At 40.2% G+C, this 288358-nt stretch overlaps 13 protein-coding genes across 14 annotated transcripts; 5 read left to right on the plus strand and 8 right to left on the minus strand.

The window, feature by feature from the left end:
* Positions 1 to 1335: 1335 nt before the first annotated feature.
* Positions 1336 to 10836, minus strand: dcxr (dicarbonyl/L-xylulose reductase). Its single transcript, XM_069664963.1, has 9 exons — positions 10756 to 10836; positions 10470 to 10543; positions 7571 to 7668; positions 5293 to 5447; positions 5130 to 5172; positions 4695 to 4794; positions 4211 to 4275; positions 3395 to 3512; positions 1336 to 1673 (listed from the first exon to the last, which is right to left on the minus strand). Exons 2-9 carry the CDS (start codon positions 10519 to 10521, stop codon positions 1570 to 1572), a joined length of 735 nt encoding a protein of 244 aa, XP_069521064.1. The 5' UTR covers positions 10522 to 10543; positions 10756 to 10836; the 3' UTR covers positions 1336 to 1569.
* A 1437-nt stretch (positions 10837 to 12273) lies between these two features.
* rfng (RFNG O-fucosylpeptide 3-beta-N-acetylglucosaminyltransferase) lies at positions 12274 to 29664 on the minus strand. Its single transcript, XM_069665072.1, has 9 exons — positions 29543 to 29664; positions 27129 to 27701; positions 20821 to 20869; positions 19026 to 19128; positions 18784 to 18937; positions 18589 to 18674; positions 16670 to 16835; positions 16470 to 16555; positions 12274 to 15527 (listed from the first exon to the last, which is right to left on the minus strand). The coding sequence occupies exons 2-9, from the start codon at positions 27633 to 27635 to the stop codon at positions 15452 to 15454; spliced, it is 1227 nt and encodes a 408-aa protein (XP_069521173.1). The 5' UTR covers positions 27636 to 27701; positions 29543 to 29664; the 3' UTR covers positions 12274 to 15451.
* Positions 29665 to 30384: 720 nt separating this feature from the next.
* Positions 30385 to 60234, minus strand: LOC138593115 (V-type proton ATPase 116 kDa subunit a 1-like). 2 transcript variants are annotated; one of them, XM_069663973.1, is made up of 22 exons: positions 60166 to 60234; positions 58380 to 58542; positions 58107 to 58185; positions 57804 to 57901; positions 57462 to 57590; positions 57280 to 57362; positions 55798 to 55924; positions 55598 to 55680; positions 55361 to 55454; positions 54041 to 54253; positions 53432 to 53582; positions 53088 to 53227; positions 52825 to 52988; positions 52279 to 52369; positions 51623 to 51741; positions 50810 to 51026; positions 49549 to 49656; positions 48401 to 48508; positions 46645 to 46662; positions 40885 to 41002; positions 40549 to 40720; positions 30385 to 32400 (listed from the first exon to the last, which is right to left on the minus strand). In XM_069663973.1, the coding sequence occupies exons 2-22, from the start codon at positions 58494 to 58496 to the stop codon at positions 32307 to 32309; spliced, it is 2523 nt and encodes an 840-aa protein (XP_069520074.1). In that variant the 5' UTR covers positions 58497 to 58542; positions 60166 to 60234; the 3' UTR covers positions 30385 to 32306. The 2 variants fall into 2 exon arrangements, with proteins under 2 accessions (XP_069520074.1, XP_069520073.1); XM_069663972.1 differs by having other exon boundaries at positions 48401 to 48601.
* Positions 60235 to 63285: 3051 nt separating this feature from the next.
* Positions 63286 to 93249, plus strand: LOC138593536 (caveolae-associated protein 1-like). The gene is made up of 2 exons (XM_069664593.1): positions 63286 to 64109; positions 89459 to 93249. The coding sequence occupies exons 1-2, from the start codon at positions 63579 to 63581 to the stop codon at positions 90332 to 90334; spliced, it is 1407 nt and encodes a 468-aa protein (XP_069520694.1). The 5' UTR covers positions 63286 to 63578; the 3' UTR covers positions 90335 to 93249.
* A 943-nt stretch (positions 93250 to 94192) lies between these two features.
* On the plus strand, positions 94193 to 115266 carry LOC138593272 (signal transducer and activator of transcription 5B-like). The gene is made up of 19 exons (XM_069664206.1): positions 94193 to 94313; positions 95895 to 96029; positions 96914 to 97070; positions 97685 to 97774; positions 99479 to 99656; positions 100635 to 100765; positions 101602 to 101753; positions 102055 to 102210; positions 103097 to 103276; positions 103534 to 103621; positions 107206 to 107328; positions 107499 to 107591; positions 108683 to 108889; positions 108981 to 109075; positions 110793 to 110935; positions 112615 to 112770; positions 112963 to 113014; positions 113289 to 113396; positions 114153 to 115266. Exons 2-19 carry the CDS (start codon positions 95902 to 95904, stop codon positions 114274 to 114276), a joined length of 2361 nt encoding a protein of 786 aa, XP_069520307.1. The 5' UTR covers positions 94193 to 94313; positions 95895 to 95901; the 3' UTR covers positions 114277 to 115266.
* A 9183-nt stretch (positions 115267 to 124449) lies between these two features.
* Positions 124450 to 126206, minus strand: LOC138594005 (serum amyloid P-component-like). Its single transcript, XM_069665096.1, has 2 exons — positions 126149 to 126206; positions 124450 to 125078 (listed from the first exon to the last, which is right to left on the minus strand). Exons 1-2 carry the CDS (start codon positions 126204 to 126206, stop codon positions 124450 to 124452), a joined length of 687 nt encoding a protein of 228 aa, XP_069521197.1.
* A 1665-nt stretch (positions 126207 to 127871) lies between these two features.
* naglu (N-acetylglucosaminidase, alpha) lies at positions 127872 to 135813 on the plus strand. Its single transcript, XM_069665109.1, has 6 exons — positions 127872 to 128284; positions 131173 to 131320; positions 132240 to 132386; positions 132506 to 132591; positions 134125 to 134381; positions 134601 to 135813. Exons 1-6 carry the CDS (start codon positions 127872 to 127874, stop codon positions 135803 to 135805), a joined length of 2256 nt encoding a protein of 751 aa, XP_069521210.1. The 3' UTR covers positions 135806 to 135813.
* A 5897-nt stretch (positions 135814 to 141710) lies between these two features.
* ipmkb (inositol polyphosphate multikinase b) lies at positions 141711 to 171388 on the minus strand. The gene is made up of 6 exons (XM_069664309.1): positions 171072 to 171388; positions 160065 to 160150; positions 158048 to 158144; positions 157714 to 157886; positions 151664 to 151745; positions 141711 to 150115 (listed from the first exon to the last, which is right to left on the minus strand). Exons 1-6 carry the CDS (start codon positions 171307 to 171309, stop codon positions 149301 to 149303), a joined length of 1491 nt encoding a protein of 496 aa, XP_069520410.1. The 5' UTR covers positions 171310 to 171388; the 3' UTR covers positions 141711 to 149300.
* Positions 171389 to 176425: 5037 nt separating this feature from the next.
* On the plus strand, positions 176426 to 182182 carry LOC138593158 (ubiquitin-conjugating enzyme E2 D4-like). The gene is made up of 7 exons (XM_069664039.1): positions 176426 to 176610; positions 177780 to 177843; positions 178663 to 178694; positions 179023 to 179100; positions 179469 to 179574; positions 180788 to 180881; positions 181097 to 182182. The coding sequence occupies exons 1-7, from the start codon at positions 176587 to 176589 to the stop codon at positions 181140 to 181142; spliced, it is 444 nt and encodes a 147-aa protein (XP_069520140.1). The 5' UTR covers positions 176426 to 176586; the 3' UTR covers positions 181143 to 182182.
* A 1250-nt stretch (positions 182183 to 183432) lies between these two features.
* Positions 183433 to 191080, plus strand: tfam (transcription factor A, mitochondrial). The gene is made up of 7 exons (XM_069664507.1): positions 183433 to 183654; positions 184714 to 184856; positions 185314 to 185384; positions 185492 to 185641; positions 185973 to 186068; positions 189368 to 189424; positions 189512 to 191080. The coding sequence occupies exons 1-7, from the start codon at positions 183569 to 183571 to the stop codon at positions 189797 to 189799; spliced, it is 891 nt and encodes a 296-aa protein (XP_069520608.1). The 5' UTR covers positions 183433 to 183568; the 3' UTR covers positions 189800 to 191080.
* Positions 191081 to 192801: 1721 nt separating this feature from the next.
* Positions 192802 to 200466, minus strand: LOC138593449 (DNA-directed RNA polymerase III subunit RPC4). The gene is made up of 8 exons (XM_069664461.1): positions 199633 to 200466; positions 198708 to 198754; positions 198451 to 198605; positions 198245 to 198369; positions 197440 to 197527; positions 197036 to 197322; positions 195966 to 196118; positions 192802 to 194574 (listed from the first exon to the last, which is right to left on the minus strand). Exons 1-8 carry the CDS (start codon positions 199822 to 199824, stop codon positions 194434 to 194436), a joined length of 1188 nt encoding a protein of 395 aa, XP_069520562.1. The 5' UTR covers positions 199825 to 200466; the 3' UTR covers positions 192802 to 194433.
* Positions 200467 to 206699: 6233 nt separating this feature from the next.
* Positions 206700 to 213004, minus strand: LOC138593620 (ectonucleotide pyrophosphatase/phosphodiesterase family member 7-like). Its single transcript, XM_069664692.1, has 5 exons — positions 212746 to 213004; positions 210830 to 210975; positions 210069 to 210701; positions 208861 to 209107; positions 206700 to 206845 (listed from the first exon to the last, which is right to left on the minus strand). Exons 1-5 carry the CDS (start codon positions 213002 to 213004, stop codon positions 206700 to 206702), a joined length of 1431 nt encoding a protein of 476 aa, XP_069520793.1.
* Positions 213005 to 216436: 3432 nt separating this feature from the next.
* Positions 216437 to 221964, minus strand: LOC138593621 (ectonucleotide pyrophosphatase/phosphodiesterase family member 7-like). Its single transcript, XM_069664693.1, has 6 exons — positions 221706 to 221964; positions 219526 to 219671; positions 218496 to 219128; positions 217991 to 218237; positions 216605 to 216722; positions 216437 to 216497 (listed from the first exon to the last, which is right to left on the minus strand). Exons 1-6 carry the CDS (start codon positions 221962 to 221964, stop codon positions 216437 to 216439), a joined length of 1464 nt encoding a protein of 487 aa, XP_069520794.1.
* Positions 221965 to 288358: the final 66394 nt, after the last annotated feature.

Here is a 288358-nt window from a genome sequence, read left to right on the forward strand (position 1 = left end):
CCTATCCCAGCTGTCATTGGGCGAGAGGCGGGGTTATATCTGGACAGGTCACCAGTCAATCACAGGGCTGACACATAGAGAGTTGCTGTGTTTGAAATGCCGTACTATATAGCAGTACGTACTGATCTGGCCAAAGTGTAGTCTGCAGTATGCAAACAAAAGCAAAATGTGCAGTATGCGAAATATTACCGGATGTCATACTGATTTGGAAAAAATCTCCAGTATGCATCGGACCAATCTACCTTGCTTACTGTATCCCAGAATGCACAGCGCTGGAACGTCACAGCGGCAGTTGAAATAACGGACAGCAGCATTCCAGAAGAAGGGGGCACTGTAGCTAAAGAAGCAGCGATTATTGTTTACTTCCGCCTGGCGAAGCAAGCAAAATGAATTTGAAAAGCTCCTCCATACTACCGCCGAACGCAGTATGGAGTATATAGTTCAGAGTATGTAGTATGCAGTATGCAGTACGGCATTTTGAACACAGCCACAGACAAACTTCCACACTCACATTCACACCTACGGGCAATTTTAGAGTCACCCTGCAGCCCTATGAGATCATTGTCACAGATATTAATTGAAAAAGTAAAAGCCCATAAAATTTCTGTAACAAAAATATTTTATCTTCATCAGGTGAATGTTTGAAAACCAATAGCTTGTCGATAGCAGGTATCTAAATTGTTCATCCCGACACAATTTATAATTAAATTGGAATTCTTACAAGAGGAAACAAACAGTGTTGCAAGAGCTTCAAACTTCAAACTATCAATTGACATCATTTAGAAATCTTTACATCCCCTATGGAGAGAAAATAAACAAAGTAAAAGGACAAAAAAAGAATTCATTAATTTGTGTTCACAGATCTGGTTGTGAAGAAGAGTTTTTTTTTGTTGTTGTTTTTTTACATCTTTAGAGGTCTGAAGTAAGAGTACAAGATCAAACATTCTCTCTAAAATGAATACAAAGTGGTGGAAGTTTCTTCCCAAATATGTACATATATTCTTTAACAACCTGCACATACATCTGTAGACACATAGGTTATACTTTTGTTTTTTAAAAATGCAACAGATTTGATTTCCTGTCAGTTTTTATCCACTTAATTTGTTCACATTGATGGATGTAGATTTCTATATCAAAACGTATCCAAACATTGTGATTTTGATATTTTTGGGGCATTAACTAATTATATTAAGCTTTTTGTCAGTCATGCTTATATTGCCTTGCCCCTGCCTGATGTGCTGTAACTAACATCATTCAAAATCAATATTCTAATATCAATACATTTCATTGCCTGATCCATAAATAACAGCAGCAACAACAGCTGTTTCTTTAAAAGAAGACACCAAACATTATTGAGCCCTCTGTGATCCCCAATAATACTTATAGCAAAGAAACATCCTCCAATATTTCACATTAATAAGCACAAATAACAAACACAAGTGAGAGTAAAGTCAGGTTTAATGACTGTATAAAATTGTCCTCTGTTTGTACATTGCTGTGATGTGATAAAACAGGAAGTACTTGTTGTTTTTCCCGCAGCAGCAGGTTGATGTGCTGAGACGAGGCTGGTCAGCAGGCCAGGAAGCCTCCATCCACGGGCAGAGTGACTCCATTAGTCATGCTGCTCTTATCACTCAGCAGGAATAAAATACTGTTCACCACGTCCTCCACCTCTGCACACGCACACACACACACACATAGAAACAGACACAGGAGGCTCGGTCATTTTGAGATTAACAAACAGATGATGTGAAAGTGTGTGCATGCACTGCAGCACTGGAGACATTTAGTTTATTCTCAGGCTGACAATATGATCAGATTTAAATTTGATTGACTGCAGCTTTCTCTGGCTTTCAATCAAAACCATGAACAACACTGTTGACTAAGCACTATTTGTCTTATTTGAGTCCAATGCCGAGCGGCAGCACAGCTCTCGCTCCAGTTATAAGAGGACATAATAATCGCTTCACAAAACACAAGCGTGGGGGAAGAGTTGCTCCATTGTTTCACAACCAGGATGGAATCAACATTCCTGAATCTCAATAAACCATCCGTCTCCTTGTCAGCAGCCTGGTATGAACTCTCTGAGGAGGGCTGGCAGTGGGAACACAATCTCCATTTGTCTTGTATAGAGGAGGAAAACCTTCATTTTAAAGCGTGGTTCATTGTGAATGTGCAACATGTCAACACTCAACTCATCAAATATGGCAGCTTTGTCAGTGGCCCTGTGCTTTAAAATATGCTGCTCGAGGTACCGCTCTAGTGACAGTTTTGTACATGTAGGATTTTGCTGCCAAGTTGGCAATAATACATTTGCAACACCTGGTTATACTTTCTATTTAAGCTTTTTAAGAAACACTGCACATTACAGGAGTTTTGGATGTCAGCCAACAGTAATAAGCAGGTGGTTAATGTTACAAAATTGTAGCAGCTTGGTTAGGTTAATGGTCTAACTCCAAGATCTCAGTTTCGTTCTCTTTGGCGGCACCTTTGGCGATAAACAGTAATTGCAGGTGGACACTTCCCAATTTAACCAGACGTCCAGTTGTAACTCTTGATTTTCCACCCCGACGGTCGCTTTCCTTTTTAGACTGTTTGCCTTCATCTGAGCGTCGAATTTCTTTTTCTTTGGATTTTCACTTATTGTTGAAGTTGTATCTGTAGTCATCCATCTTTTCTTTGTTTGTTCAGCCATAGTAGATTACGGTTTACTCGCAACACTCACAGAGACCGGAAAAGCAGCCGCTTAGCTGCGCCTACCCTCTCTGGCAGACCAACCACTGCTGGCTGATGGAAAACGCGTCACTAACTGGGCGCCGCTTCTGATTTTTTCCGCGAATGTCACACCAGACACCCAGTCCATAATACGGCAAATGCAAAGGCTTTCATCAGTGGGCCATAGGCTCAATCACCATTGTGTTACCTCATTCGGCAATAGATAGTGACTTAACAGATATTCTTTATATGAAAATCTTCAAGATAATTATTTAAAGGCAAAAAAATGACTTGGATGTGATTAATAAAATTGTCAAGGTTTAGGTTTCGAAGCATGCAAGTTATTGAAATAACCAACATATGACATAATTTACTTGCGTAAGTAAGAGTTGATTTAAAAGAAGTCAATTCTTTATTAAACTAGTCAACACTTACTGTTTGCTTTATACAGGAACTGTTTCACATATTAAAAATAAGGAATTTATAAGATTATGCTGGCAGAAACTTTTTCCCACCTGTTTTTAGGTCATAAATATAAAAACAATTTAGGTTAGACTTCTTCTCTGCATTACAGGATAATCAAAAGAGAATGTGTGCATTTGCTCCAGATGACCTGCACATGAAGATGAGGTCAGTCATACAACAGTATGTACACTTTAAAAAGCCTTCATTGTCTGACCTGCGAATCGGCCCAGCGGGATTCGGGACATCATGGTCTTGGCTTTTTCGGGGTGACCCCAGCTGATGCGACCCATGTCCGTCATCACCACTGTGGGGTTCACAGAGTTCACGCGGATCTGTTCAGAACACAACACATGCACCATTAATACATGCTTGTGCTCAAACAGCTCATTTATCAAAGTTGTTTAATGTTATTGAACAAAGATAACATGCTACGCAAATGATCAGAAATGGTATTCACTTCCTGTCTCCTAAGTGGGTGTGGTCTGTTGTTCCCCTCTATAAACAGTTAAATAATACTAGTATTAGCATTTGTAAGCAATGAAATACAAGTTTTCCTTTAGTTTGAATCCATAAAACTACCATTCATGGTTTAAAATCTAAGACGTTTTAAATTCAGTTTATGTGGTTGGAAAAAGATGTCAGATATTGGTTGTGAGAGTGTGTTGCTGAAACAGAGACAGGTCTTGAACAAAGTTAATTTTCTCCTGATTAGTCCGTCTGTAAAATGCCAATTCAGTGTAAGAATGTTCAAAAGAAAGGAGGATTTTGAGAAATGTTTACATTTACTTCAGTGAAGGAATCAGTCATAATCTGTGCTCAGGTCCACCTCTCCTATTTGAGTGTTTAGACTTGGGATCTGCAGCTAGTCTCCTAAAGGGGCGTGGCACTGTTGAAACCCACGTGACACAGATACAGGAAACAGCTCACAGCAAGCCATCTCCTCTCGGAACCTTCTCTGGCTAAACTACCATTTCTACTACTGTCCCAGATCAGGACCATAACTGTCCTTGCTGTGTAAGTGTGAAGATACCTGGTAGGGTCCCAGCTCCAGAGCCATCACTTTAGTCAACATGTCCAGGGCTCCTTTAGTGGCACCTGAAAAATGACAGCAACACATAGAGTGAAGAACAGAAACTCTCACCAGGGATTCAGCATGAAAACATCTGGAGTCTTATTGCTAACCTCTCCCCTGAAACAGCCGATAAATCATTAGACTGTATATAAGGAAGCCGTTTGTTTGTGGACTGCCTTTCCATCCTTGTTTTTCTGGAGCCAGAAGTGCCCATATTTGGACAAGAGGGTGGAGCTGGAGTGGAGTGAGGGGTTAGCAAAGACTATCAGCTAATGCTAACGATAGCTTGGTTAGCAAGATGCATCTGTCATTCACCGTAACTCTGACATTATTTGGATGCTTATTTCATCTGTCTCAGTCACGGTTTAAATGTTTCCATGGTAAAGTGGATTTTTATCTTTACTGATGAACGTTTGCACATAGTTGTTTCGGTGTTACTCACAGTAGACAGAGTGGTCTCTGAGCGCACACTGTGACGCCTGGCTGGACATGTTTACGATGGAGCCTCCGGATCCTCTGGCCTTCATACCACGAGCTACTATCTGTTTGTTCAACACAAAATTTACCATCAATGTTTCGCCTATATATATATCAATATTATCAGGCCAAAATGGGGCAATTGCAGTTCTTTATGTATCGGTGCATATGTGTCCTTATAAGCTATGTGAAAACATATAAGATTATATACATATAACAATGCTTGGGGTGATGTAGAAATGGTGTCACTGTGCATTTTGTCCAGCAGAGCTCAGACAACAACAAGTTTACAACCCTCTCAGCACTGCCTAAAGCCAACTTACAACAAACAGAAAACATCAAAGAACAAAATGGAGCCAAGAGTGTGGAACATTAAAGTACAATGACGTGGAGCTGTTACCTGCGAGACCTGCAGCACAGCTTTCACATTCACATTAAATGCCCTGGAGGAGAACATAACGAACAGAACAGGTTACCACAGGTAAACTGTGAGGTTTGACTCACACAATATGTTATATATTGTAAACATGGACTCATGAAAGAATCCTGTTATTTTGTCTTACTGGTCAAACCGATCCGGTGTGACCTCCAGAAATGACTGCATTGGGGCTAAAGCAGCGTTATTCACCAGCAGATCAATGGGGCCAACGTCCTGCAGGGCCGCCTCCGTGGCCCCCCAGTCTCCCAGGTCCACACACACCGGGGTGATGGACGCACACTGTGAGAGGAAGACCAGAAGACATGTTGCTGCAGATAACGCAGAAAAGAAGAGGTTAAAAGAAGAAGAGGGATTTCTTAATTTACTTAATTATATTTTTAAAGTAAGAATCTCAAAGATTTTCATTTAAATAAATGTCTGTTAAGTCACTATCTATCGCTAAATGAGGTAACACAACGGTGAATGAGCCTATGGCCCACTGATGAAAGCCTTTGCATGTGCAGTATTATGGACTGAGTGTCTGGTGCGACTTTTGCAGAAAAGAAAGAATCACACGGCGCCCAGTTAGTGACGCGTTTTCCATCAGCCAGCAGTGGTTGGTCTGCCAGAGAGGGTAGGTGGAGCTAATGCAAAGTAAAGTGGCTGTTTTCCTGGTCCCTACAACTGTTGCTAGTAATCAGTTATTTACTATGGCTCAATAACAAAGAAAAGATGGATGACTACAGATACAACTTCAAAAATGCGTTAAAATCCAAAGAAAAAGAAACAAATTTGACGCTCAGACGAAGGCAAACAGTTTAAAAAGGAAAGCGACCGTCAGCCAGGAAAATAAAGGTGCCGCCCAATGACTGTATACTGTATATAGATCTATATATATATATATAGATGGACGACGCATCTCCATCTGCTCCAATTGTACGAAAGTGATGCCAAAATATCCCCCGTGATAGGCGCTGCCATCTTGCGATGGTGACGTCATTTGGAGCCAGAGACTGCTCGGTAGAGATCTGTGGGTGGAGCGGCTGTAGCCACTTCCGCTAACCAAAACACACACTTAACTTATTGAAAAAACAGCAAGGATCTCGCTCGCCGGCGTGTTTAACAGCAGAACAGCTTCTTTGTGTGGGTCTGAGGTTAACGTTCACAGGTATGGAAACTTCAATGACTGTAGTGATTGTTTAAGTTACGTTTCCTCTCACCGTTCCTCCTCTACTCTGCTAATCTGGAACTGATTGACTGCAGGAGCCGTATTTGTCAACAGAGCTGTCAATTTTCATTTTTACATCATCAAATAACTAATTAAAAATAAACTTGTCAGAAAAATGAACACTTGGACATAAATCAGCATGATAAGAACTAACTATAATGACAGAAACCATGTTTGAAAAAAAATGTATTTGACGTGTATTTTGATTTTATAGTTTGACTCATGTCCATCTGTTAACGTGGAGGAGGCGGGCTTTATGACCTATACTGCAGCCAGTCAGCAGGGGGCGCTCAGAATGTTTTGGGTTTGGCACTTTTAGGGAGCTGTCATGTCGTCCGTCCGTAAACAGGATCAGGATTAGAAAAAAGGATAACCAGATTTGTTTTTTTTCTCTCGCTTGCCTGTTCGGGCTTGAATATACTGTTTATTACACACTTACACACACTTAGCTTTTCTTATATTTAGCATGTTTTATAATAATAAAATAATGATCATGATAAAATGTACTTTATACTACTGCATTTATTAATATGATTTAATCATTCCTGAAATTAAACACATTTATGTTTTTTATATTCAAAAAAAGGTCTCATAATGTTTATTGTCATTTTATTATTAGCATTCAGTCCATTGGAATGAGGAGAAGACAAAAAAAGCTCAAAATATATAATTTATTTCTTATTTCTAATGATTTATGAGTGCATTTAGAGTATTTTAAATTGGAATAGTTTTTTTAGTATTTGGAACATAATTTAGTTCTTCATCAGTACAAAATTTTGTTAATGTAAACAATAAAGTTGTAAGTGGGAAAACTCAGATTGTTACTGAAAGCAGTGATAGCAAAATAATGTGTAAGCATCTGAAAAATATACAAAAATGTTAAACCATATCAGCGAATGTGTTTTAACTCCTGATACCCAAATGAAAGGGACACTACATTGCTTCACAATGGTTTCTATATCACACAAAAAAAAAGTCAGGATACCAACTAAACCAGCCTGCTCTTCATCTCCACATCCAGTGATGAAGCTGAAGAGGAGAGACAATAGATAAAGAACAGAGCAGCGGGGAGGAGAGTAAAGCAGACACCTCAGATGGTAATGAGTGAAGAAATGGAATGGGAGAACAATGGGAAAGATAAAACAGAGCAGAATATGGAGGGGTCAGAGTTCAGCTGGTTGGGGGGCCTTCTTACCTCCTGCACCAGACTGTTGAGGTCGGCCTGCGTGCGTGTGACCGCCGTGACCTTTGCCCCGCAGCGTGCCAGAGCCAGAGCCGTGGCCCTGCCAATGCCTGAGACACCAAACATCCATAAACACAAAGACTTATTAGAGAGCGAGGTGCTGCTGTGACACCAGAGCTGACACACACACATTCCTCACGTCTCAGGCTGCGACAAACTGCACCCCTCAAACAACAACGCTTTTTATACTGCACTCTCTCACTGTGTCGGAGTGAAGAGAGTCTCTGAGGGAATTTAGGAATCCATCAAATGCCCTGAAATTAATTCACATTCAACCTCATTACCTCAGCTTTAATCAGTCCTTTTTTTGTAACAGCTTAAAGGGAATTCTGGTATTTTATAGCAGGGCCCTATTTTTACATGGTGCAAAAAGTTTGGGAATGGTCCAGTAGATTGCATCAGCTGTGCTGTAGACTTGGTTTGTAATTTAAGACTGTATTCTATTTAGCTAAACTACTTCAAGTAGTGTTTGGAAACATCTCACACCTGACAACTTTATGTGCTGGTAGAGTTGTTCAGATGCTAATACTGAACATGCCTCCGATAGAGCCGAAAATGTGGGATCATGTATGGGCAGTTACACGAGTCTATGCACCAACGCAATACCATCATTTATTGTCCTTTTTTGCTGCTTCAGACAGCAAGTTGTGCTGTGCTGCCACCAGAGATGATTCACATGTTTGCTTCCACAATGGGTACAATATGGCTGCTACCTCAATCTACTGTTTTAGAGAGGCAAAAGAACTGAGTTGAGGTCATGTGTCTCGTTACAATAGCAAACAACAACAGTGCAGTGCTAGCTAACTAAACTAGATAAAGCAATTTCATGTTAGAAATCTTTTGTTTCTCCAATGATGTTGTTGTACACAGCATGTCCATGGAGCTGCCGCTAATGTTAGCTTAGCTTGTTTCTATGTGCTCAGCTTGTTTTTAGGTGAGGATTCCTTTAGTGTTCATCATTCACTGATTCTTTATCAGCAGAGGTCTCCCCCTCTACAAAATAATTGGACCATGAAATTAAAATAGGGGAAAACGTTTAAAATTGGTTAGACAGAAAAAATCTCCATAAAGAATAATATTTATTCCTAGATCCTTAAGAATTTATGTTCTTTTTCAGTTATGACTGACTCTCAAACAAGATAATAAAAGGAAGTTCTAGGGCAATTATTTATTGTATTCAGAGCCAGGCAGTACAACAATGATAGCCATCATATTACATTCGTACAGAGGTAAAAGTATAACTGTTATATTTTTCTAAGGACTGTGACACCAAATTGGTTCTCAGTATCGGCTGATTCCCGATGGGTTCCAATCATTTTCGGAGTCCTAAGATAAAATAATTCTTTATTGATCCCCAGAGGGGAAATTCGGATATCATCATGATCATCATAATGCACTTAAAAATACTACCCACTTTCTTCAGGCTGCATGGGTTATCATCACGTTTATTCTTAGAATATTATGTTATTATGGGGTGGCTGTGGCTCAGTGTGTGAATGGGTGAATGTGACATGTAGTGTAAAAGCTAGGGATGCACGATATTATCGACACGTTAACGGTATTGGCCGATATTGGCTTAAAAATGAACTATCGCCGATATAATTAACTGATAAAATAATGGGCTGCTGCATACTTGATTAAATGCCTGACATCGGCGCAATGTCCCCAGCGCGAATAAGACCTGCGCGGCGCAGCATGATGACGTCACGTGTGTCTACCTGCAGCATGAGAGAGTTAGAAGCCAAAATGTCCGTGGTGTGGAAGTTTTTCAAAGTGTCCGAAATAGATAGCAGAACTGCTATTTGCAATGACTGCTCAGCTTCGGTGATGCGAGGAGGAGCCAAGGCAAAGTCTTTCAACACTACAAACTTGATTAACCATCTCAAGACCCGTCACCCCGACCGTTGTAACAAATGTGATAAGAGTATCACCATTATACTGTACGCTAATTCCAATACAGAAGAGAGTTGATGATCTCTGCAATTAGGTGTGCGGGAAAAAAATATCGGTATCGGTAATCGGCAATCGGCTAAATGACTTGTAAAATATCGGCATATTGGATATTGGCAAAAAATCCAATATCGTGCATCCCTAGTAAAAGCAGCTTTGAGTGGTCGCAAAGACTAGAAAAGCGCTATATAAGTACAGTCCATTTACCATCCATTTATGTTCCACTCCTCAATGACTCAAACTTGATGATTCTTTTCACTACTTTGATTTCCTTTTTTCCTTGTGTTCTTTCTCCTGTCCACTCTGACCTCAGGACGCATTTCTACACTTGTTTCTACGCTCTGTAAAGTTCACCAAACCTCCAGGGAGCTGTCTCTGAAATGCATTTCAGCGTGTGATAGAAATGTTTGAAACCCAAGAAAGGGCTGCACCAGTCCAAATAAATATGTCTCATTCACCATTTTATAAGCATTTCTCTGATATTACATGGAGAGAGTATTTTAAAAGCATAATCATGCAGGCAACAAATTAATTCACACTAGATAAAGCTGAATCAGAGCAAAGCTTGTGTGGGAGTAATTGTAATTGCATTCAATTACAATATAAAAGGAATAGTAAAATCCTTATGACCTTATATGAGTTTTAATAGTTAACCATTCAAAAATGAAAAAAATAAGCATGCTTGTAGTTGCATGACCAGCAGGCTACTGTAAATGTAGTTAAACTACTAGTTTAAGTGCATGAAGTTCACCGCTCCATAACGCTGCCCATGACCCCAGTAAACCTATGTCTACAGTCACTCGTGTTTGGGTCCTGCAGGGATTACAGACGTGGATGTATGTCTGCAGCAGCCTGCTGGTGTCAGTGTGCGCACTTTAGTTTGTGTTCAGTGTGTATTTACCTTTTCCTGCTCCTGTGACTAGAGCTCGTTTGCCTGCAAATGAAATCTCCATGTTCGTTTAGATCCGATATCAGCTGTAGATAAACACAAGAAGACGTACAGTGTATAAACTGTTGAAACAAACAGATCTGAAGAGAAGTCACATGAGCAAGTCACGTGACTCGTTCATGTCAGAATCTACAGCGTCCTGATGTTTCTGATAAATCCGCCACACTTTCCCCCTCAAAACAAATACTTTACATTAGTAACTTCAGTGGCTCCAATCAGAGAGGCTGGATGTTCTTACCGGCTGTGCAGCAGACAGGGCGCTCGGTCCGGGCTGCAGGCTGCAGGAGGCGGAACACAGAGCTCCGTTGAACTCAAAGGTTAAACTTCCACTGAAAGAGCTTGTTTATGTTCCAGGTCAGTCTGCACTGTCACTGTGAGCAGGCAGAAGTCTCCGTGGACAGCTTTCTGTAGGCTATGTTAAATTCTCAGCACACCCTAATAACAATAAAAAATACAGTATTTTCTCACTGTATATCAGCATCGAAAAATGGCCCTCCCCCTGGTTAGGGGAGAGTGGGGTACGATGAGCCATTTTCTTACTTGTGTCATTTAGGTAAGATGAGACAGGTGCTTGTTTAAATAGCCTTATTTCAGTTGTTAAATAAAACAACATAAAAACCAATCTGATAAGGTTGAGTTCACAATCTTTTTGTGTTTGCTGTTAGTTAAACAAAGTACAGTTTTCTGTTAAATGAGGGGGGGTTTTTTTATCACAGAAGTTAACTTGGAAAGTATTAAAGTGGACATGTTTTAGCTATGCAATCAATTTTCTATTATTAAAATGTGTTTTTGAATCACGTTTGTAAAGTTTGTTTCATTTTTAAAAAAGTGTGCATGTTTTAATGTATTTTTAAATTATTTTTCGGAGCCTCTCCGTCCTCCTGAAACGAATAAGCCGTTTTGATCTAAGGTCAGACCTTAGCCATGATTGGCTGACAGTACTTGGAGTGACCGCATAGCCCCTCCGGGAGCATCTGCACTGCACTGTCACACCGAAGCTATAGAAAACATGGCTGCTCTAGGATCGGTTATTCGGCCTTGTATGTGTGAGCCAGAGCCGGCAAGAGGGATCGGAATGGTAATCTGAAATCTTAACGACTTGACTACAAGCGAGAGGAAGGAGGCAGCCTGAAGTGAATGACGGTGAATGATGATTGGTCGATTTCAGCAAAAACAAGGTTCTACATAGAAACCTGCAGTTGTTCTGATCAGCCCATTTCAGAGGCTACCTTTTTAAAAATGTTTTTGAAAAGTACGCCGTTTTCACTGTGAACAATTAACACCAAAACATGTGAAACCCATGCAAAATATGAGAATATCAATCTAAAAGATATGGCCCCTGTATGTTAGTATACAGATTTATTCTTTTTATGGTCATCTATGACTCCACAAACACTCAAAGATATGAATACACACCCCAGAAAGGTGTAGCATCTTCATACACATCCACTCGGCTTATGATATAGGAGCAGAATTCCCCCAGTGCTAAATCCCCTCGTTTACATTCACTGCATATGTCAGTGTTTAGCTCAGAGTGAGATCATCATCCTGTCTAACAGGGTTTGACTAATCACACAGAGACATCTCTCAGGAGGTTTGGTGGAATTAGCTCCTATAAATCTGTAAGACATTTCATCCCACTCGATCATGATGTCATTCCCTTTGCATTAACTAAAACACTGCCAGAGCAATGGTTGTTTACAGTGTTTTCTGTTTACAGAGTGGACGCAATTCAACAATAAAAATTAAGACTGAATGAATGAATGAAGAAGTTTTATTTTTATAGAAATAACACAATAATACATCAGTGGTAAATGGTTTACAAAAACACATCTCTCACTCAGTGTCACCCACTGACCCGCAGTGGGACACGTGCTCGGAGGCAGGGACAGGAGTTTAACACAAATGCTTCTTACAGGCAGAAATACTGATGCTGAAGGGGTCAGAGAGACAGTTTGTTGGAGTCAAAAGAAAGAACAGTGGTCTTGATGTTAAAAAAAAGTCTTTAAGCACTTCCACAAACATTTTATACATTATCAGCTGAAAACATGACTAAGCAGCCACTGTAATGTCACCCATTGGATTGTGGACTACTGATTTGGAGCCTCAGGTTTGGTGTTTTTGCCACTTCCATCTTGTTTTATTTTTAAGCCAGAAGTGGCATGATTGAACAAAAGGGTGAAGAGCTGGAGAGGAGTGAAGGGTTAGCAAATGCCAAGTTATCAGCTAAGGCTGGCACTGGCTTGGTTAGCAAGGTGCATCCATTACAGTATACATAGTAACTGGTATTTAGAAGCAGGCTTTAAAAAATGTACATTTTCTTTTAGAACACCAGAATGCTTAACACGTTTAACAAGTTCAGGTCCCAGTGGTAGTGATTTGTCAATATCAGTGTAGCCACACCCTACAACAAACCTTGCTTTATCATCTCTTTCACTTTAACTGGGACCATCATTTACTCAAAGAACATCAAGCTGTATAGAAAAAGAATGGATTTTGTATTTGAGATGATAAAGTTATTACAAACATGTTAGTAATTCAAGTGAGAAAAAAGGCCAATTTAGTGAACTTGCATATAATTGGACATATTTTTTGCAACCATTAGTGTTTCAGGCACTCCTCATGTGCTTCACTTTTTCAGACGCAGAGGTTACATCCACTCCTAATGTACAGTCTATTGGCTCTATTCAGGTGTTACTTACTGCACTTACAAGCAAAGGGTTGCTCATATCTTTAATGTTTAAATGTGAAAGGGCGTATTTTAAGTGTGATATCTTTCCAGACACCCCAAACTTGGTCTACAGGAAGTTTTGACCTGACAGCAGTGCAAAGGAAAAGGTCATTAGCCACCATCCTGTGATGACCATGAATGTCCACACCAGGTTTCATTGTGATGGTTTTTGAGGGTTTTTTGGCTCCCACAAACTAGTTATCTTCGCCCACAAGTAGCTCTACCTTAAAAAGAAGCGCAAACTGCAATTTATGAAAAAAAAGAATAGTTCATGGAGTTCACTCATATTTACACCAATAAGAAAATGATCAAAATAGTGCAAAACCGTACATATGGGCCTGATAGAAATAGGATAATACGTACATGTAGAAGGTGTTTGGCTGAAAATGTGAAAACATTAGAAAAGCAGACTGAAACATTTTCTGTCAATCTGCAAATAATCTAATTTGTGGTCGGATTAAATGTCTGTTCAGTTCATGTTTGAGACCAAACAACTGGATTTATTTCAGTAATCAGACTCAGACTTTTATAAGTACCTCAACAATCTTTGTCGTGACATTTCAACAGTTTAAGAAAAAAGTAGTGAAATTAATGAAAACAGTTGAGTCAGTGGTTTAAGGCTGACAGGGGAAATCAAGACCACTTTACACACCAATAAACAGAGAAAGGAAATTATAATACTGTGTGGTCCTTCATATACAAAGCATTTACTTAAAGTGGTTCTCAATTCAGTAGAAGGAGCAAATGTAGAGTTTCACAACTCGTTTTTTTTCATAAACACGCGCTGTCATTGAGTTACCACAGCTAACAGAGTAAAAGTTGTTGAATGTCAAACATATTTAGCATTGGCTCGTCAAATAGTCCGTTTGGCTGCTCTCCTGCTGAAGCTGGACAACAGTGGAAGGAGCCAGAGAATCAATCTTTCCTTCATTGTACCAACATTAAAAGACAGGAAGCAGGAAAGGTTGAAACCGGTACTTTGTAACATTGCACTCAGACAGTACTCCTGGTTATTTTCATAAGGAAGTCACACTGTACTGGTAGACTAGCTGACGAGCCAGGTGGGCTGGTTAGACCACAACATCCACAAACAGGTTGTGTGATTCTTGTCGCCCAGCGAGAAACTGCGTCTTTATGTCTTTACATTATTTTTTTCTGTTATCCCACTGCATGTAATATTTGCTTGGTTTTTGGTCTGATCACATCTTTAAGCTGCAGAGACATCATATTCACTCTGAGCCATTCATATGCCATTCATTTGTCATATGAAGGCTGAATTAAGATAGTTTAGTGGAAATCTGGAACAGATTTTTAAGCAAAACAAGGCAAGACGATCATTTAGAGTGCATTTCTACATTTAGGAAGACTTCCTCGTACTGTCTCTTGTTTTATCTGGTTCCTGCTGTTATAATTTCTCTCTCTGCTGTGGGTTTACTCGGCCAGTATAGTGGCAAAAGGTGCAGGAAGAGTGTATTAGGGCTCTCCAAGGTTCCAGAAGGAATCAATATGTATTAGATGGCTGACCTTAAATGAAATTCTGCTGCTGGAGTCAACATTCAGCTTTTAAAAAATAACTTAAATGATAAAAGAAGTGTAGTTCTGCAGCTGCACATTTGAACTTTCTTTTGTGCTGCCAAAGTGGATGAATGGGAAAACATCCAATTATTAAACCCCAGCTGCCTGCCTAAGAGGGACATGGGGTACATTTAATTAAGAACTAAAAGGCTAAAATGACCACTTCTCCTTTTTAGCAGATCATGATTACAGGCTGAACCATCTTACGTGAAAACAGAAATACTTCATATAACTCCATGGAGCCTTTTAGATAGTGAAGCTAAAGGTAAGAAAAATCATTAAAAAAAAGGTTGAAACATTTCTACCTGATGGCCAAGACATGAGCTTGTGTTTGTGTTAAACTACCAAAGAGACTGTTGTTCTCTGATAAACATTGACTTAGTGTTAATAATCAACTCTCAATGGCTAATTTAAACTCGGGAACGATGTGTCTTCAGCCTCTTTCATGCTCTATCAGCAACAAAATGTCATTCTTTGGCTCTACTTATTATTAACATGATGAGTTGCATCTTTTTCTTCTCCTGTCAAAAGCTAGCACAGTGCGTTCATGAGGTGCTTTGGATAATCAGTGAGACAGTGGCATAAAGGTTTAGTGGGTACCGAAGCTGCAGGGTAAAAACACGGCCTTTCAGTGTTTGTGGCGAGCTTTGAGCTTTGGACACCAGTCAGTATCTGCGTACAGGAGGCAGTGGACTGTCTTAAACCTGTAGGATGGGATGAGAGGAGAGTCAGGGATGTGTTAGCTTCAAGTGTTAAAGTACAAGTAGAAGCCAATAATCATAGAAATAAATGATGCACAAAACTGATGCAAGGTTAAGAGCAAAAATGCAGAGACACTGACTGATTATTAATTAACGAACCATTGTTCATTTCTTCTCTTTAAACGTCACAGTTCCCAGTTGCGGTCTACTTTGCAGGGAACGACTTGGCAATTGTAACACAACCCTTGACTTCACTGATCCAATTACCCACAATTCATTGAAATATGTGCAGTTGTAGGGCCTTTCTCAAACTGGACCCTCCCCACCCACACTCCGTTGTGGAGTGAACTCTTTTTGACGTCCAATCATAGCTGAATAAAGCTGCCTTCGTTTAGGTGAAGCTGAAATACAGCACAGAGCTTTGAGACAAACTCCCTTCACGCCGGTTGACACAGGAAGCTTGTGTAACCATGGTTTCATGTCATACAAATAACAAAAGCTACGTAAACACCAGTGTGGCAGAATCATTAAAATCACTCAACAATAAACGTCATCCTGAGCTTCCTTGGTGGCTTTTCTTATCTGTAAAAAGTTTGCACCTGGTCAGTAAGTCAGCATCAGTGCACACTTGCTGGTGGAGGGTTTAAAAATCCACTCCAACTCTAAACTCAGAGGATCAGGACGGCACTGGATGTGGCGGAGCCTCCACGCATGCATGCAAATGGAGTGGAAGAGTGTAGGGAGAGGGTGTAGTAGAGGGAGTGGTTTGAGAAAGGCCCTTCGTCAGTCTAATTGCTGACAAAAACTCGCCAAATATACTTGGACGGTTGACATACCTGGGCGGGCCACCCAGGTCAAGAACACTGGACATACCTTAATAATATCATCATATAGCAGACACACCAGCTTGATTTGTAGCCGGCCTGGTCTGGAGATTGTTCTTACCTTGTGGGGTCCTCAGCCAGTGAAAAGCCTCTAACAATGCTGACCACATTTCTCCTGTTCTCAAAGCCTCCATAGCTCAGAGTCACCTGTAGCACAGCAAACACAAAATACACACAGTTCAACAGCAGTGCAGAGAGCAGAAAAACAATAAAAATACAGCTTTACATGCACATTTCTACATCACACACACACACACTGACCTGGTCAAGCACGGTGTCAGTGGGCAGCTTCTGCAGGTTCTCCAGGTGAGAGTGGAACAGGTGTGTGTGCGTCAGCGACACCTCCAGCAGCGCCTCGATGATGTAGCCGATGGTGCAGTCGTCTGGAAGTCGGATCTTCTCTGCTGTGCTGATGAAATTCCCCAAACTGAAAGCAGAGGGCACACTTTCAGCCTACAGAGCCGTTCACTGGGTTTCACACCATCAGCAGCCACTTCCTCCTGAGCAAGTGGAAACTCATGACTTGTACTTTTTAGAGTTTTTAAACTCTGACTCAGACCCTATTTTTATACAAAGGACATTATATAAGCTCTTCATCTAATGATTCATCGCGACCCGGCCCCGGATAAGTGGAAGATAATGGATGGATGGATCTAATGATTCATGATGATTTTAATATTTTTATATTGTTTTATTTTAAAATGTCTTTTTATTTTTAATGTAGTATAACTTTCAGTGTTTTTTATAAATTTTGTATTTGTCTACCATCTTGTTTTGTGTTGTTAAGCTCTTTGTTATTTTGTTTTGAAAGGGACTATATAATTATATAATATTAAATGTATTACTATTTTATTACTACTATTTTTTCTTTATAAAGTGCTTAAATTCTTCCTTTGTGTAAGTTAGGCTTGTGACAGGTACCTGCTAGGGAATTACCTCGGTCCTACATCTTTATAACTCCTCAAGGTCTTTGAGGTCCGCTGATCAGCTGCTTCTTGCCGTTCTTAGACTAGGCAGAAAACCAGGGGTGACTGCGCATTTCGACAGCGGCCCCTAAATTATGGAACGAGCTACCCCCGCTTATCAACTTTTAAAACCCATGTTAAAAGTTACTTTTGGTCCTTGGCATGAGAGTTGTGTGGTCTCTGTCTTTCTGTGTCATTTTATTGTCTTATTACTGTTGTGTTATGTGTTTTACAGGCTTTTGTGTTTTATGCTTTATGTGTTTTACAGGGTTTAATTTCTGCTTTTTAAATTGACTGTGCAGCACTCTGGTAAACCTTGTTTTTTAAACTGTGCTATATAAATAAAGTGGATCGGATTCATGCCCGCTTTTAACCTGACTAACATTTGTCTCTACTTAAAAAGCAGCAAAACAAGTGGATGCTTTGAAAGAAAACTGCATGTATGGATTAATGAAATGTGTATTTTGGGAATATGATGGACTGCAGAAAATGAAAAGGCTATAAAATTAAAATTAAAGGAATGCTTTTTTACAATGTCTTCAATCAGTTACATATTGTGAAGTTTATGTTATTTTGGTAGTACAATTTTGTTATTAAAAATATATACAGTATATTATTTTTTGTGTAGTGATTATGTACGTTTTATTTAATATCTAATTAAAGCAGGTGTAGCAGCAGCAGCAATGTTGCTTTGTCAGGAGAGACATGCTCAGGGGGGTCGGGTTAAAATGTTGGTTTTTACTTCCAGTGATGATGAAATGAAAACACCTCTAAAGAATGTTACAGTGAATTACTAATTGGATGAAAAGTGTACTTCAAGAGCTCATCAAGAGAACATCAACCAGAGGAGCAGCTTTAAGATCAGATATTTTGATGTCAGGTCCTTCAAGTTTTGTTTTAACATTTAAGAAACAAACAGATGGAGGCTCAGAAAGCAGTTTCCCTAACAACTCAAAATGCATGTATACTAGAAACTCTTGTTCTCTTTATGTGAACGGCACTCTGATTATTTCTGTCTCCATCTCTAAAACTGACAACAACAAGTCCAGGCACATTCTCTAAAGACATTCCTCTAATCATTCTTTAGATACTTGGGAGCTCACAGACAGGGTTTCTCTAACTCTACATAAGTGTTGGTATTATATCACAAAATGCTACAAAGTGACAACCCTAGCTTCAGAAGGTACAACAGTTTGAGGTGAGTCTATGTCCTACCTGGCCCATGGGCTCATTTTCAGTGCCAGGCCTCTGCTGATACAGAAACCTGCTCCACCTGTGGCAAACCAGAACTTGACAGACACCTGTAATGAGACAATAACAGGCAGGGGTGTGATGAATAAAAAGTATTGCTTTGGCTTTATTTATCAGTTAGAGCAGCAGAAACTTGTAACAAGGTGTAAACCGACTGACCGATCCGTCACTCTTGACCCTCTCTGCAGCCTCGATAGGATGATCCAGACTGGGCCGGCCCAGGTACACATCCTGGCTGTGGTGGTAAGAGGAGAGCAGCCGCAGCAGGCTGGGCAGGATGACATAGTTATCATCATCTACATGGCAGAACCACCTGCAACACAAAATAGAAATCTCATAAATAACTGTTAAACCGGCTGATTAACTGTTTCATTCTTGTGCTCAGATGTTTGTTCACTCACTTCTTCTGAGACTCGATGAACTTGTCGTACTCCACAGACATCTTGCAGCACAGAGCCTGTCGGGTGTGAGCTGCCGAGCAGTTAGTGTTGATGATGTTAGCTCCTGGGAAAGAGACAACAGACATAGGTTTCATGCTGCTGTGTACAGACACACTGTTACTACATGTTTGTATGACATGTCCACAGTCACTATGAGAGCTCAGTACAATACATTTTAAGAAAACACATATTCAAATAGGCCAAGCTGTGTTCATACGTACTCTGGAAACATTTCTGTGTCATCTGTGTCACAGATGCATTTGTTTATTTTATTGTGTTGTCAGCGTTTGGTTGTATTGGCGAATTTGGTTGGCAACAGGATTTGTTGAATGGACTCCAACTAAGTGCGCTCGATTCAGCTGCAGAGTGTCTGTCCTCCCGTCACCCGGTATGTGACACTTTGACTTTATCTAGCAAGTCACATGTTGGCTGCAGCTACTTTAGTACAGCTGGATAAACCCAGCATAAACAGATTCATGTGAGGCCAACACAGTCTTGCAGAGAGTCTTGCTGGTAAATAATACAACTTGCACAAATATTCAAATGGCACAAATTTAAAACTTTGCATCTATTATTGTCTTGGCATTGATTTGTTTGTTAATGTCTGATGCAGAATACACTTAAAGGCAAATGACTTCATATCCACTGCAGGACAGACACTGAGCATTTCAACGCTATGATAAAACTTAAAAAAAGATGATGTACTTATTGCTGTCATTTAGTGTGTTTCTGCTGACTGATGGGGGCCCTACACACAAGCCTGTATGTGACTGACTGACTTCAAGAGTCGTAGAGAGAGAGAGATGCGACATCGCAATGGCGGATCATGGAGCATATTGGACCTCCACTGACGCGACTCTCTATCTATACGGCTCTGGATACTTTGTTTGGAGAGTAAGCGGGGCTGCTCCTCCGCTGCCCTCAGCTACATCTGCAGAGTGCACCTGCTTTAAAACACGTTGTCATCTGCCTCATAAGGACAGTCCTTGTAACACATTGCCAACAAAAGCGCATATTGACCTGATGCGGTCAGCCACATACTAGCTTTTTACCTAGTCTTGTTAAACTGCATACATTGTTCAACCTTTTAAACTAAACTGATGGTAAGTCCAGTGTCTCTATAAATGATGCATTTTATCATCAGCCCTTTCAATATTTGCTGTGCTACAGGCACTAGCCCTTTTTACTTGCGGTTCCGCCACTGCGCCGGTGTAAAGCCGCCCCGGGGTGTATTTTTACATCGCGTTTCAGTGTTGTGGAAGCAAGGTGTAAACAAACTGCGTGTGCTTCACATACATGCACAGGGCGCTGTTCCGCCTTGCCGGCCCCGCCATTTACACTGACGCTGTTTTGCCTCTCTTGCGCCTCTGTATGCCGGATCAGAGTGCGTTTTACATAAAAGACAAAACGTAACAGAGGCATAAGAATCCCGCCTTGAACTGGCAGTGTAAAAGGGGCTACTGATTCTCTCATCATTGTTATGCTGCTTAAAAAAAAGCAGTACCTCCTTTTTTAATTGTTGTACCTCTGCATAGCTAGATGCAATTCAAAAGTGCCTGTGTGCAATAAAAGAATAAACTTCTCAATTTGGCCCAGATACTGTTAAGCACAATTAATCACACAAATGTTTTACTCCGTTTAAAAACAGGTTTTGGTTGTTTTGAACTTGTACGAACCTGCTTGGTTCTACATTGCTGCAACAATTAAGAAAATGAAAGTCAATCTTTTGTCCAAAGAGAACGTTCCAGCTTCTTACCTGTTCTCCTCCGCAGCTCATTGTCCTCACCGTCAGTGAATATATACGTCTGAAAAAGACCAAAAAAAACAAAACACATGGTTGAATTCTGTTAGATGCAGGATAGAAACACATTTATGCTCTCACACTGGGACACCATCAAGAGCTCCATTGTTTTCCCTTGTTGATGAGGACCATACAGTGGGACATGTGCGCAGTTGTTAGAGGACATGAATCTTCTTTCTACCTTTATGCTTCTCTTTAGGTTCTGCTGTGCAAATATATTCACAGTTAAAACACCCCAAAGACTAAATATGTGACAATATAGGTATGATATGGACTTTTCACATATATATCTAAACAGAGTTTATTTTTTCCGCCAGTGGGAATACGAAATGTTTTTTACAGCACATGTTAAGCTGAAATAAATGCTTGGGATGATGTAGAAATGATGTAATCACATAGTTTGTCCAGCAGTGCGTGTTCCAACTAGAGCCGGGTGATGAATTAATCTTAGAATCAATTCTTATTTATGTGGCGCAAGACAGCCGCGGCTACGAAAACACCCACTAATAAGAAGTTAACCTTGTTGGAACAAAATCGATTAAAAAAAATCAGATAAAAGTCAAGATTTCATTTTCAATAAATCCTGAGATCGACCTTTAAAAATATGTGTAAAAACGTGTCTGACCACTCACGTTTCTGAGCGCTCCTAAACACAGCATGACTCAGTGCATCCACCCGAAACACGGCACTGAGGGAGACATGCAAGGACTTGTTGACTGCAGCTACTACGGAGAAATCAGTGATCGCCAAAGGACTCTTTTTATGGTGTGTGCGTCCATAGATATGTTTGTGTTACTGTCTGTTAGAGTGTATTTTCGGCATGTTGTTATACAATATGCCTTTTCCCATAACTCTCTCGTGTGGTTTTGTTCCTCTCGTGATGAGATCTCGGGGCCAAATCTCGAGCCAGTTGAACTCCAGTTCGTTTAATCAAAACCATGGGCCAGATGTTCAGAATTAAATTTTAAAACTGGAAAAAAACGTTCATAAGCTGTCTAACTCATAGACTTTCTAATACTGTGTTGACTGCTGTGTGATCAAAAGTACATGATGTAACTTCTTTGGGGTCAATTCTAACCTTTGTAAAGTCATATGGATGCTCAATCATTGCACAGTACACAGTGGAAAGGTCTTTTTTCCATTTTAGCACAAATATTCACTACATGCTTCCATCCCTTGGACTCTCTCTCCCCTCTGGAACTGGGTACGAATATCTGCCTCAAAAATCCCACATCTGTCAGGTTCTACCAAAGACACACAGCCACACAGAAGTTTGACTGATGCCTCTTCAGAGCCCTGCAGACACACTTTAACCTCCACACACCATCTAATCACACAGTCAAAGGGCTTGTTAAACTTGACCTTGACCTATTAAATAACAGCAGTCTGTCTCTTTATGTGAAGACACCTTCTGTACCCACCACGCTGACTGCTGCAGAGGAGGAGCAGCACTGACACACTTACATTGAAAACTAGCAGCTTTTAATTTTACAGGCCTGCCCTGTGACGCCTCAGAGTCAAACCTTAAATGGTTTGTTTAAAGTTGACAGCTAACACAGAGCAGACGAACAGTGGAGTCCTTTCACAGCAGACCTGGACTCAGAGCAGTGCATGTTGATACTGGAAGCACAAACTGAACTGGAACTCCTCCATCCTCTGTGACTGGGACATTTCTGGGTGAAGTGGGGTGGAGTGGTTTGTGGTTAAACCCCCTCCTCTGCACACTGAGGCTCTTTGTCCGGCACTACGACTTACTAATTGCTTTAATAGTGCTCAATACAAAGCTGGTCACAGCGCTCCCTGTGTTGGATACTTTAAACTTTAGAGACGGTACTTAGGACTACTTTAGACCAAAGTGTCCAGATGGGTCATGACATGTCGGCTGAATATTAATCACCCTTTTTAAAAGCTGTGTTTAACAATCCGTATTTCACCTGTAGGCTTAAACTGGAACCTTCTGCCTAAGATAGAGCTAAAACAATTCAGTGATATAATCAAGTAGCTTATCTGTGGATAACCAGGAAATAAATTAGCCACAATTTTAATATTAAATGTAAGTACAGTGGACAGTAAAGCTCAATGTCAGTGTACAGTTTGTGCAAAGGTTGCTTCACAGCTGCACCACATTAGACCAAGTACAGAGAATCAGTTTACGTGAAGTCAGAACTTTTAGTGCAGCACAAACTCTTGGACCCCCCCTCACCCACACAGGTGTTTTCATTTAATATATCTTAGAGACTCCTTCTCAGAGCAGTGGGGGGCTCACACAGACCATGTTTGATTAACATCTCCCTGGCCCCTCTGTGAGCCCTCGGTAAGTCAGTTGTGGCGTTTGAAATTCAGTGATGTGAGACTACTTCAGGGTTCCTACATTTTCCATTTGGAAATGGCCTACTTTTCCAGACTCAAATTTTGAGATCTCTCTGTCGACATTTCAGACCATATTTAACAAATTGTACATTTCGAAATCCAACTGTTAACATGTGTGGTACATTCTGACTATTTAAGCATTATTTTCCTTTAAAGGAGCACTTCGCCCCTAGAAAAAGCCACTGTCAGTGAAGGATGGCGTTGTCTGTAATCGATAGAAGCAATAATATTTGAGATTGGCGCCATAGCTGTGGAGAAAGTTGTACAAACAGCTTGTGGTTTCGCCCACTCTACATTCCTACAACACAAAGCGTGCATTGCGCCCCTCCCTCTGAAAGAAACAGCCCATTGAAAGACGCTGGAGTAAAATAGCTACTACCGTTATCGCTGCAGGCATTGGCTCAGAGTGCTACAGAATCCAAAATACCACGAGAATATACCGGTGGATCGGCTACAAAATCTTCAGGTCTGCAGTTTACATTTCAACCCTGACGATTTTGAACGAGACATGACATCGGAGGCGGGCGTCCTTGATTGAGGAAGTTTAGTTTAGCGAGCTCCCTGGCCTCCACCAGATGACGACTTTTACGTAGTCTGGCGGAGGTTTTCCAGGGCCCATTGGAGAAGCGGATAGCGTCCTCCAAAGGCACAGAGCCAAACTGCATTTTTTTATAATGGCATTAACTCCCCATAGTAGCATGATAGGACTGAGGTTGGAAATCAGCGAACTGGCCCTTTAACACAGTGAAAATATTTTCTCATTTCTGTATTATTCTAAAGTCACTTTTCTTTTTTCCATATTTATTCAGACCTGCAAATAAAAATAAAATTCCATATTTTCCCATACTATGTAGGATCTCTGCTCCTATCTCTTTTGGTCATGCTCATAACAGTGCCTCTGTTCATTCAAAAGAACACGTTGTACTTGCAATGTCAGGAAATGTACAATTTGAGGGCATTATCCCCTTATATGTCTTTTGATCAAAGTATTATCTATGTATTTACTATTAGAACTGAGTTTTGGACCTTGCTTTTATCTACTGAATGTCAAGGAACAAACTTTTTCTACCGTACACGGTGCCCACTCAAGATTAGTGCTGAACAACTCATCTACATTTGATTGAAATTGCTATATGGAGTACTGCAATTTTTAATCGCTGGGGCACAATATTTGTTAATAAGGTGAAATGTGTGTCAAAATACAATTTTAATTGAAATATTATGCTGCAGAGATGTAAAAATGATCTCTCTGAATTATCTTTAAGATCGCAAAATCATACTCTGTACTACGTACTCTGTGTAGGTCACCTGTGTTTTGGCAGAGAGCCCCAATTCAAAATCAATGTGACTACATGCATAAAATTGACAATTAAACGGATAATGTTGAACAGTATGAGTGAAACGCAAGCTGTCATGAAAATTGCTGGATTAAATAAAACTAGAGCCTAACTGATCTCTAAGTTTAGAGAATGATACCGATACAAATCTTAGATGTTCAAGACATGACTGTTCGACTCTGTCACACCTCGCTGTCTGTGTAAAAGTCACTGAGGCGAAATGGTGGGTTGAAGTCGTTCACAGCTGAGCCTGTAGCGGAGGTAGTGGCAGAGGCGTAAACAGAGACAACACGGCGTCTGTGTAAACGGCGGAGCCAGCAGGACGGGTCAGCGCCGTGCTTCAGTGTAACAGTATGAATGGGGCGTAACCGCAGATCTTCATTAGGCCGATATGAAAATATTTTAATAAATGTCCTTTATTAAAAAAAAAAAAAAAAAATTCATATTGGCGCCTATCAGACAACATATGCCGGTGTCGATATATTTACTTTGATAAGCCCATATTGGCCTCATAATATCATCAGAGCTATAAAGTGGTCAGGCTCTAATTGAGACAGGAACACATCTACACCATCAGTCGTGGCCAAATGCCTCCTGTTACACATGCTGTCAGAATGCCTACAATTTGCATTACTGAGAAACATTTAGCTAAACAGAAAGAATTGTTTTAACAGCAGGGTTATGGAGTCCACTCACATTCATTTAAATTGTAAATATTAAATCCAGAGTGAAGACATACAGTGTTTGAATAATTCCCAAATGACCTCAATAAACAACTTGGTCTGATGGAGGGGATTCTGTCGGATCAGATGAGGGGTGAAGTCAAGATTTATTTTCTTATAAATGTCCTGTGGTTCCACTAGATGTCAACGAGGACATGCAGCAGGAATGTGTTTGTATAAGAGATGTGCTCTGAATGTTTTGAGCGACTGTCAGTATGCAGCCGATAGCTTCAATGACCACAAGTTGTGAATTTATTACAGGGGGTGTTTAGCGCGTGTACCACACCCCTGGCAGACATAATGGATGGTGCAGGTCTTGGGTAACAGCGGTTAAGAGCTGATGCATTTCTTAACTGTCACAGAATTTAGCATGATTTATTTTGAGATGCTGTTCAGCCAAGTAAAAAGCTCGCCAATCACAGTGTTCTACAGCTGTAACTAAAAGTAATTGTCATTCGCAATTAAAACAGGTATAAAGATGAATCTGTACATACCTGAAAACTTTAAATCTGCTCGCTCCGTTTTCTCATACCTAAATCATGCAATTTGCTTCTTGGAAACCTTGAAATAAATGTCATACTGTTTCCAGCTATGCCTGATTTCATCGACAGTTTGTAATGTAATTATCTGGATGGCCTTTACACTGCAGTACTGAGAGATATGGCACGGTTGCTGGTTATTGGTCTTATGTTCCTCTTATCAAGGTTTATAGTAGTGTATCTTTTTGGGGGTTGGGGCTTAGGTTACATCCTGGACATAACCTAAGATTTTTTAGACGATCCACCTGTATATTCTCGCCATATTTCGGATTCTGCTCTGAGCCATTGCCTGCAGCGATCAGGCAATGACTGGAAAACGGCAGTATTTCACTCCAGCATCTCTCGCTGGGCCGTTCCTTTCAGAGGAAGGGGTGCAATGCACGCTGGGTGTTGTAGGAATGTAGAATGGGCGAAACCACAAGCTGTTTGTAAATCTTCCACCACAGCTGTGGTGCCAATTTAAGATATTATTGCTTCTATCAATTACAGAGAACACCAGCTTTGACTGACAGTGGCTTTTTCCAGGGGCAAATTGCTCCTTTAAGATATTCATTATAAAAGAGGACTGGCTGGTTTCATGGGCAATATGGGGGAAACACTTCAACACAACATTGTCAGAACACTCAACACAGCTACGGCTACTTCAAAATCTCCAGGTCCCTGAACACCTTTAAAGCAGTCGCTTATTTGGGAATGCTGCTTCTTGTGATCCTGATGTAGGATCAAGTAACTTTGGATAAATGTTTCTGCTAAATTTGCCTGAAATTACATCATGAATATGACTTAATGTAATGCAAATACTGAAGTCATGAGTTGATTTGTTTTACAAGGATATGTGCCCATACAGCTTTGATAAAAATAACAAAATAAGACCCTGGAACAGCAGGAAACTACAGGTAGCCACCACATTACAATGGTTATTTGTTCTCCTTAGAGAACTAGTTAAATTGTTACAGTGTATACCCTCTAATGTTTACTGTTGCTGTGCTGTTACGGCATTACACATAATATTGTGCATCAGTCGGGAGATACACACTGTATCAACCAGTCTGCTGATTATTTTTGGGATGATTATTTGATGTATAAAACTTTAAATACATGTCAAAGATATTCCCTCACTTATATTTCATTTAAAAAAAGACAGAAAAGCAGCACATCTGAGAAGCTAAAATGAACATTTTGTTGGATACATTGTTTTATCAAATGCTTATTGAAATTATTTAAAATAAAAAGGTATATATATATATATAAAGGTATATCTATATAAAAGGTATAAAAACTGCGGCTCTCCTCACCTGTTCTTGAGCTTGGGAAACCCAAGTCTGAGTCAGCAGCCCCAGTCTGGACTTGTGGTACTTTTTGGTAGTTTTCACTGCAATAAAAATGTCTTTTAACTCCAACAGGTCCCGAGTCCTTAACCCTGAAAGTCCACTTCGCTTTCCTCCAGGAAGAGCACCTGTTTTGGAGTCCGTCCCCCTCTTGGGACTATGGTTATCCTTCCTGGTAACATCAGTCTCAATGGATCCCCACTGCCCTGCTGAGCTCCTTTTGAGCCCTGTGGTAGAGTCTGTTTCCCCTGCATGGACAGACCCTGCTGGATACCTGGTATGGTGCGATGAGCCAGTCTGTGCAGGTCTGACTTGGGGGCGGGGTTGAGGCAGGTCCACCTGGCGTGTGGAAGGTTGGAGGGTAGGGATGAGCAGGAGCAGGAGGCCGCAGAATGCGAGGGAAAGCAGGAAGCAGAACTTACTGACACCCACTGAAGCTATGTGCATCCTGACCGGCCGACTGAGCGGCTTCATCAGCCTCCAGGGCTGCAGCCACTGCCAGCACCACCCTGTCTCATCCTCACACCATCACATGGAGTCCTGAAAGAAAAACAAGGCAGCTTTAAGATGAATGCAGCACGGCAAACAACATGTTGGGCAGAGTGAAGACACAAGCTGCATCACAGGCCCTTCTGAGTGGTTGAGAGAGAAGTTCTGGTCGTTATATGGGCCATATGGCACGAATCTTATAGCTGGGGGTCAACCAGTCACCAGAGAAAAGGAGGGGTTTCATGCGCCATTTGCTGCTTTTTCAAAATAAAAGCACAGAAAATGCATTCTTCTAGCTACTTGACAATAAAGTCAATCCTAACGCGCCACCAAATCAGAGTCAAAACCATCACATTAATCTACAGCTCCTCTTTGTCTTACATACGTTCATAAAGTTTGTTTCAGATCCTTGTTCAGCTGTCAGCCCGCCTGCTAATTTACTATTTTGGTTCACTCTTACAGCTCTCAAAGTGCCATTTATAGCAATAGCCCATAGTTTTCAGAGAAAAAGCTGTAATAGGCCACTGTACACCACCTGCTCAGCAGCAAACAAAAGACAGGCACGGTTGGAGACTAGACGTTACCAAGTGGAGCATTTAGCAGCTCAAGAACCAGATATTTCCTTCAGGATTTTGTGGAGACCAAAACCGAGCGAAAATACTTTTTTAACTAACTTTTATTCGGTCCACGTAAACAGACTAACATCACATTTGTCAGCTTTGGTTATGGGACATTGTGATGGTGTGCTTTTAAACTACCATCTAACATTTTATACTTAAATAGTTGATAGACAAATAACCAATTAATCCACAATGGAAATAATGAAAAAATATTGTGCATAAAATAATGAATACAGATAAATTACTGTGAAATGGGCTGCACATAATGGGTGATCACTGAGAAGGTTTTTTTAAATGCCATGGATGGTCCCTAACCATCCAGCACAAGTTATTATTTTGTATATATACAGTCATTGGCCACAACTGAGAGAAAAAGATGCAAAAGCGTCCTTGATCAGGAACAGTTGCTGTTCTGTGTCTGACCTATGACGCCTGGAAAGGACAAAGATGTGGAAAGGCAGTGAAGAAAGCAGAAAGCAATACTTTATAATAATAAACTTAATAATTTTGAAAATACTATACAACTGTTTGGGTCCGAACAATGCGTTCACTGACAGCAAGTATGAAATCCATCCATGTTGAAATAAAGCAGCCAGGCAGCTAATATGTGCAAAAACATAAAGTATCCGTGCCTGATACTTAACTTGTTAAATGCCATCACTTATGCTAGCTGAGGTACCAAAGAGCTATGCTACTTCCGTCAAAAAAGAATACATCAATTAATCAATTTAATCACATCCAATATTACATAACGTCCAATTATCAAGTGACTTAAAGAGTCAAAGAGACACACTGTTCAATTTACCATGCAGCACTAATTTTCCTTATATCTGTATATTTACACTTGGTTACTGCTTACAGATGTGCATCACCGTCTGATATAAGTAGACTTTTGGTTAAAACATATGCTGATTTCAGAATTTAAGACTAATTTGAATCGGAGGCTTCCCCTCTTGTTCTATGAGACCCAGAACTCATTTTGTTAACAATCGATCTCAAAATGGACAGATTTCCTAGTGGAGTTTGGCGTGGTGCGTTTAAAGCTTCGGAAAGAATGGTCGCTGCTGCACTTACCATGAACTTTTGGAGAACACATCTGACTTATTTTCTCCAGTCCAAAGATTTTAAGTAAATCGGGAAACACGGGGAAGCATGCAGCTTTAAATGAAACACAACTTTCTTAAAGGAAAAAAACAATGGTCAGTTTCGATGGTGGAATGAACTTTCGCTCACGTTAAATGCCACCGGACCAACGCTCGACTTGTTGTCTACCTTTTGGTTCCGTCGTGACAAGTTTTCGTAATGTTTCTCCCGCCGTCCCGGTTTAATTCATCGGTCTTATTTAGTGTTTAGGAAGTTTTAAAAGACGTAGTCCCATAAAAGTTAACTTTCACTGCCATCCCGACCGCCCTCTTGACCAAATATTCCACAAACCTCTATCGTTAGTGTTGTCAAGCTAGCACTAGCATTGCTTTTCCGGTCAAATCTTTCAAAATAAAAGCTTAATTGAAGCCAATTTTAATTAGTTGGGTGGCTGAAAAAGACCTGGGTGCACATCAATCGTGTGTAAATTTAAGAAATTCAAGAAATAAAAACTTTGGTACTTTTTTGTTACATTGGATAAAAGTAAATCAAATATCTTCCAAATGTACCTGCCGATTTTCTCTTTCTTACTTACTAAAAATGCTAGTTTTCGAAGGTACTTAAACGTCACGCTTTATTGTGAAAATATGTACTTGTGTGCCTGAGTCAAATCTCGTCAACTTCCTTTTTTTTTTGCAGCTCCAGCTCAGCAGCGCCCTCTGTCGTCCATCATATCGCAGGGCTACGCAAGCAGTGTGCTTGTGCAGACTCATTTTATTTTAATCATCATTCTTCATTATTGTTTTTTTTCGGTCAAATTTGTTTTATAACAAACCCATCACTGCTACTTGGTAAGGGAAAAACTGGAAACACACGGACAGTGAATCCTTTGAATGTTCCTCACTCTATTGTAATGAAATGTGTTTCTTGTGTGAGTGAACCGGTGCTTTGAGGACCAAGAGGATTTGACCTCTAACCTATTTTTCTCAGAGACGTGTGAAAGTTAAAAAAAAAATACACAGGACACAAGATAAATCCCCTGGTTTAAATTTATTTTATCGATCACAAACACATCATCTTTCACATCACCAGTCACCGACAAACATCTGCTGCATGTGTTGTTCAGAGGCATCAGATTGCAAATTGAAGTGAACTGACACAACATTCCAAACACAATATAAATAAATTTGATCATTTGATTATTCCTGGTTGTGGTGACTGGGTTGTTGAAAATATTGCACATTTATTTCAGAATTAAAGCTCAGATATGTTGATCAAAGAGAGTGTATTTTTCAAAAAAGTTATTCCAACGTTCCTGAAACAATTAGATGTGATTGCATACAATCAACTCTTGGATATTTCTGAAGAATCTGTTCTTCAACTGGTTTACAACAACAATTCACACAGAATGAGCACGGGGTGGTGGGGTTACAGATCACAGGGGGCACCATGTCTTTAGCTCATTATTGGGAGGCTGCAACCTACAATTTTGGAGTATAGAACAGCACTACTCTCTTTTGAATTGGACACTATTTCATGGGCAGATAGCCACAAATCAAACTTCCCATGATCCATAAATTGTCTGACAAGCTGTTGAGAGGTAAAATGTGAAGGTGACTGAAAATATGATTCCTGGGCGTACTGATCAAACACATATTTGTAACAGGACTTGTAGTCCTATTTCAGATATCTTCAAGTGTAGAATCATGGGTTCACAAGAAAACATTACAGCCCATATTGAGTGCACTGCAGTAACACTCGAAGCTTGGACTAAACACCAGGGAGAGTGTGTGTAGACACAAGCAGGACGAATATTCAAAAGGTTTTCCACGGCCTCACTGTCCCAAGCTGTACTAATATAAAGGATGACTTCACAGGACCCAGGTTCAGTTTGTCTGACCAGACAAAACTTAACCACACTGACAAAACCTGCTTATTAGCCCTGATGCAACAAAACTCTTAGAAATAAGGTTCTCAAAAGGTTCCACCTGAAACGGCTGAGGTTTACCTGGACCTCTTTGTTTCTGAAGAACCCTTGTTTGAAGAGGTTTTCGAGGACTGTTTAAAGCAAGAATGTTAGAAGCTCTTAAGAGATGAGTTCCAAGTTGAAACACTTTGAAAAACTCAAAGGTTCTCGGACAAACTCCCTGGCTGGGTTCTGGATGAAACAGAATACAAAAGGGTTCTCTACATTATCCAATCTGTTCTAGATGAAACCCTTTCTATGTTTAAGAGTTCTTGGTAGAACCCCTGGCATGTTTATAGAAGAATCCCTTAGAAAATAGATAGTTCTCTGTGTGTAGAACCATAACACCATAAAATGGTGCTCTGCAGAACCTCTCATGGGGTTCAAGGGGTTTTCGGGGGAACCTTTACCAAATAGTTCTAGGTGTCACCCTTTATGTTGGGTTTTGGGTAGAACCCTTTTAAAGGGTTACAGGTGGAGCTTTTGAAAAATATTCCACAGGGAACCTAAAAGAGTGCTTAAAGTTGAAAAATGGTTCTAGTTAGCACCTATATTTCTAGGAGTGTAGTGCAGTTGGTTTTGTGAGGCAATGCACAGGTTTATGGTTTATAGGTAAGTAAGCCAGTACAGTTAGAGCAATTTGTCCTCTTCTGCCTTCAACCCATATTAATCTTTAAGGACACAGACCTTGCAATGTGCATTTGGTGATGGATACGTTAGAAGGAAAGTAGGCGGAGACGACGTTAATACAACACTGTACAGTACAGTGATGTTACTGTGCCACAGCAATAGAAGCTCCAGTATGGGTACAGCTTGGCACATGTTAAGTGGAAAAACCCTTTACAAGGACTACAGTTTAGCTCATACACAATAACAGTTTCACAAATGACCACTAGAGGGTATAAGAGGGCTGCACTTGGGTTCATGCACACACACACAAACACATACACAGAAGAGAGGAGGGAGAGCTCAGGGGCTGAGACGTGATCACTCGTCGAATCGTCCATCCAGGATGCTCTCAAACGAGAAGGGGACGAACTTGAATCCCTGACCGGAGTAGAATTTGTTCTGGAACTCCACCCTGCAGGTCGACAAACAGGGAGAAGTCGTTAAAAACACATCACACAATGAAATTAATACTCATTTAAGTAATAAAGGTTTCCTGTAAAATATTATTCCTTTGATAATGCTGGATAATCGTTCTGCCTGTCAGTTAATACAATAAATCATGTGTTATGAAACGACTGTGAGCTTTGGACAGTGAACAGGACCTCCAGACTTCCTGTATGTCTCTGATAATAATCCACCACAATGGCCTTCACATTCAGCCCTCATTACCTCATCAGGTAAGAATATAACAAGGACTCATATGACTAAAGGTGCAAAATTCAGCATCTAAAATCTACCTCCGTTACAAATAGTGAAGCTGGGACAATCTGGCCTATAAAAATTAGATCTTTGATATTACAAATGGGATAGATTTAAATTATGACCTTACAAGTCAGTAAGTCAGGATGTCTATCTAAGGTTTCCATATAATCCTTATCAGTCAACATGCTGATGATCAGCAGGTACAAGTATGGTGGCTGGCAACACACACAGAAACAATTCAAACAAACGCAAACTAAATCCAATGGAAATGGAAATGTTTTGGGTCATCTTAGCATGTTTGCTCTTGCTTGTGAACATAATAACTTAAACAATGTTCACCATCCTGGTTTAGCGTATTAGCATGCTAACATTTGCTTATTAGTACTTAAGGGGTGGGGGGGTGGAGGTATTATGCTAATTTCAAGCTTCATATTTCACTCTGTGATACATGTTGAGTAGCTTAGCATACAGTTAAAAAAACATTTTTTTGTCACACTGGTGCTCTATGCAGGCCCTCTGCCTGAAACGACTCAGTTGGCTCTGTCCCTTTTAGAAACCCCGCCCCTAAAAGCCTACTTTCTTCTGATTGGCCAGCTCTCCAAAGCCTGCACATTGTGATGTCACAAAGTGCAGCGTGTAGAAAAAACAGTGTGAAAACTGGCGTTCATAGCAGCCTGCAGACTGAGCTGAGAATATTACTCGAACATACGTTTTTGAAACTTTGGTATGGACATCCAACATTGTAGTTTTGTATCTGTCTTCAAATGTGAAACCTTTTGAATAACTAAGCACATTAAAATGTTGACCTCACAATGGTGCTAAATAAAGTCAGAAGATACCCAAAGTTGAAACAATCAAAACATAAATGTCTGGGGGGGAAATCCACTTCAAATAAAGACCAAACATGACAAGTACAGGAGCCTTCAGGTTCACTCAAAACCAGATTTGTTTGCATGTGTGATCTGATGTATGAAATGCAGTGTTGTACCTTTAATGATATTAATCTTATTCTTATCAGGCTGGAAACAACTCCCGGGTGACAAAGATCTTTTGGCTGTATTGTCTTTAAGGCAGGGCACATTCCAATAAAGAAAGTCAAAGTAAATCCTCCCACACACCAGTGGAACTCTCTGCTCAGCAGTGAAGGAATTTCAGAGACTGAGTCAGATTGACAAGTTAGGCTGGACAAAAATCTGTTCATCAACCGCTTATGAATATTTATTACTGCAGACTTAATAGATTTAAACTCGACATGAGTATGTATTTGTGGATTATCGACATTTACAACTCCATTATAGGAAATATAAAGGATTAAAACAAGTAAATGAGAGTTTTAAAATGCTGCTATCACTTGCTTATAAGTGATCTGTAAAGCAGTAAGGGTATAAAGTTATAAACTAGAGTTGTTTTGTTACCGATACCAGTATCAAAAATGCCTCCAATACAGCCTGAAATGCAGGATCAGGCATTTGCGAGTAAGCTGATCTATGCACTGATTCAAAACTGTCTTTGTTAGCCCCTAAAAAACAGCTTCTTTCAATGCAAATCAATTCCTCAAAACAGAAGCCTACACTGAAAGTTGTGCTGTGCTGCCACAATAGCTGTTTTATGGTTGCCACTACTGTTTAAGAGTGGTGAAGAAGAACTGGTTTCAGGTCCCCTAGCCTCATGAGACAAAAGCAAACACATTTGTCAGTAGCAGCTAGTTGTTAGCATTAAAGCAATATTTGTAAACACTATAAAATAACACTGGTTAGGGTAAAAATGCTGGAATTGTACCCTAATGAGGTGTGTGAATATTGCCCACTGCTGGACATAATAAGTGTGTCCACCGAGGAGAGAAAGAACAGAGAGAGGTGTGTCAAAAATATGGAACCATTTTTACCTAGATGTATTTCTTTTTTTTTTTTTTTTTTTGGCTTTTTTGCCTTTATTTGATAGGAAAGCTGAAGAGAGACAGGAAATGTGGGGAGCAGAGCGTGGGGCTGACATGCACAAATGATCGGCAGACCGGGAGTCGAGCCTGCGATCAGTGCGACGAGGACTGTAGCCTCTGTATATGGGGCGCCTGCTCTACCGTCTGAGCTAAACCAGCACCCCACCTAGATGTATTTCATAATGTTATTTTTCAGCTGTAACTGACTGGCATAGTGAATAATAAAAATAAAGTTGTATGGCATTCAGTTTAACAAATGGTCAATCTCGGATCCTGTTGGCTATAGTCTGACGATGATATAGCCTCTGGGGACAACGGTGAACATGCCGGACGTGTAGCCAGCGGTTAGCGATAAACGACTTCCGGTCAAAACTTCCTTTTCTGAGTGCTGCATTGTTTACAGAAAAAGAACGTTTTTCTTGTGTTTTACTTTAATTAACGGGTCTTAACTTTGCTGAAATTTCAACATCATGATGCAGATTAGTAAGAAGTAAAAATAAAGCTTTGTCAGGTCTGTCCTCAAGAGAAGGAAACTACTTTTAAAATGCTCGTATGTTAAACAGAGGTGGGATCGATTATTTCTGATGCATTCGAGGAAGTCGGGAAATCTAAACGCTGAATGGCTTTGGTGACACAGTGTCAAGCGAATTTGTCTCAAGTTGAAATTTTGATCTAGAGCAGATTGTTAGCTGAACTTACTGCAGACGTCTGTTTATAGAAATTAAAAAGAAGCTAAATCATCGTCAGATGACGCTGATGGGAGTCGGGATGTCATTACGGCGCATTAAGTTCCGCCTGCTTTTGCTCTCCACAGGGACTGTTTATCCTGAATAGGCCTACGCCTAAGCCTGCTGATACGTGATTGCTTAATATTACTCGGACTACAAGCATAGTAAAAACAAAAACCAGAACACTTGCCATCCCTAAAATCCACGTCCCTGCCTACAGCGTCTACATTTCTATGTAGAATCTGTAAACAGATATTAAGAAATGGTTTAACCTGAGCCAGACCTACAACACTGATAGCAATCATATTCCATCCATACAGGGTTGGATTATACAGCAGTTAAAAAATAATAATCAATACGCAAATACAAGTATTGACGAAGGTTTTATTAAGGTATTGGAAAACGTTAGCAGACGATGCCTTTGAAAAGCAGGCAGATGTGACAGCAGCATGTAGAGATGCACTGTGAGAATCACTGGATGGGACATTTATGAGCAATACAGTCTGATGGTCTGCACAAGCTCAGATTGCTATGTGACCAAATATGGCTGCTGAGAGCCAGACCAGCCTGTATCTGACGCCTCCTCTCACATCTCGACCTGTACTGCGTGCTGCCTGCTCATTCAGGTACAGTTACATTCATGGAATACTACAAATGTTTTCAAAGAATATATGCGAAAGTTCATCAATTTTAATAGAATTTTCTGGGATTCCGGGTGCTTCAGATCACGGGAACGCTTTCTGTTCATTTCTCACCAATTTGGTTTGGAAGTTTTCAACTAAGGGGTCGGTATCTGAGAAAAAGTCATCTCACAGAGCTTGAAGACCATACAAATGTAAATAAAACACAAATATATCATTTTTGATAGAAGAAATCAGCTCTCATTAACAGGAGAAAAGGAAAAATGGGGAAATATTATTTAAAAAAAGCAAAATTATCTGCCGACAGAAAAAGAAAAGGTCACTCGAAGATTTTCTTTTTTTAAAAAGCAATTAAAAGAAATCTTTACTGTCTTGATCTAGAATATGTTCTAACCAAAATATCCCTTTTTGCAGTGAGAGTTAATGCAGCTGTTGAACTAATTCAATCCAGATACAGAATGCAAGACTAACGTTGAGGCCTTGCTACCCCTGACCCGTGCTTGATCATGCATCTGCAGTTTTTTCCTCATCAGTAAAGTCGCTTATATTCACAGTTAAAACACTGTAGTTCTTAAATCCTGACAATGATGTCTTAATGTAAGAGGAAAACAATAAGAGCGTATTTTCAGTTCCTGCTGGTTCCTGGCCTCAGCGAGCACGGGGAGTGCCCAGGAATGTCTCCCAGCCGTGGCAAATATTTGGCCTGCCGAGCTGTGAGAGGGCAACACTTAAAGAGAGGAAAGAAATCCTCTCATCTGTCTCTCCACACAGCTGTGGAGGTGGAAAAAATGCTAGTACCTAGCACATGTTACAGCCGACTTACTCTAGTGTGTGTGTGATTGTGTGTGCAGATAACTCATCAGCATGTGTGTGTGAAGAGTGGACGGCAGAGCAGAGGGTCGAGATTGACTGCTGTTTACTTTGAACGTTTCCATTCACTCACCTCTGTGAAAAATACTCTAGTACTCTTTTTAACCTTAGCGGAGACCTGTTGAGCCGACACGCTGCTGCTTTATTAACAAAAAGCTTCGCGTTCATGCTGCTACAGCTACAATTTCACTGTATCTAGTCAAAGGATGGCTGTTATCTGGTGAACTACAGTGGTGTGAACCCAGAATAAAAAGATTTTCTTAGTCACAAGGACACTTTGTAAGGACTGTCCACCACTGCGTTACATATGGAGATAGTGTGAACCCTGTTAAACATTGAGATATTTTTTAAAGCAAATTGTCACAAAAAGAAAAGATGATGAATAAAGCCAATTTATAAAAAGGAGCTGAGGCCAACCTCTAAGGATTATTTCTTAAAGGTATTTTCCACTGTAGCTGTTGTTGTTGCCTCTACTTGTCTGATCCGTCATAAATAAAGATTCTGCAGCAGCTGATAAGCACACAAAGGTGCATTGTTCGGAGTCGATCTGTAGCTCTTCAATCTTGCCTAATCTAGTCTGACTGTATTGTCTCAAGATCCACATAGCTGATTACAACTCCTTCCATAACAGTCTGGTCTGCATGAAAGCCTGGTACAACATGAACTCTTGCCTGGAACATACACCCAGCCCATGCTATAGCAGATTGGTGGGACCATACAACATGTACTGTAGGTTTCATAACCCGTCCATAAAAGACAGCTGTACTGATATTTGAAAGGTGGTCAGATCGTTTCTATTAGTTTACAGGAAAAACAGGCAGGCTGAGGACAGACAGACAGCTTGTACTTGAACCGGCACATAACAATCAGGCCTAAGAGAAACAGTTAAGCAGTGAAACCATACGACTGTCCAACAAAAACACACGCTCCCTCTCCTCGCTTATCCATCTCATAACTATTACGTAAGGCTCTGTGCTCTGAGCAGGAACAAGATCAGAAGAATGAAAGAAAATACACCTGTTCAAGGACTGGAGGGTTCACCTGTTATCAACTAAATGTTGCCACAAACAAGTGAATGCTAAATTAAAGGACACTGACAGAAATAAAATATCAGGCAAATCAATCACACAAGGACTAAACAATATCAAACCTGTTAACAGTTATGAACCATAATCAAACATTGTTTCATCCAATGTGATACATACAGGTGTTGGGATCTATATGTATCTCATGTCCCATGCATTAGATATGGAGATGGTGTTAGCATGGTTAGCCTAGCTTGAATTACCACTTAAAAAACACTCCTTTCCAACTCTTTTAGACTTCACTAATGAAACATAGTGTACCTTATGTGTAGACATGGATATTGTTCATGGTGAATTTTGTTGGAGGTATTTAAATAGCTTCAGCACCCAAGCAGCATTGCCAACTTCAACAGACCCAGGCTCCGTCATGCGAGCTCCAGGTATTGACAACGCCGATACTACAATAATGTATTAAGCACAAAAGAAAAAAATAGAGAGAGAAGGATAGAGAGAAGAGTTTGTGGAGAAAGGTGTGTTAACAAGAAGACGGGGAAGGCAGAGACAGGGTGAAGGGGCCCTGTCAGGGGCTAGCACTCACTCTCGCCTGACCGGGCTGTAAGCTCTACCTCCCCCTGCTTCCTCATTTTCATGAAGGAAGAGAGGAGAGAAGAGAAAGCAAGAAAGATGGGGGATTAAGGTTAAGGTAGGGGGTAATCGCTATTTATAGGGACATGGATTTTAGGGATGGCAAGTATTCTGGTTTCCGTTTTTACTACGTTTGTCGTCTGAGTAGCCTAATATTGACCAAACACGTATCAGCAGACTGTGGCGTATGCAGGAAAAACAGTGGGGAGAAAAAGTAGGCGGAATGTAATCTGCGGTAATGACATCCCAGCTCCCAGCGTCATCTGACAACAGTTTACCTTCTTATTAATCCATCGGACATCTGCAGCAAGTTCAACCAACAATCTGCTCTAGATCTAAAATTCAACCTGAGACAAATTCCCTTGACACTGTCACGAAAGCCGTTCAGCGTTCAGATTTCCCGACTTCCTCAAATGTAATTAATCCAACCTGTGGTTCAAAAAACAAGCATTTTAAAAGTAGTTTTCTTCTCCTCTTGAGGACAGACCTGATAAAGCTTAATTTTTACTTCTTACTAATCTGCATCATGATGTTGAAATTTCAGCAAAGTTAAGACCCGTTAATTAAAGTAAATCATAAGAAAAACGGTTTCTTTTTCTGTAAACAATACAGCACGCAGAAAAGGAAGTCTTGACTGGAAGACATTATTGCTAACCGCTGGCTACACGCCCGGCATGCTCACCGTTGTCCCCAGAGGCTATATCATCTTCAGACTACAGTGGATAGGATCCTAACATTAAGCTGATACTACCTACCCTGCCACATGGCTTCTAATGGCCCCCACAACTTAAACTTGTAGTTATGGGCAGTGAGAGCCATAACATCAACAATAGGAGTACCGCCTGGACCTGCTCTGTATGTAACATGTTACAAGATAAGATTTTGTTGTGATTTGGTGCTATACAAATAGACATAGATTTTTCCCAAAATGTTTGTTTTCTGACAAGAGGACCTTTAAAAGAGAACACACCCATTTAGGAGACAGGAAGTGTTTACTATTATGTACCATTGGCATAGCTGGTAATGGGTCATCTTATTATAGAGAATATTTGATATGACTTTGAAATTTGGTATCTTCTTGGTCCTGACTTCTGAGCTTTGTCTTGCACTATTATCACGACGGAATTGTCAGAAGAACATCATTTTTTTATTCGCAAATAAACATATTTTGATATTTTGATCTTTAAATCACTAGAGATAAAAAGGAATATAATAAACATTATAATATATAATAATATTATATAATATTTTTTATAATATTTTTTTGATTCAGATTGTTTGTCTTTCACCACCTACCCTCACAGTTTGTCTTCAGACAGAGAAGCCCAGTGTGTAAATGAATCAGTTCCCATGTGCTCATATAAATCGCTGGATGTATACTTGTATCTGCTCTTTGCTGAAAGGCATGTTTCCCTCTAGGGATACTAAACATGTATCATTACTACCTCTCACCATCACCTCCTCCTCATAGTTCTCAATCCACATCACAGTCTTCATTAATATGATTGATGATCAGAGCTTCTGTCTGTCAACATGTTAGAGTTAAACCAGTTAATACTCTATAAAGTATAGAGTATACAGTAATTAGTGAATGCCTGTATCCCACTATGGTAATCACAACAGTGTGCCCTTGATCATCCATGTCCACTCCCTTCTCTGGATAATGTCCATGTATCCCATAATGATTGACTTCCCTGTGTGTCAGTGTAGTTTACATCTGTGCAGGATGGATCAGCAAGGTGGAGCTGGTGCTAGGAGGCGATGGAGCTGGAGGGTGTGAGGTTATCTGGAGTCCTGTACTCTTCAGTCATGCACTTTGTGTCCGTTGTGTTGCATGTTACTTTCTGCATGTGCACTGAGCATGTTATTTGAGTGAGTGTATACATCGCAAATAACCACATCTTTAGTTGCATGCACAAAGGCTGTATGTGTTGAGAGTTTATGTACGTTTCATTTTTATATATTTGTGTATGTAAGTGTGTGTGTGTGTGTGTGTGTATGTGTGTGTCTCACCAGTGCAGACGCAGGGCATGCAGGAAGGCTGACAGACCCTCCATGATTAGCAGGATGGCAACAGTGAGGACGGCAAAGGCCGAGAAGATGATGCACAGGCCAAAGAACCCGCCCCCGCTTCGGGAAGACAGACCCAGGTGCATCACCATGCCCCAGAGCACCTCTGACAGCTCTGCAGACAGAAAGTGATGACAACTATGAGGTTTAATATTCATGTTTACATTGTCAAAAAGGATATAGAAAGTGTTTATCGAAAGCCTTTTTTAAATAACGTTTTGCAGAATAAGTGTAATGAAACTTTGCATTTTTGTGTGTTTGAACCAAGCTTTTACTCACGTGCATGAGCCAGGCTGAGGGCCCACAGGCGTAGGTATGAGGCTGTGTTGGAGATGCATCCAAGACAGTACTCTATGGTGTGAATGGCCTGGTGGACAGCTACGTCACCAAAGTCAAACTGTGGAGGACAAGATACTATTGAGTACTATTTTCAGATTACCTTTTGTTTTAATGAGTAACGTAACGTGTTACTTTTGCAATTCAAATAATCCGTTACTGAGAAAAAAAAGCTGTATTTCTCTTTTCCTTTTGTCGCCAATAAAACAGAAAATCCCTGAAGCTCTGTTTCTGTTTGTCTCCTACTTCTTGGCAGGTAGCTGCGCACCAGCAGAAGGTGAATACAGCTGTGTCAGTGGGCATACTTTGCGAGCTAACTCAACGAGCGAGATAGCAGAGAGGATAGCATTTACTTCATGGAAATATTTACACGGTAACGCTTTACAACTGTGTAAGTACCCGCGACTTATATAATATCGTCGCATGTATCAGTTCTTAAATGTAGGTATGGTGGAACAAAGAAGTGACAATTAGGAATTTTAGAGGCAAGGAGAAAAACGTTATACTTCAAGTATTTTGTCAGTACTGGGTACCTAAAGTGTAATTTAAAGAAATGAGAAATGATTTATACTCGTGATTCTATAAGTACTAGGTACTCACGGGTTACTTTAGAGAAAATGAGAAAATCAGTTACTTTAAGTATCTCCACTGTTCCCTTGTACCTACACTGTACTTACCCTGTAAGTACCCAGAAAGATGAGGGGTGCTGGCTGTATTATGAAGTTTCCACTTTTTTCCAGTAGCTTACACTGTAAGTAGGCTCAGATGAAGGCAAACAGTCTAAGAAGGAAAGCAACCGTCAACCAGAAAAATCAAGAGTTACAACCGTGACAAAGGGAGCCAACTGTAGATGTTTGGTTAAATAAGGAAGTGTACTCCCACTATTTCCATGTACTGCCAAAGATGCCGCCAAAGAGAGCAAAAATAAAATCTTCGAAACTAGATCTCTAAGGGTACTTACAGTGTCAGTAAAGGGAAACAGTGGTAACTTCACAATGCAGTCTACACCCCTCATCTTACTGGGTATTTACAGGGTACCTAATAGTCATAGAATAATGAGTATAAATCATTTTTCATTTCTTTAAATTACACTGTAGGTACCCAGTACTGACAAAATACTTACAGTGTAACGGTTTTCTCCTTGCCTCTAAAATTCCTAATTGTTACTCCCTTGTTCCACCATACCTACATTGAAATGCTGATACATGTGACAATATTACATTATAAGTCGCAGGTACTTATATGGTAAGTTGCGGGCCGTATTATAAAGCGTGACGAGAACATGACGGTGAAATGTAAATTGTGTCTGGAGGATAAGTGCTCGTCAGCTGTGAAGAGCTCTTATTCTGAAGTAGCATCTGCAGCTAAACACAGCTCCACAGCACTGGTGGGACTAAGAGCCTGTGTTGTATCGTTGTCTTTGAAACAGCTGTGCCTAACACTGTACGCCTCTGCCCAGTTCACTGTCACATTGTTAGCATGATAAAGAGCTGTAAAGATTATACTACGTCTGTCATTCCTGTTATTAGGCTGCAGAGTTACAGATTATGGCCCTTAAACGAGGCTCTGCAATGATGCTAGAGTCAATACATTCAAAGGTACATACAGTGCATACAGTAGCCTACACGCCGTCCTGACAATATAACCCACATGTAACTGGTTGAAAAGGGGTCATTTTAATTATTGGTAACGCAAAAGTAATCTAACGCGTTACTTTTCTCAGTAGGTAGGGCAGTAACGTAACAAGTTACTTTTTAATGGCAGTAATCTTGTAATAAGTCTTTTAAAAGTAACGTTACCCAACACTGCTCACAAATAATAACTAGATTTACCACAATCATCCTTAAGTCCAAGTGGCATTTGTGCAAAGATTTAAAGATATTCCTCCAAAGTGTTTCCGAGATACCATGTTGACAAGAATGGGACGGGAATAATGGCCAGAAAAGTGTATTTCCAGAATAAGATGATGTCACAGTGAAGTTGACCTTTGACCTTTGTGGGGACATTTTTGTGAAATTGTGTTTTCCTTGAGTAAAGGCCTAAATCTATTCAGGTCATGTTTGAGTGCATGTGGAAGCTTGTGCCAGATCTGTAGATCCGCCCCCCAGGTGTTCCTGAGATATTGGTAGATATTGGCACAAGAATAGGATGGACCAAAACCCCGGAAACAAAATGGCTGTGGCCACAGCTGTTTCCAGTGCAGAGGCATACACAAACATGCACTGTAGTAACCTGGTTACTGTAACTCCCAAAGTACATGCTGTACAATCAACATGGCCTTGCTCAGCTTTCTTCTCTGCTGCTGTCAGTAGCAAGTAAATCTGCATTCTCTGTTGTCATACAAGTAACATTAATCAGGCACTGCAGCGTGGTTAAGTATTGTGCATCCATACAGTCCTTAAATACATGCAAAGAGAACATTCAAAATTGGTGCAGTAGAGTTTCAAAACCAGTGTCTCTCATTAGACCCTCTCTGCGTCGTTAACTCATCTATTAACTCCACAACCCAGTAGGTAGCATTTTATAAATAGTTTTTGATTGTTTAAAGATAGAAAATGAGCTTAAAAATTACAGTGTGCGTTTAAAAAGTGTGAGTAGAAAAAAAGATCCGTCATCCTAGCTTATCTACAGCGGTGTGTAAAACAAACCCTTTCTATTTAACACTGAGATGATTATCACCCAGCTCTGCTATTCAAAATGTGGCCAGTAATAACACTGGTGGTGTTAGAATGACATGAACAAAGGAAATGACTTGGAATGGAAATCTTAATGAGTGACTCCTTTGACCTTTGACCCCTGCCTGAGCCTTTAGCGCTAATCAGGCAGAAGAAAAAGAGTTGAGACGTCTGGCTTGTTTGAGTCTGTTTCTTCTATTTTCCCAAGCAGGATCACAGAGCAGGGACATGTTTGTGTATTGTAAAGCCATCAGAGTTCCTCCATTCTCTCCTTCCTGTAGCAGACTAGCCTTTCCTGTACGAAATTAACAGGGAGGGGGGAAACATGAGAGCCTATTGCTCTGCGCTGTTCTTGTATGGTTTGGCTTGGCACTGGTCTGGTTTCCTCTTTCCATGCATGTCTTTTGTCCTTGGACCCATGAAATAGAGTTCATGGAAGTAACACTTATTGTTCCAATTCAAAGGGTCTCGAACAGAATGGCTAATGAAAACAACACCGGCTAACATGCTGTAATGGCATAATATACAGAGGCGAGTGGGTCTGATTAAAAATGTAATGTTGAAGTTACTGCAGGAGAAGTCTTCTGTCTTTGTTTGAGTCCTATTTCTATCATCAAATCGGTAAACAGGGTTCTTTCAAAATTCTAGACTCAAATTTACAAACTTCCGGTACATTTGTCAGACCATACTTGACACCATAATACATTGACACATAATTGACTTTTATTGTGTAAATAAATGTGTAAAACAACTGCTAACAGTTATGCTGCATTTTGGCTATGCTATAGGCCTACTTACGTATATATTTGGGATTGTCAGGCCAGCCACCAATTGACCCCTTGCTAAGCCCTCCCTTGAACGACCACTGTCCAATCATACAATAGCAAGCGTAACTATGCCGACAAGTCCGACAGCAGATATCCTCAAAGTTTAGAGGGGGGTGTTCCTCGCTTTTCTGAAGCCAAAAACTCGAGAGGAGAGATGTCGACATGGATAAAAAAAAAAACACCCCTTGGTTTGTGCCATTGTTGTGGCAGACTTGTACAGGGTTTTGTTGGGCTTTCCTGTTGTGCCTGTAGGAGATCCAGTGTTTGGATCAAGCCCACGATATGCGAGCAATATCCTGACACGCTTTAAACAAAATGAAACAGTGGGATAATTTAGTTTTGCAATGAGCTAAAACATATTAGATTATGAAAGTTATAGGGAGTCGTAACTAAACATTAGCTTCAAATAATACAATATATAGACTTACCCTACTGTGCAAGAACTTTGTTGTTCCTGTATATGATTGTCCTTAACATGAATTGTCAAGAAGTGAGATTTTGCCTCCATTTTTATGTCCTCTTCATTCTCAACTCTTCTCTGACAAATTATATTCTGGATGTAGCTTTCAAATGCATGTAGTCGTCCTTTCTGTCTACTTCTCTCTGATATTTGGGAACTTTTTTCCAGAAATTTGCTATTTTTCCCAAAGAACTTCTCACTGTTATAGTTGAAATCGCCATAATATTTACATGCCGTTGCGAAAGCTTGACATGCGTAGCTACAGTAACCAAGGGGGACGGGACATATCGAAGGGTCACTTGGACGAGGATCCACTGTCAAACATCTCTGCTCAAAGACAAATTCCAGAATGTTACATTCTGCGTAGGAACCCAGTGTTAAACTCAACAGAGTCATGTGATTTCAAAATAAAACATTTTAATGACAAGACTTTTGATCCGTGGTGGAGTAGGTAAATAAACTGCTCAAGGTACTTTCAGACTAATTTGTAGTTGAAACAGGGAATAAAAGTTAATTAAAGGTGGCCAAAGCAGGGACCTAGTACTGAAGACAGAGATGCTGACTTAAATATGGGGTATATTATAGATATATATTCTTAGTAAATTGTACTCTGATTTTGGTCAGCCTTGGAATCATTGTGACCCGGACTTGTACCAGTCTTTTTTTTGACACTTACTTGTCTCGTCTCACAGGTTTTTACCTGGGCCTGGTCTTTTGATTTTTTCTGACTCATCTCGTCTCGTGGGTATTTTTTTAGAGATTATTTTTTGGGGCCAATGATGCCTTTATTGATAGGACAGCTGAATATAAACAGGAAATACTGGAAGAAGAGAGTGGGGGATGACATGCAGCAAAGGCCAGAGGACGGGAGTCGAACCTACGGCCGCTGCGCCAAGGACAATTGCCTCTGTATATGGGGCACTTGCTCTACCCAGTGAGCCACCTTGGGAAGGTTTCATCCATACATACTATGTATGTCCATACCATCCATACTTGTAGATGTTTTGGTTGTAGTTGTCATGTAGAGTTTCATGTAGCAAACAGTTCTGGTTATGTGTTGCTCCAGGATCATAAGCATGGAGGGCAAATGGTGGCCTACAATTGTAGGCATTGTAGGCGAGATGGTTTTGCTGTTTTTTTATGGTTGTATGTGAAGTGAGAAGGTATTCAGTTAGATTTAAGAGCCAATATTTCAACATTGGCTGTCTCAGTCTTTGGTTTTGAACAATGCAAAAGACGAGGAACTAATGAGATGATATATGTATGTCAGTTAAATAACAACCATTAGAAAATAATGTAGAAAATGGGATGGAAATATGGCATTTCTGTTTGTTTCATGTGTTACACATGAAACTGACATCTGCCACAAAGACAAGATAGTCACCAACATCCCTTTACCCAACACTTGTAAGGTAAAATAAATAAATTATCAAGCAATGAAAAGAAAACTCCACAACACTAAAAGTGTTTTGCAGTTGGTATAAATTAAGACTTCAAGAAAGAGTTTCTGACTAAATGAGCTTTTCACAGCTCCTGTCACAGAGACAAACACACACCTTTACTATGACACACATAAACATGCCTGGCACTGGAGGGTTGACAGTGTAAGAGTGGAGGAGGTTTATGCAGATCAATCAGTATTCAAAGAAAGTAAAACACCACTTAAACCACTAAATGCAAAAACAGAGAAAACAAGACAGCAGCCAGACATGCTACGATGATACCAAATCCAGGTTCTTACCGGCTCTTCTTCTGCGTGCTTGAAAGTGAATAAAGGTCAAAGGTTAGTGGCTGAATTAAGAACATTGTTCTGCAGTTTCTTCAGCAGTCTTCGGACTTAAAAGGTTCTGACAAAGGCCTCCTGTTTTCGGTCTGTTTGGAATCTTTGGGCAACGCTTTCATTGTATTTGTTATATTCCATATTAAGAAATGTAACCGGCGAATTTGTTTCTTTTTCTTTGGATTTTCACTTATTTTTTAAGTTGTATCTGTAGTCATCCATCTTTTCTTTGTTTTTTCAGCCATAGTAGATTACTGTTTACTCGCAGCACTCACAGAGACCGGAAAAAACAGCTGCTTAGCTTTGCCTATCCTCTCTGGCAGACCAACCACTGCTGGGTGATGGAAAACGCGTCACTAACTGGGCACTGCTTGTGATTTTTCTCTGTGAAAGTCGCACCAGACACCCAGTCTGTAATACTGCAAATTCAAAGGATTTCATCAGTGGGCCATAGGCTCAATCACCATTGTGTTACCTCATTCGGCGATAGATAGTGACTTAACAGACATTTATTTAAATTAAAATCTTCAAGATTATCACTTTAATATAATACTTAAATACTCTTATAAGAGTTATGAGTCACTCTTATCAACACAACTAGTGTGTATCTTTCAAAGTTTAATATAATATTCCCTCTTTTCATGTCATTACTGAGCCACAGTGGAGGGATACAGTATTCCCAGGCTGAGATACCCACTTGATTATAAATTCAATTCAGGCTGCCAAAACTTTATATTACCTTCAGCTGGTTTTTAAGATGTGTTTTGCTTAGAAGTAGGACTGTGCACTCTCTTAGAATGCAGGCTTGGGACTGTGCAGAACTTTAAAGCACATCCAACATCTTGAACTAAGTTTATCCTATGCACTGCAAAAGCAGCGCCATGTGTTTAAATTCTTAAATAGCCAGCGCTTACAGAAAGCACTGATTTAAGTGTATGTGACCATACACAACTAAGAAGGGCCAATTAAAATATCCATGTGCCTGGAACAAAACATTATCTGTAAGTTATCCAGCTTGAAGACTGACTGACTCATTAATTAAGCAATATCACATTCTATATCTCTGTTGATAAGTTATGTCTACGTGGAGTATCATGTGCTTAGAATAAGAATGAAATAATGCAGCCTTATCTCATTACAGTTATGCAATATGTTTTCACAGCATAAACACTGAGAGATTTATTATGCGGGAGACCTGGGAGACACCAAAACTCTGAGTCACAGAAAAAAACTGGGGAATATTTTCCGAAATTCCACTCTCCGGTTCTCATGAAAACCACCTCGCTGTTTATGTTTCTGAAATGGAAAATCCATCTCTTATCTGCTCCTCTCCATTCCTGCTCTGGCTGTCTCTCTGCACACTGTTGTGCCAGCATTACCCACATGTCATGTTACTACGCAGGAGTAAATACTACTCTCTGATATGAGAGGAAAGTGTATGTTAAATTAGATTTTTTACTGGAACAAGACTGAGCTGAACTAAACTACGACAGTGTTCCTAAAATTGAATTAAAAGAAATCACAATACACCAACTTGTTTACAGTATGAGAATATATTGCAGTGTATTGGATCGTAACCCCTCTGGGGTGATACATATCGTAAAAAGCTACAGATACTATTACTACAGATAAAATAGAGAATAGTCAAAGTACTGTAGTCAATGGTAAAAGCATAGTAAGCATTATAATGTTATATAAAACTTAGTCATGGGCTCACCTCATCTCCTTCCTCCGAGTGCTGGGAGAGCTGGTCGTGGTCCATGATGCCAGCCTCGTCCTCCGTGGGCCCGTTGCCCACTCGCACCCCTCCGAACTTCTGCGTGCCCTGTTGGGTGAGTCCGGTGCATGATGAGGACACGCCTGTTTGCTCTAAAGACTGCTCTAGATTCTCTGCAGGGGTTTCTTCCCTCTTCTGGGACTAGATACAGAAGCCACAAGAGCTGTGTCTAGCTTAAATCAAGCCTTAGGTTGAACGCTTTCTTCTTAATTTGCTTTAATTTGAAGAAACACAGGGCACCCAGCACAGAAAGTGAAGGCTATCATTCCAAAATGATATCATCACTTAGGAAATAAATAACAAATATATATTTATATAAGTTGTTTTGCCTGACCATAAGCTTACTTTAACTGTTCTGCAATATTACCGCTGTTTTTATTGTTGTTGCAGGTCTTAAACTTATAAAATGGTTTCCAGCTAGCTTTATCTTTAAATACCCCCTCCAATGAAAAGTGTTAACCTTGTAAACATCTCCATATTGTGTTTTTCATTCAATGAAAACAAAGTCTCTGGATTTTGCTTTTTTATTATTGCTAATTTGACCACTTCTTTTTGAAAGTGTAACTAGATGTTGCATATTTATCATTGCTAACTTTATAGTAAAGCCCATCATTCACAACCGAAGCTAGAGGTGTACCTACATTGTCATATCTTGAAGTGAAGGGCCACCAACCAAGCTGTTTATTTAAGGAGTTGGGAGCAAGAATGTGTTTGAATACTGCAAGAGTAAATTTAACTAATTGAGATTTAATGAATTGGTGCTCTTAATTTTTACAGTTAGAGCAGTTAGAGGTATGAAGGCTGCAAACTATTGCATTATGCTCTTCAGGCAATCCATATTTATTAGATTTACAAGAGGCAGAACATCAGCTCTTAGGGTGCCCTTAGTTTGTTTTTCCAAAATTTTCCACCAAAATAGTAGCGTCCCCAAGGCAGGCTTTAAGCATTTTTCATGGGCACACAACCAACCACATTACACGATACAATGTGCATTGAAATGAATGGCAGAATAGAAGTGAGAAAAAAGGTTATAATTGTTATTCATCACATGTAGAAGTAAGGTTAAAGGTGGGGTCAGAGTCACATACCAGGTGCTTTTTCCACAGGTGCTGACGCCGAAGCACCATAGTTTTCACAATCAGCATACAGGGTACACATGCAAGGGCAATCAGCACCAACAAAACCTGGATCCCCATCTACAGATTCAAACAGAGAGAGGTTAACACGGTGTTGGTGACGTGTAGAAGTGATCAGAAGATACTGAGTGCTACCTGTCACTTCCAGAACACAAAACAACACAGCTCATTTTCTTTCTCTTCTCTCATTGAAATCGAAACATAAGCTTAACTTCGCTTCAATGCAGCAACAGCTCAATTACTTGTTTTTTCCATTTACAAACAGTAATATCTTAATCTTGGAAAATAACAGTTTTAACAGATTTATCAGTAAGCTGGGAGAGACTACAGGCACACTGACAGAGAGTGTTTTCTATGCCTTCAATCTTTCACTTCATCTGGCAACAAGGTGAACAAAATACTAACTACAGCAAATGTTGGCTCTCCATTCAGCTGACTTTTACATTCTCCTGTGTTCTGCCCTCCTTCCCGGATAAGGGCTGGGCGATAGAAACAATATAATGAAAAACTCTGACGTACTGTTGATAGGTTCGATAGTTTCATGATGTACCAGCCAATCTCACTGTAAACAGTTTTTTCGAATGAATATCAAGAACAGACAGCTCACCTCAAGTTACAGGCAGAGCAGGATTGTGTAAGGAAGCTGAACACCCACGCTTTTGTTTTGGTAAACCAGAAAGATGGAAGAGACGAGCCCCTGTTGAGCTGTCAGCACAGAAACCGGCAGCGAAACATGCACGAAAAACTTCAATATGAAGAGCTGTTGTTAAATAAAAAGACACTGCTGATAAGGTTTTGCTTCTGCAGAAATAGCCCAAATTTTTTGCCCCATCGCCCAGCTTCTTTAAATCAATTAAAAAAACTCACCAAACTAGGTATATACTACAGGTAACTAGCTGTGCAAAAGATATTCCAAAAGCAATAGCAAGAGCCAGAATGTTTTTAAACGAGAGCCCTTTAAAATGACATTGATCGCAATGAACTTATACTAACTGGAAGAGCCTATCATGTCCCTATCAGCAACAATAACTCCTTCAGAAGTATCACAGAATCCTTACCAACTCCAGCTAACACTGAACTCTGACCATAAGAAAAAATGCTATATCAATCGATTTGAGCTGCTTAGAAATTCTTAACCAGGGTTCAACCATGCTAGTGTTAGAGAGGGGCAGGAGGCTGGGAGAGTCAGCGGGGTGAATGAGGGAGGGGGCACCTGTCCTGCGTAGAGGGGCTTGTTAGTGGGATCATTGTAGTTGAATAGACACATGTTGATGAAGTGGATGAGCAGGCTGGGAGCATCCTTCGAAGTGAAGGCATCATAGGCGGTCCACTTGTAGAAGACAAGCAGGACCAGGTAACCAAACAAGCTGGACATGAAGACGATCTCGGGGATGAAGCCCAGGAAGATGTTCAGAGGCTTCTTGAAGTACCTGCAGGGCAGAGAAGTCAGTTAACACACACCAAGCTGATGTTATAGTAACTCTGCTATGTCAGTCATAATGGCCTGCAGTGGAAATATCATCAACCGGCGGATAATGTTAAGAAGATGGAGCTGGGATTAGAGATTACTTTCTAAATATACAGTATATCATATATTTACAGAGCTCAGGCAGCACCAAGAGCTTAGGCAACATTTTCCCTTCTTTTCTGTTTACACCAACTACACGATATATGCATTTCTAGAGATTCAACTCGCCGTAGTCCTCAGAACTTAACAGACAAGACGATACTAACTTTAACAGAGTTGCCCTTTCAAGCTCTCAATTTTCATTTTTCAGCTGAAACAGCTTGATTGTCTTTATGGAGAGACTGTCCAGAACTGTTCCCTATTTGTATGATCAATGGTAGCTATTCAAATCAGACACATGCTCAGATAAACTCTGTACCTCATTTACATGACACTGAGTTATAATGAAGTTGTTTTGAAAATTACAAAATATTCTTTATTTTTTAAGAGAGACTGAAATAAGCCTGTAAATTAAGAGAATGAAAACTTCAGGTTAAGGTGTGACTGTTCAGCACTTACAGGTGGTTGAAGAGACTGAGAGACACTCCAAAAATCATGTGGATAACTCCCAGAATCACAGACATCTTCATCTTGAATGAGTTCAGGAAGGTCAGCTTGTTAGTGGCAACGTTCCAGATCTGCAGAGATGATGAACAGCATCGAATGTTTGAGAATGAACGTTCAGAGGTGTGACTTTGACTTTTCTTTCTTTTTTCCACATTAAATCATGCTTTCATGCTTAAAAAAAACAGTAAGAGCTACTCACAGTAGAATTTTATGAAACAAAGAGAGTAAAGAAAGCATTTGTTTGCTACTATGTTAGGTGACAGATTAATCCGCATGTGGTGTTCTGGTGAGTATTTGGGGCAGCAGGATGGTGTGGGTAGGATTAAGTCAAAATAAACTAGTGTGTGTGTGTGTGTGTGTGTGTGTGTGTGTGTGTGTGTGTGTGTGTGTGTGTGTGTGTGTGTGTAGATAGACTGTATCACTCAAACAATACATGCAGAAAAACACTTTCCTGGCACTTGTTGACAGTGGGGGATGAGGATTAGGATACATATGCCGCATGTTTTTCAATTTTTCAGACTAAAGGTCAAGACTGCACCAGAGATAACAACTTCCAGCTATTTATTTAAGGTTATTAATGGTTAGTTAAGTGAGTGTAGAGGTTTTACCGGATCGATTCCCAGTGGATAAGGCCCGTTGAACACACCAGGGACAGCTGGGTCTAACTGAAGGACTGCATTACCATCAAGTGTCTCAGACCTAGGACAGAGCAGCAGAAAATCAATGAATGACAATGAAGCAGGCTAGCTACATGCTTGATATACAGTGCTATGCCCCAAAGCATACCCTGCCTTATTGTCTATTTTACCCTAAATTCACCCATAATTTACTGAACATTTTGCTGTATTGAAGAAACTAGTGGTTGAGAACAAAAACTCATAAAAAAATGTTTACTGAGGTAAAAAATAAACGAGGTCGGTTCATTTCCTCACAGACTTGTTTATCAGACGTATTTTTGCAACCAGTGCAGTCACCGCCTGCTGCTTTTATGCAAGAATGCAGATTTGAGACAATTCTGCATGGGCCTTACTTTTACAACCAAGAGGCTACATCCTCTTTTTACAATCTATGCTCCTGCCCTGTACTTTTCGCACAAAAAACACCAGCTCATGTGAAATCACACACAGTATCAATCCAAGCAGTTGTTGACTTACGTCCAGTTGGCTCCTTTGGTGCCAAACATAGGTCTAACACTCCATCCAGAGCCGAACATGTTGAGCGACTTGGAGAAGCAGTCGTTGTAAATGACACCAGTGTAAATGGAGAAGATCCCCATCAGCAGGATAATGTAGCGACCAGCAAACACCATGTTGAACATCTGCAGAGAGGCACAACAATGTGTGATATGTGTTTAGTATGTGTACTGGGAGGTCGGACCATTAAGCATTTGGTAACTGTATTTTACTTATTACTGTACCTCATTGTCACTCTTCTGGGCGACAAGGCGACTCTCTCGGATGACCAGGTAAAGGGCAGCACAGGTCATCAGCAGGCCGTGACCCATGTCACCAAACATCACAGCAAACAGGAAGGGGAAAGTAATGATTGTGTACGGTGCTGTAACACATAAAGGAGAACATCACACACAAAGCTCAAACAATCAAAACCACACAAACAGCACTCATATCATCGAGGAGAGCCTGAGAGATTTCCAAAAGTCGTCCAATAATGCTCGACTTTTTTGCTGCTTATCTACTCCCAGTTGTGTGTTTATCTATTTAAAAATGAAATAGCAGGAAGAGTTATTTAGTTTAAGATGACCTGGATTGATTTCCCGGTAGTTCCCGATGCCATAGGCGTCAACGATGTTCTGGAAGCCTGACGTGAACTTGTTGGTTTTGTTGAAGGTAGGTGGAGTTTGCTTGGTCTGCATCCTGTTGAGGATGGACGGCACTGTTGAGCCGCTCCTCTCCTGTCAAGTAAAACACTCACTCTGTTAGCCACATATAGTGTACAACTGATCATCATATCATTGGTGTTCGGTTTGGCTTTGTTTCTTTACTTTATCAATAAGGAGAAATTTGAACCATATTTTTTCTGTGAAAAATGTGACGGTTGCTGAATAACAATTCACCATATTCACAAGCCGCTCTATATGGTTTTTTTGGCTTTTGCAATTATTAGATAGGATAGGTGAAGATAGACAAGAAATGTGGGGAGTAGAGAATGGGGGATGACATGCAGCATATGACGGGCAGACCGGGAGTCAAACTTGCGATCAGTGCGATGAGGACTGTAGCGTCTGTGCATGGGGTGCCTGCTCTACCAAGTGAGCTAAACCAGCGCATGATTTAGTTAAAATTTTTTTTTTTTTTATTCACCCAATAAGGAAAAAACAGAGCATAATAAACAAAGGAAAAACAAACTCACCGTCCCTCTGCGCAGAGCGAACTGGATGGAGTCGAGGTCCGAGACAGGACACCACACCTCAGCAATCAGACACTTCTGGGTGACATCGATGTTGCAGAGGTTGAGTGTGTGGTAGATGGCCTTCATCTTCCTCACCTTGATGAACCACACACGCATGGTTTTGGAGGCGGCCTGCAGCACTCGCTGACGGTGGTCCTCTGTTTGATTCAGCACCTACAGAAGCAATGTGAAGCCATTTGTTTATATAGGCTGACCGGAACACTGGAGTAATATGAAGTCAGTCAAAGTTATTTCAATTCATTCAATTAACTAAAAGCTATTTTGTTTGTTTTCTTCCCTCTGCATGTTGTACCATATTTTTCCGATGGTCATGGCTCGTTGATATGGATATAATTATATAAACACTTAGAATGTGCAGTATTTACTATGTAAACATGTTGGCAAATGTGATAAATGGATTGATCATGCTGTACTGGCTCGCACACTCAAGCCATGTTTATCCACAGAAGTTGATTTTCTATGTAAACCTTAGTAAAATACTCTATTGTAGTACAGTGTAATTCATTGCATCTGGTTGGCAGTCACAGACTCCAGCAGACCTCTCAAGCAGAACCTGGGCTTTTTTCCAGGCTTAATAAGGGCAAACTTTGGGGAACCACAACACTATGAGCCAGGACAAAGGTCTTTCACAGATAAGAACTACTGACTGCCTGCAAAATTAGAGCTATTGTAACTTGATTGGAAATAAATTAAATCAAGGAAAAATGAGGCTGAACACAGACTTCCTGTCGTGCAAAGTTTCTGATGTATTTCTTGTTTTTTATTGAGCAGCAGTGAAACAAAGAGTACAAAGACCCTTTTGAATTATTAAATCAAAAACAGAACTGCACTGCTAATGGTAGTGTGCCCAGCAATGAGCCGGCTTATATTCCACAGGGCACGACTGCGTGACATTCAGTCTGCTACAAGGCCGCTGGAGCCGATGACACAGTGTGACAACGGAGCCCAAAGTAAAAGCACAAACAGAAGGAAAAAAGACCAAATCAACAAGAATTGAGCGAGCTAATCAAATCAGGCAGGCAAGATGTGCCACTTCGTAAAAGCTCTCTGTAGGATTTGAAACCTCTCAGAGGACGGAGCATCACAGGTGCAACATATTAGAGACATGCTTTCTGGAATAACGGCATCACTTGACCACCTCTGTGGAAAATGACTCTCACTCTACTTTGTTTTCATTTTATTAACCTTTCTTTGTTTATTCAATGTCTGTGTGTGATGCCAGTACTCTTAGGTAAAGATCCATCATAGAGACAAACATACCATCTGGAGATCATCGATGCGGCTGTTGACTCCAGCCAGCATCTCCTTCCTCTCCTGTGGGGTCTCTGGGCATGGGTAGAGGGAGGCACGGAATCTGGAAAATAAACACCCAACATCTCAGTCAGCTCACAGCATCCAACGCATAATGTACCTTCTACTTTGTACACATCTTTAAAAGGTTATTACGGTGATTTGATCTCTATTATTGTAGGACAAGGCCGGCAAAAATGCGCTCACCCCTCACAGATCTTCTTCACCCTGTTCTTCAGCTGGTCACCTTGGAAGAAGATAATGAACACAGATTTGTGGACCTGGTCTCCCTGTTGTAAAGCAAAGAAGTGTTAGAAAACCTAGACTCACAGATGATTTGTGTATCTTTTTCTTATACATAAAAAAAGTTAGTGTATGTTCTATCTATAATTGTCTGGTATGCTGACCGTGGCGGGGTCCTCCAGAGGGTCCTCGATCTCTGCCTTCCTTAGGAAGACGTTACCGCGACACACCCTCCACAGCATCCTCTCAAAAGTTGGAATCCTCTCCCTGCTGATCACTCCGGCCACAAACCTGCAGAGAAAGAACATACAAGTGCTCAGAGATCACAGAAGCAATTAGACCACAATGTCAGCCTTATTCCCTCATATTGTCTTTGGTAAGCAGGTTAGCAGACTAGCTGACTTGGATCACTACAAGAAATTAAACTTTATTCTTGATGTTATGAGACAAAGCAAAGGGGAAAATCTGATGACATTTAAATGACTTGAATACTGAAGCTAGGCCATGTACTTTATGCAGCTAACTAGCTATTTTAATCAGTAACTTAGTTTAATAGCAAGAGCTGTCACAGTATTGTCTCATCCTTTTTAACTAATACAACAAAGTTTGTTGTTAAAGATATAATCTGAAAGATTTTCATTTAAATAGTCACTCTCTCTCGCTGTATGAGGCAACACAATGGTGATTGAGCCTTTGGCCCACTGATAAAAGCCTTTGCATTTGCAGTATATAGTATTATTATGGACTGGGTGTCTGTGGCGACATTCGCAGAAAAAAATCACAAGCGGCGCCCAGTTAGTGACACGTTTTCCATCAGCCAGCAGTGGTTGGTCTGCCAGAGAGGGTAGGTGGAGCTAAGCGGCTGCTTTTCCGCTCTCTGCAAGTGTTGCGAGTAAACAGTAATCTACTGTGGCTGAACAAACAAAGAAAAGATGGATGACTACAGATACAACTTCAAAAATAAGTAAAAATCCAAAAAGAAACAAATTTGACGCTCAGATGAAGGCAACCGTCGACGATAATGATGTCTCCATCTTTCTTTTAACCAACTTCCTACAAATACCACAGACTGTGACCCCACCTGACCTCAACATAAAAACATTAACAGTGGAATCTGGAGGACTGAAAAATAAATAATCTTATCCTTTTACAAATTGTAATTTGTATCTGCAAAATTAGCATAATAATCAATATGATAAAAGATAGATTATGGAGGTTTTGACCACTAGTAGCGCTATAAAGCAATGTCTTTACAAGTGGGTACTAGTTTTGTTTGTGACATGTATGAAGACACATACATAATGTTACATTCCTGCCAGTGGTTAGTGCTAATGCGGCAAGTATCACAGTAGGATTAAAGAATTAGATTTACATTAGGTGAACCATTTTATGTGATGTGATTATTTAAATATTATTAAAATAATTTTATCTGACATAATGACTGCTTCATCTGCTGAGGGAATATTAATCTGGAGAAAGAAATATTTTTCAATTTGATCACTAATTATTGAAAATGAACTACTAATGTCTTTACTTGATGACTACTGCACACTAAAATATGTTTTCATGTACTGTTCATGATTCATAATTTTCCAACACATTGGGAGAGTCTGTATTAGAGAATATGATGCGGTCAACAGGCTTACCCCAGCCTGAGAGGGGCCCCACGGCCCCCCTCACTTCCCTCCATCAGGGCTGATGACTCCTCCAGCAGGTTGGGATCCTCCATCTGTCCAAGAAATTAGGACGAACCCTGTTACTTGAGTTACAGAAATAGATTGATGATCTGTTGTGCGTGTATATGTGTGAGAGGCCGCAGTAAGCAAACCTCATCAAAGAACTGCTGTGTTCGACGAAGGATGTGTTTGAGCTCCGTCAGCTCCAGGAAGTTCTTCTTCAGGGCCTCCTGGTTGGTGTTGATCTCCTTCAGTTCGTTCTCCAGTTTCTCAAAGGTGGCCTGTCAATCACAATCAACAGACACGCTTACTGTTGTGGATTAATTCCTGAACACACCGCTTTAACTTTTGTTTGTACATGTAGCTATTGTCTGAGCTTAAAATGGTACAGTATTTCCATTTCCTTGTCAAGACAAGGGTGCTACTTCCAAACTCAGTGTCTATGGACCATACACAGTAAGCATTTCAAGGAAGATCTCCTGAAGATTGATTACCTCTAGATCGATCATGTCCCTGGGAAAAGGCACCTCTGGATTCTCTCCAGTGTCAACAGTTGGGATGCTAGCCTTCTTGATCTCCTTCTCCACAAACCCTGTTCAGCAGAGAGAATCCATTACTCAATACATTACAAGAGCAAACCCAACATTTTCAGATACAGTGGTATTAATAAACTTGATTATTCTCTCATACATCACTGTAATTTAAAGACAATGTCAGAAGTTGATGCTTGACTGATCGTATTTTAAAACGATGTTGTTTTTGGCTGGGCCTGAGCATTCATTTGTGTTATTACTTACTCAGTTTCCTGTCCATCTCCTCACATCTCCTCACTTCATTCACAAACTTGCGCTGGAATACGTTTACATCTGGATTCAGCTGTGAGTGGGAAAAAGAAAAAAGGGATTAAAACCAAGAAACTGAACTAAAAACTTCCATATGCATTTTTTATCACCAATGCACATGTGATGTCATATAAAAAAAAGACCACATGTCCTCTTAAAGCTCTAATCTTTTTCACTGACAGTCACTAAAGGTATTATTTCTGCCTCAGTTCTAACATCCATACTCACATCTCTGAACTGGACCATGCCCAGTTCTCCCAGCTCGCTGACACAGCAGTAAGCTGCCTCCGACTGGAGAAAGAGCTGGGCCAGGGTCATCTCCTCGCTCCTGAACAGTTCCCCCATGATGAGAACCTCAGTCCGCTTCAGCTAAAATAATCAAACACAGCACCTAGGACAAGAAGAATATGTTGACTGTTTTTTTTTTACACAGTGAAAAAATCGAGAAACAGCAGAGGCAGGCATCTTGATAGACCACCTTGATAAGCACAATAACAACAACAACTCACACTACCAGTATAACACCATCCCATTCCCAGCCCCCAGCATATCCCATGATCATTACAGGAATGAAACAACAGCATTCAGGCACATATGAATTCAACCTTTATGGCAATTTCCTCCATCATCCATGAGGATATGCAGACATAGCCAAAAGCATAAAAACTAGAAGGCAAGCAAATACTTTCACACACTGCTAGAAAGATCATTAATAACAGCCTATGTATAAACACACATTTTCTTAAGGAGCTTTGACCAGTAAATCATATTATGTGTTTTGGCTTAATGTATTCGTGCTGTAGAACAGTGGTTCTCAAAGTGGGGTCCTAGGACCCTGGGGGTCTGCGAACCAAAGCCTGGGGGTCCACAAAATAATTATAATAAATGAATTAAACAATTATTAAAAATGTTCTCCCTGTAAGGGGTCCCTGGCTCCAAAAAGTTCGAGAACCCCTGCTGTAGAAAGCTCAAGCTGTTCAACATTGGTAAGAAGAGAGCCATACCCCACTAACAAGCGTTAGTGTCAATTATCATTAGATCAAAAGTGGAGAGGTAATTCAGTCATAGCAGATACTGTCAGTGTGGAAGGCCTTCGGCTAAAACATGAGACATAGCCTAATACTTCAGACATTGCCAAGAATATGAAGAGAATTTCCAATGGTGCTTCCCAAACAAATGTCTGCAATGTTACTATCTTTTTTTAAATTGATATTCTAATATTGATATCTTATTTTTGCACTCCCCTTCCCAATTTGCAATCCACAACCAACTGATATGTCTATTTTTTTCTTCATTTAATGATTAAAAGAACCCCAAATGTTTTACAGATATATAAACCAAAGTAGCCTATATGATTTTAAAATCGTATATCCACACACTGGTAATTATGGACGATAAGTAGCATTCTCATTACATAGCTGCCAGCTTTAATACTCCTTCATATATACGATACTGTTTGCTAAAGATGCTAAAGCTAAATACGGAAGAGAATGTTGACTATTGGATATAAGGAAGGACAAGCCTTTAATAATAGCTCCCATATATACCGTTTTTTTTCTTTTTTCTAAAAAGCCCCGTTAAGTTAACATGCAGAGCCGCAGAGCATCGCTGATGTCGCAGCATCCTCCCTGCTGCTGCAGCTCTGCCCTTCACTGCTCAAGGACGCCATGATGCTGCTGGAGTCCGGCCTACAGCTCAGTATGAGCATCTGTCTCCTCCTCTCACACACTCAATATGTCCGCTTTTATAAACAGGATACGATTTGTGACATATCCGAACAAATGCTTTAATATTTACGCTTTATTTTCTACAAAAACAGCAGATATTTCATAACGTAATAAATAGACCGTTTGCGAACATTAGGCGCGACAGCAGGTGACGGTGTCACATTTCACCATTCATTCATTCACCATCCATCATTCACAGGACTGAGGTTCATTGTTTCCTCTATGACAAACAGTGTGAAAGACTGATAAAACCTAATTCTAATATTCAAAAATATCTATTTACTCACCTGTTCAACCAACAGTTCTCTATCGCCTGTCAAACCCCCAGGATGTTGGATGCTGTGGTCCAGCAGGGCGGTGCATCAAGTTAGATACACTCCGCCGGAAAAGTACCTAAAAATAAATAACTTCAAAATAAAAGCATGATGGTTTCACTTGATAGAGCTTTTGTACATGTTATTATTGAACCCAAAATGTGTAATGTTACTGGTGAATTGTATCTATGTTATATTGTCAATCGCCCGCCTTGATGTTCTGTGATGCTGAAAGTTAGGCTCAAAGAGCCGTCATTGTGTTTTAAGTTGGAATGCCATACCGGAAGCTCATATGAAAAATCCATGAATTTGACACGGGTGATCTAGGATTATCAACCGTGACATGGTGACTAAACTGTAACATGCCATCCACACTGAATACATCTATTCATCAAAGGCATTTTTGAAAAGACACCCATAGGCTGCATCTTAGAAATCCAAGTATTAAGCCGTTCAAGGCCCCTTAGAAAAATATAGGTAAATTATTAGATTACAGGGGTAACATATTGTTTTAATAAATATCTGCTTCTTGTTCTTCTAACATTTTTGAAAACTAAAGACACTGCAGACACTGAACCAAGAAAACAGTTAAGTTAGTCCAGAAAACCTATAAGTTGCTTATGAAACTCAATATTTTATTAGTAGCATTTACAGTGTGCTACCTAAACCACTCCTCTGAATGTCCTGAGATTAAGGTCTACCAGATGTGGTGGAATAGTCCACAACTGGCCAAGTGTTGAGTCAGTACTAACAAGATCCTGTAGAAATTTTCCTCTTACAAACAGCCACAGTAGATTTTCACCCCCTCTCAGTTGCACAGGGTGCAGGGTTAAACCAGGACACTGGCTGGCTGCCAGCAAGCAATTTTGGAATCTTGGAACTCCTTTAATGTACATAAATTACTATGGCAGACTTCGACGAGACACAGATTCTGAAAGATAGCTATATCTGACTCGTTTCCAGGATGCCATGTGGTTTTCATGATTTGTATGCATTAGAATGTTTCTTGTGATTGTCATGGGTTTGCTTGCTTTGCAGAAGACAGAGCAGAGAGTGTCACTGAGATGCGCATGGAGTAAATATGAAGGGGAATGACACAGTGCTCCTCTTTTTGAATTGGCTCAAAAACTATGTTATGTAGCTGTTGAAGTTTGACCTTTGGCTAATATAATAAGTAAAAATGCTGTTACGATAACTCCATTTTAGAAAGACTGTACTCTCTGTTTCAATGTCATGGCTCTATGGCAATAATGGAGAAGTTGTCCAAATAAGGGCTAATTTAAGGGGCTATGGTGAAACTTGCTGTAAGTATTGCTTAAATCTATTTTTACATGACCGCACTGTTGGCAGCTGACTCCTGTGCGGACAGGCTCACAATTAGTAGCTGTTTTGGTGTTTAGTGTATTAACTCGCACTTAAAGACCAGCTCCAGTCATGTTTGAAGACATATAAAATGCTCTGCTTGAAATAAATTGTGTCCGATATGTTTTATCTGCAAAATATGCGTGGCAGGCACTATGCACATTTCCAACCGCCCCCTCAGTCGCGAAAACAAAACACGTCTCTGCCATTGTTTAGTGGCAACTTGTTGAAACTTAGCTAGCTTGAAATTGAGTAATAAGTCATAGTAAGGTTAACGTTAGTAGTCGATAGTGAGTTTGCAAAAGTTCTCAAGGATTGCTGAGGTGGTTGCCATAGGTAGCACATGATGATATGCATAGCGTCACCCCGTCCATTAACGGGATTGGCTCCTTAGGTTTGTGACGTCTCAAACCTGCCAATCTGAAAACGTGTTGTTCAGCCTGTCCTTGGTGCACTGCAGTTTAAAAGCAGACAGGCCCAGCCATGGAGATGACTGCTACTACATTATAAAGAGTTTATTCAGAATCAGAGGTGGAAGAAGAAGCCTTGCAATCTGATTAGTATTTATTTTAATAGGGCACTAAATGGCGAGGCTAACCACTAACATTATCATATTTGACAGTCTGCATACACAAGGTAAGCTAAGTTCCCCTATTTGTTCTCAAATCGATGAATGCAATGCTAAATGAGTGCTTTGTAGAGTTAGCTTGTGCTATATGATAACAGCACTAATCTCCCTACGCTAATGCTTGATAACCACTGGTGCACATGGTTCATCAACAGCCCGCACTAAACCTCAGGAAATAGACTATCGTGGTCAACACTCCACACAGGCTTTCATCAGCAGTCACCTCCACAGTCACACTTGGTTGTAAAGTACTAAAAAGCTGCCATGTGACTTTTTTCGTGATTGGTTCACAGAATTTATTGTGGCGTTAGAAAATATGCCGAATGATTACACTGTGATGTCATCAGATCTATCTTGACATGGACTTGAAATTTCAATATTTTAACTAAAAGTGATGTGGGCAATAATGTGGGCAGTCCGACAAAAAATGCTTTTGGGTTGCATCATGGAAAATGTAGGCTCAAAAGCTTTGGGAGCTGGACTCATACGAGTCAAAATATTTCCACCTCTGCTACTTTGATTTTCTTTTTTAAATGTGTCTTTGTTTGGTTCCACATCTTTATGGAGTACTGCTTATTTAATCTGAACCACATTAGACAGGAAGACTCCTTGCAACCCTGCAGCCATAGTCTTCACACCACATGACTACAGCTACTTCAAGATTTCATCAAAAGATCATTCTGTTTCCAAGCCGAGCTTCTGGACGTCCCTTTCCTTTCTGGTGTCTCTCTTTCATAATAAATCCAGCCCTGCCTTTATTAAACTGAACATGCTGTGCGTGGACCGGAGAGAGGAGTGGAAACAGGAACAGATCCTGCCTGACATTCCTCCTTCTGCTGTGCCTGAGCTTGTATACAAGCAGATCAGTGCAGCTCTGCTAACTATTCCAACCATGCTTATGGGACAAGGCTAGACCAAAGGGGTGTGTTAGTGAATCATCAAGGGGCTGGACCTTGCTGCTGTAGGTGGAGTCCTACTGATGTGTGTGTGTATTTAGGGAGGAGAGGAGGGAGGAGTCTGAGGAGAGGGGGAGAGTCCCATGGAAAAAAGGGAGGGGGGCTAGAGGGGAAAAAACTCTGCCGGTTGGAGCTTGACTGGAGGGTTTCTCTGCCTGGTGTGGCATTCACATCCTAACGCTCATGTTGTAACATCCAGCATCGCTTGGCTTCCCTGCACACTGGCCTGATTCCAGGGTTCTGAAGTAGACAGAACAGTCTGAGAGAGAGGGAAACAAAGTGCATGTGTGCTGGGTAGAGATAAGTGAGTTTAGAAGTAGGAGGGAAAAGAACAACAGTCCAGGAAAAGAAGCAACGGAGCAGCAGGTGAGAGAGCCAAGAGTGAATCTAGAAGAATCCGAAGTGAAGAAAAGTTGATTGTACGCTAAGAATCCATTGACATGGCAGCCATGGAAGCACTGGAGTCCTCAAGTGGCCTGTTAGAGCCTCAAACCCTCACTGAGATCTCAGACGACGAGGTCAACCTCCCACCCTCGGATGACGAAGACGATGCTCTTGCTGCAGCAAGGAAAGAGCTGTCTGTCATGGGCACGGAGGGTGATGCCACCGAAGAAAAGGACGAGGCACTGAAAGTGGACCCCCAGGTGAACGGGGTCATGGTGCTGTCTTTGCTCGACAAGATCATCGGGGCGGTGGACCAGATCCAGCAGACCCAAAGCGGGCTGGAGGCCAGGCAGCAGGACATGGAGCGTTCGGTGACCAGCATCCAGGGAGAGCTGACCAAACTGTCCAAGAGCCACAGCACCACGTCCAACAGCGTCAACAAGATGATGGAGAAGGTGCGCAAGGTCAGCGTTAACGTCAAGACGGTCCGGGCCACCCTGGAGAAGCAAGGAGGCCAGATCAAGAAGCTGGAGAACAACGAGGCCGAGCTGCTCAAGAGACGCAACTTTAAAGTCATGATCTACCAGGTGGGAAAGTGTGTGTGTGTGTGTGTGTGTAAATACATGTATCAAAGTGTGGTTGAGGTGTTAGTTGAGTATGTGAAGATGACACCTTATCACTTTAGGGATGGGTGTGGCCCACATGGTCTTGAATGTGAATGAAAGTCAGGTCACCTTCACATCACTTTACAAAAAAAGCCTCCTGAAAATGATTCAGTGGGAGTTTAATACGAGAGAACAGGAAGGCGTTGGTTTGTCAAAGATGGTTTTTACTCAATTTGCTGAGGTGCTGAGGATTTCAGGGAGTGGTTAAAGGTCAACTCAAAGTTTTGCTGGCAAGTACCCAAGTGACAGGCTGTGCTATCTCCCCTCACTGAAGCTGCAGCACTGAAAACATGCCACTCAGAGAGTAATCCCCAGGACATGGCAAAGGAAGCCTTAACCTCTTTTTGTCTATTGTGTCACCTTAACAATCAACCAAGGGGAAAAAGAAAATGTTAAGCTTTGATGATTTGACCTTTTTTTAAATATATGTAATAATAATATAACCCTGACCTGTTATTTAAGTGTTTCTGTAGTGAAATCTGACCACACACAGGGAGGGGACCACTTTCTTGTGACGAACTGCCAACCAAGTACACTGGCCTCACTATATAATAAGGACCAAGTGCATGTGCAGAATGAGCAATAAACTATCAGACAGTAAGAAAATTACGAAGAATGCAGAAAAGCTCAAACGTAGAAAGACAGCTCTATAAAAAAAGAAGAAACTCTCTCAAAGTATGTAAATTTGGACAGAATTTAGCTATATGTATCTATGATATGCACGTCATAAAGTGCTATCTAGTATCTTTTGTGCACTATAAAGTAAGTCAAAGTTTGGTGCTAAGAGACCAAATATGATTTTAATTTAATGAGTCAAAAAGACCACTGATGGGCATCCAGATGTGGAAACAATTACCGGATACATTACTCACACTTATTCATTTGGAAAAAAACAGCAACCAGTTATTTTACAGTTCGGTATGTACAACATTTTCCTTGTATAAGCTTCTATGAAATAGTAACTGAATAACACCAAGCTCCATGCAATCTTTAAGTTTGTTTTAGTGTTTTCTCATTCTTGTTATTTCGTACAAGTAACAAGATTAGTCTTTAAGTAGTGACCATGGCTGTTTGTCCACGCCTGTTATCCTTCCAGATGTTGTTCTACACCACCCCTGCCCCACCCTAAATCTACAGTTGGTTCAATCCCTCAGTATGCACCACAGGTGGCTTCCAGATATCTTCTCTCCATGGCACATTATAGATCTAAAGAACACTGGCCTTCACATGTGAGCAGAGCTCGCTAGCTGCCCGAGTCATGCGGAATCCATTCGGAAAGTCATTTTCACTCTTTCCATTTTTTTTAAACAAAGATGGAAAATACCACAAGCACGCTCAAGGTCCTGAGGAAGGCCGAGGAGCGGTAGCAGAGAGGAGGCAGATGCTTCGTGTGAGAAGACAGAGGGTTAGTTTTTTTTCTTTGAGGGGAGTTGAGGGGAGCCCTGTTTCTTTTTTTAGCCTGTGAGGCTGCAGTGTGATGTGTAATAGCTTGCAGCTTTTTGCACAGTGGTACGAGAACATTCAGAGTTTCCACCCCTGACTCAGACTTCATGGCTTGGAGCAACCTCACTCTCTCTGCTTCTCTCAGACTCGGCAGGAGTCAAATGAGAGCGCCATCTTAGGCAAACCATGCTGTCTGTGAATGATTGTGCATTTATACTATCCTAACATTCTTACACAATATATTTGGGTTCCTCCTCCTGGCATACCAGCACACCATTTTAATGACCCACAGATGAGCAGGGCAGAGCTCTCAGCACAAAAAAGTTATCTCCATCATCACATCAGAAGGAATTCGATGACTGAACGTTTCTCAATCCGAAAGCATCATAAATCAACATTTTAATTAGTATCTAATAAAGTCTGGAAGCTGAGGGCTGCAACTTTTTCCACTACTTTAAATAACACATAGTGAAAAACAAAACTGGTTCAGATTTTGCTAGCGTTAGCCAACTGCTCGGGCCCTGTGGCGAGAGAAACTCCCCCTGAAATGCCGATCTCTGGCTCCCTTGCTAACTAAAAACACTGGCTTTGTTTGCGGCTGCCAACTATGACATAACGTCAGATTCATCTTCATTAAAAAAGCAAACCACAATGTGTTGTTCTGTTTTCAATTTTCTGTGCTTCTCTGTTGCCCTTTAAGAGCAGATTCTTTCAAAATCAGCACAAGACTCCAGCAACTCCCCCAGTGAACTGTAACACTGTTATTCGGGCTACACAAACAGTGTGTCAACATATAAATACTTGGCCTTTGTTGGGACTCAACTGTCATCTTATACTTCCATGCAGGATCAAATCAAGGCCACTCACTGCAGCAGTTTAAACACAGTGTTAGAAGTAGTGGTAACTGTTTATTTCTACTCTGAAGAACATCATGGAAAGACAAACAAACCTGTCCAGGCTATAATTTTCACCCTGCTGTATCCTTATACATGTGTTGTTACATGTAAGAAGTAAAGAATGATTCAGGTAATTTTTACCCTTAAATTGTCCCCTTACTGAAAATCTCAGTTCTTTACAGATCAAATTTAAAGTTGTAATATTGAAGATTTCAGATTCGTTCTCTTTGGATTCTCTTGATTTTCCTGGCTGACGGTCGCTTTCCTTTTTAGACTGTTTGCCTTCATTTGAGCGTCAATATGTTTCTTATGTTACTTATTTTTTAAGTTGTATCTGTAGTCATCTTTGTTTGTTCAGCCATAGTAGATTACTGTTTACTCGCAACACTAGCAGAGACCTAACCGGGCGCCGCTTGTGATTTTTTCTGCGAAAGTCGCACCAGACACCAAGCATGTAATACTGCAATTGCTAAGGCTTTCATCAGTGGGCCATAGGCTCAATCACCATTGTGTTACCTCATCTGGCGATAGATAGCGACTAATCAGACATTTAATTAAATGAAAATCTTCGTGATTATTACTTTAAGGGATAATTTACCAAAAAAGGTGATTGACAGAAATGTTAAGCAAATGTTAAATCCGCTTTTCATAAAAAAAAAATGTATCAAAATAAGGAGGAAGGTTTAAAAGGTGCATGTCCCTTTAAAATGAAGTGCAGTGAAAGTATAAAGAGTGTCTGCGTGCTGAATCATAGTCCCCAAACAGTTTTACTAGACTGAAAAAGTCTAAAAACTGGCCGAGATGACAAAGAGCAAGAGAAGTCAAAGTAGAATAAAATGGAAATCCTCCAGTAAAGTAGCCGTGCCCTGGCGCTCTGCTGATAATAAAAACACACTGTAACTGAGGGGTGTTTACTGTCAGAGAGGGCTCGCTCACACAGGGAGGACGCAGCACGAGGGCTTTGTAGTGGAGCGTCGGGTGTTTAATCTCTGCTTTATTAGAGCCTGTCGACCCGCCAGTCTTCGCTCCACTCCCTCCTGGGCCCCCTTCACAAGTGTGGTCCTAACAAGGCTCCGACGGAGGGGATTTATGACTTTGTTAATCTTGTTTTACTCTGAAACAATAATGTCATCAACCTCACATAGGATAAATGTGTCACGGCTTCCTGTTAGTCTATAAGAAGACTATTTACAACGTACTGTTACAATTATAGGATCATCTTTTCTTCATCAACCAATAATAAAAATAACATCCGTCAAATGCAAACAAATAACAGCTGTGTTTAATATCAACAATGCAGACCATATCCCATAATGCCACTGGTATGCTGCACTGGCTCAGGCTCCTGTGTGATGTGTAAGTGGAACCCAATCAGTGGCAGCTCTGTCAGCACATCAGTGGGAAGTATGTGTCTCCCTGTTAGCATGAACAGCTGTCCTTCTCTGAGCGTGAGCGTGGGTGTGTTTGTGTCTGCGCTTGTGTGTGTCTGTGCGTGCATTAAGTCTGAGATTTACTCCCTTACATCTGTGTTCAGCTTCTTGACAGCTGAGACCATATGCTGCCAGGGAACAGAGCTTACTGCACGTACGGGACAATGGATGAAATAAATATGTGTAATGTAAAAGTGACAACCACACAGACAATTAGCACCAACTCTCAAGTTCCCCACAGATCTAGTGAGGATTACAGAGGGATATTTTTAAACCTGGGACGGTCTAAATGACTTATAGACACAAAGATTTGAATAAAAGGCTTCAGTAGATTACTTCTTAAAAACTGTTAGACAACTTTTAGAAAACTCTTTTTTTTTTATAGCTTCTAAACTTTATTGACAAAACATTCATTCTACCTAGCAGGATGCAAGCATTAGACAGAGCACATTTTGGAGGATGTAAAACGCACTGCCTTTTTTTGTTGAAGCCTATGGTTAAAAAAGAGCGGCTCGCTGCGCCTGTTTTTCCTCCTGTTGTTAAGGCAACCACCAAATCAGGAGCTGTCATTAACCTAACCGTTATATTGTAAACTGACAGAAGGCCCGCCTCTCCTTTCATCCAATTGGACCATGAGGAAAAAACGCCCATGACGTGGGGCACTTTTGTGCTTTGAGTTGAAGTTTTTCAACTCGAGGCACTCAGAGCGTTTCCTCAAAAATGTGAGGCGCACAGAGAGGAAAAACGTGAGACGCTCTGCAATGCCAAAGCAGCGCTCAAAAAGCGTCCCTCTCATTGAAAACAATGACAAAAAGCCGCCCCCAGTTGCTGAAACATGTACTGTCTGATTGGGCCTTTAGGCTACTAGTCCAAAGCTACATCAACTGGTTTGTGTTATAGAGTTGTTTTATAATCCCAGCTAACCCTTTAAACAATAAAATCACACGTAACAGCAACAAAGTAACCATTCGAGCAGTAGACCAGCAACTCCCCTGTTCTGCACATGTGAAAGACGTGTCTCCTTCTGCTCTTGAAATTGATAGCCCCTGTGATAGGCTCTGCCATCTTACAATAGTGGCATAATTTGGAGCACAGTAGAAATCTGCGGGTGGAGCCGCTGTAGAGTTAGTGTTAGTTAAGTCTCCTCTTGCCGATCCTCTTGCCGATCCTCTTGACGATCCTCCTCTACTCTGCTAATCCAGAACAGATCGGCTGCAGGAGCCGTATTTGTAAACAGAGCTGTCAATCACTCTTTTTACAGCATCAAATAAACTTGGTATGTGTTTTTATGCTTGCTGCAGTACAAATTGTCCGACGACAGCAATGTAAGACCTGAATAATCTGTGCCTGTCGGTTTTAAAGGAAGTTTTTGATCGGGCACATTTGTGCTAAAGATTACTTTGTAGCCATTACATCCTGTTTCGCCACAGCCTGCTGAGGCAATCTATTGTAGCAATTCTAAACTTTGGTAGTAATATAGGCCCAACTACATGTAAAACAAAGAGGCAATTTTAAAAAAATCTAATTCCCTTTAACGTCTTTCAGGTTATTGTTTTGTTTTTCTCAACCCCAATCAACTCTTCGCAGACAGCCAGTTTGTGCAAAATCAGGGTAACTCACGGTTCTGTATTTACCCAGCATCCCACTGGAGAGTTAGCGTTAAACTGGTGTTGAGCAGAGCATTTAGCAGCTTTGAAATCAGTTATTTTTTACAGGAGCTGAAACCAGAGCTGAGTGTGTCTTTGCAAACATGTATAACTATTTTCTTGTTGTGTTGTCATTTTGTTCTGCTGCCCCTAGTGGCCAAAAATCCATCATAGCAAAGTGATCCAGCTAGCAACACACTCTGTGTCCTCATAGGGGGTCATTTGAGGGAGTCAATGTAGGCAGGGTTCTGTTTGGAAGAGCTTTAAACATTTATTCTCTATACATGGTCTGACGATGTGTTGTGCAACTTCTTGAGAATTTTATTACCCCCCACCTGGCAGATACTTTGCAGGTTGTAAAGTCCAGGTACTTGCCCACTGTTTGATTTGTGCCCTTGCACCCTGCTGCCATCTCTACAGACAGCAGGCTGACAAACAGACATAGCCTTTAATGAGAAGATGTCCTCCATCGCTGTTAGGAGGATGGACTAATAGACGTGGGAGAGTAAGAGGCAAACATAAACTGGAAGAAGAGGAGATCCTCTTTGCAGGGAGTGGACGGGTGTGTTGCCATGAAGAGCAGGGACCATATTTAGACAGCTGATTCATAGCGCAGGCATCCACAGCTCTCCCGGCTAACCTCCTCCAGCCTCCTCCTCCTTCTTCTCCTCCTCCTCATGTGGAACCAGTCACAGCCCTGTTCTTCCCTCTCCCCTGGTCCTCCACCCACAAGGATAATTCGCTCCACATCGTGTCCTCCACACCCCGCCCCGCCCTACACCATCCCTACTCCCTCATTTTCCTCTCTCCCCCTTCATTTCATTCTTTTGAGCTTGTTTATGTAAGAGTTTTACCTCTTGATTTATCAGGTCATCTAACTGAACAAAAAAATGTACATTTGTTTTTAAATAACTCCAAGGGGTAATTATTTAAAGTGCAACGTATGAAGGTTCTGATCCGCAAAGTTTTCTTGTACAGTCGACCATTACTTTAGATTGTCGGTGTGTCCGGTGCAAGCTTGATGTCCAGATTCCCGGCAGATATTTATAAAACCCTAAAATCTCATTATCAACATTCACTACCATATTGTCCCTATATTATGGCTGTGCAGTGGTGCAGTGGTAAATGCTGTCGACTGACAGCTAGAAGGTTCCTGGTTTGAATCCCGGTTCGAACGTAGGGGACCTTTTTGTGTGGAGTTTGTAAACTTTAAAAAAGGATTTTTGAGGGCAGTAAATAATATCCATGCAAATTGTGTAAATTATACTATATAACAACAAGTATATAAGTTAACAAGTTAAATATATTGAAATGAGTAAAGTTCACTTGCATTACCTAATTTTCAACAGTAACAGTTGCAGCCCAAAATTATGTAATAAAATCTACACAAAGAAATCGGGCCTGTGCTGCAAAGTGCGCATGCGCCAAATTATTGGCCTGCAGGCAGGGTTGGATTAATTGGTGTCACCAGTGTCGGTGTGCCATCGGGGTTAAAGTTAAGATTCCTGTTTTGCTGTGTATTATAGAATGAATGAAAGTGTATATATATTTATAAGTTAGATATACCAGACGATTTGTAGCCGGCGGGATTGTATAAGACAAGAAGTTTAAATTTGTAGCCTTGTAAATTCCTGAATATTAGTAAGCAAACACGAGCAGGCTAATGTTGTTGATTATAATTTATTATTATTTGAGCATCTTGAATTCCCAATAGGCTGCACGGTGGTGCAGTGGCTCGTGCTGTCAGTACAGACGAAGTGGGCTTGAGTTTGCATGTTCTCCCTGTGCATGCGCGGGTTCCCTCCGGGTACTACGGCTTCCTTCCACAGTCCATGCACACATCTGAATTCAACACAGGTTGTACTATATGAATGTTTCCTTGTCGAGGCTGTTGCTAGCCTTAAAGTCATGTGACTATTGCTGCTGTTCCTCACAGAAACTATTAGTATGTGTATGGTTAACTGTTAGCCGGTAGGCAACAAAAATGATGTGGTTAAAGCCATGTCGGCATTGAGAGTTGCGTGCTAAGTGTGTATAAGGGCGTGTGAGAGCATGAATGTGTGGTACACTTTAGGGTCTCTGTTTGGACATTGTAACCACTGACCAACTGCTTCGGACTGACCTTTCAAGGAAGGAAGCTTTCATATTACGTTGTCACACCATCCAATTTTATACAGATCTTCTCTACTGGAGTATGAACTGCTCCACAACAGTTTGCAGTCAGTCATGAGACTGCAAAGTGTAAATCTGCATTTTCTTCCCCTTTGTACCACATTTTCTTCTCCTGACCTTTGAAGGAATCAGGATGTTGGACAGTACAAAGAACATCTCATAAATAATTTGTCAGAGCAGATTTAGCTCATGTTTGTCTTCTATAACACTAACGCAAAACACCTTTTCAAACAGATCTCTTTTTGTACCATGATCACAGCTTCATCCAAATGCTTTACAAATGAGGTATTCTGAATATTTAAAAGATTCAAACCAGATCTGAAACATTGTAAAGTACACATTTCACCCACAAGCAGAGAGCGCTCAGGCTCCCTCAGTATTGTTTAGCATATAAATTCATCAAGAGTGAAGCCATTCTGGTCACACAGGTCGAAGCAGGTCCATATATGGACATTTGAAGCAGAATCTCTGTTCCCTGCTCAGTTTACAGGCCAGATTGTGTGTAACATTGTTTCAGCTGGGAGCAGAGCTTTTAAGTGGAGTGTTATGGGCCTTGGTACAGTAGGTACGGCTAGCTTGCACAGAGAGGGAGGTAACATAGGGCTTATGAAGAGAAGAGAGCCATCTAAAAATAGCAACTATCACATACTTGTTTGATTGTGAGAAGGAAGGGGCCTTTAGGAGATTGTCTTCCTGTTTGGTTTGTAAAAAATCCAAGGCTGGGCCAAAACAAGTGGTGCTGACATTCAGGACACAACCTTAGCTTGTTTTGAGACTCTGGTCATCAGTTTGACATAATCGTTGTTTTTGTTTCTGTTTGTGACATGAGGAGGTGTCACTGACCACATTCACGTCAGCCATTTTCCTCTGATGTCACGCTCACAGTGGGAAGCTTAAATGCTGACATAATGTTGTACTGCAGTGTTCAAGGTTTGCATATTCCAAAAACGAAGGAATCAGTTTCACACTTAAGTTAGAAACTGTAAAAGACATTTAAAATATGGAGGGAAATCAACTATATTTTAATTGCTAACTTATGTTAGCATCCAACCATTCTCTAGCTAACATTTGTCTTTGCTAGCTTAAATTACTGTTTGCTAGGAATTCACACATCTCCTATCGTACCATCAAATAATAACGGTATTCAGCAAGTGGTTAAATGCTAACGTTAGCTGTTGTGTCACAGTACCTCCAAGAATTTTATCTATTGCCTTTTAAATTGCTGATCAATCAGGAAGTGATAAAACGCGAACGCTTTGTCAGGTTCCCTACATTTATAAGATTTGCAAACCTGGCACACAGTAAAAAAGGTATATAACAGCTTTTTAGCTTCCCACCTCATGCAGGATTTAAGAGGATAATGACCACAATGTGAAAATGGTAAATTGTTTATCATTTTGTCAATCGATATCTATCAACAAGGCCATTTTGGCGCCCTAGGTGAGTTTAGAATCTGGCGCCCCCACTGAAATAAATATTTTTTTTCTGTCACACAATATAATTTTTAATTTTGCATGCCAGTGTGCAACACAGTTATCGAGAAGAGACCTGATTATTAGAGTTGATATTGCGATAAAGATCGATCAAGCTTACGAAAATGTGTTATAGATATGAGGACATTGTGGGGCCTTATACACCAGTAGGGGGGTTTGGGAAGTTTTTTTTATAAAAAGCTCTATTTTGCTGCAATTTTATGCACTCTTGAAAACTGTGGGAGATGAAGGACAGTTCTGCTCTCTTGCTGCTCACTTGACATCAATAAGGAAATTATATTTCAGATGCTTTGTCTTACCCAAATCATCTATTACATCTAACTAGAAGCTTTTCCACATGAGTCACATGATGATGACTCAGAGTCAAAAGCTCTGGTTATTAAAAACATTACTTTTGGGCCTCAAATGGTCCACTCAGTCATATGATTCCAGTTTTAGATCCTCTTGTGATTATGGTTAAATTATTATCCCTGCACAGAGAAACTGTTGTAGTTTTATGATGACATGCAAGATATTAAGTTAGGATCAAACTTTATTGTTTTTAGATTACTTCTCTGAACAGGATCATTTCATTTGGTGTACTTTTGTTTCAATTTGCACTTTATAGAGATTTAATATAAGTGATAGGTAACTATCAAAACATTTTTTTTTATTAATTATGTTGTGATCTCAACATAACAAATAACCCTTAATTCAAGTTGTACTTACTACACGCCTTCAGCAACTCCTGTCTTAGTAATCTAATGAACGTATTTTACTGCTGCAGAATGATCAGAATGAAATCATGAGAGTTATGCAAGAGATGGATGCGTCTCTGTCATCCTGAGTTTATTATTGTAAGGCGGTCATAAAGCTCAGTCTGAGCTGTCTAATCTAAGGCTTTTTCTTGTATTGAAGACCCGGTAAAAAAAACGTGTTCAATATAACCATCAGTCTTTTAGTCTTAGCTCATGCCGAATGTAAATATTGTCAACAACCAGGACAGATAATCACTCCAGCACCAAACAGAAAGCATGAAACCTCCTAATTATTAGACATGAGAAATAAGTAGACGCTGGGGCACAAGCCTCTTCACACAAAGGTTGCTGTAATGTGTCTTACCTGAATGTGACATGATAGTTGGACGCCTGTTTGCTTTCAGGACACAGTGTTAGCTCTGCAGCAGATAGACACTTTGCAGCAGTAAACTTGAACAAAATGCTTCGGTAGTGGCTTGCTAGTTTGTAATGCTAAAGCGGTTAACCTTACAGCCTCGATCACCACAGTAAACTCAAACTGTTGCCAAAACAAGGTCAGCTGTAGTCTTGTGAATATTGACCCTGCAAGATGACCCATCTTTGCATAATTTTAGTCTGTGACTTTAAAGTCTTCAGATGTGAGATGGTGTCAGACTCTAGTCCAGGAGGTCAAGTTCAGTGACTCAAATTAGCTGAGAGGATGCCAAGTAGACTGGGGTAAACGAGATCTAGACCCGAACCGGTTTTTGTACCAGGCTATGAAGATGTTTATGATTATATGGGACTTTCTGTGCATTGACTCGCTTTTGGAGCCAGCCTCCAGTGGCCAGTTAAGGAACTGCAGTTTTTGGCACTTCTGTGTCGTGTTGTTCTCGTCTTTTTCAATGCTGCAATCTTTAAACAAGTATTTCGCTCACTTCAGGCTGAATGAAATTACACTTTGATGAAACTCACTAAGAATGACTAAAAAGTGCAGAAATCTTTTGCCCTGCCGTGACGGCACAGCAAGGGGACACTTACACAGGTGATTGGGAATGTTACCTCATAATACATTCTCTTCTTAGTGATGCTGTGTGCATTGAAAAATATTATAGTGTGAGCGGCATTTTTCTGGAATATCTGGCTCAGTATGGTGTCTTTCATTGTTCTCTTCTCTCCTTCTCATCCCCCAGTGTTTTAAAATTGGAAACAGTCATTTTCAGCGTCTGTGTTTCTGCCTTGCTTGCTGTAAGTAGCTCTTTCGGGTCTTTAACTTGTTCCACTGCAGAGGCCAAAACACCCAATTTGTTAGATTTCTGGAGGTGTTGCATTTTTCCTCAATGAGCCACACAATGCTGTGTTCATTTTCTTTTGTTATCAGGCTGCAGCCGAGCCAGAGCTCTTAGCTTTGGAGTCAGGTAACTGTGGATTTATCAGCATGCATTCTAATGAAAGGTATTATCTAGTTGCATCTGAGATGTTCCCATTCTAAAAAGTGAGGCAAAGATATCACTGAAATCGCAGATCTTTTAACCTGTCTCTCCCACGTATGTCTGAAAGTTATAGATGTCAACACAAAATCTCCGTACCCCATCCTCACCTTTTTAAACTGTATATCCCTGTGACCATCAGCAGCCTTACATTCCTGTTCGCTTAAAACAGAGGCAGTGTTTCACAGGTCAGGAGCAAACAGCAGAAGAAGAAGCCACTTCTTCTGAAGCTTAATAAATCTCTCCATAAACACCAACCTCCTCCATTGTTATTGGAAAGAGTAACACAGGGTGACCATGGAAACGACCACTGTCATCCCTCGCAGTCCAAGTCTGTGTTAGTCAAGCGTGGGGAACTGTACATAGACCCAGAGAGGAAGGAGAAAAAGGGCTGCCTAGCTAAAGCTGCTTTTCCTGTCACAATTAGATGAAAATGTAAAAGTTCTGGATGGTATTTTTGTGTGTTCGTACTTGGACATGTGCCTGGAATTGTTAAGTATTCATTTTGACTCACAGGAGGAATTATTAATGATGGGGTTCAGTGTTTACTCACTACAATGGAAGTGAATTTGCATGTTTATGTGTGCATTTCTGTTTGCTCCTACATGAAAGTACATGATTAGAATACCCGCAAACCAAAGTATGTCGTAAAGAGCAACTCGAGTGATAGTCAACAATGGCAAGCTGTGTCTTGCAGTGAAAGCTGCAAGGACTGAGCGTGAACACAGCACAGAGCTGCCTCACACACATGTGTCTGCAGCCCTGGAAACACTTCAAGAAATCCTTATTTGTGCTAGATTCATGTACCCATCCTCACAAAGCTCCTATGTTGAATAGCAGTTTGTGCAAAGTGTTGTGGCCTCCACGTTCCACATCCTGAATACACAAAGAAACATGTTGTGCTGCCTTTAAGCACTGTAGGAAATATTGTCGTCACACGTTGGCCACAAAATAAAATAACAAGGAGACACATGTTGCCAGGAGAGGAGAGGATGGACATGATGAAACTTGTATAAAGGAATAGTTTGCTTCCTGTTTCTAAGATTTTCACAATAATATCAATTTCATGTATTTTAAGTACAGACCTAGCTTTTGTTAGCCTAGCTTAGTATAAGTGCTTGGAAAAAGGTTCCAAGTGCATTCATATCCAGGATGTGGCGGATATAGGTTTGTATTGTTAGTGCCCCTAGCTAATTCCTGCCAAAATTATTTTTCCATCTGCGTAGTTTAGATTTTAGAGACAATAGGTCCAATATGTCTTCAGGAAGCTGCACACGTTCAGTGCACCTGGATGGACCTGCACCTGGACCAAGAACTAGTTCCAGCATGAAACTCAGACGGACCTAAAAAACAGCATTCACATCTGGGATGTTAGTAGGCGTATTTTTTAGCTTAGCGTGAAACCAGGCTTGCTTTTCTCTCTGTGTCCAGTCTTTATGCTAAGCTAAGCTAATAATGTGTTTCCCCGATATGCTGTGAACCAACTAGGTTATCTCATTACTCACCTTTACATCACCTTCAAATTTCATGCATATTAAAATTTAGATAAATGTGAGTTACCAAAGAGAGGAGCCTAACTAAAATAGAGAACCCTCATAATAAACTGTAAGGACTATGATCATAAATCATAAAAAATGACACCCACTTTTATCTCTTTCCCATATATCTGTATTGCAAATTCCAAGCTCAAAGTTTACACAGGGACAAATTTTTATTAGCCTAAATCAGTGTATATATATAGCCTTCAGCCACGCTTTTAATAAGTAGGCAGCCAAACTGGTTATGGCTTGTTGTAAATTCACAAGCTAGCATATGCTAACAACATCTATACAGTAGTTTAGCAAAATGCTAATAAGATTATGAGCTGTTGAAAAGAAGGTCATAATCTTTCACTGAATGTGATGTGATGCATTTGATAGAATATAGATAATCGGCCGACCCTGTCTTATTCATGCAATGGGTCAAGGACTCTAAAACCCACCTAGAACGTGTGAAACTGAATGAAAACAAGTGAGATCCGGCACATAACTGGCACAGGACTATTTGTTTGGTTTCCATGGAGCTGTGACGCTGATCTGTCTCATTCCTCAGTGATTTGAGGATCTAAGTTTACTCTCCGAAAATGACTGTAAGGCAACCACCGAAGGAGGAGAGGAACAAAGAAAAGGGGAAGAATGAAAAGAGAATGGAAGGAGGTGAAAGAGGGAAAATATGAGAGAAAGAAAAAGGTTTTAGTGCTGTACTCTGTGTAACAACAGGCCTGGTGACTCATCCCTCTCTCTCCCCCCTCAGGGACGTGCAGCATGCCATCACTTTATATAGCAATCTCTCTCTTCTCTGATTAAAGGGGACGAGTGGAAAACTAGAGGAGAGTTGGGAGTTCTCTCCCGAGAGTTTTATGCTGTGTGTGACCATCACACTCTTTCCCATGGCACTCACATGAGAAATGTACTCAAACACACACACACACACACACACACACAGTCTCATGGCTGGTTAGAGCAATGTACGGCTATACATCAATCACCCCAAAGAGCCAGCCGGACAGGGTGGGCATTTGGAGATGTATCAGCAGGCCGATGTTGGCTTTAGTAAGAAAACAGTTACAAACAGTCAATAGTCCTTTTTCCAAATCAGTCCTGTGGATTCTTTATAAAGAATTGCTCACTGGGGAGCTCCCACGAGGACTACATACCTTCAATGCCAATAGGAACGCTGATAGACGTCAGGCGGCTGGCGGTTGTTATAGCAATGCTGCATACAACAGCAACAACGGCAGAATGGAAGACGCCATGGCTGAGCTGTGTGTTTTCAGGGTTTCTTTACAATAACAGATTTATAAGGAGCATGTGAAGTGAGTCTAGTTTAACATGAGACACCAACAGTGCCAATCAATCAGAGCACAGAAGTACGAGCCAATCCCAGCACTGTAGGGAGGAATAAGGCAGAGCTCTATTGGGGAAAAAATAACACATGCTGCACCGGCAACCTCCATCTTTAAATACCTGTGTAACAGCTTGTATATATAACATGTGCTGCATTGGCGTATGTGTTGCACTGATCAACTTACATACGTCTGGACAAATCAATGCACATTACAACACTTGAACACAAGGTTCATCGGTGCAGCGAGAGTATCTACCAAGGTGGCCAGTTCAGTGCAAGCATGAAAAAATGACTGGGGTTTTCCAGTTGCTGTAACTTTGAAGAGGAGAAACCCTTTCTGCTAGAAATGGAATGTTGCATTAGTGAGCAACAAAGCACGCCCTGTCTCATACCAATGTACTCAGGGGTTTGTTGCTAGCTTTACTTGCTCCATTGCCAATCTTTGGGCAGGAATTAGGCTTTTCTCAATCTGCATAATGGACTTGGATTGTTAGTCAAGAGCAAGAATTTACCTGTTTGGATATTAATATGTGGTTGGTTTAGCAACTTAATCCCTAATTGACAGATTGTTCCAAAGTTTTTGGAGCTCAGAGGATTTTTTGGTGGGTCAAGCTGTGTCTAGTTTGTCAATGTCTAGTAGTGAGGACCATTTTATCTCTACAAGACCTTCACTAGTAGGACTGTAGAGAGAGTTGACTGACATAATGACCATGTGCTAATTTTACACAATGTTTTTGCATGTTAAAGAAAATTATTACAAAAGTGAAACACAAAGTGAACACACAGCAGCACTTAATAGTAAATCTGGTGAAAGCTCCATTCTACTTGTCTTCATTCAGGTCGTCTGATGATGAAGTGTTTTTATTGCAATTGACTCATTCTGTTAAACGTATATAGGACATGCAACTGTCTTAAATGTGTTTTTTTAAAGGTATAATCTCGAAGATCTCAGTTTTGGTCTCTTTGGCGGCACCTTTGGCGATAAACGGTAATCGCGTGAGCACACTTCCCAGATATCCAAACAGTGTCACATGTGTGACGTGCACGGTTGGCTCCGGTTGTAACTCTTGATTCTTCCTTGCTCAGCGTCGAATTTGTTTGTTTTTCTTTGGATTTTCACTTATTGTTGAAGTTGTATCTGTGGTCATCGATCTTTTCTTTGTTTGTTCAGCCACAGTAGATTATTGTTTACTTGCAACACTTGCAGAGACCGGAAAAGCAGCCGCTTAGCTCCGCCTACCCTCTGTGGCAGACCAACCACTGCTGGCTGATGGTAAAAAGTCCGTAATACTGCAAATGCAAAGGCTTTCATCAGTGGGCCAGTCTGCTGGCTTTTGGGCTTTTTGGACGTCAGCCACACCCACCGCTAGCAGCTGCATCAATTCCAGCCTTTAGCCATGAAATCTGCATATACAAACAGTCAGAATTGAAAATGTGTTATAAAGAGCTCACTGACTTTAATTCACCACGTTTCATTTCTTCCTCAACCAAAAATTATGACGACAATATCTGCTCCATCGCCTTTCGCCGCGTGATAATCAGCTGACAGAGATGAGTCATTCCTGCTGTTGTAGACTGCACTCTGGAATATTTCTTCTGTATGATAAATAACAAACCTTTATTGTCCCTAGGTGAATGTGTTTTGCACAAAGAGGAAGAAAACATGCATAACAAAAGACATCAGCACATAACATACATGAAATAAAATATAAATACTTCATAAAAGCATCATGTGGTAACCTTTGGTAAATAAACTGCAGACTGTTAGGACTCGTTTTAGGGCTTGTTAAGCAGCTGTTCCTTCGACCAGAAGATAAAAGATCATTTTCAGACTGTAGGGGAAGCTGTGGGTCAATACTGCTCAGTCATGTTAGCAAGGCCGCACATTGGTCCCCCGGTTATCTTGCCAACGTAGTTTAACAACCCTGTCCAGTTTGGTCTTGTGTTGTGCAGACAATGCTCCCCACCCAACACAGAATACTGTCAGAATACTCTGAAGGTCTTGTAAAACAGTTCAGCATAATACTTTCCACATTAAAACTTCTAAGCTTTTTAAAAAAAAAATAGAGCCACTGGTAAGCAAATCTTGCATTGGTGTATGACCAACAAAGGCTCTTTTAATTAAGTGTTTGATAACCCTGTGCAGCACACGCTGTAAAGTTTATTCTTGACCTTGAAAACAGCAGTTGAAAAAACATTGTCATCATAAGGTCTATTTAGTAATGTTCAATAATTTGACCTCCTAGTCATTGACCTATCGATTGACTAAATATCTTAAAGTTTCCAGGAAAAAAAATTGACTTTCTTTGTGTTATAGTTATTGACATATTTTTGAAAACATATCCCCATACAAAAATCAATGCACTAATACCAACTTAAACACACGCTCATACACACAGTCACACTCTCACTCATGCACATCTGGGAGGGAGAGAGATAGAAGTAACACAGACAAGTTAATCTTTACCATGTGTGAAGGACATTAAAGCTCATGTGTAATTGTTACATTTAATCTAGAATAGAAATAAAACAAAGAAAGATAAAACAATATAATACAACAATATATACAGTCAATGCAGATGCAGTCACATTGATTGCAGATACTGCCAAAAGGGATGCTCAGATTTAAAATGCAGTTTCTCCATGTGAATAACTGGCACAGTGTCTGACACACGGTGGAGTAGGTCCATGTGTACAATATGATTGTTTGAATGTGTGAAGGGAGAGTTAAAGAGTCTCTGAGCATCCAAAAGGGAGCTGATAAAATAGTACTTCCCCAGGATACATAAATTAGTGGATAGCTCAAAAGAAGTGCAACGATTCATGTCACAGTGGATCACTTTGAATTGACCTGTAACAGTGCATACAGGAAAGTGCGGTTCTCCACATCTTATCAGCCAACACACCTTTAAGTTCTCCTTCCTGAGACTTCAGATGCAGACTCCTTAGAGATCAAATTCACATATCTGTGCTATCTAATACTATTTGATCACAACTGCTGTTCCATGACAAGTTGGCTCCATGGCCTTGGATGAATCTCATGTGATCTGATCGAAAGCTCCAGAACTGCTTCCAAATGGACCTTGTGGTGAGATTATTTTCTCTTCCTAAGTGAGCTGGTTTGTGTCCTCATTTGCCTCTGCGAGCTTCGCAGTTCCTCTTTACATCAGCAGCTGTAGCGTGAGGATTCCCCGTTTTCCTGGATTTACTGGAAAATCCCCCTCATTGCGTGTGTGTGTGTGTGAGTGTGTGTGTTTGAATGTGGCTTTTCCACAGCAGTAGGGGAGTTCTTGGTAGTTTGAGTTTAAACAGGAAAAGAGAAACAGAGAGGGGTGTGTTACAGCGGGATTACTCTCTCTCTCCTCCCCTACATAAGGCTGATGAGTGGTTGCAGTGTGGGCTCCGAGTGGAAAGCTTTCATGGTGTGCTTCTGGTCCCACAAACCCACACACACACACACACAGTAAAATACGTGCACATTTAGACATACGCACATACAAAAACCTTCAATACACACACGTTCATACACAAATGATCATCTTTATGAGCACATGGAGTCAATGCACGAACACACACACATGCACACGCACACACACACGCACATGCGCGCGCGCACACACACACACACACACACACACACACACACACACACACACACACAGTAGGGCTTCTCTGTGACTCGTCTGTTTTCTTTTTCCTTTCATCTGAACAACATTATAGTTCCCGTCAGGCTCACCACTGTTACCATGGAGACACCAGTACAACTAAACGTTGTTGACTGCCAGTGGAGGAAGTTAAATGTGTTTGTTCTGGAATGATTTTTATTAGTACGCTTTATACAAAACACTTAAAGAAACTATAACACCAATGAGATGATGTACTCAAGTAGATGTTTAGATAAAAAACAGAATGAAGAGTTTTCAGACAGAGACAGGAAGTGTTGGCACACACACTTGGCACACACGCGGCTGAGGTAACTACTCTGGTATTGTTGTTGCTGCCATGGTTTCCCCGAGCTGGTTGACTGTTACAGGAGATCAGTTTATTGCCAAGGGAACTGAGATGTCTAACCCAGCAGTGACCTGGCTGACATGCTCAGCTTTAACAGTAATTATTATAATCATTTTAAAATATATACTTTATAGCACCTTTTATACAGGGGGAGGAGCTTAAAGTGCCTAAAAATAAAGTGAAGAAACAGGACAATAAATCAAAACAGTGCAAATACTTTGGGATAAAACAAAGCAATCCATCAAACAGATAGGGAGGCCATAAGTGGTGCGATTTGTTCTCTCTTTTTGCTATCCAAAAGCCTGTCACGTGAGAATGAATTCATTACAGTTCATTACAATAAATTGATTTTGGAAGAGCTATGAAAAATATCACAGCAGATAAAAGCTTAATCCATTTTTTGGTATCTTGTTGAGATAGAAACAGCCAAACATTTGCAAGCTCCAGTTCATATTTCATGAATAATGTTTACTTCTCGTGCCAGGCAACCATTACTTTCCATTAATTTCTGCTCGGTTAGGAAATACAAAAATATCTCTTGACATTTGGAATCCATTTGTGAAAATCAAGTTTGCAATTTTGGCAGTGTTAAAGTGTTGGTGAAGAGTTATGCAGTATCAGTGCAGATTAATTTGTAAGACTGTGAAGAATTAACTCCTCAGAATGATGTAAGTGTGAAATTGATGATCACTTTGATGGATTGCTCAACTGAAGCAGGTTTCATTTTGCCAGTATGAGCTGGAAATGTAACATAATTTGTAGCGGATGTCTTTGGACCTTTAAAGATAAGGTCCAAGCACTCTCTTAATAATATAAACATTTCGGATTTCAATCATTAAAAGACACTTTTGCATACAGCAACACACCATTTTTTACTGCACGCCTGATACAAGTTTAGTTTTTTACGGCAACAGAAAAGGAATAAATCATAATTGAAAAAATGAAAAACCAACTTTTCCCTTATGAAACACCGCGTGGCGTTCAGGCCTCATGCTGTGCAGCGGCAGAGTCAGAAGTCACCGTGCACACTCATCATGAAAGAGAGACATTGAGTTGTGCTGACAACACAGAGCAGCAGCCAGCTGATCTCAGCAACTGACACATCCACAATGCTTTTGTTAGAGCTATAGGCTTCATACTGTTCATATTCATATTATTAGCTACCAGTCGAATTGGATTTGTCAGTTTACTAGAAGATTTGACTATTTGTTCCTTTTTTTAAATACATGAGTGCCATATTTTTTTAACATCAGATTTCCACACAGGTACGTATATTTAAGATGTATACAGTTTCTCTCTCCATATTAAAAAAAAGAGACCACCGTGTGTACAGATATGTCTTTAATGCTAATAAAGCCTGAAAGAGGCTGTAAAGATTAAAATGCACTCTAACCCACAATCTGATGCCCTGCGGTGCAGTCTGATGTGCAGTGATGTAGAGTTGTTCCAAATACAAACACTGCTGAAAATGCAATATAGCACTGATATTAAATTTCTCAGTCCCAACTGGTTTTAGGTAAATTATTATGTGAAAAACACACTGCAGCACTAGGGGAGAGTGTTATGTTAGTCAAAGCTAACAAAATGTCAGCAATCAGCATTTTACCACTAATAACATGTATATATGTTATTGCACTGGTATTGGATGAGTACATGTATAGTGGCCGCTAATAAAGTCTAGGTATCAAAATTGGTATCAGCAGCGTCTCTAAGTTTAAGGTCACGTGACCTGATTTAATAGCGGAGCCATCAATGATCTGCCTGCTGGATGTCTGCTTCTCAAGGAGTCCAAAACAGGGCTCCAATCTGATGATCAAAGATCTTGATGATTATAAACTAGATTAAGAACAAAGACTGGGGTACCAGCTTGGATGTAACTGTACTCCCAAGTTTGCTCACACTTAAAGTCTTCAGCTAATTTACAGTGATGAAAGCTACAGTACGTAACATAGTGTTGACAAGTGTTTAGCTCCTCGATCTCTGTTACAAATTATAAATAGTGTCACGTTGCAGTTTTCTCCGAGTGCACGTCATGACACGTCCAAGAGGATTGTCCTCTATCTTTAATCAGTCATTTATCATAAGCTTAAGTTTTCATGCTGAAGTGCACACGCACACACACACACACACACACACACACACACACACACACACACACAAAAACAGACCAAAGAGCATAGACTAATATTCTGATAAACAAATCATAAGACGATGACTCCTATCGCTCCAGGACACACTGGCGCTCTTTCTCTCCCTCCCTTTCTCCCTGCATTTCTCTCTCTCTCTCTCACACACACACACACACACACACACGCCCACAAACACATTGTGGTTCGGTGTGTTTTGCAACCAACTTCCCACCCAACGTTTATTTTGTAATTTAAGTGCAAATCAGATATGGAGACTACGTACATTCTTGTTTTGCGAGAGCTAAAGGCAACGTGTAGTCTCACTGCCACACACACTCATGGACACACGTTACTCACGGAGCCATTACATACCTCATTCATCTATTTTCCATGGCTCTGAGTGTACCTTCCTGTCTTAGGCGCAGCAGCCTCAGGGAAGAACAATGTCCCATTAAATTAGGAGGGTCAGGAAGTCAACACACTAAGGTGAATGCCTGAACTTCCCCCCACACTTTTTCCATGTACATGTGGACGTACACAAACATGCAAGCAGCATAGAATTCCCTCCTGTATCCCAGCTTCAGTTGAATATTCTTATGCAAACACATTAACTCTTGACCTTGTACACTCCTGTCTGACAGACGAGGCTTTCCCAGGCATTCCCTGTACACACACAGGCTCCTTAAAGATAAGGCATCAGCACAGACGTCATTAAAAAAGCTAAACAGATTCAGCTCATTCTCTTTGGCGGCACCTACAATGAGAAGTCTTAAGTGAAGGTGTGTTTTTGTGACCTTGTTTCTATTTCGGGGGATTTGCACATGCTTTTGAAGTTCTATTGTCTGTAGTCATTGCTCTTTTCTTAGCTTGGCCATCGTAAACATGAACTCTTCCGCCTTATCTCTCTGGCAGAACAGCCACTGCGGGGTGATGGACGCTGCTTCTGATTTTTTGCAATGAATTTCAAACAGTCACCCAGTTCGCAAAGTCAAAGAATTCTGCAAATGCAAGGACCATTGACTCAATCGCCTATTGAGCTAACTCATTCAGGAAAATAAGTTGACTTAACAGATGTTTATTTAACTGAAATCTTTAAGATAACTCTAACCAGTAGACATGCCATCCATGCTTTAGAACCCCCCTTATTCCCAAAGTGATCCACTCAAGTTGTAGGTTTATTGCAATTCAGTTGGTTTTGGTAATTTGATTGATGACATTGGTTTAAAAATTGGCAACACTAAAGTACAACTTCCTCAAATACAATGAAATAAAGTCAACATGTGTTTTCTGCTGTGTGCACCGCAAGGGTGGAGGTGTTCAGATCTTCAGACAGGCTAGCTGTTTCCCTCTGCTTCCACTCTCTGTGCTAAGCTCAGCCTTTCTTCTCAAGTCACTTTACTCACAAGCAGGATTACAATAGTCCAAAAATTCCTTCTAGTTATGATGGGAGACCACACAGTGTCTAGAAAGAGGAGCTATTTTCTAAGTAGAGGAAGCATGCAAACATTCAAATTGTTAACAGGACCCCTGTGACGAACTGTGAGGCCATATCAAACTTGGACCACACAGTGCTTAAGCGATTTTCAACACCCACTGCATTGTCCTCGAGATCGAAACAAGATGTAATTAATTCAAACGGGGCAGGTATTTTCCAACCGCCTCGCCTGACAACACAGCTGTTCAGGAAAGCCAAGATCCTTCATCCAAGGTCAAGTTTACCCAAGATACTGCAGTACAATAGCTTCATAAAACCACCATCACATTGCTACAGAAAACAATAGAAAGGAGACCCCCCCTCTAAACCCCTCACCTTCCAACCAACACTTTGATGCTATCATCTTCCTGCTGAGCAGATGGTTTTTCCAAGACTCAGAAGCATCATCCCACTTGTGCTATAACTCGATTCATACGACAGCAAAGAAATATCTCCCCTTTCCACACCTTACCCCCCCCTTCCCTGTGGTCCTTTGTTCTGGCTGGGCTGTGTTCCTGTTTTGACCATAAAGGCGATGGAGAGGGAAAGGAAAAGACAATACGTACAACAAGTTTTGGCCTCATGCAGACATTTGGGAGCCCAATTGGACGAGGATTTGCCGTGATGGAAAGAGGAAGACCCCCTCCCCTCAGCCCTCCTTCCATCCCTTCATCAACAAGTCGGAGCATAGTTACGAGGTGAAGGGGGCACATGAGAAAAGAGGAAAGGAAAGGAAAGGAAAGATGAGTAAAAGGTTGGTGCAGGATGCAATGGCCAGGGGAATAGAGGAACTGACAATTGTAGGAGAAGAGCATTGAGTGTTGCTGTGCAGGAATGCATTATCAGGGTGGGCCGGGGTCAGGTGGAGTCCGTTCATACTTGTGTTCTGTGTGTGGTGTTCTGGACAAGAGGTGTGAAAACTGTGCTGAGCCAAACAATTATGTAAGAAAACTAAACACCCCAATCCAAACCTTTCTGCCCTGAGGGCTGCAAGGTTAATAACTAAGGATTGAATGAATGATTAAAGTGCTATTCCTAGGACCTTGAGAGTAGTGGTGTGCTTTGCCCTGAGGGGAGTGCTAGAAAAAGTCTGCATCAGTGTTACATTATACTACATTATGTTCCGTTACTCTACATTCCGCTACATTGTGTTACCTTCCACTATGTTACGTTACGCTACATTACGTTACTCTGCATTACGTTACGCTGCATTACATTACGCTGCATTACATTATGCTACGCTACATTATGTTACGCTACGTTACTCTACGTTACGCTACGTTTCACCATGTTATGTTATGCTATGTTACGTAACGTTGCACTACATTATGCGTTACATTAAGTTTTCTCTATGTTACATTATGCTATGTTACTTCCATTACTCTACGTTCTGCTACGTTATGTTACATTCCGCTACGTTACTCTACATAGCGTTAATCTACGTTACACTGCATGACATTTTGTTACGCTACATTACATTGCGTTGCACTACGTTACGCTACGTTACACTAAATTACGTTATGCTGCACTACATTATGCATTACATTCAGTTACTCTATGCTACATTACGTTATGTTACGCTACGCTATGTTACGCTATGTTCTAATGTTGTGCTACGTTACGCTATGTTACACTACATTACGTTACGTAATGTTGCGCTACATTATGCATTATGCATTACATTAAATTACTCTATGCTACATTGCGCTATTTTATATTACGTTACGCTATGCTATGTTGCGCTATGTTACATTTCATTATGTTACATTATGTTATGTTATGGATGTGATAATAGCGATTTTATTTTATGTATTTTCTTAATTCTCCCATCAAGCTCTAAATTGATGTATTTGAAAGTACAGGAAACAGCTTTCACATTGTTATTGAGATGACTATGATGTTGGCAGCAATTTAAAGGTCCCGAACCAGGCGAAGTTCACACCTCTATTTCTGGTTCTCTTTGACTCCCATTATTCATCTGATTAACTTAGACCCCACTCGAAAAAGCATACCAACTTACATGATAAAATATTAAGTGATGTATACATGGTGACTTGTTTAGGACTCAAAATAGAAAGTTCAGGACTAGGCCTTGACTTCGTACTTGTTGCTCTCGACTCTGCTCTCATGACTTGAAACTTACCTTTCTTGATTGTGATTGGACTTTAAACTGTGATTTGAGTCTCAACGACACTTGAGACTTACATGTGAATTGCAAAACAATAACTTGAAAAAAAATGTGGCTTCCATACCTTTAGTACATGCATGGCCATTGGCAGGTGAATATGAACACCAACATTATTACTGACAGTTACTGGGTTATCTGCCACAAAATACAGGAGGAACGAAGTAGAAACCAGTCTCATTTTCATACCATGTCCCTCCTGCTGTTGTTTCTCTTGTTTCTGTAATGAGCTAATACATTGTTCAGAATCAAAGCATGTGTAAGCTTGCAGAGTAAAACACAATAAGACCACAAATATTCAACTCGCCTTGATAAAAAACAAAATGAAGCTCTACTCTCCCCTCTAAATCCAACGAGGGTTTGTTTATGTGTGTACTTGTAGGGTTTGTTAAGTGTGTTAACTACCTATATTTAATTAATGTGAGCAGAAGGGTATGTGCAGTTTTGCACTAAAAACGTGATTTTATTGTGCAACTCTTCAACACCTCACAGCTCTAACAGAAACCCCTCCATCTATTTCCATATCCATGTTTCCATTCCTTTGTCACACATTTTTCTCTGTCATTTCTCCCGCTAGTATGACATAAATGTGAAAACTCTGGAGTCTCTTTACAGATTCCTTTTGGTCTTGGCCTCTGCCAAACGTAATCAGCCCAAATCTCTGTTTAGGCTGGCCTCTAATGCCTCTATTGTGTAGAAAACCCTGACTGGTGAGTCATGTTCATCAACTCGTTTTGCCTGTGTGTACTTGTGCACATAGAAAAAGAAAGGGAAAATGCACAAAAAAGACATTATGCATTTCATAATAGTCGAGGCATTCGATTCCTTCGCCAATAACACCATCACAAAGATGCTAAATTCTAGCTATCAACTAACCAAACCCAAATTATAACCCTACTTAAACTCTGCCTAAACTAAATTGACTGCATTTACCTTAAGTTGAATCTAAAGCTACATTTCAACCATTAAGCTGCACTAATCAATTTATTTATGTAAACGAAGACAGAACTTCCTGACTCTACAGTTACCCTCAGCTCTGCAGAGATTCTTAGGCAGTCTCTGACAAACCTACTGAAGATACTTGCCTAGCACCAAACATCCCAGAGCAAGCAAAGCACCAAAGTTGATTGATGTAGCACCTTTCACAGACACCTGTCATTAAGTGATTCATTGGCTGCTTCTTACAAAATATTTGCTTTTCTGCCTCTTCTTCCATTGGCCCATAATTTCATGTGTCAAGCTTGAATATCAGCAAAGTTTACTTGAAGTAGCATTGACCAACTTTTTGTTCTCTCCACAGGATGAAGTGAAGGTTCCCTCAAAACTCAACGTCTCTAAATCAATGAAGGTTTCCGAGTCAGTGTCAGGAAGCAGAGGAGGCAGCTTGCTAGAGCTTAAGGAAGCTGATGAAGAGCCTGGAGAAGAGGGAGAAGAAGGAGAGAAGGCAGACAAACCCCATGTAGACCTCTCATCAGATGAAGAGGGAGTGGAGATTGAGGAGACCATTGAAGAGTCTCGGGCCGAGCGCATCAAGCGCAGCAGCCTGCAGCGTGTACAAAACCTGAAAACGGTTTTCTCAAAGGAGAAGATGGATAAGACCAAAGCCAAGACCAAACAGAACCTGGAGAAGACCAAACAAAAAGCCAAGGATAACCTGGAGCAGACAAAGCAGAAGACAAAAGAGAACCTTGAAAAGACCAGGCTGAAAACCAAAGAGAATATAGAGAAGACCAGACAACGGACCAGGGAGAACCTGGAGAAGACTCGTCACACTATTGAGAAGAAGATGGGAAAGCTTGGAACCCGCATGAGTGTCAACCCTGAGCGCAAGCAGAAGATGCAGACATCCCGTGAGAAGGTGAAGAAGGCCTTTACACCAGACCATGTGGTTTATGCCCGGTCCAAGACTGCCGTGTACAAGGTGCCCCCCTTCACCTTTCACGTCAAGAAGGTCCGTGAGGGTGCCGTCGAGGTCGTCCAAGGCACCGAGATGGTGGAAGTGTCCCAAGAGGACCCCTTCAGCGGCGTGGATGGGGAGGTCGAGGAGGGAGCAGTGGAGGTTGAGATGGAGATGATGAATGGAGGAGGGGATGAGGAAGAGCCTGAAGAGGATGAAGAGGAGGACAGCCAAGATGTCCTGCAGGAGAATGAAGACAGAGATAGAGACAGCGACTAGATAAAGAAAGATCCCTAAAATATCCCTTTGCACCAACCCTGAGGTTCCTTTTAAGGGAATAATTTGGTTTTAATTTTTGATTTTTTCCATTATTCCTATAAACTATGATAACTTAAAGCTAAGTATTTGCTGAGATCTGGTAACATGGTGCCATTGCTTCCAGTTCAACAGGTTAGTTTGTTGATCAAACAAGTGGTTAACAAGCCAAAAGCAGGCGACTGCCAAAAAAATCCTATTGGTCATGAAAGCTTCAGCAACAAACTACTTTGGTTAAAGCTATAAAGAAATATAATACAAATAAAGGGCTTTATGGTGGGTTATGCTTCTATCATGAGACCCTTTAAAGATCACCCGGTGTAAAAATTTGAGGCCCTTACTAGCTGCAGTAACATGTAGTGTGACAGTTTTCTCTGCATTTAAGTAACTAAATAGCTAGATATTTGGTGGCAGATGGTGGAAACCAAACCAGAGCTAAAGGGAAAGTAAATATAGGGCTGAAATTCATCACGTGGACAAAAACACATCTCCTAATGAATGCTTACATCGTTGGAGGTCTCTTGGACATGTAAATAGACCCCTGTTTGCTAACACATATGCCTTTCCAATTTTATGCTGCACAGAAAAGCCAAAGTGCAAAGGCAGGGCCAAGTAGCAGTCTAGCTAAGAAAAACTGTGCACATTGCAAAGGGAGTGGGAGGAACCGGTAGTCAGTGGGTGCCTGGTGCCGACCTCATGGAGGGTCCCAAGTAGCTAAGTCTGACCATTTGCATTCCCAGATCTCAGCAGTTAACTTGGTCAAGACAGTGTTATTATTACTAATAGAAATAATGGCCAAAATTACAAAAAGAAAAAAAGCCCATTATCACTTAGCAACTTAAGATTGTGCTTTTAAAAAGAACATGGTCACTAAGGGCTAAATAAAAATCTTCCGGTTTTTGCTGAAGCACTCCGAGGGTTGTTTAGAGTCATTTTCTTTGTTTGGATGGTGTAGATGATTATGAAAATTGAAAGAGGAAGAATAATATGGAATGAGGAGTACCTATGTTGTGGGCGGGACTTAGGGAGGGAACTGATGATTCTGATGAAAAAGAGATCATTGACACCAATGCCAAAATCTAACTTGTCATTGTTTCCTATGTCATTTCATTTTATAAATCACAACACTAACCACTTACAAATAGTGGGATGAGAATATGGAAATGACTCATTGTCCTGTTCACCGAATGTCAGTAACTATTTGTTAAACATTAAGAAAATAATTTGTTGGGGAGCAGATTCCCAAAGTATTCATTAAGACATTGAGTACATGTTCTCACTTCATTCAGAAAGTCCTTGTGTTTTATTCAAATGTTATATTTCACAGACACAAAACTATTCCTTCCAACTCATTCATTGTTCAGCTGTTTAAAAATGGAAGTGTTATCATATTCTGCTTTTACTCATTATTTAGAAGCACATTCATTCTGTTGAAATTTCTAGGTTTGGAGCTCACAGTTTAATATTTGTGTATGATTTTGTATGTGATCACAATTTACACTTGGCTGACGTCACCTCCTTTTCATTCGACAGAATATAGCTTAATAGTTGTCCTTTTAGCACACCTTGTTTCCTGCTATTGTAACATTTTACTGCCAGTTTCCCCATGACTAACCAGTACCCATGAAAATGAAGGTCTGCAAAAAATAGAGCCAAGATAGCTCATTCTTCGGTCCATTACTTTTCACTCACCGCTAGTATTCACATTTTCATCTTCTTCAAAATGTGTTCTGTGCTATTTAAAGATGTTTTTCGTATATAAACTGAGATAAGGACCAATTCTTTCAGCTAGTATCATAAACCTTTGATAGAACCAGGTTAGATTCTTTTCAACACTGTGCACTCTCGGGTCCAGTCTTTGTGCAGGACAAAGTTTCCTAACAAGAGTGTACTGTATGTTATTGCTGCGGTATGACACTGCCCCCTAGTGTCCAGTCATCTCACTATAATTTTCTCTGCTCAAGGGTGCATTTTACCTGATCTCCAACTGCTCTCTTTCAATTGATCATTTCATTCAAATATGTCCACATTTATGTCACATTTTTTAGTTTGTAACATGATGTATAAATGTGTTTTATATATTCACCACTCCTGGTGGTGCATTATGAGTGCCTTGCATGAATTGGTTCAAGAACTAATATCTGTCATTCTTGAATGTTCTGCTCTGACTGCATTTTTATAGCATATTCAAGATAAATGTGCATTCTTTTATGCATTTTCCAAACAAATCCTGGTCAGGGTAACGGGGTCTGGAATCTATCTCGGCATACTGACAGGGAGTTCCCCCTGGATAGATCAGCAGTCTATCAGAGAGCTAAGGAAGAGACAGGCACGATACCTTTGTGAAATTAAAGAAAAAGAGACTTTACATTTCCCAAAGACCAACACATTGCCGCAGTATTTTTACTGTCAGAGTTTAGTTTCTATCTCAGATACATCACAGTTTAACTTGTTTATTTTTTTTGTATATAATGTGAATCATCAAGCATTTTGATTATACCAGAGAGCCTCTTGCCTTCTACTGCCTGCACCTCTTCTTCATTTAGAACAGCTTCTTGAGCAAAGTTATTTTGATGTTTGTAGAGATATGTCATTGGCACTCTTACATGTTAACAATGATCAAATATTGTAGCTTTTGATGCACAATTAAGGAAGATAATTCTTAAAGTGGTTTAATGCTCACCAACTTGATGGGGATTACAAATGTCTTGAGAGCAGTAACAACATGCAGCTGTGCTGAGGCCTGGAACAGCGGAGCACAAAATGTAGTTCACAACTTAACTGTATCCTTGCTTTTGTTTTGTTGGTAACTGATTCCTGTATAATGTTTCATTGCTTAACCACTAATGATTTAATTAATAAAAGCTATTTGGTTCACAGTTTCCATGTATCTCTATTAAATTTATGAAACGACATAGCAACATGCTATTGTTTTCTAAATGTTTGATTCAGAAATATCTGTCAATCGTGCAAATGAGTTTAAAAGCTCATGTTGGAGTCAACAAGATAAATGTCTTTGCTAGTTGGACATAAAACTTTGCTGGAAAGGAGTTGACTGTTAAACATAAATCCTTTGTTTTCACTAGGACCACATTATATACACATGTCAAAATGGCGCCAACAGGTGGCAAGGCTTAGGTCATTGACCACAGCTGAATGCAACAATACATATTCATAAGACAAAGGAATTATTAACAGCCACAGGTCACAAGAAGTGGAATACAAGATATATTATATTACGAGCCAGATATATCTTGAATTAATTTTAGAAATTAAAAAAGAAAACAAACGAAAAATATACATGTGAGGAATTAATACAAGTAATTATACAAAAAATGAATGTCCTCATCCTTTTTTAATTTTCTTTCAAATTTCCTTCATAATTTTATTTTATCTTTTAAATTTTCGTTTAATAGCTGTATTGATCATAACTGTTGCATTCTGTTATTCTGATTCATCATCACAGAGGTGGGGCTGTAAGCGGAAATACTAGTGCTGGCAAGCTACCGGAAGTTAACAAGAATAAAACCGGTAGATAGTTTCTGTTGCAAATTTGAAAACATAATAGTTATTATTGTTACAATTATACTATTATTGAGCAAAACAACAACAACAACAATAGCAAACTTCTCTTTAAAATATGTATTTATGTAGCATATTATATGCAAAATGAATTATGATTAAAAAAATCTCAAGCTAGTGTAATGGGACATTGGATTTTATTTTGAAATTTCAAACAGGAAGCTTTGTTTTGTATTTAGTATTGGCTTGATGCTAGTCAACAACAGCTGCTTTGCCAAAAGAAATCCAGAAGGCGTTAAAGTAGTTTGCGATGTGACATGTACGCCAACTAACCTGTGTTAGGTTTGAAAGTTGGGTGTGTGCGTGCTTTCCGCCGCTCGTCCATGGTGTGGCTGTAAGATTTGCTGCAGTCTCTTTAAAGGTAAGTTAAAGACGTAACGTAAACTAGCTGCTGACTACTTGTGGCGCATGAAAGTGAAGTTTTGGCTAGCTAGCTAACGTTGCATAGTGTTGTCTCATCACAGTGATAAATGTACGTAAATGCCCCTCTTCCCACTCAGCATGTGTAGCGTCTGTAAAGCTCTACTCGCAGATCGCCATTTGCAAGTTGGCTGCATAAAATCTTTGGTATCAAACCAGCCAATATCAGTGTACAGCAAGTAACTGTTTGCAAGCTAAGGTATTTCTCAAACTTGTCGAAAGGGAAAGCTGCAGACCGATGCGTTCCGCTTTCTTGTTTAGTCTGATAAGGACAATACTAAAACATATGTAGACGACTTTGTAATAAATGTACTGTTACTGCTCTTTAAAATGAGTTTTCCCTCTCTTTCTCTTTTCTAGCTGACTACACGGCATTATCAAAATACACTTCGTGTTTTATTGTATCATTTGCTTAGTCAAATGGTTACACATATAATTCTTCCACTAATCCTACTGTTACGTGGAAAATGCTTATTTTTCTCGGTCTGACAGTTGTCAAAATTTTCGTTTCAACAAGGGGGGGTACACAAATAAAAGGGGGTGAGAGCCCCCCTGACAGATCATGCACCACTTTGTGCATTAAAGCTACTGTGAGAAACTTCCTGTTTGTGTTGATTTTGGAGACCCCTGCAGACAAAGGACAACAGAAAGCAGTTTCCTCACGCATCAAACTTTTGGTCTGCTGTTAAAAGCTGACATATGAACGCAAACCAATGGCCCGGTTTGCTTTTGTAGGTCACATAGAGTAATTAGAATTAATTTCAGTCTGTTTCATAACCAGCGAAAAACTCAAAGGAGCTTTAAGCAGGGTTCATTTTTTATCTGTAAAAAAGAAAAAATCCTGTTGAAAATTATTATTTTATTCTGATTTCATCCATTATTTACTAATACGCCCCTTTGAGTGCTAGCAGTCATCAAATCACATTCTGCCATTCTCATTGGCTGTCTTTTGACAGCTGCAGTGTGCCTACTGCTAAATAAGCTTGCCTGCTGTCAGCTAAGCTAGTTAGTAAGCCGTAATTATGGGTAGGTAACAGTACTTTGGATTGGTTAGCAAACTAGAAAAAAAACTCTTATTGCAGTAAACTTTAAAACATTACCAAATATCTCATTGGCACTAATTACAACTCACAACTTACTTTTCCCTTTGGCTCGTCCTGATTTTCGACACTTGCTTTCGACTCTTGCTCTTTCAATCAATCTCAGAGCTGACACATACAGAAAGATAACCTTTCATGCTTGCATTCACACCCACGGGCAATTTTTAGAGTCACCATTTAACCAAACATGTCTTTGGACTGTGGGAGGCAGCCGGAGTACCCGGAAAGAACCCATGCATGTCGTTAATTGCTCACCCATTTGGCAGATGTTAGTTTGTATGATTTCCAATTTGCGGGTCCTGTATTTGGAAGGCAGTCATTCACTTGACATCCTTGGCATTACTGATTTTGCTCACAATTCCTTATTCCTCTCTCTAATCCTCTCCATGGCTTCTTATTCTGCCATTTTTCTGCTTCCACAGGAGCACCATGGCGATGTGGATCCAGGCCCAGCAACTGCAGGGTGAGGCGCTGCACCAGATGCAGGCGCTGTATGGCCAGCATTTCCCCATTGAGGTGCGACACTACCTGGCCCAGTGGATTGAGAGCCAGCTCTGGTATGCAATAGACCTTGATCTTAAATTCATTCATTTTTCAATTGCAACACAAATCCGTGTGGCCTTGGGTTGAGGTTTTTACTTTAAATTAATGATCTTTTATAACTTCCCTGGCCGGGATGGCCACGGTCTAAAAACCTAAGCAAAAGGCAAATTTCAGGAGACTTAACTTCATCTAGTTTCTAGTCAATTAGATATACCTAGATCAATGATAAATGCACTGATCTGGTGTACATTTGTCAGCATTACAAAATGTAAATAATTTTAACCTTCAATCCAACACTCTTAAAGGATGAGGGAGCCTTGCCTTTGGAAGATTTATTTCTATCAAGGTGCTTATTACTGGTAGTGCTGTTTGCTTACATCCTCAATAAACTATGTAATTAACATAAAAACTCCTCCAGGGTGATAACAGCCAAAATGAGAGTTATGTTTTTTGGGCAAAGTTATTGCTGATGAAAAAAGTCATCAAACACATATAAGGAGAAAGAAACAGAAAGAGGCAGGGTAAGCCAGTGTGTGGGCCGTTAGAGACCAGATGCAGAGCTGAAGGGAAAAGCAATGTAAGTGGATTAAAGCAGTTTTGAGTTGGACACATTGCACAGTAATTGATTGATTCCACTTAGTATTTAAGTTGGATGGGGGCCAACACTAATGAGATGTGTTAAAAAGTTTTGGTTCAGTGTGAAACTATTGTGTGACAGATTAGATTGGCACGGGCCAACACAGTCAAGTGCTTAACCAGGAAACACTTTTATAAGAAATTCTACCTAAAGCCAAACTTGTTAAGAGATTTACGATTTCAACAGCTAGTCTTATGAGCAGCAGTGAGCTTTGAAATTGGATTAGTTGATAATCTAGAAATGGATTCATGCCATTCACAGGGATTCAGTGGAGTTAGACAACCCAGCCGAGGAGGCCAAAGCCAAGCGTCTGTTGGACAGCCTGGTGGCTGAGCTGCAGAAGAAAGCCACGCTTCAGGGAGGAGAGGACGGCTTCCTGCTAAAGATTAAGCTGGGTCACTATGCTAACCAGCTCAAGGTACCAGTCATGAGATGAACAGATCATGGGATTTCTCTGTGCAGTCACAGTATTGACTCATATTGAAACCATGTACTGCTGAAAAGTGCTGATGACTGACTTATCTCCTGCAGAACCGATGACTTTCTCTGTTTCAGAATAGTCTAAAACAGTCTCTGATAGGTGATAAAGTTGAATCGTTACTATAATGATATGTTCTTCATTGTGGTCGATGGACCAGGGTTGGGGTGCCTTGACTTTAGGTGATATATGGGCACAGAGTAATTATCATTATTTTAACAATGTGTCAACAAGAGCAGAGCTAACAAAGTTAGCTGAACAAAAACACCTCTGACTCTAACATTGGCAAAATTGTTGCTATGATACTGGATTGCACTTTTTACCTTATGAATGATTCAACACATCGTCTCTGTGAGTGCATGCTCTTATATAGCCTTCTTTGGGGATGCATTACTGACAACAGACTAGTCAATCAACAGCAGGTTTTTGTGCCAGTGGTTAATGTTGTTGTTATGCATGAAGTACTAAGGGTTAGGCTAGGTCTACATGTTATGAATGTAAGTCTATGCTATGTCCAAAAAAAGTGATTGTGTGTTTATGTAATTGCTTTGCAGAGCACTTATGACCGCTGTCCTTTGGAGCTGGTTCGCTGCATAAAACACATCCTGCACTCAGAGCAGAGGCTGGTTCAAGATGCTACAAATGTAAGTGTTAAATGGGTTGTTGCTTTGTCATCATTTGCAAGAACACTGTGGGTGGAATTCACTAAAGGATTGCGCAGCACTTGCGCCTGCTAAACCTGTGCAAATGACACAAAAACACTCCGCCTCACTCTCCAAGCACACGCAGAGGGTTAAATGCACCCCAAAGTGTGTTGCAGAGCAAACAGCCTCTCTGTGCTCCTGTGCTGTTCGCGCACATTTAAATGAGTCATTACGCTGACATTCGAGGCAAATTTCTTTCTATGTAAATGAGCCTCGTGGCTAAAAGCACCTAATTCACAAACACCAGCGCCAACAGCACCACGCACTTTGAGTGAAAATATTACTGTCTGCAGAGAACTGGTGGTAACTGCGGCGCAGTGTTATAAGGGCTGTCATGCTCTGAATTTACAGTGATCATGACGACAATGCCACCTTTTGTTTGATCATAAAATGTGTTTGTAACAACAATCTGATAATAATGTATTGTCATTATTATTATGACCGGAAGACCAATCAGTCCGGGGCTCAATTGAGGCTCAACCCTGGCACGCATGACTGGGATTATAATATCTGGACGAGCATTGTGCACTTGTTTAACTGTCTGTAAAGCAGCTTCATTTTTTTCAAATTAGTAAACACCTGTCATGTCTGGACTTTACAATAAACTGTAAAAGAGCTGCCCCCTCCTCTCCCTGCTCATCATGGAGTTGAACTCCGTCAGTGTGTGCTCAACTATTGCCTGAGAGCGCGGCACCGTGCAGCAGAGAGCGGAGGTGCAGACAGCTTCTCTCCACAATCAGACACAAAACAAGAGCAAACTGCACGGATCTGTGAAACTTCATGGGTGCATCAGTGCAAGTGCAGACCTTGAGATGGAGCAGATAGCGGGTGACATTCATTCTTTGTGAATTCCCTCCCTGTGTGTCCAGTGCACTTTAATGCAGTTTTGGGCAGAGTTGAAATTTGGACAAATAAACAGCTTGCACACTACAGGGCTTAAATGTCTCCTGATTTAATATTGCACTGTTCTTTCTGACTTTAAAATATACACACGACTAGTTCACATAATACAGTCACGTGTAACTTATCCCTGATGTGACATCAAAACATAATGCGTAGACAATGCTGTATGTAGCACTGCATTCATAGGGTAGTTAAATTAACCATATCAAGGGACTTGCATTGTATATCATCACTAAATACTAAAATACATACTATGGTTAATAAAGTGCTAATAACCACCCTCAAGCTTGTTGGCTGTAATCAAGTCACAAATGTACCACCGGCGTGTCTTGTCCTGTAGATGCAGTATTTTCAACAAAATGTTGGATTCCAATATAACAGAGGGAACAGTGTGAGTGTGTGTACTTTGAAGTGATTAGCCACAGTGTTCTTTTAAACATGGTTTCTGATGGTGTTAGCTGTAGCGCTAGCTGTTTAATTTCTCTGTTTTAATATTTGCTCACTTTTGGCTAAGCATCCGCACATTTTGGTTTATATGTGTGTGCAAACTCATTTTTATTGATGTATGGTTTAAATGTACTCCAGAGAAAGAGAGTTATGAAAAAAATCTGGTAGCAATTATCCAAAAACAATAAATACCGCTCATTAATGTAATTGGTATAGCCAAAATGAATGGACAAAAAGAAGAAAAACAAACCGATAAAAGCAACACCTGGAGCCTTTTAAATGTTTTGTGTGCAGGCCAGCTGTGGGAGTGGGGGGCAGGCCATGGACAGTCTGTCCCAGCGCCACCAGCAGATCAACCAGGCCTTTGAGGAGCTCCGCCTGGCCACACTGGAAACAGAGAATGAACTGAGGAAGCTGCAGCACAGCCAGGAGTACTTCATCATCCAGTACCAGGAGAATCTACGCATCCAGGGTGAGGATGAGGATACGCAGACACACACACACACACACACACACACATGCAGTCATAGACATTAAGACAGATGTTAAGACATAGAAAGTCAGATACCAATCAGAGGGTCAAAGGTCAAATAAACACTCCCAAACTTCACAAACTAGAGGACCACTTCTGAGAGATATATTTGGTTTGATAATGAAGCCTGATGTTTCCACCAAAGTTGTTTATGAATTTCAATTCAGACTGGAGTCTCTGTTAATGGTGACAAACAGATCAGATACATCTATGTTATGAAACATCTCTTTCCTCACACCACTGCATTATTTTAATCTATGATGAGCTGCTTGTTGGTCAGGTCTCTTTCAGCCTCCAGGCGCTGACTCACCTACTCTGGTAACACTTTCTTTGAAGAGGTGTGCATAAGACTGACATGAAACCTTCACGACTGTTGCTATTAATTGTCTTTTGGTCAATTATATCATTTTTAATACAAAGTTGATCTCAAATTGATCTCAAACAATGTCTACTTTGCATTAAAAATGACCAAATGACACTTAATGACAACAGTCATAACCAATCATAAAGACTCATGTTCATGACAGGTGTCATGTCATGGTTACGAAGGTGTCATGTCGGTCTTATTCACACCCCTTCAAAGAAAGTGTTACCGCTACTCTCATCCCATACTGAAATATATAATGCACTGTTTTTCTTAATGAATCAATATGAGGCGTGATTTGTCCTTCATTTTCCTGCACACCCCACTCTAATGCTTAAAGTACATTTTCATATGCTTGAAATGAGAATTCTTCTCTTCTCTTCTTTGTAGCATGTTTAGTTCGGCTCATTGCAAGATGAGTAATCGTTTTGAATGATATAATCTGACTAAAACAAATTGATAGTAAAATAGATTTTTTTCCGAGATCAGGCAGCTCCACAAAAGTAAACAGTGTTTGTAACGTCCTGCCTGTCTCCTGTTTCCTGCTTTAACAGCCCAGTTGAGCAGCCTGTCTTCGCTGCCTCCAGCCGAGCGCACCCAGCGGGAGACCACCCTACAGAGCAAGAGGGCCACTGTGGAGGCCTGGCTAACCAGAGAGGCTAGCACACTACAGAAATACAGGCTTGTATGAAGACACTATAAATACATCTCACACACAAACAGGACAGAATGAGCCGTGGTGCGGAGTTCACCAAATTTAAAATTCTGTAAAAGCCTGTTATCACTGCTGCTCTTTGATTGTTTAAATTAAGTTTTTATCCACATATTTGGCAAAAATGTATAAAACACAACTTAAGTGCATGTTAAAAAACGATATTCTTATTTTTAACTACCGTAAAATTCGGTGTAAAAGACGCACTTTTAAAACATTTTGTTTTTCATCCATAAAGTGGGCTGCATCCTTTATACCCATGCAACCAATATACCAGTATGAAATTCAGAGAGAGAGATTTTATGGATTTGACGATGGTGCTATAATCTAGCTAAAGCTTCGTCACGGACATGCGACGTCATGATCGCCAGTGCAGCCACCACTCTCACAACAATCAATATTACTGTATCTCAATTATGGCACCGGTAGCTAGCCAGATTGCAAACTCGACATGATGAAAACAGATGGTAGGCTATAATTTGTGTGTCTTTTGAATGTGTTTCACATTGAAATAACTTGTATGCAATTTTTTATTAATAAATAGCTATAGAAAACATTTTTAGCCCCTAAAACGGACTGTGTCTTATATTCCGGTGCGACTAATATTCCAGGTTTTACGGTCATGAACCCTCTGGTCTTCTGAAGGATTACATCATCAGCAGGATTCTCTGCAGTATTTAATTATGTTTCGTGATAAACTATGATAATGATCTATGCAAAATAAATTATCAATAGCCATATCGCTCAGTTTTCATTGAGTGTAAAATACTTAGATGTTTCTCAGTGTGTGGTTGTTGGTGTGTTTGCAGGACCTGTCAGAACAGCACCAGAAGACCCTGGCTCTGCTCAGGAAGCAGCAGACTCTGATCCTCGATGAGGAGCTCATCCAGTGGAAGAGGAGGCAGCAGCTGGCTGGCAACGGGGGACCTCATGAGGGGGGACTGGATGTCCTCCAGTCTTGGTATATGAGAATAGGAATAATAATAATTTTAACTCGCATATAATTTTAAAGGTCAGAGGTTATACTGTAATACTGGATAACTTTACTGAAAAGTTTAACCTAACTTTGGCCAATTTATGGTTTTCTTCTATGATGTAGGGAAAATAATTTGTTACTGTTTTCATTTAATAGAGTTGTTTACTTTAATATAGATTAGGTGAATTTAAATCAAATAAACAGAACATTTAACAACATTTAAAACATAAAAACAACATCCTTCCTCTCTCCCTGCACTCCCACACTTCCTCTCTCTGTCCCCCAGGTGTGAGAAGCTGGCTGATCTGATCTGGCAGAACCGACAGCAGATCCGGCGCTGCGAACATCTGACCCAGCAGCTTCCTCTGCCAGGCCCCATGGAAGAGCTGCTGAGCAAACTCAACGCTGACATCACTGATATCATCTCCGCTTTGGTCACTAGGTGAGAGAGAGACATCGCTTTTTTTCCCGTGTGTAAAGATTCTGTCCTGATTGTGAGACAGTTATCAGAGACTGAGTCTGCATTGTACTTCCATATCTAAACTGCTGCTTAACCACAGAATTACACCAGCATACCGTTGCACAATTGCTGTCTGAAGTTGAGCTTCAGTTTCACATCTCTGTGTGGGCTCACTCTGTAATTCAGTGGTACACAAATAACTTATAATTAACCTCAACATTTTACCAGCAGCTGGCAGAACCATGAACAAACAATAAGACCAATTTGTCTCTCTGTGCTTTTTGTTTTTGCTTTTGTATTTGAGAACTTCATCTGTGTTTCTGGCAAGGTGCCTGTCCACAATGACTGCAGAATGTTATCAGCATTGTGGCATTCAACTAGGGCTGTTCGGAATACCATTTTTTGGGCTTTGAAGCTTCGACGGCAAGTATTCGATTGTACAGAAAGCCACAAAGTCCTTTTGAGAGCTCTTGGCCGCTTACAGCGTAACCACCACAGGGGCGAACTGAGTCCATGGTGGCAATGTGGAGCCACGCTGCGCCTTCAGCACCACTTTGCTGTCCGCAGTCTCAGGGAGGCACGCTGACTCCACCACGCGCCGGATTAGACTTCAACCATGCTAAGCAACAAGTTTGCAAACGTGCAGAGATGATTTTACGGGAGGCCGACGACGAGGGAATGAGAACAAACACACTATTATCCCCCTATGCCGTGCACTCACCGCACCACCTGCACGGGCTGAAGGACTCGTGCCACACTAAACTAAACACTAAGCTCATGTTCATCCATGAATGTCTTTTGAAAACTCTGATCCTCTCATGGGAGAATTTGCTGACCAGCCCGTCATGTTGTCCCCTCTTCTCCTCAGCACCTTCATCATTGAGAAACAGCCACCCCAAGTGTTAAAGACCCAGACCAAGTTTGCAGCCACAGTGCGCCTCCTGGTCGGCGGAAAGCTTAACGTCCACATGAACCCTCCTCAGGTCAAGGCTGTCATCGTTAGCGAGCAGCAGGCTAAAGCTCTGCTGAAGAATGAGAGCACACACAGGTGAGGCGTATAGACTTATGATCATTATAAATGCATAAAACAGCTTGAAGATACTATAATTACAAATAATTGGTGATTGAAGCAGGTACTTTGTTTGATATTCAAATGTAATAATTGGTTTCTAAGTGAATAGAATTAGTTTTATGTGGGTTAGTCTTCATGACAGATGGGTAACTCCCCTAAATTAAACATGTCCCCACCTACAGTCACTGAGAATTCTGTTAATCTTTTCTAACTGCCTTCTCTGGCCCTCGTAGTGAAAGCAGTGGAGAAATCCTCAACAACAACTGCGTGATGGAGTATCACCAGGCTACGGGCACCCTCAGTGCACACTTCAGAAACATGGTAAGCTCTCTTTGTTATCTTTTCAGGAGTTAAGAGTGATACATCACTGGTGTTAATTAAAAGTTCACCACCATTGTGTTTGTTTTTTTAATTGTTCTTAGACGAGGGGTCAGCAGCTCAGGAGTTAGCATAGCAACAAATCATTCTGCATTAGCAAAGTCTCTCACTGGCAGCAGAGTGAGCAATTTGAAAAATAGGAATTGCCCCCCCTTCCTTCCCCCTTCTCTGGAACTCCAGGCCTACAGAGGCAACCCATAAAGTCTGAACAAGATGAATGGCTGACAGTTAAACTTGCATCCAGCATTGGCATGTTTCCCGCTGACTGTTCCTCTGCACCCTCTGCCATCTGCCAATTGAGACAAGAGGGAGATCTAATGTTACTCCAATATATTTTCTTGTAAGGTTGTCAACATTTTCGGTACTTGGCTACTATTCAATACCACTAGTTTAAAACGATACAATCTCCGTTATTTTTAAGTCTGATAGTACAGAAAGGTACCGAAGCTTTGACAAAACACACATTTAGGATCAGTTTTCACCCCAAATCTGCCGCTAGAGAGAGTGAGAGAGATTGTGGTCGAGTGACATAAACAGAAAGTGAAGACGGCGAGCGCTGTTAATGAAAACAAAGCGGTGAAACGAAACAAAAAGACGCTAATTTCTGATTGTCTCACAGCGGTTACACTCTAAACAACAAACAAATTAATTCACACCTCTGCACAACCATGCATGAAGGTACTGGATTTTGTTTGTCTGCAGCTGAAGTCGCGCTTCATTCTGCAGACTGTGTGTCTGTCCGCTCCACCCTCCGTCTGCTCTCACTCACAGGTTGGCAAGTACCAACGTTTTATTAAGTCCTTTTGGCATCTAATAAAGATGCAAAAGTTACATTAGCGTCTGTTGCAGACAGATAGAGAGCAGAGCAGAGAGACAGTGCTGTCACCTGGTCTCTAGATTTTCATTTAGTCCCGACCTGCAGGCTGTTGGCTGTGAGCTTAACACCACTGCACAATTATTGACACGCAGAATTAGAAGAAATGAGAAATTACATATGAAGGGCAAATTCTCTGCAGATACAGACACAACTAAACACTTATTGTTATGATTGATATGTTTGATTGAATATTGAGAGGGGAGGTTAAATTTTAATTTGGGTCTCAACAATATCAAATAATAACAAACATTATTTTTTTGGGAAATCCTGCTCATCAAGCCTTTCATTACTGTAAACGGTGTGTCAAATGAGCTGGTTTTGTGTTCAGTTACTTTTTCTATCCCAGCACTGTGTGCAGGAAAAAATTACAAACAAGAAAATGATCTAATTTTGGTACCTAAAGGCCAGTTCAGATCAATGATTCACAGCCAACAAAACAGTTTTAGAATGTTGCAGAGAGAATTTCAGCGGTGTGATCTGGTTAGCTGCAGAGCGTCTAAAGCGGTTGCCTAGAGTTGCAGAAGGTTTGACTTGTCAAATCTCCAAATGCAGTTTTAGAACGCAATGATGTCACTATTTCACTTCAGCCAATCAGGAAACAGCATAAATTGGCGTAGGCACCCTGTCTCTGGTGCTGCAGTAGCCGAAGCGGCACCAGATCCTCTCTTTCCTAACCCTCTGTCTTCGTCGTAATAATGTCTATTGCTCAAATAAACGCAGTATTTTTAGATCGCTATGTTGGCTGTAATGCAACAAGTATTTTCCATATGATCTAACATGCTCTGAATCCATAGATACTATAGAACAAAATGTCTGGATCTCCTGATAGCTCAAAGTTTAAGGCGCACACATACACTTACATATCTTTAACATCCACTGTTTGATTCCAGCTAAGGATCTGCTTTTATAAAACATACTGATAATATGTTATATAATTGTGTGAAAAAAATCTATTTCGGATCCGATTTGTAATCAATGAATCTATTACTCGTATTCACCCCCAGTTTAAACTTGATGCAAGGCTTTTGAGTTAGGGTCCTTTCATGATACGTTTTGTGTGTTTATCTACCACCCAAACTACACCATAACAACTTCAGAGTATATTTCATCTTACAACCAAAGCATTGTGACATTAAAAGTGTGTGACACCTTGAGCCAAACCACAGTGACAGATAAAATGAAAAGAGGAAGATACATGACCGCTTTGGACACATCCCCTTCCTTTTTTACAGCCCTCTCTTACACCAGTGCACACATTGATAATTACACAAGCTGCGTATGACACACTGTTGTAGTAATTTTATCAGTGCAGTGCTCTTATGTCCTTTTTGAATGAACAGGAAATAACACAAGTTGAAGTTGTAACCTTGAAGAATTCCTGCCAACTTCACAACTTCTTTAGCCAATTTTTTTTTGTGTTCCAAAAAACAGTGGCATTTATCCAGCAGCGAGCAGCTGCTTCAGTTTTAGGGTTCATTGTAATGAGGGAACACAAAACTGATAAATCAATGACAATGTGTGCATTTATGTATGCAGCAGGAGTGTCATGGTTTAAATTCTAAATTTTCATCATATTTCGATTATCAACATCAAAAGCAGTGTCTCCTTCTCAGCCTATAAGAGTCAGTATGAAGGGGGAAAAACACTTCAAAGAGGACACAGAACAGCTCACCGTGAGCCTAAAGCTACTCTTTTTGAGACATGGTCCCTGAAGGGGTCAGAGATGACAGAAAAACAAACAGAAAGAAGTTCAACAGAACAGATTTTGTCCTGTTGCCCTGAAGTCATCGGTGTGGCAACATTGTTCTTTCCCTGTGAGACTGAGGAGTCAACAGTATGACAACGTTTACATGCACTTTATCTCTATTCTCAGATTCTACATAGAAATGTAGAATATGTAGGCAGGGACGTGGAATTTAGGGATGGCAAGTGTTGTAGTCCGAGTAATATTGAGCTTATAGTCCAAGTAATATTGACCAATCACGTATCAGCAGGCTGTGGCGTATGCAAGAAAAACAGGAGAGCAAAAGCAGGCGGAACATAATGCGCCGTAATGAGATCCCGGCTCCCATCAGCGTCATCTGACAATGATTTAGCTTCTTATTAATCTCTATAAACAGACATCTGCATGCAGCTAACAATCTGTTCTAGATCTAAAATTCAACTTGAGATAAATTCCCCTGACGCTGTGTCACGAAAGCCATTCAACGTTCAGATTTCCCGACTTCCTCTAATGCATCAGCTCAAATCCGACCTCCATTCAACAAACAAGCATTTCAGTAATGGTTTTCTTCTCCTCTTGAGGACAGACCTGACAAAGCTTAATTTTTAGTTTTTACAAATTTGCAACATGATGTTGAAATTTGGGAAAAAAACGTTCACCATTGTCCCCAGTGGCTATATCGTCGTCAGACAGGGATCTGAGATTGACATGCAATATTTAATTTTTTCCCTTATTCCAAAACAGCCAAAACTTCTACTTAACCATTTACATGGCTAATAAAAAAGAAAATTCCACTGTAATTGCTGTTTACATTTAGCTGTACGTACTGCGATTTATCCACCCAGCCCTGATGGATAAAGCTGGTTTAAGTTTGAATGAATGTGTCTCTGATCAAATTTCATGTCTTGATGTCTTTGTTGTTTGCAGTCACTGAAGCGGATCAAGCGCTCAGACCGTCGAGGTGCAGAGTCAGTGACAGAGGAGAAGTTCACAGTTCTGTTTGAGTCGCAGTTCAGTGTTGGGGGAAACGAGCTCGTCTTCCACGTCAAAGTAATCAGATTGGATATTTGATCTGTTTTGCATGTTAAAAATCTCTTTGTCTATGGCTTTATCTGACACATCTCCAAGCCTTATATTTCAGAGCATTGGACATTTATTCACAATTATTCATTTGATGAATGCAGACTTTTGCTTTCCCTCTTTTTGCGTGTAACCTGCAGACGTTATCTCTACCTGTGGTGGTGATTGTTCACGGCAGTCAGGACAACAACGCGACCGCAACAGTCCTGTGGGACAATGCCTTCGCTGAGCCGGTAAGTTCAGTGTTTTTTCACAATATGCATTTTATACCTTGCCATATCAGGTGGTCACTAAATCAAGTGATATTTTCCTATAACCCCACACACTGAAGCAGCTTGTCGAGTATTAGTATAAGTATTATCTGTGGTTAAAGGATAAGTCCCTCCAGTGAAAATCAAGTGTTTAACCTGACATCTCCGTGTGGTGTTTTTCATGTGCTAGAAGACATATCAGGGACAACATCAGCAGTCATCTCCAGTCTGCTTTTAAACTGCAGTGTACCACGAACAGGCTGAACAACACGTTTTCAGATTGGCAGGTTTGAGACGTCACAAACCTACGGAGCCAATCCTGTTAATGGACGGGGTGACACTATCCATATCATTATGTGCAACCTATGGCAACCACTTTGGCGATGCGCGAGCCAGCTGTAACCATCATCATAATTTTTGCAGACTTACTACTGACTACTAGCGTTAACGTTACTACGACTAATGACGAAAGTTCAAGCTAGCTAAGTTTCAACAGGTTGCCACTAAATGATGACAGAGACGAGTTTTGTTTTTGTGACTGTGGGGTCGGTTGGAAATTTGCATAGTGGGTGGGGACTATGCAGATTGGGGGATTTTTAAGGAGGGAGAAGGAGGAGATGCATTGGGAGGATTTTTTTTACAAGGTAATTAAACGTATTTTGCAGATAAAACATATCAGACACAATTTATTATTTCAAGCAGAGTATTTTATATGTCTTAAAACATGACTAGAGCTGGTCTTTAATACCAAAAAATCTTATGATAAGACTCAAACTAACAGTGAATGTATTCTTTAATAAGTGTGTGTATCGAACTAAGGATGGGTAACGAGGACTAGTACATCCAGAACATCCAGGTCAAACACTGTGTTCATCAAACAATGCTTATTGGCACATGGAAAGCGTAGACCTTGCTGGACACCAAAGTGAAGCAGCAGTAGCCGCAGTGCTGTGTGACTTTAGCGGCTGTGGCATCTAGCTCGTCAATGCAGCCCTTTTTTGTGTTCAGCACCACAATAAACTGTTTTGTCAGAGTTTATTTTTTTTAATCATTTTTGGCTGGTTCCTCCACAGGGCAGGGTGCCGTTCATCGTGCCAGACAAGGTGCTGTGGCCCCAGCTGTGCGAGGCCCTGGATATGAAGTACAAGGCAGAGATGCACAGTGGGCGTGGCCTGTCGGAGGATAACCTGGTCTTCCTGGCACAGAAGGCTTTTACGAGCAGCAGCAACAACCCTGAGGAATACCGCAACATGACTATATCCTGGGCCCAGTTTAACCGGGTGAGGGCCCCCTGTCTCTCACACACGTCAGAGTAACCTGGCTGCCTGTGTGCATGTAAACATACTGATGAAGTGTGTTTATCTTGTGTAGGAGAGCTTACCTGGACGCAACTTCACCTTCTGGCAGTGGTTTGATGGAGTTGTGGAGCTCATGAAGAAACATCTGAAGCCTCACTGGAATGATGGGTAATGACTCATGCTGACATTGTACACGATGTAACTTGACCAACAACAGTTGAGTCAGAGATTGCTGTGGGTTATGTATGTAGCCTGGAATGTCTAGCCTGCAGCACAAATGAGGAGTGGTCTGCTCTGAAGCTTGGTGAGCTTTCTAAATGCACAAAGACAGAGTAGTTAAATTGAAAAACTTGCAGCCGTCAGCCCAGTTAGCTAAAGTGACACCACTGGAGGACAATTATAACACACGGATACCTCAGAAGACACTAAAGGCTTTATACCAGTGTTAATTTTGGCAGCTATTTCTTCAGTCAATAAGAAGTCATTACTATTAGTCATTACTTTTAGTAAACCTAATACAGGTTCAATCTGCTGTATAGTCCTTTCATCCATCCTTACATTAAATGTTTCCCGACGATGTTTTGCATGGGCAATATAATAATAATAATAAACTTTATTTGTGTAGCACCTTTTAAAACACACAGTTACAAAGTGCTTTACGTACAAGAGAGAGTGTAAAATCCTGCACAGACAGACAGGCAGAAATACAACACATACGTATATGTAAAACAAGCATACTAGCATACACTCATACACACATACAAGCATAATGCACAGACAGACAGACAAAATGTATGCAAACGCTAACCTAAAGAAATTCGATTTTAGCAGCCGTTTTAAACTGACCACCAGCAGACCTAATGTTCTGGGGTAGACTGTTCCAGAGTTTAGTGGCTGCAACTTCAAATGCACGATCACCTCTGGATTTGAAGTGTGATCGAGGAACTGATAAAAGGCCTTGATTGGAAGAACGGAGAGGCCTGCCGCTAGAATAAGGGCTCAGTAGTTCTGCTGTGTACGCAGGAGCCAGGCCGTGCAGGGCCTTGTATGTTATTAATACAATTTTGAAAATGGTTCTTTACTGGAAGCCAGTGGAGGGAGGCAAGAATTGGAATGATATGAGACTGTCGACCAGTATCTGTTAACAACCTAGCTGCTGCATTTTAGGCCATATGGAGGTGTGCTATTGAGGACTGAGTAATGCTGGTGAGGAGGGAGTTACAGTAGTCTAAATGGGAAAAGAGTAAGGTGTGTGTTTGGTTGTTAACATAGGTTTGATTTTGGCAATATTTCTTAGTTGGAAGAAGCTGGACTGAATGACTTTACAGATGTGAGGGTCAAAATATATATGGAAACTTCTGGAATGTTACGCATGTAAAACCACAGAAAGCAGCCGTGCAGTTACAGTTGTGCATACGGCACACTCCTCTCTTGCTTTATTTACAGCAGCAGTGTTGGTGTTTACCTTTTTTAAAACTTTTTATAAATTCATCATCGCTACTCATTTAAACGGTCTGACTAAAGCAGGCAGCTGACCACTCCTTTCTGTGCACATTTTAGTCCCGTCTCATTAACGAAAACAAAACACACCTGTCATCAGAGGTTTAATTATCAATGGTCTATTTTTAGCTCGTCAACATCTCGCCGTCCTTGACAAACATTTTTCATCATAATTTTCATTAACGAAATTAACACTGCTTTATAGTACTTGTTTGTGTATGTGTTAGTACTCAGTGACACTTTGGAACTCTTGTGTGAAACTGGTCCAGATCCGATTCAAATACATTGAAAACAATTAAATTTACCCTTCCATTTTAACAGTATCTGGCTTTGCACTGGCTCACGTCTGTGTATCTGTGTGTCTGTGTCTGTGTGTGTGTGTTAGGGCGATCCTGGGTTTTGTCAACAAGCAGCAAGCTCAGGACATGCTGCTGTCCAAACCCAACGGCACCTTCCTGCTGCGGTTTAGCGACTCTGAGATCGGAGGCATCACCATCGCCTGGGTGGCTGAGAACCCCAACAAACAAGGTGCCACACTACTAACTGTTTTTAAAGCAGTGTGATTCTTAAGGCAAGTTCAGACCAGAGATTCTCAATGAGAAGAAACAATTGAGTACGAGAATGACTGGGAGTTTGGCTCCTGCTGTGTCATAGTCAAGTGCATATAAATATAGAAGAGAATAGGCTGGCTGGCAGTGGGTGGTGTGGGGCTTACCTCCAGTCAGCAACAGTGACTAGCTCAAACCGAGAGCTCCCCACAAGCGACCAGGCCAGGTGGCATCAGTAGATGTTTCTTGTTCAAGGTTTCTTGTTGGTGGTTGGTCCAAAAAATAACAAACTGGAGATATTAGGTTTCTAGTCCTTGTCGTTATCAAGGCACAAAACAAAAGGTGCTTTGGTGTCAGGTCGCAGTTATCATGGTGGTGTGCCAGACTTCTCACTGGACGCTGTTACCCAGCTAAACTTAGTACACCTGAGGAACTGGGTTAATTGATAAGCCCCGCCCACTACCAGTCAGCCTAAAGAAAGAGGGAACAAATAATGTGACAACTAAAATCTAATGTTTTCTTCACTTCTTAGTGGTAAAATCAGCTCCTTTATAACAATGGAACTGTTTGGGAATAGACAAGAGAAAGCAGGGTGATGTCCTTTCATAACATAATCGCCTGGGGCAATTGTGCCTGATCAAAGTATGTCCGCTAAAAGTGCTTGCTTTTGTCGCGGACAAGCTCAGATTGCTACTCCAGGTGTCTGACAACATCCCTACAAAGATCTCTTTTAAAGAAAAAGTCCTTTTTGTGTAACCAGAAACAGAAGTCTCGCTTAAGGAGAAGTCTCTCTCTGAAATCTCACGGGTGATGAGATGTTGCCTGAACGGGACGGTGGAAACGTGAGAGAGGATTTGTTTACGTAGAGGACTGCCAGCAAGAATATTTCAAAAGCCATGGCTGAATATTTACCTGATTTCGATGAAGATGAGGCATTTGAATTGGATGGCCGTCCCTATTTATTTGAGCCGGAGTATATGGCCAAAGAGCTCATAGAAATTGCAGAGAGAAGGAGAAGAGACAGAGAGGGGGATAAAACAAATACACTAACCAACATAGCATTTCCACCGTCCTGTTCAGGTAACATCTCACCACCTGGGAAATTTCAGAGCAAGACTTCTCTTTGAGCGAGACTTCTGTTTCTGGTTACAACAAAAGGATCTTACTCTTTAAAAAAGGACGATCTTTGTAGGGATCATTTCCGTAATGTTGCTGGACACCAGGGGTGACAATCTGAGCCTGTCAGTGGCAAAAGCAAGCACTTTTACTGGGCGTACTTTGATTGGGCGCAATTGCCCCAGGGGATTATGTTGCAGCCATGGCAGCTGTATCGCAACTATGGCGGAGGCCATCTACTGGACCAATTCCAAAACTTCTCGTTCTAAGATCCTGTCCACATTACTTGCAATTGAAGCACCAATGGGCAGCTCCAAATTGGTTTGAACTGGCAGGTTTTCACTGCTCCAACTTTATTCTGAATTGGCTTCTTTGGTGATTTTATTCCAATGTCATTAAAGTAACTAAATAAAATAATACCCAAACAAAAAAAATGGCCCTGCAAATGCACCATTTATATTATCAGCTTCAAGTCTGATTTCTCTTCTTGCGTCAAATGAAGATTAAGTGATTGTAATATTTGTTTGCTGTGCCTTTGGAAAGGAGAGAGGCTGGTCTGGAATCTGTTGCCTTACACAACCAAGGACTTCTCCATTCGCTCCCTGGCTGACCGCATCAGCGACCTGAACCATCTTCTGTTTCTCTACCCCGACCGGCCCAAAGACGAGGTCTTCGCCAAGTACTACACCCCTCCACTCTGTACGTGTATTTGTGATCAACACTGCTCTGAGCTAAACACACACATTTAAAAAATCAGATGCTTCTCCTCAGAGATATTTTCTTGACATCAACTTATATTTAGATAACTGTGATGTTGAACCAGGTTTTACATCCTGGAATGGTGGAATAAGCTCATCACATGTACGACACTGTGAAATGTCTCTCTTGCAGCAAAAGCAGTGGATGGATACGTAAAGCCACAGATCAAACAAGTTGTGCCGGAGTAAGTTGTTCTTCTTCTTAAAAATGCCACATGAAACCTAGCCGACTCTTAATGGACAGGACTGAATACAAAAAGGTCCTCTAGTTTAGTGTTGATTCAGTGTAAGGAGAAAAACTGTAAACAATTTATACATAGATTTAAGGTGTCCCAATACTTGTGACAGACACCTGCCAGTCAGAAATTAGTATTCTCTGGAGAGTAATATGTAATTATTATTAGATGTGGTCAGTCGGTGGAGCTGCTCCAAGTAAGGTGATGCACATGTCTCTGGTAGATTTACCACCCCGAACCCTGAATCCAGCGGAGGAACTCCTGCGTTCATGGACCAGACAGCTTCTCCCTCAGTGAGCCACCCCAACAACTTCGGTGTCTATCCTTCAATGTAAGCATACTCCTTTACATCATTTGTTTACTTCGAGGAATAATTTGTAATATTTAAGCATTTAAAAGTCTAAAATAATAACTAATTATATTTTATTGAGTTTGTTACCTACATTATCCAATAGAAGAAGCAAATATAATCCAAGCTAGACTCCTGCTGGCTGACTGTCTTGAATCTAAATTGCTGGTATTAGCTGAAACCATTCTTAAACTGTGTTGGTTGTGCTCCCCTTTCTTTTGAAAGAAACTAGTTAAAAGCTGTTTTCCCTCAGCTTGCTTTCTCTCGCTCTCCTTTTTTTTTCTTCTCTTTTTTGAAACCCCGACTTTTCTTTCTTTGTGGGAGACATGGTGCTGCAGCCTGCAACGTCAGTCACTTAGCTCTCTAGACTGACTGCTGACGGATCAATCCAGTCGACTGGTCGGACTAAACCATTTTGCGCATTTGGTAGGGGTGAGAGGGGCCTCTGAGAGAGAATCCACATTTTTTTCCAGAAAGGAATTCTAAATGTTTGTTTATTTATTCAGACAATTTTAGATAACTTAAAAGATTTATTTCAGGCCCATTAAGGGCCCCTCCCCACTGGGCCCCTGGGCAGTCAGTCCCACTCCCCCCCCCCTAACTAACCCCCTAAAGTCCTGTTTTCTCAACTGATGATAGGAAGCGTTGACTTTCAGGCGGCAGCTCTAGTTGTCTTGTATCCTGTGTCCTAGCTGATAGAGGTGCATCGTTCCTCCCTCTCTGTTGCTGTCCCCTCAGGAGTGACGCCATGTTGGATGCAGATGGAGACTTTGACCTGGATGACACAATGGACGTGGCCCGCCATGTTGAGGAGCTGCTCCGCCGGCCTATGGCCAACCAATGGAGCAGCCAGCAGTCATGAACCTGACACCAAAATGCAGGAACACCTTCAGGTCTTATCTGGAAACAAACACACCTGCAATACCTACTGGACTGCACCCACAGCAAGAAATGTCCTGTCATTATCAGTCACTCATCCACATCAGGAGTCACTATTCATTTTCAGTTTCAGCTGCCCACAGGAGCTTTGAAACATACATAAAATAGCCTTATTCTTGCCTAAAGTAAAGCTAAAGTAAATCTATCATGAAAGTCAAGGTTATCAGTGTTTAATGTCCTCTTCCTCTGACCATAGTTCTCAGGGCTGTTGTGTGGATGGTTGGGGGATAGCTGGATTTGGTTAATGGGATTTTGACGCGTACAGTTTGTTTTTATCTAAGCTATGAATTCATACGTGCCTAGTGAGCATTCAGCTGGCACTGGGAGACAATTGCAAAAAATGCACAGTTGATAAAATCGCTGTTTCCGTCCACACAGTTAACATTAGCGACTGAATGCTGACAAAGTGAATCCCCTTTGTGCTACAGGGAATATTTGTTAGAATTGTTTTATTAGTTTCTGCTAAATCCTCTAGTCCCCAACTCTGCTAAATCCTAAAATGAGTGTATGTAAATTTTGCTGAACATCAGCCACTGTGAAGACAAAACAGTATTTGAGTCAGTTGCTTTAACTACATCCTCGCGTTAAAGACTGACTGAGAGTGAGTGGAATGAGACAACAAGCAGGAAAACAAAACATGTCTTCCAGGCAGGAGCATTGGAACATTGTTGCTCTGTCAAAAGCGTCAAAACAAAAGGAATGGTTTTTGTGGTCAGAGTTTAGACCTAAGCTGTGATTCAGTTAAATCCAGCTGCTGCGTCCTTTAATGATATCACCAAAGTGCCACTGGAGGTCAGCGAACTAAAGGGTTCGACTTCTGGCATGCTATCGAGTAAACTGAGATCTTAACAATGCAGCTTTCAAAATGTCTTTTGTCAGTGATTTGCGTGGTATAAATGAATTAAACACATTAGTCACAGTCCCAAGTGCACACACACTGTATCACTGAGTAAAAAGTTTACAAGGAAAGTCCACAGGATGCATTTTAACCTGCCGAACATCAGGGCCCGTATTCACAAACATTCTCAGAACACTCTCAGAGAGATCCTAACTTTGCTTAAAAACTTCTAGCAAGGAGTCCTAGCCTAGGAGTGATTTAGGAACACTCTCAGAGCAACTCTGAGCAAGGAAGGGACAGAAACTTTTATCTTAGTGAGGAGGCGTGGTTGACCCCGTTGCTAGGTATGACACATTCTTTCAGAAGCTGTGATTGGCTGATCCAAAAAAAAGCTCTTACAGTGATGATGGGCAGAGAAGGACAGTGAAATTTATTGGCCTAATCACAGAATTTACTCGGACATTGTGTAATTATGATGTACATTTTATGTACTGAACATCTCTGTTGAATAAATTGTAAGCCACACTTTAAAGTATAAAGCCTACAGAATGTTTGAAACACATGCTCATCTTCACATGCAGTTATATTTACTTGATCACTTTTATTTAGCATGCTGCTAATTTTAGTACTTAATCTAACTGATATTAACGAGGGAAAATTAATAATTCGCAATTTGTGTGAAGCCAGGCCAGCCTATATAAAGCTTATAAGAAGCTGTGTTTGCTGCATTTAACAAGAAGAACCAGAAAACCCAACTGGATGGAGGGACAGTGTTTACTTTTATCTCAAGTAGTTGATGAATAAATAAACATTTTAGGACATAAATTCAGCCCCAGTTTTACAGCTCAAACCAAGAGGCAGGCATGGGAAGATCTAGCGCAGCAGATAAATGCATCTTTCCCTCTGGTTGTGCGCACTAGTGAGGAGTGCGAAAAGCAGTGGTAGGCTCTGTGTTAAAGTCTAACGTGAGAGGGGAGACTGCAGCACCCAAACGGGAATCTGCAAGCACAGGTGAGATAGTTTACCTCTTACTTGTAACTGCTGTCAAAGTTAACTTAAATGCAGAATTAAAATCTGTTATACCCATGCCTATTCTCTGTAATTGTGATCACTCTGGTGATTGGCGGTTGCGACAGACCCAAGTCATCACTGCTGAACTTTGCATTTTTCCAATTGAGGTGCTTTCTGAATAAATTTTATCTTTACCAGGATCTAGTCTTAACCTTAAGGGGAAATTAGTAGAAAACATCACGATTCTAAGAATTTACTTCACTTGGAGCAACTCTTTGCACTAGGAAGCTTTATGAATACGGGCCCAGATTTATATCAGGTTTAACTTTTTTTTGAAGGATGATGTTGCCTTGATTGATGATGCCTTTATTAGACAGGATACCTGAAGAGAGACAGGAAATGTGGGGAGAAGAGAGTGGGGGATGACTTGGACTAAACGATCAGCAGACCGGGAGTCGAACCTGCGATCAGTGTGTCGATGACTGCAGCCTCTGTACATGGGGTGCCTGCTCTACCAACCTAAACCAGCGCCCCATTGGGTTTAACTTTTGACTCTACATCATATCTCAGCACAGTCTTGAGGGCAGAATGAGGTTACTGAACATCAGTTATAGATGATTAGTTAAACCACCTGAAGCTATAAGTCTCATGGATGTATTGAAACAACAATTCCAACTTCGACCTTAATATACACTCTTGTATTTAACAGATTATTGATATTACAGTGGCTTTTAAGGAAAGTTGTTATTGAATAGAGTGAATTATTAATTATTTTATATAAATGATAGATCTAACCTTGTATATTGTTGTTGTGGTATATCTTTATTCTTTGATCTGAATTAAGAATAATCTTTCTAAAAACAGTATCTACGTTTTAATGCAAAATCTGTAGACAAAAGGCAAAAATATCGGTAGCAGGCTTTGGTTGTATTCTCGAAACTCTGTTTGGAGCAAAAGTGGTGAACGACAATGGCCATAATGCAATTCTGGAACCTGTCCGCTATCATCTGACATGGATTTTCCTTTTTATTGATCTTTACAACCAGTTATCTGCATATGAAAGAAGATAGAAATATGATTGTGATAGTTGTGGCTCAAGCCCAACACCATACTCGCGTCTCAAGTTTGTAGTTGCACTTTAAAGCTCCTGTGAGGAACTTTTGGTTTGTGTTGATTTTGGCGCCCCCTGTGGACAAAGTTGTACCTCTTATCTCTTTGCTGATTTTGTCCTGTACATGCTTAAATGGTCAGATGTATGACTCACTTAAAATTTTCGCCCTGGAAAATGTAAACAAAGACATCTACCCCCCGCCAGCAGTTTCAGGCATTAAAAATAACTGTATAGAAATAATCAATCATGTCGCTGACGGTCTGGTTTGCTTTTTTAGCTCATATAGAGTAATCAGAATTAAATTCAGTGTGTTTAATATCCAGCGACAAACTCCTCACAGGAGCTTTAATGATGATCAGTTGAAGAGGAATGTGAAGCTTAAGGCAACTGGACTTTAAAGTTAAAGTTGCCTTTTATATTAGGCTTTAAATTACCATGACTTGGATGACTGAGAACCTTCACAGACAATTGAAGAGGGGGTTTTAGCTCAGGTATCCTTTATTAGTAATCCAGATATCTGCCGACTCTAAGCTTAGAAATAGATTTTGGTGTCAAAACAGTCAAATAAATAAGTTCCCAACAAGGAAAGTGCAAATAAATTCCCCCAAAAATGTTTATTTAAGAATCTGTGTTGTTTCCGCATTACAACTTAAAGCTCATGAGCCACCAAAGCTGGAAGAAAACCCCTCAATTGGGACCATTTAAGGAGCTTGTCAGTGCAAACAATAGCCGATTGGTTCCAAGATTGTAAAATTCCGTTGCTTACCTTTTCTAAGAATGATGAACATTCAGCAGTATTATACTGAGCTTCTGTGAATCACCATATTTTTAACACAGCAGTCTGGTTCAAATGAACTGTGTGTTAAACTCTGAGCCCGTTGTAAGTCACAGCCAAGCTAGTCACATGCTGAGAGACACAGCAGCAGCCATGGGGATTTTTCTTTGTTTTACCATGTTAAAGAAAACAGATCAGCTGCTTTACCAGGAAAGTCATTATAAGAGCCTTAAGCTACTGCTCAAACTCAACCAAGTAAGGCTTCAGCAGTAAAACCCCTGAGTGTGTTCAACTGAACCAGGCTGTTTTACTGCTGAAGAGTTCTGTCAGAGACACATTTGTTGAATTTCTTAATGTTACGCAGCAAGTACTGTAATATAAAATCAGCGTCTGCTATTGTTTGGTGCTTATTGTATTATTTGTGTTCCATATTGTTTTACAGCCATTCCCTGTTATACGCCGTCCTACAGCAACATGTCCAAATGGTCTTTGGTGCTATCATTTGGTCTCATGAAGTTCATAACTGCTTTTCTTTGTCACATTGAGTTAAAATACAGATATTAAAGTGGTAATCTCGAAGATCTCAGTTTTGCTCTCTTTAGCGGCACCTGTGGCGATAAACAGTAATTGCGTGAGCACACTTCCCAGATATCCAGACAGTGTTGCATGTGTGACGGCGCCGATTGGCTCCACTTGTAACTCTTGATTTTCCTGGCTGAGCGTCGAGTTTGTTTCTTTTTCTCACTTAGATTCTCACTTATTTTTGAAGTTGTATCTGTAGTCATCCATCTTTTCTTTGTTTGTTCAGCCATAGCAGATTTTTTTCATCCATCAGATTAGGCTTTAATGTGATAAGCCATACATTTAGATTTTAAATGGCAAAGTTATTGTCATTATAACTTACTTGTTACTGTGCCTGAATTTACTAAATACAGTCAGTGGATGCTCGGTGCCTTGGAAGATATTTGTCTGACATTTTATACATTTGTTGAGGTGGGTTTGCATATAGAGAGAAATCCCTGACAGTTGGTGTAATCAGGTAACTGGCCTTTGTTTACGTTTAAGTATATAGAAAGTACAGATCAATGTTAAGCCCCTTCCCATTGGTCAAAAAACCCCCACTTTTTTGCTTTACATTTGGCATTCACACCCGGGTCTAATGCCTCTGCAGTAGACCCGGGTTATTATCGCCATGGCGCCCATCGACATTGATGGAAACACAACACCTGGGTCGAAACGCTAATCTCCGCTATCATCAATAGACTGAATTCAAAATAAATTCAAAATAAATTCAAAATAAATGAAAATGAATAATAAAAATAGACTGAATGAGTAATAGATACAATAAAGACCTAACTACATTACATCTTCACTGGCCTCCATGCTGCTTACCAAAAACTACAATGTAAGTGCTAATTTTATTTTTTTAATAATTTTGGTGGGAAAGGGGTGTTACTTTGTTTAAAGGGGGGGTACTCAAGTGAATTGGCATTTAACTTTCATAACATCCAAAGACCCAAAGGAGACAGTCTAAAAGAAGAAAGAGCAGTAGATATATCTTGATAAATATCTTGACCTAAATTTCAAGTTAAGACCTTGCTTCAAAAACGCTGGAACCTTCAGTTCCCATAATGCAACTCAGTAGCATTTCCCTCAAACTCCACACCTCATGCCTCCATACGTAGTCTTTAGATATAATTTACTCAAGTCTCCAAGAGTTTACTCAAGAGTTGAGAGAGTTGTCAATTACCATGGGAAAGGATATCTAGTTTTGGAACAATTTACTATGCATAAGAAGTGGTAATGGCTACCTTGATGTAACCCATTGGTTGTCGCCATGTTTTTTTTGATCCAGAAGTTGGATGAGTGGGTGGTGCTGGAAAGGAGCCAGGGGTTATCAACTGTGGAGTTCTAGCATTAGCTTGGGTATTCATGGTGACTGTGGCATTATCTGGGATGCTAAACTGGTTTTAAACAAAAAGTACTGACCAAAAACAGCAATGGTTCTAACTTGTCAATCTCTGCTTTATTGTCTCAATTCTCTAAATAGGACTGTACTTTAAAAACTGTATTAAGAAGAAGAGCTGAAACTACAGCTTGAGATGAGGAAAATGTTTACTAAGTAATTAAATCACGTATAAGTATTTTTCCTGCCCTTCTATACAAGTGGACATATTTTTTTCAACCAGTGTAGATACCACATGCTGGCCTTTAGAAAGGATACAAGTTTAAGGCACTTGCACGTTGGCTTCACGTGTCTGACCTGGAGGTTATGTCCACTTCTTTTAGACTATATTTGGATCTAGCAGCAGTTTTCACAGGACTGCAATCTCACTGTATATCATCAGTCACTAATCGTGATTTAACAGAGGAACTTAAAGTGACCATCCTCTTATGCACTAGGACTTCATTTCTAACCAAACACAAATGTGTTTCTAATTTTCAACAGTTTTTATGAAATATTTTAACTCAATGCTGAGCAGTCAAACCGAAATGGTCGACCTGGTTAGCACCAAACTTCACCTTTTAACTTCAGTATCCAGTGTTTCTTTGTGGCAGTTACTGTGATTGATAATAACATGTTCATCAAGAATCTCATGTAACAGTAATTGTTGTCAGAATTAGTGCTTTGTATGTCTTATCTTTCAAGCTAGGCTTTGTTACCTGTCATTCTTCATACTTTACAATGCTTCGATCAGTCACAATTTTTTGTAGAAAAATTATTCATTTCTTAGTGCTTCTGAAACTGCTAATTATTGTGTCGAATCTGCACCTTCATGACGTTCATTCATGGCCAGGCTGAGTCCAGCTCCATTTTATCTTAAAGTTCTTCAGTAACTGTTTCTTTTCTCTGGACCTTCTGAATATACAGAGGCTCTGCAGATCTGTCCGTGCCTTGTGGAACATTAGAAGCCATATTTTTACCTGTTTTTGGGTCTAAATGAATAATGGGTAAAAACATTTTGGAATTGCTCCAATAGATAGTTCAGCTGGCAGCCGCAAAACAGGCTGTATTGCCTATGGCAAGCACTATATTGTGATAATACAAGGGGACCATATGCACTAAATATAAGTGCCTCCTCTAAAAGTGGTTGTTTTTTAAAATGACAGGCTCAGATTGTTCTATTTAGCGTCTGATGACATTACAGAAACGTCCCTGCAGAGAGACATTTTTGTTACAGTACTCTCTTCAAAGCCACCAGACTCCATTAACAAAAACAGTGATTTTACTTTGCAGAACAGCAGAGTTGCTAATCAGCCAATGCATCTGTTTTATGCTATTATTATGTGTTGCACCAATCTCTGATCCCATCGGCTGTAGTCTTGTTCTGTCAGGTCTGCCCTCAAGGAGAAAAGAAAACTACTTTTAAAATGCTCATTTGTTGAACGAAGGTCAGGTCAATCTGATGCATTCTGGGAAGTTGTGAAGTCTAAATGCTGAACAGCTTTTGTGATACAGCGTCAAAGGAATTAATAGCTTCTTTCCCACTGGTCAAAAATCCCACTAACACCCGGCTTTTTTGCTTGGTGGGAAAGGCTACAATCGGCATTCAGACCCGGGTCAAATGACTCTGCAGTAGATCCGATTGGCATTGATGTGAACATAAAACCTGTGTCGACACGCTAATCTCCGCCCCCTTTCCACCGCGATGCTACGCTCGGTCGGTAACTTCTGCGACTCCTTGTCATGTCAGCAACAAATTCCGCACGTCTCCGTCCAAGCAGCACTCGAACATCATTCCAAATTGGTCGGCGCCAAGTTTGTTAAATAGACTGAATGAGTAATAGACACAATAAAGACCTAACCACCGTAACATCTTCACTGTTTAATAACACTGTTTCGGGCGCATTTGTGACGTCAGACGGTGACACAGCAGAAAAACCGACAGAAAAAAAATCCACGTCCCTGCCTACAGATTGTGCATTTCTATGTAGAATCTGTAAATAGAGATTATGTGTTGCACAAATATTGTGTTGGATCCAAACCAATTAAAACAGTGAAGTCACTGGGCGCAGTTTAGCTGAATGAATGATTTGGACCTTAAAAATATCTCTGTTGAGATACTTTCAGTAATGGAACTGTTAGAAAACCACTCTGAGCCTGTCTGTGACAAAATCCAGCACTTTCAGAGGATGTACTCTGATCGGGTGCATCTGCCCTAAACGTTACTTTGCAGCCATTACAGCCCATCCCGTGGCTGCTTGCTAAGCAATCTACTGGAGCAATTCAGAAACTTTTTGTACCTATTAGTCATTAAGCCCAGGCCCAGGTTTAAAAAATACAGGATAATCTAAAGCCATTGTCATTACGACTGCACTACCACCAGCCTAACCAAGGACTGTCTAATCCCTTTTAGGAAACACAACTCACCAAGTTAACACATTTAACCTCAGGAAACTAATTCTTACACAATTATGAGTCCGAATCAACCAAATGATACCTGACGCCTCTTGTGTAGATGGGATTCTCTGTTTAACACAAACTTTTTGATGCTTTGATGAACAAGCACTTTGATGCTCACACCAGCAGTTATTTGATGTTCTTGCTTAAGCAGTACTTCTCCTGTTTGTCTTTGAATCAGCTTAATGTGTGTTTGTTTTAAGTGCCGTTCAGTTTTCTCGCTCGCTGCTCCTCCATTGTGTACAGTCTGTAGCTTGTTTTAAAACTTTTTATTTACTTCCATATTGTGCGAATGTTTGCTGGAAATCTTATTCTGGGATAGGAGACTTGAAAATAAACGATTTTCTAATTAATCATATTCCACTGTGGTTTATTGTCCCTGATATACATTTTTTTTTTATTGCATTACACAGCTGGCCCCACCTTGCACAAATAACTTGCACGTGTTACTTGCTTGCAACGATATACCAATTGAGCCATGCAATGCAAAGAGTCTCTGTACAGTCTCCCTGTCTGATGAAGTACTTGTAAAACCTGTGCTGCCTCAATGATCTGTTTTATCTCTTGCACTCTTTTTTTATGTTTATAAAGAAAATGCAGATCCATGACTGCTTCTTGAACGTTTTAAATTTGCAGATAACATGGCAATGATGGATTTAAGGTTTAATGTTTTGTTCTCAGTTAAAGGTATAATCTCCAACGTTTTCATTTAAATAAATGTCTGTTAAGTCACTATCGCCACATGAGGGAACACAATGGTGACTGAGTCTATGGCCCACTGATGAAAGCCTTTGCATTTGCAGTATATAGTATTAAAACAGACTGGGTGTCTGTGGCTACATTTGTGGAAAAAATCACAATTGGCGCCCAGTTAGTGACGCGTTTTCCATCAGCCAGCAGTGGTTGGTCTGCCAGAGAGGGTAGGCGGAGCTAAACGGCTGCTTTTCTGGTCTCTGCAAGTGTTGCGAGTAAACAGTAATCTACTATGGCTGAACATACAAAGAAAAATGGATGACTACAGATACAACTTCAAAAATAAGTGAAAATCCAAAGAAACAAATTTGACGCTCAGATGCAAGGAAGAATCAAGAGTTACAAATGGAGCCAGCTGTGGACGTCACACATGCAACACTGTCTGGATATCTGGGAAGTGTGCTGCCGTAATTACCGTTTATCACCATAGGTGCCGCCTGAGATCTTTGAGATTACAGGTTGTTATTTACAACTTTTTTGTATTTTACTAAATTTTGCTTGTTTTATTTTATGTGTGAGGTCTCTCACCTTTTTGAAATCTGTTAAGATTTCAAAAATCTTTTAGTGTCGGCCAGATCAATCAATCTCTAAGACAACTTCTGTGAGGATAGCTGAAATAATGCTGATTACAATAGAAAAAGAGTAAGAAAGTGACATGCTCAATCTCCTTCCATGCAGAGTCTCTGGCTTTAACACTGGTTGTCTGGTACTCTCAATATGATAACAAAGATTCCCAAGAATGAATATGCTCGTGTTTGCCAACAAATGTGACTCCCTAAATAGAACACTAACACTAAATTTGTGTTTGTGTACAGATTAAACAACACGAGGATCGGTGAACTTTAGAATTGTTGGTGAGTGTATTTTTGAACTTTGGATGAAGCCAGGCTAGCTGACTCCCCCTGCTTACAGTATTTATGCTAAGCTAAGCTAACAAGATCCTGAATGGAGCTCAGTAACTAAAACAAGAAATTGATATCAATGTTCTCATCTCAGTCTCAGAGAGAAAGTAAATAAGTGTATTTCCCTTACTGATGTTTAGTCATGAACTTGATAAAAACATTTTTGCAATGACAAGAAAAGCCCCTGAAACTGTTCAATTTCACTGGTCAAGTTACTGACTGACATTATTTTGTGAAACAAGTGTTTAAGCAGATTTTCTCCACTTAGACCTGAGCTGGTCTGGTATTGCGTCCTTGAAGATGGTTAGAAGCACGACAATTTATCAAAGTCACTCTGCTCCACGTACACTAGCCCGTCAGTTGAGTACTGCAGGTTTCTCCAGTTGATAAGGTTTCCAGGGGTGAAGGTGCTACCATCCATAAAGAACCTAATTTCACACAGAGAGATGGAGCTGTTCCAGAGGTGCATATCTGTGATGTCTCCTACAAAGGACTGAGTCTTGTCAAAGCCTCCACCATAAGTATCTTGTTCTTGACCCAAAATTATGCTGGGAACACCGCTGAGAGAGACTTTGGCCCCCAGAATGTGCCTAGTACTACGATTTCCATTGACCCACAGTGTCGTCAAGCCATCGCTGGAGTCCCACGTCCAGCAGACAGAGTTCCACTCTTGGGTGAAATATGACAGCCCGCTGATATCAAGCGCTGGCCCATTGATGTGCAGCCGGTACATACCAGCAGAGGGCATGGTGAGCAGGAAGGCGTTGGGCTCAGACGGGACAGCCAGGGAAAACAGAGACTGTTCTCGGGTAAGCGAGGAGAAAAACCTCATGCACATAGTTAAAGCTGTGAGGGGCTGCTCAGCATTGGCAATGACCTTAACAGAAGCAGTTCCGCTTTCCACTGGGAAAGTAAAAACTTTCTCTGAAAAATCTGGAAGTAAAAGCAAGAGATGACACACATGAGGATGGATGCAATACTTTTTCTATACATATATACAATCTTAATGGGTAACTTTAAGCATAATTCCTGGACTTTTAAACCTGTGCCCAATCTAAACATATTTGGGGTCTAAATGACAAATGAGTACCAAAAGTTTTGGTAATTCTTTAGCCAACAGCTCTGACAGGGCTGTAATGGCTTAAATGCAATCCTTGGCAATAACACCCAATTATTTTTCTTTTATTGTTTTTCAATTGTTTTCAAGTAATGTAAAACATTCCTACAGACGTAGAGCAGAAACAACTGCTACATTGCTCTCTTGAAAGCTACCAGACTCCATTTACAAAAACAGTATTTTTTTTACCTTGGAGAACACAGACGGTGGTTGTCTGCTGTTGCCTCCATTGGTTACGTTTTCTGTCTTAGCCCAAACCAAAATCTAATTGAGCCTCTTTGAGAAACTCAAGATTAAAAGTCTTTTTATCAAGGTACCTCATTGCTTTACTTTAGTGCGTAAACCAGGGAAACTGCAACTTTCTTTTTTGTTTTTTTATTGCAAGTTAATTACTTTCTATTTTTTAATTCATTCTTAAATTCAGAGAATATTCAAGTTTTTTTTTCTCTTAAATTTGTGACTATTAACTCGTAATGTTACAACTTTAAGATCTCAGATAATATTTGAGTTCTTACACATAAATGTGAACTGCATTACCTTTTTCCCCCATGAATTTCTGATTTTTTGGTTGTAAATTTACAACTTTAGAATCTCAGTCAATCAGAATCTCTGAGTTTTTTCTCATCAATTTATAACTTCATAACATCTGAAAAAATGTATTACTGTTGCAGTGATGTATTGAATAGCATGGGTGACCCAGTAAAGTTTTTAATCACACAAAACTTACAAAAAAGAAAACTTACATACATCTACATTATTTATGAAACACTTAATATTGAAGATCAAGAACTACAAAGGCTTGTAGGGATATTTGTGGTGTCTAACACAGAAAGCAGACTTCTATTTGGCAGTTCAGTCCTACTCTGTCCTTTGATGACGGTCTCACCTTGTGGTGCAGCATGACCAGCGCAGAGCGAGGCCAGTAAAATCAGCAGCTGTTTCATCTTCCTTGAGCTGGGTCGTTGGATGGTTCCTGAAACTCTAAAATGGGATGTCACCTGATACTCTCTTGAATATTTATGGAGATTTAAAGAGAGGTGGAACAAGCTGTAACCAATAGAATAAAGCTAATTCCTCATGACTCATTTCCACTATTGATTTGCTAGATCAATATATATAAGGGTCAAAGTTCACTGGCAAGTGCTGGCATGTACGTATATAATTTAATGGAGCTAGGACGGCTAATGACAACATATCATTTTGTGACTGTAGGTCACATTTTCAAAATTATTTTAGTGTGGCAACTACTGTGAGGATAGATGATATAATGCTGATTACAATAGAAATAGAGTAAGGAAGTGACATGGTGAATGTCCTTATCCCCTAAATAGAACACTAACACAAAATTTGTGTTTGTGTACAGATTAAACAACACGAGGATCGGTGAACTTTAGAGTTGTTGGTGAGTGTATTTTTGAACTTTGGATGAAGCCAGGCTAGCTGACTCCCCCTGCTTACAGTATTTATGCTAAGCTAAGCTAACAAGATCCTGACTGGAGCTCAGTAACTAAAACAAGAAATTGATATCAATGTTCTCATCTCAGTCTCAGAGAGAAAGTGAATTTCTCTTACTAATGTTTAGTCATGAACTTGATAAAAAACATTTTTGCAATGACAAGAAAAGACCCTGAAACTGTTCAATTTCACTGGTCAAGTTACTGACTGACTTTATTTTGTGAAACAAGTGTTTAAGCAGATTTTCTCCACTTAGACCTGAGCTGGTCTGGTATTGCGTCTTAGTATTGTTTATTATAATATATTAAATTACAATGTCTTTTGTCTGCAAATAATATTGCAGTTAACAGCAATTTCCCTTCTAAATGCTAGTCGGGGAAGAAGGTAGCCAGTGCTGTATAATAAATTGAATTCCAGTACATCATATTCAATCATTTGTATGTCATGTCACGATATACAATCTCAGTAAAGACCTTTAATTTGGTTGGTTGGCTGTTTGGTTGCTCAGGTCCCCTTGTACCCTGTGAACTTACCACTGTTATGGTGACATTTGATGTGTGTGTGTGTTTTTTAGCTTATTGAGCAACACATTAATGCACTATTGAGCTATTATTATTATTATTATTATTATTAGCAGTAGTATTTTTTTTTACCACACTTGAAATAGGGCCTATCGGTAGAACCTCTACAGTAACATGTTTTGTCAGTTCCTGACTTTTACCCCACTGTACACAATGTCTGTCACCTGTATTAGTCACTGGAACAAAACTAGGTTCAACAGTTTACAAGAAAATCTGTGAACCATTTCTCTTAAATGTGCGTTGAACTTTGTTTAAGCAGTGATCCAGAGAGGTATAATTGCTGGTAAATTGCTTTTTATTATGAGAGCATATGACAGCTTGTACCTGAACTCAGACCACTACTTTAACCTTTCCAGCATGTGATAGAATGATCACATGACATACAACTGGGTTTTATGGAAATTGCTTCCTCTGATTGGCTGTGAGTTTTGCTCGAGACTCCAGCTCTCTCTCTGATTGGACCGCAGCGGTTCAGTGAACTAGCGCTTCCTGGTTATCTGCAAATGGACAATTACAGTTGTTTTTAAACCTGCGCTGCGGTGGGAAACTGGCCTCATTTGACTCGGGATTAAAATGTCACCCAGGCGCGGCTGTAGTCTGGTTCTGCTCGTCGGGCTGTGTCTTGTTGTGAGCGCCTACTGTAAGTTTCCTACTCTAGACCACATCAAACCGAAAGCCAGCAACAAGGTACAGGGGAGAGCTGTGGTGGAGCTGCTAAAGCGCCTTCTGGGGAACAGATCCACGGAGTTCATAGTGTCAGTCAACAGGAGTCTTTCCAACGACAGCCTGGATGTGTGTGAGCTCAGGTCCACTAAAAACAACAAGATAGTGGCCACAGGCAGCTCTGGAGTGGCCGTGGCATCTGGCATTTACAACTATCTCAAATATTTCTGCAACTGCCATGTTTCCTGGTCCGGTGACCAGCTGGACCTTCCCCGTCCCCTGCCAAAACTCACCGGCGTTCTGCGTATAAACACCCAGCACAGGTCAGTGACACACCGGGTTCTCACTGGCAGAGTTAACCTCGGGTTAGAGACCTAGCAGCATCTCCTTTTCTTTTCGGCGTACATCAAGTAAAGCTTCTTCCCCTGCTAAATACATAAACTATATGTTTGTATTTCAATTATATGTAACCCTGCCATTAATTCTTAGTTACTTTTCAGGTCAGGATTTGTTGATCATTCAACTACGCAGCATATTGGTATATGTATTTTAAAACAGGTATCATCTCTTGGACCTGATATAATAACAGTTATGCTTCACTAATGAGTGATACAAAAGTACACTCATAATTTACTTGGCTATTCTTACATTGTGGCATTGCTACTGAAACTTAAGTCAAATATCTTAAAACGTTTGGAACATTTTAGAAAAGTTGTTGTATTTTGGGAGAGGTTTAGGTAAATACTAATAAAATGATTCTTTACACAAACTATAAAGTCATAACCAGACTATTTCTTTTAATTCACTTAAAACTTGAAACTAAAGATCAATACATTTTCTGCCACATTAGTAAAAATGCTGTAAAAAAGCAAAGGCAAATGAAGACTATAAGTCCTGTTGTATTATTCAATTTATTAAAATATATTCAACAAGGAAAAGCCTCATTGAGATTAAAAATCTCTTTGTGTCCTGGCCAAGACCACATTTTAACAAAGTTTCAGACTTACAACACATAACAATTACAAAAAACAAGTCAGCATATTCTGTCTCTCATAGTGGAAAGTCATTAATCAAAGCATCTACAACCTGATGCATCTTCCTCCAACACCTTCAATCTACTAAAGATTTAAAGAGATCAGCTCCCCCAGACCGAAATCCTACTGAAGCACATTCCAAGCAGCAGGAGCAGCGTACCTGAAACACCATTTCAGGATGCACTTTGGTGACAGATAGCAAGATTAAGCCTTGCAAGTTTGAGAGTGAAGACTGTAGCTTCCAGCGTTTTTCAGATGAATAAAATTACATAAGTCAGGGGGAAGCAAGTAAAGAATTGCCTTTAACAATAAGGACATGCCAGTGATTTAATCTATGGTGGCCTATGTGAAAGCTCTGTGGAATAATCTGACAGTGCAAATTTGTGTACATCAGCAAAACAACTTTGGAACTCTTCTTTTCCCACCAAATCTGTTTCACACTGCTGTACACTGGATGTGTGCCAGCTCCTCTCAGTGGCAGCCACAGAACTTCACCAGATAGAGTTTGTTTGTCCCATTAAAATTACTCTACATACATGAGAGTCAGAGATGTGCTGAGATAGTTTGTGTATTTTATAAGCAGCCAGAAACATTAGTTTCCATGTTGCCTAGCAAATAAGACAAAAAGCATTTTTGTGACAATACAAACGAACTTTACAAAAGTGGATGGTATGACATGTCTATGTTTGACATTCTATGATGGCAGTGTTTTGTGGACATGCAACCCCAGCCCCCTCCACTGCAACATAGCGCAGCCAAACCCATGGGTGCATGACAAATGGAGCGTTGTCACACATTATTTTTCATTGTTTACTCGGAGCACTATGGACACTTGTAACGCGGCCTGGGCCTTTAAAGGACCCTTCTTTTCAATTATCTGTTGTGCATTAGACCCGCATCGGCTCACTTCAGTTATGTCATGTGCACAGTGGCTAGATTGAAAAAGCCATGGTAAGCATAGCACAGTTTAGTTTCCCATGGCTATAACTCTTAGCCAGAGGCTTTTATAGCAGTACTATATGACGAGAGCTTCACTGGAAATTTTTGTTAAATTGCCGATATTTCATAACTTTGATAACTGGTTAAAACCTAAGTAGTATTTGCTTTGTTAATACAAGAAAACAAACAACAAAAGTAAGGAAAAAGTAGTAACTAAACTTTGTAAAGTTTGTGACTTTGTTCTTATTTGATGATCAAAGTCAAACTTGATCTGGGCAATCTGTAACCAAGACCAATACCTATAAAGATTAACAAGGGGATAAGATCACAGATTACAGAAATGGAAGCTGATATGATGTATTTTTTAAATGGATGAAAGTAGACCTTTTCAGTCTGTATTGCACATTTTCTTTGATTCGATATGACCATCCAAGTGTACTCAGAAGGAAATGAATTGATGAAGTTATTTGTTTAAGAAAGCAGCCTTCTGTTTATCCGGGCGTAGGTTGTGGTGGCAGCAGGTTAAACAAGTTATCCAATATGTCCCTCTCACCAGCTACCTTTCTAGCTACTCCTGGGGGATTCCAAGGCATTCCCAGTCCAAATAGGATATAAAATCCCCCCCAGCTAACTCTAGGTCTACTTTGGGCTCTCCTTCCAGTTTTCTGTGCTCAGGAAAAAACGGATGCACCAAGAATGCCTCTTTATCAGATGCCCGATCACCTCGACTGTCTTCTTTCAATGCAAAGGAGCGGCTGGATGTCAGAGCTCCCTACCCTTTCTCAAAGGCTGAGCCCAGCAAAGGAAAGTCGATTTGGCATCTTGTATCTTGTCTCATTCTTTTGGTCACAAACTTTGGTTCGTGACCTTAGGTTAGATTTTGAATGTTGATTGCCCGTTAAATTGAAAGCTTTGCCTTCTGGGTCAGCTCCCACTTCAACACAATGGGAGAGTACTACGTCTGCATTACTGCTGATGCTGCACAAACCCGTCTACTGATCTCTGGATCCATTGTACCCTCACTTGTGAACATGACCCCAAGATACTTGAACTAATTTTCTTGGGGTAATAACCCATCCACAATCCACTGTTTCCCAGCAGAGAACCTTTGCCTCAGACTTGAAAGTGCTGACTCTCATCCCAACTGCTTCAAACTCAGCTACAAACCGCCCCAGGTAGAGCTCTTTGCAGTGTTATCTCTTTTTGATCTTTATATATATCTGTGTGTTTATATCTAGATTCCGGTATTACCAGAACGTCTGCACGTTTAGCTATTCCTCTGTGTGGTGGGATTGGCCAAGATGGGAGAGAGAGATCGACTGGATGGCACTCAATGGAATCAATCTTCCTCTGGCTTTTACTGGCCAAGAAGCCCTGTGGCAAGAGGTAAGAACACACTGGACATTTTTCTGTAACAATTGTAACAATAAATACTTCTATGCTTCTAAAATGACCATCTATGGCAAAACATGATTTATCTTATTAGGAGTAAAGTTGAAAAGTTACATATTTAAGTTTTGTTGTAAGTTAAATACTTGCATTAATCCCAGAGCAATAATATAAAATAGAAGCAGAAGAGATACCAAGGGAAAGACGGACACTAAGGCCTGTTTCACTAAAGGATTGCCGCTAAACCAGTGCAAATGAGACAAAAAGACAGCATGTAATTCAAAGAGCACACGCAAAGGGCTAAATGCACCCCATAGTGTGCTACAGAGCAAACAGTACTGTTAGTGCATATTTAAATCAGCCCTTTTGCATTCATACAAACATACTTTCTATGCAAATGAGCCTTGTTGCAAAAAACGTTTAATTCACAAAAACCAGTGCTAACAGCAACGCGCAGTTTTTTTTTTCCCCCACCATTATTATTATTATTATTATTATTACAATCAGAAAGATTAATCAGTCCAGGGCTGTCCAAGGCTCAACCCTGGAAAACATGTGCACACTTTTACAGAGACGGTCTGGAGCCGTTATGTAGGTCGTTATGTAAATCTGGACAAGCAACTGTGTGTTTCCTCAAGGACAAAGCTGCGTTACAGACAGTAAAACTAGTCGAGTTTCAACTTCAAAATAAGAGTTCCCTTCTCCTCTCGCTGCTCATCATCTATATGTGGATAGAGCTCTGTGCAGCGGAGAGTGGAGGACGCATTCTTAGTTAATTCCCGCCACAGGTCTTTAAGAGAAGACAAGGAAGAGAAACATTTTACTTCTCTACTCTGACATTTGAATCTCGTTACACACCTTGATATGTGCATCATCATGTCAACATCAACTCATTTACTTGTTGCATACCTTTTAGGTTTACCGAGCTCTTGGGTTGAACCAGTCGGAGATTGAGGAGTTCTTCTCTGGCCCGGCATTTCTTGCCTGGAACCGTATGGGAAACATGTTCAAGTTTGGTGGGCCTCTGCCACAGTCCTGGCATGTGAACCAGCTCTTACTACAAGTAATGAAACCTCCACGCTTGTCAACACAGTTCATTTCCACTGTGCCATTTTTTGCTTTGGTAGAATCAAACTGTGAGACAGAGTATAAACACACTAAGTTTCCTCTTTTTTTGTGCAGTTTAAAATCCTGGAGCGCATGAGATCGTTTGGCATGATTCCTGTCCTGCCAGCCTTCTCTGGGAATATTCCTAAAGGAATCCTCAGGTGAACGTTTTTAAATTATACTGCTCTATTTACAATTACAACACAATCTGTAGAATATGTATCATGTGTTAATTAAAACTCACCTGGAAGAAAACATTGATGTTTTTAGTCTTAATTAGAACGTGGTGTTGTGGTGCACTTCACCCTCTTATGGCTGAGTTGTGTATTTCAACAACAAACATACTTGAAAAAAGGAAACTTGGCAAAACCTTTTTTCACCTATGAAGTCATAATCACAGGATAGACATTTTTAAATATCAGATCATCGTAAACTAAACCATGGCTGAAGGCATTCTTTGTTGGTGTTGTCCTTCCATTTGCCCTGATGACCCATTTGACTGGAACGCATTTCTAGCTACTAAAGAATTCATATGCTGATAATGACACAACTTCACACTAATGTCTAATTTAATAAAAAAATGAATTTATCAGAATCAGGGTTTATTGCCAAGTAGGTTAACACATACAGTGAATTTGTTTTGGTGATTTTGGTGCAGAACAATTAACAATAAGTAAAAGACTAGAATAGAATAAGTAAATAAAAAAATATATATATAAAAAGCAATACGTATAATACAAAATATGTGCAACAGGTGTAATTAACTGTACAGATGTGCAGGATATTGGTGAGTGCAAAAAGCTTACAGTATAAAGTTAAAGTTAAAAATGGTGCGGCGTACAGACGATATAAGAGTCCAGTGTGCGTTCTTGAAATGTTGAGTGACTGAGGGGCTGGATGAGAGTCCATGTTATGTTATGACATTTATGACAAAGGTCAGTATTTCCAAATCAAATCAAACCAACTTTATTTATTTAGCACTTTACAAACAACACAGTTGATCCAAAGTGCTTTACAGCATACAGACAGAGGGAAATTTTGATCTTGCTGCATTTTGGATTAGTTGGAGACAGACTTAACAAGGCTGGGTGATACCAAATAGTACGAGTTGCAGTAATCAAGGTGGGATTTAAAGCCATTAGTTCCGTCCCATTCTACTGAGCATGATACATCAGCAGCACCTGGAGTGATGACAATTTTGCACAAACATCCATTTGGGCTTAAGGATGAACTGATGAGATTTTGGTGATCAAAGACACGTCAGTCTCATTGTTGTGAAAGTGATATTTTAACTTGTGGGTCTAAATTAGATCTCTTTTTGTTTTTGTAAATGTCTGAGAGAACCACCATGTTCACGTTAAAACTAGCGGACGATCTCTCCTTGCTCTTTCGATAACCAACCTTTTCCACCTGTTTTTCCAGATAAAAAAATTAACAAACTAAGAGATTATCTCGGCCAAAACTCTTTCTCAACTGTTCCTCAAAGTCATATGCACATGAGAGAAATCAATTTAGATCACACTTTGAAATTGATTTGACATTTTTTTTATCTTTAACATGTCAGAAATGTTCATGCACGCGCATACCTGGAAATATCAGATTCATTTAGGTAACTGAGAAGATATGGCTTGTGACACTAGAGTAACTGTTGCACACAGAACTTTTAAGTCACTGAAGTGTTTCTTATATTTCAGGTTGTATCCAGAAGCCAATGTAACCAGACTGGGGCCTTGGGCTCATTTCAACTGCAGCTTCTCGTGCTCCTATATTCTTGACCCTCGGGACCCACTTTTCCTCCAGATAGGTTCCCTCTATCTGTCCCAGGTGGTGAAGCAGTTTGGTACAGATCACATCTACAACACAGACACCTTCAATGAGATGACCCCACCTTCGTCTGACCTCGCCTACCTGTCTGCAGTCAGTCGCTCCGTCTTTGCCTCAATGACGGCAGGTCAGTGTCTGGGTGTCTAACATACTGTTTAAAGTCTTACAGTGCCTGTTTGAACGCTGTTATTCTGGGCAACAAGTACACTAATTGCCCTAGTTAAATTCCCCTTGGATGACCTGTTGTCCAACTCTCTTACACAGACAGCCCCCCTCCCCTTCTCCCTTTCATTTTCAAAACCGTCACCTTCTTGTCCCTCATCCAGATCTCATTTTTTCTCCTCAGTCGATCCTCAGGCAATTTGGCTGATGCAAGGCTGGCTGTTCTTCAGTGATGCAGTGTTTTGGAAGCCAGCCCGGATTCAGGCCCTATTACACGGGGTGCCCCTCGGAAGAATGATCGTGCTGGACCTGTTTGCAGAGACCGAGCCAATTTTCTCTTACACCGAGTCTTTCTATGGGCAGCCCTTCATCTGGTGCATGCTGCAAAACTTTGGGGGCAACAGTGGGTTCTTTGGCACAGTGGAGAGTGTCAATTCAGGACCCTTCAAAGCCTTACATTTCCCAAACTCCACTCTGGTGGGCATTGGCATGACACCCGAGGGCATTGAACAGAATCCTGTGATGTACGAGTTGATGAGTGAGCTGGCTTGGCGCAAGGAGCCGGTGAACTTGTCCAATTGGGTGTCGCTGTATGCAGTACGCCGCTACGGCAGCTCACAAGGTAACTTGAGTGCTGCGTGGAGGCTCCTGTTTTCCAGTGTCTACAACTGCACAGTGCCACATTACCGAAACCACAACCATAGCCCACTGGTACGCCGGCCTTCCTTTCGCATGAATACTGACATTTGGTATGACCCTGCTGACTTGTACAAAGCCTGGAAAATGATTATCGAGGCAGCCCCATCTCTAATCTCAAAGGAGACCTTTCGGTATGATCTTGTGGATGTGACCAGACAGGTACTACAAGTCCTGACAACATCCTATTACAAGGATATCGCAGATGCCTTCCACAACCAGAAGCTGCCAGAGCTGCTGACTGCAGGCGGTGTGCTGGTCTATGATCTCTTACCTGAGCTCAATCGTTTACTGAGCAGTGACCGCAACTTCCTGTTGGGAACATGGCTGGACCGGGCTCGCTCCTTAGCCATAGATGACAAGGAAGCCCAGCTCTATGACATGAATGCCAGAAACCAGCTCACACTATGGGGACCCAGTGGTGAGATACTGGATTACGCAAGCAAAGAATGGGGAGGCCTCATGGAGGACTACTATGCCCAGAGATGGGGGTTGTTTGTTCACACCCTGGTAGAGTGCTTGGACAGCGGACAACCATTCAAGCAGGACGCCTTCAACCAGGCAGTTTTCCAAGTTGAAAAGGGATTCATTTACAACAGCCGGAAATACCCAACCAAGCCTCAGGGAGATACGTACGAGATCGCACACAGGATCTTTCTCAAGTACTATCCACAGGCCTTAAAGAGACTATAGTGAGTGGAGACCACACTTTGTAAAAACTGATCTCAAGTCACAGCAAGAAGAATGTCTTCCTCCACCTTTTTTCCTCCGGCTTTCCACGGCTATTCCAAAACATTTTGATGTAGAAGATCTTACTGCCTGAGTTTACAGGAATAATCTGTTTTGCACTTGTAGTGAAGTCAGTAAAGGATAGTAGGATGTTGTAGGGAAAAAAAGTTTCATCATACATTCACACTGACCAAATATACAGTCATTTCATATAATATAGGAGAAGGAAAGAAAAGGTACTGAGCTGATATCTGGATGTGGTTAGCTTATCTTAGCGTAGCTTAGCTTAGCTTAGCGTAAAAGACAGGAATGGGGACAGCAAGTTCTGGCGAATTTAGAAACATTGCAAAAGCTGTTATTTTTTAAATAATGTATATCTTGTGTGAAATCTGTGCAGGGAAAGTAAAAATAACAATTAAGGGAAAGTGTTGGTGCTATTTCTAAACAAACAATATTTCAATCCACTTAGCACAAGAAGAAACACATTGGTTAACTTTGGCATTTTGGACATTGTTATGTTGTTCTTCCTTTAGCCAGAAGTTATCATATTTAGACAAGAGGGTGGAGCTGGAGTGAAGCGGGGAGTTAGCAACCATTAACTCATTAGTTAACACTAGGCACTTGCTTGGTTAGCAAGTTGCATCTGTAATTCATCGTATCTGATATTTATTGGGATGCTAATTTAGGCAAGCAAAGAAATTTGCTTGCTGAAGAAAATGAACAGCTGTCTTTTAATACAACCAAACACAAAAATATATCTCCCCTTTTGTTTGTTAGGCTGCAGAATTGAACACTGAGCAATGCAGGAGTAACAACAGCGAATTCTATAATCTTTACAAACTGAGTAAAGACCCTTCAGTGTTCATTCATAAAGTTCTCTGGCAGACCAACCACTGCTGGCTGATGGAAAGCGCGTCACTAACTTGGCACCGCTTGTGATTTTTTTCCGCCAAAGTTGCCACAGACACCCAGTCTGTGATACTGCAAATGCAAAGGCTTTCATCAGTGGACCATAGGCTCAATCACCATTGTGTTACCTCATTCGGCGACAGATTGTGACTTAACAGATATTCATTTAAATGAAAATCTTTCGAGATTATATCTTTACACTCACTAGCTGACTTTAATCCTTAATCTGCTTTAACAATATAGTTATAAGCAACAGTTACCTGACTCGAAACACAAAGGAACTAGTTGCTAGAATTGCTTTAATTTCTGACTGACAGCTGGCATGAACAGAAAACTGATAATTGTGCCTCTTCTAGGTTAAACATAAGACTCATGTCGGCTAATATAGGAGTTTGGTGTGGCCTCATCTAGTTCAACTGAGTTCTGAGTCCTTTTAATTTACAACAACATTTGGCTGTATTGAAGATGACTTAAAACTAGCCAGAGTAACTAGAAAAGACTAAATATAAGCTCAGGTTTAGAAACTATGTTACCAACATGGCAACCTCACTGTGCCACCGCAAGTAGAAACAGCTAGTTCATCAGTGAGCTTTACATGTGCTGTAGGTTGATTTTTAAAAAAATGTTTGATGCCGCAAGTCATGCTGTTTCCCCTGCCTCCAGTCTATGCTAAGCTAGGCTAACCACATCCTGGTTTCAAACATGAGATTGATATCAATCTAAATATCTTACTCTGATACAGAGTGAAAAATGTTCAGACATGATAAACATTTCTTTGACATTACATTATCACTGCACAAGTCAACCTGCTGTTAGGTGTATCAGTCTGAAGTGAATGTGAGTATTGTGTCTTACTCTGGGCAGAATGACTGATGAGTAGTGTGCGTTATGGACATGGCACTAAGTAGCATCACAAACAGGCTAGCAACAGGCACCAAGCAGTGTTGATGTTTTTGATCTTTTACATCAACTTTCTGCTTAATTTAAAACATCGTGCTGATAGGATCAGTGATTGGACCATTACACTATGGTGATTTGTTTAATGCTGACTTTTTCTCTGACAAACTGGATCAAGGTGCACCTTAGAAGATGACTTTTTGTCTTGTTGTCCTTGATGTTTTTTCAATCTAAGAAAATATATTTTTATATTGTTTCATAAGGGTGGTAAATTGTGACATTTTACAGGTACATCAATCATTTCTGAAAAAATATTGTCTTTTCATGAGCCAGGCACTAAGATTTTTTTATTTTATTTTGCATTTTGATCATAAAGTTGAAATGTCAAGAATAAAGGGATAAATGCCATTTTGCCTCTGTTACGCCTCTGAGCTGGCAGTGTATAAGGGGCTAAAGTTGATATCAGAAGTCCTGCCCGTTCTTGATTTTGATTGGCTGGTGAGGGAAAAAAAACATTGATGAGCGTGGCGGTGTTCCAAAAGCCCTGTGAGCGCAGCGACAAAAAAAAAAAACGCTGACGCCAAGGCGATTTTTTCGGGCTGAGTGCTGAAAACGCAGAACTGCATTGGTTTTGTATTAAAAAATGGCATTAGCTGTGCAAAACATGCCGTTAGTGGACACAGGCTCTTACTATTTGACTTATTTTCTCTTACACATGGCACAGAGGAGGAAGATCTTTGACACATTGACTTTATTCTGAACATTACGCCTTTATTCTCTAAATGCTAAACAAAAAACAAACTTCCTCCTCTAATATTTGCGCCTTATGCCCTTATATGAAAGTTTGACTTTATTTATGACGTTTCAAATTTATTATTGCCATTTTTTTTGTGTACCTGGGCCTAATAATCTTCCGTAGATTACTAAAATGTAGAGATTTGAAAAGTAGTTTTACTTAAGAACAATTAAGGGGAATTTAAAGTGTGCCACGATAATGATTATTTTAGTGTTTTAGCAGTCACTACATGAGTACAGCTTACATTCACAATGTGCCAATCAATGCTACATGTTGCACGATATTGATTTCCTTATTGTACAAATGTTTTTTGTATTTTGATCAATTGAACTGTGATACTTAATCTCAGGCATGTCATGAAAGTCTTACGGCTATGTGACTAATACAATGATTTTATTCTTCAGCCCCTCTGTTGTATGTGTGTTCCATGTTTTCTTTGTGCTGCTCACTAATGAAATTCAGGTTAGGGCTGTGGACTAGAACATGATCAATATGTCGATCAGCCAATATTTACCAATATGGGTCTGTAAGAGATGTACCAAAAATCAAAGTACATATTTTATTATATGTACCAATAAGAAAACTTTTTTACAGAAAATATAATGGAGAAAACAAAGCTTGGGACGATTTCAGTCTGATTGACACGTCTCGATTTCAGGCGGTGGTATGCACTAGAATCGGTTCCATCCATCTATTATCTCTACAGTTTATCCTGTTCAGGGTCGCGGGCAGGCTGGAACCTATCCCACCTGTCACTGGTCGAGAGGTGAGGTACACCCTGGTCGCCAGTCAATCACAGGGCTGACACATACAGTAGAGACAGATAACCTTTCACGCTCACATTCACACCTACGGGCAATTTAGAGTCACCAATTAACAAGCATGCCTTTGGACTGTGGGAGGAAGCCGGAGTACCTGGAGGGAAACCACACATGCACAAGGGAGAACATGCTCCAGCACAGAAAGAACCCTTATATCCGAACCGGGATTCGAACCAGGAACCTTCTCTAGAATTGGCATTTTTATATTGTCTCGACTTGTCGATGCGCAATCCTCATAGAAAAGATTTATTTTTGTTCCAGCTCAAAAGTTCACTCAATCGATGATTTGGGAATTCTTGGTATCAGTCTAAAAAAAAAACATATCCACTGGGCTCTACAGGAGATAATAAGGACATGCTTTGTGTGAGAGGCAGAGTAAACATGGACCGGTCAAAAGTCTTACAAAAAAAAAACCCAAACAACAAAAGCATAATAATATATATATAAAAAAATAAACTCTGAACAGTATCCAGAGAATCCGGTCTTGACATTCTCGCGACATTCTGCATTATCAATTAAAGCGGGAGGAGCAACATACGTGCAAGCAGAAAGAGTGTTGCAGATGAACTCTGTGGAATGTCCTGGACGTCCTCACCACGCTCACTCTCTCTCTGAATTCTCCGGACAATTATCTGTTTACTCGCACATTACATGGACTTATGTAAGAGATAGACAAACATTTACACTACTAATTTCCAGTTTCCAATTTACCCAACCTGCCTTTGTTTGGGTTGTGGGAGAATACTGGAGCTCTTCTCATAGGTTATGTCATCCAGTGTTTCATGAACGTTTTAAATCTGAGTATGGCATTTTGGCCATCGCCATCTTGTGTTTTTTTAAGTCTGGTGTGACCATATTTGGACAGTAGGGGTTGATACACCTTTATTTTTTTAATTGATGGGTAAACTTGACAATCACAGGTAGCCATCCCATAGAGCGTATGCTGCTTTATCATCTATTTTACATTAAATGGGACCATAATTTACAAAAGGATTGTCTTGAAACTAGAGATTGAGATCATCAACACATTAGAAATATTGTAAGATTGAAATTGTGTTTTGTAAACATAATTGTTTAGATGCACAGGTTTAAGTTATAATCTTGTACATCTCAGTTTCGTTCTCCTCGGTGGCACCTATGGCGATAAACAGTAATTGCGGAGCACACTTCCCAGATATCCAAACAGTGTTGCATGTGTGATGTCCGGTCGCTTTCCTTTTTAGACTGTTTGCTTCATCTGAGTGTCAAATTTATTTCTTTTACTTTGGATTTTCACTTATTTTTGAAGTTGTATCTGTAGTCATCCATCTTTTCTTTGTTTGTTCAGCCATAGTAGATTACTGTTTACTCGCAACACTTGCAGAAACTGGAAAAGCAGTCGCTTAGCTCCGCCTACCCTCTCTGGCAGACCAACCGCTGATGGAAAACGCGTCACTAACTGGGCGCTGCTTGTGATTTTATTCTGCGAAAGTCACACCAGACAGCCAGTCTGTAATTCTGCGAATGCAAAGACTTTCATCAGTGGGCCATAGGCTCAATCACCATTGTGTTACCTCATTCGGCGATAGATAGTGACTTAACAGATATTTATTTAAATGAAAATCTTCTAGATTATCACTTTAATTAAGGAAACATAAGTTTAGTATATTCTTACTTAAGTGAATACCATCTGGTTTACATACATACATACAATGTGTAATGGTTACAATAATGTTAAGTGCATATTCTGGTATCAGGTATTCCAGCTATTGGGCACTATTTAGCCAGCTGCCATTTGGGTGAGCGGGAAAACTAAGGAGAGGAAGGAGAGTGGTGCGGCAAGGGATCGATAGAGTGCAGTATTTTGATTGCACTAGTTATAAGGAAAACCCAGAGTATTGGACTGCTTTCAGTTTTTCACAGACTTCTACACAAAACTACATTTTTCGCAACCAGTCTGCATCAGAGCCCTCATGCACTTAGTGATTTGACAGTGGGACAGCACTAAGCACTCACACACGTACCGGAAACGCGTCACAAAGTCTGTGAGTCTGAGTGTGGAGATTGGGATCTGGCCTATGTTACGGAGAGATAGTTTAGTCCAGTGCTGTTAAATCTAGGGGCCCGGGCAGTTTTAAAGAGTCACCTCATGAATCTGAGGGGATGTGGGATGATTAGTGGGAGAGGTCTGCAAAAAACCAAAATGTAGGCGAGTTATAGTCTCTATCAATCACTGTGACCACCACTTGTCAGTCAAGCAATTAAGAACGTCTTACAGCCAAGTAGATTTAACGAATTGTTTAAATATAAGAAATGGTTAATACAAATGAATGTCTATGAAAGGTTCAGTTAAATAAGTTGCGTAAGAACCCACCGCCATCTAAGGATCAGCCTGTAAGAGAGAGAAACTGCTGTGTCACAGGGGTTTGTATATATACACTCGAAGGAAGCAAAAATCATCAAACAGTTTGATTAATATTTTTATTGTTGAAAAAATAATGAGTATCAGGTTTATAGTTGTAGAGGGACTTTAACAGTTTTAATTCCCCTCCTTATGTACACTGATGATATTTTCTGTTCTGTTTCAGGCTCATTCATAAGACATGTTAAATCCAGTATATCAAAAATCAAACACGCTTCACAATGAGAAGTTTAATAGCTCAGTTTCTGTTACAGGGCTCAACAGAGCGGTTTCAGTTCATCACTGAACTCCATGTGTTGGACGTCTCTGTGTCACATGTATGATCCACAGAAACCCACCACAGGAAGAGAAGCTGAGCTGGACCCGGCACACTTTCAATCCTTCAACAGGTTTTGTTTTCACCATGCCACCAGCAAACACACCCATCAGCTTTTACACCACATGAATAGCATTGCACAGTCAGCCTCACCAGCTGTCTCCATCAGGCACCGCATTAAAGACACAGAGGTGGATCACCCTTTTTGTGATTACTTTAAATATTCTTTTTGGTTAGAATTCTTCTCTCTCAATAGTTGTGCATTTATGTCAAAGGGTTCAAAGTTCAACTCATCTTTGAATTTGTGAATGAAGCTCGGGTTAGTAAACATCTCTGATAGATGCAGCGAGAGGCCTGATTCACTGTGTGAGCTTGTTGGACTGTAAATAAGAAGTGGAGTGGCCAAAGAGACGTCACCCATTAGTGTGCCGACTTCTGTTTTGAAGCCGCCTTAAGTTTGGGATTTTAGCCGTCGCCATCTTGTTTTTTTTCACCCGAAGTAACCATATTTAGACGAGAGGGTGGACACACTCTATTGTAGTTGACAAGTTGCCAATGTAGCAAATTGCCTATCAGAGGTAGCCACGGCCTAAAGTATCTCCTGCTCTACTTCCTGGACCATAATTTGAGAAATAAACATCATAGGCTCATTAATTAGTCTGACTTATTTCCTGCAACAACTAGAGTTGCCCCCTGCTGGCCATAAGACAGAATGAAGGTGTTCGGCACTGGCTCCAGTTTTCAAACTAAGAGGCTTCGACTACTTCTTATATACAGTCTATAGCTGTGTCTCAATTCAGGGGCTGCATCCTTTGAAGGACTCGGGCTGCAAAGGATTAGTAATTCGTAGCCTGTGTAGACACGAAGGCCAACTTCTGTCCCCTAGCAACAGGCAGCTTGCAGGCTGACTAATGTCATGTGACTTAACCAATCTTTTTAAAGATAATTTTTTGGCCCTGGAAAAGAAGGACGCATTTTTCAGCCGCATCTGAAGGGCCCTCCAAAATGTCACAGCCTTCGACGCGCCGCTGTGACGCGGTCGGCCTTCGAAGGATGCAGCCCCTGAACTGGGACACAGCTCATGATTGAATCTGTTTCTCTTTCCATTTGACATGAAAGCACCAAACCGACTGTTGCAGCTGAACGCTCAAACAGAAACAAATGTTTTGACCGATCAACTCACATTACTGCTGTCCATGTTTCAAAGCATCCCATCAGTTTGTCAAACCTTTCTCGGCAGTTTCGTGTGCTGTGAAAATTCACAATCAGGTACTTTGAATTTGTTGCAGCATTTAGAATAAGTGATAATATCTTTGGAATATTAGGACGTTTGCTCACACACAAACTTTGTTTCTTGGTTGGAGCATCCTTAGACAACTCCATAGTTTACAATACTGTCAGCACTGTGTCTGCAGCACATGAAGTGTTGCAGCTGTGCAGACGGAGGTTTGCACTAGAATTGATTCATGTATAATATTGTTAAATATTCTTAAGGAAGTTGTTTGTTTAAGAAATAGCCTTCTGATTACTTTGCATAGTCGTAGCTCTGCAAATACAGTGCACAAGCCACTTAGAAAAAGGACTATTTTCATTATATTATATTATAACGTACAGGTCGGGCTCTAGGAAGTATATTAACAATGTTTCTGAACCATCAACAATTAGTGGGCTGACTGAAGTCGAGCTGCAAAGAGACTAGTTGATCTAATTTAACTGATTATGAGATTTTACATAGTACACAGTATATGCTTTGAAAAATGGCCTGCAGTGCAATACAGGACATACATCTGTGGTTAATGGTCTGAAACATGTCACACCACCTCTCTGGTCCTGCAGTTGGAGCGAGACTGGCTAGAAATTGTGTTCAATCAGATATTCCTTTTGTCTGTCGTGCATGACGTAAAAAAAAGTTGAGCATAAAAACCTGTTAAAGTAAAAGAACATAAATCTTGTTCTGCCTTCTGACTAAACTCTTGTGGTCATAAAGAGAGCAGATGCAATGTAAACATATGAGTAGAGCATATACAGGGAGCAACATACAGCCAAAGAGTCATTGTCAGTCTGACAGTTTGCATCCTCATCAACAGCAGTGAAAAGTCCAGACGTACAGTTTAACAGCTGGGCTGGTACTACACCCACTCTGTGTTCTTATATGATGCAGTATGTTCAGTGAGTTACAAGACTGGTGTTATCATGGCGTCATATTGGTTTCCAGTATGAGAAAAGTTTCATCCAGACATTATACTGAGACATCTTGAGACAGAGGAGGTGGGAAGTGTTTAAAAGAGACAAGGTCTGTCATTATGAGGGCTGGAACATGACTAAAACAACATCACTAATGGATTAAATTACCAAATTAGTATTTTATGCATGTTTTAACCCTTTTACTTTTAATTGCATATATTTTGTAGAACCAGTTTGTCTCTCTGGGCAGCCATTGATGTCTCTCCTCGTCACTGGGGAGAGAAAGTCAATGCAGACTTTTAGATAGATTTTCCATCACAATAAGAAGGCCTTTGAAACTATTTTGGATATTTTTTATAATCAATTTCTAAATATATCCTTTGTAAAATATTATTATAAATTACTTTATCTTTAAATATAGCATTATAAAATATAAACGTTAAGTTTAAAATACCTGCCATATATTATTTCTATTTCCCCATACTGTCGTTAAATGAAGAATAAATGGCTGTGTTTTCAATTGGAGTTAAAATCTTGTCTTCTAAAATCATAATATATACTGTAAAAGTCTTTAATTTTTTCACACTTCTATGCTCCTGTCATCATTCAGGTGTTTTCAAATCAGTCAGTGTTACAGTCTAACCTCTCAGACAGTGAAGTGGTAGACAGTGGAAACTAAAGGCTGCCTGAGAGTTGTCTGGAAAAACATTTGACGTTTGTAAATTGGCCCACCTACCCTGAAATCAGATGTCTCAGTTACATAGACTGATTGAAGGATTTAAAGTAAAAAGTTGTATCATCATGAGTCTGTCAATCATCACACCAATGCCCTGTACACAATAATGCATGATATGTTTTTTTTGTGAGTTAGCCATGAGATAACAGGCTAGAAAACCCAGAGAGGAGATTCACGAAGCTGCCGGAATGATCCATAATCAATATTTAAAACACAGAGACATCAACAGAACATAAGGCAGTGATTAAAAAAAAAAAGATCTGTTCTCTAATTCCTGTAAACATCCTTTAAAACTTTCATGTTGATGATGTCAAACAAATGATGAAGTTTATTAAAAAGAAACGCCGAGAAAAATATTATATTCGAATAGTTCGTCGTCTCTTTTGGTTCAGGTACAAATCATAGTACATCTAATCGAGTTAATTTACAAAAGATCAGGATTCTCATTATGTTCATTATATTCATATATTACAAGCTACATTAACTGAAGATGCCTGTGCATATTATTGGTTAAAATCAGAGTGGCATAGTGGAACAGCTCATTTTTAAAGCTGCTCCAGTGTTAGTGTGGAGAGCATTTTAGCATGATGAAGTAAAAACAACATAAAGCAAATAATCGTACAACATTACACAGTTGACTCTCTAAAGCAGAGTTATAAAATCTCTAAGTGTCATATTGTCCCTTGTGTGAATGGGCTGTGAGACAAACATTTCACCTGCTGAATGTAGGGTTGGACTAATATTTAGGACTGACTGCAGATCAGACTGAGGCGATGATCTAAATCACATCTTAGGTGGCGTCTATCTTTGAAACCATTCAGTTTCTATTGTGCTATAGCAGTGCACATTACAATAGATATCTGGACTTTTTAGATTCTCATGTCTGCAATGAAATAAGACGATTTCAATCTAATCAAAGCTCCTGTGTGGAGTTTTTCGCTGGTTATGAAACAGACTGAAATTAATTCTGATTACTCTAAATGATTTACAAAATTAAAGCGACATGATTGATTATTTCTATATAGTTATTTTTAATGCCTGAAACCGCTGACGGAGGGGGTGGGGGGGGTTGGGTATTAGTCAGTCGAAGCGATTAATTACATGCTACATTTTTAAGGGGAGAAATTTAAAGTGAGTGACACATATGATTGAAGACAGTCTGTCTTCCACAAGTCTATCACAGATAAAAGAGTATCCCTGGTTTGGGCCACAGGCTTTATATAAGAAGTGCATGAAGCCACCATGAGGTCACCCGTTGGTCTGTCTTGAGTAATGTTCTGAATCTTCCAGTTTGGCATTCCAGCCGTCGCCATCTTGCTTTTTTGAAACCAGAAGTTTCCACAGATGGCTGACATGCAGGGGGTTAGCAAACGCTAAGTTATGACCAAGCGCTAGCTTAATTAGCAAGGCGCAAATGTAATTCACAGTAACTGTGATATTACATGTGATGCTAATTTTGGCGAGGAAGAAAAATGTACTAACTGGAAATATGAGCAGCTGACTTCCCTACAATCAGACTTCTTTTTTTCCAAACTTGGAGTCGCCCCCTGGTGGCCAATTAAAGGACATCAGGTTTAAAGGCACTTCTGCATAGGTTTCGCTTTTAGACCACAGGCTACGACAACTTCTCATGTTCAATCTAAGGTTTCAATGAAATGCTTTGGTCAGAGTACAGTTTCACTAAACCTTGAACAGATGGCATAAAGAAGTGTTATCTACATCACCAGTCTGTGTATCAGCCGTAAACAAGTATTAGTCAACCCTACACTTAAAAAGCAGCATTAAGCAGTTAAGATGTTGTCTCCACTCGGAAATAGTTGGAATTAACTTGCTGACTTCTCTTTTAAGAGCAACCATCTGCACAAAGCAAAAAAAAAGTTAAGTTAAAAGAAGATAAGAAAGTAAAATACCCATTCATTGCTGTCTTTCTCTCTTAAGCATTCTGTCATTCTCTGTCGAGTCTGTCAGTCGACTCCCATTAAAGCAGCATGTTCCTTTACTACAATCTTTACACTCTTAGCAAAGTGAAATCATATTAGATAATACCATGCTAATGCAAATTAGCAGATGGCGTACAATGACATGTCGCTTCTGTCAAACAAACAAAACAATTCTAGAATTTGAGAGGGAAACGTCCGATTTTCTTATTCTAGCCCAGCTATTAATCAATTAATTACATATCAATAACTTAAAATCATAGAATAACTGAAGTCCAACTCAATCATGAACATGTTAGCTTTTGATATAAAGAATATAAAATAATGGGGAGTAAAAGGTATGACATCAGCAATATAATCCTGTTCCTAAAACTAGGGCAGCAAGGGAGGTGGAGGGGCACCAGGTGACTGCACCAAACACAGCATAGAGCACAGGCTGCAGAAAGGAGAGGTGATTTGGCAGCTAAACATGTACGACGATTAAAAACAGCCATGGTAAAAGATAACACAACATGTAAGGTCATTGTAAGGTGAAGCAGTTACACACTCAAACATTTATGAGATAAGGTCAATGATGAGATAAAATACACAGAGTAAGACTAAATAAAACAATCATTTAGGACTGAACAACCAGACAGCATGACGATTAACTTGCTGAGAGGATAATAGTAGTAATGTTTTCTTACAGTAAAGTTACCTGAGTTAGATACCTGTAGACAGTGGTTTAAACTAAAACACAAGGTGGTGACCCGAACTTAAACTCAACACACTCGGGGGTTCTTGTTCTACTCAAAGCTCAGGGTAGAATAACCCACAAGAGGGCATTCTGAATGTGATTGAACTGTTCAAATGTTGATTAAACTGATTTTAATGGAAAACAATGAAAGTACTTTTGAATCCCAGCCCTGGTTTGTTTTTAATCTGATGTGTACACAGTGTTAGCTAGATGCTAAGGACCGGAATAATAGAAAAATGTTTTGAGCTCTGTAGCAGAATGATGCGCAAGCCCCGAGCGGACATGCATCCATACATTTTATTTACTCCTTTCCCCGCGATAACGAGTTATTTCTGCTCGTTTTCTCGAGATCTTGACTTGGTTTACTGGTTTTCCCATTATAATTAATTTGGAGCATTATCTCGAGATAACAAAGCTCATTTTCTCGTGATAATCGGCGATCTAGAAAACCAAACAACAGGCTGGTCACTGTGATATTACAAACCAGGACATGCCATGCTGCCATCGTCCACACGAAAGCCTAGTTCTATGTCCGTCTTGTGCTTTACAGCTCTGGAGATTCGAGTTATAATCATCTGACGTTATGGTGGTTTTATACTAAATAACGAGATAAATAAGTCGAGATCTCGAGAAAACGATCAAAAAAAACTCGTTATCACGGGAAAACAGAGTGAATATAATGTATGGAAGCATGTCAGCTAAGGGCTTCCTCAGAATGAAGCTGTTTAGGTAGTTTAAGTAGTTTTCTAGACAGGCTGCATACAGTGCGCATCATGTTTATGAAAACATTTGAAATTGCTCCAGTGTGTTGCTTTAGCACGCAGCCAACAAAGTACGTCCATTAAAAGAGCTTGTGTTTGCCACTGAATGCCTCAGGTGGATTTAACAAGTGTCTCGCCTTACAGAGACAGACCTTTATGTTTAACGTAAGATGCTATTCTTGAACCAGAAACAGCTGTTACATCGCTCCCCTAATGCTACCAGACTCCACTGACAAAACCGCAATTTTACCTTTAGGAACACGGCAACTCGTGTTGTCCTCCAGGTAAAATGACATTTTTGTCAATGGAGTCTGGTGGCTGTGGACTAAGTAGCAGCCTTTACAGGTTGTTGCGTGGCTGCAAAGTAAAGCAATCTACTGACACAATTCCAAATGATTATGTACCTGTTATTAAGAACTCAAAGAATATAAAGAAGAGATTTAAAATTACCCATATTAAGTACAATTTTAACAAAAAACCTACCAGCTATTTGTAAAACACTACTTGAAGGTGCCTGAAGGTGTCGAGTTTATCAGAGCGTAAGTAAACCAAGCAGTCGAAGATGTTGTGTTTAAGTTCAGGGTCCAAATGCCTTCATGAATCGATTAGTGCATGTTGTGCTGCTGATCACAGGGAAAACACAGCAGTCAGCCTCTACTGCCTCCGTTTTACTAACACACGCACTTACACATTCACACAAACACACACACACACACACGCACACACACGCACACACACACACACACACGCACACACATACGCTACTGACAAACCATCACAATCAGGTGAGATGATGATGATGATGACGATGATGGTTCTGTTTAATATTCACTTCTTTGATTCTTCCCTCTCCTCTCTGAAAGTTTCTTGAGAAGACAGGAGGGGGGGTTGATTGGGGGGAGACAGAGGGGAGGTTAGGGGAGAAGGTCAGGAGGTAAAGAGAAGGAGGGGGAGGAGTAGGAGCTCTAGGTGGAGTCACAGAGGATCTGCTCCAGCACTGTCAGCAGGTGTTTGAGGCCGTAGATGTATCCGTGATCGGGGCTCTCGCTCGGGAAAACGTGGGCAAAGTCGATCATCCTGACCTCCACCTCCGCATCTCCTCCGCTCTCCTCTGTTGCGTCACCTTCTCCTTTCAGTGTCTCCTCCCCTCTCCTCCCTCTGCTGCTGTCCTCCTTCTCCTCGTCCTCGTCCTTCCCTTCCAGTTGTGATTTGTTTCCGTTTCCGTTTGGTGCTTGCTGCGCCTCACCTGTCCGTTTCCATGCCGAGTTGTCTTCTTCACACAGTGCTGGGGTTTTATCTCCGGAGGCGGAGCTAACCGTCGTCTCCGTGGCGACATCAGCTCCACTGTTGCCATGGCAATTACCCTTGGCGCAGTGATGGTGGACGCCTTTTGTGTGGTTGGCATAAATGGTAGCCAGGCTGTAGTCCCAGGGCACAGACACCTGAATGTTGTTGTTGTTGTATTCAGCTACTTCCTCTTCCTGTCCCGCCTCTTCCTGTCTTGCTGTCCCATCTCCGCCTCGACTGCTGTCCTCCGCTGATGACAACGTGCCAGTTTTCCCCGCAGTTGGGCTGATCGAAGGGGTGCTGAGAGGGGAAAGAAGGGAGAATGAGGAGGGGGAGGAAGGAAGACCCTCATAGACGAAGAGAAGGGAGCTGGCGTAGAAGGTGAGCTGCTGCTGGGACTCAAACCAGCGGAGGATACGCTGCACTCTGCGGATGCTGGCCGACACTGCGTCCCTCCTCAGACTCACACCATTATGGAAGAAATTAGCCAGACCTGCAGAAGAGGAGAGGAGAGGGATGAATCCTTGTGTGTCATCGAACTTTCTTCTCGGAGCAGCGACTGATGAAGCATGTAAGCCCTTGAGACCATAGACTGCATATAAGAAGTGGACAAATACACTGTGACCACCCACTGGTCCGTGTACTAACATATTGTAGCCTAAAGTATGGCATCTTTGCTTTTTGAGGCCAGAGTAACTACATTTGGACGACAGGGAGGACATACATTGCTTACACTGTATTGTGGTTGACAAGTCGCTGTGGCCTCAACTTCACTTCATTGACAAACGCTTTATTGTCACATTTTACTCTAAAACGGGATCATAACATCATTAAGAACATGTTAATTGAGGTGATAAATCAAGTGAGAAGTAGGGTAATTTTTTGGTAGTGACAAACAAAGCAACAACTGATGTAAAGTGTAGTTGCACCCTGCTGGCCAAATGATAAAATGCAGGATAAAAGTACTTTTTGTTTGTATTCAAGAGGCTGCGTCCACTTCTTATATACATGCTGTGGCCCAAACGTACAAAGTCCAAAGTATCTTCATTAGCTATAATGCATGACAAAGAAAATTAAATTAGCAAAAGCTTAAACCAGCTAAAGTTTGATGTTTCTGCTTGAAGAATGATTAATGATAAAACAATAAACGATTCACTTATTATTAAAATAGGGGACTTCCTAAAAACAGGGTATTTCACCTGGAAGGCCGTGGCTCTGCAGGATGCAACAGCGCACGTGTTGGCGAGCTCTGTGACCGTCAGCCGTTTCAGCGCTAACTATTAGCACGTTAATTTACCCGAGTCTATTGTTAACGCGAGTGAGAGTGTGTCAACAGTCAGGTAGAAGTCATTTGAAAATCTGCAGTCTAGTCACGATTGTAGGCCATGCCAGCATGAGCTAGAGTCAAAGTGCACCTTCATAAATCAGTGATCACAAAAAAATAAAAAATCATCTGTTTGAAGTTCTAATTAGGCGTGAGGTCTCCTGTAGGTTCAATCTTGGAGTTAAGGAAAAGATTAGGTTAAAAACTTTTAAGGTTACGGTTTCGCTAGCTTATCCGAAAACTGACGAGATGAGCTGAATAAGAGCCGACGAGAACGCGCATCAGGCACACAACACTGTGTGACGCAGGTATTTCGCCGGCCCCCTGGTGAAATATTGTGTCCCATTAAAATAGTTGGAAGTTAATTTTTTAATTTTATTAATAAATTGATAACCTAATTGTTGCAGCTCTATTGAGAGTTATTCTAATATATTCCTCCTAAACTTTAGTGTCAGTTGTGGTACAACTTTGGTTAAACTAATCAAGTCAACTCTTATTGTCATTCATCCACACACACGGTACACAGCTGAACAAAATGTCGTTTCTCACGGACAAGGTGCTAAGAAATAGTGCAGATAACAAGACAATAGGCAGACAAAACAACATACTTAAGACAGACGAGACTGCAAGGGTTGGTGCGTTGTGTATGGCTATGAATATAACATTTAAAAATAAAGTTCTGCCCATGCATATAAATGTATAAATACACACACGTACCATCTTTAATGGTGTCCTTCAGCAGTCCCCTTCCATAGTGCTGGTCGTAAGAGTCAAACGTGTCACTGCACACCTTGTACACCTGAAATAAAAGTACAATCATGTTAAGATGCTGTTCGCTGTATTTGTATGAGTCATTGTTCATGAAAATACAAAAAACATTTTTTTTTGATGTCTAAACAGAATTAAAAACTGACTGTTAATAACACAGATCCTGCATCTCCTCACATCATTATAGAATTCAGAAATAAAAGTTGTTTATAAGGCTCTCTTTATGGCTGTGTGTAATCGTATTCACTACTTTATTCATCTTTCTAAAGTCACAGCACAATGGCAGCCCGCTGCGACAGACAACCATCACTGGAAGTGCAGGTTCTCTCTCTCACTGATCAAACGCTGTCTCCATCTAGTGGCCCACGGCTACACCCACACTGCCTCCATAACATCAAACTGAGCCGGAGTCTCCTGCATGTTGAACCGCAGCATGATACAAGCTCAGTGCAGTATAGTGACCGCTCTATCACGACGAAGACGTTTTATTGCTGCTATAAAATATAGGAAAGTTCACAACGAACCAATATCATAAAACTGCAATCATATGACCACCAATCATTCTATAATAGTATGATCTGAACCATCAAATTATTTCCAGAAAATTCCTTTTTATTTTTCATCTTGAGTCTTTTTTATCATTGTGTTATTTGAATTAGTTTACTTAAACATGCAAAATGCTTTAAGGGCTGCATAAAGTGCTAAACAATTAATACAGTTATAATCTCAAAGTTCTCAGTTTCGTTCTATTTGGTGGCACCTAGTGGCGATAAAATAGTATTGTGGGCGCTTATGTCCCACATAACCAGACATCTGCCATTGGCTCCCTTTGTCACGGTTGTAACTCCTGATTTTCCTGGCTGACTGTTTGCCTTCATCTGAGCGTCAAATTTGTTTATTTTTCTTTGGATTTTCACTTATTGTTGAAGTTGTATCTGTAGATATCCATCTTTTCTTTGTTTGTTCAGCCACAGTAGATTACTGTTTACTCTGGGCTTTCACCAGTGGGCCATAGGCTCAATCACCCTTGTGTTACTTCATTCGGTGATAGATAGAGACTTAACAGACATTTATTTACATGAAAATATTTGAGATTATATCTTTAAATACCTGCTGTATCTAGTTTGATACAAATATTTTCGACACGATAATGAGTAAAAAAAAAAAAAAATTAGGTCATTAAATGTTGCTTCAATCCAGTAAATATTCCTCTTTAAGTATCAGAAACAATTTAAATGTTTTTCCTGTTTTATTTTTTAAAATTGGCAAAAATATCTTTCAAAACCACATGCTGGTCACAGGCAGGCGACCTTTTTTATTTCTCATTCCAGAGGTTATCTGGGTCTGATATTCTGCCCCCTGGTGGATTATCCATGCACTGTACGTATCTGGTTGTATTCAAAAGGTTTTACAGGACGCAAATTATCACAATAATGATGAAGAGGTCTCAAAAACTTGTGTATTAAATATGACACACTTGGTTATTAGTTAGCCTGGCAACAGCACGTTAGCTCGGACTAATTAAGCCACATTTTAAGAACAGAGTATCTGCTATGTGCTTTAGCAGCTGCACCATTTAAGGTGGGCTGGACCAGGAAGTTTCTGTCCTCAGCACTACACTTACACGACAATCCTTTTATCGTTTTCATCCAGTGTTTCTCAGACACTCCTCCCCAACTATCACTCCTCCATCAGGAAGCTCATTACCACTAATTAGTCTCCTCTCTACCTAAACAAACAAATAGCTGAGATTAGGACAAGTATTTTCCTAGCTCAGGGGCAGGCACGTTCTTTTGTAAACGCTATGTTACTTTTTCTCTGTTTTCCTACTGAACTGATTACAATGTTGGGCTTGTACAACATTAAAAAATATTGTCTGCCTTTAACCTCTTTAACTCCTCTCAACCCACATCTGGGCAAAAACAGTGAAGAAGAGGTAATGTATTCCAAATCAAGAAAACGTGATTAAAAACATTTTAATCTACAACAGAGTCCAGATGTGTCATGGACACCAAATACTTTGTCATGACACTTAAACTTGACTGTACTGTCCTTTTACTGTACTTTAAAGCACAACTTTAAGATACTTAGACCTCACCTCAGTTTAGATTTTAAACGTCTTTATACATCTAGTCCATTTCATTTATACATCAACTATAGATGGATTGTTTTCCTGTGAGAGGATACAAATTAACCTAAAGATCAAATGTTACACCTTGTTTCCTGACTTTCTTCCTGACTGGTTTTGGGGGATAAAAATAGAACTTTCAATCTGCATATAAAAAATTATGACGTTATCATCATACTGATAATATTTAGAGCTAGACCGATAAATAGTAGGCCTATCACACATATAGTGTAATTGGTGTTTGTGTTTCCCAAAACCCCCTACATGAAAACTGTTAAAATATGTGGTTGATACAAAAATGGTTTCATAACCCAGTTTGTTCAGCAGAGCACACTCATAATCCATAGTTTATAATCAGCTCAAAAATTGACTATGTTGTGCGGGACATCCATCGTCTGAAAAACACAGCTCTGTAAGATGTAGATGTTTTACAGCTTATGGTACTAAAACACACAAAGTACATTTACCTCCATCCGTTTCCATAGAGATCACATGAATGTCAACAAGCGTAAAGTACTTTTACAGCCTGTTTACAAAGGGTGTAGACGTATAGCTTAAAGCTGGAAGAGGTTGGACAAACACTGTCATGCATTTCAGGACAAACCATCCAACAATGTCTTTCTGTATAATAAGACCCCTCACACATTCAGCTTCATTATTAAGTAGCAGAGTCATGCTGCTGTCCACACTTGAAATCAAATATGTCTATGGAGTGTTTTTTGATTGGAAGTAATTTCAGAGTGGGATTGTGTACATTTCTACAGCCCCTCCCCTACACAGCGCTGTAATGAAGCTCCACTGCTACGCCGCCTTCCCCATTTTACATTGAACCAAGCAATGCGGGGGAAAAGCTGCCTTGAACTGGCAGTGTAAAAGGGGCTTATGAATAAGAGTCCAAATGGTTCCCATTATATCATTTATATTAGCCAAACAGGTTTCTCGCTCAGAGCACAGTGCGTCAGCTGGATATATGAAAAGTACACTTTCAAATAATAATTAATAATGAGAGAATATTTATTTGTGTTTTAATGCAGCTTCACATGGGAACTACTTTAAACTCAACAAACAAAATAAACTCAGTCTCTTTATTTCTCTAAATAACTCTAACTTCTGTGTTAAAAGTCCCTGAGTGGGGCGCTGGTTTGGATCAGTCGGTAGAGCAGGCGCCCCACGTACAGAGGCTACAGTCCTCGTCGCACCGATCGCAGGCTCGACTCCCGGTCTGCTGATTCATTTGGTGCATGTCAGCCCCCACTCTCTACTCCCCACATTTCCTGTCTCTCTTCAGCTGTCCTATCGTATAAAGGCAAAAAGTCCCTGAGTCAGGTACATGCAGGTTAATGGAGCAAACTTGGGCAAAAACAAAAAGGATCTCTTTAAGTCTTGTTGTGTACTCATTTCCCTCTGCAGAGAGCAAACATGCTTTGGCTTCAGTGTCTGAAAAAGTGTAGGCTAACGTTTCTTTATGTAGAGAATTTTAGAAGTATTACAGCATGTCAGGAAGTTGATGTTGGTAACGCTTAAGGGCTGTAAACTGTGTTTTAGTCAGTCGTTGTGCAGATTTTGTTTATCCAAGATGAAAGCAACCCAAAGCCTAAGTTTGCTGATTTCACATAAAGTTATCTCCTATGCTTCATCCATGTATAGGAGATAACCATCAAAGTTATTAGGCTTTAAAAACGACAGGCCAATTCTCAATTATTTAAATGCCTTTTTGTAAATACTGGACTTCTTATGACTACACAAATGGAGAACAAAATGAGGAACAAGTTAAAATCAAAAGTACACAAATCAAAAGTTTACTAGGTACTATAATCACAAATTAAATAATGAAATATGATGTTCAAAATTAAGCTTTTTTTCGTTAAAGAGACTTGTAGATAAAAAATCATGGAAAAAGACAGAAAACTGGGTTAATTAACTGGGTGTCTTTTGTTTGCGTCTCGCTGCTAACAGGAAACTCAAACAGGACACCTACTGATGACAATGCTGACAAGTTGCAATGGAAACTGATCAAAGTGATTAAGTTTTGCTGTTTGACTCTCTTCCTTTCCAGATAAGAAGTTCTTTCTTTTCTTCCTATCAAACAAACTAATGAGGCGCTGACATAACCTGTGTTTAGTCCTCTGCAGCCAGCGGTCAGCAGATAACAACAGCTGTTTACAGGGAGGAGATGAACTTCTCGTGTGTGTGTGTGTGCGCGTGTGCGTGTTTAAGAGCGAATGAGAGGGTAAATGATGTGTTGTTCAGCTCAGTCAACAACCTGAACATATTTCACATATCACATATGTGATTCATTATGTCAGTCTTCACTGTATGTGTGTGATATGTGCTATCAGTTACTTCTGTCAGTGAGTTACTAGAGGAGGGGAATTTCTCCCAATGATAGTTCTTTGGTTTTAAAGCAAATACAAGGGCCGCATGATGAATCACCACTGTGTGAACTCATTCAGCTTTAGATAGTGACATTTAAAGATCTGAAAATCTATGACATTATTATTTTAAGACCAAATAAGGACTTTTTGTCTCCTGATGGCAGCTGTGCAAAATTTAAAACAAACTTTAAAACGTCTTTTTAGGGGACAACAGGACCAACATGGATGCAGTGTTACCAGGTTTTTATCTGCTATTTTCTGACTGGCTGATAATGCACTGACGCTGGTGTTATATATTTTTCAAATAGCTTAATGTTCTGTATTTATTAAAAGAGAAGTGAAATAACCACTAGAAAATGTTGAATAATTGAACATAAAATCTAAAAGTTGAGTATAAAGACACATTTTCAGTAAGTTGAAGTTGAAATTTTGAGGAAAAACGTGGAAATGTTGAGAATAAAGTCAATAAAGGAAAGTTTTTCCTATTCCCTGCACTAATACTGAAAGTTCAGCCTCATTTTTGAGGGTCCTACTAAATTAATTACATTTAATTAATCCCTGAATGCAACATAAAAAACATCGTCCTCCTATTTTTTGCTCTATTGGTGGCCCTAATCTTTCCAATGAAAGTGGTATTTTTTAACAGTTTTGTTTTCAGTCGTTACAGAAAAAAAGTCATACCATTTTGCTGTGCATAATTTGGTAGCAGTTCAGCAGCTAGAACTGCCTCTCAGATTCACCAATCAACTATAACATTATGGCCAGGACGGCTGTGGGAGTCTTTCAATCGGAAGGTTGGTGGTTCGATCCTCAGCTCCCTCAGTCTACATGTCAAAGTGTCCTTGGGCAAGACACTGAACCCCAAAATGGGTTGTAATTGTGTGAGAATGAGTGAATATGACATGTAGTGTACAAGCAGCTTTGAGTGGGCGCAAGACTAGAAAAGCGCTATATAAGTAGAGTCCATGTAAAGTCCATCCATATGCCAAACGCATGGACCCCACAAGACCTTTTCCTTCCTTGGACCACTTTTGGTAGGTACTGACCTCTGCAGACTGGAAACACCCCAAAAGAGCTGAGATTTTTGAGACGCTCAGACCCAGTCATCTAGCCATCGCAGTTTGGCTCTTGTCAAAGTCGCTCAGAGTCTTACATTTCTCTGCTTCCAACACATCAACTTCGAGGACAAAGTGTTCACTTGCTGCCTGACATATCCCACCCACTGACAGGTGCCATTGTAACGTGACGATCAATGTTAGTCACTTCACCTATCGTTTTTTTCCCCCAACTGAGCTTAAAAAAACCTCAATAGAGCCATAAAATATAGGCCTGTTTGAATTTTACATTTAATAAGAGGCATTAATCATACACAGGTTGGGATAAAAAGCTTGTGTACATGACTAATTCCTTGTTGTTCTTATCGAGTCTAATGGAGGGCCATCAGGTTCACCAGCTTCCATCTTAAAGAAGAGTTTTCTTCAACAGGTCAAACTCACCCTCATGCCGAGGACCAGAAAGCCGATCTCCTCCATCAGTGGGTACTTTCTGATCTGCTGTTCCCGTTTCTCCTGCGAGGCGAAAGGATCGTAGCTCCGCTGGCCCAGCTTCACGTCCATGATGCACGGCTTGACGAAGCGTCGGGTCACATCCTCCAGCTTCAGGTACAGGTCTGAGACACAGACAGAAGAGAAGAGTTATTACTATCTTGTTCACATAAGACTGATGTCTTTAAAAAAAAAAATCTCTTCAAGAGTTATTGTGTGTCAGAGGCATTACCCAGGTGTATTTTAGACTTTGACTTGGGTGACAGAGGTATGTTGAGTCTCTTACCATTTGGGCTGTCAGGAGAAGACCAGGCGCCGTAGTACTTTGGCAGATGGTTCTGGAGCTCCAGCAGGCATGGATCACAGCAGTCCTCTGAATACACCTAGGAAACACACACACACATCCCCATCTTCATACTACGATTTTGAGCTGCACACAATTCGTCCAATAAGCCAGAGGCCAATCAAAAGAAAATAATCGCCAACTATTTTGAAAATTGATTAAACCTTTTATTTTGTTTGACTGACATTTTTAATTTGTCTGATCTACAGGCTAAACCCAACTTTGGGCAATCGGAAACTGACGTGGCGTTCTCAATTTCAAAGCATAACAGTTTCAGTTAGTTTCAGACATACATACAGGTGGATACATTCAGTATTTTGTTCCAAGTTAGCATGTATTATTATGAATATGGTAACAAATATGAACTTACAAAATTAAGTACAGAATGAATGCATAATGATTTTATACCAGCTGTAACTAAACGTACAGCTCAGTGTGAGATGTGCGAGTGTGTGAGTAGCTGGGATTATGTGTGATTGGTTTGATCAGAGACAGGCGGATGTGCTGCCGTGACTCACTCCTGTTTGTATGAGAGTTGCTGACGCTGACAGAACCGCTAAGCTCCAAATCAAACACTGAGGCTCTGAAGCAGCAGACACACGTGTGATTACATAGCACCGTATGGAATGTCTGATATCTTAACTGGATAAGAATTTACATTTCTTCAACTGTCCATTTTAATATTGATTTATTTGTTTGTTTAATGTGCTGTTCAACAGGTCAGTGTCAATGGAAAGCCCTTCTGAAATTGTTAATATCCTCAATGATCAATAAGTATAGTATTTTGAGCTTAATATTTGAAATGTTTTTGTTTGATACATTGGACATATTGGAAATGCAGTTGTTGATATCAAAGGGTAAAATATAATTATTTTTTATTAGTCAGAATCTTTTTTGAACTGATTACCCTGGGCTGGGGAAAATAGTGTTGGGCTGGTAGATGAATTTTGGGTCAACATTTGGCGGCGTTTTGAACACCGAACGAGTCATTTTATGGTCAAAAACAAAGATTTCGTGGTTTCCACTCACTCATTGTTTATCCGTTTGATTGACATGAGTTGTATTCAATCCTATGAATAAACGAGGACCTTTTTCTTTGACGTCATTATCATTGACAATGTGACAAATTTTCTTTTGACAATTCTTAAATTAGAAATATCAGTTGAAGTCACATTGTATCATTAATCAATGCCTAAAGAATGCCTTACTTTTCAATATTTTTGGTGCATTTAATGGCATATTCATTTATTTATATTTTTTATTTATTTATTTTTTGTTTCATTTTGGCAGTTTCATTCCTCCATAATCATTTTTAATCATTTTAAATAGGTTGGATTTTGGTGTCACATTTCATGGCAGTATTTGATCACTTTATTGTGGTTTCGCCACCAAGACAATTGGTGTATTTGGTTGTCTAACCGCACTGTTTTTGGGTTGCAATAGCATATTTATCGAACATTTTATCTTTGGTTATTCGATGCAGATATGAAGCTTTGCATGCTTATGATCTGTCTTCTGCGTATGTAATGGTTTTACGCAGGTTATGATTTGGGCTGGTTTTGAGTTGTAATTGGTGATACATTATACGTGAAAAATGTTATTCCGTCGACTGCTACAAAATGAGTGGTGTGATATTGGATTTAACAATAAAAATGCTGATCCCACATACTTGTGACATAAAAAAGTAAACTCAGATTTTTTCATACGGTCTTGTGCTATTGTACTATAAGTTTTCCTAAATTTGTATTTAAAAAAATCACAATATAGTGCCTTGCTAAAAGTTAATATATTGCAATATATTGAATCGTAATATATTTTTAATCGTAAAATTGAGACACCTATTGTAGCCCTAATTATTATGATTGTCTCTTGTTTTTATATTGAAAGAGATAGATATATTTTACAGGTGTTTATCTGCATTTTGTAAGGAGTTAAAAGGTTATGAGTGACTTGCTGTTACCATGCTGTAAAACTGCATCTCTCTGGGACCTCTGGGTGGAGGCTGAAGCTGCTTCAGGACTGTTCCGTCTGGATGCTGCAAAATACCTGCAGCAAACACAAAGATGGAGCTGGAAATTAGGACAAAATTTTGCAAAGTCAAGCATTGTTACGATTTAAGTTCCTTAAGCAGGGAAGAATCAGTAGCAGTTTATGAAAGGCTTTAACCCTTTAAGGAGAAATCACACACTAATCAATAATGCCACTGTAGGCGCTGTTTTTCTGTTGCAGATGAATCTTTAAAACACCCTTATGATGAGCCCATAAAAAAAGCATATCTGAAAAACTAAAAATATACGAAGGTCAAATAACTAATAGAGTGTTGAAAAATATTAAGTTCTGTCTTAGGTTAGGATCAATGTTTTGAACGTTAATTCAGCACAATTTTATGAAAAATGTTTCTATATTTTTAATACCTGACATAATTTTTTTGCTTTATTGGATTACATAACCTCTTATTTTAGGCCTTACAGATTCTAGTAACATGAAGCATTTGAAGACTTTCCAAGAAATTACACAACAATAAACAAAAACACAAATTTAGACACTGGCGGACCATTTTTACTGCAGAGCTGTGCAGCTTAATAAAAATAACAGGATGAAATACTGTAGGTCTCATGAGCTGTCGATGAGGAACTGTCATTACACAGCCTCGCAAACAGAACTGTGTTTATTCAATTGCAGATTAAATGATACTGACAATAAGCATTAGTTAAAGGCCTTGTCTACATGCTGCCTCACCATTAGCTATGGACTCAGGCAGAGACGTAGAGGAAGGAAAGATGTTTAGGGAAACATAATGACAATTAAAGCTGCTGTGCTGAAGTGAGTCTGAGCAGTTTGAGAGTGAATGAAAAAGAGGATGAAGAGGATGAAAATGAAAAAAGGAGGATAGGACACATGCCAATTACAGGAGGGTCCCTCAGCAGATGTGGCTCTTATTTGCGCAGCACAATTGCCGAGTAGGTTTAAGTTCTCTTCATTCTTCATTACCCGGTCCTGAACTCACAAACTTCGCCACCAAAGACACAAAGGGACATAAGAGCGTCTAAGCACCGACTTAGAAATCTGTTTATTGGGGGTTCATACCGCAGTAGTTAACACAGATTGTAGCCAATGTGCGATACAGTGGAACTTCCATTTGACAGATAGACGGGCAATCTGCAGCTGAAATGCAACGCCGGTAATTAGGAGTGGGACAAAATGTCGATATTGGAATATATCGTTGTCCCAACTGGTCACAATTATCGTATCACTGAGATTGAACATTGCAATTTATCAATATTCGCAGAATCGCTGTATCGTGATATTATCATTATTGTGGGCCACGTATCGCGAGTTACCCTGCGATTCCCACCACTACCGCTAATGTTTTTTATTTTCCATCCACAAAACCCCGGCGCTGAGCCGAGCCTGACCTAGCTAACAGGTCATCAAACTAAGCAGTGGTCAGACTATAGTAGTTGGAAGCAGTAAACTTAATCCTGCATGCATATCCCGATGATGTTTTGGACCCAGACACAACAGTGTTTGGTTTTCCCACACTTCTCCTTGGACAAATATTGATATGTTGTTTTTAATCAGTGGTAATAAACACTTGTGCAGCTAACACACCATAAGACAGGGTGTGATAACAGCTGTTTGTGCATGGAAAGGCAGAATCCAGATAGTGAAAAGTATTCAATTATCAAGACAAAACTTGCTTGCTTGCTCGATAAGTGACAACCAGATGTTTAAGGATGCACAGGTTGTCAACTAATGCAACCCATAGGTTAAAAGTTCACGAATACAGTCTTTTATTTGAGCATTGCAGTAGTGAGTAATAATTAATTACAACTAATTTCTTCTGATTGTTTGTGTATCTTATTTGCTTTGGCATCAAGGTCAATTCAGAGGTGGGACATAAATGTCCCTCCCTGTGCCGAGCCTGTTTCCAGTGTCAACAGAAAGATGCAATGAGGAAAAGATAAGTGTCCTGTTACATCATCACATGCTGACCACAGCCGAGTGCAGATGGAAAGGATTAGTCTGCTCTTTGGCTGATCTCTAGATTCTTCTAAGAACACACAGATGTTGAAACACACACACATGCAAACACTAAACAATATAATCTACATACGAAAGTAAATGAAAACATAGACAGTAAAGCAGGATTGATTTTGAAACAGATACTGATAATTGTAGGGAAGAGAAACGCACCACCGATTATCGATAAGGATGCCGATACAGTGAGAGTTTCTGCTGTAATTAAAATACATCTTTGTACGGGGTTCATGCACTGACGCAAAGTCTTAAAGATTGTTAACCAATTCTAGTGCAGACCACTGTCTGCTTAGCTGTAATCTCTATTTACAGATTCTACATAGAAATGTGGAATCTGTAGGCAGGGGCATGGATTTCCAGAAGGGCAAGTGTTCTGTTTGAACTACGCTTGTAGTCCGAGTAATATTGACCAATCACATATCAGCAGGCTGCGCCGTATGCAGGAAAAACAGTCTGCAAGGACAGCAAAAGCAGGCGGAAGGTAATCTGCTGTAATGCTATCCCGGCTCCCATCAGCTTCATCTGACAATGATTTAGCTTATTAATCTCTATAAACAGACGTCTGCATGCGAACAGCTAAAAATCTGTTCTAGATCTTAAATTTAACTTGAGATAAATTTCCTGGACGCTGTGTCACGAAGGCCGTTCAGATTTCCCAACTGCCCCGAATGCATCAGATTGATCTGACCTCCGTTCAACAAACGAGCATTTTAAACGTTTTCTTCTCCTCTTGAGGACGGACCTGACAAAGCTTCACTTTTTACTTCTTACAAATCTGCATCATGATGTTGAAATTTCAGCAAAGGTAAGACCCGTTAATAACAAGTAAATCACAAGAAAACAGTTTCTCTTTCTGTAACAATGCAGCACGCGGAAAAAGAAGTCTTGACGGGAAGTCGCTTACCGCCCGGGACATTCACCGGTTTCCCCAGGGGCTATATCATCTCAGACTATAGCCAATGGGATCCGAGATTGGCTCAGCTGTGATGCTCAGCTACATGTGCTGCATACAGAGCTGAAAGTGTCGTAAACTATGGAGTGCACCATTTCTAAATCACCACAAGCATTATATGTACTGTAAAAAAGTTGTAATATTGGGGTCTATTGAAAACATACACACATAGATCTGTGATCGGCCCATATCAGCGATGTCATTGGTTAAACAACATCTTGGTCGGGCTCTTCTACACAAAGGAAGCACATCAGCAAAGCAGCATTGGCAGCTTAAGTGCTTCGTCTGTGTCTGTACAGGATGCACTTAGACTCAGGTTTAATATGAGAATTCCCATTTTGGCAGAGCTCCCTTTTAAGCTATTTTTTACACTATCGATATAAGGCTTATTAATTCAGAGAGCAATATTCAAGAACAACTTAATTAAAGATCCCTTTTTACAGTCTACTAGAACATTTTACAGTCTACTGGACCGCAAGCCTATGAGCATTGAGCTTAAAGTGTAACGTCCTGCTAAACCACTTCAATGTGGGTAAAATGGCGTGTTTTTTTTCGAGCAGAACAGAGGCTGCTCGCGCCCAATACATCCTGGGACATGAAGGCACTGCTGGGAGCAGCAGAACTCAGTTTCTCTGTCAGCACAGCCAGAAATGAGGAATTTATTTATTGCAACAAAATACTTTTAGGCATATATAATATGGTGAACTTGTTAGGAAACATTTGCCTATTTTAGCAACTGGTAGTAACACAGCAACACTATGATTAATGTGGGGCAATGGTCATGATCTCAAGTTGCTAAGTGCTCCACTTTGTTCAGCAGATACTCTCTCAACATGTCTGTCTGCTGTGTCTGTCTGTACAGTTACTTTTGCACAGCTATGAGTGTTGCTGAGAGTAAACCAGAACTGTAAAGTTGTGGTCTCAACAGTTGAACCTCAAGGTGAGCTGCAAAACGTTTCTGTGGATTCAAACAGTTAAGGTGAGAGTTGTGAATCAACAGAAACTTAACCAGTGAGACATTCAGTGAATCATTAAACATCCTGTTCGCTCTTACAGTCTGCTGGAGTCTCTCAGTCAATGAAAATATCAGCTCACCAACAGCGTGCCAGTTTATCAGGCTGCAGGGTACATGTGTGTCACTTGGGTAACACACACAAACACACACACAGTCAGCTTATCTGATGAGACACTTCTGACTGATGAAATGATGGTGTGAAAGAGCGACAGAATGGAGGTCACTGAAAAAGGGGAAGATATGAAAAACCCACATGTCTTGTAGAGATAGACCAATATGGTTTTTTCAGGGCCGATACCGATACTGATTATTAGTAGTCAAGGAGGCTGATAACCGATATTTGAAGCCGATATTCATTTGCAGTAAAAGTGAAAATATTGGCGTCAAAATTTTGAATAATACAAACTCCAACACTTAACTTTGTTTAAATGCCTTTAAGCATGTGCATCAGAGCCAAAATAACCCAGTTCTAAATTGATCTCTTATCGGCCGTCGGATTAAAAAAATGAATTAATTAATTAATTAATAATAAAAAAAAAAAATTGAAAAAAAAAAAAAAAAGGCCGATGCCGATATGCGTCAAAATGCCAAATATCGGCCCGATAATCGGTCTATCCCTAATGTCTTAATTATCATGAGACATTAAAATAGCATTAATGGTAAATAGTTAAATTTAATTGTAAACAGATGTTCACGTTTGCTGATCAAATTGGTTAAATCATCTATTTGTCTCAAGATAAGTCTGTTTGACTTTCGTACTTTTGACCATCTTTCTACAGATATCGACAACTCTCTACCAGAGTGAGACCATAGACTGAGAGGATGTGGCCAAGGTGACGACTTTGGTTTGACATTTTGGCCCTCTACGTCATTTCTTTTACCAGTTGTCACCATATTTGCACGAGATGGTGGAGCAGGTGTTAGCAAACGCTGTTATCAGGTAACGCTAGGCCTAGCTTGGAGCTGCCTCCATAATTCATGAAATTAAAAAGTGAGGCCACGCACTAAAGCAGACCCTGCTTTGTCATCTACATGACTCTGAATGGGACGATTATGTATGAATCAAAATCATGATACATTCAAGAAGAAGAAGACCTAACAATAGCGGTTGACACCATAGACTTATTAGGATAATGTTTACTGACGTTCTCAGTTTTTAAAATGTGGCAATATTAAACTTTTTTTTAACACTTGATGCTGAAAAGAAAGCTTAGGGTGATTTAAAAAAAAAAATAGTCATGACAGTTTGTCCAGCATAGAGCAGTTCATAATTTGCAACACTCTCAGTGCTGTCTGCAGCAGCACAGCTGAGCAGACGGTGGTCCACACAAGAATTGGTTGACTCTTTAGTAAAGTAAATTGTTTATAGCCTTTTAAGTACATTTACAGTCATATTGGTATAAAATCCACCTAAGATTTACTTTCATTCAAGCTCAAAACTTATCTACAGGGGCAACGGTTAAGCTCAGTTGATAGAGCTGGCGCTCCCTATACAGAGGCCATACAGCACACCTCAATACAACAGCTGTAGGTTCAACTCCCACCCTCTTCCCTTTGCTGCATGTTATCCCCCACTGTCTTCCCAATATTCCGTGTCTCTCTTCAGCCGTCCATCAATAAAGGCAAAATAAAAGCAATCTAAAAAAATTACCTACACTGGCCGTCATGTCTGTGATCTGTGAATTAGTCTGAAAAGTCCCATTACGGTCGGGCTCAATTAGTCTCTGTAAAAGACTGTGAGTGTTGCTGTGTTTGCAGACATGGGAGTTGTTTCCAGTAGATATTTCAGCTTTCATAAGTACAATATTATCCTAACTTATAAATACACTGCTCTGGTACACTATGACACATATTAAAGGAAAGAGTTGTATAGTATCAGAAAACCACGCACCTCAAGTTTACTGGAGGACAGTGTTAATATTTACCTGCCTCCAACCAGAGGCAATCATTGTGTGGTTTTACAAGAACATTCCAACAACTGCGGTAAATGTATTTTTGTTTTAGCAGCTTCATTCTGAAAGTATTGGTACTGAGTCTCCACCTTGTATCACTCACAAACCATCCAGTGGTGGTTTAGACAGAAATGTCTGACAGTCATTTTGAAAATAGCTTTTTAGGTAAAACGCTTATAAAGTTCTGCCCCGCCTTTAACGTGGAGAATCAACAGGGAGCAGCTGACAGGTGAGGTCTGCTGAGAAACACAGCCGGACTTTAACCTGCTCCTTTCTGTCTTGTAGACACAAACACACACATATCAACAGCAGACAAATGGATATATTTGCAAACAGGTTTCCTTGACAGTGCTAACACAACCTGTGGGCCCTCTCTGGCTTGTTAAACAAGTTTTCTGAAACTGACAAGGGTTGCCCAGGAATATATAACAATAATAAAACTTTGTTACTAAAAAACGTGCTGAAAATGTACATTTTATTTTTAATTTATTTTTAATGTAATTGGATTGACACCTAAACTGTAACATGATTTGGAGGTAGTTTCACATCGTAGAGAACATCTTTCAGTCCTGTGCTTTTATCTCCATCACACAAGCGCACACACAATACAATAAAGGCAAACTGCCAAAAAAAATCTTTGTGAAAAAAAAACGGTTCAATATTGCCATTATTATATGACCTGCAATTATTAAATATAAAATTGTACATATCATCAATGAAGTTGAATACTTTTACTGTTTTTGGCATGTTGCAAACAGTACTTGTGTTTGTGTCTCTCTAATTCATAGGTTTTTCCAAAGAAGTCTGTATTTTACTAGAATTTACCATCTTTATCCCTCAAATATGATATCAAAGCTCAGCAAAACAATTGTTTCCTACTGTTACTATTAATAGGCTACCACAAAGTAACCAGTAAGCCTGTTAAAAGATGAAAAATGTTCTTGTCTGCATGCTGTCGTGAGAGCCTTTGAGATTTCACTCCTCTGGTGGATTTTTAGCTTCTTTCTGTGAATGCATCTCTCCGCTGTCTAGTGAGAAGAGCCTCCTGAATTGCTGTCAGTACATGCCAATACATCCATAATGCTCAACCAGAAAAAGGAGCAGAAAACAGGACCATTTTTACTGTCCAAATTATGGACATGGTTGACTTGCATAGGATAAAGATCGCAGATTACCTCCACAATTACAATAATTAGTAGAGGTCCCAGAGTAATTCTATTCCTGTCCAAATAGTGCTTTAGTTGAATTCACACCTTAGCCAAAACTACAGCTGAGTTTGCCCCTTTGAATGTATGTTCCTTAATAATCTCACTGTCAGTGTTAGTCAGGCTGCAGCCACAGCCTCTGCAAAATAATAAGATACAAGAGAAAAAAATCACTTTCATCTTTTCACATCTTTTCATATCATTTCAATTTTTTGTATATAATTATGGAGAGCATCTATAAGAGTATTGATGAGTATCTGTAAGCAGTATTAGTATCGATATCAGTATTGATCTAATCCTGACAGTCACATTACCTAAGGAAATAAAGTATGTGTTTACAAACAACTTGAGTTTTCTAATTAAAGTTATAATCTCGTAGATCGCAGTTTCGTTCTCTGTGGCTGCACCTATAGTGATAAATGGTAATTGCCAGAGCAGACTTCCCAGACAGTGTTGCATGTGTGACGTCCACGGTTGGCTCCGGTTGTAACTCTTGATTTGCCTTCATCTGAGTGTCAAATTTGTTTCTTTTTCTTTGGATTCTCACTTATTTTTGAAGTTGTATCTGTAGTCATCGATCTTTTCTTTGTTTGTTCAGCCATAGTAGATTACTGTTTACTTGCAAACCTTGCTGGAAAAACCAGAAAAGCAGCTGCTTAGCTCCGCCTACCCTCTCTGGCAGACCAACCACTGCTGGGTGATGGAAAACTAACTGGGCGCCGCTTGTAATTTTTTCTGCAAATGTCGCCACAGACACCCAGCCTATAATACTTCAAATGCAAAGGCTTTCATCAGCGGGCCATAGGCTGAATCACCATTGTATTACCTCATTCGGTGATAGGTAGTGACTTAACAGACATTTATTTAAAGGAAAATCTTCAAGATTATATCTTTAATAATCTTATTGTCAATGTTAGTCAGACAGCAGCTACAACTTCTGCAAAATAATAAAATACCAGACAAAAAAATCACTAATATTTCTTCACATCTTTTCATATCATTTCTATTTTTGTATATAATTATTGAAAGCATCGATGACAGTAAAAGTATCGATATCAGTTTTGATATAATCCTGACAATCCCTAAATTGACTAAGGAAATAAAGTATGTGTTTACAAAGAACTTGAGTTTTTGATTTAAATAAGTAATTTATTTACATCCTGTTACTGTCTTTATTTACTAAAGTGTCACAGTTAAGGAAGGCTGTGTTAAGTTGAGTCAAACTGCATCATTTTATATTGTTTTTACATTTAAAGTTTATATTTTGGCGACCAAATTGGGGCTTATTTGCGTGGGGCCTTTGGTTAGAAGTGTTCATGTCTACCTATGCTCTGACTATCCTTGACAGTAAACGGCCGGTGAAACCTCCACACTTGGTTTCAGTTGTTGATTGCCCACACTTCAACATCACCAGCGTACATTCAAACAAAGACCTATAGTGCAGAAGCAGCCTGAGGGCCGGGGGAAACAGGGCCGTGGGAGGAGGAGCGAGCAGGATCATTCTCAGTCAGCAGCAGTACGAGCTGAACAGGATTCCAGAGCTTGTTCTACCACTGCTGTGGAGTCTGAATACTGTGTCAATACACATTGTCCTCTGCCTGTTCGTTTGAACCTATGTAGCCTGTGTTAATAATTGTTCACTATGATTGTTCACTACCAAGCCCAAGGAAAGACCAAGATAAGATCCTTCCCCACCACTGTCAAACATAGTGTATCACTGCTTCACTGAATGCTTATTTCTTCATCTATGATTTGCATATTTTCCTTAAAAGTGACTCATGTTAAATTGATTATAAAGGAGATGCTGATTAACTTCCTTGTGAGCGTGTGATTGATTAACTTATTAGAAAAGTGATACGTTGTTGCCTCATATTTCTGTGTTCCTGGTGCCTTGTTATAGGAAAATCAAATAGCACTGACTGACAGGAGCGAACCTGATGTATTATTTTACAGTCTCTGGTGTGACAAATAGCTTAAGGAATGATTCATTAGTAGAAACGGTCTCTGAAGCTCATAAATCATATAATGACAGACAGAAAAAAACAGTAAACGAAAGAAGCGTCCTGTAATGCAATACTGCCAGGCGATAGTTACAGTGTGTACTTAGGAAAATTCTCTAATTACAATTTTTAAATGTGAATATTTTCTGATTTCCCTCCTCCTCTGTGACAATAAACAGAATCTTGAACAAAACAAGACATTTGAGGAGTCATTTTGGGCTTTGGGTAACCAAAAATGAATGTTATTCAAGGATTTTGCACGTCTTAATCACCAGGTTAGTCTGTTTTTCAGAAGGACACGTTTGCAGATAATTTTGGTTCTAGTACACAGTTCTCTAGTACACCTTGTAAACAACAAACCATAAGGAATCCTAACCTAAAACCTGAGCTCACATCATAAAATCAAACTGCCTTTTTCAGAGTTTTACCAGTTTTAATGATCAACGTTAAAAGACATAATCTCGAAGTTCTCAGTTTTTCTATTTGGGTATAATAAGAAATTGCGGGCGCATACGTCCCACATGACCAGACTGAGCGTCAAATTTGTTTCTTTTTCTTTGGATTCTCACTTATTTTGGAAGTTGTATCTGTAGTCATCGATCTTTTCTTTGTTTGTTCAGCCATAGTAGATTACTGTTTACTTGCAAAACTTGCTGGAAAAACCGGAAAAGCAGCTGCTTAGCTCCGCCTACCCTCTCTGGCAGACCAATCACTGCTGGGTGATGGAAAATGCGTCACTAACTGGGCACCGCTTGTAAGTTTTTCTGCGAATGTCGCACCGGACACCCAGTCCATAAAAATACTATATACTGCAAATGCAAAGGCTTTCATCAGTGAGCCATAGGCTAAACCCCTAGGCAGCATCATCTGAGGTCAAACAGGAGCACTTCAGCCAATCACTTCGGTGGATGGGCAGGTTTGTCCTGGCAGAATCATGGCTGCCTGCATGCTGTCCACTCTGTCTTTTCCAAAACATAAAGATACATTTTCCAGGATGTTTATCAAGATGACTGACTGATCACTTAGCAGGTACCGTAACTAACACCAGCTGCTGACTGTATCCTGCACAATCAAATCAGCTAAACACCTCGGCTGATAATACACAATGGGAGCTTTGATAATGTCAGGCGTCCTGTATGCATGAAGACTAAAGAGAGACCATGGAACCGGGACAAAAATCACCATGCCAAACTTCTATTACAAAATCTAGCCTACCTATTTTATTGACAGCTCGTTTAGGCTACCTGGTTCGGCAGCTAGGCTGTTTTCAACTTTGCTTAGGGATGCACCGTACAGCAGAGGGAAAAAAACACTTAATAAGACCACATCTTTTACTTTTGTGGTAATTGTTCCTCCCACTAGCTTTTTCCAATAATACGCCATGGGTGGCAGACGTTAGCAGTGTGAAGAAAGTGCTGTTTATATTCAAAACAAACTGCTTGGTGGGTTACATATAGTCCCAGACAATTCATATAATGTTCTCAGTCACATATAGCAGTGAAGAGCAATATTAAAATGACAGGTGTTAATCAAAATGTAAGTAAAGAGACTGACAGAGGTTGTAATTTCAAGATCAATTTTAAAGGATTTATAAGATAGTTATCTTTATGCATTTCATTGCTTCTAATTTTGAACAGAAATCTTAAAACCGTACCTGTTTGGATGTCTGCAATGCATATTAACTGGATATTGTCACCTTTTCGTTGTAGTGTGTGACAGTTGTATTTCTATGTTTGTGTTTTTACTGTTACAACGTTTATTAATCTGTTATAATTTAGGAAGAAAAAGAAAACTGTGCTTACCCACTTTATCCACTCCATACTTGTGACCTGCCACCTGATGTGACAGCGGGACGCAGCCGTTCAGGTGAGCCTGGCCTTGTGGCCCCAGCGGCCGCTGACCGCACTTCTCTTTCGCTGGGGGCCCGCTGGACATCCGCGGGGTCAGGTTGACCCCGACAGCGGCTGAACTAGGGGTCAACTCGAGTCTACCGATGGCTAGAGAGGACTCCATCATCACTTGACGCTGAGTTGTTGACATGTGTAAAAAATAAAAAATAAAGGGAAAACACAAAGTCTTTGTACAAGAAAAAAAATAAAAAGTCAACAATGTGACCGTATAGATTCACATACTTTTATTACGTAACTAAGCACAGAGTACAGCCCCGCACACAAATTGTTTGAGCGTGAGGTTGAGAAGCCTTCATGGAAATGATCCAGTCCAGACCAAACCAGCGCAGCAGCAGCAGCCTTGGTCGTGCTCACCGTTTTCGACCACCGACAGCAACCGCACTGAGAGATAGCAACACGGTCGTCACCCCTGCCGTGTCCCTTGGTGAAGCAGGGCTCCCGGAGCAGCGCTAATTCAATGATTTTCATATCTTGAACAGCAGCATAAATACATCCTGGCCACATCCCTCTCACAACCAGTGTCACTACCGCACGACTCGAGCACGACTTCCGCTCAGTTCTTTCACAATAAAACGAATGGAGACTGCTCGCTACTGCAGAGTTCAGCGATATTAATAGAGACGGAGACTCTCGCCGCTAATATCAAGTCTTCAGTCGAATCGTTCTAGGTTATGTTTTTTTTCAAATCCAAAATGTCATCATTAGAAAACAAACGAATATATTTAGCGCCTTTATTTTGAAGGCGAAATAACCCAGTTTCCTGTTTCATCTGTATCTGGGTTGAGTTAGCCTGACGCAGCTCCACTTCCTCACTTCAGAGAAGTAAATACTGATGTCTCTGAGTAATGGTGATGTTACGACCCACTCAGGACTGATATCCAAGTCCACTGAGTAATCACAGAAGCAGGCGAGGCGAACCGAGACCCGAAAGTCGCTAAATTGCACAAATATGCTATTCAGTCCAGGTTTTGATTTGTTACTTATCGATACATAAACTGCTAAGCAAGCCCCTTCCTCTCGTCACAGTTCAGACCACAGGGACCTCGCGTTTGCCCTACTATCACATTGAAGACGCAGTCCTAACGGTTAGAGATGAGCACATATACGATACACTGAGGTCCCATAATCCATGATATTAAAACAGGTCGGTAGTGTCCTGCTCAGCCATAATATCCAGGTCAGTGTAGGCGGCTGTCTCTCTACGTAACGAACAGCGCCCAAAGCCTCCCACTCGTTTGCGACAGTTGCCATGACTGTCGCAAAATGTACCTGAATATCTTTACGGCAGAACTCTTGCCTTGATTGATTTACTGTACATTTGCAGTCAGTTTATTGATTGCATTAAGAAAGAGATATTTAGAGATTTATCGTGCCCCTCTCTCTCATACATCTTTTTAGTTATTTCAGTCGTCAGGGTCCTGGATTAGTGAAGTGAATTTGTGATTGTGATTGAGAATTTGTGATTGAGAATTTGAGAATTATTATTAAAAAGCTGATATATCATATATCTGATGTATCAGCTTTTTAATAATAATTCTAATATTCTGTGTTTAAATTATTCTGAGAAGGAAAGATGGTCTGAATATGTTTGGTAAACCTACATTCTGAGCACATTATCTCATGAACCAACGATACTGTGTCGCCCCAAATGTGAAGATGACAAACTAGAAGTAAAAGATCTAAAGGTTAGGTTTAGGTTTATTACCAGCAGCAATATAATGTAAGTCTCTTGCTCTCACTGAAGAGAAAATGTTTTGACTGCAGATGATGTCTGTGTCAGGGATGTTGCAAATTATTTTAGGATTTAAAGACTGCACATTAAAGTTAAATGTCCTTCATGTCAAGCAAAGGTTCATTTAATAATATTACTATTGACTGTTCAGTACCACATGTGACCCAGGAAGGTCACATGTGGTGACTCAGGTGACTCAGAATACAAAATACAGCACAAGATAATCAATGTTATTGATCACACATTAGCTTTCGAGCTATAATATGTGAAAATGTACACTCTGATCTAAGGAAATTGAATGCAAAGGGGCTTTTATCGATGCTAGTAGATTCTTCTTCGTTTGACAAATCAAATGTCCACTGTTTTGGTAGCAAGATCAATAGCCACATTTTCAATGCAGGAACTTTCCCCAGGGACTAGGAATCTTTTAGGAACTCAGTGTGTTTCCATGTTGGGCTTTCTTTAACCCCCTAAAGTCCCTGCTAAATATAGTATTTTTCAAATGTATATGAGGCTGAATTAAACTTTTAGTTTCATGAAAAGTTCTGGGTACTTTTGGTGGAACCGTAACTCATGACAACCATAGACTCATTATCGCATGGGCTAATCCAATGGCGGGGGGGGCTTTGCCTTAAGGATGAATGCCTTGTTTTTATGTGTAAATGTTTGGAATTGGAATAGATGTAGCCTAATGATAGCCTAATTCGCAGTCAAAATAACATTTTGGAAATGGAGAAACTTATGCTACATGGGTTGGCAAAGTGCAAACTAAAAAAAGACATGCTAAAAATGTTGCTTTAGTACATCAAATAATCTCAGTTTTTACATTTTTCAACAAAAAGCAAGTGGAAGGTGATTGCGACAGTTTTAGCAGGGGGGTGGTGATAAAGCACTGGATGCTAATTTGGCCCTTGTTGTGGGTTGCCCCTTGCTAATGTGCGACCAAATTTTTGTGCTTGGTGAGGGTACATGCATTGCACGTGAACAAGGCTTATCTGGCCTCAAATGGTGGCGAAATCCCGTTAGGAATACCAACAGGTATTGTGCAGCTGAGGGATCCTAATTAACAATGGGCTCACCGAAAAAGACGTTGTTTACGCTTCTTTTCCAGTGGTCTTTGGGATCATCCACACCAAATTAAACAGGATATAGGCTCTATTCCAATCAATAAGATTTACTGTAAAAAAAAACAACAAAAAAACAGTTCTAGTTTCATAGTGTTATATGCACTTAAAGGTGCTTAAAATTATCTGAGGGTCTGACATCAAGTAACCACGCCAGGGTAAATTTCCAGATGAGTCAGCGTCCCTAATGGCGCCGACAATTACACTTATCTGTTTGGAAGTTTGTGCTATCACTCCCATAAAGTCCCATAAACACAAATTGTGGGATTGGGAAACAGATTGCAGCTTTGTTTACAGTAAAATTAAGTGTTGTTATCTTGCTCATAACAACATAATTATAGAGTGTATGCTGTAGGCCAAAATCTGATTTACATAATGTATAAACTGTAGTAGAACTATCTGATTGGTCACAAGATTAGCTTGTATTATATAAGGAGAGTGTATCACCATATATTATATTATCAAGATGGAGAAATGTATTTTTAAAATAGTCCTGGAGGTTTGTAACTAAGAAGTAAGAAGAAATAAAAGTTTGCCATGTGGTGAATCAGGTAAAATGTCTTTCCTTACAATTCTTTATAGGCTAAAACGTTTTTTGACTGGCATTCACTGAATGAGGAGGTTTATAGAACTGATTTTCAGTTGAGCCAGAGGAAACACTGATATGACTCTAGACACAGTCAATTCACACTCACACCTATTAGCAATTTAGAGGATTATTGGGAAAATAATTTACTAACTTCCTTCAATTTTGTGTCACCAACAATAATGCAAAACAGTAGCAGAGGAACTGAATCAGGCCTGAATTAACAGTAAGTATGCAATATGTAATGGTCACAACCACAGTGCATATTCCACACAAAATGCAGATTTAGTTGGCTCCAGAAAAAAAACGATTTACCTTTTCCCAACTTTATACATTTAAAAGTTTTAAATTTGCCATCAAACCCCTCTAAATATTCCCCCTAAAATGAACCAACAACATCCTACCATCTCCCAATTTGGTTGGTCACCACAAAGGAAAACTTTGAACCAAAGATAGACTATATATTGGCAGGTATAAGATCGATTGCAACCTTCCCTTTGGACTCACCATTGCACTGCACTTTTACACTCCAATGTCTTGACTATTCAGAAGTACAAGAAAGCTCCTAAATTTAGCTTCGAGATCCAAAACAACTGCTCACTGCTCTGCTTTTAGAACCGAACACAAGTTATATGTGCACATAATAAAAGCAATCTGATCACAGGACACCTCTGCAATAGCTGATACTCAACTTAAGTCTTATCCTCTGTAGTGTCTGTGTACCTGTTTATGTTTTGTAGCTGTCTTGTTTCCTGATGATTGTTTATCATATAGTGCTCTGTCTTTAATGTGTTGCAGAACAGGAACCTGCTTTAAATAATTTCCTAAATAAATAAATAATGAAATGAAATAAATACAATGATACCAGTGTACCTTTTGTATGTAATAATAATTAGATAGAATAAATGCTGCTGTATAACAACTAAGGTGATGTTCTCAAAATCCACACCATGCTACATTACCCATTTTTACCCAGTTACATCATTTTTTAAGGGGAAACAACGTGTTCTTTATTTGTGATTTTCAGTATAATTTTATACATATTTACATAAAAATAAAAAGGTATATAGTACATAACCGTCCAATAGGTCTCAAACGAGTCAGAAACCGAGTTACAGAGTAATTGTAATAACTAAACCAGTCAGAGTAATTATCGTTTTGACATTTTCATTAGTTTTTATTTTTATTCTTTCTTTTTGGTTTTTGATTTCAGTTTAGTTTTAGTTAGTTTTTCTGAGTTCATAAGTAGTTCCATTTTTATTTTGAGGAATTGACCAGTTTTAGTTTAGTTTTTATTTTGTTTTCATGTTAGTTTTTTCAGGTAAGAGCAAAGCCTTTATTTAAAGAAACTGAAAAGGCTAGGATGAAAGAATGCAAATAGGATTTTCATCAGGCCTTTTTATTAGGCCAGTGTCTCTCGAGAGGTCAAACAGAGCAGGACAAAGTGGTATAGCAACCAATACAGTCTATCATAGCAACCACAGTGTGAATCGAGGTGGAAAACGTAAACTAAGCAGATTTTACCAATTCTATTTAGTTTCAGCTCGTGTTGCATTGTTCATTGTACTTTTTATTTAGTTTTATCTTTTTTGGAAATTGTAGTTTTTATTTTTATTTCAGTTAACGACATTATTTTTTCACGGCTAGTTTTAGTTGTAGTCTTAGTTTTCGTTGACTACAATAACCCTGATACCAGTGGAAGACAGTTTCATTTTATGGACGTACAGTAGGGTATTATCCGAACCGTTGAAATATTCCGAACTGCGTTTCCCATGATGCACTTTGGAAGGGTGACCGTAAACAAGAAGGCGGAAACAAAAGGGGTTTTATAAAAACACAAACAGATCCCCCGGCTGTCGAAGTACTCAGGGAATAAACTACAGTCAGTGAATTCGCCCCCAATAATATTAAAAGTCTAATAAAGAGCGAGTCGAGTGATTTAAGGACCGAACAGCATCAGTCAACATGGCACTGAAGAGAATAAACAAGGTAAGTTTCACTAGCTAGCTACGGTTGCCAGCTAACGGTAGCTAGCTGGCCCAGCAGAGGCTAACCTTAGAATTCATTTCCTTACACACAGACCTTCTATTAACACAGTATTTTGCACCATCACCGCTTTAAAACAACTTCTGGTAAACTTTCTTACATTTTTGGAAACAACACGTTTGTTGACACCATCTAGAAAAGATAAAGCAGTGAATGAACATGTCAAAGTTTCGTGCTAGCATGCTAGCATATAGCCATGTTAGCTTGTAACTACTCTGGCTGCCTTCATGACAACCTGTCACTATTTTTGACACTATCGCTCGTTGTTCTCTATCTTACATGTCTGTCTGTAACCTCTGACAGCCCTCTTTAACTTTTCATACTGTTAATATTAATATTAAAGTTACTTCACAAGACACACTGTTAAACCCATTTGAAGTTTGTGAGTGCTGCCAGTGGTAATATTAGAAGTGGATAGACATCAGGGAAGTGTCAGGTATTTCTTAACAACTACAATTTCTTGGAAAGGCTTTGGTTTTTATAGGAAAGTAGGAAATATAATATTATGAAGTAATAAGCGATTCAGCTAACTCGTGTGTCCCCTTTTGAATGGGTGTAGCTTTCAGAAAAGATCTAGAAATCCCTTCTCATTCACGCCACTCCTTTCCAACCAGGAAGTAACCGTAGTAGGGGAGGAGTACAGTAGAGGAGGGTGGAGGTAAAGTGCTGTTTTAATGGAGTTAGTTATTTCCAATCGATAAATCATGAAAGGATGTCTGCTAATTGGTAAAGGCAAATATCACAATGTAGCCAGTCTTTTTTTTTTTTTTTTTTACATGAAAGCTGACAGTTGAATCAGTAGTTTGGCAAAATATATCTAAACTCACAGTCTACTTTTTTACTGGAACCTCTGAGGAATATCATGCCTTGTGGGGAATTGCAACAGACATGGCTACTTTCCAGTAAAAACTTGTGCGGTCAACATAAAATTACGTGTGAAATACAGAAACAAAACTCTGTTGATATTTACAGCATTGGTCACTATGGTGAAGCCCCAAAAGAGAGGTTACTGTGAACTCACGTTGTTGCTATAGTGAAAAAGCTGTTTTATATTTAAACAGGACCTTTTTTACCGAATAACTAACAAAACGATTTTTTGCTGTGTTAAACAGGAACTACAGGACCTGCAGAAAGACCCTCCAGCTCAGTGCTCTGCTGGACCAGTGGGGGATGACTGTAAGTACACACACAAACACATTTCATATCACAACGTCCCACAGTCTGTGAAACATTTTATGGTGTATATGTGGTTTTAATACACAAAACAGGTTTTTCTCAAAGCACACTGTTCCAGTTTTCCCATTGATTTACATTTACCTAACAAATAAGACATTTGTACAAATACACTTTGTCCTAGATATAGACACAGAACCATCAAAGTTTCAAGATGATTGTTGCATCATTTTTTCTTTGATAAGAAGGGCAATCGTAGTTTAGGCTAAAAAGTATTCAATTAAATCTTAAGTAAAGAGGTAAAAATGAAACACCAGTTTGGTTTACATTTTCTTCTAACCATGTAATTTTCAAGTGCCTTCATCATTTCAAGTGTTAGCCCTATGCAACAGGGACTGGGGGTCCACAATGAAATTCTCTGCTTTTAGTTGTTGCTATGTTAATCCATGTATCACTACGACATTTTGCTAAGTTTTGCATTCTTATACTCTGTATGCCAACTGTCAAACTTTTTGATAGGTGGCAAACAGAGAGAGAAATATTTTTAGTGTGCCATAATGGATTGGTACGCATGTCCTTTTTGCTAAAATGTCAGCAAAAAGGAAGTTAAATGGATGGGTTTCCTTTAAACCAGTGACAGAAAAGGGGGAGTAGCAGTTGCTAGTAATACTGAGATCAGCTTGTTACACTTGTAAAGCTAGCTTCACTTGTTCTTAAGCAAGAGAAAGCGTGACAGAGGCATGAGCTTCTTCAGACTGGTGGCTGGTTAACATTGTGTCTGTGAAGTGCACAGCTTACATTCTCCTGTGTCTCTCTTTCTAGTGTTTCATTGGCAGGCGACCATAATGGGTCCGGTGAGTATCACAGCATCACTTAAAGCTTTCAGTCCTCTCATATGGACTCCTGTACTGGTGCTACATTCAAGAGGGTTTCTTAGTTGCCACTGGTACTTAAAGTTGTTTACCTTCTTTTTGCATATACTTTTAAGTCCACAGCTCGGATAAGGGATTGGTAGATTGCGTTACTTTTCCTTGTTTTGCATCCCCTTGTATGACTATAATGTGACAGAGTTTGACATTGAATTTACTTGAAAAAAGGGGTGTTATTGTTTTAATAGTTTTTGCTTCTTTATCTGTAGTACCCTGTAAAATGACAGCAATGTTTCACATGCCTTTCTGTCAGGGTGACAGTCCTTACCAAGGAGGAGTTTTCTTTCTCACAATCCACTTCCCCACCGACTACCCATTCAAGCCACCAAAGGTAAGAGCTGATTTAGTAACTCAAATCCTCAGCATTTTGGAAAGCACACTGCACACTTTTCTTGCAAAAAGGGAACTGAGAAGCGGCAATCAATAAATGTTGGTTTAAATTTTAGGGGAAAAAATAGCTAAAAATATAATAATAATACCACAAAAAATAACCACCAGAGAAAAAGTAGAACACATTAGCACTTCACTTTACTTTGTCATTTGATATTAATAGATTCATTTAAAAGGCTTCATTTAGAACAGGGTCAGTCCTGTCATCGTCATTAGAGCAACATTGTGGATTAGATCTAAACACAAGTACATGTCAATGGAAGTGCATCTTTTGTGAATTGAATTTGATTTGTTTTTATTTTTTTACAGGTAGCATTTACAACAAAGATTTATCACCCAAACATAAACAGCAATGGGAGCATCTGTTTGGATATCCTCCGATCGCAGTGGTCTCCAGCACTAACAGTGTCTAAAGGTAACTACGGTGTATTGTTGCTATCATTTTGACAAGTGTAACTGCAGCATTAACTTCACTATGTCATCATAATAGTCTTGTATCACTTTCGAATGTTGTGTATATTTTAAGAGGCAACATTTTCGATTATTCCCAGAGTTAGATTTGAAGTGACACAGTGTGCCTGTGATACTCTAATTGAAAGATATTTCGGTTTACATGTAAGAAACAGTTGTGGTGTTTTTATTCAGTGTTAAGTAAAAGCAATTTAATAATACACTTAAGTCCACATTCACCTGCGTGTTTAGAGTTTTATTCCAAAAATGTTAAAGCCTGTATTTTCTTTTGGGGAAACCTTCATATGTGTTTCTTGTGCCCTACTTGGAGTATGTATCAAATTTTTTCAACTGTGAGGCATGAAAGCAACAGTGAAAATGAACTCCAGTTATCCTCCAAAGTTAAAGAAATAGTTGACAAAACATAGTAACATTTCTTCATCGATGTGGTTGTGAGTGCAGCCATAGACTGTCAATAATAAACGTAGCCACCATGACATCCCGTTGGTTTCTCAAATACGTTACTGAAGCCTCAAGTTTTGCATACCGGCTGTCACCATGTTGGATTTCGGGAACGAGTTATAATATATTATTTTGACTACAAGGTGGAGCTGTAGTGGGGCCAAGTAATGAAAGCTCAACAGTTTGTCTGTGGCTGATTATTATGTCTGCCAGAGAGTGTCTGATTTTATTAGGAAACTGCTTTTTTCAGTGTTTTGGCAACTTTACTTAAAAAAAGAATACAGTCTTAAACACCTGGATGGATAACTTCAGCTCACGTTAATAGACTCTATTTAACTAGTATTGTTAATTTACCTAAATAACCGTCTGGTTTCTTCAGGCCTCTGTCGTTATTAGGATCATCCTCAAAATGGTAGCATTATCAAAATATACACTATATGGTCATGTATATTAATATGATCAATAAAGAAACGCAAGACTTTTCAATCCAGAAATGTCACAGTGTTTTCTTCCTTTTCTCCTTTGGGAAATGATTTTGCCCTATTAGCTGCTCTGCATGTAAAGTTTCATAGAGAAACCCTCCCCTTCCACCTCCTTGTATTTGCTGATTAAAAAATCATCCCTTTCTGTGTGGATCCATCAGTAGTGAGTTAATTTTATACACATTTTATCAACATGGTAGCTAATATGATCTTTTTAACTCCTTTTCATTGCAGTTCTATTGTCTATATGTTCACTGCTTTGTGATCCCAACCCAGACGACCCCTTAGTTCCAGACATAGCACACACCTACAAGAACGACAAAATCAGGTGAGCGCACACACTGGCTCAGTTTGCGCTTTATTCACCACTATTATCAATATACAACTCGACATTATTTTTCTTTAAGCTGTTTCTGTTTATCTTTACTTACCTGTCTTTATACTGCAGCAAAAATAGCAGTTTTCCCCCTGGAGATAAATGTATGTGTATCTTACCTTATATGTGTCATCCACTCACTGCACTCTCTCCCTTTCTGTTCCCAGATACAACAGAATAGCAAAAGAATGGACCGGCAGGTATGCCATGTAAAGAAATCATCAAAGATTAAAAAAAAAAAATGCTGAGATTTTTTCTTTTTTCTTCCTTTTTTAAAGTCACAACACACTGTAAATTAAAGTATGAAATCATTATGTAATCTTAGATAACTTCCATCAAACTTAACTATCATCAACATCATTATGAGTCCATCACATATGTTACTTGTTCTTGAAAGTAAGCAGAGTTTTTTCAAAGATTGTCTATGGTCATTGAATTAATACCATGACGTTTTAAATTTTGGCATGTTGGACATTTTATTGACACACATACATTCATTACAAATTGCTTTTCAGAGTTGTTGATTTTTAAATTTAAAGTAGTGTATCACGGCATAAATCACATCATGTGCTTATTTTTTTTTTAAATTAAGGAATAACTGGAAAAATCCCAAGAAACACACAGAATCCTTGAAATGTGGCCAAACATGCTAGCATCTCACTCTTTACACATCATATTATCCCCTTTAATAACACAACTTCATTTTACCTTCATGTAGTAGGTGATCCAGGTTTCTGTTGAGTTCTTTTGCATCTTGTAGCAAGTTGAATAAAACGTTGTACTGTTGCTGTTGAAATGGGAAAATGGGAGCAATTACAAGTCATGTATTTCTGTGTTCTTCATCTCTTATTATTAATATTGTTTTTATTATCATTATTATTAATAATAATTGTATAGTATTAAAAATCCTCTGGAACTATATTATTGTTTTACTTTGTTTCATTTATATTAGAGTCATCACAATATAAATCTGTCATTAGAATTGTGTACTCTTTCCCTCTGAGGATAACTCATGTTGGCTTTTTGGTTGCTTTTACACAGGCACAAAGATCAGATTTTTTCCCATAGAAACTTCTAAGGGTTCAGTATGTTCCTCTGTTCGACCTCCAGTCCGTCTGTTTATCTATCTATGCTTGAGAAAGGGTAAAAATCAAATTTTTTTGCTCCTGTGTAAACAGTCTCTTACGTGTGTCTATGAGGCCTGTGTGGCACCTTTTGTACTGAATTAAAGAATGGTACGGTTTTTATCATCACTTTATGGTCTAGCTCAGTTTTTATCACAGAGTTTAATGTTGATATTTTGTAATTCATATATATATATATATATATATATATATATATATATACATGTGCAATCATGGTCTGTTGTTATTTGGTAATTTAATGATCATATTGTTTGGTATAAATATTTAATTCATTCAACATTTGTAATTACTGCCTAGCTTATGATAGCTAGCATTTCATGGTACAAAAGCATACACATGTAGAACAGACTGAGAATAGGAAACATTAAAAAAGGCTTGAAATGCTTTGTTAAAATGTTCAGGTCATTAAAAACTTTTAAGACAGTAATATTATGTGTTATAATATAAAGTCATTAAAACAAACAGTTGGGAAAACAAAGACAAAGAGAGATTAGTAACAGAATATTTAAAGATTAAACCAAGGCTATATTAACCTGTAGGTTGGATGTACAGAGGTTGGTGGAGGTTTTTTAATATAAACTGGATTAGAGTGCAGTTCTTAAGATAATCCTGGTTGCTTGTAAGGCAGCATGTTCCTGTTTTATTACTTTTTTTTTTTTTTTTTTTTTTTAAAGTTGGGTAGATTGCAAATTTGTCTGGTTAAATGTGCCACCAACACTATAAACAGAAGAAACCATTAATAGTTAACCAAATGTCTCGTCTTAGAACCGGTATTAATTTACTAATTTACTATTAAGTTACCAGAAACCACCTGACACACAGCAAACCTTGAGTCTGTATTTTATTTATTTAATTCAGTTAAATTGGATCCCAGTTTAATAGCGTCAGTATAACTTTTTCCCAATATATGTCATAACTGACATTTGAGTAGATTTCTTGCTCATTATATAAGGTAAGAGTGATATTAAACACCAAGAAAGCACATGTTATTTACTGTATACGGAGACTGAATATCTTTATTTTGATAGTCTTTTCTTCAAACCAACAGAAATGTGACAATGTTGCAAAGTCAAAAAAATGACAATGGCGCCCCCGCCTGGCTATATGATTATTAGCAAGGACACCTACTCACACAATTTTAACATAGAGCTTACAGTTTAATACTTTTCCTGATTAATGATATAGTATAGTTAATTGGGGATAATTCATTGTATATTTAAGAATTCATTAATGTTCAGCTACATGAAAATGATAAAACTGCACTAAAGCGGAAACGGAAGTAATCTTGCGAGAAAGATTACCTTTTCCCACAATGCACTGGGAGAGACTGAAGGCGCCTTTTGTAGTGCCTGCATGTCAACAAGCAAGAGGGAGAGAGTCTCGGCTTCAATTCAAACTATCGCATGCATGAATTTAATTTTACACAGCTTTTGGGACAATACGTTTGTATTGCATTTCTCTGCTTAACGGCCTTTAGCATTTATTAACCCCGACATGGCTCCGTTCAGCTTAATGTCAGCAAGCGTTAGCTTGTTGGCTAAGTCCTTCAGTGCCTTCTCATGCACAAGCACTCTGGCAAGGTAACTAATCTGAAGTTACTTTACTGTATTAGCTAGCTCAAGTTGTGGGGGAGCTAGCTTTAGCATGCTCTCTTTTAGCATTCCTCATACTTAGTTAGCACCTTTGTCATTAGAAATTAGATACTCTAATGCAAAATGTGTTGGAAAAGATAGCATTATTTAGCATTTGTTGTTCAGATGAATGACATTGTGATTGAATTACTCTGTGACCCTTGTTTTTGAATATCCAGTCAGACTTAACTGTCTCGTTGATTTATAAAAGTTCCCCATTCGTTAGATTGTCTTGTAAAGGTTGTGAGGGGTTTGTTGGGTGTTAAAATATAACAAGAAACCGGAAACTTGATCTACTAATTATTTTGTTGTCTATGAATTTAAAAAATAATTAAGCAATGTTCATCACAACTTTCCAGAACCAAACGGAAATCTTCAAATATTATTTTGTTTGAGGTCAAGGTCAAAACCATAAGATACACTGTTGTTGCTATTCACAAAATGTGTTATCTTAGAGGCCCAGAACCAGATAATGTTTGGTATTTTTATACAATTTGTGCTTGTGGTTAAACATCTGCTTTTGCAAATCGTTCGCCCCCTCTGCAATTAGATTGCTAAATAAATAAATCAATTAGGTGTTTTCTTATATTTCTTAGAGTCTTTTATCCTTTTATCAAGACTGATCCTTTTTTATTGTTTTTACTCAGTTTGTCTATTTATTAATCAGTCTACTCAGTATCTGTGTTTATTTTAGATCTTATTTCAGTCTTATTATGTGTAATCTATTGTTTTCTGTACGTCACTGTGTTTTCCTGTCTTTTATGTACAAGCTGCTCCAAATCAATTGCCCCAGAGGAATCAATAAAGTTGTTTTGAATGAAAAAAAAACGGAATTTAACTGATTATCAAAGTAGTTGCTGATATTATTATTTTCATCGATTAACCCATCAGGCTCAATTACAAGATTTATGTTACCTTCTATCACTGGAAAATAATGGATGCTCGGATGTTCTCTGAATAATATCGTCTGTGTGTGTGTGTGTGTTTGTGTGTACACGTATGCTGTAGGTGTACCAGTGTCCTCCCAGGTTCATTCTTCAACCCCGTGAAATGTCTGACCTCTCAGTCCAGCGGCCCTCCAAAGAGACCTCTGACCGGATACATAAGATATGTTCAGCAACAGCGGCCAGTCGTGAGCAGACAAAACCCAGGTAAATCTGCAACACTTGGTTCTGCTTTAGAAGGCAGCTTTAGTTTATTTCTAAAGTTTTATTACAATAAGTGCTTTTAGTACCAACCATAAGCAGTGAGAAAGAATGAAATTAAAATCGTATGATGTTATTTTACAGCAAGTGGCTGAGTCTCTAAGTCTAAAAAAATTAAAATAGAAGTGTGTCTTACAATAATAGTAATATTAACAATGTGGTCAGGCATCTCCACATTAGCATGCGATCCACAACAACAATGCAAAAGAACCTGTGAGACAAGAGCGCACATTAATGCATACAGATGAGAGAGAAAGAGAGAGGGGAGGAGTTGGTGTATCAAGTCCCCAAGCAGTCTTAGCCTACTCTTAAAAGAGAGGATGTCTGCCTTCTGGACCCATACTTGTAGATGCATCACAAAAGATGTGCCTAACAATGATCATGTTATATTTGTTGCCTACAGAAATCAAAGCAGTGGACATCATCAGGAAGGTAGCCCAGCAGTGGAGAACCCTGAGCCCAGAGCAGAAACGGGTATCTTATTCTTTCACTCGTTAATCTATCCACATTATCTCCTGTTGGCATACAGTTTTTCATTCTGTTGCTGTTGGTCCCTCTCTCTCTCTCTCCCTCCCATGTAGCCGTTTGAGGAAGCCTCTGTGCGGGCCAGGGAACAATTTAAGGTTGACCTCCAGCACTACCAGGCTCAGCTGACCCCAGAACAGGTCCAGCAACAAACCCTGGAGAGGAGGCAGAGATTGGCCAAGAGGAGGGCCATTCGCAAAAAGAGGGTAAGAGAGACAGCAGTAGACAGGAACAAGGAAAGAACAGAGTGCTCTTTTGTCAGGGACTTTGGGATACATTTTCGTTTCTGTGCTTCTGAAATACATTTAATAAGCATAATATTCAAACTACCTATGACTTTACAAACTGTATTTTACAGCAGCCCTCATACTGTAGAATGTGTCCTGCTGTGGGAGCTAAATTTGAATTTTTTAAACTGTTGAAGAACTGATCAGTTGTCTAAGCACTAAACTCCATCATTTAATCTTTTACGTTGATGGGAAAAAAATATACCTGTCTGTAAGTCTCTCTCTCTGTCTCTGTGTGTGCGTGATCCAGGAGTTAAATAACCTTGGGAAGCCAAAACGTCCGCGCATTCCATTCAACATTTTCATGTCGGAGCACTTTGAGGAGGCCCGAGGAACAACAACACAGGTCAGAAGCACACGCAGCTCCATCACTTAACATGTGACAAACAAGTGACAGTTTAGATTTTTCTACATAAGGTGGAGCAAGAGTCTCACTGAAGGCGTTTTCCCACTGGTTCAAAAACCCACTAACATCTGCTAACATCCGGCTTTTTTGCTTAATGGGAAAGGTTACAATCGGCATTCAGACCCAGTCAAATGACTCTACAGTAAACCCGGGTAATTATCGCCCTGGCTCCGATCGGCATTGATGGGAACACAAAACCCAGGTTGACACGCTAATCTCCGCCCCCTTTCCGGCGCGATGCTATGCTCCATCGGTAACTGCGACTCCTTGTCATCTCAGCTACAAATTCCTCCCGTGTCCGTCCAAGCAGCGCTCCAACATTGTTCCAAATTTGTCGGTGCCGAGTTTGATTAACAGATTGAATGAGTAATAGATCCATTAAAGACCTAACCACCGTAACATCTTCACTGTTTACAAACCCTGCTTCGGACACATTTGTGACGTCAGACCAATGACTGTATATATAGATGGACAACGCGTCTCCATCTGCTCCCATTGTACGAAACTGTTGCCAAAATAGCCCCTGTGATAGGCGCTGCCATCTCGGATGGCGATGTCATATGGAGCCAGAGTCTGCGCAGTAGAGATCGGCGAGTGAAGCGACCGTAGCCACTTCCGCTAACCCAAACACACACTTAACTTACCAAAAAAACGGCAAGGATCCCGCACGCCAGCGTGTTTAACAGCAGAACTGCTCCTCTGTGTTGGTCTGAGGTTAACGTTCACAGGTATGGACACTTCAGTGACTGTAGTGATTGTTTAAGTTACGTTTCCACTTGCGGATCGTCCTCCACTCTGCTCACCCGGAACTGATTGGCTGCAGGAGCTGAATTTGTCAACAGAGCTGTCAATCATCTTTTTGACAGCATCAAATAACTAATTAAAAATAAACTTTTCAGAGAAATGAACACTTGGACGTAAATCAGCATGATAATAACTAGATATAATGACAGAAACCATGTTTGAGAAAAAATTATTGGGCGTGTATTTTGATTTTATAGTTTGACTCATGTCCCATCTGTTAACATGGAGGAGGCGGGCTTTATGACCTATACTGCAGCCAGTCAGCAGGGGGCGATAGAGAGGGTTTGGCTTCACTTTTAGGGAGCTGTCATGTCGTCCTCTTCATACAGTCTATGCGTCAGACGGTGATAAAGCAGAAAAGAGACAGAAAGGAGGATACTCCACTGGCAATGGGAACAGAGACAATCGGCATTTATAAGTGGGTCTTCCCGGGTCTGAAAAACCCACGTCAACGTGCTAAATTTAGGTGGGAAAGGGGTATGATAGTAACTGACTGATAATTGATTGTTGGACTCCACCCATCTTCGACTAGTTTATTCCTTTTTTCCAGTGCCAGCTTTCGGTTGGACTGAAAAAGATATTTGCCAACTTATTTGTTTTGGGATGACAGGAACTATATTACAGTACATCAATCCACACATCCACACATTTTGTAGATTTTAAGAACTTTGTACAGTTTAGGAGAGGTTAAGTGTGCACATAGAAACAATAAGTAGTATATCAGGGGGAGACCTGAGAGAAAGAAAAAAAGAATGGACAAAAGCAGAAACCAACCAAAAATACAATCAACAAGGTATTCCAAAAAGAAAAACAATAACAATAACAATAAAACAATTAAATAAAGTTATATATTTATACCTCCACAAAATCAGGCCGTAAGAGCCTTACATATTTGACCCAGTAGGTCTAGCATTTAATAAACTCATGTTTCTGGAGACGTAAACCACAAGTAACCTTTTCCATAACATAAATGTCATTTACTACATCAATCTACTCTTTTATTTTGAGGGGGTCAGGAAGCAACTCGCAGAGATCAAAATACCAAACAGATATTTATCAGGTCGGCCTACCTGAAAATCAGCACTTCCTAAAAATAATGTGAAAAATTGCCAGGGCAGACCAGTGTTTAATGTTCTGTCCAGAAAGGCCTTATTATTGAACACCCCCAAAATACATGCCAGTGGTTGGCCTCTCGAGATCTACACTGTCTCCAACATTTGGCATCTCCTCTAGCAAAATGTGCTCTCTGTTTTGTTGTAATAAAGGAGCGAATAAAACACTTTGACCCAAACTCTCGCCACATGTGAGAATTTGAGCATTTCCTCTGGAATTTACAAACATCTAACCAATAATCAATGGATATTGATTTCCTTCTTTTTGCCATTTTTATTTAATGTATTCTGTAGTGTGAGACTTTTTTGTCAAGAGGCATTTATACAATTTAGGGATGGCACCCTTATTTGAATCATTTTTGATAGGCACCCAAAAATAGTCAGTATTGGATCATACAGTCTGTTTCATTTCTGATGTTATGTTCATAATGATTGTGTACCTGGTGATGATATCTTTAAAAATCAGACCTTTTCTGAGTTTTTCAAAGTCTTTTAATTGTCCCTTTTCTGTAAGAGAGTAGAATGTTATTATTCCTTTTGGGACCCAGGATTTAAATCTATAATCTGCCAACTACTTTTTTTCAAGTTTCATGTCGCATCACTATCGTTTTCAGAAAGATTGTTTGACCAAAGTCAAGAGAAAGAGGCTGAGCTAAAGTTCTCATCATCTCGGCTCGCATTGATTTTTAACTTTATTCAGTGTATTGTTTTGGAGAGGAGGAGACCTGTTGGACATTCCAGGTAAAACCTTGTGAACAATGTACACTGAAGGGTTTCATTTTGACGTGCGTTTTATACAGTTTACAGCCTTATCCACTTGCTTCTTCAATTCTTCCTTGTACAATTACCCAGCAAAATAAAGTGCAAAGATTCTACTGCTGATCATTCAAACTGCTGACTTTGAGGGTGCAGCCCTCAGTACAATTGGAGGATACTTGATATCAAATATTGTTTGCTGTATCTGATGTTCGTCATGGCTGCTAATTTACTGGGGTTTCATTTTAATGGCAGTATTTTGGCTGAACAGCGCAATGCATCTCAGTTGTTTTAATAGGAAAATGCCTAATGTCATTATGTATTTATTTAATATTTATCCATCTCTGTGTGACTCACAAGATTTGCTGTGTTTAAAGCCTCACAGCTTTGAAACCTTTTTTTTGGCTCCTATAGAAAGAAAACCTTAAATCTTCATTAGGCGTAATTTTCTTGTTTTTGCCATTAGGTTTTGTGAATGAAATTGGACAACAGTATGTGCTTGTATTGCAATCGAGAATTTCTGGGGTTAGTCATTGATTTATCTGTCTGCTTCTGTTGTTCATTCAGGCTAAATTGAAGTCACTGCTGGAGGACTGGAGGAATCTGTTCAGTCATCAGAAACAGGTTAGTCCTTTATTCCTGTAGTTCCAAGGCCTTCATGCTATGTGAGTGTTTTAGTATTCAGCTCTCCTCTGTCGTTCCACATCTCAGGTATACACACAGCTGGCCGAGGACGACAAAATCCGCTACAAGAACGAGATGAAGTCGTGGGAGGAGCACATGGTTGAGATCGGACGAGAAGACGTGATCCGAGACAAGACGCTGTCTGCTAACAAAAAAACTGCTAAGGCCAAGGCAGGATCTAAGAAGGCTAAAGCTAAACCAGTGAAGAAGGCTGCAGCCAAACCAGTGAAGAAAGCTGCAGCCAAGTCTAAAACAACCAGAAAGACAACGAAAAGTAGCGCAACAAAAACTGTCAGGACTACTAAGAAGACATAAGATGTGTTTATCTACTGAGTGTAGAGTAAAGAAGTGTTTATGATGACTACTGACAAGTTGTCCTTTTTTCTCTAACTTGAAAGTCACAAAGTTCCCAGTAGTCATGGATGTTTGGTAGGTTCAACTGAGCTTAAGCTTTTACACCATCCAGACAGATCAACAACACCACATTTACGCAACGGTTCAATGATATTTACTAGGGATGCACGATATTGGATTTTTTGCCAATATGCCCTTTTTGCCAATAACCAATTTCGATACCAAAATATTAGGCACATGTTTTTTTCCACCTAATTGCAGAGAACGTCAAGTCTCCTCTGTAATGGAACTGATATCATGCCTACTCTTACTGTAGCCGCCCACTGGCAGATGCAGAAATAACATAATATAGTGCTTTTTAAAATGTACATTTTCAAGCTAATATCTGCAGATACTGTAAGGTGCCGATAATATCGTGCATCCCTAAAATTTACACCAAACAAACCATTACAGCAGGATTATTACAGTCACCCTATGTATCCTGGCTTTGATCAATTGGTGAGGAAAAAGATACCTGATGACATGTAATGATTTCAGAAACGTAGACAGTGGGGTGTTAAAGTGAATGTAGGCACAGATACTGTTTGTACTAATCTGTCTGCTCTGCTGAAAAGGTTTCATAGCTCAGAGTGTAACCACAGTATACTTGAGGGGAAGATAAGGTTACTGTTGCCGTCCGAAAAACAACCACCCTTTTCTATTTTTGGTATTTCAGAAAGAGTATTAGTGTAAAGAAAAGGTCAGGTGTGATTCTGTAGATGTTTAAAACATTGAGGTGGACAAACATCTTTCAAAACTACCCCAGAAATATGTAGTTTCATTTAAAAGAGGTTCATCAATATCCTACACAAACTGCTACTTTCATTGATTTTGATGCCGAAACTGCAGCCATATCCTTTACAGACTCTGTGTTACCTGTGGAAGAGTACAGCTGCTCAGTACCCTTGGTTGCAAATGTACAGACATCACTTCTAAACATCTCAGTATCATGGTCCCCTTCATTGCAGCCAGCTTATATGTGCAGCTTGTACAGTTGCAAATTCAAACTGTGAAAATCTGCTTTTTGTCCTTCATGGCATCAGAAACATTTTGACTGACTTTTTTGTATTTTTAAGATATCAAGTTCCAAATCATGCATTGTCCCCGTCAAGCTTTGTATGAGTTGCTTTGTTCTGTTAACAGCTGTAAAAAAAAAACAACTTAAAAAAAACTATGGTTGATAATAAAATGTTCTTTTTTTCCCACACTGCCTTCTTTGAAATTAAGCTAACTAAAAACTTCACAAAAACATCCTTCCATTACCTTAGAGGAAATTCAACCATGTCAATAATCCTAAATAAATGTCCGTGATGTTTCAGAAGTCACTCCCCTCTTCATTCCGAAGAACATACTTCCGGTATTGACAGTTTATCTTGCGTGTAGCAAGTTCTTGGTGCTTTATTCAAAAAGGATAAACTAAGGCTAGGGTTTGCTTTTATTGTACCTATGAGCACACATCAAATTCAAAAGTTGTAAGAAAATCAAGAGAGTAAAATTAAGTACACAATACCAACCCTGAAATTGCTTGATACCAAGATACTATCATATTGACATGCAAAAAACCAAGAGGTCAGATACAACAGAATAAATACCTAAAGTAGAACAAGGTGGTTTGCCAACCGTCATTAAAACTCAAAGAAGGTATCATCATTTGTGTGACACTACAGTTAGCCTGTTAGCATGGAGGACATTCCCACCAATATAATTTCAGTTCATGTGTGGACTAGATTTAGCAGAACTAAATTACTCCACCTGCATTGTTAACATTACACAAGGTGGCACAATATCTCTCTACTTTGTCAGTGAATTTACTACTTTGAATTTACCCTCTGTATGAAATATTTTGTAAATAAAGTTGTCTTGCACAACACCTGAGATGCGGAGTTGCAGGTGAAAAAAGCTGCCTGTGGTAATTCGGCATAAAGGGGAGTGGATCTCGGGCAGGCAGTGAAATTTGTGCACAACTATAAAAAGAACGTCTCTCACCTACGACTCGGTTCCCGTTGTTCGCACCAAAGAGCCGTTCAAAAGAATCGTATTGTTCGCGAACGTCACAACTTTTATAAACTATTTATTAAACGTTGGCTATTGTTTATGAAATGTTAATACTGACAATTAAACAAAAGTGTTACCGATTTGTTTCCTTAAAGAGGTTACTTATATTGTATCATTAGTGCAGTATATTTACTGGCCACCAAGCAAAAAAGTGGCTTACAATGAAAACACCTATTACCCCTATAAAATAATAATGAAAAAGTTGTTCACTCTCTCAAAAACAATGTAAAAAGTGCTTTATACAATGTTAAAAAATAAAAAGAAAGAAGGCATTTAAAAAAGAGAAAAATAATACAACTGATTAAAATTTTCACTGTACAGTGTATAAAACTTAAAGACATGCCCGTATAAAAGATATTAATAGCTATAAAAATTAGCTTTTAAGAAGTGATTTTGCACCGACAAGACGATCCAAATGTACTCAGAAGGCTGTTTTCTTAAACTAAAATATTATTAAAGAAAATGTAACATTATTAAACCGGGCCACTGTCTGCTCAGCTGCTCTGCTACATGTGCTGCAGACAGTGCTGAGAGTATTATAAAGCATGACCCAGGGTGAGACAACACCATTTCTAAATCAACCCAATAATGGTTTTCTGCTTTGTATGTTCTGTAAAAACAATCTTTTAATATCTTTGAATATTCACAAACCATCCAAAAGGTTCTGACAACAGATGGAAGTTTGGAATATGGTCTTGGTTGAACTTGCAAGTCCCTGTTGAACTGTGACAAAATCAACCAGCTGCTGGTGTAGTTCAACTGCTTTCTGTAGCTGGAGCATAAGAATATGTATTATAACTAGTGAAAAATGAAATGAGATAGCAAAAGAAAACATGCAGATTCACAAATAAACAAACAACAAATAAGAATATTGAAAATACCAGTGTATTGAAGTTTTCTAAACATTACAAAACTTAGAAATTCAACTGTACATCAGTGCAGTAACAGCCCCTGAACACAAAGCATAACACACATGATGAGAGACACAGTTATCTCGCTGTTACACCCAGACATATGAGGGTTCAGTTATTGAAGCACCAACAAGTTTAAAATACAGTCGCTCATTGCGTTACTGGAACAAAGTGTGGATCTGGAGTCACATGAAAACAGCTGAGCTGGTTGTGTATTAGTGGGATAGAGTAACCTCAGTCTGTGGTGTCAGAGGTGATTGTCCTCCTTGATGAACTTTATCTAGACGCTGCTAACTTAGCATGTAGCTGGTGATGTTCAATCAGTCTCAAATAAACATATACATTCACTGATGTTCTGCTGTGTGTAGAGACATTAGACTGTATACAAGAAGTTGTAATGTCATCCATCGCTTTCTAGACCATCATTTTTAGCATGCATTGTGGCCGTCACCATGTTGGTTTTTTGCAGCCAGAAGTGGCAATAATTGTCCAAGAGGGTGCTATGCATCGCTACGCCTTGAATCTAACAAGCACAGGTAGCCGAGCCCAAAAGCATTACCTTCTTTAATGTCTATTTTACTCTAAATGGGACCATAATTTACTAAAGGAAGATCATGCTGCCTGCCTATTAAAGAATACTTGAAACTAGCAATAGTGACCACTAGCTTATTTGTAGAATTTTTACTGAGGTAAAAAATGAACTGAGAAGTAGGCTCATTTTCTCATAGAATTCTAAAAAATTGGATTTCTTTTTAAAACTAGTGGTTGTTGTGGCACTTCTGCAGAAGGCTTGGCGATATGGCCAAAATGTCTCGATAACGTCATATATCACAATATCGATTGTTTTTTGGCAATTTAACAAATAATTAGTCTATATGAAATACTAACATGGTAAAGAGTATTTCTGGATAATCCTGTGTGAATTAAAGACTTGACAAGTACTGAGTTTCCGTTTTCACTTGGGCTGAGCCTGAGTCCTTTTCTGTCCATATTAATAAACAGCGTCTCCCTCTATGGTTTGCTCCAGGTTCACTCCCACGTGCAAGAAGTAGAACGTTGTCAAAATGACGTAAAAATTGCCGTAAAGAAGTTCAGCTGCTGGTTTTGTGACATCACTATAGAGACGATATAGAAAAACACATACGATAGACATTTTCATATTGTTTTAGTGAGACACTTGAAACCGAGAGACGACATCGACTTCCTGTATACAGCCTACGGTAGAGACAGTTTTTGCCTCTCAGTCTAAAAGGTTATCAGTGCTCTGTAACATTTTAACAAATCACATTTATCTTTCAAAAAAATATGTCTCCACTGGCAAGCGTTTAGATTTTACAGGATTTACAAAATTTACAAAACAAAATTCACAGAATAAAAATGATAAAACCGGCTACTGAGGGCGACCTACATAGCTGCCTTAACCTCACAGCAGAGGTCTGGAGAACAGATACATAATTTTTCCTGTTTGTTTGTGTGGTAACAAAACTACACCTCCCATCACAGTTCAAACACAGAGTTACTTGAGTCTGTTACTTTCAGCTCTGTTGGCTCTCTGAGAGTTTGTGTTGTAGTCGCTGTAACAGTCATGTATCAGGGTTTTTGTTGCTGCTGTGGTGCAGCTTGTCTCAGTAAAGCCTGGAAGTCCGGAGATAAAACCAGTTTGTGGTGGACGTTTCCCAACACCATCATGTCTCCAGTCCGACCGTCAGACAGACGCACCGACACCAGTTGCTGCAGGAGGAAGAAGGAGACATTATCTGTACCAGGTCACTTTAGATTGTCACTTATGTCACTTGTCACCAGTTGTATATACCTCTTATTTAATTTAATTGTCATCTAGTCCTATTTCTATTTGTACTTGCCTTCTTGCTACTTGCCTCTTGCTTGTCTTTGTGCTGTTGCAACAACCAAATTTCCCCTCTGGGGATCAATAAAGTACTATCTTATCTTATATTAATGCATAGTGCTTTATAAAAATGAAATCCTACAGTATATTTAATCAGGATTTATTGGACTATTAAACTGTGGATTATAATTATTTACATCTTTTCTTGGCCCTCCATAGTATAATATTTGGTTTGGTTTGGTTATAATTCAAAAAGAGAAATACACTGAATCTAGTTTGAGGGACTGTTGCTTGTTAAAAATATTTGTAGTTTGACGTGACATTTCTTAGTCGATGGAGAGTGCCAGCTGTGTTTGATCATAAACTGAATATCTTTTGGACAAAACCTCTTTGTCACTTTGGGCTCCAGAAAATTGTGATGGGCATTTTTATTTTTAAAATTTGTTTACAAGATTATAAATAAAAAAAACGTTTTATAAAAAGTCCACAATCTCCTGCCTTAATGTAATAATCTCTAAGATTTTCATGCAAATAAATGTCTGTAAAGTCTCTGTCTATCACTGAATGAGGTAACACAATAGTGATTGAGCCTATGGCCCACTGATGAAAGCCTTTGCATTTGCAGTTTTACAGACTGGGTGTCTGTGGTAACTTTTGTGGAAAAAATAAAAAAATCAGTCAATCATTAGTGACGCGTTTTCCATCACCCAGCAAGGGTTGGTCTGCCAGAGAGGGTAGGCGGAGCTAAGCGGCTGCTTTTCCGCTCTCTGCAAGTGTTGCGAGTAAACAGTAATCTACTATGGCTGAACAAACAAAGAGAAGATGGATGACTACAGATACAACTTCAAAAATAAGTGAAAATCCAAAGAAAAAGAAACAAACTCGACGCTCAGATGAAGCAAACAGTCTGAAAAGGAAAGCGACCGTCAGCCAGGAAAATCAAGAGTTACAACCGGAGCCAAACGTGGACGTCACACATGCAACACTGTCTGGATATCAGGGAAGTGTGCTCCTGCAATTACCGTTCATCACCAAAGATGCCGCCAAAGAGAACGAAACTGAGATCTTCAAGATTAGCACTTTAAGTTTGCTTTATAGCAAAATATATGGCTGATTATTACACCAAGCACATATAGAAGAGCACCCTGTAATTGACAAATCTGCGCACAGTAGATGACTCTGGTTGAGCCTGACAGTTTACTCTACCCGTTATAATAAAAGTTAAATATGTTATAATAAACCATAAACACACACACACACGCGCAGTCAAGAGTACCTGCAGGAAGGAGAAGGCAGCTCCCTCTGAGACGTCCATGACGACGTCCCCCAGCTTAAGCTCCACCTTCCCTGACCTCCTGATCTGCAGTTTACCCAGAAACCCGTCTGGGAACTGTGACAGCACCGGAGAGCCCTCTTTCCCAGCAGAGTCCTGAGGAGACACAGAGACACAGAACCTCTCAATAACTGGCTAACACTAGCAGCTCTCAAAAGGAAGGGGCAAAAGCTTTATGTTGTAATGATACAAAATATCTGTAAGGCAGTTACCATTGTTGTGCCAAAATAAACTTAAATTAGAATTACTGCCTCATCCATTATTTTCCCCACAGAATGACAGTGTAACTGTGGCCGGGACAGGGTATATATTTGTTATTATACGTTATATATATATATATACAGTATAAATATATATACACAAAAACCCCCCTGAAAAGTAGGTCTACATTCAACAGGAGAGGTCACACCACAATCATTTACTGGAGGGATGTTATACCAGAGTGTGTCTCTCCCTGATGCAGGGCTCTGAATGCCACTTAAAATATGCACATGCAACATGAGCCATTAACTATTTATATGACCTTATGCAATGCACCACACACTCTGACACGGTAGGTGTTGATATGCACCTTTAAAATGTTTAACAAAAAGAAATGCAGCATGTTTTACAAACCTAAGTAAAGGTAAGTAAATGTTGCTGGTTAGTGTTGTGCTTTTATCGCCCTAAAGCTTGTAAGCTTGTTGTTAGCTGTGTAGGAAGTTTAACTTATTGTTGTCATAGAAACAAAACCTGCATGAAGCATTTTTTCTCTCACCAGGTGCAGCATTTTTTTCAGCAAAAAAATGTTATGTGCACAATATATGCACAAATAAAAGCACTAAATTGCACAAAGCACACAAAAAGGTTGAGCTGGAAGCAGCTCTGGAAACCTTCAAACACATTTCCACCTAGAGTGTATAAATATTTGTATGAATGGAATACATGCAGCAAACCATACATTCTCCCTAAAGCGACTCCAGATATGCTACCTTGGCAAATTCACAGTTTTAGTCTTAATTCTGTAAACCTACTTGTACTTGTAGATATGCAGGCCTCTTGTCTTCTGCCTTGCCTTCCTTCTTGGCGGGTTTCTCTGCTGCAGATCCAAGAGTGGGGTCCACCTTCTGCCCAGGCGCTCGGCCCGGCATACAGTCTGGTAACTGCATGAAGAAGAGCTCCTCTCTGCCAGACAGGCTGAGATCCTGCAGCAGTTCTGCCAGAGATGGCTGCTCTTGTTTGGGCAGCTCTGTTGCAATTTGGCCTGCTCTGCCCCGAGCTCCACAGGACGGAGGTCTGAAGAGAGGAGGGTTCTCTGGACCTGCCAACATGAAACCAAAACACTGAATTAATAGCAGAATACATATTTATACTGCACAAACGTGGAGCCTTGCAGCATTTCAGGCAGCAGCAGTAGTATCAGAGGTGCTTTTCTCACATGCTGTGGTGGATCTGATGGACTGACTCAGAGGCAGCTGGATGGGTTTCAGCTTTGCATCGTTCCGCAGACCTGGATCATCTATGAACTGTGAATGTAACATACAGTATAATGATGAGCTGTGGGTGATAATCTTCATTATGGACAATAACATTAATCAAACCTTACTGTGTCACTGACTTCAGTCATTACAAACTCATGCTGTAGAGCTTAACACTTTGAAACACCACAAAACTCTATTACTCAATACCCCCTTATACACTGCCAACTCTAAACCGGCATCAGAGGTAGTAACAGAGGCGTAACAGAGGTGAAACGGCATCTGTGTAAACTGCAGAGCCGGCAGTGCGGAACAGCGTTGTGTGTGTGTATTTGAAGCACACACGTTTTGTTTACACCTCGCGCAAGTTTTGCTTCCGCAACACCGGAATGCTGTGTAAAAACACACACTGGGGCAGCTGCGTTGCTTGGTCCAGTGTAAAATGGCAAGGACTGTATGAAAGCAGCAGTTGAGGACTCTTGTTTAAAAGTCTCAATACAATGTTTATTATGTTATATTGCATAATCTAGAGCTGCAACCAAGTGTACAAAAAATAGGATAGTGACATTTTGCCCTCCATCACTCCATGTGGAAGCACACGAAAAAGAGACGTCACAGCCTGTATGAAAAGTAGCAACAATTACAGGAAGAAAGACAGTGTTTCAATTTTCCTTCGGGCCCCTCACAATTTAGTCTTTGGACAGACTTTTTTGTAAATGTGTGAATCTTTCTTCTAATGAGTACACGCTTGCAGGAAATACTCACATCATCCCTTTGTAGTTTAGAGAGTATCTCATCTTCATCCTCCTCGGACTCTGTCCTCTCTTTCTTCACCAGTTTGCACACAGGAGAGCTGGTGGAGTCGTAGGGGTCTGCAGCACCACGCCAGCCTGAAAGAGAGACAGGTTGATAAAAGATGTGCAACTGAGCTATGTTTCAGTTCAAGTGACAGAGACAGAAAGGTTGTGCACCTGTTTTGCGTATGGTGTCTGCAGGACCCTGTTCAAAGATGGAGTGAGACTGTATGGTCTGAGGCCTCTCTCTCCTCCTCCCTCTGTTTTCTCTCCTCCTCTCATCCCTGTCTCTTCGCTCCTTTTTTGGAGGAGCTCGGGTCTCCTCCTTTAACCTGAGGGTATGTCAGACATTACGTTCATAACTACTACACACAGACAGCACAGAATATTCAGCAATTGACAAGACCGGAATTTTCTTGTTTATGGTCACTCACTCATCTTTGCTTTTCCTCACAGTGTGGACGTTTGGCTCAAAGGTTTTCTAAGAAAAAGGTACAAATATAAAACATTGTTAATATGTTTCTTAGTTAGCATTCAAAACATTGATGTTGTAAATACATGGCTTGGTTCTCCCGATGTGCAAGATCAATAACAAGGATCAGAGACCCATAATCTGCATGTTCGAGATGGTAAGTATTTGTCTTTCCAAGATGTTTTGCAATACTAATCTTGTTTTAAAGCATCTACAAAACCAAATGAGAGTTTGAATTGGGCCTGAAGTTTACCCTGAACGTCCTGTGACAGAAGGGAATATGTTTTGTCACCATAAAGAGTTTCAAATAATATTTTTTATCCACGGAAAAAGAAGAAAACTATTATGGCCTTCTTTCCCATCAACTACAATCCAGTCTACCTGAGGATTAAAGAGCCTCACGCCAACTTTGTAGGTACTTTTACATAAGAAAAATATTTCAACATCACTTACACCTTAAGTGTTTTGAACCATACAATTACGTTGTTTTGTAATGTTTACAGTATTGCAATATATCATGTTATATCAAAGTATCCCCTTTATGTCGTGTCACAAGACTTTTGCAAACACAACCTATTGCATTTTTGCATTGTTTTTTGGGCATGCGTATAATTGCCCAAATCTGTCTGATATCCAGGGGACATGTTTTCACCGTGGAATAGGTTAATAAGGCAAGTTAAGTCAGTAAAGAGGCTCTCACGTTAGGTTACCTGTTCTTATACAGTAGTTTCAAACCTTTTCAAACATGGCTGTCTGTTATTAGCCCTTATCTTGAATAGAATAAAAACTGTAAGACAGTTTGACTCATTTAGCTTCTCTGCCGGAAGACTTTGTTAATTCAAATATTACGTTGTTTAATTTAACTTTCCTTTGTTGTCGTTTAGTACCTTTGGCTTTTTAAGGGCTCCCCCAAGTGTCAGGTCCCTGGTTCTGAGCGACGTCAGTCTTCCAGGTGGAGCTGAGGAGGACCGGCCCCTGACACGTCCTGGGAGTCCTCTGCCCGCCTTAAAACTCAGCCCGGCCCCGCTGCTGAGGCCGGAGGAACCGGGAACACTTGCTGTATCCCCCGAGTCGTTCATTTTGTGGTACCTGGTCCTCTCCTTATATTTTTACTTTACTAGATGCAGTAGGTAAAACATCCAGGTGCGGACAAGCCTGACACTTTATTTAGAAGGTATTCCTGTGTTTTTGAGCTGTTTACTTTGTCGCCTGTTTACACCATGGCTCTCTTTAAATTCTGTCAGATTTACTGTCCAGCAGATATACTCCTTTAATCAACGAATTTATAATAAAGCCACGGTTATAATGCACGCAAACACAGGTCGATATCCACCACAAGACAACTTAACAGAAGCTTATTACCCTCCATTTTGTTCGTGGTCGCGGTATCATAACAAACTGCGCCAGATGCAGAAGTGCACACACCGAGACAAAAACCTTCATTTTCATCAAACCGAAAACCATTAGTTAGTTATTAAGACTTATATTCGGCCTCGCTGCATTGCTCAGTGTCCTTCCTAAAGACGTCACACAAATAACAGTTCATCTTTCACACATCTTTGTAGTCGTAACCAAACGGAGTTTCTAGGCGGGGGTCGCAAAAAAACCCAGACCTGCCGCCGGTATGTAAAAATGTTTGAAATATATAACGCGATTACAGATATTATCCCAGCAGCTTCGTTTAGCCGCCTGTTTCCCCTGTTTTAAAAGGTCCAATTTCCTTCCTGCTGCACCGCTTTTGTTGTTATTTAATGGTACTTAAGAGATGTAAACACAAGAGGGCGCTGTTTGACTGTGTCAGAGAGTGTCCTTGAGGAGGTGGTCCAAGAAATTGAAGTAGGGATAGGACAAAAGCTGCCAAAATAAAGATAGCAACCCAATTCATACATTAACATGCCATTAAATGTTTCAACAATAATATCAAAAATAAATGTGGGTATTAATTACTTAATTTAAAAATGTATTCAAATTGATATTTACTTTTGTATTTGTTTACTTATTTAATTTCCCCTTTCACTAATGTAAATAATGATTCTTTTTAATTATGATAATAATAATAATAATAATAATACATTTTATTTATGTAGCGCTTTAAAAGGATCTCAAAGACACTTTACATGTAAAAACAACATAACAAAGACAGTAAAAGCAAAACAGTATAAAACATTAATGTGCAGAAAAATAAAGTTAAAATGTGTATCTATAAAAAAAGAGAAAAAACACAGACGGTCACAGATTAAAAGCAGATTTGAAAAGGTGGGTTTTGAGACCAGTTTTGAAAGAGGGGAGTGAGGGAGCAGTGATGGATTTGGTGGAGATGTACAGCTGGGTGTCGTCGGCATAGCAGAGGAAATGGGGCCGTGACGGCGGATGATGTGACCAAGGGTAAGCATGTAGAGGATGAAGAGGAGGGGGCCAAGCACCGAACCTTGAGGGACACCTTGAGAGAGAGGGGCTGTGTTTGAATATGAATTATTGATACTTATAAACTGGTGGCAGTTGGAGAGGTAGGATTTGAACCAGGAGAGGGCGGTGCCAGTGATGCTGAGGGATGACTCTAGGCGGTTGAGGAGGATGGAGTGATTGATGGTGTCAAAGGCAGCACTGAGGTCGAATAGGACGAGGATATTGAGGGAGTGAGTGTCAGAAGCAAGGAGAAGGTCGTTGCTCGTTATGTGAATTATGAAAGTTAACCATTCCTTTTTTATTTTCGTCTTAAGTCCATCAAAATATCTTAGGATTTTCTGCAGACAATCTCCCACTTTATCTGAAGCTTTGTTTTTAATTACACCTTTTATTTGCCTTGTATTACTACTCCACACAATTTCAACCATACTTGAACTTTCCTAAGGTTTTATATACTTCTTGTATTATATATCTTTTAATGTTTTAGTTGCATCAAAATTAAATAAATATTTTTGTATTTATTTTATCTGTAAAGGGACCATGTACACTATTAAACATAAATGTTGTCATTTGATGCATTATGATGCAAATAAAACAAATTATTTTTTAGATTAGTTTGTTAACATTTTTTTACCAGTATCCACATTCTGTCTAAGATGAACAAAAGTGTACATACCGATATTTTTAATACTTTTGTTTTAATTATGCCTTTCGATTCATTATTTCTTTTTTTATATATATATATATGTATCCACGTTGCCTGGTTCCTGTTTGTTTGAAAATATTCATGTTTTACAACTGGAAACTTTCCTTTTTGTTGTTTCCAACTAGTTCTGTATAAAACAACCTCCAGAAAGTCAGAAAAGTCAAATAGAGCCAATGCCATGATGACTTGTTAGGAACCATCTTGGGGAAATAAGTGCACCACTAAACCCACTTTGTATGAACCATGAAAGAAATGGTAAACACTGACCCATGAGTCTTAAAAACGTAGGTCTGAGGAGCTTTGTATAAAGTAGCTCAAAAGTCTGATTAAAGTTGCTTTGTCATGGTTAGACCTTGTGTCTGTTCACACTGGTAGTAGATGACCCAAGAGGCTGGATTGACTGTTAGCGTCAATTATTGATTGATCCTTTCTCTAACTTGTTGTCATATTACTAAAGTCTATCAACTTTATCCTGAGGGGCTGGTTTTGCATGTCGACATACAGATCGTTGTCGGGTTTGATATCAGTATGCACGATACCAAGACCCTTCAGGGCATCCAAGGCAACCAACAGCTGCATGGTGGAAACAAACAGGAATAAAGTTTGGGTTGAGTTTTACGTGTGTTGCTATGTAGGGTTCAGGGTTAGGGGTTTCTGTACTGATGAGTAGTAGATATATCATACAACATATTGGTTCCACAACAATAAAACATACCTGCTCTGCGATTGGCAGGATCGCTTACACAGCTAATGGTTCCGCTTGTGTTCAACGAGCATGTCATGGAGATCCTTGTCTAGCATCTCAAAGACCAAATGCCAAACCGCTCAAAGAACTTCACCACATTAGCGGGTCAGTGAGGACAAAGATGACCTCTAACATGGACACCTGGGGTGAAAGGAGTACAGCTCATTGTACTCTGTTCTCTGATGGAGCAGACGAAATGTGCTTTATACTCGTGTACGTCATCAGAATAAAGAGAAGTCTAAAAAAATCTACCTCTTTCTCAGCGACCAGGATCAAATCCCTCTTCTGCTTAAGGATCTTTACAGCCACTATCTCTTCTATGGCCAGATTCTTGCACTTGGTCACTGTACCAAACATGCCTTCACCAGTAAACTCCAGGACAGAGTAAACAGAGCTGCCAAACAGACATTAACCAGTCTCGACATTAGATGCTGTCAGTGCTGCAGAGGAGAGAGATGGTGAACATGGAGAGAAAACAGGTTAAGTCGGTGTATTCAGTCCGTGAGGGTACATTCAGCATCATGTAAAATAGTGTTGAGTCCTACCAGAAGGCATTTTTAAAACTTCAGGTGTTTTCAGTTTTGTGATTCAAAGGCTGACAATGAACCGTAAAGTTTAAATCTTTGAAAATTCATAAATTATCGCTCTCTTCAACTAATAACTCTACTCTCAAATGTGTGCTTGTCTCTCTCAGTGCGATTGGGGAACTGACTGCAATCCACCAAACATCTCCCCTTATATTCATTCAACTTCTGCACATCATAATACCACTATTATGACACGTGTCATAACCAAGTGGCAAACTCCGGTGTTGAAAAATGAAGCCAATGTGGAAGTGCAAAAACCTGCAGTTCCTCCAGCCTGGCTCCAGACAACAAGAAAAAACATTACAGCAGGTGGGAAAATTACCATTTTTACAACAGAAATAAATATGTTTACAGCCTGGTACAAAAAAACTGTGCAAGGGGTGAATTTTTTTGTAACACACCAGTTTTAATTATAGTAAATTATAGGGGCCGGCTCATTTGATTGACAGGTGGATCCTGTTGACTGTCTGCTAGACGTCAACACAGTGTAATGTTCTGTGTAACCTGTTTGTTTGCTTTAATTTGATCTGTGTTCACTTCCTGTTTTATTTTGTATCCTGGTGCTTGTGTATCATGTCTAGTGTTACTTCCTGCCTTTGCTCAGTTTCCCGCCATTTTTTTCCCTACACCTGTAATCCATTGGTAATTAGTCCAGCCTGTATATATACCCCTGTGTTTCCACTCACCCTCTGCCAGATTGTCATTGTCACCCTCGTGTGTTCATGTTTTCCAGCCTTAATCCCATTGTGTTTGCTTGCCCGGTTTTTTAACCCTGTTCGGATTTTTGGATTTTGGTTTTTGTGGATTGCCCGTTTTGGATTGTTCTGACCTCGCTGACTGATTTTCTGTGAATGACCAAAGAACGTTTTCAGTAAAGAAGTTATCCTGCTACTGGATTTTTGTGTTGTGGACACTGAATTTAACTTCACCTGTTTGTGTTGTTGGAGCCTTTTGGGGATTTTGTAATTCGAAGTTTGGACAAATAATCTGTCTCTCTGTGGGATTTCGTGCCAGAAGTCTGAGCTCCAGTTTTTCGGTGAGTTAAATGTGAGTATAGTTGTATTGATATATATTTTTAGCACTAAGTTGCAGGTATACTTTGCTCGCTTTAGCTGCTTGTTAGCCTGTTCAGTGTTTATCAAACATGTATTTAGTTGTTGGCCAATATATAGGAGTCAGGAGTTGTTGGTGAGATTACAGCGGACCATAGCGATGAGAAGATCAGTTACATTAAGTTTCCCGTTACATGTCGACTCGCTGCTATCTCACTGTCCGCTACCTCTTTAGTCTGATAACCAAACACCTGCAGTCAGTCACCGTCACAAACAGAATCTCCTCCTGGCAAAGTCAAACTAGCTCAATCAATACTATATTATCAACCTAATCCTACTTTTTGCAAAATCTCATATCCACAAATCTAAGTTTTCAAACCATAAACCATCTTTTTGTGCTTTAAAAATGAATTCAAACAATACATTTCTTCAATTGGCTGCTCTAAAAATAAAAAAGCTATTAAAGCTTCCAATCTATGCACAATGTTTAAAACATGCATGAACTGAAATTGTGACCTCTTACTTTAATACTCTATCATTATTTGCTGTACTAGTGTTCCTTGTTTGATCCTTATTTAATTGTATATGTACAACATTTTTCAATAAAAACACACACAAAAAAAGCCAAACTAGCTCATTCATTATTTATACAGTCTATGGCTAATAACCGCTAGCTACGCTAAGGAGCATATAGACTAGCTTCATAGCCGTAGCTGGCTGACTCATGCGGCCTGCCAAAAGTCCTCAGCCATAGGCTTCAGCTCGGTCGTGCTCCGCCTCTTTGCCTACCTCTGGATTAGCCGGCTCTGGCATTTCCAATATGACAACGAAATGTCACTTCCATTGTTTTTTACAGACTATTAAGAGACTTTTTACAATTATACAGTCATAAGAGCTCATGAGATGAGTGTAAGTTAAATAAATATTGATAGAAGACTAAGTTTTAAACACATGTTTTGAACTTTTTCTATCGCAACAATTTTTCAACATCTTATTTCATCAAGCCAAAAAGGCAAATTAAAGATAGTTTTTAAGTTCTTAGGCCCGAGCATACAGGCTTAGTGTAGTCTTTAATGACATGTGAATTAACTCATTTATTACCAGAACAGAAACCATGATTTGTATCGGTTGTTTGACACTTAAGTGCAGTTGGGAAAAATGCTTCAATGACAAAATCATATGTGAATTAACAAGTTCACTCACTATTAAGCATTACACACTGACACACTGACACACACACACACACACACACACACACACACGCAAACACTCAATATATGCACATATATTGATATTTCCTATTATATATTATATGGCAGGTGCCATACCCGTTTAACACCTATGATATAAACCTTTTTAGACGTGTGCGTGCTTCATATTTGTTTTAAGATTAGATTAGGGGAGACTTTGATATACCTGTCTCTCTTATCTTTTGCTCTCACAATATAACAGAATTATACTTTGATAACCTCTGCCAGATAGTCTGTGTGAGCTGTGTGTAGTCTGTGTGTGACAGACAGAGAAAGAGAACCAACAGATACATGTATTGATAAAGTTTGAGGCAGTTAAATATTAACAGTCTTGTATTAAGCCTGTCAGCGACATGAAAAGGTTTCCCTCCTTCGTTCTCTTCCTCAAGTTTCTTCCTGTTTCCCTGTTAAAGTTTGTCTTTTCTGCTCTTGAATGAAGGCTCTGAGGACAGATGGTGTCAAATGCTTTACAGTTTAAGCCCTTTGAGGAAAATATATGGGTTGGGATATTGCGCTTCATATATATACTGTTTATAATAACTTGACTCTGAACTCACTAGGGGCAGGATGAAATTTGATAAAAAATATATTGATTCTGAACATTAGACAATGATAGGGGAGAGTGCAGAAGACATTGAATCCACCAATATTGTTTTATTACCACTTCAAGATGACATCTCTGTGATATATATATATGAACTCAGTGACTCTGTTGAACATAATATTAAACACAGAAGTTTCATATTTTTGAGAAATATACAAAAATGTGTAAATGTGTTTTTGCTTTGTGGGGTACAGATCAATGAGCTGGAATAAAAATAATTTAAACAATTTCAGAAAATGGTTGACACACGACACACTATTGTTAATTTGGTAAACAGTACAATTACAGTGCATCGAGAATTTAACTGTCATTTTCACATTTGAACTTTTTCTTCCCCTCAGAAAGTTGTAGATGTATTTGTGTCGTTGTGACAAATTCAAGAAACAGAAACAGAAACCTGTCAGAAAGATCAAGTTTCTACATTGTTTAACGTAAAAGATTGTTTTATTTTCTTCTGGTTATAAAAAGCTTTATGAATATGTATCCTGAATTAGACATATTCAATTATTAATAAATAATCTTGCATTCTCGTCTCTCTCTTATTAGCTCTGAAGGAATAGAAAATGCTTAGACATTAAAAAAACTTTTCTTCTTTCTTGTTTCTTCAAAATGTCGTTGTCTTATCGACAGTGGTCCTTTGGTTGCGGCTCCTTTTCCTCATGCTGTAAGATGTGGTAATGATGGACACCAGTACTAGAAACCCAATCACTGCTGACAAGCCAATCATAACCTGCTTTCCATAATTCTCCTCTGGAATTGCAGACAAACAGAAAACATACAAACTCATGAGACAGCAAATCAAAGCAAATAAAGAGACTGAATAAAACTGTAGCTTTACATATTCAAAGTACAGAGATCTCACAAACAACCATAAACTTTTACATCCCGATAAGATAGGACTTTACAGCTTTACGTAATGTAAATCAGCATGTGTAATGGCAGGGTTGAAGTCAGAAAAGTCCTGCAATAAATGTCAACCATGTGACGCTGAGAATGAGACTTGGTCAAAGTGCTGATGTCTGTGTGATAACTTTACTGTACTGCCACTTTAAATGTTGTTGTTCTCCTACAATTATGTTGCTGAATTTGTTGGTTTTAAGCAGTCAAATATCTGTTGATGATGAATTTTCAACCTGTTGTTTTATGTTATTGATCTCTGTCTTTTCATTGATTTTGACTTTTGCATGGCAACAGATTGGATAATGCGTCCTTATAGGCCCTACCCGCACACCTATGTGGGGCCCAAACAGCATACACAAAAGCAGCCTGCCCAGTTTTGTCCTTAGTTTCCACTGAGTCCTCACAAGGGTTTGCCCAGATGGATTGATGAAGGGCACTTGACAGGCTGCCCAGTTGGAGCCCATCTAACCCAGGTATGGCTCAAATAGTCCCAAATTGGATGAGCTGTCTAGGGGTTAGTTGACTAATCAATTAAAATGTCTTGGGCGGCATGTACCATTCAACTCCCCAAATTACAAGAGTCTTAACCCAGAAAGTTCAAATACAAGTACAGTTAATCCAAATTGCAATCAAAGTTTGTGATAGAAAAGCTGTTCCTTGCTAAAAGCATCTTCCTTTTCTGATGGCTGCATTTGTGAACAGCAGCAATGGTTATAGGTGGGGTGGTGCTGAAATCTACTAATTGTATATTCAAGCAATATCATTTGAGAGGGAGTGATATTGTACTGAATATCATCACAGCTGTGATTCAGTCACAGCCGTGATGATATTCAGCACAACATCACAACCTCGAGTGTGATATTGCTTTTATACAACAGTTACTCAAGCGACAAATAGTAGTAAACAATCAACGACAGATTATTTTTTGTTCCACCAACTGAACTGAACTTTTGTTGCCAAGCAACCCAAACATTCTCCTGCTCTCTGTGTCTACAGGTGACCACAGATCAGCTGTTTTTTATCATGTACATGTATCTGTATGTTTTAATTTATCATCAACCAGTGAAATAAGAGTCTGCTGTGTGATTCAGTGGTACCTGCTTGATCAGTGTAGACGTACACGGTCTGCTGTAATGTTAATTAACAGTATTAAGAACACCTGGCAGAGGTGGAGTGATGTTGTACTCTATATCGCCACTCATGGAATGCCTCTTGTCCAATCAGATTACTTGGTTGGAACTAACTGTTGTATAACTTGTGTTATTTGTTTAGTAGGCATCAAGGGCTCATATGAATGATCCTTTTGATACTACAGTAAAAATATCATTGATGTACCAGATGTCAGGGGTGTGTCTGGTAATCTGCTCAAGTTAGCTTCACAGGGGGAGATGGGTGACCCATTGGCAGTTCAATCAGTTTGTTGATAAAAAAAAAAAGTCAGTTTTTACATGAAAAAGTTTTTTTTTTAAGGCCAATTCTAGTGCTTAGATTTTTGGTCCAAGTTGTGGTTGGGTCTATCGTGCCAGCTGGGGTCCAACTCCTCAGTGGCAATGCAAGTAAAGTGCACACTGGCATCAAAAAGACATTTCATTTGAATCAAGTCACTTTATTACACAGGGCCTGTCTGCAGCCCCTCCTGTGTAACTGCAGACCCACAGATTTCCTGGAAACTCTTTTTGTACTTACTGTTCCTCATCCTACCATCAATTTGCCCTCACATTACCTGTTTCCACTTGTACTCTGTCAGTTCATATACAGCCACTTTTTCAGTCGCCAGATTCATGCATTTATTTAGACATCTAGACCTGATAACTATAAATCCCTATTAAAATTGCAGCCTAAAATTCATATATTTATACACTTACTGTCATTGTCTCTTCCTGTGTTTTTCCCGGGAACCAGCATGTGTTTGGTATTCTTCAGCTGTCCATCATTGATTTCTGGGTTTATCCCAAGGAGATGGCACATCAGTGGGTACACGTCAACCATGTCAAAAGGTTCGACCATCTTGTTTTTCTGGAAGTCCGGTCCCACAGCCCTGAAGATTGATTTCATGTCCATGACTTCATTATCAAAGCCGTGCTCTCCTTTGTTGAAGTTCAAAGGTAAAAACTAAATGGACACAGAAATCAGAAAGTTTTAGGAGAAACATATGTAATAAATGTGGGGCTCTAAAGCCTTTATTTTATACAATATAGTAAAGAAATTTAAATGTAAGGCCATATTTGGATGACAAGGTCTAACGTCTATCCTGGTTGACAGATCGTTGGTAGCAAACTTCTTCAATCATAAAGTAGCCACGCCCTGAAGCATACCCTGTTTAATCATCAATTTCACTCTAAATGGGGCCATGAATTATAAAATCAGCAGCATGCTGTATTGAAGAAGGTTTAAAACTAGCAACTGAGGTCATAAAGTCATTAGGAAAATGTTTACTGAGAGATTAAATTCACTAAGTAGTAAGGTTGCATACAAGCTGAATTATTTTTTTTAAACCTGTGCAGTCCCCCTCTGCTGTCCGTGAGAAAGAATTAAAGTTTTATGCACTTCCACAAAGCCTTAAAGTAATAATCTCGAAGATTTTCATGTGAATTAATGTCTGTTAAGTCTCTATCTACAGATACAACTTCAAAAATAAGTGAAAATCTAAAGAAAAAGAAACAAACTGATGCTCGGATGAAGGCAAACAGTCTAAAGAGGAAAGCGTCCACCACCGAGGACATTCAAGAGTTACAACCGGAGCCAACCACGGATGTCACACATGCAACACTTTCTGGATAACTGGGAAGTGTGCTCCTGCAATTACCGTTTATTGCCATAGGTGCCGCCGAAACTGAGATCTTCGAGATTACAACTTTAAATATCATTCATTTAAATTCTTAAATAATATACTGGCAGTTGGTTAAGAATAATTTTATGAATCCCAAAAAATAACAGGTTGGTGGAGCTGGAGCAGGGCAACCAGTAGTTTATGGGTGCATATACAGACGGCACATGCAGAGTTCCTCAATACTCTTTGAACTTTCACCCCACTGAATTTGGGTCACATCCTCCAAACAGTGAATTCCCTCACCCCATTGACTATGTATCCAGGGTCAGCAATGAGGATGATGGGCAGGAGTCGAGGGTGTTTACTGTAGTGCAGTCTAGCTGGCATCTCCTCCCTCTTATACACATGAAGGTGAGGGTGCCCTCCTTTCAGAGCCTCGTAGACCTTCTCCAGCTTCCCCTCTTTAGGAAGCAGCATTCCAACAGGACCATAATCCAACAGTTGGAACTGGATATCTCTGAAACTGAAGCCAGGGATCTTAGAGAGGATGATCTCATCAACTAGTCCACCTCTTAGAATTTGAGTCATCCCATGGTCTGCAGTGATAATGATGTTGAGCTTATCTGTAAGGCCATGTTCCTGGATCTTCTGTCGCATGTAGCCCACAGCACGGTCCACTTGCCGGACCATCTCTTTGCATTCTGGGGAATCAGGTCCATATTCATGCCCTGCCAAATCTGGTTCTCCAAAGTACAAAGAGACAAAGTTCAGGTCCTGTTTTTGGAACCACTCTCCAATCACCTTGTCGATGTTCAGCCTCCAATCTGTCTCGTTAGCATGATCATAGAAAGCAGGTTCCACTTGCCTCACCCTCACTATCTCTCCTTTGTACTCGGCTGCTGTGCCAGGAAAATGCAGAGAGCCTGCCTTTAGACCCTGCAGAGTATAAAAGATTTATTCATTATGTTAAAAGTCACTAACGTTTATGAGATAGATTTGTATATCGTAGCAAGTTAATACAGGAACTTTGATTTAGGCGAGTAGAAAGCAGATTGATGGTTAACCTGTCTCTGTGCTGTAATCCAGATGGGTAGGCTTCCATTGTCCCAGTAGGAATCAACAAACTGAGTCTGGTAGTACTGTTTCTTCTCCTGAGTGGTAGTGTTGAACCATATGTTGTGGATAACTCCGTGATTCTCAACATGGCGTCCTTATGAAAAGAAAACACAAGCTCAATAAGGTCTTTTTCAAAAGAACACCCTCTTCAGTCGAGGTACAATGCACATGACAGTTCACGATTGAAACCTACCCACCACCTTCAAAGCATCATAGCTGTCAAGTAATTTCCAATTTCAGAGACAAACAATAAAAAATATCAGTTTATTTTAATATTAGTAGACTAAGCACAAAACAAAGGCAGATGTCAAAGTGCTTGTGATATAATTTGATCAGCATTTGCTTATTTAAACACTATGTTTCTTCATTATTGCTGACCCCTTTCTTTTTTAGGAAAGTAGGCCCAGCTAACCTGTGGAGAAACTTCTTCACTTTAAACTTGGCCTTATTTTGAAATGTATGATACATTCAACAGCCGGTATTACTCGCTTTACTGTATCCAAGGCGATAGTCCGGAAATTGGACACACTCAGCTCAGCTAAATGGGACATGTCACTTTTTCCATGAAATTTCACAACAAGACTGCAAATGTAAAAAGGACAATATCCCCACAACTATTAGAGATATGGGCCGCACAGTGGTGCAGTGGTTAGCACTGTCACCTCACAGCTAGAAGGTTTCTAGTTCGAACCCTGGTTTGGACGCCTTTCTGTGTGGAGTTTGCATGTTCTCCCTGTGCATGCGTGGGTTCCCTCCCAGTATTCTACAGTCCAAAGACATGCTCATTAGGTTCATTGGTGACTATAAGTTGCCCATAGGTGTGAGTGTGAGCGTGAAAGGTCGTGTCAGCCCTGTGATCGACTGGCGACCTCTCGCCTAATGACAGCTGGGATAGGCTCCAGCCCCCCTGCGACCCTGAACGGGATAAGCGATGTTGATAATGGATGGATGGATATCATAGATATCACCTTTTAATGATCTTGCACTGGTCACTGCTATAAACTGGAAAACCACATTTCGTTTAGAACCGGATGCTCCTAGTATTCTTGAGTTAACGCCACAGAGAGAACAACAGTCAATCTGAATGTGTTTTGTAGAAAATACTCTGGACTGGACTCCACCTGCTATTTTTTACAACACTTATCATGGGATTTCTCATGGATCTCAAGCAGACTGTCACACTGAGTGTCCATAACAAGTTCAAATGCCATAACGCCATATTGCACTAAAGTTTTGTTTCAAACGCTACAGACTAAGCAGCGAGCTGGCCTTTTGATGATACACAGGAGTTTGAAGGTGGAGTTTAAAGCTGTTTACTGGCCATACAGTTTGCAGTAATGTCCGGGAGTCCTTGGCTGATTAATGCACCATGCTCCAAAGGGATAATACAGTTAGCAGTGATGACAATTTGTTGGGCTCCTCTTTCAATGGTTCTCTTGTGGACTCTTCGTGCAACATAAAGGGGGAGTTGCTTTGCCTTTTTTTTCAGTTGGTAACTTTCAAAATCTAGCATACTCCTGCTGGTTTCTCTAAAGTTCCCTACCAAACTAACCACATGCTTGTGAGCACCAATCCCAGGCCTGGTTTTAGGACTGTAGCACTGTTCCTACTATTCTGGACATAAACTTACTTTTTTAAGTAATGTCAAGTAAACACAGACATGTTTGCAAATGTTCAAGAATTAAGCTACAGTTGCTTTTATTATGATTGTATACATTTTTGACAGTGTACAATTAAACTATCCAGTATGTCAGCAAACAGAACGGCATAAGTTCCTGTGTAGATATATACAAATTATGAGCTGTTTAAAAGACAGGAGATGTGTATGAGAACTGAATTTAAATGTAAATTTAAAATTTTTTACCTGTCAACATTGTGAAGTGAGAAGGGCTGGTAATGGTGAGGAAGGGTGGAGAGACATAGGCTGCCTTTACTCCATCCTGGGCCATCTTATCCAGATTAGGGGTGTCATTGTCTCTGTCATAGTCCCAACGGAAGCCGTCGAAGGAGATGAGCAGCAACTTGTTTCTGGTGGACCCAGAGAAAACAGAGTCCCGTGGTGGGGCAGCAGCACATGGAGAGCTGGCAATGAGGCTGAGGACAACAAGGCAGAGCAGCAGCATGCCTGAGGATTAGGCGTTGCTGTAACTAAAAATCCACAGGTTTCCACTTTATTTAGACTTTTTAATCTACGTCTGCTTTGTCTCAAATGTAATTGTGACTGGCAATGTGCTTCAATGCCCTAAAGAAGACCTTATTATTCCTCCCCTCTAATGGTATTAGTATAGCAAACATTACCCTCAGGCAAATATGAGACTGTATTGCACAATGTTAGTGGATACACCCCTAATTAATGTTTCTTTGGGAGATTGGTCACCCCTTATCAAGCCATAAACATGACAGTATTATATCTTTATTAGGGTAATACAGCTGTGTGTGTGTGTGTGTGTGTGGTGTGTGTGAAAACGTGATACAGATTGCTGAAAATAACTCTGAACCCTCTGAGCCTTGCAACATGTGTTTCATGGACCACAACATGAAAAGGTTGTGACCACAAACCAAAGAGAAATATGTTCTGTTGATTTATCATTTTGTAACATAAAGCAGAGGATACTTTGACAATACAAAGACGTTTGTACACCAAATCTAAGCTTAAACATGTCAGATTTAACAGCATTCCTTTCTCATTACTATCACAGCTTTTGAAATTATTGTCAGCTATTCACAAATGAGGTGCAGTTGATTTTACTATACATGTCTGTCTGTTGAAACAGTTTACAAAGCACATATTCTCACACCAATTCAGGTAGACACTTCCAAACTTGATAGCTGCCAAATACCAGCACAGTCAGCCAAAGAGAGGACCACCAAAGGACTTAAAGGGCCGGTTTGCTGATTTTCAATCTCAGTCCGATCATGCTATTATGGGGAGCTAATGCTATCATGGTAGGGAAAAATTTCCCTCTGTGCCTTTGGAGGACGCTATCCGCTTCTCCAATGGGTCCTGGAAAAGGAAGCTTGCTAAACTACACTTCCTCAATCTAGGACGCCCGCCTTCGATGTCATATCTCGTTCAAAATCATCATGTTTGAAATGTAGACTGCAGACCAGAAGATTTTTTTAGATGGTCCACCGGTATATTCTCGTCGTATTTCGGATTCTGTACCACTCTGAGCCGTTGCCTGCAGTGAAAACTGTAGTATTTGGGCCGTTCCTTTCAGAGAGAGGTGCGCAATGCACACTGGGTGTTGTAGGAATGTAGAATGGGTGAAACCACAAGCTGTTTGTATGACTTTCTCCACAGCTATGGCGCCAATTTCAAATATTATTGCTTGTATCGATTACAGAGAACACCAGCTTTGACTGACAGTGGCTTTTTCCAGGAGAGAACTGCTCCTTTAAATGCCTCCATCAATTGGCATTTAAGTGATCGTTGTTCAGCAGCTCCTTTTCCTAACACACATCTCTCTGAGATTCATCAAGTAAAAATAAATTATCATGTTTCACGCAAATTATTTGTTGTAAATGTGGTCAGTTTGATTTGTGTTTGTAGTTTAATTCAAACTGTGCAAACAGGCTTTTAAAGATTGGCTCCAAAAAGGGAAAATATATCATTTTTTATTAAACCCATAAAACTGTGTGACAGCTTCTTATCCAAACTGGCAGCTGTGCATATCAAAATCAAAATGTTTGGCTGCTATTGTTATTAAATATCAGGATATATACAAATTCAAATGAAACACATGTGCATGCAGTGTTATCCAGTTAAACTCAGGTTATCTTTGGTGGTGTTATCTTCATATCATTGTTATGAAGGTCAGAGAGAGAACATACATAATGTGAGATCATAAAGTCACTTCCTGTTTGTCATAAAAGGAAAAGTAATACAGAGTCAAACTGCTGATGCAATGATTTTCCATACTACTTTCAATACAGCTCTATAATGAAGGTATAATGAAGGTAATAACCTGGTGGTACATTTTCAACATCAAGAATATGTTGGTAATAAAAGGGTTTAAATTCTACTTTTGAAAAGTTGCGGGCCTGCTGAGCAATTACCTGTACGTAAGGTACAGCCTGACTCCGATGCATGGGCCACCACGAATAAATCTATGCCAGGTATAGTGAGCGCAGACACCCATACCTGCGAATAAGTGACAGCCTATTTCTAGAATAATACTAGAATTTCATTCACCAAATAAAGGTCTGGAGGGTCTGATAGTAGGAAAGCAAGCCATATTATTCACCCAATGCATGAAATATATTCCAAAAGGCACCAACACTAAAAAAACACCCATCTCATCTAGGAGGCATGTAGCATCAATCACCCCAACCAAGGAGCTGTCATGATTGGGGAAATGAGCTATCGAGAACAAAATCGTTGTTTTTTTAGTTTCCAGGATGTAAACATGTTTATTTTTTGCATGTAAAGGCATGTTTAACAGGGGAGTCAATGGGGATTGACTAACTTTTGGACCCAGTCTCAAGTGGCATTCGAGGAAGTGCAGTTTTTGACACGTCTATGTTGGCTTTAAACTTCGGCGTTGGAGGATGCCCCTCGGCTGTGACAGAATATTGATGGAGATAATGTTAAGGTGGGATGATATTTTATTGAAAGACAGTAATTAAGGGTTTTTGATCATTAACCTGTCATTTTCTTTACACATTATCCTGTTACTAGAAGAGGAGATAATAATTATAACACATTTTTTACCATCTTATGATTTATCTGTTATTGGAGGGAGGCAGATGGCTGCCCATCTAGAACTGCTGCTGTTTTTTTCTTGCTTATGTTGCCAAGTGCTTGCTTGCTGTGAATAATAGTGTGAACATATGACCCTGCTCTATAAGTGTCATAAGATACATTTTGTTGTGATTTGTTGTGCAATATAAATAAAACTGCCCCGACTCAGATTTGATGCGTCACTGGTTGTTTTTAGCAAAGTTGATATTAAGCAAACTGAAATGAAAGCCATGTTTGGTTCAACTGCTTTTAATGTACAACTGAAAAAAACACTGGTTATACAGCAGCTCTGAGTAATAATACATTTAATAATAAGAGCTTTCAGTATACATCACAAAATAAAAGAAGAAGACATACTTTATTAGTCCCCGAGGGGAAATTCAATTTTTCACTCAGTTAGTACAAACATGCCACACACAAAGACCCAAAATACAGACGTGCACAAACAGGACATGCATTAATGGAGAGATGTCAAAGTGAGGGGGCTGCACACGGACATGCGTTTCGAGCAGTTTCACGAGCATCTCGGCAGTGCCCGGGAAAGGAACTGGCACCTCTCCAGCTACTAGCCCCAAACTCCATGGTTGGTCCGTATACCGGGACTTGAACCAGTCACCCTCTGGTTCCCATGCCAAGTCCCTAAAGACTGAGCTACCGAAGTACTGTAGTCCCACTGAATCAAAAAGTACTAATTGAGGGTGAACAATATGTCCAAACATTCATACAAAAATATGCCAGATTTCTTATTGATCAAAGAAAATGCCCTAAACTTGGGGAAAATTGGGGAAGACAAAAACATCAATCTGAATGCTCAGAAAGTAGTTTGCTTCGTGTCTGTCTTTTCTTCACCCGCAGCATGTTTCTTTCTGTAGCTGAGAAGAGAAAGAGAAGAGATCAAAAGAACAGTGAATATGAAATAGAGATAACAGAATGGGACATGACTGTTGCGTTGGAATTGATAAGGGTTACAGCATTTTACCTCTTGTCTTCTGTTCTCCTTTTACAGCAAGCGGTGCAAATGGTCACTATGAACACCACAACCAGAAACCCAGTCACTGCTGATAAGCCGATAACCGCTTTGAAGAGGGTAGTCTTTTCTAAAAGTGAAAACAAAAAGGAAAATATTAGCAGAGAGAGAGAAGATAAGGATTATGCTCTTATTGCACATGTTAGTTGAGAAGGTTGGATAGGTTATTTAGAAACGACGTTACACTGTTAATGGCTATCATTATGCCAACCAGGATCACACAGTCTGCTATCTCGTTCTAAGAGTTCTGCTGACTCAGGTCAAGTCAAAGTCCATCAAATGGCCGTCATCTGCTCCTTATCAGTTTACATTAGTCAATATGTGTGGAGTTTTTATGGGTCCTAGCTGCTTTACAATTGTGTGATTATTTTTAGCATATTGATGTTGTCTTCAGTCACAAAGTTAAATAATTTTAACATTTTTTATGATATTCTATGTATTCCCGAGTCAGTTTATAAGGTAAAGTATTTGCCAAAAATGTTTTGCCGAATAACTTGAGCACAATATTGTGACTTCCTCTGATGTCCTCTGGCCCAAGCTCTGTGATTTATGCATTTTTAAAATTTATTTCATTGTTTACTTGTTGCAGTTAGCTAGCTATCTCAGTTCGTGCCCAGAATGCCTAGAGTTTGCACCACTTGCACATGAGCTTTGGACCGCCAGGAAGAGGAGGTTTTTCAAGTCCAAGGCAGGAGGCGATCGGCATGGAATACTGTATGGAAATGTTTCAAGAAAGAGCCTTGGAGTTGGGTGAGTGGACACCAGAACCACACCCAGCAGTTGCCCAGTTTACTTGGAGGGACTGTGACTGATGGGGGCCAGATTGATGACATGAAATTTAGTACAAGAGATTCAAAGCAGCTCTGAACAAGACTTGACAAGGATTATTGAGAGGCTGGGCTTTTGGCAGAGTTAGCAAAGGGGGGCCAAGAACCATCAACTGAAAGTATTGAAGCTATCAACTGAAACTCCCATTCTCTATTTCAGAAGAAGCTGAACTGAAAAGACAGAAACACTGGCCGGGATGAGTCTTAAAAATGAGAAGGAATGAGAAGTAAAAATTCTAAATGGTACTTGAGAACTGGGAAAAATACTTCCAGTTTCAGCAGCTCTACCCACTTCACAAGTCTGTTCTTCATGTCCACAGGCTGGGAGCCCATTGGAGTCCAATCATGTCACCATTCAGGTGTAAAGACTTTACTAATCGTTTACAGTTAATGGGCCAAAACATCATGGGATTTTGCACAATACAAATAAAGTTTACTTGACCTATCCTGATATAAATTGCGCCGAGTAGTGAGGAAAAACTGTAGAACGTAACAGCTCAACGCTTCTTACCTTTATTGTTTTGCTCTGGGTCTGTCTTTGACACCAGCATGTGTTTAGTAATGTTCAAGTGTCCATCATGGATCTCAGGGTTTATTCCTAATAAATGGCACATCAGTGCGTACACATTAACTGTCTCAAAGGGCCCAGACAGCAGGTTTGTCTTGAAATCGGGTCCAACCGCCCTGAAGAAAGGCTTCATGTCCATCACTTCATTGTCAAAGCCATGCTCTCCTTTATTGAACTGAAAAGGGAAAAACTATGTATAGAAGGAAAACAAATTTAGTTAAGGAGGAACTTCAGACTGTAGTACTATACAATCAACTGAAATGAGCAAGTTCATTAATACACTGCGTCATTATCATTTCAATGACTTTCAATGTCAAGTTCAAACAGAGCTAAGTTTTTTGATGCATCTATAAGACTTTTATTGTGAAAGTGAAGGAGATTTAGTTCTTAGCTTCAGCTTTGCAATGCCCAAAATGAATTTAAATGCTGGTATGTGCAATTGTCTTACCCCATTGATAACATATCCAGGATCAGCGAAGAGGATGATGGGCAGGAGTCGAGGGTGTTTACTGTAGTGCAGTCTAGCAGGCATCTCCTCCCTCTTATACACATGAAGGTGAGGGTGCCCTCCTTTCAGAGCTTGGTACACTGTCTCCAGCTTCCCCTCTTTTGGAAGCAGCATCCCAGTGGGACCGTAATCCACGAGATGAAACTTGATATCCTGGAAGCTGAAGCCAGGAATCTTAGAGAGCATTATCTCATCAACTAGTCCACCTCGTAGAACTGTCGTCATCCCGTGGTCTGCTGTCATGATGATGTTGAGCTTATCTGTAAGGCCATGTTCTTGGATCTTCTGTCGCATGTAGCCCACAGTACGGTCCACTTGCCGGACCATCTCCCGGCGCTCTGGGGACTCTGGTCCGTATTTGTGCCCTACCAAATCTGGTTCTCCAAAGTACAAAGAGACAAAGTCCAGGTCTTGTTGGTGGAACCATTCTCCAATCACCTTGTCGACGTTCAGCCTCCAATTTGTCTCGTTAGAATGATCATAGAAAGCAGGTTCCACTTGCCTCACCCTCACAATCTCTCCTTTGTACTCGGCTGCTGTGCCAGGAAAGTGCATAGAGCCTGCCTTCAGACCCTGTAGAAGAATACATAAAACACAACTACATGAGGAAAAATAGTTTTTTATAAACAGATCCTTAAATACATTGAAAAGCAGACAGAAAAATTGTAAATGGACTGCACTTATATAGCACTTTTCTAGTCTTCCGACCACACAAAGTGCTTTTACACTTCATGTCACATTCACACACTAATGGCAAAGGCTACTATGCCAATCTCCAATCAGGAGATATGCACATCCATACACCAAAGGGAACAATTTGGGGTTCAGCGTCTTGCCCAAGGACACTTCAACATGTTCACTGTAACAGTCAGGGACGACCAACTCTACCACTGAGCCGCAGCTGCCCAAATACAGGAAATCTTTGAGGGAGATAAAAACATGTTAAAACAGATAGGTGGATCTTAAGAACCTGTCTCTGTGCTGTAATCCAGATGGGTAGGCTTCCATTGTCCCAGTAGGAATCAACAAACTGAGTCTGGTAGTACTGCTTCTTCTCCTGGGTGGTAGTGTTGAACCACAAGTTGTGGATAACTCCGTGATTCTCGATGTAACGCCCTGATGAAAAAAGGAAATACAGATGAAAAATTTAAAAGTTAACAAAGTCTATCTGTAAAAAAACCCCGAAGCAATCATTTGATGGATTACAGGTACATTTGCACGGATATTCTTGGTCCCAAGAAGATGCATCCCAATGTTGGAATATCTTGACTTCTTTTCTAGCATTGCTCCATGGTAAAACTTTTCAAGTATTCAGTAAAATAGGAACCTTCCAGCTGGATTGATACCATTTTTATTGTAGACATTCATGGTTCCAAGATATTTAAACATCTTTCTTCAAGGATACATCAGAAATATAACCGTTTCCTTACAACTATTTGATGGATTGACAGTATATTTTGTTGAACATTTATAGTGTAAAACCCTCCATCCCTGCAGCGACTTGGACTGTTCCACATCACCCCCTAGCTGTCGCTAAAATGGCCTAATCCATATTGTAGCTGCTCTGTACAGGCAGGATCGGTGTGCTGATTTCACCGATGTATAGTATGGACTGTGGGTGCTAAGTCTGTGTTATGGACATGTATATGTTCATGAAAAATGTTGCACTATTGTTATTGTTGTCGTTATATGGTTGTGTGATAAGCACTGTCCCGAATACACCCATAACTGCTACTACATTAAGGCCAACAGTACATGTAAGCTAGCACTGGAGAACACGAGGCAGCTCATGATGGTGTGTTTCTCTGCCAGTTGGTTGTGTTACTTACCTAATTATATCTTTCAATATGGGACCAAGTTGTGTTGTATACAGTTGTTCTACAGTCCATAGTCATTTTATCGTTCATAGTTGCCTTATGTTGGAGGTTTGTCAGTGTGGTAATGTAATTAATGCATAATAAGTTTACTATTTCAAACCTTCATACCGTTTCAGTTTTTCGCCACTAGATGGCAGCATACACCGGCTAATTGTATTTTATTTAATATTTGTACTTTATATGCTTATTTATTGTTTCTTATTCGTATTTTTCAGATACCATATATGACCTAATATATTCCACGGTCCCCATGGTCTTTGTATTTGCTCTGCTGGAGGACTAAAGTCTAGAAAGTTCACTTAAAGGGATTGTGGACAGTCGATTATTCACCATCAGTCGGTCACCTACACCTTCTAACACAGGACAGGGACATCCAGCAGCAGCACACCAGTATTCACGCATAAAGTGTTCATAACATTTATGACTTATCGTGAAGCACCAGCAAAGGTCAACATTTTCTTTAGTTTTCTATCCTCGTCAACTGTGCTTTCTGTTAAGTAGCCTACAATTTCCAAACATGCTAAGATAGTAACCTTGGTCAACATTTTGAGCATCAGTATTTTAGCAATGTCATTGTGAGCATGTTAGCATTCGGGCAACATTTGAAATTAAGCTTGTGTGGCTCCAGACATGTTAGTTCTTTAAGCGGTCGAGAAACTTTAGATAAACCAACAAGAAAAAGCTAGATGTACAAAATATTCAACCAGAAAAATGCCAAAACCAACCCCTCCATACACATGAAAGTGCACTGCCTCACTCATTGATCAAGACAAGTCCACTAGACAGCTTTTGGGAGAGGAGCACATCGCTAACTGTATCCGACTACCATCTTTGCCATTCTTGTACAACTAGCTTGCTAGCTTTAGCTTTTGAAGACTGTTAATGCACAGTGAGAACACAGGTAGAGTGCATATAGGTAGATAGGTGGACTGGCTCGTAACCCATCTTTTCATGTCATTCAGTCAAAATGAATGTTGAATCTTAGGCCTGCTACAGCCACAGATTTAAATTTTTTGTTAGCATTTTATTTATTATTTGTTGTCAAGGTGTACAGAGAATTTAAACACATTTAACAAAGATTATTCTCCAATAAATTGCCTACATTATCTTTGATTTACTCAGAAGAGTCAATGTGGTCGCTCAGCCAAAGCATGCACAGTCTTTTCTATCTACATTTATTTGCCCTCAATTGCTCTGGTTTTGGAGTAGTATTCCTTGTCTCTGTGTGTCTCTCTTAATAATTTTTTAGTGGAAACAAAATATTTCTGAGTACCTGTGAGGAGGGTGAAGTGTGAAGGGCTGGTGATGGTGAGGAATGGTGGTGTGACGTATTGTGCCATCACCCCGTCCTGGGCCATCTTATCCAGGTTAGGAGTGTCCACGTCTCGGTCATAGTTCCAGCGGAAACCGTCAAAGGAGATGAGTAGAAGCTTGTTCCTGGTGGCTCCAGAACTTGAAGGCTCCCTCCGTGGAGCAGCAGTACAGGGAGAGATGCCCATGAGGCAGAAAACGGTCAGGCAAAGCAGCAGCATTACTGATGATTTACAGCTAGACCGCACACTAGACTTCTGTGTGCAGGTTGAAAGTCTCTGATCGTCTCTGATTTCTCTGCCTCTGTGACCTTCTCCTCTCTTCATGATTAACTATTGTGAGCCTTGGAATCAATATGCCTAAGATAGAGGCACATAATACCTGACTTTATCTGTACTCATACCCAGAAAAGATTTGCCATCTTATCTTATCAAGTCATAAAAAAGCTAAATCTCATTTCTTATATAACTCATCAGTGCTGGACTGTAGCTTTATTGCTCTTACAGAAGAGGGTACAGCTCGTTACAGGCAAAGTGTACGGTGTTGTTCATGCTGCTTGTAGCATTCAAAATAATTTGCCAGTAAAAATTGTGACTGTTAGAAAAATACAGAGACACCATGTTTAAGGTTAGCCAGTGAGCATGCTTTCAGTTGAAAAGATGTTTAAAGAATTATTTAACAAATGAAAAGATCAAGTTAAAGTAATACTTAAACATAGTTCAGTCTGACCACTCATGTTAGTTTGACATGTTTATTGCAGCAGCAGAACACAGCTTGTGTTTGCCGTCTCGGCTCTGACCTCATCACACCTCGCAGATTAATTTACATGCAGAAACTTGAGGAGTGATGAGGTGATAGCTGTGTTCCAATTGAGGGGCTGCAGCCTTCGAAGGAAGCGGTCCATGGAGTATGCACCATTCATAGCCTGCGTAGACCATTAAAGCTGAACTGAAATGAGACGGTCTGGTCTACCCTTGCGTCACCAAACACCGCTCCTGTCGCCTAGCAACAAGGAGCTAGTGGGCTAACTAGCTAGCAACGTCACATAAGTTAACCAATTATTTTAAAGATAATTTGTTTCAAGTGCACTTATTTTTTCTTAAACTTGTGTAACACTAGCTATTCGATTGAGTTGAAACCAAAAACTTTTACATTTTAAAGTGTATTACTCGGCCGTTTAAAAGTCTGCCATTGAATCTCAGGATACGTTGGGGTGGACCCGATAGATCCTTCATGGACTGGGAAACAGAAGACGCATTTGTCGGCTGCATCTGAAGGAGCCTTCGAAATGGGACAGCCACCGATGCGCTTCTGTGACGCAATCGCCCTTCAAATACTGCCTTCGAAGGCTGCAGCCCCTGGATTGGGACACAGCTGATATCTTAACCCTCCTAGTCGGAGCCTGCAGGTGGATGCTGGGGTGGTGATGGGGCTGAAAGTAAGAGTGCAGTACTGGCGCACGGCAGCAGTGTCAAAGACAGCAGAGGGAGAGACCAGAAATCTTGCAGCTTGAATAGACCACCAAATTCACCAAAAAAACACCAAAAGTGTTTGTCAGGTGATTGTGGAGAATGACGCATGTCAAGTGTTAAATCAGTGCAGCTCGAAGTTGCCTGCCTGAACTAGCTCGCAGGCGTTGCTCCATTTTGTAACAGGTTTAGGTTTTAGCTTAATTTCAGCAAGTTAAAAAGACTGAAGATGTTAAAATCACCTGGTTTTAGCTTGAATTCAGTTTTGAATTCACTGGATTCAATATTTATTTAGATTGACTTTAAAACAGCATAGTATTGCCATTCTGGACTGTGACTGATCATATCTTGGCTAGCTGTTCACCACAGACTTCATTCACTTTATGAAATCAAGGCTCAAGGATCAAGGATATCTTTATCATCCCCCAAGGGATGATAAAGATATCGTACAGCTAGCAATATACCGAACAAACTCACAATGAACAATAATACAAACAAAACAATCTATAACAAACACATTTATTATTTGTGGCAGCAGAGAAAGTCTGTTTGTAAGGCTGTTGGTGTTGAATTTTGATAAACTGTATCTGCTGTCAGGCCGAAGTAACTTAAACTCCTTAGACAGGGTGTGACTGGGATTAGCCAGGATAGAATGGGTTTTCTTGTAAGGTTTTAGCCTTATATTTTAATGGACATCGTGACAATCCCCTGCAGTCTGTTTTTAAGTAAATTAATTGTACTTACATAGAGTTCTTCTAGTCAGTCAGACCACTCAAAGCGCTCACACACACGTTCACTCACTGATGGCAATGACTGAGATCAGGCTATGCCACTGGGAGCAATTTGGGGTTCAGTGTCTTCCCCATGGACACTTTGAAATGTCACTGTAGCAGTCAGGGCTCGAACCCCCAACTATCCAATTGAGAGATGACCGACTCTACCACTGAGCCACAGTCTCCCCTAAGTAAGCAGCCTAAAACAGTTATCTTTGAGCCCTGGAGAGATGGCCGTAGGATTCTTTCCAAAATGTGAGGTTCTTAGTTTTGGACACGCTGATGTTGCCAAACAAAAAAGAATGACTGCATGTAGATTCCACCACTATAGGGCATTGATTACAGCCATTATTGCTGAGAACAGTCAGGATGACAGAACTGTCAGCAAACTTAATGATAAGATGCCTCAGATATTGGCCTTGGCACGTTAGTGTAGGAAACAATTAAACGAGGTGAGAGGACACACCTCTGAACAAATCCTTGAGTAAAGGGAACAACTGATATAACACCATTAACCTTCACATCGGCCTTGATGCACCATAAATTGAGCTAATCAATAGAAATCATGGTTTCAAGTCCTTTATTGTCATAAGCACAGTGAAGCTCTCAGGCTTGTGTGTTAAACTATGTGAGCTGACTACCTTACCTCCTAACTCACCAGTGCATGAAACTAGAGAGTCATTTAATACCTGCTATAAAATCCCATTATGAGTCCACCTCTCACCCCGGACCTGTGGAATACCAGACAACTAAGGCAAACCAGATCACCACCAACAAAACAAGTTATAAACTTTTTTTTATAAAAATAAAAAAAGTCAGAGTATCACAAAGTAACAGCAGTTTACACAGCCATCAGTAGTTTGATACCCTTACAGAGTGATCCACATTTTAGACATGTTACAGTTTAATTATCGAACAAAAACAAGAAAAAGTCAAAGGAAAAAAAGTCAATTACATAAAGAAATTTAAACGAACGAAGGGTATTTTGGAGACATACTGTATGTATTTTCCATCTCTACCAGTTAAGTTTTCTGACGTATCAAGGAGAAGGCGATGCTTTCCATTATAATGAATTCATAAATTATATAACATTATCCATCCATCCATCCATTATCTATACCGCTTATCATGTTCAGGATGGCCTATCCCAGGTGGGGTACACCCTGGACTGATCGCCAGGGCTGACACATAGAGACAGACAACCTTTTAACCATTGCACCACCGTGCAGCCCATGTTACAGTTTAATTGTACAAAAAACAAAAAAGGCAAAGAATAAAAGTAAATTACATAAACATTTCAATTTCTGCCAAAGTGAAGTTTTCTGACACATCATGGAGAAGAAGATCCTCTCCATTAAAAATAATTCATCAATGATAAAAAACCAGTCCTCTATAGATGGGGTGACTGGTTTACGTAACTTCTTTATAATTGCTGTCCTGGCAGAAATACTGAAAAAAAAGTTGTTCCCAATTAAAAGTAATGTTATTTTGACCTCTTGAAGTCTCATCGTATAATCGCAACATTCATTTAAACCCAGAGTTTGCCTTACAGGCACTCATTAAAACTTTCAGACTAGCAATATTCTCATAAGACCAGCAGGTGGCGACTTCTCTCCATGAACCGGCACTGAGGTTCAGATCATTATGAAAGTACACAGAACAAAAATATAAACGCAGCACTTTTGTTTTTGCTCTCATTTTTCATGAGCTGAACTCAAAGATCTAAGACTTTTTCTATGTACACAAAAGGCCTATTTCTCTCAAATATTGTTCACAAATGTGTCTAAATCTGTGTTAGTGAGCACTTCTCCTTTGTCGAGATAATCCATCCACCTCACAGGTGTGGCATATCAAGATGCTGATTAGACAGCATGATTATTGCACAGGTGTGCCTTAGGCTGGCCACAATAAAAGGCCACTCTAAAATGTGCAGTTTTATCACACAGCACAATGCCACAGATGTCGCAAGTTTTGAGGGAGTGTGCAATTGGCATGCTGACCGCAGGAATGTCCACCAGAGCTGTTGCCCATGTTCATTTCTCTACCATAAGCCGTCTCCAAAGGCGTTTCAGACAATTTGGCAGTACATCCAACTGGCCTCACGACCACAGACCACGTGTAACCACACCAGCCCAGGACCTCCACATCCAGCATCTTCACCTCCAAGATCGTCTGAGACCAGCCACCCAGACAGCTGCTGCAACAATCGGTGTGCATAACCAAAGAATTTCTGCACAAACTGTCAGAAACCGTCTCAGGGAAGCTCATCTGCATGCTCGTCGTCCTCATCGGGGTCTCGACCTGACTGCAGTTATCGTCGTAACCGACTTGAGTGGGCATATGCTCACATTCGATGGCGTCTGGCAAATGGTGGTCACACCAGATACTGACTGGTTTTCTGACCCCCCCCGGACCCCCCCAATACAGTAAAACTGCACATTTTAGAGTTGCCTTTTATTGTGGCCAGCCTAAGGCACACCTGTGCAATAATCATGCTGTCTAATCAGCATCTTGACATGCCACACCTGTGAGGTGGATGGATTATCTCGGCAAAGGAGTGTTGCGTTTATATTTTTGTTCAGTGTATTATTGTTTCTTAGTCTGTTTCTCCACCTTCCAACCGTCACTGAGTCTCATTTTACCTCTTATTCAAGGAACACATTTACCACAGGGAAGTATCTTATGAACACAGCATTCACTCAAGTATTCTGTGATTTCCTTGTGAAAGAAACAATAAAATGTTGCCAGATTTTCTGTTCTTATATACAGTATATGTTTATATGAGGACGGAAACAAACAGATTGGTAGGAATCTGTTTAATGTTTGCCTGCTGATTCAAAATGTAAGACATACTAATGCAAAGATTGCAGACCGTGAAGATGTTTTCTTTAGTCTCCTGTGGATGAAGTACACCCACAGAATCTTTAGAACATTTTATTAAAGATGTACTTTAATGACATCTGAGATGGTTTCTACTTTCTCCCTCAACAGTCAGCCGGATAATGAGGTGCCGGCTAACTGCCAGCCACAGTGGACAGAAATACATCAAAGTTATATCACTCACATTATGTTTGTACTCAGAGCACACACATTAATTCTCTGTGCACAACCCAGCACTAAAGAACTATCTGAACTACAGTGATGTGATTTTTATTGGCTGGTATTGATGCTTTTATTCATATGAAAAAGATCAGACACAACTCTGGACCGTCATGAAAGTGACAGTGCTCCACCGTAACACATGAGGATGAGAAGACAGAACATTGTTAATTTACAATTATCTAATGCCAGATTTATTTCTAATCATGTCATGTAATGTTATTAATAACAGCTCTGGATCATGCATTATACAACTGTTACATCAGTTTTTGCTATATAGCAAAAAAACATCTGTGGTCTCAGGGTGGGAAGATGCTAAATAGCAATAAAATAAAACACCGGCTATTAAAAGCAAAGCGATTTACAAAATGTACAAACTGTAAATCAGTTATATAGAAGACATCATTTTGGTGCAATAGTTTGTATAATCGTAGATATGCTGTTCCTTTTTTTCCTTAAGCGTCCCAGCAGTTTTTCCTTGTGCTGGTGTTCCTGGTTTCCTGATTTCTTCCTGTTTTGTGCCCTTACTTTTGTCTTCTCCCCATCTGTATTGTTAGCCTTCTTCCTGACTGCTCACCTGTTTACTGAGCCTACACGGGACAAGTAAAGAAGATTATTTTGCATCAACTTTATTTCCAGAGATGTTCATTCATTCCTTCCATCCTTTGTGTAGCTACGTTTTTCTTCCTTTTGCCTGAGGTATAGTTTTTTATGTTTGCATACTCATCTACTATGATCAATTTCAACAAGTCAAAACTTGTCAAATGCGTTAATGTGGTCATCATGACATTTGTTGCATATGGTAATAAACTTTGGTCTCTTGGATGACAGTCCCATGTTTGTTTGACCCATCTTTATCCATCTCAAGGTGACTTTCATGCTTTTCATACGTCAACTGACCCTTTACATTCATGCACTTAGCAGGAAAATTGTTACTACACCAGGTTATGGGTTGTTGCCACTGTTGTACTTTTATTATTTCAGACACTTTGTAGATAAGGTAGTCAGGCCTTTTGTTTTCGTTTTCTTTCCTCACAGATAGAGTTGAACTAGGCCCTATTTTGTTGTACTTTGTTTATTTCCTTTGGCACAACCCCCACAGTTCCTCCTTCCCCCACATTTTTCAAACCTACGTTTGTTGTTTACCTTCATTTAACTATTGTGAATAAACCTTTTTTCTTTGACTGTCTCACGTCCACCCTGAGTTATTTCTTTGTTGGTTGTCAGCGTTATTGTTTCTGCTAAAAGGGAAACGTAACAATCATGCATTATACAACTGTTAAATCAGTTTTTGCTATATAGCAAAAAAACATCTGTGGTCTCAGGGTGGGAAGATGCTAAATAGCAATAAAATAAAACACCGGCTATTAAAAGCAAAGCGATTTACAAAATGTACAAACTGTAAATCAGTTATATAGAAGACATCATTTTGGTGCAATAGTTTGTATAATCGTAGATATGCTGTTCCTTTTTTTCCTTAAGCGTCCCAGCAGTTTTTCCTTGTGCTGGTGTTCCTGGTTTCCTGATTTCTTCCTGTTTTGTGCCCTTACTTTTGCCTTCTCCCCATCCGTATTGTTAGCCTTCTTCCTGACTGCTCACCTGTTTACTGAGCCTACACGGGACAAGTAAAGAAAATTATTTTGCATCAACTTTATTTCCAGAGGTGTTCATTCATTCCTTCCATCCTTTGTGTAGCTACGTTTTCCTTCCTTTTGCCTGAGGTATAGTTTTTTATGTTTGCATACTCATCTACTATGATAAATTTCAACAAGTCAAAACTTGTCAAATGCGTTAATGTGGTCATCATGACATTTGTTGCATATGGTAATAAACTTTGGTCTCTTGGATGACAGTCCCATGTTTGTTTGACCCATCTTAATCCATCTCAAGGTGACTTTCATGCTTTTCATACGTCTACTGACCTCAGCTTTGGCCTATTTGGCAAGGTAAAGGAACAAGGTCATGGTTGTGGTTAAGTACAACTAATGTACATCATTGTACAGTGTTGTAACAGATTCATCTTTGCACAAGTCTCAAGCAAGTCTCGAGTAATTTTTTCTTGGGCAAGTCAAGTCAAGTCCTTATTTAAGGCAAGTCAAGTCAGTTTTTTCCACCCAAGATCCAGCACTCTTACCTGTAGCATCCAGTCTTTATAAAGAGAAAAGACAAGGTATTAGTAGCCTGTCTATTAATGATATTATTGGCCAATTTGCATAAACTGTTCAAAAAGTATGACAATGAATTGTATCTGTATTATCGTGGCACAGACGCAGCCATGATGATGGTCTGCCCTGAGAGCGTATTGAGTAGTAACGAGTACGACTGATGAGGCTTCTCTTTGGGGAAAAACATCAGGTAGCGGGGGTCTTTGATGTTGCATGGACTTTGACTGTCAGCCAGTCCTCCAATCATGACAATCACATAGCAGGGAGCTTTTTGACTCGTCCAATCATGATTCCCAGTTTCTCAAGTCCAGTTGCAAGTCATCAAAACAGTGACTCAAGTCCAAGTCACCAAGTCTGAAGTCCACATCTCTGTTGGTTTCACACAGGAATCAAAGCCAAGCCAAGTGTCCCACTGCTCATACAGTCACCTGTCACCTGGCCTCAACAAACACATCAAAACAATTAGAAAGAAGCTTACAGAGATTGCTCCTCAGGGGTTCCTGCAGCCTCATCTTCAGTAGTGTTGGGTCACTGACCACTGTTACCGCCTGGCTCAGGGACGGTCACAAAAAGGGAGGCCACACGGATAAAGCAATCAACAAATGATTTTATTTACTTAAATTATCAAACATCAATTAACTAATGTGAATATGAGAGTAATCAGTCATGTCTGAAGTGTGTGGATGAGTGTTGTATGATGCATGTGATGGATGCAGCAAACCAAACAAAGGAAAAAGGCTGAGGAGGGTGCAGCAGGCCCAGCTGAGGGAGAGAGAGAGCCTCTGAAAAAGGCAGGCCTTTAGGCCTTTCTGAAGGCCCAGCCCAGGGGTCGGTTTCAGAAAGCGGGTTTAGTGAAACCCCTGGGTTTGTTAACCCTGAAATGAGGGAAACCACGGGTTTGCCGTTTCAGAAAGAGAGGTAACTTTAACTCTGAGTTGGTTACTATGGTAACTGTGTCTGTGAACCTAACCTGGTCGGGAGCAGGTTTTCTTCAGGAAACTCAGAGTTTCGCTCCGACTTCCTTGTTCATTCAGCCCGTCTCACGCGTGTTTGAGCGGTTAAAAAACGTTGTGTCTCTGTGGTGCTCTGACAAAAAAATCAAAAGACAAATCTGTGTCAAAGTCATCATTTTTAGATTTTCCACCACCACTGCCGAGAGCACTCAAATAAGACGCCGTAAGTTATTGGATTTTTTTTTTTTTTTAAACTAGCACATTCAGTTTAATCAACATAAATTATAATGTATGTGAAGTCAGCATCATGTTAGGGATAAAGCTAATGCACATTAAAACAGCCACTGAATTATATTTCATTAGTTTAATATTTAAAATATGATTGAAGTGAGGTTCAGCCTTGAGCCCATTTTGCCTGAGCCGCACCTTTGAATGATGTTCTGGTATTTTATTTGTAACTGCTTCCATGTACGTTTTTTTGTCCCGCTGGATTGCTCCTAAATTAATATACATTTTAGCTTCCGGTCATGATTAAGTATTAAATAAATAGACCAGTTCAAACTTGCAAATTTACTCGAGCAGCAGTTTCTTCCCACGCCGCTTCTCTCTCTTTTGCAGCTGCAGCCGTGTCACTTTATTTTTCTAAAAACATGCTCGTATTTGCTGAACGTCCGCATGAGGATTTCGAGCTTCACTGGTGTGACGTAGGAGGAACACTTTTTGTGTACCGTTGCCATGGTAAATCGTGGTATCAGGGCTCCATTAATGCTGGCTTTTTATAGTCAGCGTGCATGCACTTAACTCCGGCTGAACCTACTCAGAGTTGATTGAACTAACTCTGATCAGCTGTTCTGAAACTAAAAAGCCAGCAAATTTTAACTCAGAGTAAGTCAAACCACAGTCCGGGGTTAGACTGAGGGTTGGTTGAACCTCCTGTCTGAAACGGACCCCAGGTAGGCAACGATTAGCAAACAACTCTCCCAGCTCCACCTGCCAACTCCCAGTACCTGAAACAAGCAAGCAAACAATACAGACAGGCAGAGTGGCAGTGATCATCACACCACGCTGCGAGTGAGAACAGCCTCTTATGTCATTGTTCGATTTGGCCTTTATGAGGAACTTGTTCACAACAATACATTACTGGATGTTTACAGAGGTCTTCCTTTAATAGAAAAAACATAAATATGTCAAAAAGTTCTAAGAGAATCATCATCATGCATACTCATATCGTAGTATCAGATCAAACCGAAAGAAGAAATCAAAAAAATAAAAGCTGCTTCTCTGCGCAACAATATGTGATCATCCAAAAGACACTATATCAGACAACACATTGATTACCAGCTCAATCCTTGTTTAAAGTACTGAATCCCATCTAAGAACATGACGTAAGACGTAAACACCTGAGGGGTTCTTCAGTTACAATACATGTCTTCCACAGCTGTCCATCATACAACCTTACAGAGGGAGCGCTCAGCTCCTCCCCTGCCTCTGCCCCGAGGCGAGCCAGGTTCAAGGCTGATGTGTAATCTTCGAGAGGGGATCACAGTTGCCGTTCATGCTACAGGAGACAATCCCATCCATATGCATGAAATGAAAGTGGATACAGGTTCGTTGTAAGGTCCTGCCCACTGGGACGGGCCAAGACTCAAACAGAGAAATCAATAGGGATGGCCTGTGACTGACCTAGTTATCCCTGGGAATGTTTACATGCACAATGAAGTCAGTTCTTAACCTGAATGTGCAAGTTTAATGAGTCAATGTCTTATTTTAGGTACAGAGCAAAGGCATCCAATACCCTGGATGATGAGAGATAATCTGTGGTGCTGCTTGTTCATAGGGTTTCTGTCACTATTCTTCTTTCAACATGCTGTCTCTCCCAACTTGTATACGTCAGCTTGGTTTAGGGGCCCTACGCTTCAAAATATGAAGATCTGGGAATTCCTTTTCTGCAGTTTTGCACGAGAACAGATCAAAGGTCTAGTTATGATGAATAAGCAACATCCAGTTAGACTTTCAAATGAAAGCTTGTTTAGACACCTTCAACATTTTATCATTTTTGAACGTGCAACAGTCATGAACATATTTTTGTTGTAAAAATGTGTTATGTTTAGGCATACACCAAACTTCTAGGTAATGTAAAGGAGACAGATTTAAATACGTTTGTACAAAAGCACTTAGTCTGTTACTCACAGAAGTAACCCTTGCCCTTGACCACTATCCAAAGTGGATACTTGCGCCTTCCTACAAGGTCACCTGACTTCAACGGCACATCAAAACAATTTACTAATGGACAGCTTCCAGGCATGACATCAGAGTGAGACTTCAAGCATCATACTTCTGAAGGAAAACTTGGTCTCCTCCTCATCTTCAGATCATCTGCAGCAGTCTCCATTTCCAGTTGTACGCTGACGACACCCGGATCTATCTCTTACTGTATCAAAGACTCTCTCTGCTGGCACCTGCTCCACGCTTAACATTCCCTGATCAAATATTTTAATAGACCTTCACATCTTTCCAATTCTCCATGACCAACCAAATGATCACACAGCTTGGTTCATTGAACCCCTTTCTCAAACAACTTTGCCTTATTAATTTTACTGCCGCTTCCAGCTACTTGAGGTTGACTACTGTCCTGATTGATGACCTTTAAGCTTGTCTGACTCGGCTCTGTAGAAGGGTTTCTCCAGTAAGTGGCAGTCCAACTTTATTTGTGAGTAAAAAGAGGGCTGCAATCTGCATTCTTACTATAGAGGTATGAACTAAAATAAACAGATTTAATTGTAATTAATGGGTCGGATGGAAGCTGAAATACCTAAATCATGATGCAGATTAGAAAAAAACAACATTCATGCCTTGCCAGGTTGTCAGCAATACAGGACACGCAGACAACTTTTCCCAGCAAGCAAAAGACATCTTTTAAATATCTGGGCTCGATATAACCCTGATTTTAGTCCAGCTATGTGTAGCCCATGTTAGCCCAAACTTTAATAAAATACATTTCAGTTTTGCTCACACATCTTGCAAGATGTTTGATATCCCACCATGTAAGCAAAGTCAACAGTGATTACAATGTTTTTAGTTTCATTTCTTTGACATGGTTTAAGTATAGCCACGATTCAGCTCTGAATTAGACAGGTTACGTGAAGCCTGCTTTTTGACCATCAGGTGAAATAGCACAGATGCTTTGGTGCCTAATACCCAGTGAACACCAATCAGGATTTCAACATTGAAATTTAGTTGAAAACAGGGTGAAATCAGTTCTGAACATCTAAGACCTCATTTCAACCTTTTTTCATCCGGCTAAAATATGGTGATGACATCAATGTAATCAATGTATTTTTACTTTGAATTATATTTTCTGCTCTGTTTTATGTCTAATGTATTGGGTTCTCATTATAGGCTACATGTATTGGCATTGTTGTATTAGCATTGCTGTGGGAGCTACTGCCGTTGGATGCTTCATTATTATTGTTGTGCACATGACAAAAAAAAGAACAGCACGTATTAACATCTGTAAATCAGATTAGATTCAATGTTATGTAACAGTTTGTTTTGTGTTTCATCTAAGTTTTTGAGAGACTCATAAAGGCATTAACCAGCCCTCCAGCATCACAGCGTTTGCCTCTGAAGCAGCACTGCATTGCTCCTCTGTCCTTCCTCAGCCCTCTGTCGCCCTCTGCTGAGTATCAACTGTTGGAATCACTCAGACATTTGCTCAGATAGCAGCATGTGCAGGTCATGTGGATGTGTGGGTATTTGCACGTCACATAGTTTCTAATTTCAAGCTTAGCGAGAGGAAGAACCAGAGAGATAACAGAGCCATCCCAGGGCGGGCCATCTGTAACCCCTGCTAGCCTTTATCGGTGTAATGTCTCTGTTTTTTACTGCAGACACATATGGTGCTAGCACTTCTCCTGCTTTTTAAGCCATGAGCGGTTTAATTACCTGCAATTAAGATCCAATTCGTTAGGAGAAAGAGGGGAGGAGGAAGAGAATGCCCAGCAGAAAGGGAAAGACTGCGGATAGTTCTGCATCACAACCTTATAGATTGGATATGCATGTATTTATGTCTATTTAGCTCATAAATCTATCACTTACCCCTCTTCACACAGGCTGCTACAGTATGAGTCTCAAGTGTGTCCATATTTTCATGGTTCTGTAGATGAACGTGCAGTATGCAAACAAAAACAAAATGCCAAAAATACCCGGATGTCGTACTGATTCGGAGGAAATCTCCAGTATGCATCGGACCAGTCTACCACCTACTGTATCTCACAATGCAAAGCGCTGGAACGTCACAGTGGGCAGTTCAAATGACGGACAGCAGCAGCATTCCAGCAGAAGGGGGCGCTATAGCTAAAGAAGCGGCGGTTATTGTTTACTTCCGCCTGGCGAAGCATACTGCAAAATGAATTTGAAAAGCTCCTCCATACTACAGACTACCACCAAACGCAGTATGCAGCATATAGCATATAGTGTATAGTATGAGTATGTAGTATGTAGTATATAGTACGGCACAAACACAGCCTAGGCGTTTGAAATTGCATACTACATACTGCATACTGCTTACTGCATAGTTTGTAGTATGGCCTGTTTAAATTAAATTTGCAGTAGGTGCCAGTTTCAGGTTTTGAAAAGCGGAAGTAAACAATAGCTTACCAATAGCAAACTGCTGCAGAAAGAAAGAAAGAAAATAGATATATACTTTAGATAATTGATAAATAGTGTTTAGTTTATTTTTATAGCACATTTAAAACAACTTAAGCTGACTAAAGTGCTTTACAGACAGTGGCAGATAGATAGATAGATGCTTAGATAGATAGAGCATGCATCCTACATACTCAATTTTAACTAAATTAGTATGCACTGCTAGTATAATATGGCATTTTGAACACAGCGTATGTATTTCCTTCGACTGCAGTGTGTTGAGCTCTCAGGGCCCCTGTACGATAGTGTGTTCAGGTTGGCATCGCAGAGCTGCGTGTTTGCATGTCTGTAAACATGGGATTGAGTTTGTCGAGTGAGCAGGGGAGAGAGAGAGAAGGTGTTCGTGTGTGTATGTGCATGCGACTGCAGCACTGTCGCCCCAGACTGTGCTGCGGTGACAGTGATGTATGGGTAATTTAAAAAGTCATTCTTTTCTACAGAGCGGTCTGCAGTCAGGCCAGCCAACCGCAGCCCATTCCCCTACAGCACTGAGAAAACTCATCTACATCCACTCCAGCAGTCACGCACACACACACACACACACACACACACACAAACAGAGGTAATGCAGCACACACACTGACGTTACAGCATATAAACAAATACACATTCCAGCATTTCTTGAAGGAACTGTTTTGATGAACTTTAATTTGCAGTCCGATGTTTTCCTCTCATCAGTGTATGTCTGATAAAACACGTTCTTTTTAAACATAAGCTGGTGCGTGGTCATGTGACCTTGGTGCCTCCAACATGGACAGAGAGTGCGAGAGGTCAGCAGCGTTGCCCTGAAACCCACTTTGCTCATTTACTGTGCACTTCAGCCTCCGGCCCCATCGGCCCATTACTGAGGGAGAAGAGGTGTGTGTGCAGTTTTGTGAGTATAGATGGCGCCATTGATTCTAAAGGACTGGCTACAAGCCGAGACATATAGACCAGACTGTCTCTCTCTCTCTCTCACTCTCTCACACACACACACACACACACACACACACACACACACACACACACTTGAACACAGATAACCATTTCCTTGTACGTTCACAAACATTCTCCTCACTAAAGTCTGGAATCATAGTTACCCTACATCATCCAGTGTATTTACATTAAAGTGATAATAGACTTACAAACAAAGGTATTTAAATACCAAAGCAAGGTTTATTTGTTTCAGTATATCTTCCCTGCAGTGTTTCCTTGGTGAGCTGATGGACAGTCACTGCTTTTGTACAGAATGAGGACTCTGTCTAACACTGGAATAGGATTAAAAAGACATACAGTACAGCCATTATTCAAAAGAGAAGGCATGATTACAGAATACATTAATATGTAAAATAGAATAAATAAATACATTTGCATACTTGAAAAAGAAAAGCTTAGGACTGGATGTACAGCTATGTAATAGAGTGGTCCAAATAGGTTCTGTTCACTGCTGCATCTGGTCACTGTGATGTACTATGAATGTGTGTCATTTGTTTTCTTTTTGGCATTTAACATTTTGCATAAATGGAGGCCTTATCGAGTTAAGTCATAAGAGGCCATTTTTAAGGTTTTAATTTAGCCTTTGTTTAGACAGGTAATCTCATTGAGACACGTGGTCTCATTCTCAAGAGAGACCAGGGGGGTACAATACAAAGCAGGGTTTGTGGTTATCGAGGTAACTTCAGTGTTAACTCTGAGTTCTACGAAGGTGATTCACTTCTTACCGGGGTAGATCACCATGGTAACTTGTGCTGAACACCTATCCTGCTCCGGAGCAGGTTATGTCCGACATCAGAGATTAACCTGAACTACACACCACCTACTGACCAATCAGGTCTCTTGATTTTGGAGCTCTGTGAACAGATCAAGAGAGGGAAAAGAGACCGGTTAAAGACTTCCACTTTAGGAGTTTTTAAAATATATTCATAAAAGATATTCATTGTGCTTCACTGATAAAAACAATTTGCTCTATTGGTCCATTTGAGACAGCTGAGAGAATAAGGTCTAAATCTGCCACTAACAAAAATACATCTGTGCAATGTATTAATTTCATGTAACACAAGACTGTTATAATAAAAGTCATGCTCTAATGATGGAGCAGTGATATTGTTACATTTGCACATTTATACAGTCTGTGTTTTTTACTATTTGTCCTTCCTGCATTCAGCAGCTGCAGCTGAGTGGATTTTCTGGATTATGTGTAACTTCTTCATATCTTTCTAAAAACATAGTTTGCTCTGAGTTTGTAAAATATGCCGTTCAGCTGATGGCAGACTTGCCCGTGTTGAGATTGGTCATTTTCTCCAAACAATGCCCCTTTCATGTGAACGCGCTCATGGAAACCCTGGGTTGACTTGTTGTGTGACCCTTTAGCCAGGTTGCCTTTGTTAGGTGAAGTGAAGCCAGATCAGGAAAAGATACCCTGGGCAGACAACAGCAACAACACAGAGTTACAGACAGACAGGACATTCAGTACAGAGATACAAAATTACTCTGCCCCATGATAATGAGTAATTTCCATGTTTTCTGGAGACCTCGACTTTTTTTATCTCGAGATAATGACGCTGCACCACCGTAACGTCAGATGATCATAACTGGTATCCTCAGAGCTGCAAAAGCACAAAACAAACAGGCTTAATTTACCTCATTAGTGTGGGCGATGGCAGCATGGCATGTCCTGCTCTGTAATATCACAGTGACCAGCCTGTTGTTCTGTTTTCTAGCTTTGTTTTAGCAATTAAGCTGTTATAATGGAAAAAACAGTGCTGTTATCCCGAGATAACGATAAAAAGTGGAGAGCAAGAAATAAAAGAGGTCCAAATGACATTTAATAAAAGAAAGTAGCACAAAATTTAATAATTTAAAAGAGCTGAGAATTGTAGCAGGACCAGTTTTCTCTGAGTTTGCATAAAAACTGAACAGTTATCTCGTTACTTAGGCTGCATTCATACTGCAGCTAAAAGTGTCCCGATTTCCCCCTATGTGACACACATCAGATTTTTTCAAATCAGCATGAGCAGCAAAAAGTTGCATGATGTTGCATTTTTTAAATTTGGAACTGGGCTACTTGAATATAGGGTACTAAATCGTAATCCAAAACATGCCACCTGCATGCGACTTGTATTTGAACACTCAAAACGGAATTGGTCCGTGTTACCTTGGTAATATGCACATTTCCAGGAGTGATTCTAAAGAAGAAGAAGACTTTCCTTTTTCCGCTTGACCATGGAGGACAATGACACGCAGCAGTGGAGAGACTGCGAAATAGCAGATTTAATTGCTATTTGGGAGATGCCTCTATCCAATCAAAACTAGAAGGCTCACACTGCAACCAAAATATTTTGAGAGAAATTTGCAGCTCTTGTTTTGCCCGTCTGTGATGGAGATGTTGCTTGTTTGCACACAAGTTTATGCACATCCAAGGTCCCAACGTCCGAGAGCATCCATGTTTTACAGAAAAAAAATGTCAGCTGATGTTTTTGTTTTTGTTTTTTGCTCACACAGGTAGTTTTTAAAAATCAATATCTTTTCACATCGATATCTTACCTGGGTCACATTCTAAAATGGATATGAACAGTGACCCCAAAAAAGATGCCGCCTCATTCTCCAAGCACATGCAGAGGGTTGAATGCACCCTAAAGTACACTGCAGAGCAAACAGCGCCTCGTGCTCCAGTGCTGTTGTATGTGCGTGTATTTAGTGGGAATGCATCATTCACACTATTGTTATTCGGTTGTTTATTGGTGTGAATGCTGAAAGCATTCACAGCACATGTTCTTCTACTTTATTAGTGGGAATGCTGTTCAGCATTCACACTATTGTTATTCGATTCTTTATTATTTTTTTTCTTTTTATTATTATTCTACTACCGTATGTTTTTTGGACTTCTACTACTTCTGCATACTTTCAGCTACAGAAACAGTTAAACTATTAAAATGTTCAGCTTTTTAGGGACATTCCAGCAACTACTTTTCACATTTTTAACTTTTATACTTTTTCAAATGAAAACTTCCTTGGACAAACCACTTGGAGCACTTTTGTATTTCGCTGTGGGGTCCACATATTTAGCATCACAGACATAAAAAATACATCTACACGTTCAGCAAACTCTGTACATGCTCACAGTATCATTCCTTTGCTGATACTCATTACTTTTGCCCCTTAAAATTACCACTATTTAGAGGCATGTTTTCAGCTTTTGCTCACTTAAATCTACTGTTTTAGCTGCCTAGGCTGTTTGACTGCTGATTGCTTGTATCTCTCTCCAGCTGTCTGTCTCTCTTTCTCGCCCTCTCTCTTTCTCTCCCTGTCTCTCTCTCTTTCTGTCTCTCTTTTCCCTACTTTTATCTCTTTTTCACCTTCAGCTTGTCTTCCTCACCTTCAGCAACTGTTTCTTCACCTTCAGCTACTTCTTCCTCACCTTCTGCTTCTTCCTCACCTTCAGCTTCATCTCCCATACCTTCTGCTTCTTTTTCCTTACTTTGAGATAAATTTTCCTCACCTTTTTAATCTTTTCAACAGCTTTCAGCAGTTTATTTCACATTTCTGCATTTTCAAATGTTTTGCATTTTCAGCTGCGTTTTGCAATTGCATTTTAGCTTTCAGCATTCCCACGCATTTTCTGCAGGAAATGCAATTTTTCTAGTAACCACATTGAGGTTGACTACAAAATGTAATGATTTGACAAAAAAACTCATCACAATCATTAAACCTGATGAGAATACTCAAGACTTATTTATTTGATTTAAACATTTTTATCAAGCGATCATACAGTATTTCATCTTATTCATCTTTATTGTAACGCCGTTAAAATCAAGATTGAGGTGTGTTAGGGTTGGATTTCCCCTCTTTATTTTACATTGCACTTTTTCCCATCATGTCAAATTGATCAAATTGAATCTGTGGACAGCAGGTCTGACCATCACTAGTTTAAAAATCAGATTTTAAATTGATAAAGGTAATGTTGTGCTGATTATAATATATTTGTGAGTAACATAAAAGTAAAATCCTTCAGGGTTTTGTCAAACTCAGAGAATAACTAAAAAAATAAATAAATTAAAAGATCAGTGAAAGAATCGTTTACAATACATTTTGTGACAAAAGCAGCTGTTCACAGTCTTAATTTTTGTGTGTATTTATTCATAAACTATTCTGTGCTCCATGTTGTTTTTATTGAAATTGACATGTGTATCCCTCCTTTATTTCTGCGGCTTCATCTTTACTTCCGATCTTTGCTGCTTTGACCTCTGTCCTCCTCTTCCTCCTCCTAAACATCCTGTCCACAGGTTCGCCAGCAGGACGGTCACCAGCAGCAGCCTGGTCTTGGTCACTGTGGCGACCAAAGAGGAAGGAGCCGCCCAGCTGACGGTCAACTGTGAGAAGATGGTGATCGGCACCATGCTGGTGAAGGACATCCTGCTGGCTCTGACGCAGTGACCTTACTGTCCTCTGGCCCCCTCACCCCAACACGCCTCCCACATATCATCCGTCACACCTGTAGCACCTCCTCTGTCCTTCTGTTAACAGTGAGGGAAGTTTCCAGAATGTTTCGGTCCAGCTTGTTGTTTTTGTTTAAGAGCCCTCTACTTTTAGAAATTACTCACTGAATGCCGCAGCTGTATATGATATTTTACAATCAGACATGACTTTTTTTTTTTTCATCAGCTCCCTCTCCCTCCTTTAAAGTAATGTGGGTATCCAAAAACAGTTATTTTCCTTCCTTGAGTTAGATTTATTGGACTCCAAATTTTGAGTCTACAAAGAATAGAGATTTGTGCATCTTACATTTTCTTTTTACAAGGTCCACTTATTAGCTTTCAGCTACACCTTGTGGCCTCAGCAAATAGAGTCAATAGAGACTATTAATATAGCCTGTTTATCATCAAAAAGAGACTGACGCAAGGCAAGTTTATTAATCTAGCACCTTTCAACAAGAGTGTGGTTCAAGTTAATAGCACAAGACATAAACAGACATTCAGACAAGAAAAGAAATTAGTTTATTGAGTTTCATTCTACTGGATTATTAGGCTTTGGCAATACTGAATGAATATTAACATTAAACCAACTCGGCCCTTGCTCTCTGAACTCTATTTTATTTTTGTATTTTTTTGTATTATCTGGAAGACACCTCATGCTCTAAGGCGGTATAGCAAATGCTAGCGTTAGTATCCAATGAGCTGGCTGACAGTGTTGTTATCACCGAAACTAGCGTCAGAGTTACGGTAGCATCAGAGTTAATATAATAGCCAACCAACACTCAGGGATAGTTTTTGTGCATTGTTGTGAATGCAGTAAGTAAATCTGCTGATAAAAAGCTGCAAATACAAGTAAAATCGTCAGGAACAAATATATCATCAAATAGTAGGCTAGTAAAAAGTAACAATCAGCAACAGATTAACTTTACTCAAACTACCCAACTTTTTCACCCTCTCTTCATTTCATTAAAACCTCTTTGTTTTTCATCTACCTCCACAGTATCTACAGTTGAACTATGATTTCAAAAGAACATAAGAGGGAGAACCAGCGGGAGGTGGCGCTTCAACCTGTTCAAGGAGTGAAAAGCAATGCCGCCGCAGAGGAGCAGCAGCTGCCCTACCCGGGCCTGGCCCCCGTTGTTTTTGGCACCTTCAGTCAAACAACAAGAGTCTGCAACTGGTGTCTGCAAATGATCCACAGCCCATATCCTTTGCTTCTGCCTGACAGACACCTAATGACATGTACGGCCAGTTCATAAGCTTAACTAGATATCATAACACTATGTGCGGATTTCTGATTTTATGTGAAGGACTTTGTAATGTGATCTCTGTCTGTTTTGAACTTAACCTTTTCCTCTAAATGGCTGGATTATTTGTCAATCCTGGTAGCCCTGATCACCTGTGTGATTCTGTGCATGTACAAGCCCCATCAGAAGCACAGTGATTACACGGAGGTTAGTGTGACCCCTGCACTCTCATATGAGGGCACTGGCAGTCAAATAACCAATCAGTTTTTGAACTGTACTTTTTATCTCTGATATGAATGGCCAGGTTTTAGAGGCACTGATATTGGCATTCTTCACGGTGGAAATGCTGATCAAGATGTTGGCCCTGGGAGTCGTCGATTATTTTCAGAACCACTGGAATAAATTCGACGTCCTGATCAACTCTGGAGAGCGAGTATCTCACAGTGCCTTTCTTTCATGCTGACAAATGGCTCTATTTGCTCTGTCCTCTGCAGATCCCTTCAGGGTGTTGGACTATGTTCTGGCCTACTTTGGCATTCGATGGCAAGTCTTCCGGGCATTCAGGCCAATGCGACTCTTCGGCAGAATACCAAGTAAGTCCAGATTTGAACATTTGCTACTTAGCGCTACTCAACGGATTTCAAATTTCAAAAGGGTGTAGTAGGGACAACGGTTTTTGCCTGTGTGTGTGTGAAAGTGTTTTTCAAAATGTAAGGGGTCATCTTCTTCTGTTCATTTGTGTAGGGATGCGAGTCTTGGTGGCGGAGCTTGCAGACATCGTGCCGATGCTTGGCAATGTCCTCGTCCTCAACATGTTGGTCATCCACATCTTTTCCATCGTGGGAGTCCAGCTGTGGGCGGGGCAGCTTCGCAACAGCTGCTTCCTGGGAGAGAATATTTCTACATAAGGAAATTTCTGTGACTACTCTTCTAGTGTTTGCATTCTTTCCTGCTCGCATTTCATGTTTTTAGAAATACCTATTCAGTGTATTTACACTTTGTAATGACCTTTGACCTTTTTTTTTTAACCACTTTTGGTTTTTACAGAAAACCATGCTTGTATGTTCCCCAGTATAAAGGTTTATAATTTTATCTGCCATGAGGCTCACTGTTAAATAATGGCTCTCTTACAGCCATAGCAGAGCTCTGTTAAATTGCTGCTAATACTAACTCAGCTTTACTTTATAAATATTGTGATCAACTACTGTTACTATAAATAAAGCCTGCTGTTTATAAGAAGTATTCAAGGGATTTAGAGCAATCTAAATGTCAGTTAAATTTGAGATATTTCTGTAGCAGGTTTGAGCATATTAACCATATAAATAAGGGATCCAGAATTGATCCAGACTAAATTAGCTGCTTCATGAACGGGTCTGGATCGGCCAGTCGCCAGTGTTTGGAGGAAAGTTTTCGGTCAGACAAACATTGACGATTGTTATCAACTTATCAACTTTTTTTCTGGTAAGTGCATTGGCCAAGTTTTTATTTCTCGAGTAATTATCTTTAAATGTGTCTATTAAGTTTCATTCTACTGGATTATTAGGCTTCGGCAATACTGAATGAATATTAACGTTAAACCAACTTGGCCCTTGCTCTCTGAACTCTATTTTATTTTCGTATTTCTTTGTATTATCTGGAAGACACCTCATGCTCTAAGGTGGTATAGCAATCCTCTTCTACTTCCTCAGACAAACCACTTGGGAGCACTTTTGTATTTCGCTGTGGGGTCCACATATTTAGCATCACAGACATAAAAAATACATCTACACGTTCAGCAGACTCTGTACATGCTCACAGTATCATTCTTTTGCTGATACTCATTACTTTTGCCCCTTAAAATTAGCACTGTTTAGAGGCATGTTTTCGGATTTTGCTCACTAAAATCTACTGTTTTAGCTGGCTAGGCTGTTTGACTGCTGACTGCTTGTATCTCTCTCCAGCTGTCTGTCTGTCTCCTCCTTCTTTCTCTCTCTCTTTCTGTACCTCTCTTTCTCTCCCTATCTCTTTCTGTCTCTCTTTCTTTCTCCCCCTCTCTCTCTTTCTCTCTATTCCCCACTTCTTCCTCACCTTCAGCTATTTCCTCACCTTCAACTACTTCTTCCTCACCTTCAGCTACTTCCACATCTTCAGCTATTTCTTCCACATCTTCATCTCCCTCTTTCACACCTTCTGCTTCTTCTCCCTCACTCTGACCTTCCTCACCTTTTAAATATTTTCAACAGCTTTCTTCAGTTTATTTCACATTTCTGCATTTTCAGCAGTGTTTTGCATTTTCAGCAGTTTTTTGCAATTGCATTTCAGCCTTCAGCTTCAGCATTCCCACGCGTTTTCTGCAAGGAAATGCAATTTTTCTAGTTAAATTAGTCATTATGCAGACATTCAGAGCATTTTGCCCCTTTTCTATGCAAATGAGTCTCGTGGCAAAACCTGATCCACAAATGCCAACGTAAACAGCACCGCGCAGTTAGAGTGGAAATATTAGCCCCTGCAGAGACCTGGTGGTAACTGCAGCTCAGTATTATAGGGGCTGTCACGCTAACGAGTTTCAAGGGATCATGACAACAATTCCACCTTTTGTGTGATCAAAAAAAAAAAAAAATTTGTCTGTAAATATAATCTGTTAATAATATATTGTCATTATTATTATAAGACCAATCAGTCCGGGGCTGTGCGAGGTTCAACCCCCGCACACGGGCACACTTTGAGCCGTTACGCATGACGCAGATTCTTATATGGACGAGCTGCTGTTACGCGCTTGTTTAAAAAATATAGCTCCGTTAAAATAGTTGAACTAATAAACACCTGTCGAGTCTGGACTTTACAATAAACTGAAGAGCTGCTCATCATCGATCTTTGCATGCAGTTGAGATCCGTCAGTGAGTGTGCATGTAATTATTTCAAATGAGAGCGCAGCACTGCGCAGCAGAGAGCGGAGGTACAGACAGCTCCTCTCCACAATCAGACACAAAACAAGAGCAAACTGCACCGATCTGCAAAACTTTGCGCTTGAATGTCATCAGTGCAATTTGCTTTGTGAATCAGACTTTGAGACGGAGCAGATAGTGGGTGCAAATTATACGCAATTTATTGAGCTATCAGCATCCGCAATTCATTCTCAGTGAATTCCCCCCTTAGTTTTTACCCTAGTGCCATTTACAAACCTGCCCCAAACCACCTGAAGGGACCGAACATTTCATAACAGAGCAGCAGCTGAGTTTTTGCAGATGTTATTATTTATTTATTTGATTTCTTAATTATTGTTAATTTGTGTTCTTAATGGTTCTGAGGTGTCTCTCCTTCGGTCTCTCTCTTTGTGTCTATGTGTCTCTCGACCTAGAGCGGTGGAGTGGACAATCAGACAGCAGGGCTTCCCTCCTGTTGGGTCTGTGATGGATGAGGGCTGCGTGTGATCACTCCACAATGACACAGACCTAATCCTCTCCTCTCTTCTACTCATCCTCACCACTCACTTCTGCATTCCTCTCCTCTATCCTGTTACCTCTCCTCCATTCCAGTCTTCTTTCACTCCTTTTCTTATCCTCTCTTTTTGTCCTCTCCTTTGTATTTTTCCCCATACCTCCCATCACACACCCCTCTCTACTGCTTGTATTTCATTTTTCTTCAGCATCTTTTCCTGTTTTTTTCTTTACATTACTGCCTGTTTGCATCCACTCCTCCATACGTTTCTTCCTGTCCTGTCTTGTCCTGTCCTGTCCAGAGGAGCGATAGGGGGTTAGTCCGGGGGTCAATGATTTGTGCTCCCTGTTGTTAGCGTTTCTGCAGTGACAGGTCCTGACAACGCTGTTCATGGGAAATGCACTATGTTTATGCTAATCTCTGCCTGCATCCTAACAACATGTCTGGGAAATGGAGCTGTCACGACGCCCGGCGGGACAAACACACACACACATTATTCATACCAAGCAAAACCTGAGCTCTCTGCCTTTTCTTTTCCTACCACATGCTACCCTCTCCTATCAGATGTAGATGATAGTTTTTGAACAACATGTGAATAAACAATTCAGCTCTTACACCAAAGGCACACCACCAACTTTTACCTGAGCATGAAGGCTACCTCGCTAAACTGCTGCAGCTCACATGCTTGTTGGTGTCTTCTAGATTGAGTGTGTCTTTAAAAATCTGTATTTACATTAAAAAATGTAGATCTGTACATGCAGGGCCGATATTACAATTGTTTTGGTTTCCGTTTATAGTCCAATTAGTACTGACCAATCACGTATCAGCAGGCTTTGGCGTATACAGAATTAACAGCCTGTGTGTGGAGCGAAAGCAGGCAGAACGTAACCTGCTGCAATGACGTCACTGCTCCCATCGGCGGTCAACGATTTATTTATTCTATTCTAGTCTATCAACAGAAATCTGCATGCAAGTGCAGCTAACAATCTGCTCCAGATCAAAAAGTTCAACTTGAGCGACAAATCTGCTAAATGCTATGTAGCGAAAGCCGTTCAGCGTTTACATTTCCTAGATTTCCTTGAATGCATCAGAAATGATGGATCCGACCTCTGTTCAAAAAACGTCTCATTTTAAAGTAGTTTTCTTCTCCTCTTGACGACAGACCTGACAAAGCTTCATATTGACTTGTTACTAATCTGCATCACGATTGTCTGAAATTTTGCGTGTGTATGTGTGCATGTGTTTTTGCATGTGTATGTTTGTGTGTAAATGTGTTTACTAGTGGTTGAGGCACCTCAAAGGGCTTTGGCTAATCAGAATACATTCATTCCTATGGGCCCATTAGCCATTAGCATGCATCCTTGAAATAAACTGAAGTGAATGGAAGCCCTGTTGGAAACGCCTGGTTTTGAAGCTACATTTCTCTTCATTTCTTACTAAAAGTTGATTGGAAAATATTTTTTAGGATTAATTCTTACTTAAACCTAACGACCCTTGTGTCTATCAACTAAAAATAGTATGTTACAGAAATGGCTGTATCTCAAAAACTACAAGGAGTTAAATCAAATGCTTGGTATCATTGGATTCAGAACAACTTAAATTTCAATAATATATGCATTAATTCAGTGTAAGGTGGATATTTATATCATACATTTTATAGCATGACAAATGAATGGTAATCTTGTTTTTTGTGATTTTTTTGCACTTTAAAAAAAAACACAACTTTGTCAACCAATTAAGGCATGATAAATATTCAAAATCAAAAATTTCAATTTAGATTTGTGTAGCCACATGTATTTACAATTTCCACAGCAAATTTTGTATTTCCACCTCCAACAGAAAAATCTGTGGGACTTTTCCATAACATACTAAATTTAGTTGATAGTCATTAATGGGTTAAGAGCCGTTAATTAAAGTCAATCACAAGAAAAACTGTTTCTGTTATTGGTTTCATATCGTTGAAGTAAGCCAGAGTGCAGCCTCTTACTTTACTTACTATTTACAGTGAAACTGAGACTCAGCACAAACAGATGAACGGGCGCTCCTCCGGAGGATGGAATGAACCAAGAAATGATGCTGTTTATTTTGCAGACATATCTGGAGGGGAGAATTTCACTTCACTTTGATCTGAACACACGGTTGTTTCTCAAGCTGCTAACTGGACTGTAAACAATGCAACGCACTGAAAAGGAAGTCTAGGCTGGAAGTCCTCATCGCTCACCGCTGTCTTAACCGGAAATACAGAGAAGTTGGCCATCACTCAGGACATTTGCCGGACATCTGAGAGAGATATAGGTTGTTGTGTTGAATTAAAAACCTTTTTTTGTCTGTTACATATAGATATAGACAACGACACTTTAGTGTTATATTGGTGGTAGGATGTCACTATGACTATCCACAGATTATTTTCAGTCTGGTTTTGCTGTGAGCTGTCACGACACAAAAAAAATGGGCCCAACGCTGAATCTCTAGATGATGTGTTGCTGAATCTGCACATTACTTGTGACTGAGCAGCACTGCCCACGCGGGCTGTGTGGCTGCTCCAACCTCTTAACATGGGCGTGCAAAAGGTTCTGTGATGCACACGCGATGCTCAGGGCGGCAGTGTTGCCCAAAGGGGTTAGCCTGAATGTTTTAGGAGTCTGTTTTCTTCGTTACCATATGCAGACACTCAAGGGTGAAATGTCTGGTGTTGTCACCACCCTGGGAAATATAAATATACGCGATCTTGGAACTAATTAGCTATTGTCTAATGATAATTAAGCCTCAGAGGGCGATGGCTGATATTTTAGGTCTTCTGTTTAGTCAACAGTTATGCAATTCCACCAGAAACTTCAGAGGTAAGGAGAGAGTTTGAGTTGAGGAACAATGTCTCCAGATTATCTCTATAAACACATACATGCATTGGAACACACATTAACTTGGTTGTGTGAATACTTTCACATTATTTACATTAATGTTAGTAGAAAAAAGGTAGAGACATGTTGAAACGGCGTGTGTGTCTTCCAAAACGAGAGGAAATACAGTACTTTTTTGTTGGTGAAGCATCTGGCTGATAAGAACACAAAGTTTGTGCATTTTTAGTTTCTCATGAAGAATAATTTTGGGGGACTTTAAAACCTCCTTTGTTGTTTTGTTAAGGTTGATGATGTAGCAAGGATGCTGCATTAGCTCTACTTAGTGTGATTCCTGTCATGTTAACATGCAATACCATTCATTGAGTTTGTATTGTCATGTATTTCTGTTCATTTCTGTCATAGGCCACCTGCCTAGTATCCTGTAGGTCTCCATTTTGATGCCAAAACAGCCCTGACCCATAGAGGCATGCGGACCTCTGAAGGTGTGCTGAGGTATCTGGCACCAAGACCTGAGCAGCAGATCCTTTTAGTCCTGTAAGTTGCTAGGTGGGGGGCTCCATGGTTCAGACTTGTTTGTCCAGCACATCCCACAGATTCTCGATTGGATTGAGATCTGGGAAATTTGGAGGCCAAGTCAACACCTTGAACGGTGTTCCTCCTTGTCAAAGTTACTCAAATCCTTACGCTTGCCGATTTTTCCTGCTTCTAACACTCAATTTCAATTCAAAAGATTCACTTGCTGTCTCACATATCCCACCTACTAAAAGGTGCCATTGTAACGAGATAATCAATGTTATTCACCTGTCAGTGGTCATAATGTAATGGCTAATCGGTTATATGTCATTAATTTCCTGTTGTTTTTTTGTCATTCACCCTTCCCTGTTGTGGTAGTAAGGGTTAGGGTTCCTGCCTTTGTGTTTCATTTCCTGTTTTATTGTCACAATCCTGAGTTTATTTTGTTCTTGTCCATGTATGTCATGTCTTGTTTTACTTCCGTCCTTTGTTTCTTTTCCCGCCTTTTGGATTGTGTGCCTTGCCCTCATTGTTTTCACCTGTGTTGATTAGTCTCACCTGTCCCTGTTTACCCCCTGTGTATATAGTCTTCTATAGCCAGTATATAGCCAGTTCATTGAGTCTATGTTAGTGATGCCGTTGTTACCTGTTCTTCTTGAGGATTTTCATTGTGGCTGTTTGTGTTTCTCCATGGATTTTTTCATACCTGGATACTTACAAAGTAAGCCTTTTGTTTTGCCTTTTGTTAATTAAGCTTAAATATCTGATAGTCTGCATCTGGGTCCCCTATTTTTTGTTTAAACCACAATCTTGACAGTTCTGATCTAATCACATTCACACTGACTCACACACATTCATACACCATTGCCTTAAGGAGCAATTCAGCGTACTGTGTCTTACCCAATGACATTTGACACATGGACTCCAGGAGCCAGGGTCGAACTAAAAATCTAATCTACCAATTAAAAGATGGCCCGCTCTACCTATGAGCCACAGCCACCCCTCAATACCATAAGGACCAAAAATGGAAACCAGAATGCTTCCACCAACAGAGTCCTGTCCCTCGTACACATATTCTGCATTTATATCCAAATATATGTGTACATATAGTACAAATGTAAATGTATTTCCCCCGTTCACATTGGAAGGTTACCCTGTTGAAATGTGTGCAAAGAGAACGAGGTGCAGACACAGACAATGACTGAATAGACAGGTATTTATTGTAATGGTTCTGGTAGTGTGGATAGATTGAAGGAGGGAGGTTGAGGATAAACGTTGGCCTGTTGTTGATGGGATGTCAGAGCAGAATTGAATGGAAGTGAGATGGCTGGTGTGGCTGTAGGTGAGAATAGAAGTTGATGTGCAGACGAGCATGCAAACAGGCTGGCTGTAGAGGGAATGACTGATCCTTGGGCAGAGGAGAAGAAAGCAACACCAAAGAAGCACAAAAAGCATAACAATACCAGAAGCTTCAAAGTATGGAGGTCTGAACCGTATAGCTACAAAACTTCCAGTATTAACAATTAAACCTAAAAGAGGCATTATATGCTCATTTCAATCTTCATATCACTCTGATACCTGTGGAGGATTTTTCTCACACTGCTGCTCTGTGCAGGCCCTCATGCAGCCTCTGCCTGAAATGACTCAGTCAGCTCTGTCTCTTTAAGAAACCCCGCTCCTACAAGCCCACTTTCTTCTGATTGGCCAGCTCTCCGACTTTGTGACGTCACAAAGAGAAGTGTGTAGAAAAATCTGTGTGAAACCTGGCATTCACAGCAGCCTGCAGACTGAGCTGCGAAGCCTGGGGATTACTCCAACATAATTTTAACTTCAGATTTGAAACACCCACGTTTAGTATGGACATCCAACATTGTAAAATTATATATGTGTCTTAAAATGTGAAACAGCATAATACCCCTTCTTTACTGCTTACAAACTACTGTGCCCTGACGGAAGGAATCAAAATAAAGTTAATCAAATGTTCCTCTCTAACTCTCTAAATTTAAACACTGTTTCTCTTAGTTAAAATCTTTAAATGTTTGCCTGTCACTTTCCAAATCATTACCGATATAAATTTGTCTTCTTAAACATAAAGTTCTTGGCTTAAAGGTTTTGGATTCAAACTCACTGTAGCTGACATACTCCTTGATTAACAAACTTCATCCGCCTGATATGAAGACCCTAGCTAATGGGAGACTTCTGTTCTGTCGTGCAGTGTATGCAGCAGAGCGAAACCGTTTGTGTGCAGAATACTCTGAGACAATCACAAAACTTCCAAACCTTATTAGGCCAACATCATAATCAGCCACTCTATCCAAACAAATCCTCCTTCCACTGTGCCATCTGCACACGCTCGGGCCCACACACAGTTATAAATCACTTTGGAGAAAAAGTACCTGCAACAGCACATTTGTCAGAAGTGTGAGGAAGATGGTACAGATTATAATTATCATTTCCCTCTGTGCTGCTTGCTGCTGCTCATTAGTGGGGAATGGAAATAATGTATTTAATTGTTTATTAATAGATACAGAAATCAGAGGAGATCTAGGGTGAATGTAAACAGTAAAATAAAAGAAGACATAAACAAATGGCCATTAGCGGACTTACCTTACTACGAATTATATCTGCTTCCACCATACAGAAATCATAACTGCTAATTGCAACACATAATCACTTACAGCTCATCAGATATGGCAGCTTGGTCAGTGACCCTACACTTCAAAATATGACAATGTATAAGCTCTGCAATAAAGTTAGCTACAATATGTTTATACAACATCCGCTTAGACTGAAAACATTTGACATTTCACTTGAGGAGGAGCAACTATCCTAAACAAGTTACTCAGGTTTTGGAACAGTTTGGTTTGGCTTAGGTACCAAACATTGGCTTAGGACAAACATCATTGTTTGGATTAACATAGGTAGTCATTGGCATCATCATTACCCCTCAAATTCCACAGGATCCATCTCCGGCGTGTTCCATGTGCGCCACGACCTCTGGAGTTGATCGAGCCCATTCAAGCCAATGCTTGTGATTACACAGCACGCACCGTGGTCTGTCTCACCTGAGGCAAACTCCTTTGAGAACAATAGAGCTGGCTGGCTGCATGTGGATGCCTCATCACCTGAATAGTTTGAACTGTGTCTGTGATATGTAAGTTTCCTTTGTTTAAAGTTATGTATTTTCATGTAAATAAATGTCTGTTAAGTCACTATCTATCGCCGAACTAGATAGCACAATGGTGATTGAACCTATGACCCACTGATGAAAGGCTTTGCATTTGCAGTATATAGTATTATTATGGACTGGGTGTCTGTGGCGACATTCGCGGAAAAAAATCCCAAGCGGCGCCCAGTTAGTGACGCGTTTTCCATCACCCAGCAGTGGAATCCTGCCATGAAATCTGGTTATGTTTAGTTTTTGTTTTGTGTCTATGTTGTCTTGTGGCTTCCTGTTTTATTTTGAAATCTAACTCTTCTCTCGTTTCAGGTCATTTGCCCCTTCCCCTTGTGTGTTCCCAGCTGGTCTGATTATCTTCACTGCCCTGATTGTTTCCACCTGTTCCCCATTACCATGTCTATATATTGTCTGCGTTTCCCTTTGTTCTGTGCCAGTTCGTCTTGTCCCATGCAGTCAGAGGACCAACGCCACTTCCATGTTATGCTTTATGTCAATTCAGGTTTTGTATAATTTTGATACTTTGTTCTGCTCTTGCTTGTGTTATTTTGATACTTTGTCTAGCCTTTTTTGTCATATAATTTTTTTCCTCATTAAAGTGATTTTAATTTTTGCACTTTGTTATTGAAAGATTGTTTATTTGTACTTTGTTTCTGAGTCGTGCATTGGGGTTCAAGTCGTAGTTCAGTTGTGACAAGTGGTTGGTCTGCCAGAGAGGGTAGGCGGAGCTAAGCTGCTGCTTCTCCGGTCTCTGCAAGTGTTGCGAGCAAACAGTAATCTACTATGGCTGAACAAACAAAGAAAAGATCGATGACTACAGATACAACTTCAAAAATAAGTGAAAACTCGACGCTTTAAGACTTACAACTGTGACAAAGGGAACCAACTGTAGTGTCTTCCCATAATTACTGTATATTGCCATCAGGGGAGCGCCCAAGAGAACAAAACTGAAATATTTGTGATTGTCAGTTTAAAATGTACAAGCAAAATCTTGAGTTCATGCTTTATTTGTAGTGTTGATTTAGTACCTGCAGTCAAATTGGACTGGAACTCGCCTTTGCTCATCTGTTCCAACCGACAATCCATTGAGTTGGTACCAATCCTTGAGACTAGAATATCTTAGGAGAAACGTAAATTGTTGTGTTGTGTTTAATGTAGGCTTGTCGATTTTAGTTTAATATTTAATGTTTAGGTGTTACACATATAGAGAGCGAAGTTAAACCGGAGTCAGTTGTCTTGTATGTGTACATACATGGCCAATAAAGCTGATTCTGATTAAAATCAAATACTCCCTTTAAAAATAAAGCGGCCAAGTTAACGGGGGGAAAAAGAGCAACTTTTGGTATGACTTTGAAAATAAAGCTTAGCAAAATGCATCACATTTTATGTGTTTTGGACGCGCAACATCTTGCTTTAAATTGTAAAAATGGCAGTTTTTAGGTTCAGGCAGCAAAATAATTTGGTTAAGTTCAGGAAAAAGATAATGGCTTGGGTTTAAATAAGTACAAACTTATGTAAGTGACGTTCCTATTTATGTTGTGTAACTAACATACCATATTTGACATTACCAACTTGAGTTGCGCAAATTTAAAAGAATCTCCTGTACAAAAGTAAACAGTGACTTATGGTTTCACATGGGAATAGAGACTGGATGAAAGTCACGTCTTTGTTCCACCCATAAATCGCCTGACGTCCGACCTCCTGACCTGAACACCAGATCAAAACAATAAGCTGGAGGACAGCATCTACATCTAGAGCTAGAGGGGAGCCTACAGGGTCATATTGTGTCTGCTGCTGTGTTTGATGTGTTCAGAGAGAGAATGGGCTGCAAATAGCCAGGTTGGAGCGGCAGATAGCTAGTAGCTTCCCATACACACGCAGATGTGTTGTAACATGGAGGGCAGCTATTTACATGACAGTGTGGGAAGAGGATTTGGGTGTGTGAACATGTGTGGGAGATTGATAGTCCTCAGTCATAGAGTGTGGCAGCTGTGGAGGGCCTGTAAAGGTGTCTGTCCATGAATCAGGGGAGAGCAGCCAGGCCAGGCCGGCCAGATTGATGAGGGTCCAACACATGGTTAAGTCTCCCTTCATTTACAAGCAGCAGCTAACCCACATGCTGCAGTGTGTGAGAGGGGGGCATGGCTGACAGCTGTGTGTATGTGTGTCAGAGAGTGAGTGAGGCTCCTAGAGGGTCAAGTATCCCCCTACTGGTCTGCTAGTTTAATAGAAAAGTAAAATCCCCTTGGCCATAGCTGCTGTAATGAATAATAGGTTGGCTGAGATAGATTGATGGCTGTCCCTTGGCAGGCTTGATCAGCGGAGCTTAAAAAGCTTCCTCAGAACACAGTTTCCCAGAAAGCTGTGGGAAAATCCACGGCTGGGAAGAGCCTAAAGGATTTGACAGTACGCTCACGTTCAGACAGAGTCGGGGGATCAGAACATATCCCGAGGAGTTTTTTTGCATTTCACTCGATCCTTTTTATGCCCTCACTTTACCAAAATGACCAACCAGTGTTAAAAATGGGCAGAGACCACACAGAGTAAATGCTTCTAACAGTACATTGCACTCTACATGATTGGACGGATCCAGGCCAATACTCAGGAATGATGCTTCAGCTGTGTAGTTGAGGGAAAACCTTCAACAGGCTGGATTAATGGCGCAAGTTAAGTGCTTTTTGCACCTCACTGATAATCATGTCTTTTATATTTTGTTTTTGTTTCTATTTAAGTTCTTCCTGCGGCTCAGTGGTAGAGTCCGTCGTCTTTGAATCGGAAGGTCGGAGGTTTGATCCCCAGCTCCCTCAGGCTACATGTCGAAGTGTCCTTAGGCAAGACACTGAACCCCAAATTGCTCCCGGTGGCATAGCCAACAGGTATGAATGTGATTTCTGATTGACAGTTGGACACTTTACGTAGCAGCCTCTGCCATCAGTGTATGACTGTGTGATAACAGTCATACACTTTGAGTGGTCGCAAAGACTAGAAAAGCGCTATATAAGTACAGTCCATTTACCATTCTTTTTATTTCACCCTTTTACACTTCTATCACTGCTGCTGCACATACTTGTAAATATCCCAAAATAAGATACCGTCTTAACTGAAATAGCACAGTTTATCCGGACAAAATGTCACATGTCAGGTAATGGTGTGGCATGCTATGTGCCGCTGGTGTGTGGTAACCTTAAAGGGGACACATTTTAGCTATGCAATCAATTTTCTATTATTCTCATGTGTTTTTCAGTCACGTTGGTAAAGTTTGTTTAGTTTTAAAAATTGCATATATATTTTAATTATTTTTCACAGCTTCTCCTTCCTCCTGATGAAACGAACAAGCCATTTTGCCATTCAAAGGTTAGACCTTTGCCACAATTGACAGTTAAGGGACTAATTACTTGATAATATTCAACTGTTTCAAAACTGTATGGACAATTGTTGTTATGTTACTGCATGTTTATATTACCTAAAAAAAAAGATAATAATAATCACTTTGGAGTGACCGCGTAGCCCTTCTCCGTCATGTGCGATCCCACGTCGGGGAGCGGCCTCACTGCACTGTCACTCCAAAGTTGTAGAAAACATGGCTACTCTAGGCTCGGTTATTCGGCCTTATATGTTTCACATGGCGGAAGTAAATGGGTTTTCTTTTAAGTGTATTTATTTGTTTTTATGGTGCATGATTGTAGATGAGTGGAACATGAGAGAAGCAGAGCGGCGACAGAGCAGCAACACAGTAGGAGACAGCAAGCCCGTAAATAGCTGACTACATGAGTAATGCCAGTATCTGGAATGAGGGGACCCCAGTGGAGTCGGAGAGGTGGAAACAGAACTTCGAAAGTCCAGAGTGTTACAATGTGACATAACATAATTATATTAAAATTTTTACATTTTATTTATAAAGCACTTTTCAAGCTTGGAGCACAAAGTGCTTTCCAGGTTAAAAGATTTACAGAGTAAAACAGAATCCCCCCCGAGTGATATACAAAGTCATTCAACATACAATAGTATCACGGGGCACTGAGCCCATACCTACGCACATGGAGGTGCAAGTGCAAAATCGACAAGATCAGATGTAAGTAAGTAAAATGTGGATAAGAGAATGAGCCCATGTGGAGCAGGTGGAAGGAAATAACCACATAAAAACAATTAAGATATAGGATATGATCACATAATAAAAATGGCAGATAGTAATCTCATATTAATGAATAGAATGACAATAAAAGAGTAAAAGAATAAAGTGATGCGAGAAAAAGAACAGAAAACATTCTTAGGAGTAGGCCGTCTTGTAAAAGTGAGTTTTAAGGAGGCACTTAAAAGCTGCAGTCGAATCTGCTGATCTCACACTGAGGGGAAGGCTGTTCCAAAGCCGAGGGGCCATAACCGAGAACTAATGGTCACTCTTGGTTTTCAGTCTGGTCTGTGGAACAACTAAAAGGTTTTGATCATCTCAGGGGCCTGGCTGGGCTGTAGGGGGTTAAAAGTTCTTTATGTATTCGGGAGCCAGAGCGTTTATGGCCTTATAAGTAATTAGTAAAATTTTAAAATGTATTCTAAATGTAATGGGCAACCAGTGTAGTGCTGCTAAAATTGGAGTGATATGACAGAACCTCCTAGATTTAGTTAATAGTCGGGCAGCTGAGTTCTGGATAAACTGTAATTGTGAGACTGAGTGGGAATTTAAACAGGTAAACAGGGAGTTACAGTAGCCCACTCTAGTAGCCTACATAAAGAATAAAAGCGGAATTTTACTGTTCTGTCTGCACCCCCACTGCCGTTGTGATTCTTATTTTTATAGGTGGCCTAGCCGGCAGGGTCCATTCTGTGAAGATCGCGAGGAAACTGGATAGAGACAACACGCTAAAGGACGGCCAGTATTTGGACTTTGTTCTATAGCTTGTGCATTTTAGCTGAACTCTTTTAAACTGTTTTAAAAACAGATGTATAGATTTTAATTGCCTGGTTTTAAAGGACATTTGTTAAGGATATTGTTCTTAGCTATCTTGGCCTTAAAACTGTTGCTGTCCACGGTTAACCATAATTGTAATACATTTGGCGTGTCCGTCAAATTTATGACATTATGACAATTGGTCGATTACAGCGAAAGCAAAGTTCTACATAGAAACCTGCAGCTGTTCTGAACGGCCCATTTCAGAGGCTACCTTATTAAAAATGTAATTCTGGAAAAACATGGAATATTGCAGTTTTCACTTTTTCACTGTGAACAATAAACACCCAAAAATGTGAAACCTGTGCAAATATAAGAATATCCCTTCAAAACATATGCTCCTTTAAGGCTAATTTCAAACAGAGGATCTGGAAAAAGAGACAATCTGTTTAAACTCTGCTGATCTGCATGCATCACCATGCAGCAATGCACCTGGTTTGCACATCAAATATGTATTGTAAGGGTCGTACTGTATAATCCTGTTTCATCTGTCATATTATGTTAACCACTGTTCCTTCAAATTAATGCATGCATATAACTATAACTCCATAATTGTCACTTATATAAATATTAATTTTACTGTGTGCAATCACAGAGTATGATTTTGTCACAGACCATATGGCATATTCCCCTTTCCGCTTTCTTTCTTTATATTCCTTCAACATCCGTGTCCAACACCTGTCATACGGCTCATAACTGTCACTGTTTAAAAGGTTTCTTATTTTCCCAGCCGGCCTCCAACTCTCTTTGACACACAGTCTCTCTCACACACACACAAAGCCACTTGGTCTAGTCTTAGTATTGAGTGGAGATGTGAGCCTCACGGCTCCTCTGCAATCTACTGACATTGATCTGAGAGAAAGATCAAACTCTGGCCAGACACTCGCACGAGTCCTGCTCTTCTGAAACCATGTGAGTGTGTCTGGAGATGAATGTTGTTGCGTAAACACGCATGTGCATGGCTGTGACGTGTGTGGTGGAATTTTCAAACTTATTTAAATATTTCAAAATGAGCCCGTAGTGAATATTGGAGCTCATCTTCTCTTGGTTACATTTCTATAGGGTGTGTATGCATCGGAGTGTGACAGAGCCTCTGTCTCTCTTGGCGGAGGGTCTGCATCAATGTGTCAAAGTGTGTGCATGTGTGTGTTTGCATGTGCATGGGTCTTTGCAAGTGGTCTCTGAGTGGCACCATCAAACCTGATAGTGGATTGGACTGGAGAGATGGGCAGGCAGTCAGACTCCATCCAGACGACCCAAAGCCAGCAGCGTCTCCTTGTTTTATCAGTTCAGGACAGTTGAACAGCTCCACCACTGTCTCATGCAGCAGGACAGCAGTCAGTTTAGATATTCCTGAATGTTCTCTCAGTTAAGTTCCAGATGAAGATGTCAGGGCTCAAAACTTTTGGAGGCGCTTGTCCTTCAGACGAGTAAATTTCCCTTCACTTGTTCAGGCACAAAAGTCACTGGTTCCAGTAAAAATTATAATGATGCTTATTTCGTATAATCAAATGTGAGCTGACGTCCTCTTTCTTTTTTACCAAACATTAATTAATAAAAATGTAATTTTGTGCTCCAAGTAAAAAAAAATATATTATGCTGTTGCTGTCCGCTAGAAAAGATGAGTCTCAGTCTGTTTCCAAACTAACCACGGTCCGGTTTGATTCTGGTGAGAACATAAACGGACGGTTAAAAGTAAATAAACTCCGACAACAAAATATTAAAGTCCGCAATCGTGTTAAGTGTGATTGATCAGTATGCTCTCTTGCTTTGTTTAATTCAGGGAGATTTCCCATGTGGAAATTCTGACCAATCAGAGAGCAGTTTCCCCGCACATCAAAACGCTGGTAAAAGCTGCCGTGTGAACACAAAAATGCAACATTGTAACAATTTGCTGTTTGATTCGGACCAAACAAACGGACTTTAGGTGTGAATGCGCCCTGATATTGTCAAGATTAGATTTGCACTTTATATCAAACGTCTCTTCAACTATGAAAAAATATATTTTTTTGGTCCCCATTCAAATATACTAGCTACTTTGTAAGCCACACGTCTGCGAACTATCGGCAGATTGGTGTAAATTTTTGCCAATAAAAATTTGGATTTAATCACTTAATTGTTTTGGTGTACGTCTGTGCGGGCTAGAGGGGTTCAGCCTTTCTTAGATAGAAGCAAAGGGGCTCCAAGGAAAAAAGGTTGGGAACCACTGCTCCAGACCACACCTGGACTTAAACCAACAACAGCAAGTAAAGAGGTGATTTTTGACTGGGTGATTTAAAAATGGTGTGATGATAGAACTGTTGGACATAGCGACCCTGAAATATTAGTTTTATTTTTTGTTAACATTAAAAACATTGAAATATAGGGCTTGATTCTCTGTCTAAAAGAACTTGAACTATTTTTTACTGACAGAAAAACAAATATTCTGTGACAAGTTTCATAGCACATTAGACACAATCTATTTAAAAAAATATCTAAAGCAACAAAGGAAAATGTAATAGGTACTGCAACTTCTGTGCTGCTAAGTAGGATCACTGTGAGCTCAGCACTTTGAAGAGAATTACTCGTCAGCAGGACACTGTGAAACCCACAATCCGGAAATCTAAAACACAACATTTCCTAAACTCCACAGGAGTTTCCCCGAGGGACACCAGGGATATTCAGAGCAGCAAATGTACAAAGTTTCCTGAACCGAGTGAACTTGAAAAAAGTGTAACCTCTATCAGTAACAGAGCGGTAAAACTCAAAATGCCAAGGACCTTCTGTACTTTGAAAAGCGAGTGAGAGCTGAATGAGATACTGCTTGTCATGCTTGAGAAGAAAAGGATATACAGTAAGGTGCTCAATTCTCAATCTTTCCCTGGTTGTTCCCTCCGACAGGCTTTTTCTGTCTCTATGACTTACAGATAAGAGACGAGATGGTTTTCAAGGTGGAAGAGGGAGAAACAGAAAGCCAGACGTGAATCTCAGCCCTCTGTCTAATTCTTTCATATCAGAGAATAAAATGAAGGGATCGATTTTTCTGTCCGCCCCTCCTTCTGCCTTTTGCCGACTCTCCCCAGATGTTTAATCAACTGCCTTTTCTCTCTCACTGCACTATTGTATGCATGTTGTCCATATCAGCTCTGCAATGGTTGTCTTTCATGTCCTCTTTTATCAATACACCACCTTTTATTCTCCGAAAACAGAAGGTCACCCTCTTCTCCTGGGTTGGAGGTAGAGGGCAGGCTTTGATACGGGGATGGAGGGTAAAGAGTGATAGATATGGGAATTTAAGGGAGAGAGGGAGGGAGGAGGAAAAGAGGCTGCTGACTGGCTCATAGCCCCGGGCATTGGTCTGTCAAGTGTGGTGCTCCAAAGCACCGTTTCAGCTTCCCCTCCCAGCGTTTGGCTTCACATCCATGTTGATCTAAAGGAAGGGGAGGGAGAGGTCTGGGGAGATGGAAAGGTCTGTGCATGCATGTGTGTAAGGGTGTGCCTGTTTGCTATCCTGGTAGAATTAGTTTTTTGACATTTATGGAACACATCAAACCTCATTAAAACATGTTCTCACTTGCAATTTGTCTAATAAGCAGAGGTACCCCCAGCATCAGTTTAGCATGTGCAGAGCTCTGCAGTCAAGTCAGCAATAACATATATATAACATTCACAAAGATTGTTAAAATGAACCAGCTGATGTGTTCATTGTTGCAAAACACTCACGATTTGGTCATGTGTTGCCACCAGTAGTACTTGGTTATAGGCTCAGGAAGAAAGGATCATGGTTGGGTTTAAATAAGTACCAAGGTACACACATTATTCACACAACTTACGTTTTTATTTATGCAACTTACTTAGTTAAAGAAACATATTTGCTGTAACTCCATCCATCCATTATCTATACCGCTTATCCTGTTCAGGGTTGCAGGGGGCTGCAGCCTATCCCAGCTGTTGTTGGGCGAGGTTACACCTGGACTGATCACCAGCAGAGGTGGCAAAAGTACACACATTCTATACTTAAGTAGAAGCACAGATACTTGTGTAAAAAAATACTTTGGTAAAAGTAGAAGTACTGATTCGATTCCTTTACTCAAGTAAAAGTAAGAAAGTACAGGCTCTGAAATGTACTTAAGTATATTCCTCCGAAGGACATTTTACCAACCATTTCTGTGCAAAGCTAACTAAAGTCCCAAGTGAACCTAACAAGCATGTCTTTTGACTGTGGGAGGAAGTTGGAGTACTCCATACAGAAAGGTCCCTTACGTCCAAACCTGGATTCCAACCAGGAACCATCTAGCTGTAAGGCGACAGCGCTAACCACTGCACCGCCGTGCAGTCTTCAAGCTTCTGATATTTACTGTACTTAAGTATCAAAAGTAATTTATGATATTAATTTTACTTAAAGTATTGAAAGTAAAAGTACAAGTAAATGATGATAATTTTTTAGACAACCTTAAAAAATGTAGTCACTTAAGGACAAACAAGGTCTTCACGACTTAAAGACCCCCTTTTTTAACCTTAGTCTTTGTCACCATGGTCACCACCATCACCTTTTACCAAAATAGCCAGTGCCAACGCTGTTGCTGTCTCTGCCTCCATCATGCATCCAGTTTTACTGTCAAGCGGTATTCTTCTCACATAGTCGCTATTCACTTGCATCTGACATGCCTGGACCTGACTTAAAAGCGAAACTGCGGCTTTGAAATCCCTTATTGTACGTTTTTACTTTATTTTCCTTGCTGCTTTTCTCTTCTTTTTCTTTGAGGTCTTTTACGCTAGTTGTCATCCGCAATGTTGTATTACTGCCACCCTCAGTTTTCAACCTCTCGTTTAGACTCATTAGACAACCAAATTTCTCACGATTTAAATCTGAGTAATGATGACATTCGGACTTCATTACATTACACCACTGGTGTTAAGCTAGGTGACCCTCTATTGACCAGCTGACCTCATCACAGCAGCTACAAGACTTCATCTATCAAAAATCTATCCTTTAATTTGCAGAGAGTAGTTTTTCCACATAGGATCTCATGGATTATTGTTTGCACTGAAAATTACATGGCGTGTTCTTGTAATAAATTCAAGTGAAAGTTGTAGCGGGACTACCTCAGGTTTTATCAAACCTTGAAGAAATATCAAAGACACTCTCGTCCCATGTGGATAAGTTAGTTGCTCTAGGTACTTGAATTGCATGTTCCTTCAGCTACTCTTTAATTTGAATCCAGATTGACTACGTGATCACTTTCCCTCTAAACCCCTGACCACTCCAGTGGTCTGATCATTTTAGTTGGACCCAGAGACACTCTGATGTGTGTCGACTCATTTGCAAATGATTTGTGCATCAGAAAGAGCAACTTCTTAGGAGGTCAGTGGAAAAGTAAATGGTAAATGGATTGTACTTATATAGCGCTTTTCTAGTCTTTGCGACCACTCAAAGCTGCTTTTACACTACATATCATATTCACCCATTCACACACACATTTTTACACTGATGGCAGAGGCTGCTACATCAATCAGATATCACATTCATACCCGTTGGCTATGCCACCGGGAGCAATTTGGGGGAGGACATGTAGCCTGAGGGAGCTGGGGATTGAACCTCTGACCTTCCAATTGAAAGATGGCCGACTCTACCACAGCCGCCCCAGTATAACAGTATTATATCAATATGTAGATCTTGGGTCTATAAGGAGGATGATGACATTATGACACAGAAAACACCTTTCACTGGTTCACTAAGATCTGTCAAATACAACAAGGCCCTCACTACTACCTTCATGGGTCAGAAGTGGATGGTACGAAGTGTGATGATATTTAAGGGCACATTCACACCTAAAGTCTGTTTGTTTGATCAGAATCACCAAAGACCAAATTGTTACAGTTTTTGCTTTGTGCCTTGAGTTTGGTTTGTGTTCACACGGCAGCTTTTACCAGCGGCCCAAAAGTTTTAATGGGGGAGGAAACTGCTCTCTGATTGGTCAGAATTTCCACGTAGTAAAACTCCCTGAAGTCAACAAAGCAAGACAGCACACGGTGAAAACAAAGAAACATAGACTCTATACAGGGCCCCAAAGCCTGGGCTCTTGTGGCTTTTTACTTCACTTCACTTCAGACAATCAAACTCCTGCCACCACTCAATCGCCTCTAGGACCTCCGGCCTTCTCTTTTATAAGAGCTTGGTGATACGAAGAGTCAAAAATTGACATTTCAAAATCAATTAACTCAAAGGAGATAAATAACCGGTCTGCTACATAAATTAACACATGCACTAACAATATATAGCCTACCAAAGACATTACAGATAAGTGAGGTAAGTTATTATTCAAAATGAATTGAAAATAACATTACATATTTGCTTCAATACAAACACCCCTCCACCTCTACCAGCTTGGAGCCTTCCACTGGGAACACCCCCCTTATAAGCCAATCACAGGCTTCCTTTCTGCTTGGCACTTCCTGGTCTGAACAGTGGTGAGCATGGCAGAGGAGGAACAGGTAACAAACAATTGATGACAAACATGTGTAACACTGAGTGAAATACTTTGTCACCAAATGGTCTTTTTGGGTTCTTTTCTTGTGATTCAGTCAGTGTGCTTTTCCTCACACAGGGCTTAGGGTAAATACATTGGAATAAATCATGCTATGCTAACACTTAGCACAGACCTCCCTGCTGGTTTGATGTTATTAATTATGAGGTGATCTGTGTGCATACAAGTGTGCACCTTAATCCAGAGGGCACGGGGTTGCCCTGTCACACATGCTGTCTACCTGTTAGAAGACAATAACAGCCAACGTTTTGTCTCTTAGTGATTTGAATCATGTACAGAAGAGAGTGTTTTCATATGTCACATTAAACGTGGATGCCAGCTGCCGTGTGATAAACGGGAATCCTCAGGAGGTTGAGACATCAGGAGCTTCGATCATGGTTCAAAAAGGCGTGTCCTGTTGCCCCAATAGGTATTGACCAGCTTCATACAGGGTTACAGCAGCTCCACTGTGTCAGATAAGACAGCTCAGATATTTAGGTTTTATTAGGTGAAAGCTACTAATGAAGCTCCATCAATGTGTTCTACCGCACAGAAGACCTCCTTAGACTGACTTGAGTTTTAATTCTCAACACCACTGATTGCTCCCTCAGGACCTGGCCTAGGAAGAATATACCTCCACCTCAGCACGTGTTTGTAGTGTTGGACAGACGGGCTGTTCCACGTAACATATACAGCAATAAGAAGAGCTTTAATTTAAAAACATGGACGGCTGTAATAGAAAATGAATAACGTAAGGCTTAGTGTTGATTGATCAGGGTCATGGTGAAAATGGGGGTAGAAATATTTATTTTGGGTCCAGTGGTGCTTTGTAATTCATGCAAAGTGTGACTAATGATGCTCCTGAGAGCTAATGAGATTTTGATCTTCGCTATAGAAGCAGCCGAGTCATTAGTGCTGCTGGAAGAGTTCGGATGGGATTGAAATCTCACACTGTGTTTGCATATGCATGTTGACATTTGTTTAGATGCATGTATTTGAATGCTGTAAGAGTGGATGAGTGGTGAATTTAATATCTAAATTAGATATAAAATTTCATTTTGTGTGTTTGTGTCCCATGCCATTTGTTCATTGCTGTGTTCTTACCATAGACTGTATAAATAATGGACGTAGTCTCAGTGAATGTACCCATTGGTTTCTGAAGAAGTGATTTGAAGCCCAAATTGTGCTGGTGCTGGGGGTCACCATATTGGAAATGCCAGAGACGGCTAATCAAGAGACGGGCAAAGAGGCGGAGCGCGACCGAGCTAAAGCCTATGGCTGAGCTCTATGTGCGGGCCGCATAAATCAGCCAGCTACGGCTATGAAGCTAGGCTATATGCTCCTCAGCGTAGCTAGCGGTTATTAGCCATAGACTGTATAAATAATGAATGACCTAGTTTAACATTTCCATGAGGAGATTCTGTTTGTTACGGTGAATGACTGCAGGTGTTTAGTTAACAGATTAAAGAAGTAGCGGACTCGCTGCTCGCTCACCTGGTGAGCGAGCGGCGAGCCGACACGTAACGGGAAACGTAAAAGAACCGGTCTCTTCATCACTACGGTCCGCTGTAATCTCTCCGGGGAAAAGCCAACAACTCCTGAATCCTATTTACTGGTCGACGATTAAATAAATGTCACAAGCAGCTAAAGCGAGCACAGTATACCTGCTACTTAGTGCTAAAAATATTTTAATACAATAAAACTAGCATTTAACTCACCAAAAAGCTGGAGCTCAGACTTCTTGCACGGCCATAAAGTTCCATAAATCCCACAGAGAGACTGATTATTCGTCAAGCAGGATCCACCTGTCAATCAAGTGATCAGGCCCCTATATTTTAAGGCTTAATATAATTAAAATGGGTGTGTTCTAAAAATATTCACCCCCCCGTACAGTTATCTTGAACAATACAATGAGCTATTTATAACAAAAGTGTTTTTTGTACCAGGCTGTAAACATGTTTATTTCTGCTGTTAAGATTGGCAGTAATGTTATTTCTTGTTTTCTGGAGCCTCAACAGGCCACTGGAAGAACTGCAGTTTTTTGCACTTCTGCATTGGCTTCATTTTTCAACACCAGTGGATGTTGCCGCTTGGTTCTTACTTGTGTGTGTATTTCCCAGCATTTTCTGAGTTGTATTTTTGTGTGTGTCATCCTGTCCAGTGTGTGCGCGCCACTGTGTGCTTCTGACTGTTTCAGTGCTCTTATCACTCCACTCCACTACAACTGATGAAACCGTGGTTGTTTTAAAATGAAAAAATCGCATTCCTCCTTGATTTTGACAAAGACAAATGTTAATCAGGGCGACACGGTGGAGCCGTGGTTAGCACTGTCACCTCACAGCAACGTTTCTGGTTTCTAATCCCAGGAGGATGTGTGTGGAGTTTGCACGTTCTCCCTGTCCATATGTGGGTTCTCTCTGGGTACTCCCACTTCCTCCCACAGTCCAAAGACATGCCCTATGGGCACTGTGTTCAGTTAATTGGCAACTCCAGTGTAAATGTGAGTTTGAAAGGTTGTCTGTATGTGCCAGCCCTGTGATTGGCTGGCAACCTGTCCGGGTTGTACCCCACTTCTCGCTCATTGACAACAATAAACATTTAATCCCCGTGAAAAAAACCCAATCCTGGTAGTATGGGTACATACATCCTCGAAACTTGGTTTATATATTCCATAAATGTCACCATTGCTCTCTAATCTGGTGCACAGATCTATGAACAGCTATGGAGGTAAGCATGAGGATTTTGTGGTTCAGTAAAATTGGAGTTGAGGATTAAGTCAAAAACTTTGAAGAGAAATATTGATCCTTTTTTGTGTCAGCCCCCCCCCCAAAACACAGGTGGCTGTTTTACCTGTGTCCCCTGCCTTCTCCTGGCCAAACATCTTTGGCGTCCATCTATCTGTCCATCCATCCATTTATTTTCTTCCGCTTATTCGGGGCCGGGTCATGGTGGCAGCAGGCTAAGCAAGTTGACCCAGATGTCCCTCTCCCCAGCCATGTTTTCCAGCTCCTCCTGGGGGATCCCGAGGCGCTCCCAGGCCAGACGGGATATATAATCCCTCCAGCGAGCTCTTGGTCTGCCTCTGGGTCTCCTCCCAGTTGCACATGCTCGGAAAACCTCCAACAGAAGGCGCCCAGGAGGCATCAGATGCCCGGACCACTTCAACTGACTCCTTTCGGCGAAGGAGTAGCGGCTGTACTCCGAGCCTCCACTGGATGTCCAAGCTCCGTACCCTATCTCTAAGGCTGGGCTGGCTGGGCCACCCTATGGAGGAAACTCATTTCGGCTGCTTTCCATTGCTGATGTATGATAAAATGGCCGACATGCATTGTATTTATAGCAATGTATAGAATATAACCTGGTGCTGAACATGCTCAAAACTGTCCAGATGACAGTGGACTGTAAGAGGACGCCCTCAACACACACCCTATCACCGTACTCAAGTTGCCCCCCAGCCCCTAATAAGGATTATGTGGCCCTGCATGTGACTTGTGCAACAAAATCTGCAAATGTTTTTGGCTGTCACGCTGGATCAGGGAAGGTTAACACAGGAACAAGGTTCACACAAATGGACACCTGATTATGTAGATTAACAATGTGAGTATAAAAGCAGTGTGTGGAGGAGAGAGGACACGAGGACCCCACCCTAATGGATCTCAAAGTAACTGAGCTAAGACTCAGTGTTGGGAGCAGGGTTGGTTTCCAATTATCACACAGAATAATATTTAATTACAAACTGATGAAAATAATCTGAATTGAATTTTTTAAAGATTCTTTTTCTTACAACCATTTTTAGTTTCTGACTAACTGGAAAATAAGTGCTTTTGTATGACTGTGAGAACGGTTGGGTAATAGACCATTTTTGTTGAACACAAAAGGATGTCTAAATTAATGCAAATTACACCGATGATATGAGCCCTAATGCAGGGTTAACACCTCGACAGGGTTTTTGTTTTGTTTTTTTCATGTGAAGGTTTACAAACTTTCTGAACAATCACACAATTCTATCAATGTCAGCCACAAGGGCTTCCACATTCAGCATTCGCTTGACAAAACCACCCGGCGTATTCTTATTCTCAGCCTTCCAGTCCCACTCTTCAGAACTCCAGCTTGTCTGAGCCCCTCCGTTCAAGGTTGTCCCGAGTCCTGCCTGACTGAAATACAACAGTCAGTAACCATTTCAAATGATATCTGGTTCCTGCCAACACTTTTCTTTCTCTCCTGTGTTGTCTTTTATTCCCCCCTCTCTCTTTTGTTCTTTGAGACCGTAAATTGTTTTTCGCTGGGGCCACGGTTTCTCCTTGAGCTTGTCATTGGTTTTCCCATTAAAGACAACTTATGATAAAGTTTGTTGTGTGGAGAGGGGTCGGCCAGCGGCAGCCTGCTAGTTTGTCTGTGTCTGATTGCGTGTGCCCTTAAATGCAGCTGGGTTGGACAGTAGAGAGCACTCTGTCTAAATTACATTTCCAAAAGTTTTTGGAGTTTTGTTGATCACTTGAAACTGAACTGCCTCCTTGTCTGAATGACATTTGCTTGTTAATGAAAAGAAGTGTGCTTTTGTCACTTAAAACAACCGTCATAATACACTTCAAGGCTTTGATAACCAGTGTTGATGACGTTACTTTTAAAAGAAACTCGTTACGTTACTGCTTTACCTACTGAGAAAAGTATTGCGTTAGATTACTTTTGCGTTACCAAAAGTTAAACCCCCCCTGCAACTCGTTACGCATTTGGATTATATTGTCAGGACGGCGTGTAGCCGACTGTACGTCTACCTTTGAATGTACTGACTGAATGTATTGCACCTTCATACAGCCCATCTATAACTGGAATTATAGATGCAGTATAACATTTACAGCTCTTTATCATGCTAACAATCTGACAGTGAACTGGGCATAGGCATACAGTATTAGACACAGCTGTTTCCATGACAACAATACAACACGGGATCTTAGTCCCACCAGTGTTGTGGAGCTGTGTTTGGCTGCAGATGCTTCTTTAAATTTGAAGTAGAGCACTTGTCCTCCAGGCACAACTTGCATATCACTGTCATACTGTTCTTGTCCCTTTCGCCCATAACTTGAAGATAATGTGAATATTTCCACTATGTAAACGCTGTCCTCTCCGTCTGTCCACCAGTTGAATTAGCTACACATGTGCACTGACACAACTGTAGGTTTACTTTCTGCTGGTACGCAGCTACCTGCCAAGAAGTAGGAGAGAAACAAAAACGATGTTTTGTGGATTTTCTTGTTTTGTGGCAACAAAAGGCAAAAAGAAATACGAAAAAGTAACTAAATAATGAATTACTTGATTTGCAGAACTAACACGTTATGTTACTCGTTACGTTACTGTAGTCCGAGTACTCTTAACAGTTCCCTTTGTACTTTGTCACGTGTTACCCACAACACTGTCAATAACCCTGCATTCATGCGGAGTTGGAATAATCACAAAAAATAGTTTCTAAGTTTTTAAGTCAACTTGAACTTCACCTGGAATAAAAACAACACATAAAGTTGGGAAAAAAATGTGGTACAGGAGTTGCCAAGTTACCAAACTTTACTTCATATCAACCACGGCAGGAAAAGTTAGTTGCTGTCAGTGTAGATTTGAAAATGTAAAACAAATCTTTTGCTCTTCTTTGGGCCTTCCAATCAAAGAAAGCAGTGTTTTTACTGCCAAAATTCATAACGTATGTCCTTTCAGACACAACCAGGCCAAGTGCTGTGTAACATGCACAGCTCTACAGGAATGGAGAATGTTAAATATAGCACATTATACAAGAACTGTACCTGAACATGTTGGCCGGGTGTGTATGGAGTTAATGTGGGTACTTGAATTTCCCAATGGCTCTTCCTCTTTAGGGTTACCAGATGCCAGCATAAGGAGGCTCCATTAATTAAAAATCAAGTGCCTATGAAATATGAGAAAGTGATTTAAAGAGCAGTGCACTCAAGAGCCCGATCTAACCTGTAATGTATTGTTATCTTTCATCATTTCTCCAACGCAAGGTCAATACAAGCTACAGTGATATTAAAGTACAAGCAATTTGTAGAAGCTTCAGTCTTATTCCTCATCTTTCTGAGTGATTGGAGTCACCACTTATTATCAGTGTCACTTATCAGGCTTACCCAAGGCAACTATGTACTAATGGCTTATAAATACCTCAATCTCTTTGCATGTGCTTTGGCTTCAAAGTTGGAACTTATGTAATGTTTAGTTATTGATAAATGTTGATGGGATGCAGAGATGTAGTAAAGCATTCCTGTAGCTCTTAAACAACTGCAGCGTTCAAACTGAATTTTAACTTGCATGTTAAAGCTGTTTTAAAATTAGCCTTGCACATATTTTATACAACTTTCAATGTGAATATTTTGTACTGACTCCTCATTAACAATCTGCTGTGAAGCAGTTTAAATGCATGTTTGAGGTCCCTCACAGTAGCTTTAATTTTCTTTTTCTGAGAAACTTCAGGCTTACAAGAGAATCTTTGAAAGCAATAACCCTGAGAACTCAGGTAAGTGGCTATTGTCAGTCAGTGACAATGATCAACTGATCTAACAAAGCTGTTCAGATTAAACCATCTTGTAATGACATCTGATAAGTGTGGATGTGGGACCTTGGTGCTGAAAACTTCCCAGCAAGAAAGACTCTTCAACTGTGGTTTCAAACACATTTTTCAACTGAGGCTCTCCGATATCTCTGGGAAGCAGCGCCAGATTTATTTTTTGTGTTTTACATGATTCTCTTTGTTGGATATGGAGATTTGGATGAGCTCAGTTCACTAAGCTATTTAAATTTTGGTTTTATTTGTGCACTACGGCCATGTTTAGGTTTGCAACGATTAGTCAACATTGTCGACAAAAAACGATGAAGAAATTAGTTACGTTATCGTGTGTGTTTTTCATGCTGTGCGCCGACATAACACCGCTTTCCGGAGCTCAGTTTGCTGAGCGGTGAGCCATCACGCATCCTTACTATCTCTGCTGAGAGTTGCGCATGCTAAACAGCGACCGGGAAGCGACAGGTAAACAAAACATAGCGGTGGTTAAAACACCGTCCGTGACATAATGTTATTTATTTATTTTTACTAACATAAATACTTATGGCCTGCGGGAGACTTATGACTACGTTTTTATTCCGAGATGAGCAGTGTGACTCACGTTGGCAGTGTAAAGACTAATAACTGTAAGACTTCCTGCTGCCGTCATGCACATGCCACACATCCAGTGTGAACTGACCGTAATGCACGAGCAGTCGGCACGTTGGACTTGTGGATGACGCAGCAGGATTAGAGAAGATAACTAGCTTCTCAGCTAGTTAAACGTTAGCTATAAGAACTTAGTGCATCTGTTTTTAAAACATCAGCTGTGACACTCAGCTTAACAGTCCAAAGTAACAGCAACGCTCATTTACATTTTCAGTCCCTCACCTTACACACTTATTATCTCCTTCTCATCTTTTTCTTGCGTCTTCTATTGATCTTTTGTATCACTAGGAGCCAAATCAGCCGCAAAGTTTATTAAGACACATTTTTAAATGAAGAACTCATATTTATTGTCTTTATTGGTAGTTGGCACATGCTTAAAAGAACCTCCAACTTATTTAAAAGCTGACCGCTGAATAAGAGCCATTAAGTCCTTGTGCAATTGATTATCTGACTAGCTGACTAATCGTTCCAATATTTTTAATCTTATTGCCTATATCTTATCTTATTCTGTTTAAGTCTTTTAATTATTTTTATTCTAGTTCTGTGTTAATTGTTCAGCAACAAAACCACCTAAATAAATACCTTGTATGTATAAACCTACTTGGCAATAAACCTGATTCTGAAAATCAATAACTAGTCGACTATCAAAATAGTCGTTAGTTGCAGCCCTAGCCACGTTTATTAGTCATTATAGAAGCAGCTGAAGTTTAAGCCTTTTTGTGATTTTTCCCATCTTCTCTTTGCATGTGTGCGTATTCATCTTTTTGCTTTTCTCCAAATGCATTGTCCATTTCTTAACCAATCCTTGCTTCTCTCTCTCTCTCTCTCTCTCTCTCTCTCTCTCTCTCTCTCTCTCTCTCTCTCTTTCTCTCTCTCTTTCTCTCTCTCTCACTCACACACACACACACACACACTCTCACACTCTCACACTCACACACCACACACCCAGGTTATTTTGTGGAGTGGAAGTCCTCTCTTATCCTGCCAGTTCCCGGGTTATTGATAAACACTTATTGCGCAGTCGGCCATTGTGAATTGTGGGCAAGTCCTGGCGGAACCTTTTGGTGGCAACATCATTTTTCTTGATGACAGCTCACAAAGACGCTTTTCCTGCTCCCTGCTTTCGTTTTTCTTCCTTTTTTTAAAAACTCACATCCTTCAAGGAAACAAGACAGAGTCTGAGAAGTGGCTGCCCACACGAGACACAACACAATGCTGATGTGCACGGGCTTTTGCTTGTGTGAGTGCCATTTTAACATTTTCCCCGCTCAATTGTCTCGCCTTCCATTAATCAGTATTAGGGAAATCTGTGATTAGTTCTGAATGAAGGGAGATAAATTGTTGTCTAATTTTTGCATCAGATACCACTGAGACCAGGCTCCTCTCACTGTGAACCACAAGCACTGATGGAATCTCAATCTGCCAGCGAGACAAGGGTCATATTTGAGCACAGGCTTAATTTTCTGACTCAGTGCTCCAGGTTTCACTGGTATAGATGGGGCTGGGGGTAGTGGGGAGCTCAGACAAGGATGCTTGAATGAGTTGGGGGAATGGTGGGACACTGAACACAGGATATACAGGATATATACAGTATTGCCAGGTGCTGCCATGCAGATGCCAAAGGGTACTGTGTGCGTCATGACAGCTACGGAATGAGAACTTCCTGGAAACACACACACTTCTATAAAGAGATTTTTCTCTTATTTCCTGCACCCTTCCCTTTGGATACAGTTAAGTCTGCCAGATTTTGAACTTATTCTGTGTCTTAATAACATTCTTTCATTTCATTTATCAAAGCTGCTGGTATCAACCACACTGTAACACAACACATGCTCCAGCTCAAAGACTATGTCCACACAACCACAGCTAAAGACAAAGGTTGCAGTTGAAAATGTTGTGACTCCACAGTAGCATCTTTAGGTTGTTCTCTGGCATGGTGGATGTGTCATCCATCCATCCATTATTTTCCGCTTACCCCGGGGCACGGTGTCAGCGGGCTCAGTAAGGTGACCTAGGCGTCCCACTCCCCAGCAACATTTTGCAGTTCCTCCTGGGGGATTCCGTGGCGTTCAGGATAGGGTGGCGCCCAGGAGGCATCCTAACCAGATGCCGACCACCTCAACTGCCTTATTTCGATGCGAAGGAGAAGCAGCTCTACTCCGAGCTCCCCCCGGATCTCCAAGCTCCTTACCTTATCTCTAAGGCTGAGCCCAGACACCCTCCACAGGAAACTAATTTTGGCCACTTGTATCCACGATCACATTCTTTCAGTCACTTCCCAAAGCTCGTGATCATGGGTGAGGGTAGAAACGTAGATCAACTGGTAAATCGAAAGCCTTCAGGCTCTCAGCTCAGCGCTCAGCTCCCTTTCACCACAACGGTCCGGTACAACGCCCGCATTACTGCTGATGCTACACCGATCCGCCTGTCAATGTCACGATCCATTTACCCTCACTGGTGGATGTGTCAGTAGTTTTATTTTACACTGTCTGCCAGCCTTTATCTGTCTACAGCCGCATCTCATTGTCCACAGGCCCATTCTCCTTCCAACCACCAGATTCCCTCAGACTTTCCCACTGGTCCCGATGACCTAACTCCACATCATCTACTCCCCCAAAGTTTTTCTACCAGCCCATATGCGCCCACTCCTGACCAGATTGTAAAGATTGCTTTGTGTTGTCTTTTTCTAGCCACCTGAACCTGAATCCTAATCTGAGCCTTAAACCTGCCCCACACCTGTTTACCTGTAGATTCTCAGCTCCTTCTGTTTGAACTTGTCCCCTTTGCTTGTTCACACACAAATCTAATGTACTCTTCACACACCGCTGTCTATGCCTGCGGGTGTAATTTGGGGTTCAGTATCCTGCCCAAGGATACATCGGCATGTAGACTGAATTAGCTGGGGTTCAAACTTGTGACCTTCCTGCCTCTAACCCTGCTGCCTAGAATAGGCCTCAGGTTTGAGCCAGCCATTTAGAACTACTGAGGCCAGGAGAACCCCAAACACAAACCACCGCTCTCAGAAAATGATGACTAGCCCTTTCACGCATAGTGGTCACTACAGTGGACAGCTGTTTAAAAGCTGCTTTTTTCTAAATGCATGGATTTGGTAGTGTGGCTGCACATCTGCCACTTCAGTGGATGTTACCAAGTCTTCCCATGCAATGCCTACCACAGGCCAGCAGTTGTAAGTGTACCGGAAATTTATCAAAATCAAGAAGTCAGAAATGCCATGCAGCTCAGGAATATCATAAAAAGTCACATCAAGTAACTTATAAGGAGCAATATAAACAGACCTCCCAACATTCCCAATTTGGGCGGGAGTCTCCCTCTTTTTAACTCACTCTTCCACCTTACTCCCGATTTTTAGTTTCTCCCGATTATCTCCCTCTTTCACATTAATACCAATTAAACAGGTGTTCCTGAACCTCTGTCTGTTATGCGTCATAAGACCTGGCAACCCAACTGGTCGCAGCGGCAAGCATGCAAAAACCACTCTACCTGCCGTGCGTATGCGTCACTCGCTGAAACTTAACAACTTAACAAATTTAACCGCACTTGGTGTGAGAAATTCCCCTTTATTGGCGCTAGCTGCATTGATACATACCATGCATTTTGTAAGGTGTGTGGAACAGACTTTAGCTTAGAACACGGTGGGAAATATGATGTTAGCAAGCATGCTAACTGTGCCCGCCTCTCTCTCACTCTCTCACACACATAAAATAAATACGTTTTGTCATTTTTTGTAAGACATGGTCACGCTTTTGTACATTTTGTGTTTTCTTTGATTTTAATGTGAACCTTGAAGGTAAGTCTAATTAAAAGTCGTTTTTCTAACAAATCTGTTTATTTCATTTATTAATCTGTGGTTTAGAATTATATGTTGACCGCCTTGATTTTCAGACACCCTGGAAAATGTCCCTCTTTTTCACATCCTAATGTTGGCAGGTTTGATATAAATGTTAAAATTCCGGAAATAATTAGGAATAACTAAATTGGAAGTCATGCATTGCTGATTATATTTCAACTACAATTAATTTATTATTGGAACTTTGTTGATCTTAAGAAAACTTGATCTGGAATAACTTTTTTTGTAAATCAGTTGATTTATGTTTTTAAACTGCAGAGCGTGATAGAAAGGTCTCCAGTGTAATGCAAATACCATGTGCCTAAACTGAGGAACGGCTGAGGTGTCAGGTGCAGAGTTCAACATGGTTCAATGTTTTTGAAATGCAATGAACATTATCTTTCATTAATCATTACTTTCATACTTCTTCGATTAATAATTTTAATTCATGCCGTCCATCTGAGTGGACTTGTGATTACTGAAAATTTGTGTGTTATTAGAAATAAAGTTCCATATTTTTTGTTCATGCATTAAAAGAAATAAGACTAGGTCAAAACCTAGTATGTGGCTGACCACATCAGGTCAATGTGCGCTTTTGTAAGTGTGGCTGACGGCTGCGGGACGTGTTCATTTTCATTAGAAATGCATGACAACAGATTAGAGTCTTCACACTGCTGGCGTGACACGCACGTATCTCGCACATCTCGCGCACCAAAAATGTAGAGAATAGGAGGCTTGTCTATTTTTTTGTACACAATGTTTTTATTTTGAAGTGTTTCCCGGGCCGTTTTTGTTTTGTTTTTACTTTAATTAGTTCTGAAAGTACCGTCAGTCAGTCAATCAGTCACATACAGACCCATGTATTGGGCTGACCCCGGTGGTCAGCCCAAAAAACATAAGTGCTCATTGCGGTAGTAATAACTCATGTGTGACAGGGTTGAATGATGACTGGACACTTCTGTAACTTCTGTAAAAAAATAAAAAAATAATGACACTTTGAGGGAAGAAAAATGTTTAAAAATATTGCTCTGTTTTTTAATAATTCATGCATGAAAGGGCTAGAAATCATGAAGGTTTGGGTTTATTATATTTTATTTATTCAGTTGTATTGAATAACACCTTCTACAATCCATTTCCCAACATTAAATTAAAGATTAAAACCTTGAGCTACAAACGGATGCAACTTTAGATATAAGACATGAAACTATTTACTGTATTTTTCTTGCTAATGAAGATGAATACTTTTCATTTATTAATGAAGGTGTGAAACAGGAAGAGATGGAAGCAGGATGCTTGTTTATAGAACTTCGTTTCTAACGCTGAATAGTTAAAACAACGTGAGTTTAACTCTGCAGTTGATAGTGACCAGCAGTTGGCCCCGGCCCCTCCTTAGACACTCCATGAATCACATTAGCCAGGACCCCTCCTTCAGGAGCGAGACGACCCTGAGCAGGGCACTGGGGACACATTTAAAAGCGACACACAGCTCATTAGATCACAGAGGTCAGACACTACGCGCTCCTGACTGACCACTTCGTCCCTGTAATGGACACTGGAGTGTTTTGCAGGGTGGGCGGGTGGGAGGTCTTCTGGGGACAGAGATGAGTGCTGCCTTGCAAAGTCTCGTCAATTTGTTGAGCCCCGTTCCAATGGGAGCGCTGGAGCTGTCCGAGATGTGATTGGAGGATGACCTTGAAGGGGCTGTTGGCATTTTGGGCAGGAAAGTGAGATTAATACAGAGCTGTTAATGTTTGTGCCTTCCATAGATCTCTTTCTCCGTCTCCTTTTCATTTCGGCGTGTTTGGCTCCCTCTCCTTTTTTATCCCTCTGTTTCCCTGATTGATGGCAGAGCCTGAAAGTCCAGTCTGTTCAAAAACACTTTACCTCACCTCCTGCAAACTTCCAGCCAACCCGCTCGCAGCTGAAAACCTGCAAACACAGAGTAAACATGTAGTAGTCGTCTTCAAGTTGAGCGCTTCAGAGTTTCACTAACTCAACTAATGAACCTCACGCTGAAGCTTTGGTTGGCTGAGGTTTGTGCAGTGATTTATGATTGGCCAGCCAGGGATCCGGCAGTGATCCATCATGGTTGGAGATGGAGATCATTGAGATGAATGGATCTGCTTCGGATTCACTCATTATCTCAGCGCCAGGATTTATGCCTGACCCTTCGTCTTCAATTATACCAGCACTTCCACACCATCAACGCTTGCATGGGCCGTGATGAATAATCATCAGTGGAGGGATTTCTAATTGCTCTTCTCACAGATTATTGAAGATTGTTGATGAGGGGAAGTTTTCATGGGGGCATATTGACAGCATGTTGTTCTTTGGAGCTTATGTTTTTATTATTATTCCTTATAAATATGCATGCACTGGTGGATTTAGATTTATAGGCTGTTGTCAAGCTTAAATTTGATGATGCATCAAAATATATTTATTGAACAGAGAGGGCTAGTCTTTAGTTTAAATTGGTGTAGTCACAGCAAAAGCAGAACATGTCCTTAAAAATGTATTTCTGTGAATAAATGTTAAATATTAGTGCACATTAAACAAAAAATGACTGCCCATACTGCTCCATGCCAGTGATTTATTCTAACAATACTATTACTCATGCACAATCACTTTTAAATGAATGTTAAATATCTCCTTCAACCACTTGTCTGCACTCTCGACTGCACTCCTGTGTGAGCCTGAAAAATGAAACTCAGGCCTAATTATGACTGATAATTGGTCAGTTTGGAGCATAACTGCCTCCTAAGATGCCTAATAAACACTTCAAAGCTGATTCTTCCAGTGGGCTCCTACTTAATCACTGTACATTTAATGTTAACATTAAATATTATAGAGTGTAAGGGGATGGAAAGTGTGTCAAGAGGGTTTACTGGTTAAGAGGGTTAGCTTTCCGGCTGTATCACATGTAGTTGTCCGGCAGATAAAGATATCAACAGCCAAAATGTCCAGTTTATATGCCAAATAAATAAACAATTAAGTAGCTGTTAATTAAAAGATGTGTTGCCATGTGTCAGATTGGTTAAAGAGATCTTTAAGCAGTTGTCTACAATGTTAAAAACTGATCTGAACAGCACTATTGACGAATCAAAATCCAATCCTCTGTTGGAATGTGAAATCTGGACTGTTGATTGTGACATTCACTGGCGACTTTTTGAATACATCATCATGAGGCGGCTGTGGCTCAGTGGTATAGTCGGTCATCTCTCAATTGGAATGTTGGGGGTTCGATCCCTGACTGCTACAGTCACATGTTGGAAGTGTCCTTGGGCAAGACACTGAACCCCAAATTGCTCCCAAAGGCAGAGCCATCGGCGCATAATGGGGACAAATCCTGATTGGAGATTGGCATAGTAGCCTTTGCCATCAGTGTGTGAATGTGTGTGTGAAAGAGGGAATGTGACATGTGGTGTAAAAGTGCTTTGAGTGGTCTGAAGACTAGAAAAGCACTATTTAAGTACAGTCCATTTACCATTCAATTTAACTTAATGTAACTTAGGTCTTGAAGCTTAGGTCTTAAAGCTCCTGTGAGGAGTTTTTCGCTGGTAATGAAACAGATTGAAATTCCTCTACACTCTATATTACTCTATATCAGAGATATGGACTTGAGACTTGGTGACTTGGACTCGAGCCACTGTTTTGATGACATGCAACTTGACTTGACAAAAAATAAATGACTTGAGACTCGACTTGGACTTGAGGCAGGATGACTCGCCTGTGTTCATAAGTTTGAATTTTTCAGTGTTGTCAAGTTTCTGTCTAACTATCAAGTATGTACGCAGCGCAAACAGTGAATCATGATTGGACAACTCAAAAAGCTCCCCGCTATGTGATTGTCATGATTGGAGGACTGGCTGTCAGTCAAACTCCTCGCTATGGCAACACGCAACATCAAGACCCCCGCTAACTGATATTTTTCCCCAAAGAGGAGCCTCATCAGTCGTACTCGTTACTACTCAATACGGTCTCAGACCCGACCATCATCACGGCTGCGTCTGTGCCAAGATAATACAGATACAATTGATTGTCATACTTTTTGAACAGGTTATATAAATTGGCCAATAATATCATTATTAGAGGGGATACAGACAAGGTGTTAGCAACTTTACAGGCCTAAGTACTTATGTGAACCCTAACCATTACCTTTACAACACTTAACAATATTTTTAGTGATGAATAACCATATTGTGATTTACAGTATTAATAATTAGTTAGAAAGGCTTTCTTCTTCTCCCACACGTACCTACCACTGGCATTGTTATCCATCTCATGCTGAACTGGCTGCAGCCTTCCCACCACAAAAACAGCCCATTGTATAAATTGTAGTACCTGGTAAAGTTAAAGATAGTTGCTGTGGGGAGCTGAACCAGTGGCTCTGTGTAGTGAGTGAGTGTTTTACCTCAACACACCTCTCGTGTCTGTCTTCCTATTGATTTTTAAATGTGTTTTTTCCAAGGACACGGCGTGTGTAAAGAACAAGACCTTGACAAATCCTGGCTTGCTCCAGTTTACATTGAATGTGGAGGTGATTGGCTGTGACTGTTTGTTTGACTGCGTGTGTGTGTGTGTGTGTGTGTGTGTGTGTGTGTGTTCAGGCTTTTGGTGTTTGCTTGCACATGTCTGCTCAGTATTCTTAAAAAATGTTTTCACGTTTTTTTTAATTATATCTGTGTTTGCGCATGTGTGCATCTTACTGGTCTGTTTTGGTAAGTGTGTGTCTGTGTGTGAGTGTGTATATGTATGTGTGCGTGTTTATCTTCTGCCACTGCTGTCACTTTTATAATCCTCAAGACAGCAGGCCAGCTGAGGAAGAAAAAAAAAACAGAAGGAGGGAAGCGGTGTGTCAGGACAAGGAGTGAAAGGTGCTATTAATCATATAGACTGTCAGAGAATGAGGGAATCAGTGGTGACCACACTCACAATAACACACACACACACACACACACGCAATGTACTATACTTCAACTGCCCACTATGCACCTAACCTCACTACACAGCCACAGGAGACCCCTATGCATGTTGGATTCAGAGACTTCTGTCATATTTCTTCAACTTTCCTTTTGTGCACTTTGTGAAATTAATTAACTTCATAACTTTCAAGCCTCTTTTCCAATTACAACACTGATTAAAACAATGTATTGATGGGTCTCAACGTCGGTCATACATTTGGTTTGCTTTGACTGCTGCTGCGACTGTAGTGAAAGAAAAGTGTGCAATGTGGACCAAATTGTCTTAGATCCTTGCACTCGCTTCCTGTATGTCAGCTAGTTCATTCATTAAATTTCCTTGTTTGTTTATCAGCACTGAAAGGTAGCTCTCAAATGTATGACTGCCTGCTACAGTTCATTCTGAATTGTCCAAACTCTTCAGGTGGTCATGAGCAGGTGTACTTGTTGTCCCAGAGGCTAAACTAAGTCCGGAGTAGGAGAGTTACATGTCTGTGAAGGTTCTCAGAATTCTAAGCTTAATCCAAAAGGCAACTGGACTTGGTTGACGTTTTTGAAGACGTTTCACCTCAAATCCGAAAGGCTTCTTCAGTTCTATACTGACTGGTGGAAGGACCTACAGAGGCTTATATATCTAGCTCTGTCCAGAAGAAGTGATGAAGAGACAGCCACACAGCCAGGCAGCAAGATGAGTAGAGGACAGATGTGGGGGAGTGATGAGGTGAGGGCTCTAATAGAAATATGGGCTGAACAAACAAATTCACAAATTCTTGTGGAAACGCACAAGAACACGGAGGTAGAGGTCTTCACGGGTCTACCGGAACTTGGATGTGCTTTATGAACTTCTTGGTGGAGGATGGATTATATGCATGGCCAGGCACAGGGGAGAAGGCTGCATCAAACAGGTAGGACAAAAAGTTTTGTTTTGACAGCTGCATAGCGGTAACTTGTTAATAGCAATCAGCTGTGAAGTCAGTGCTGACCGGGTCTGATTCGCTCGGCCGGGGCTGGGTCCGACATAACTCAGTTCGGGCCCCAGCTTTCAAATAATAGACGGGTCTGGTACAGTTCTGGGGTCGCACGATTACGGGTCTCTCAGGGTTCGGGCACGGAATTTTGGATCCGTAAAGATCACTACACGGAGCTAACCGATCGATCTGTGGAACGATGTCGGTTAAAAGTAAAAAACAAACAAACAAAATGACAACAAAACATCTGCAATCGTGTTGAGTGTGACTGAGGAGTGTGCTCTTTCTCTTTGTTTACTTCATGGAGTTTTCCCACATGGAAATTCTGACCAATCAGAAAGCAGTTTCTTCGTACATCAAAACTGGAGGCAAAATGCAACACTGTAACAATATGCTCTTTGATTCAGATCAAACAAACGGACTTCAGGTGTTAAAGCACCCTCAGATGAAGTATAGCCTTTGTGTTGATGTACTCAAGATGGCACTCAAAGGCCGAACAAATAATCTTTAAAGAAAAAACAATAAGTCAGAAGGGTACCACCACCTGTTCAGCTGCAGAGGTTTGGGATTTTATTAAGCTATGTAGGCAAGAGTGATAACTCAGTGTCATAACGATGTTGATGCATATGAATGTATGAAATACATTCCAACACAAACACATGTATCAGAAGGTTACAACAATTCTGTGAGGGCAGGGTTCAGGGACTGCACTCCTGAGGACACCAGTTACTGAGTTGCTGTAGGCTGTTACCTTTGCACCTGTCTCGATGAGGAAATGTAAAAGCCTGAGCCTGTATCTGTGATATAATACACATTGTACTGATACAATGCAGCTGTACTCCATATCATACAGTCTCTTTGCTGCTATTCAAAAGCACCTTCAGTGGGAGGTGAATAATCATCATCACATACACCCTACCAGACACATGTGCATGTGAACACACATGCACATACGCATGTAAAAGTATGCGTACACTCCCACCCACCACTGCCACTGCAGGTCAGGGTCTGTTATGTAAGGTTAAACAGGCATCAGTACTCGGTGTCCCTGCGGCCTCTTCTGAAGGCTTGCCGAGCAACTCATCTACATAGTATGAATACGAATGACTGGGACTGTATGCTAAGAGCTATTAGAGTCAAGGCTGGCAGTGTGTAATCAGCAGAGAGCGAGCAGTGATAGGAGGAGTGACCCAGGTCACCACAGTTCAGCTGTCGAAATGGGTTTAAAGCGATGACTTATGAATATAGGTATCGTACTTTATAATGCTGAACCTAATAATTTGGCAATAACAGCATACACAGAGTGAATCATGTCAGATTTTAGTTCCAGCATATATTTCCTCCAGATGGAATTAGACCAAGAGTTCTATAAGAATCCCGACAGTGGCAGGCAGGTCTAATTTAATCCCCAAGATGATTTATTGAGTGTTTGTTTTTCTGGAAACTGCAGCGCTTGCAACACTCACCTGATGTAGATGCAACATCTGTTCTTTTAATTCAAGGAACTATCCTGAGACATTCATTTATACCAGGTATTTCATTTTATTTTTACATATAACCCTTTTTCTGTATTTTATATGCATAATAGTATGCAAATTATATGTATGCCAATGTGTACTTTAATCTGTCATCAGTTTTCATACCACCTTTCTTATATGCCTATCATGCACGTGTAACAGCTTAGAATTTAAGGGAGCATGGAAAAATAGTGGTCATACATAAATGATTGAGACAGTGTCACAGTGAGACGTGTGACGTCCAGGGTTGGCTCCGGTTGTAACTCTTGATTTTCCTCGCTGGCGGTCACTTTCCTTTTCAGACTGTTTGCCTTATCTGAGCGTCGGGTTTGTTTTTTTTTTCTTTGGATTTTCGCTTATTTTTGAAGTTGAATCTGTAGTCATCCATCTTTTCTTTGTTTGTTCAGCCATAGTAGATTACTGTTTACTCACAACACTTGCAGAGACCGGAAAAGCAGCTGCTTAGCTCCGCCTACCCTCTCTGGCAGACCAACCACAGCTGGGTGATGGAAAACGCGTCACTAACTGGGTGGTGCTTGTGATTTTTTTCTGCAAATGTTGCCACAGACACCCAGTCTGTAATTCTACTATATACTGCAAATACAAAGGCTTTCATCAGTGGGCCATAGGCTCAATCACCTCATTCGGTGATAGATAGTGACTTAACAGACATTTATTTTTATGAAAATCTTTGAGATTGTTACTTTAAGAACACCACAACCCTGGTTGGTGAAAAAAAGGAACAAAATTGAAGGAGGACTAGTGACAGTCTTTCCCCTTGCAAACAGAGAATCTCTACAACAATAAATCAACACAAACATGAAAACACAATTAATAAATGATTAATTTTTACCTGGGCCTCTATGGAAATTGACTAATTTTTGGAGCTCGCCTCTAGTGGCCATTCAAGGAACAGCAGTTTTTAACACTTTCCCCATGGCATCATTTTTCAGCCCTGGAGATACCGCTTGGGTTTTACTGACCGACACATGCCATGATAACAACATTCAAACACTAAATGCTCCAATACACTTGGGATCCACAACATTTTAAGACCCATATCTGATTTTTGAGAAATGTCAGTCGTGGCAGACCACTTTGTAGGTGAAACCCCATGTCACACACATGGTCACACATGCCATTCCTCCCTACACACACACACACACACAGAATCTGACCTTTGCTGGAACACACCTCACCCTGTGCTAATACAACATGGAGCCTATTCATTTCCTGTCTTTATTACATGACGCTGGTATGTGTGTGTGCACATTGGTAAAGTGATGAGGGCTGACACATTGCCCTGGCTGCTCCCCCCTCCACCACCACCACCAACCCTCCTCTCCACTGGTGAGTGTCAGTAACCAGTTAAGACTTTTAGTAGAGATGAAAACAACATGATCTAGGAAAATATTGAATAATCAATAGAAGGTAATTCTCTCTGATTACCCGGGTACGTGTGCGGAGCGCTGAAATGAGAGTCGGGCCTTGTAACCCCCCCACCCCCTTACTGCTCTTGCTGCTTTCGCGAGGCTAAAATCCATACCCAGCAAATACAATCTAATTTCTCCCTGCCCTGCCAGTTTAAATAGCCCGTATTGAATTAAGTCGGTAAAAACAGAAATCGATCTTTCCGTTGGCCATCTCGCTGCGGCGCCTCGCACCACTGGGCCCGTAATCACCGCTGATCCCTGGGAGAAATTAAGCCACAGAGAGGGGACAGGAGTGTATTGTATATGTGGGTGTGTGCGAGAGGGATGTTCACACTTGCGGAAGAGAAACGAGAGTTATTGTTCTATAGGTTTGCAATATGTTTTTATTAGTGCTCAGAGTATTCTTTGAGAGGCATTAAAGATATTAAAATCACTCCTCTGCAGTAAATATGTGCAGATCAATTCCACTTATTCAGTTAGAATTCACTTCATTTCAAGTGAGATTCAACTGAGTCATCTTCGATTCCCCTTCACTCTCACACACACACACACACAAACCTCTTCTCTCTTTTCCTCCCTCACCCTCTCAAACACTCATTAACTCTCTACTCTATCTTTTCTCACCAAACACTGTGTAGGAACACGGATCAATACGAGTTTATGATGTGATTCCCCACTTTGAGTGCCTCGCTCTCTGCTGATTTTCCTCCTCTCCCATTTCTCCTCCCCGCTCTCTTTCTCCCATCTCCTGCTCCTCCTTCTCTCCTCTAAGACCAAAACAAGAGGTTGAACTGTTAGACCTTCCAGCTGTGTGCTCTGACCCACAAAACTGCTCACATTTGTCTTCACTCCAAAGAAAAAACAGTTGTGACTTGTCTGTGACATTATCATAGTTTAAATGCAGGAACTACACTTGGGGTTCTTATTTTCGTGCGTCCACTCTTGAGTAAAGTCAGAGCAGACTTAACAGAATAAGAAAAAGACAAACCAGATAAATACTTGACCGCAGGTGGTGCAGCATGATTTAGAAAGCTTTCTGAAACTCAGTAAAAAAACAACTTATTTTTCCTACAGCAGTAAAAAGCTGTTTCTTATTGGTATTATTTTTTAACAATAACCCTACTTGAGGACAGAAAACTACACCCTTGTTCTCTCACTCCAAATGCCAAGGCTTCCATATGATAATTAAGGCACACACACAGGGATCTGTACAGTAGCTGACGAGGGCAATTGCACTGCAGCTTATTCGTCCATTAGAAGAAATAAGCTGCAAATTTAGAAACGATGTAAATTCAAAAACACATGCAGAAGTCCAAAACAAATGCAACGACAGAAACGCGCTGCAAATGAAAAAACCTGCTGCAAAAAGCCAAAACTAATGCAAAGTCAAAAACACACTAACCCACATAACACATGCAAAAGAAAAACGCTGCAAATCCAGTCAACATAACGGCAGCGCTCCAGGCCTTAGGGGGCGCTCGGTGTAACAGGTTCATTATTGATGGAGAGACAGTTTGATAGAGTGAATTTATTAATTGTCAGACGCCGCTGGAGCGGGGTGTCACTGACTGCTGTGCAAAAACACAACTTTTAACACGAGCAAAGAAATCACACAACTTTTGTTGAGAAACGTCTCCCGGTGTAGCTTCTGTTAGCCATGCAGCTAGCAGTGCATCGTTTCTGTATTTGCAGCAAGTTTGATGTTGATGCATTTTTTTTAGCTTTTGCATGTGTTTTTGAATTTACATCATTTCTGAATTTGCAGACCGTTTCTTTTCATGGAAATAGTTTGGACCATTGCATCACAATTGCCCTTGTTGGCATGCAACATCCAGTTAGACTTCAAACTTAAAACATCTAAGTTAGCAATTTAATGAATAGGACTCTTACAGTAAATCTTGGTAAGTAACATTTAACAATTCATAAGTAATGGTTAACCCGTAAATTCCACCAGATGCGTGTTCGGTCCGTCTCTGCTGCATCACAGCTCCGGCAGTCCGGAGCTCTCCGCTGGAGATACGCAGGGCTTCTACTTCTACCGGATGCCACTGCGCATCAATCCAGCGCGGAGCAGATTGAGTGAGACAGGAAATCAGACACTGAAACCACATTAAAACATCCAGTTAATTTTCAGACTAAATTCTAATAATACATGTTAACTACATCGACAAAATTAATTGAGCGCATTTCTTTATGAATGGGTTATTTATCCATCGTGGAAGCCAAAAAAATCTCAAAAAAGAATCAAATCCAAGCAAGTCCACCCTTCTTTAACTCCTGTAGTTGGGAACATAACCCCAGTGTGTTGGTAATTGTTTTTATAGCACATATCTTAAAGAATCTCGCGCAGTGGTGCGAGATAATACAATTACCGTGGTAACGACTTGGTCTCGCAGCTCCAGCTATCTCAGCTGGGGATGCTGCTCCGTGCTGCGCACTGAAAACGGAGCCGGTCAAACCGCAGCGCAGCTGTCATGCAATGGACACGCAACCAGTGGACGTCTGGGGTTAGCCCTAAAAGACAAAAGGAGGGTGTGCTGGTGGGGTAAACGGGCGGTGTAATTCAGCAGCATGTTTTTATTTTCCAGTAACGTTTTATTTTTTATGAAAAAGTAACTAAATGTAACTAGATTACTGGACTTGCAGAAGTTAGCCGTTACGTTACTCATTACAACAAAAAGGTAATCTGAGTACTCTGACGGATTACTTTGCCCCCAAATTAAAAGTCAGTAATAAAAATAAATAGTTTAACTGGATCTGATAAATGTCTTTGTCCTGTTGTGAAGCATTATTGTTTTCTTTGTAGCCTTGGCGTTTCTTTGTCCACTGTAAATACTGGAACACAGGGAGAACACTCACACACGCACACGCACACGCACACGTACGCACACACACACACACACACACACACACACACACACACACACACACACACACACACACAGGCAAACAAAGATTGAGATAAAGAAAAAATTAGGTATAAAAAGGGCTGATCGGGCCATTGTTGTTTGTGATGATTTACGTGTATAATTGTGGAGGTTGGCAACTGATGCTGCAGGCCCATTTGATGTGGGAGTTTGTGACTGAAGGGATACACAAACACACACACACACACACAACACAAACAAACACAGGCACAGGGTTGATTCTAGGCACACAGAACTAATTGAAAGGCAGATGACGGTATTCATTATTCATGGTTTGAGCCTTTGTGATGGATGTGCATTTATTTACCAACTTTATTTGATGTGCTGCCATAAAATTCATGTAACACTTGGCTGGTAATCACCACAGCCGTGAGCATGTTGTCAACTGTTGAATGCAGGTATTGTGTATTTTTATGTTTCCGCAGTACAAGTAGATTTCACGAGGAAGAAATGAAACATTTTTTATCAGCTGCAATTTAGTGCCACAAAGTGCTCTCTAAGCTATGGAAATTACTTCTGTAATCAAGTCAGAATGTGCTTTGTGTATTGTGTTTCTTATTAAAAGTAGTTGACTTTAGGGCAGACTGGGAACAAGTAATGAGTGTTTGATGTGCACTTGGTGTATAGATGTCTGCAGAGTGAGTGCTCATCTATTTACACAAAGCCTCTGCCCATATGAGAGTCAGACTGTGAGTTGGTGTCGACTTCAGGGAAGATCTCACAGCTAAGTCCCAATAGAAACTTCACTTAGAGCACCCCCCCCCCCCCCCCCCCACATCCTCCTGAAAACAGCACCCAGCTCTGTTATTATAAACGCTTGCTTTCATTTACCAGCCAGCAACTCTCATGCTTTAAAAAAAAAATGTATTTATTGCTTTGCAGTGGCAGAAAATTGCCTAAATTTGATGAGAACGCACACGCGCGCTCAATCTTCCATGCGTCCGTCATCCGGGAGCTATCAACGCAACGTCAATTAGAAGGAATGCGACGCGAAGGCATCATTTATAACCGAAAAAATAATCACAAAACATTCAGCCCGGAGGGGACCGGCAACACAATTTGGTTGCTCCGCAGATCCTTCATCGTGCCCCCATGCCTGTCACTTGCAGTACCTGCTCCTACTCACATCTGGGAGCTATCATGGGCTAATTAGCAGCTAATCAATGTTTAATTAAAATGGGGTTGTTAATTAGAATGACTGTTAGAGGGGTTTGGGACCCTTTTTTTCTCCCTCTGACACCTCAGGTGTTGTAAGAAACGGGGCGGCTGTGGGGGGCCACGGGGAAATCTGCAAAACTGTAACTTTTGTAACTTCTAAAAGAGAGTTTGCAAAGCCATTAAACGCAAATGAACTCCTGTGTCAAGTTGACATGTGAGGAATAGTACTGCCAGTGTGCTCAGAACACCCTGAGGTATTATTGCCCTCTGTTGTATTCATGAATAAGGGACCTGACCTCAGACTTTAGTTGTGATATGTGTGCTCTGTGTGAGATACAGAACAGAGCTTAAACTCAGGGTAAGACAATATACTAAAAATGAACTCGCAGTGGAGATATTTTCTTTTGGGTGCAGTTAATCCATACTTGTAGAGGATGACAGATGGCCTTTTGACTTGTTTTTAGTGGCTTTGATTGAATACCAGCCTCTACTGTCTTGTTTCCCCTAGAACAAATGAGTTTCAGTGTGAGTAGCCACCAGCAGCGCGGCTGCTACTTCAAAATGAGGTATTTTTATCTGCGGCCTCTGCTGGGAGTAAATGGAAGTTTGGTGAGAGAGAGAGAGAGAGAAAGAGAGAGGGATGCACAAATAGAAAAGCGAATGTGTGTGTGTGTTGTGTGTGTGTGTGTGTGTGTGAGAGAGAGAGGAAATGAGAGGGGATGCACTCGTCCCCTGGCCATGCTAAGAAGCTGTATTTTTAAGCCAGAGCTAATTGGAAACAGAACACAACGAGCCTCTCATAAAAAAATATCCCTTTTATTGCAGCCAGTGATTAACACTGACCTTTAGCTGAGGAGAAAAAGTGCTTAAGCTGAACGGAAGGCAAGAAGAGAGAGAAAGAGAGGGATGGAGAGAAAGAGAGGAGAGGAAATGACAGAGAGGGAGAGAGAGAAGCAGCAGATCACAGTAATTATTGTCTATGGGAGACCTCAAGGCGTTATGCAAATAAAGGATGAATTCCAGAGTTGAAACTCGGCCACATTTGCGTACACACACTCACACACACACAATATATGACCCAAAGGAATTAAAAGTTATGTTGGTCTAAAAGAACTTAATTCTGTAAGTTGTCGGCCTGCTGCATTGTGCGTCAACAGTCATAGACACATCAGTTATAATCCAGGTAAGTGAACTCATAAATCAAGCAAGTCAGAAGTGTATATATACATCTAATACTGCATTAACTTAAATAACTACCATCTTGAACATCAATACCAAAACCAGCACTTCACTATCTTTAACTTCACACCGTTTGCT

This window comes from Semicossyphus pulcher, unplaced genomic scaffold, assembly GCF_022749685.1.
Source record: "Semicossyphus pulcher isolate SPU_LCO1_2020_fin unplaced genomic scaffold, fSemPul1.0.p SCAF_16, whole genome shotgun sequence".
NCBI lineage: Eukaryota > Metazoa > Chordata > Actinopteri > Labriformes > Labridae > Semicossyphus > Semicossyphus pulcher.

Excerpts from the sequence above, each read along its gene's own strand:
- dcxr (XM_069664963.1), bottom strand. The coding sequence starts at position 10,521 with ATGGAGATTTCATTTGCAGGCAAACGAGCTCTAGTCACAGGAGCAGGA. Across the intron at positions 5,448-7,570 it reads TCAACAGTCTGGTGCAGGAG|TGTGCGTCCATCACCCCGGT; the intron begins GTAAGAAGGCCC and ends TTCCTCTCACAG. Across the intron at positions 3,513-4,210 it reads TGGAGCTGGGACCCTACCAG|ATCCGCGTGAACTCTGTGAA; the intron begins GTATCTTCACAC and ends TGTTCTGAACAG.
- rfng (XM_069665072.1), bottom strand. The coding sequence starts at position 27,635 with ATGAAGCCGCTCAGTCGGCCGGTCAGGATGCACATAGCTTCAGTGGGT. Across the intron at positions 20,870-27,128 it reads TTTCCCAAGCTCAAGAACAG|ACGTATATATTCACTGACGG; the intron begins GTGAGGAGAGCC and ends GGTCTTTTTCAG. Across the intron at positions 18,938-19,025 it reads TTCATCGAGTCTCAGAAGAA|GTGGTTCTGCCATGTAGATG; the intron begins GTGAGTGAACAA and ends TTTGTGTTGCAG.
- LOC138593115 (XM_069663972.1), bottom strand. The coding sequence starts at position 58,496 with ATGGGGGAACTGTTCAGGAGCGAGGAGATGACCCTGGCCCAGCTCTTT. Across the intron at positions 57,363-57,461 it reads CACAGCAGTTCTTTGATGAG|ATGGAGGATCCCAACCTGCT; the intron begins GTTTGCTTACTG and ends TTTCTTGGACAG. Across the intron at positions 52,989-53,087 it reads CCCAGAAGAGTGACAATGAG|ATGTTCAACATGGTGTTTGC; the intron begins GTACAGTAATAA and ends GCCTCTCTGCAG.
- LOC138593536 (XM_069664593.1), top strand. The coding sequence starts at position 63,579 with ATGGCAGCCATGGAAGCACTGGAGTCCTCAAGTGGCCTGTTAGAGCCT. Across the intron at positions 64,110-89,458 it reads TTAAAGTCATGATCTACCAG|GATGAAGTGAAGGTTCCCTC; the intron begins GTGGGAAAGTGT and ends TTCTCTCCACAG.
- LOC138593272 (XM_069664206.1), top strand. The coding sequence starts at position 95,902 with ATGGCGATGTGGATCCAGGCCCAGCAACTGCAGGGTGAGGCGCTGCAC. Across the intron at positions 96,030-96,913 it reads TGGATTGAGAGCCAGCTCTG|GGATTCAGTGGAGTTAGACA; the intron begins GTATGCAATAGA and ends TGCCATTCACAG. Across the intron at positions 97,071-97,684 it reads ACTATGCTAACCAGCTCAAG|AGCACTTATGACCGCTGTCC; the intron begins GTACCAGTCATG and ends ATTGCTTTGCAG.
- LOC138594005 (XM_069665096.1), bottom strand. The coding sequence starts at position 126,206 with ATGAAACAGCTGCTGATTTTACTGGCCTCGCTCTGCGCTGGTCATGCT. Across the intron at positions 125,079-126,148 it reads TGGTCATGCTGCACCACAAG|ATTTTTCAGAGAAAGTTTTT; the intron begins GTGAGACCGTCA and ends TTTTACTTCCAG.
- naglu (XM_069665109.1), top strand. The coding sequence starts at position 127,872 with ATGTCACCCAGGCGCGGCTGTAGTCTGGTTCTGCTCGTCGGGCTGTGT. Across the intron at positions 128,285-131,172 it reads CGTATAAACACCCAGCACAG|ATTCCGGTATTACCAGAACG; the intron begins GTCAGTGACACA and ends GTTTATATCTAG. Across the intron at positions 132,387-132,505 it reads TGAACCAGCTCTTACTACAA|TTTAAAATCCTGGAGCGCAT; the intron begins GTAATGAAACCT and ends TTTTTTGTGCAG.
- ipmkb (XM_069664309.1), bottom strand. The coding sequence starts at position 171,309 with ATGTCAACAACTCAGCGTCAAGTGATGATGGAGTCCTCTCTAGCCATC. Across the intron at positions 157,887-158,047 it reads TTCTCCTGACAGCCCAAATG|ACCTGTACCTGAAGCTGGAG; the intron begins GTAAGAGACTCA and ends TCTGTGTCTCAG. Across the intron at positions 151,746-157,713 it reads TTCTGGTCCTCGGCATGAGG|GTGTACAAGGTGTGCAGTGA; the intron begins GTGAGTTTGACC and ends CTTTTATTTCAG.
- LOC138593158 (XM_069664039.1), top strand. The coding sequence starts at position 176,587 with ATGGCACTGAAGAGAATAAACAAG. Across the intron at positions 179,101-179,468 it reads ACCCATTCAAGCCACCAAAG|GTAGCATTTACAACAAAGAT; the intron begins GTAAGAGCTGAT and ends ATTTTTTTACAG. Across the intron at positions 179,575-180,787 it reads AGCACTAACAGTGTCTAAAG|TTCTATTGTCTATATGTTCA; the intron begins GTAACTACGGTG and ends TTTTCATTGCAG.
- tfam (XM_069664507.1), top strand. The coding sequence starts at position 183,569 with ATGGCTCCGTTCAGCTTAATGTCAGCAAGCGTTAGCTTGTTGGCTAAG. Across the intron at positions 185,385-185,491 it reads TGAGCCCAGAGCAGAAACGG|CCGTTTGAGGAAGCCTCTGT; the intron begins GTATCTTATTCT and ends CCTCCCATGTAG. Across the intron at positions 189,425-189,511 it reads TGTTCAGTCATCAGAAACAG|GTATACACACAGCTGGCCGA; the intron begins GTTAGTCCTTTA and ends TCCACATCTCAG.
- LOC138593449 (XM_069664461.1), bottom strand. The coding sequence starts at position 199,824 with ATGAACGACTCGGGGGATACAGCAAGTGTTCCCGGTTCCTCCGGCCTC. Across the intron at positions 198,755-199,632 it reads GAGCCCTTAAAAAGCCAAAG|AAAACCTTTGAGCCAAACGT; the intron begins GTACTAAACGAC and ends CCTTTTTCTTAG. Across the intron at positions 197,323-197,439 it reads CATCAGATCCACCACAGCAT|GTCCAGAGAACCCTCCTCTC; the intron begins GTGAGAAAAGCA and ends TCATGTTGGCAG.
- LOC138593620 (XM_069664692.1), bottom strand. The coding sequence starts at position 213,004 with ATGCTGCTGCTCTGCCTTGTTGTCCTCAGCCTCATTGCCAGCTCTCCA. Across the intron at positions 210,976-212,745 it reads TCACTTCACAATGTTGACAG|GACGCCATGTTGAGAATCAC; the intron begins GTAAAAAATTTT and ends TCTTTTCATAAG. Across the intron at positions 210,702-210,829 it reads GGATTACAGCACAGAGACAG|GGTCTAAAGGCAGGCTCTCT; the intron begins GTTAACCATCAA and ends TATACTCTGCAG.
- LOC138593621 (XM_069664693.1), bottom strand. The coding sequence starts at position 221,964 with ATGCTGCTGCTTTGCCTGACCGTTTTCTGCCTCATGGGCATCTCTCCC. Across the intron at positions 219,672-221,705 it reads ACACTTCACCCTCCTCACAG|GGCGTTACATCGAGAATCAC; the intron begins GTACTCAGAAAT and ends TTTTTTCATCAG. Across the intron at positions 216,498-216,604 it reads AGGAGAACAGAAGACAAGAG|CTACAGAAAGAAACATGCTG; the intron begins GTAAAATGCTGT and ends TTCTCTTCTCAG.